Source organism: Rhea pennata, chromosome 2 (assembly GCF_028389875.1).
Source record: "Rhea pennata isolate bPtePen1 chromosome 2, bPtePen1.pri, whole genome shotgun sequence".
In the NCBI taxonomy this organism is placed as follows: Eukaryota; Metazoa; Chordata; class Aves; order Rheiformes; family Rheidae; genus Rhea; species Rhea pennata.
The window spans coordinates 93,258,401-93,530,140 of record NC_084664.1 but is presented as its reverse complement, the minus strand read 5'-3'; the positions used below and the strand labels follow the sequence as shown (position 1 = coordinate 93,530,140).

The following is a 271,740-nucleotide window of genomic DNA, read 5'->3' as shown; positions in this document are numbered from 1 at the left end:
GGGAGCCACTGGCCCAATATGGAAAGGAGATCTGCTGGACCTTTACCTGACCAGGACTCCATAGGCGATGAAGCTCTCTTTTAGGTGTGGCTGAACCCAGAGCCTGAAGAGCAAATAACCAAAGGCAGGTTACATGGAAGGTAAATGGCGAGGGAAGAAACAGATGGTACAGGAAGCTTTGAGGCTGACTTGTCAGGGGCAGTTCATCTACGGAGGTAAGGAGGGACTGTGGGACCATAGGCAGGATGTGGCTGCAAAGCAGCGATAGGTCTCTGCTTGGGAAGAGACTGTTCTGTTTTTTCAAAATTGAAAGTCATTTGGTACAGCTAGCACACTTACATATTTTTACTTTCTAAACAAAAAAATATTTGACTCTATAATGAAAAGATGTCCTTAGATTTGAGCATATTCCTTCTATGATTTTAACTGTTTAAAGATCTTGGTCTTGTAAACAGATTTGACCAAAATAAGGGCTCATGTCTTCGATTTAGCTGCATTATGAGCTCTATCCTACTATATTAATTATATATCTGCAAAACTCTATATACTAATGTAAAACACTAATGTAGGTGAAATCTTGTCCTAAGTAACACTATTGGCAAACTTCAGGATTGCCAAGCTTCTATGATGTGCCCAGGAATAATCTGTCTTCCCAATGGACTTTATAACTAAAAGATACGGATGAGTCCAGCAGTACACGGCCATATAGACAAGTATGGTGCAGGAAAACAAAGCTTTTCAGTTGAGTGGCTACATATCACTCTAACCAGAGAAAGGGGAACTGAGAACGCTGCAGGAAGCTGGTTGATTTTGCCTTTGAGGGGATTTCTTGTTATTAGGGTACAGAACCATTGTTTTTTTCTAATTCTAAACATTTCTAGGGTTAGATTCAGCTCACTCAACTCAGTTTTGATGTCGAGGCAAGCATGACATGTGACTACATCCTGTCGCATCTTCGCTAGTTCAAAACTAGTGAGCGGTTATCTGAAGCCTGAGTACCACCGTGACCTGACATCCTCCCTGACGCTACCTTGGAATTGTTTCTGATAGTTTGCTTCAATTGCAGCTCTTGATTTCTTGTATAGAAATTGTGAGTCATGATTTCATCTTACGTTTTGGATGGGTGGAGGTAGAGAAAGGGCTTCCAATCTTAATCAGGCTTATTTCGGCTACCCTAAAGTCTCTCAGATTTTATTACAAGATTTCTTCCCATTTTTACAAAGCAAAATAGAATCCACAGTGCTGTTTATTTTAAATGGTGCAGTGCCTTCAAGGAAAAAAAAATGAAGGAAGAAGGAGAACTGGGAGCTTGGAGTCATTTAAAGACATTTGAAGTCATGGAAAGAGACTCATCCATTTAAAGAATCAACTTTTACTTTCATATTAGCAGATTAGGTGTTATCCTTTGAGTGATGTCAGTAAATATTTAGTGCTGGAGATTCCTCAGGAAGTTTATGTTTTTGTGCCTAAGGTACAAAACACTTTACTTCTCCATTGCTTCTCCATAAAGCACCACTCTGCTTTTTGCGTCAGCTTCCCATGTCAAAAGTTGGACCTTCAAAGCTTAAAGAGCTCTAGCGTAGAAAATAAATCCCTGGTAGTCTTTACCTGTACAAATGCAGGCTGACACCTGAAAATAAAGTAGTCTAAGCATATTGCATATTTTTATGACTAAAGGGCTAGATTTTTTCAGTGGCTGGATTTTATGCTTCGCTAACAATTGCACAAGAATTATTTCAGTCCTTTATCAATCCTAGCCATCATCTTTTCCAAGATATGTGTGGCAGTAACAAAGCTTTCAGTGCTAGACCTTAAACAAAGAAGAGTCATCTTGCAGTTTGAATTGCTAGCATAAATTTCATTTTAAATCAAGTTTCACTGTGTTTGGCAACACTACAACTAAAATCCTGTTATCATAGTTCTTCCTCTTTCTTGTGTTATATAAATGTGGTTTACATTTAAAAAATGTATCAAATCTTAGAAATCAGAGATGGGGGGAAAAAAGCCTAATAAATCTTTTTTTTTTTTTTTTTTTTTTTCTTTCTGTTTTCTCTTGTCCTTAGAGATGAATGCTTTGTCTAGTCTGGTTTTAAATAACTGAAGTGCTGAGGCCTCCACTTCTTCCCTTGAGGAAGCTTTCAACTGTTTAATAGATATCTCTGTAGGAAATGTTTTCTTCATACAGAGCCCATTTTTTTTCTTTTCATGACGTGATCCCTTTATTCTGTGCCTTTTAACTTGCATAAAATCTGAAATGTATCATATTTATCTCTTTCGTACAGTGGTTGAATAATTCATAATCCATGTTGTTCAAGTAATGTAAGAGAAACAACCAGTTGCTGAACTGCTCATCTTTCCCTGAGATGGTAGGCCATGTACCAATAGGCATGTTTCCTGGCAAGTCCTGGCTGATGCTTCTCAGTGAAATATTTTAAATGAAGCTGAAAAAAATATGTCCTCCCAAGAGCATTTGTGGGAATGTTCCTGAAATTCCAAGAGGTGCTGTGGCAAACAGCCTAGTTTTTAGATAGAGCTTTTCCCTCTAGAAGGGGATGATTTTAGTAGAAGTGTATTTTTAAAAAGCATTTAAAAGTCTTTTCCATAAGGAAACCTCTGTGTGAGAACTGCACGATGTCAAGACTGGATTGATTGCCACTCACTGCCGAGCAGTTTCTGCTGACAGTTTAGCCCAGATGAAAAATTTAATTCAGTTTTAAGGAGAAAAGTTTGAAAAGGTAGCTTTCTAACTATGTCTCTGGGGTCAGATCTATGCATGAAAAATTGACTCATGCATTGACAACAGAAACTTTGCATTGCCAGTTTAATCACAACATCTTAGATAATCCTCTGCATCTCTCAAATGACATGAAGGAGCAATGTGACTAAGGAAATCTTAGGTGGCTTCATGTACTTCATACGGTTTTTCATTCGAAAGATATTTTAAAAAGCAGTGCTACACATTATAAAGGAACACTGATACTCGGTCAGGTGAAAAGTCTGACAATGCAAGAACTGTCCCTCTAACAGGTTTTCGTGGGGGATGCATGCAAAAGGAGACACGAACAGCCCACTTGGACAGTGGTACTTCTTCCAATGTATCTTCTTGTCTATGGCAGCCCACAGTTTGGAGACCTCTTGAGATGGAGGTTATGTTTGTGTCTTTGGGTTTAATTATTGCTGATGGATTTCTGAGAGTTCCTCTAAATTTGGGGATTTACTCATTTGTAGTATTGGCATTCACAAACTCCTGCAGCAGTGAGTTCCTTAATTTATGCTTTGTGGAAAAGTCCTACTTTGTCTTGAAAATTCCTATGATACTAGTCATTATATTCCCCGCTTTTTCTGATACGAAAAGCAGTTCCAAGGTGTGATTACACATTGTTCGTCTCCTCTATGCCATTCACAATTTTATATATCTCTAGAAATACCATGCAACCTGGTAAATTTAAAGACATGTATTTATCCCGTGCGGTCTAATTCTAGCTCTTTAAATAGTCCAGCTTAACTGGGTGCAAGATGGTGGATTCCAGGAGAATATTTAATTTAATCTTGACATCGGCAATACCAAGTTTACTTCTATGAAACCTGTGGCCCGTCATTGCTGGGCCGAGCGGCCGCTCCTGAGGCGGTGCCGTAGGGCGCCTGCTCTCTGAGCCCCAGTGACATGCCCACCCTGCCAGCCTCAGGTGGTACAGGGGATTCTGCTCTCTTCATTGCAAAGATATTTTTTACGTGTTTTGTTTAATGTTTTGTTTCTTCAAGGCTTGTGGCCTTTTACGTGTTGTCTTTTGGGTGGTCCAAGAAAAGGAGCTGCCAGCAGGAAAAAAAAAAAGTTTTTTAGTGAGCCTTGTACAGTTGTTCTTCCATATTGTCAGTTAGGGGTCTGAAATTTAGGGTTTCTCTGCCTCCAGCTCCCAGGGATGTAAGCAACAATCCTAGCGATGTGGATACCTGGACCTGGGGAAGGCCTAGTTATGAGGCTCCTCACAGCCTCTGGAGAAAGTCCTTGCCTTGATGTTGCTTACACTCATGTTACCTCTTTGTTCCTGAAGAGATGCTTAGCTTAAAAAAAAATAAAATAAGAAGAAGAAGAAGAAGAAGAAGAGGTACTGTAAAAAAGCATTATTACTCCACAAAAGCTAGACGGGGATCATTTTCTTCAAGCAAAGAATAAAATCTTGAGGTCAAAATATAGGAAATGGATAGGGTTTCCAGGGTGAGCGTCAGATTTCTGATGGTTGGTTTGTTTGTTTTAGTAATGAAACACCAAGAGCTAAAGAAAACCAGGTCAACGAAGCTGTATAAATCATGCAGGTAGTCAATGAAACTTTTAGTCACATAATAGGGCCTGGATGGAGAAAGTGAGCAGCTGGATGTAACTTGACAACACAAGAGGTTGTAGAATGTGAAAAAATAAGTGTGCAGTGCCAGTGAAATATTGACACACTGCAGCGTGCAACTCTTGATCCAACAAACACACTGGAAAAAAAAAGAATTAAATATTTATTGCTTTAATTTATATTTTGACTCCTAGAATCCACTGTTTTAAATCCTGTATCAGCTTGAGGTTTGCCTGAGGGAATGCATAACAGGAGTTTTGTGACAGGAGTTTGATTGCTGTAAGTTTGCCTTCTATGGTTGTCTTTCTTAGTTTTACAAAGAAAAGAAAAGTCACAGCGTGTGATTTTCTTTTTGTTTGTTAGCTTTTGTTTCAGGAGTGGAACAGTGAAATACAACATCGTCTTTCAGACACAGAAACTAACATGGTAGAAAAGGGCAAAAGTATAACTACTACTGTCTGAAATAATGAAATACTAATGTAAAAGTAATTGTTTCACTCAATAAAAAATAATTTTTCAGTAATGATTTGTCACAATAAGCATGTTTGTTAATGCCTGGATTTGGAAGTCTTAGATTTCTTTCCTGTTATTCATTGCATCAGTTTAAAAAATAGACCAAAAGTGAGTATGCGTTAGTATTTCGCCGTATTTTAACCACATAGGACACTATACTTGCGTCTGTTACATGAGAATGTAAAATATTTTCTGCAAAGGAAGATTACAGAAAATTAAAGAAAAGACAGAAAAATTTCTAGGTGATCCTCAACCACATATGTTTGAGATAAAATGACAAAGTGTATGAGAGGGCAGGAATAGAGGTGGCATTGGGTGCTCTTTGGGCAGGACCCGACCTCGGTGTGAACGCAGCTCATGTAGTTGCGGTACGTGGTCTTTTGCTAATGGGTAAACAAGTTTTATTCACGTTCAGCAAAATGCAGCCACTGGTGTAGTTTTCATCTTGAATGAATGAGACGCTGGCAAAGTGATAGTTGCAGATAAAATTTGTGCAGTGGCTTCTTTATTTTTAAAGTGCAAAACCTCACCTGCTACGCTTTTCTTCCTTTTTCTTTATTAAACTGAGAGATGGCCAAGAGCTGTTAGGTTTTCTGATTTCCATCCAGATCTCAGGAGTCCCTAAGCTTGCAGATATTTGAACCCTGAGTTGTGGGCTAAATCCCTTCTTGATTGAGAGTAAACTATCCTTGGAAAAAGGTGTACCATCTTTGCCTATTTCTAGTATAGGAGTGAAAAAAGGGTTAGGCATCAGGGTTTTTTTCATTAAAATATTAAGTTTCTTTTGAGCTTCATTTTTACCACATCAGAAATTCAGATATTTCTCTTCATTTTTCCTAGCATTGTTTAATGCATAGGTTTAGGACATCAAATGCATTATATAAGCAAAAGAATCCGAGTATCAACCGAGAGAGCTTGTTCTTTGCTCAGAAGTTCTCTGTTTATTTGTTTAACTCTGTTAATAAAAACACTGAGAGAAGAGCTTTGTTAAGCATCCAAAGTGCTGAGCCTTCAGTGCTCAGCCAGCGTGCTTGGCACCTCCAAAGAGGAAAATAAAAGAAGCCGAGATCAGAATTCTTGATATGCTCAGAGCTTTAGAGGCCTGAACATTTTTTCCCCCTCCCCAAATACAGAAAATAGGAGGATTTGCTTATACATCACACAGGAGTGAAAAACTGATTCTTGTCAATGACCTAAAGGCAAATTATTCAATGGTTAGTTTTACTAGAGGCATTGGGATTTTGACTTGGGACTAAGCCTCTGTTACGACGAGGGAAGTGTAAACCCCTTTTAACTAACTCAGCTTCCCATGTTTATACATCTCTACAGCAACAACATAGGGAGGCCTGGGAAAGTTGGGTCTCCCAGGTGTTGTTTAATGATGACATTTAGAAATGCTTCTTGAAGGATGCTACCTGCCAGCTGAATATGCTTTTCTAAAAGGTAAATCATTGCTGTTTCCTTGGCAAAGGAGATACAGCTGAACCACTTGATGCTAGATACATTTGAGAAACCTTCCTATACAGTAAAACTGAACATTCCCAGATGTTTGTGGGTATCTGAAGTAGCTTGAAAGAGTGAATTTAGTAGAACAGCCTCATGAGTATCATGGAATATGCTTTTTACACAATGACAAGGAAAGAAAGCCTGTGTTCCCATTAACAGGAAGTGGAACAGAGCATTTAATTCCCAGCACAGTGTACTGGGTATTCACCCCAATATAAGTAGTTCATATTGCATTAAGTGTTTTTCACTGTGCAGCACTGTGCTCTGGTGGTGCAACATAATCAGCAGTAATGAGGCTGGGTCGGATGATAGCTTTCTCTTTAATAGGCCAAATTATCTGCTTCTGCTTTGCTGTTATCTTTTCCTTCTGTTTGTGGTACTATTGAAGGCTCTGGGTGAGCTTAATGCCTGTGGGAATGTGACCATTTATGGTAAGGATGGTACATTTTAAGCTGCTGAGTAGCACTGAAACAGGTAAAACAGGATAGGAGCCTGTTTCCCTGGCCTCAAAGCCTCTCCCTTGCAGCTTAGTTCCTAGCGTTCACCATCTCCCCAGTCTCCTCTTGCTGTCCTTACCCCTCTCACTGTTTTCTTACAAATGACTGTTGCAGTGATGTTCAGAGCTCTGCTCTTTCCATTTGGCTTCTTATATGGTCCTCTCTATAATTTCTCGCATCTTTGCACAAGGTGCAGCCCCCATGTTGCTAGACTAAATAGTGTAATCAGACCTGATGGAGTAATTCACATGGAATAGTTTATATGATCAATATAGACTTTCCTTTTTTCTGCTTGCAGAATATCAGCACAAAGATCACGGTTTCCTGAAAATAATTAACTGTTTGTTTACTTCTTTAACTTGATGCCTCTTTGAATGTTCTCCTCAAGGGACTGATCACAGACATTTACAGTTTGAACAATGTTGCATATTACAGTGGCCTACAAAAATTTGGAGTGGTGTTGTATGGGTTTTCAACAGCATGTGACTCAAGTACTTGTAATGCCTAAACATTTGTGCACAAATTGTAAATTTGCTTTGATATTTCTGCAATCAAAACTTTTAGCTGTATGGAAGGTGGACACAAACGAGCATGCGCAGGTTTGAGGCAAACTAGTTTCAAGTGTGAATGTCTATCCCTAGAGGAAAAAAATAACTGCAATTTTGATCCATTCAGAGTAACCAGGTTTCTGGAATGAGAGGAGTGCCACTTGAGCCACTTCTGCAGCTGGCTATCACAGCAACCTGTGTCCTAAATGCTGCTCTTCCTTGTGCTCTCGCCTCTGGATTGCATGGTAAACTGTCTCAAACCTGCTCTCTTGCTGCTGAAAAAACTAGGATGGAGCAGACAGGATAAAGTGGATATTGTGGCTCCAGTGCTTGGCTAATCAGGAAGGGCAGGGACCGAATCTGCGGGGAAGCAAGGGGAAGTGGGCGAGCAGGAGCAGGGGCTGCGTGGTGGGGACAGAAATGTGCAATGAGCAGGGAAGGCTGCACCGTGGGGAGGGGAAACAGGGAGGTGGAGGCTAATGTAACCTCCTGTGCTCATCAAGAGCACACAAGAGCAAAAAGACTCATTTTTGAATTTGCCCTCATTAAGAAATGGTCGACTGTGAGTTATGGATAGGTGAGACAGTCAATGGTTAGCTTGGAGGTTTTCCAGTCGGATAGGTCAGATGAGCTTTTTCTAGATTAACGAAGCTGCTGAAACTGGCTCAGACCTATCAGTGGTCCCCTTTGAAAACCCAGGAAGGAGGGGAGAAATACCAGAAAGAAATAAAATCCATAAATCAATGCTTATTTTTTAAAGGGGTAGGTGGGAAGGAGCAGGGAATTACTGAACAGTCAGTGCAGTTTTGGCTCTCTCCAGTTCCCCTAATCAAGCCACTTGTGTGCCAGAAGTCCACAAGGAGTGAGGAAACCGAAGAGCTTTATCAAGAACAAATCCTGGCAGTCTAATCTCCTTCCACAGCAAACTAATGGGCCTTGTCATTTAGGAAGAAACAGTAGATATCCTACATCTGGATAATAGTAAGACTTTTGCTACTACCTCATATGACAAAAATCTCAGAAAAACAAAGAAGACAAATGTATGAAACTACTGCAAGGTAGAAGAACTCCCTCAAAACCTTCGAACAATTACTTAACGAAATGGAATTCAAAATAGGTGTTGAGCAGAGGTCTCAACAGTAATACCTGGGACAGGTTTAAGTCCAATATTTGCATTGGCCAACTTGGCTTTCAGGATATACATATTGAATGTGGAAACAGTGCTATCCAATGTTCTCACAAGTATTTTGTCTCTGCTTGAATTATTGAAAAATTCCATATTCCTTAGGATATATGAAGAAACCAACAGTGAAGGCCAAAAACCTAAAAAAAAGGAAAAGGAAAAGGACAAGGAAAAGGAAAGGAAAGGAAAGGAAAGGAAAAATACACTGGAGCACTTGCATGCTCCTGAAAAATCACCTGAGATTCATTTTGTAACCTGTTGTTTCAACATTAAAAGAATTTTTCTAACGACAAGGGGTTTTTTTTCAACTGTTGCAAAGCTCAAATCAAGGAGTGTTTACTTTAGAGCTTTTGTCTGCCAAGGAAAGATTGTTTCTGGCAAATACTTCATATTGTATTAAGAAATCAGTCAAAATAAATAAGAACATGGAAATTACTTTAGAAAGTTATTTCAAGCCATCATGCAGACTCTCAGACTTTAAAGGACACAGTGAGGGCAAATTTGATTGATTTTAAAAAATACATTAGTAAAGTTGGCAAAATATCTGCTTCTTTAACACTTCTTCCTGATATGAGAAAACTCTCCTGGATCTGTGCTTTTTTTGCACAGGGAATAAGGCTCAGTCATTACAATGGATAGGGAATGTTTCTGCCCCCACATATGGCCATCTCAAAGAAGACTGCACTGTGCTTGTGCAAAAATAATATTGATAAAGTCACTAGCTCCACTGTTTCCACTATCAAAAACTAGAAGGAATTCAAAAAGGAAAAACTGCTGATCAAAGCAATGTTGTTAGTATGTTTAAACCTCTTTGGAGTTAACGACCTATCTACTGTATGTGATAAATGATAAGTCAATAATACTTCAAGTATGTCATTTTTTTCTTTCAACTTTACAGAGTCCTTTTACTATATATAAATCTAACTATTAAAAGAGACTTTCATGAACATTTTTTCATCTAGGAGCTTTGTTGTAAGACTTTTCCTTTGAATTCCTCCAGCTGACAAACTCTTCTGTAGTATAACATGCCAGAGGCCCTTGCTATTAATCCCTATAGCACTCTAATTGTGAACCAGATACGACAGCTCATTTTCAGTGAGCAGGGATACAGATAGAGTCAATAATGTATCTGAGATGCATTATAATGTGAACACTTTCAGATACCTCTACAGGGTAACACGGACAGAACCAAAATCAACACTAGTATGCTAAGAACATAGGTGCCAGTGCCAAATCACCCTTATTCCCATCATTTTAGGATTCCAGATTGGACAAATATTCCCTGGACCGGTCATGGGGAACACAGCTTCCTCAGGTGTGCAGAGCCTTAGGTGAAAAGCAGTATACTCTCTGCTATTCCCACTCACAGCACCACAATACGTTGTGCTTCCCAGCAGTATGTGAAGTGCCAGATATTACTGAACTCACTGGTGGTTTTTCTCACTTCTTTTCTCTGTGTGGGGGAAATGCACATATTGGATGGCTGTTACTTAATAGGTTGAAAAGTAAAATACACTAGCTCGCTCTGAAAACATATAAATAGGTATATACATATAACTCTACAAGGATGTTTAAGACAACAAAGTCAAAGAAACCCATCTTAGAGGAGGAAGAGAAAGTACTAAAATGCTAAGGCAGTGGAAGGGAAGGTGTTAGACACTCTCAGAAGTCCCAAGGAAGAGTCTGTCTCCCACACAGGTGAGTTTTGGTCTGAGAACTTCCCATTGCACTGGAAGAGGGACCTCAACAAGCTGGTCGGGGGTAAAATTACAATTAGCAGAAACAATGGAGCGTAGCAATGGTAAATCTGGAAATCCAACATTCAAGATAGCTTTTTAGCAAAGGCAGCGAAGAGTAGCAGGAAGGTATAATTTGGACTGCTGAGGGGATTTGCAGTAATCGGACAGAACCATCAAGACCTGAGGAGATTTCCTAAGCACCGATGGCTGCCCACTCGGTGCACATCACCCAGCTGCTGCTCACTGAGGAGACGACAAGGGCGTGAACAGCTGAACCATCACACGCCAGAAGGGGACCAACCTCCAAGCCAGCACTGACTGAAAACAGTAAGGACAAAAGCTGCAGTGCGATGCAGCAAAGCAAATGTACGAAAGCTGCGATGAAAAATGATGCAGTCCAGCATCAGTAAGAAATGCAGTGGTGCTAATCCCATCCTAGCTGAATTAGTTTGTCCATGAAGGCTGCAGAGGCTTTAGAAAGCGCCACATTACCTAGTCTCATAGGCTCTGTGTTGCGCAGTTATTCCTCATCCATGACCTGATCTCAAACAAGGACTGGAGCTTCCGGATAATGAGGAGCCATGTGTATAGTAAATGGTTTTGCCTCTCTTGCCAGCACTTCAGCCCATGCCATCTGCCCAGCTCGCTGTGGGACTCCAAAGAGAAACTGAAAAGAGCTGGAGAAAGAATTGAGCCCTGTGGGTCTCCCCGGGTGAGTCATCTAGCTGCAGAGATGCAGTTTCTCCTTGTTGTGCACTGGTTTCATCCTTCCAATACAAATTACATTATTTTAGTGAATATATCCTGATTTTTTGCCACTTCTCTGAGTGAAAAAGGTGGTGTGCACTGGTCAGCAATGCTGAAAACCGAAGAGATACCTAGTAAGGGGAGGAAAGGGGATGAAAATGAATGTTGCCCTTGGTGGGATGAAGGCCCTCATTGTCAGTGTGTCCTTCTGGAAAATGGGATTGAATCTGAGTTTTGTCCAGTCTAGTTCATTGGATGAGCCTATAGTCAGCCTCTAGCTATATTACTATTTTGGAGCATGCACATGACAGTATTTATTAGCTCTTCTCAATGTTATTATCCATTCCTCTTTAATAACACTTAGGAAATAGTCTGCCATGCAGTGGAGATGCCTGTTTGGCAGGTATGATATGACAGCAAGAAGTCTACCTAAGAAATAGTTCTTCAAAACCAAAAGGAAATGTTCACCCCAGAAATTCAGAGATTACCTCATATTGTTCCTGTTCCTTTCCATAACACAGCAGAAGGATGACTTCAAGCAGCTGACAGTTGGGAGAAATATAAGATGTCCTTTTACTAACTACTAACCACTCAATGTGTCTTAGCTTTGATGAGCCCCTTTCAAATTTATAGTCCAGCTTATAGAAGCTCAGTGCCCCTCCATTAAGACTGGTATCCCTTGTCATCTTTTTTCAATGTAATTAATGTAATGTTCCATAAAAGGCAGTAAATTCACAATTTTGTAGGCAACAAATCAATCCTGAATCTTTATACTAATCGTGCAGTAGGACCTGACCACATACTAACAAGAATTGTCTTCTTTTTATCGGCTCTGTTTCATAGAGGAAACCATTTCACATTAGTAAAACACATTTAGTGTCTTCTTGAAGAGAGACATAGTAGATAACATTAATCTGGCCTAATTTCTCTACTAGCATCTGTTTTTTCTAAGCCATTTGAATAGCTAGTAGAATAAATAAAGGCCGTATAATATTTAAACCTTACTAGCAGTGGTGTTTGTAAGTAATGTAAATGTTTCCTCTGTTGCCTTTTGATAGTGTTTGTAACATCAAGCTGTTAATTACAGTCTTGTTTAGTCTTGAACTAGTAATTATAGTTTGGTGTAATCTAACTCTTTAAACTGATTTTTATTTTTATTTTGCTAAGCTGTGATGTTGTATAAGTTTTTCATTAGTATTAGTTGCTGTTGACATCAAAATAAGCAAGTAAATTTAGCACAATACACTAATGTGCAAATAGAACACTTCTTAATGAGTCCTCAGGGGATTTTTAGATCATCCTTTTTTCCCCTTTAAAACTGCAGCAGCAATACAAAGTGCCTTTACCTTCCACAGGTGCTGACTGCCAGCACTAATTCCCAGAGCTTTCTGCTGTGTTTCTGCACCAGCACAATATAATCTTCACAGTTGCAGCAATAAAGCGATTAAGTAAGCTGTCATAATATTATGATAAGATAAATCTATCCACCTAGCCACAGTTCATTTGCCTTTTACAATTCACCATCAAATTTTATACGGAACATGTAAAACCAAAATGCTTTTGACAAGGGATGGAGGTGATCTTGCAGCCCTTTATTAATGTGGATGATGGCAATGGGAACAGGTGTAAATTATTGACACACTGCTGCTCATTATAGAGATCTTTAAAGATAGTAATAGGCACTTTTATAGCACTTAGCGGTGTCTAATTCCACTCAAATAGAAATCAGCCCATAGATTTCTGTCACTTTCTGTCTTAGGCACTTAGAATGAAAATGATAGAGAATGAGGAGCTGAACAAAAGCCGGTTGCCTAACCTCTCCCAGGTCTGAAAGCCTGTAGATTGCAGGTTATTATAGTGCTTAAATTATAGGGATATTTTTGATCTAAACTTTTTTTTATCTCATTGAAGATGAAGAGTTACAGATCAAAAAGCAGAGGCTGGAGTAGAAGAGATAAAAGCCAGTTTAGTCTACCTGTATCACTTTATTTTGTCTTTGCTTTTTCAAAATGGGTAAAAATTGTTTCTCAGAATGCTCCTGCCTTTGCCTCGAGAGTTCTGAATGCAATTTATTTTTAAGAATTTTATCTAGTCTTTCACCAAAAGACTAATGAGAGAAAGACGAGACAAGGTGCTCTAGTGGATCTTTCTATCTAGAAACCATAATCTGTATAATTCTTAGAGCAAGGAGAAGAACACACTTTCCATTCCGACATGAATGAGAAAATAATAAACAGGAAAACCACACCAAGTTAAAGTGAATAAGATAGGCAGCATGAGGTAGATGTTTTTACGTGTTTGCAGCTGCCTCAGCACTGAAGACTAATTGCTTCACATAACCAAGAGCTGATTGATGATGGTTCCATTTGTAATAGCGTTTAAAACACTTACCATAAATGCTTCTGGATAGTGACTTGGATGATTGGTCAAACGACAAAATTTAGAATTCAAAGGTTGAGGTACTGTTGGAATAAAACACGATTTGTCTAAAATGCATGCATATGTCACAGGAAAGCACTGCTTGCAAGATACCAGTTTGGATGCTATAAATACTGTTAGGCTCATTTCTGTGATCCTCAGCAGCAGCAGAGTTGCAGCGGTGTAGCTGAGGTGAGGTTATGGCTTCCGTTCAGCACTAAAGAGAAAACCACTGCTGATGATAACTTCACTGTTTTCATAAAGAAACTAAAACTGATGAAATGCAATAGTCCTCACCCCCAACCTGTTCTTTGGGAGCCAGGCTGGCTCTGCTTGCTATCAGCACATGCGCTTTTCATTTTTCAGTGAAACAATTTTTCAGATCTGTTAATGATTTAATGTAAATTACCAGACAAAAAAAAAACCTTGTAGTAATGCATCCTCCCAGAAGAGCACTCGCAACAGTGGGCTGAATCACTCCCTGAAACAGTTCCAAGGTGGATTAATTTGGAGACAACTTTATCTTGCATTTCAAATTCCTACTTCTCCTACTTTTATTTCTTTTTAAGTTACTGTCTTTTTAAGATCTTACTGAAATAAATCATACTGCAGAGAACCCCAAACCAGTAGAAACTTCTGCAATTATACAGATGGGACTCACAGGAGCATTGTAAATTTGATGAATGGAGTTGAGCTTTATGAAAAAATGAACAGAAATACTCTTAGGCAAGAAAACAACTGTTAGAAGCCACTGACATTATCTCACAGCTCTGGGCAAGAAAATGAAATCAAATTCACAAAAATACCTGACTAGAAACTGAAAAACATGATACTGATAAGCATGAACTGCAACAGCGACTATCTGCAGAGCTAACGAAAGCCTCATTTCCCAAACAGTAGTAGTGAAACGTTTCATGTAAAGACCATGGAAAAATCTGTGCAATTAGCTTGTCTGTACAGATGCTACTCAGCTGAATTTAAATTAGGGAGTAACAACTCCTGTGCTTGCTGGGATTCAAGTATAATCTTCAAATGTAGATGATCAAACAACTGCATGATTTATCTATCAGATGTATTCAAAGAATCAAGTTTAAGGCTTGAATGCACGCATTGTTCCAAGCCACTGAAAACAAAATGGAAATTCTGCTCTTTATGATCACTTCTCCCCTTTTTTCTTTTTTCCTTTGAGGCTTTATTCCATGACTTGAGAGGGATTGCTCAAATTTCAAGTTCTCCTTTATTTCTGATTTCATTGCATGAATGACATATGATCTCACCTCTGTCATACCCTGGGCTAAGAGGGAGAGCATTCACACACACTGCTGTCCGCTCCAGCGGGCCTTTGGGCACCCCACGCACGAAGCCTGAGGCTCTCGCTCTCCTGGTCAGCTCTCCAGGTGTCAGTCTCGGAGGGGGGCAGGCGTTTTCCAGGAGGAGGTGCGCCTCTTCCATCCCCTCTGACTTCAGAACTTGCCTGCTTCTCATAACACTTTGCCTTAAAGCAATGCTGTGTACAGAAAGGCATTATGAAGCTCTTTTTTAAAAGATTATTAATCTAAAGCTCTCTTTATGAGCTGTAGAAAAGAAACATTTTGTTTTTTTCCCCTTAAGTATTTGGGTCTCTGTGTGAAAATTGCTGTTCCCTTTTTCAGTGGTCTTAATGGACAAATACTTTTTCCTCTGATAATTATTCATTGTAAACAGACCTTTCCTAGGGCATTTGAGAAGATGAGAAAGCAAACATGTAACAGATGTTAATCACATTATTTAATGCATTATTGGAAGGTTCTCAGACATTATGGTGATGACTGCAGAATAAAAACCTATGTAGAATTGAAACTAGCAGCCAGCAGGCTTTTGAGCTGATTTGGAAAAGAAAATAGAATTAAACAGTCCAACTGTGCAGCACTGGTGTTCTGTTTGTTTGTACATAATCTGATAGGCTTTGCATTAGATTCCAGAATACTTCTTTGGGCCAAATGCATTCGTAGTGTAACTCTATTGACTTTAACAGACTTATACAAGAGCTTAGCTCTGTCTATTGTATGTCAGATGTTTTATGCATGCAGCATAAATAATCTTCTCCAAGGAGAAGATTATTTAAGGATAAAAACGTTGTCTGTGTCTCAAGACACGGTCCATCTTCCAATTGAATCCCAAGAGAGCAAAAGGAAAATGTCAATAAACTACGAACTGGCAATGGCCCAGTAAAAGAAGTTAAAATGCTTCCTAAAATAGTAGGTTATTTTTTTCACATTTCCTTAAGAAGCAGTATTGTGATGTTGGAGGGAAAGTTGTTTTGTTGGGGGGGGGGGGGAGTTTGCTGTTGTTTATCATCTATTTAATTCACTTCTGTCTTCTGATTAAAAAGCCTCAGTCAGCTACAGAGACTAATTAGGCTATGCTATAACAAGGATTACCGAACTGTAATTATTATTTATTCAAATCAGTGGAAGAATTACTGTGGCTTACGTTAGAGACAATAGAAGCTAATGGAGGAAGACGCATAGGAGGCCAGTGGTGATTTTGATGGCACGTCGTCAGCCACGCAAGCAGTACAAAACTACCCATCTAACTCTCGGCCTGAAATAGGGGCCTACTGATATTTGCTTGTGAGTCATTCATTTCAAGCATATTTTCAAATACAACCACTCTTTAAAGAAATATCCTTGGAAAATTTGCATGTATTGTATGTATACTGCAGAATTACTAATTGGTGGACGAAAGAAACAGGAAGGAAAAAAGCTACAGAGACATTATTTGCTTACTATATTCACCATATTTAAAATGCAGAAGGTTTTGTTCATTCACCAAAGGACTCAAGACTGCTTTAATGCTGAAAATTCCCATCTGCAGTTTTAACCCACCAATTACTTGCAGGCCGCATTCCTAGTAGCAAAACCTAATTTCAGCAGAATTTTTATTTCTCTGAAAGGTTACAACATTTCCAAAACAAAACTGTGTCCATCTGAACTGCCAGTCTGTCTAAGGGCCTCGTTGCCCAAATCTCCTTCCCGTCTCACACACTGCAGCTAAGGGTCCATCATGGCTGTTGCGATCTTCAGGGCTATCACAGTGTATCATAGGGGTTTCCTCCCACCAAAGCACCCAATCTAGATATAAGCTGGTTAGTGTAAAACAAAGTAATGAAATAACAGCCTAAATTCCTGTTATTCCAATCTCGAATGAACTGCTTGAATTCAGTTTAACTAAAAGTTTTGATTCTGGTCAATGCAAATATATTTCATTTCCAATTTCCCCAACTGGGGGAAAAAAGAAAAGAAAAAAAACAGATTTCTGCATGAATTGTTTTGGCTTTTGGTTGTCCTTTCTAGAAATAGGGTCCAATATCACTTAGGGCTTTAAGTGCTAGTAGACAAGAGGCTAGCGTCTGAAACAGCAGGGATTTAAAGCTGCTGCTTTCTTTCCAGTCCTCACCTACTCTCCCAGCTCTCAGCCACCAGGCTTGCATGCCCGCTCCCCTGTTGAGCGGGTTGCTCCTGACCCATGGGAGGGAGGGAAGGCAGAGACTATTTTCCAGGAGGTCCCACCAGTGTGGCTGTGGGAGCTGATAAAAGTGCGACTGAGTCATTTTAATAACGTGTCTATTGCTGAGGAATATCCAATTTGTCAAATCACGTTATAATTTTATTCCTTTTTGATACAGGAGAGATGTAATTGTTTTCTTCCTTGATTGCCTTTGTAGCCTCCAGTCACACTGGTCATTTCTCTACCTTCACCACGTTTTGTGTGGTCTAGCAGGATGGGATCGCCGCCTGGGAGGACACGACCAGAGACCTGAGGGGCAGATTTGGCCAGGGCATGGATACCCGTAGAAGGTTCCATTTTTAGGCCATTGAAGTCTCCCATACCTGGGTGGCAAGTGAATTTTGAATGGTGTGACTTGCCACGGGGCTCCGCAGGCTAAATCTGCTTCTCTTAATGAAAACACAGCTGCCACTTGTGGGTAATGAAGTCTTGGGGTGTCTGAGGGGGTATCGTTGATCACTGCTACTTTGAGAAGTGAGTCCATTTACCTTTATTGCCACAGATATGTGTCCAGGTTGTATGTGTCCAATAAATGTGTCCATTTATTAGAACTATACAGACTAGCTTAGCAATCGATAACAATTTCTGTACTATCACAGTAGGTCACCTTGACTTAGACCTGAGAATTCAGGTAACAGCTGATAAGAGTTAATGTCCAGGTGGATGATATGTATTGACAATACTATTTCACACTGTTACTTCCCTATAATGTGTATGATTTTTTGTGTCTGTGTGTGTCTGAGCTCCCAAGTGCTGCAACAAAGATTCCCTTTTGCTACATAGTCTTCTTATTTGTTTTCTAAATCTTTCATTCAGATTTATGCAGATGTTCAGTCTGCAGCTATGCAAAATTTCAGATGGTTGTAGGCATACAAAATGTGATCACAAGTGTTTACATTAGCAAGATCTATCATCAATGCTGCCTTAAAAACCTGAGCTGTCTGTGCTTCGTATCTGCATAGTTGGTTGATTAGCATTTGGTTTTTAACTTACCTCTTCAAAGTGCAGTATGTGTATAGCTTGTGTGGTCTTAAACAATTATGAGTTTATACACACTAGCTGCAATGACACTTCAGCTGTCACGGTATGGATCCCATTTGTCCTTGAGCCTGCTGAAAAGGAAAGTGCTGATATATACTTCTGTGCTCTGGAAAATGCTCCTGGGTCCTACCGGCATACATTGCTCTGTTTCAGCCACTGCTATTATAAAAGCCCCTTGGAGCAAAGACGTTCCTTTTTATTTTTGTATGGTACTTAGCATCATAATGTCCTGCTCTGTGACTAGAACCCTGAGATGCAAAGGGAATAGAAACAATGTTATAATAAAGATATCTGGACAAATTCTGCTCAGCTGGCTTTCTCTCACTGGCTTTTGGTTTTGCTCTTAATGAGGTTATGTGAAAGGAGCATTTATTTATTCATTCATTATTTTTGCATATGCACAAAAGGGTTCTGGAGTGAACCCTCAGCACCTTTTACACAGCTACGAATTATCTTTATAAAAATAACACTCAGTGGAACTGTGGAATTGCCACAGTTAATTTTAAGTAGTTAAAAATGCTCTTGGCAAATTAAAAGCTATAATCACATTTCTATACCAATGAGATTCCCCCCCACACCCCCCACACAGACCTGCTTGGGGGAGGAAAAAAAGAAAAAAAAAAGTGGGCTTCATAAGGAACACATAAAGTCATCAGATATGAGCTTGGTCAGACTGTGGAAAAATTGATAAATTCCAGAGCCTGAAGGCCAGCCATAAAATTTGAGCGGGGATATGGGATTTCAAGTGATTTTCTTGACATTACAGGGAAAGTTAATTGTGGTGTGTGTAAAATTCCCTGTATAGATATTCTGCATTCCTATCAATCAATAAATTGTATCCATTTTTGAGATATTTGTCTCCAATATTATATCACAATGAAAAGACTAGACTTGTATTAGATATGAAATATTTAGATCATGCTCTCATCAATAGCGCTGTCCTAAAGTGAAGATGCCGCAAAAATTATTGCTGAGAATTCTCTTGATGCCTGTTTTTTATCACAGGTTCTGTTCTCTGATGAGATGGAAGTGATGCGTATCTTCTGTTGCACTCTCAAGTGTTTCCTTGAATTATAAAAATAAACAAAATCTAAACTAAACGTGGAACTAGTGCTGCTAATTTTTTAAAAAAATCATCTTCTGGGTCTTTGTGACCCAGCATGGTCTTTGTGAGCACAGCACTGTACTCTGGAAAGATGTAATGGCTCAGTCATTCAGGCTCTGCATTGATTGGTTTTGTCAAACATTACAACTTGAGTGATCATCCTGAGGAGTGGTATTTTGGTTTGGTTTGGTTTGTTTTTTTTAAGTATGAAGTAACTTTCCACCTTGCTTTCTAAAAATGCGTTTACATCTGTCTCACTTAGCAGCGTGATCTCAGCAGATTTCATGAGATGTGCTGGATTGCAGAGGAGATGCTCAGAAACAAAAGCCAGGAGGAGCTGTTACTATGCTGGAGGCTGCATTGCATCCCCTCAAGGTCAGCACTCAACAGATGTGGACACCAGCGGCTCTCATCTGTGGCAGGGGGAGCAGGGTGCACTTCACAATACAGAAATTCCCACACCTTGAACCTGCTCCAGTACTGAACCAGTGCTCAGAAATAGCATGAGGTCCCATTTAAATGACAAATGTGAGTAAAGAGCAAGCCCAAAGCTCAAGGAACTGAGCTTAGGCTTGCAAGATTCAGTGCCTGGGTTTGCCTCTTACCACCTTCCCTTCAAGAGAAAAACATATAAAGCAAAAAATTTCAAAACTCTTCAGCCACATAGAGGGACCTTAAGTGAGCTGGCTGACTTACATATATAATGAGTATCTTCTTATCCTAATGAACTGTAGGGACTTGTCATCACTGAAAAATATATATATAAAAAAGTCATTGACTAACTGTTTTAAGAGCATGACATCTATTATACAGAGATAATACATAATTTTGCCATTTCTCACAGAAGAAAGAGTACTCATTACTATTTATCAGGCTGAGATCATCTCTAGATAATATATTTTACTAGAAGATGTAAAAGTGAAATATTTTGTATATATAAACTAATGCAAAACTCTTTTGCAAAAGCCAGAGCATCTCCCTTCATCTGATGACCAAGTCCCAACTGAGATTTGGGGTCTCATTTTATCTTCTTAAATTCTGCATGTTGTTCCATTGGGGTACACTGGCAGCATTTCACAACACTTAGATACTCATTTCAGCAAATGCACCTTACCTAAATATATTTACATGACAATACAACAATACAGTACTTTAGTCACATTTTTACAAAACTGGCTAGCTTGAGCCTTTCAACAACAATAAGGCCGTTCTGTATGGTTTCTGCCAGTTCTAGAAAAGAAATTATCTGCTGACAAGCAATTAGCTTTTGCTATATTCAATGGCATTTTTGCCATCTATTATGATATGTACTTTTCTTAAATGCAACAAAACTTGATTTAAAGAACAATGCAGGAGAGGAAGGTTCCTACATAAACAGGACTCACCCGGGGTGAAAAAAAAACACCCAAAACATTTTTTATATATTGCCAAAAGTGTGATGCCTTTGGGAGATAATTATGTCCTCAAACGACCTTAAAGAGATCTTTTATTGGTCTTCTTTCTTCCACCAGGGAACTGACTTTATGAAATGCTATAAGCTAGGTCATTTTTCATTAACAAAAGCAAACCTGTTTCTTCCTTCTTCCAGCCACAGCATTCATCAATAACAACTTGGAGCTGGTGTGAGTGTGCATTCTAGGGGGAGATGGCAGTTGTATTGTCTGGAAGATGTACATTTTATTTAAAAAGGAATTAACAGTTTACTGAAAACCTAAAGGAATGAAGGTTAGCTGTTAGTGGCTAATTCCCTTTCTCTTTCCACATAGTTACACCATTACTTACTACAATTTAGAGATGGCTTTTTCCAGGTCTTTTGGCTTCACAGGTACTCATTTTTTGAAAGCTCTAACTCAGGTTGACATGTTAATGCTTTTCCTATTAAATGGGCATTGCCTTCATGTCATTTTTGTGGTTATAAAGCTAGTCACATCTCTCTCCTCCTCTGAGTCCCTCCAGGCACACCAAGCAGGGATCACTCTCACTGTCGGCAGTAGAGGTGAAATTCCCCTTCTTTTTCCATTAGGCTGCAGTGCTCTGTAGAGTGACTAGTCTCAGCCCACAAACTCAGTCAGTTTGTGGCACCTCTGTCACCTCCCTGGGGAGTCTATGACCAGGTCTCATATTTAAATGATGATTAGAAGAAATAAAGCATTAGATAACATCTAGGCTTTTAAAAGCAGTTCTTATTCATGTCTCCCTTACTTAAACCTGGCCCTTCAGAAGGACTGTCCTCTCTGAGCCCTCATGATGATTGGGTAGATTTTCCCAGGTAACTAATGCTTCTGAAAATATACTCCAGGCTTCATCAGAGCTTTTCAGTTTGGGGAGTTGTCAGTTATTCCTAGACAAAATAATGCCCTGAGGATCAGGAGTTTAATTCGGTGTCCTGAAGGTCATGGGCTTGGCTAAATGACTCTTCAGTGTCAGTTAGCAGGCAGCTAACTCCAAGCTGAGGTTTTCTGAATCAAAAAATGGCAGTTGTACAGAAAGTATCTCCATAGCCAGGTTGGTAAACCTACAGTTTCTGTGGATTGTTGCACAGAAGAAAAGCCCTTAACTTTCAAACTACAGAGCGTGCATTATTCCATAGAGGGAAAAAAAATCACTTATATCAAACAAGAAGTTACATTTAATAATATCCTGGAGGATACAAATAACTGTCAGCCGCACAGTCTTCGGTCTAGAGCCAGCCTCTAGTTTAGAGGTCTTGAAGACATCTGCAACTCATGGAGGCTGCTAGTAGCAGCATGGCAGGTCAGAGCTACGCTCAGGTAAGCAATTTTCTAAATTGCAACTGTAAAGTCAGTTACAATTGCCAGTTGCAATGGTCACTGCCAGTTGCTTTTGGAGGAAAAAACTACACAGGAGTGATGGGAAAAGAAACAAGGTTGTTTCTCCTTACTTGTGTGCATTTTTTATAAACAACATTGTAACATGAGTTCTTCTTCAGATTCATGTTGGCAAATTTTTCTCCTCCTCATTGCAGCTTTACAAGTCTCTGAATGCTTACTAACATTGCCAGAGAACAAGAATGTTATCTACAATGTCAGATGTCCTCTACAACTCAGACTCCAATAGTAGTTATGTCGAGCTTTTGGTTCTTTGTCTTGAGATATATACACTCTTTTTGATTTTAAGCACCTTGAATCTTTGGGGGACATAAAAAAAAGAGTTTTAACATTAAATGGCATTAATCCAATATCATGAGATTTAAATCCAGTCAACCACACTCCAAAGATTGGAAAGAAGATAACACTAGGAGGAAGACATCTGGAAAAAACAGTACTGAAAGAAACAAACTAATGACATTGCAAGCCTGTTCTTATAGCGAACAGCCAAAGTTTGGGCTATTGTTACAAAAAGATTGTGCCAGAAGGCAGACAAATGATGCTGCACAACAGCTTTATGTATTCATTATGGTGAGCTGGCTATAGTTTTGCCCTACTCCCTAAAACTGAGTTTCTGGCAGAAAATGAAATGTGAATTTTGTGCAGAATGATTAAGTAAGCATGCCTTGAAAAATCTTTCTCCTTGTTCCTTTAAGACAACTCGCATGTCCAGATCTAGAGCTTTGGCAATCACTAGGAGATAAAGAGATGTGCACCTCTGACACTAAATCAGGCTTCTGCAAGTTCAGGCAGAATCTGTTAATTGCACAGCTGAAGGTCAGGAGATCCTCACAGTCCCCACTGGCATCAAAACTCCCTCTGCCTTGGCTGAGGAAGGAGGCCCTATTCAAATCTCTTCCTGCTGAGCATGGCCATGGCCGAAGGCTCTAGGCACTAACCTACTACCAAGTTACCAGGCACCCCTACTCAAAGCATGTCTTAATTAGCTGGGCTGCTTTTTCCTTAGTTGGAAGGCAAATTGAAAATAATAATAATTTTTTTAAAAAAGGAAATAGGACTTACAAGGTTTCAGGAACACTTAAGGAAACCTAGAGGCCTGATGAACCTGACAAAAAATTATGTATGAGAGTGTAATGAAAAACATGGAGTGCCTAAGTGAATGCCTGAATAACACTGTATGCAGGGCTCACATCTTAGGCAGAAGAAAAAAAAAAAAGGAAATACTTATTTATGACTGGTAGCTTTGCTCCAACCTGGTTCTATAAAACAGAAAAAGAAAAATTGCAGACAAATGCAGCTGAAGTGGTCTCTCTTGCCTCTATTACTTCTATATTTTTTTCCGTATCGAGAATTTTACATTCTTACGTATTTTACATTCTTATTCTTATTCCACGCCTGTGTATTCCATTCCATTCCCAATTGCCTGGCTAGATCCTCATAAAGGCATTTCTAACTCCAGCAGCCCCGAGCTTCAACATAAGGATCTTCTTACCTTGTCTTAGAGATTATCTGGTTAGACTGAGTGCAGTTAACACTGGTTGCATGTACTAGGTTACTAGGTTTGATTCTGATACATTGCACTGGAACAATAACAGAAAACCACAGATTTTAAAAAAAATCAAAAGTTGAAGTTAATGTTCTCTGTTGTCAGAATTAGAAATGTATTTTATACCATTTTTACCACAGCTGAACAGAAGTAGGGTGGCGTGGTATCCAACCACATCAGCCTGCTTCTGCTCCATAAGACCTGTCTTTCCACTAGGCTTACTTGTCTGTAAAATTTTTCTGTTTCCTGTATTTCTATGCTAAGTGTTTTAACAACATTGGCTATTATTTTAAGAAATCGCTGTTACTAGAAATGCACAAATTTTTGCCAAACACACATCAATACTTCTTCTCATGTTTACGTTTTTATTACATCTTAACTTTGCACTTCATTACTAACCAAAAGCAGTTCTAGTAATCCAAACCTTCTAACTTAAGAACATACCATACCAAAGTTCTCTCTGCCCAAGAAACAAGATCACTATAACCTCATTAAGACAATAATTTCTGTATTTAAACGTACAGCTCAACTCATTTATGCAAAGCACACATTGTAGACCTAAATATTCTGTGCTTTCATTGTAGCATCAGGCAAAGGGGAGGCTACAGATTTCAAAACTGCTCTTCTGAGCTATGGTGGGAAATAGTTCCTTTAACCTGTGGGGGAAGGCTGGGAAGAGAATGGGAGCAGCATGAGCTATTTTTTACCAGTCATAATTCAACCAGTGTCCAGACTTGGAACAGACAATACTTGGAAGGCATCTAGCACAGCATTTATTCTGGGTTGGATCCGGCAGTCAAGCAAATCTATCACGGAATTAGATGGAAATGTTATCTAAGTAAGAGGTTTAAGACCTGAGCTGGTAACAGTTGTTGTTTTCTCAAGGATGTTGCAGATTCCTCTGGCCATTTTTCTTTATTTTATTTTGCAGTATGAAAAATAATGAAACAAAAAATGATACAGCCTATTGTATCTACTACATAAATCAGTATACTTTGTTGTTACTGTAGGAATAAAGATGTGGAAATTTGCTTTCCATGACCTTGTGGTCTATATTGGATTTTTAACTGTTTAAAGAAAGACAGCTTGCTTCTGAATCAGAATGCTTACATTGGACACCATCAGAGAGTGTCATGTCTGGAAGGTTGGTTGTTTTTATTTCCCAACTGTATCAGTAGAGAGAGAGAAAGAGAGAGGGAGATGATAAAACGCAAGCTGATATTTGGCACCTATTTTGTAGAGGTGGAAATAGATGCAAGGCAGAGGAGAATCAAGCTCTCAGTCTCTTATGCAGAAAGCATATAAAGAAGCAAAGAAGTTCAACTCAAGTAACCGTAGGGCCATGAAGAACCCTGAGCCTCTCTGTGCAGGCTAGATTGCTGCAAAGACCATCCTGGTAGACCTCCATCTTCTGCATTGCACTTGTCAGAGCCACAAAGTCATCTCCAAGTCTTTTTTCATGTCTCCTCCATGTGCCTGCAGAAGGAATACACAATGGAGAAAAAAGCGTCTTTGCCTCTATTTCTGCAATAGCTTTAGTATTGCAAAAAGGATGAGTCCAGCCCAAAGAAACGTGGGAGAGGATGCCATAGAGAAAGTGACTATGAACTCTTCATCAGTTTGCATCTATTTTTATGATTTTTGTTTTGGATTTTTTTCCCATTCGTGAATCTCCCTTAGACATGCCCTGATCACAAAGGGAGACTCTGCATAATTAATTCACAACATAATGGTCCCACTTCATCATTAATTTATTCATTATCTTGCTGCATCACTATTTCTCTACCTAACTGACTCACTTTGGTAATAGTTCTCTGTGTAATTGATTCATATTGCTGTTGATTCTCCCCATTTTTATTTAATACCAGAAATGATTTGCTCTGTTACTGCTTCACTGCTTAGCTCATTATCTACACAACTGCTTGGTATCATAATTGATTCACTGCTTAACTGTCTCAGATGACAATGAACTGCAATCAGTGGCCATCCACTTTTCACCTTCATTTCCCTATCCTACATTAGTGTCTTCCTTTCTTTATATGGTGCGCCGTAGCTTTCCTGACACCATTTTACCCCCTCATCTCATTTCAAAACACCCTGAAGCCCTTACCCTGATGACTCCAGACCCCTATAGCATCCTTCCCCTTTACTCTAACAGCTGTATCACAGTCTTCAAAGTTTTGGCTCTGGATCTCTTCACAATGTGATCTCACCCCATCTTTCATACTCTTATGCTTGTGACTTCAGTCTTTCTTTCACCACTCCCACATTCATGTCTGTCATCCCCATGGACATTTTTTGCCTACTGACTTTCGTGATATTTCTTTCATACACTGATGCACGGCGACTCTGTCTTCTATATTGGCACTGTCCTACCTCAGATTTCTGGGAACAAGTGTAATATAAATAATAAATACATTTCCAGAAAGTTAAATAGCCAATACACATCCATTCCAGCTTCTTTCCTCCCTGTAGAGCTGCTTCCACGATTTTGGTCTACTCCTCTCTTACTCAGTTGCTTGTAAATTATATTTCGTTCCAAATCTTTCCTCAGTATCAGCCAGATATCCCACAGGCAATTGAAAAGGAGCAAGGACTGGCTGACTATTCTGCTTTAAACAGGCAGCTGCAGGACTCCTTTGGGAAAGAAGTAAGGCCAGGAAAATGAAACTCTTGCAACTTACAGTATTCTCTGCAAGCAAATACTAAAAAAAAAAAAAAAAAAAAAAAAAAAAAAAACAAGGAGCACTTACAGTGAATCACCTTCCTTACTTTTGCCTTCCTGCATATTGCAACTTGGAGCAGCTGCTGCCACCCCTCTGTGCCAATTCCTCTTGCCTTTATTTAGCCCAAGGTGGTGAACACATCAATATTACACACAGAAAGTAATTCTTAGGCTGGAGGTAGGGGATATTGGCCCAAATTGATCTCCAGTGGCTTTGATAGCTTTTTACCCAGAATGTATTTTTCTGTTCATTTCATAGGTAAAAGATGGGTAAGGAGAACTTAGCAAGATTTAAAATTCTAATATAAACACCATTTCTTATTGCTGTTGACTTGAATATATATTACACTTTCTTCTTTCAAAAGATGAGAAGTAACTGTGGGGGCATTTCTGGTGACTGGAACAGCTTCCACAACATCACATTCTGCTCCTGGTTCCTGCAGGGTGCTTGGTGCATGACCCTGTTTTATGAACCCTGAAATGGCTGTTGAGCAACTTAGAGGATGAGAGCAATTGTTTTAAACTGTGGCCAATTCCTAAGACTTCAAATTGAAGTGATGTTGAGCAAGTTAGGCGGATCAGAGCAATTGTTTTAAATCATGGCCAAATCCTAAGACTTTGAATTGAAGTGGCATCGGTAGCCAGCACTACTAGCAGTTACTGCCATCTATGGGTAGAATCATTTTAGCTTTATTTCTCTTAGGAAGTCAGTCTGACTGTTTCTTTGTTAAAAATAACATACCTGTTCTTACACATAAACTGATAAAACAGGAAAAATGACAGTGTTATAATCAATCGCTCCACTAAAGAGAAAGAGAAAGCAAAAAAATAATACTGCATGGACTTTACCTATGCATCTACCTGAAAAGAGTGAAAAAAAAATACTATGAACACCCAAAATGGTTATCTGCCATAGACTAGGAAAACAATGATGTTGCCTTATTTTCTTTCCTCAGTATGTTGGGGGATGTCTTCTCTCTACAACTGCTGGGAAAATTTTGACATACTAGCACTGAAATTACTCCAAATAATGCCCCTTGTAATCTGCGTATTAATTTGCATGGTGCTATAGTCCTTCTTTTTAATCACTTTAAAGTGGGAAAGTATTCATACACAAGTGGTTCACATTCTTTTCCTATCTGGGAGTTTTAAGCTTTTCACTCTTGGAATTGAGAACAGTTCAGGGTATCCATCACCCCTGGCAGCTGTTAATTCCCCTCAACTCTAAATAATCACTGTTAAAATATTTGAAGTAAATATAAGGGCTATTTCATTCTATTTTGGCTTGTACCTGTGGTCCTTTTGGCTCATTAGTCTTTCTCTGACAGTGGCTAGTTCCAGATGCTTGAGACAAAAAGCAGAAAAAACATCTACAGTAGAAAATTAATGAAGAGGAATAGGAATCAATCCCTTGCTACTATAGGTAACTACATCATAAAATCTGTTTCATAAGCCAAAAACACCCATTTAAAAACTGATTTCAGTTTTGATCCCTCCTGATTCCTGATGGGAAGCTTTTCACAAAGACTCTTCTGTTAGATGGAAACCTTTTAATTTCCAATCTACATTTATTTGTGGCCACTTTATACCAGATGTTCTTTTATCAGTTGTATTCTTTTGCATAAACAGTTTTTTTTTCTTTCTGTGCCTGATATTTATGCTCCTATTTTATTTACAGAGGGAAGCAAGATCTCCTCTCAGCCTCATTTTGGTAGTATAAACTAGCCAATCTCCTTCTAATCTTCTGTCGTAGAAAAGGCCTCTTTCTCCCCTCAATTATCCTGTTGACACTCAGTTACCAGATCCACTATGAATTCATCTTTCCTCTTTGCAGTGACTACAACTGTACATTGTATTTGAAATGAAGTTATACTCCAGGGTGACAAACACTTTCCATTTTACTGAAAATATCTTACTTGATAAATCCTAGGGTTACATTTGCTTTCTTTGTAGCCATAGCACATTGGCAGTCAAAGACATCTCACAGAGTTTATTTCACCTTTCTAATTTTCACATGAACAGCTTCCAAAGCACAGCGGATACTGGGATGACGTCTTACTTTACACTTTATATTACTTCGACATTTCTACTATCCAGATTTTAAAGTCATCTAGCTCCTCCTAATCCTTCTCTACCTCCTAATGTCTTTGTTATCAATAGATTTCATTGTTATAACCGAGGGGATTATAACTCCATATACTCGTGAATGCTGTGTGCCTGCCCTGATCAAATTTTCAAGGTACTAAACATGTCACCTTCAGCATGTGTTTCATTTATAGTCTCTGAGTAGCACTATGGGACTTCTATGGAGCAAGACACACATGACAGCCAGGTATTAAGCAACCTAGAATCATGAGGTGGCAAAAAGCTGTTCATCCTCTCCTCGCTTGGTTTGTGACTACTTGCTTGCACCACAGTACAGAAAATTAATTCCAAATATCCAGTCAGGAAAAGATAGCTCCGAAGCTACTGCAGACTCTTGAACAGCCTCTAGAGCTCAGTCAGTCTAACTTCTAATTATTATATACCAATCTCCAACACAGAGAAGGTCAAAAGAAGGGATCTGGAAGATTACTTGGGAAATGCAAAAAAAAAAAAAAAAAAGAGTATGTTGTTTTCTGACACAGTCATTTGCGCCAAGCGATTTCTGCTAAGTGCACTAGAGCTAAGTGTGAGCAGCGAAGCATCATCAGCAACTTTCCGTATATGTTGCTTTCCTTAGAGAAGATGAAAATGGATAGTGCTGTGATAGACAGCAGGTCCTTGTGTATTTGATTTTGAATGGGCCGACTCTGTTGCAAGTGCAGTCTCCATCTGTATAGCAGTTCTTGCTTACATTTTCTGCCAACATATCCAAGTGCTGAAACCAACTGCAAAATGCAAACTGGCAGATGATATAAAAGGAGATATTCAGTAGTCACAATTTTGCCTTTTAATTGCAGTAGGAAGTGTACAGCTTTGAAAGAGATCTTTGAAGAATAAGTATCAAAGAAAATATAATGCATCAATTTCTGAATCATTCATGATGAAAAGATGCCTGTCGGAAGATTCACAAATGTCAGGAATTACTCCATGTTCATAATACTTCCAAGTGAATTTTGCACGCATTAGACAAGTTTCTGTTTTCACTTATAACCAAAACAAACATCACTGTCTAGGTGAGCCCGCTGATGTTCCTGAACTTGTAAAGTGCAAGTGAAGCCAAAATTTGTCTGTACTCATCCAGAAATGGCTATTCATGTAGGATTAGTGTGTTAATATAATAGTACCTTTCTGCAACATTAAAGTAACATTTGCAATTTATTGTGTAATAATTTCAAGGGTGATGATTTCTATTGACCTGCTGTAGCAACACATCAACTGCAAAGAACCACTGGTTAGATGCTGCTACAGACTGGCTTTTCGTACACACAAAAGACAAGCTGTGCTGTGGTGGCAGTGTTATGAGCATGTGCTGATTATGAAGTAGTGAATTTGCAAAGAAAACTTTGCAGAAATATTTGTAGAAATTTTTTTTCTACTTTGTAGAAAGCATACACACACACATCTTTATTCAGTCAGAAGAAAATATCACATTGTACCTACTGTGAGTGAGAAAGATAAAGAGAGACAGAGGAGCCGAGGTATTGCTTACAGTTCGTCCAGTGGTTCAGCGGAGAGGCAAGTCACTTGAGTGTCCATGAAAGCTATCTTTGCAGTTATACAGATCTACCTTAGTAACCTCATCTTCATATTGATGATTATCTTATTTACTCTTATTTATTCTGGTAAGAAGTAGAAAAGGTGCTGCATACCTTTTCATAAAAGCATACACAGCAGAAAAAAATAAACTTGTTATGAAATACGGGCTGCCTGGAGAAAATGATACCATACTGATTTCTTCTTACATGAACTTTCTACAAATATTAAATACATTTATTTTAAAAACAGAAGTACACGCATATTTTGAGCTAAACCTGAAAGCATAGCAGACTATCCATTATCATGGTTATAGCGACTGTTTAGCAATTAAGGCCCCGGAGTTGCCCAATTCTGCAAATTTCTTGGTTAGTATCTTTAAAATCCTAAATCTGTTTTAACCTCCCCACGGATTGAAAGGCTTGGCTGAGACAGGCTTTTCTTTGTTAAATGCCTACCCTCATCCAGAAGTGTGCAAGAAAAACGTTACTCAAAAGAGGGTTTGTGCCTGAGAAGGAGACAGCCGACTGTACCCTTTTAAAGCACTGAAGTCGCACTTCCCTGAATTAAGAGTAACGGTGGGATGAACGAGGCCCACGCCGTATCATACGGTCACGGAAACACGGTCGGGGAACAGCACACAGAAGGCAGTAGCCTCACTCCTCCCCCCCTCCCCCGCCTCGCCGCCGCCGGCGTTCACCGCCCCACAGGCGGCGCCGCACCGCCCCCCGCGCGTCACGGAATTAACCGCCGCCGCCGCGGCTCGCGCCCGACGCAGGCCGCCGGGCAGGTGATGTCACGCTGGCGTCACCCGAGTGCCAGGCGTCGCCGGAGGCGGAAGCGGGGCGCCGGGGCGGCGCGTGCTCAGTGATGGCCTCCCCGTAACGGCATCGGCGGCAGTGGCGGCGGTTTCCTTTCCCCTCCCGCCTCCTTCCGTCGTCGGGGCCGGGCGGCGCGGCCATGGCCAGGGGCCAGGCCGCTGCGGCCACGGCCACGGCCGTGAGCGGCGGGAGGCAGGCGCTGCTGCTGCTGCTGCGGCCACGCGGGGCGGACGGCGCCCGCCCGCCTGCCGCCGCCGCTGCCGCCTCACGTGACCGCCGCGCGCCCCCCTGCGCCGCGCGCCGCTGCCTCGGCGACTGGCAGCGCGCGGCCGTTACGGCCGTTGGCGGCGGCGCGGCCCGCCGAGGGCAGCGCGGGCCGCACGGCGAGCGCGGTGAGGGGCGGCGCGGCGCGGCGGGACCGGGAACAGGGTAGGGGGTGGCCGGCATCTTGGGGAGCGCGTCCCGGCGACCGGGGGCTGGCGAGGGAGCGCCTCTGCCCTCAGCAGGTTTTTCACTGGCTGTAGGGGTCGGGTTTAGCACAGTTCCCTTTCTCTCTCCTTCTCCCCTCCCCCCAAAGTGCTAAATCAGTTATGCCTTAGTGATCTTAAAGGAGGACAGCTAAAACACAGCTGTGTTTTGTGTCTGAGAGCTTCAGAATATAAGACATTTGAGGGCATTGAGTTTTGTCTCCTCATAACTCTCATGTTCCATCTTTTTTTCTGACAACTGGTTTGTGTGATGATACTAAGTTTCCTTGAATGTGCTGTTTCTATAATGCTGATACTTGAGGAATATGGGAATATGTTAGTAATTCTTTTAATAAACAGTTCATCTTTCCATGCCCATCCAAAACAAAAATAGCTTCGCAAAATGCCCAAGTTGCAACTGTGCTGTCTTATTATTGCATGCAAATGTTAAATGTATTTTCTGTAAAATAACAAACACCAAATTGCAAAAGGCTGCTTTCTGTCTAAGGAACAACCAGCCAAGAATGGGAAAAGGCTGTGGGTTTAGTCTTTACCCACCACTGATTATGCTAATCCATTAAAGGAATAATTTTAAGACCCTGCCATGTGGTGAGATTCTTCCAGGATGTGATATTCTTGGAAAATACTTTAAGTGCAGCACTAGCATTATATTCTATTTTCAAGCTCTTGTCCGTTGCACCTGGCAGTCCAAAACCTTCATGGTGTCAAGAAAGCTGTTGTGATAATCTGAATGCACATTGTAATACTTAGTGAGAAATTAAATTAATTTCTTAGTTATTTGAGGTAGTAAGGAAACAGTTACATTGATTTTATTTTCTTTCATAAAAATAGATTTGTATTTTGTTTATCTTTACAGATGTGAGCATCTCTGCATCATCATCTCTACAAAGCAAGGGGAAATTTTCCTTATTAGGAAATAGGAAGCTTTTTTTTGACACTCACGCACTCGTGTGCCTTTTGGAAGAAAATGGTAATTTGCTAGAAATATAACTACTTTTGATATCACTTCATTAGTTTAGTTTATGAAGTTTGATTAACTACTCCTTGATACCTAATGTTATAACTTCAGTTTTATGAAATGGTTTCTATAAATACTAGGTAAGAACATGCAAGTTTTTTTTTCTCTCCTTTCAAAAGGATACTGTGAACTTATATAACTTTGATTAGAATCATTTATTATCCTATTGCTAATTAAAAATACTAAAGAAAAATTCAATTCTAGAATTTGAGAGTAAAGAAAGATTTCAAGGCAACACTTTGATTATTAGTGTATTAGTTGCATTACTACATACTTAGTAGATAGCACCTTGAAAATGTGATAATGTATTATAACAAGATTGAATATAGATGATTATTATATAAAAATACAGTTTTGGGGATAGAAGGTAGAATATTGTATAAAATACAGCATTTCTTATGCCAAAACATAAATAAGGGAACAAATTATTTTGGAATTATGCTAATGTTATTGAGGTCAGACTCACAGTGAAGGGTATATACTGCAGAGGTGGTTTCTGACAGCTCACTGTCCTTGAAAAGGAGAGGTCCCAATCCTTTTCCCCAGTCATGTGATTTTATCTTTTTCCTTGTGCCAACCTAGTTCTTAGGAAGCCATCCAAATCTTTTTGCCTGACTAGTGTTGTGAGAAGTTAGTTTAAGGAGCTCACAGAGCAATTGCATGAGCACCAGAGCACATAGAAAGCAGCAGAAGGAGGGGTGAGAAGACAGAGAGGAGCAGCATCTCTTTTTCTTAGTGGTAGCAAGCTGTTAAATCAGCTCAGCTGTTAAAAGTTACTCTCAGATTTGAAGCAGTCATGCTTTTTGCAGCAGTCTTCATAACAATTAAAATGTTCATGACTTTTTTTAAATCCTTTCTTCTACATTTTTCAAAAACAGAAGGTGATAATGTTTCTGGGGACTATGTTTAACCCATGGCCAATTGAATGCTGTGGTTATTTACATGATAACATTCTTAGATTTGTTCATGATGTGTTCAGTTTAAAAGGACTGTAAAGATTTTATCAGGACTCAGAGGCTGGCAGGTCTAAAACCAGACCAGTTAGCTCTGTTTTGAATAGTTGGGGTTTGTGTATTTTCTGTGGTATTATATATAGTATACTGAAGGTAGGTTTCCTGCTGATAGAACTAACTACATGTGAAAGACAACATTCTGTAATACTTATAGAAAAATAATTTCCAGCATGTTGTCTTGCTGGTTCTGTGATACTGCTTTATGTAGAAGCAGCTATACTGTATCAGAGACAAAATTTTGGATGGAGGTACTTGGATGTACCAGCTGGTGTGAGTTTTTTGGTTTTGTTTTTTTATTAGTGCTGTGTAGAGGGGAGTATGTTTTATTGTCTTTCATAAAAGATGGGTTTTTTTACACTAGTGATGAGTATTAGCAAGAGGCATCTCTGTGAACTGTCCAGACTTAGGTTTTTCTGAATATTGCTGCATTTTGTTTTGCTTAGGGTTCACTACTCGGCAGTCGGAGGTCATCGTTTCTGCCTTAGTGAAAATTACGAACACCAACCTGGATATGATTTACAAGGACATGGTCACCAAAGTACAACAGGTTAGCTCGAGAAGGTGGTGGATTTAAAACAAATCAGAACCTGGTATGCCTACTAATGAAACGTACCTTAGTATTTTATTTTACTACCATCGGACGCTGTATTTCAAAAATTTGAAGGTGAAGAACAAACATCACTGTGTATCTCCTGGCTCATTAGTTTTGTCTTTAATTTATCAAATACATAAGGAAATGTTGTGATGGATCTTGAAATACAGCTGTTGTGAGTTGGTACACAAACCCCAGGTAGTTTTTATCTTCAGTTTTTTTGAAACTTAAATAGAATTGGTAACAAGACTTTTAGACAGAAGTATGAGGTAGTACTCAATGCATGAATATGAATAGTTCTAGCTCCTGTACATATTCTTGTGTAGGTTGGTGATAAGGAAGTAAACATTACTCTGTAATTTACCATCCTGTTATTTGGTCTTTTTATTTATCTCTTTTTGTCATTGTGACTTTGTATTGCATTAGAATCGAGTTGAATGTTTTTCTTGCAAGATTCTCTTAAGACATGCTTGGTGTAGTTATATACAGTGGTAACTTAAAGGAACGTAAATATTTTGGACGCTAAGATTGAAATCTTTCTCTTTTTCCTTTGAGGCATATGTTGTTCATGTTACACTCTACACCTATCTAGCATGTGCATCTTGGTGGGAGGAAGTGAAGAAAAGTTGGCTGGAAATAGACTGATAATGCTAGCATAAACAGATCCCTCCTGGCTACCAGGAAATTACACAGAATTGAACTAAATTGTTAGCTTTGGTTTGTGAAAAAATGATTGTTTTAATGAAAAAGTGTCTGAAGCAAGGCCTCTTGTTCTAATACTGACTATGATTTTTGGTAGACCTTTGTCAGATCATACAAAGGTAGATCTAAATAAGGAATTGGACATGACAGTGTTGAATGTTACTGTGCTGAGTTTTTAGGCAGCTGGCTTCAGAAATGACACTAAAGTTCACAGTAAGAGACAATTCATTTCATGTGGAACTTGAGCATCTTGGAATGGAGTTCGCAATATCTAGTATGCGTGAATTCCCTGATACCAAAGCTTGTCAGATAGACAGTGCTGACTGTCAAGTAGAAGCATAGCTGAAGTTCCACCTCTAGGGATGTTCTGAGAGTCTGGGATTCACAGTCCCAAGTCACCTTCTGAACACAGGCATTTCACGTATTTTTTGGTGACTGGGTCACTCTTAAAATATGAGAAAACAGCAGCCTCTGCCTTCATTGTATAACAGTCTTAGCAGCAGGGCATCTCATTACACCTTCTGTCTAAAGAGGCTTCAGCCCATGCTTCATAATAGCTCTTAGACTCCAAGCAAAGCAAAAATAGGAGTGCTTCCTTCTGTATCAGATTTATTCCACGTCCACCAACGAATTCAGTTTAAAGGGGACTGTTTCTCCTGTGGTTGGTTGTATTTTACAATAAGCAGTCATTGCATCTCTGCTTCTTTCTCTGACCAGCTTTTTTTGAATTAAAGTAGTCATATTTCCCTGTGTTAATTGCTGAATTAAGTGTTGCTGCTGGTGTTAGACATTCTGAGATGCTCTGCCAGATCAGGGCCTCACATGACTTTCTGCTGTTAAGATTCAAATGATTGTGGGTTTGCATGGCATACTAAGCCATGCAGCTTTGGCAAAATAAAAGCAGGTCAGGAGGTATGTATGCATTCCAAGCAACGTGGTAAACCCATAGTTCCTCACAGCCTTTGAATGCATAAGGGCTTATGCAAGAAGATGGTGAAGAATGGAGGAGGTTGTGTGGTGGGTGGGTTTTTTGTTCGTTTTAAATTATCTAAATTTCACATCACTCTTTGTGGATGTAGGTTTCACTGTTAGGCCTTAGTTGAGGATGTAAAAGATAAAGTTAGATACGCTAACCAATGTAGACACTTGTTAGAGAAAGCCTTAGAAAAATATGTATGTGCATTGGTAGAGTTGAGGAAGAGAAAGAATATAGAAGGGACTGTTCTCTGCCTTACTGAGGTCCATGAAGATGGAAAAGATCAAAAGTAGGCTGGAAACATCAGGGAACAGGAGAAATGTCCATGACTACTTATTCTGTAGACTTTTCATAATATGTCCACTATGCTTACCTCCTCCCCCCTCCCCCTTTTTTTTTTTTCCAGTGTTGTGGTCAGATAGCCTGGTAAGGCATCTCCAAAAGTCTCAAAAAATTATAACATTTGTAAGTTAGAATAGCATTTCCTGATGAAAGTGAAGTTAGAGAGCCATGTCAGAATTGTAGTGTTATTTGTCAAGAATCTTTGGCAAGATGCTATTTGTTAGAGGGAGATGTTAAGGGAAGGAAGTAACTGTTTGTATGTGAATGGTGTACGATCCAGAAGAATGTCTACAGACTTTTCCATCGTTGAAAGTTGCAGACGATGCTTGTTTGTCTTCAACCAGCTTACTGTAACAGACTGAGAAGAGCTATTAAAAGCATGAGTGTAGCGCATGATGCTCCTTAGCTAAGTACAGAAGCAGTGAGCCACCTTGCAAGGCGAGGTGAGAAAGGGGGTAGTTACAAAAGAGTGCATTTACACTGTGGAATCTTGGCCTGAAAGCCAGCTTTCCTCATTTAGCACAGGGACATCTCATCTGTCCCTAATGCCTTTGTTAGCTTAAGAATTTGAATACTTGAAAGGAACTGTTTCCTAGGCTATTAATTGAGCCATTCTGCTCAGTGATAGTACTGCTAATTTTGTCAAACATTACTAACTCTGAGCCTAACTTGCTTATTTTGTCACTTTGTCTTAATTTATCTTGTCTTCTGAAACTAAGATAACCTAACAATTTTTAGATTGAATAAAAATGTCAGGGTACCAAAATAGCCTATCGTATTTGTATACACAAATGAGAAAAAGCATTGTAGTTACAATATGACCCAAGATTTTTGTCCTTCTTTTAAAGGAGATTGCTCTTCAACAGATAATGTCCCATATTGGTGGGGTGAAGAAGGATATGATTATTCTGGAAAAAAGTGAATTTTCAGCACTGCGTTCAGAAAATGAGGTAAAAATCATTATTTTGGAAAGTACTATTCTAGCACTTGTTTGTTTGTTTTTTTTTTCTAAGATGTGAAAAAGTATCTCGAACCCCAGGGGTGGATACGGGGTTCAGCAGTGTTTAACCTGTTCATTAATATAACGCAGACAATGGGGAAGAATCCAGCCACAGCAAGTTGGCAGGTGATGCAAAACTGGCAGGAGCGGCTGACATACCAGAGGGCTGTGCTGCCACTCACAGGGACCCCGACAGGCTGGAGAAAGGGGCAGAGAGCAACCTCAGGAAGTCCAGCACACGGGGAAGGGCCAAGCCCTGCCCCGGGGAGGAACAGCCTCCTGCACCAGGACAGGTTGGGGCCGACCAGCTGGAGAGCAACTTAACAGAGAAGGCCCTGGGGGTCCTGGTGGACACTGAGTTGGCCAGGAGGCAGCAACTGGCCCTTGTAGCAAAAGTGATCAACAGCCTCCAGGACTGCATTAAGGCAGAGCTGCCAGCAGGTAAAGGGGGGTGATCCTTCCCCTCTGCTCAGCCCTAGTGAGACACACTGGGAGTGCTGGGTCCACTGCTTGTTCCTTAGTACAGGAGAAACAGAGATCTAGTAGAGTGGGTTCAGTGAAGATGATTAAGAGTTTGGAGCATCTGTGAAATGAGGAGAGGCTGAGAGAGCTGGGATAATTTAGCTTGGGGAAGAGAAGATTTGGGGGAATCTTACCTATATAGATAGATGCCTGACGGGGGGGAATTAAAGAAGATGCAGCCGGATTCTTTTCAGTGGTGCCTAGTGAAAGGACCAGAGACAATGAGTGCAAATTGAAATACAAGAAATTCCATTTAAACATAAGAAAACCTTTTTTTAATGTAATGGTAGCCAAATACTGGAACAAGTTATTAACTAATAGTAAATAGTAGTATTTTTAGACCATGTACTTTTTATGTACAATATCAAATTGTACACTTTTTCCATCCTCCTAGAAAATAAAACTTGAACTCCTGCAGATAAAGAAGCAAGTCATGGTAAGATACTGTGCTAATATGATTAAGTATGTTTAATACATTTACCTAGTTTGCCTTTAAAAGTTGTTACTCTAAGTTTTTAAGAGTTGTTTTGTTATTTTGTCACTAGTGACTGCAACAAAGACAATTTGATATGTACTTAATTAGTGGTGCAAGGGCACTCTAAGCTCTACAAATGGGGAAGAAATTTCAGCTGAAGATGTTTTGTGTCTTGCATGTTTGTAATTCAGAAAGCAGTTGGTTGCCATGTCATAGTGAAGGCGGAGTAAAGTTCTGCATTTAGGGCTGTGTGTTAATGTAAAGATGCAAGGTGTTTTCAAAATTATGTCCCTTACTAATTGGTTATGGTATTTTTTTTCCTGAAGACTTAGCTGTCTGAGAAGTTTGGTCCCATTTGTTTGGGAGCAAATGACCTTAGGATGAAAACAGATTCCTTGGAGAAAACTTACAGTAATGTCTACAGGTTCTTATTAGGTTTAATATCTGATATTTTGTTTCTGGTCTTTATGGTTTGCCTCTCCTGAATAATAGTTCAATCAGACCTTTCTGCCGTCAGAAATAACATTGTCTCAGAACCTATTCTTTCAGTGGGTGCGTAGTCATAGGCTGATTTTACACAGAAAGAAAAATTCTTGCAAAAGTGGTTGCTTAAGATTGGAAACTGGAAAATATCATTAACTGTCTGTAGGGAATATAGTCCTCTTACTTGAGAACAGCTGTTTACCATGTCACTCTCACCTAGAAGGATGGAACACCTTTCCTATACTAGGATTTTCCACGAACCTGTCAGAATACTGATTTGTCCAGCTAACTAACAATGTGATCAAATTCATTCTAGTTTCCTCCTTGCCATTTCTTTCCTACTATCTTGAATTTTTCATAGTGCTGTCATCTCCAAAAGGAGAATGTAGATTTCTCAGGGCTGATTAAGTATTTTACATTGTATTATGAACTGTTTAATGTATTTGTGCTTTTCATATACAAATTTAAAATGTCAGGCATCTGATTTTTAAATTATAACTTATTTTGTTGTTTTATTTGCATTTAATTGAAGCTAGAGAAATCTGCTGGTAGAACATCCAGAAATCTGAGTCATTTTTATATAAAAGCTAGATGTCTTCAGATTTTATTTTAGCTGTAAATGTAAAATGATTTGTCCTTGTGATAATCACATTTAGTCATGCTTGTTCTTTCTTCTGAAAGACAGAATGACACAGTGTTTTATGTTTGTTTAAAAAAAATCAGACTGTAATTTCACTAAATTGTAATATATCAAGGGTTTATAATGACATCTAATTGTAAAATCATTAAGTAAGTTCAAAAATGCTAAAATAGAAAGTCCTTGAATGTAATTATTTTTTATAATAACTTAGTGAACTAGCTAACATGGGCCTACTTGAGAGGTGCTTGCTTGTTTTTAATAATAGAATTTCCTGGGCATTTATCAGTCTTTTCCTTCTACACATTCATCTGATGAGCAGTTTGCTTTATGACAAACTATCAACTGTCTGGAATTCCTGCTGGGAGGCTGCATGAAAATGGCAGCTGTCCCTGAAAAAAAGCAAGAATCACTTAAGCTATTGATAAAGTAAAATATGAATAAAGGACTCTATGGTAGCTTAAAAATATATATTGAATTTTAAAAATATAATAAAAAATTTCCTGAGTTCTGATGTGTGCAGATTTTTCTAAAAGCCCTAAATGATATCTTTATGAACAGATACTTTTTTAATTCTGTAGTTTAGAAACTGCTTTTTGAGATTATTCTGAGCATCAGAATTGTTTCATAAAGTACAACTTACATGTGTAGGTAGGCATAGATTTCTAGAAATCTGAGTGAGTCATGGGATATATGAAGTATTCCTCTTATCTATAGAAGGATGTTCTGTCAATTTAACTTCTGTTCTCAATGTTCTGTTTTTAAAAGCAATTGTTATTTTTTGATTCTGAGATCTAATTCGTCCTGTAGAACATCAGTATTTCTCCAGGGGAAGGATAGGAATACTAACACTTTGGAAGAAGATGCACCTTAATTAGAGAGAAACTTGATTTCTGAAATATTTGATGAAAGGCACAATTATTTGCCTCATGTATTTGCTTATAGTTGAATAGAGAGAAATTTTTGCTGGCTGCTTTATCAGTTTTTTTTTCCACTAGGATGAAATAACTAAAGTTCGTGCAGATAACAAGTTAAACCTCAACCTAGAGAAGAGCAGAGTAAAAGAACTGGTAAGTTTTGGTTGTGGTTTTCTTGCGACATCTAAACATTGAGTAATCTTCAAATTTGGGTAAGAATATCATTTTCTTACTAATCTGTAGTATCATTCATCTTCATGTTGGTGTCAGTCCAGATTGCTTACCCATATGCTGCTCTAGTATAAGGTGGCATAGTTGTTTTTAGGATCTCTACATATTTAGATACTGTTTTAACATGGGGATTTATGAGGTACAATTCAATATATTAGCTCTTTATGTTCAAAAATGCTGACTAGTTGTTTGAAGTTTTTTATATTATTAGTATATCTTTGTTTTACACACTGAATAAAGTTTAAAAATTTCATTAAACTGCCACCATTGAAGATGCTTCATATCCCCATAGCAAGGGAATTACAGCATAGCTGGTTTGTAAGGTAATCCTATAGTGAAAGTAATTTTAATTGAATTTATTTGACTTTATTGTAACTGGTATTGATTCAGATTGTTTTTGACTTTGAAATATATGGTAGAATTGATTTGATGGGATCTTAGAATAATTTAGAAGAGGAATTAGAAGATAAAACAGATTTTTGCATTTTATGTAACACTCTATTCCTATGGATCTTTCTTGGATAGTTTCTAGATTCTCAAAGATTGCAACATCTAAATTGTAGAGCCTTTTAATAATGTTTTTCTATGGATTTTATTTCCTGATCAGTCACTTTTCATAGGTGCGTAATGAAGAAGTAATATTTGTTTTGACTCTAGGCAGTAAGAGATGTAAAAGTACAATTCTTCTATCTTTTGTGCATGCCCCTGGAAGTTATTCACAATAATTAGTTTAGGTAACAACTGTGTTAGGTAACGGTGTTAGTCATTATATTAAACTACTATGGTAGATGTTTGAACAAGTACATTTTGAGCAGGTAAAATTCATTTTTAAAACCTAACATTTTATGCAAACATTAAAAACAAACAGAAAAACTCTTCATGTGATATGTATCAGCTGGGTAGATCATAAGCTTTGCAATATACTGGGCTTGCAAATCCTGTTTAACTCCACTTTACAGGTGATAAATTAGGTACCATTTCTTTTTGTATATTTATGTAGAAACCTGGAATGTGGACCCAGGGCATAGCTGAGAGTACCACATTATATTGACTGCCTTCCAGGGAAAGCAAACTTTGTGTCAGTCTTCTCTCTGAAGAAAGTTGACCTGCTTTGTAGTGTGCCATACAATTATAGTTGAAGTAAAAATTACTCTTTTTTTTTTTTCCTTTTTCCCCTGTTTCAGTTGCCAGCTTACCCATGCATGAACAGGAAAAGTGAAGATGAACTGGGAACAGATTGTAGTGTGCATGTTGAGTTGGGGGAGAGACCTAATTCAGTATTTTGTGTAGTAGATAAAGCATTGCTATCATATTTACTTGGACATAAAAGAGACTTATGACTGAATTTGTGCCTTTCTGAGAATAAAACTCAGGCTAATTGAAGGCACACTGTTCATCTCTTATTAACATGCTGCTCAAAAATGAAATGTCATAAGTTTAAAGTAACGTAACTTGAAACACTAAGTAAAATGTTCTTATCCTTTAGTCCTGCTTGGAATAAGTATCAAAGGCAAATTTCTTAATTGTTCAAGACCAAAGTGGGCAATTTTAAACATTTAATCCATGCGTGTTTTATCTTTTAATTAGTTCATACTTATTTACATTTCCTAGAGAATCCTTCATTGCTTAATATGTGTCTGTGCATGCAGTGGTGATCTGCAGTGATATAGATGTGATTTTAAAACTTTAAGTACAGTACAAAATTCCATATATATTCATGTCATCATGCATTGCAGTGCCTTTAAGTTTGCTATTAAAAATACCAAGATGAATCTGACAATAGTGAATTTTCATTGCACGGTGAAAAACTTGTGGACTGCAGGGGAGATCTCCCTGTGGAGCTTAAGAATTATTTTTTTTTTCCCCAACCTTGCCTTTCCACCTTTTTATATGTTAGTGTTATTACATATGTGTGTTGATGCCTTGCAGCAAGAGAGAGTTTTTCATTCTCTTAAAGCTAAGGTTAAAATCCTTGGATCAGACGTAGAGAATTCTAGACACAAAGCAGAAGTTCAACAAATCTAAACATCAAATAGAAGCTTGTAGAATGGAAATTATTCTTGAACTTTTGTTTTTGGTAATGCTTATTCTGATAGTGATGATCAGTTTATTAATATATTAAGCAAGGTCCTATTCCGATGTGAATCTTCACCTCAGACAATTTTTAAATTAGATTCTCTTATAGATATTCTACTATCTTACCACTTTCAAAAATGTTTGTGCAGAATATCTGGATTTTTCTTTATCCTTTTCTTTGCTCTGGAGGATCTAGGTACTGATGTTTCATTAATTGTAGACATGCTGTTATTTGTCTTTGCAATATAACATTTTCCACATTTGTAGCCTTCTGCTACCTCTCAGTTTGATCTTTAGATCTGTCAGAAGTCCAAATAGAGTTTTAGATCTTTAAGGAGGGTTTTTCAATGTTGAGGCATTTATGTTGATTAATCTGAGTTTAATATTAAAGTGGAATAAGCTTCCAGACTGGAGAAAAATAAAGTGACTTTCCAAATGGGATGAGGTTATTGCTGTTTAACTGAGGATTCTGAGATGGGTGCCCGATGACCTTAATACTCTGCACTATAGACTTGTCGGTTTAGCAGCTGTCTTATGAATAATTGAATTGCTCCTGTAGTAGGATAGGAGCCATTACAAATGTCAAGGTAAATCATGCCTGCTCATGAGTCAGAAATGTAACCTGCCTTAAAGGTATGCCTCTTACTTCATTTGGATTTAACTTGCCTTGAACCCAAATAACGATAATTTATAAACAAGCCACAACTTCTGCTGTTCCACAAATGAATGGCTTTACAAGAGATGCAAACTTAGTGTATTTGATTGATACTTTCTATTGATGTTTCCAGTGTATTGCTCTGACCATCATTTCGGAATGTCAACTGGTGAACAGATATGCTGGCTAAACATTTCTTTCATAGCTAAATTTGATGTATTTTAAAATCATACTCCCCTTCCTGAACAGGGGGGTGGTTTGATCTTGACATCTTTAAGTCATGTTTGTGTGCTCAATGGGTTGGTTAACTGTTTCAGAGTTACTGTTTAGAATTACAGGTCTTTTGTTTTCAGAAATGTACATCTGCCAATTTTTATTCCAGCTGTTTATAAATACATGCAGTTGTCATAGATGTCTCTGATGGATTGGTTCCACTTTACAGCTCAGAGGTGTGGTTAAACACCTGTCTGTAAATTCCCTTTTCCCGAAGGATACTGGTCATTCTACAGTACTATCTCTAAGTGTTTTCAGGAATTGAGTCTTGTTGGCTAGATTCAGCATTCTACAGAATTTGGAACTAAAGAACTACACTCTTAAGTATGTGGAAAAAGTTAAGATGGTATCTTGCTTTTATGTTTTGTTTTTTTGTTTTTTTTTTCCTCTCACCAGTATTCACTTAATGAAAGAAAACTACTTGAAATGAGGACAGAAATAGTGGAATTGGTAAGGAGCTGATTATTAAATCAAATAACAAATATTCTTGTACTTGCATTATAGATCTGTTACTCTTTCTAAAATTGCTCATGTCTTTAGGCACTTAAAGTACAATGACACTTTATACATTTATTTCCAGGTATATTTCCATATTGGTAACTGAATTGTGCTACAGAATAAAAAAGTTTTGTATATACTTTTAAATCCCTGCAGGTGTGGATAAACTATTCAGTGGTCATTTTGTTTTGAAACTTTATGTATATAGTATTTTGTCCAGATTGAATTCTACTTTTACATTAGTTTTTTTAAACTACTGTTTTTTTTAACGTGTTCTGTGGAGACTGAAACAAATTGCTAGACTGTTTTGGCTGCTTCTTACAGGAATTTTTGCCAAGTCTTTCCTCTTCCTCCCGTTTCAGTTCTCTAGCATAGGAATTACCATAGGAAGGTAACTAATGTTAAATCATTAACTGATTCACAGTGTTTCAGTAATGCTGATCTGAAAACATCAGCGACATAGCAGGTGTTCTCAGTTTTACATCTTTGATCTTTCAGTCTTTTCTGAATAATAATTTCATCCCATTTGTTTCAGAAGCCCTGTCTTCTGTCATAATCAGATTCAGTATTTGTCTATCTGTCTGTTACTACTTTTGTGGTAGAATTCATTACAAGATGAAGGCATGCTTCTTAAGTCAGAAGAGCAATTCTCAGTATTTCTAATGTTCCATAAATCTTCATGTTCCAATATATTTCTGTCACAAGAGGCTCTTGGACTTCCTAATCAGCAATAACTGTTATAATTGAGCAGTGACTGTAATCTGTCATTCAGCCAACTGACGTTAAAGTTAACGATTACTCTGCTAGATTGAGATAAGAAGGCATCCAGTTCTGCCACTTTCTGCATGATGTCTTAGGGAAGGAGTAATCATATAAATTTGCGGAGTCCACCAAATTATACTATTCCTTGGATATAATCAACTAGGAAGGAACTTGTTAGCTTTGAATGCAAATTAAGTACTTCATTAAGATACATTTAAGGAGGAGCGAAAAATACAGCTTAAAGGGATAGGTTTAATTTCTAAATAAACTGGAAAATATTCAAATTGCATCACTTTCTTTGCTTTGTTTTTTAGCATGCACAGCAAGATCGAGCTCTAACTCAGACAGACAGAAAAATAGACACAGAAGTTGCAGGTCTAAAGACAATGCTAGAATCGCACAAACTGGACAATATTAAGTACTTAGCAGGTAAGTAATTTGAAAGTAGTTTGTGATAGTGAAGCTGCTAAACACTTAAATTTTGCTTGTCTAATTCTTGGTAGAATATTCATAAAAATTCTGATTCAAAAAATACTTAAAATCTCAATCGACATTAGTAGCATTTTCTGTGTACTTAATGCGGACTAAGGTTCCTATGATTCACAGCTTTATTTTGCATGGACTTTGGCTGTATGATTTTCCCTGCTTTATATTGTAATAATAATGTGTATGAGAAGCCTGAAAGACTTATGGGCTCTCAAGAAGGGTCAAAAAATTCTCCTATGCGTATCATAAAAGTAGGGTATCTGATCAGTTACACTGAAGAGCTGAGTTTGAAATGTATAGATTTTTTAAAAAAGCAGCCTGGTACATTTGCACAATGGAGATCTATCTACAAACAGGAACATTTCAGCTTTTCTGAAATGTTCAGAAATGACTGTTCAGCATTGTGCATTCTTAAACTTTGCTTTTTCAGGCATGTGCATGAGAAAATACTATACATGTTATGTATCTGTATTATCGCTCCAGGAAGCTGTAGTATTTTGACATTTTCTTTGTAGCTCTGTAAGTAGGCAGTGCTACTAAATGAGCAGGTCTGCAGTAGAAAATTATTCTTCTGATTTAGAATTTTGATCATCCTTTGACGATGGATTTTGTCACAAGTACAATCACATCTATTCACAATATGCTAGTTAGGGATATCCTTTACAGAGAACCATTACTAGAAAATAAAAGGCAATATATTAAAATGAGAGAAAGTTCTATTCCCTACCACCTCAACTCAAAAAAAACATACTAAGTCTGCATGGGGAAAAAAAAAAAAAAAAAAAAAAAAATTTGCATTGTATTTGAAGCGATCCTGTTGAAAACAATGGCAAAAAATCATTTGTGTGGATATCTAGAAACCAAAACTTGAGTTTGTTTCAGTAGAAATTTTTAAATTGCCAACTGATAAGCTTCAGTAAGACAGTTTACGCTTACTTGTTTGTTAAATATTTTACTGTGATTTAATAATCCTCTATTCATTTCTTCACTACAACTGTAACTTGCTGTATTGATCTTTGATCTTGTTTGGAATGGTAAGCAACCATAGGGGTTTTTCAGCCTTTCGATAGTTTTTCCAGAGTAGTTTTCCTGCACTTTTTTTCCTTCCTCGTCCTTTGTCATTTATGTACCCCCTCCCCAATTGTTTATTTTGTGAATTAAAAACCTTCATGTGAATTAAAAACCTTATTTTCTTACATGGGCAAGGGGTAGCAATTATGCTCTCAGTATTGTAGCAAGATGCATACTTAGCTTTCTGAAGAAACATTCCAAGAGCTAACTATTTATTGTCTCCATTTTTCACTTCATTTTTGTTTTCTCTTTCAGGTTCAGTATTTACATGCCTTACTGTAGCACTGGGATTTTATCGTTTGTGGATGTAACACAGCGTCATTTTGGACTTGTACTGTCTTGCTTTCTGAAAACCTAGAAGGTTTTATCTCTGCCCTGAATTTCACCGCATCTTTACTGTTTTATTTATTTTTTTGTAAAGCAGACTGTGTTGAGAATGTAACCAAAGATGTGCCTGGAAACAAACTGTACATACATCTTACATCTTTTGAAATTTACCTCTGATTGAAGCATGGTATATGCATTTCTGCTAACTTCTTCCCTGCTGAACTGGTGCACAGCTTGCTATTACAAAGTGTCATTTCAGTAAAGACTGGCATACATACCAGTTGTATGGGGCTGCATGAGGTAGAGAAGAATCTACTTGGAATTATGCTCCAGAGTCTATTCAGATATGCTTGCCAGAGTCAGTTGCATGTGTCAGAATGGAATCTTGATTCTTAATGTAAAAGCAAAACTACACTTTCTGTGGCTTGGAAGCACTCTTGTGTAAGTAGGATTTGTGTTAACTGCATCATGCTTACTTCTGTCCTTCTGACACTTGTTCATGTACTTACTGTGATCAAACTTTTTTTTGTTATTTTTGTAACGTTACAGTCATTTTGTTTTCCAGATGACCGTCCAATCAATCATGTTTCATGAAAAAGTACTGTGTAATGATAGCAGTGCTTACTGCTATGTTTTGTTTGTAGTATATTTGTAGAGTTCTTGGTAACTTACCTTTGGTACATGTAAGTATCTAAAACTCATTCCATATGCTGGTTGTTAACTTTACCACTATAAGTAGAAGAAAAGTTTGAATGCAGTACAATGTATAGTTAAATGATGCAAAGTATCTCTGCTGCTTTCCTCATTAGAAGCATCAATTCCTTTCCATCAAGAAAGAAATTTTAACTGGTGGTTTTGAAGCAGTGTCATAGATCAGGGAACAGCTATACTGACAGTCTTCTGATTTTTTTTAAGTGTGTATATAATGTATATGTGTATATATATATGTGTATATATATATTATATACATATATATATATGTATGTATCTCCCCTTGGTCCTTCAAATGTGGAACTTCATTAGTGATTATAAAGATGAAAGCAGTAGTGGAGACCTGCAAGTATGCTTAATCTGGTTCTGAACAACCCATGAACAGGTTAAAGCAGCTTATAGCAATGGAGGAAAATGTCCAGTGTGTCCAGAAATTTATCACTCTTCCACTGATGAAATGACTGCTTTGATAAGAGCTACCATCTGTGCTTCTTCAGTTAAGGGAAATTTCTTCTTCTTACCTACTCTTACATGAAGAGAGTAATCTATGCAGTGGTAATAAATGCTGTTAGAGCACACTCCTGGCTTTGCTTAATCACAGCAAAGCTGTATGGCTACTTTATGACTGTACTGTAATGACCATATAACTTTTTAATGGATGGGAGTGCCATCTTCGATTATGTGCAAGTCAGGAGGAGGTGGTGGATACCTGTAACAATTCTAGACTGGCCTGAAATAAAGAATTTTTGATGTTTCTATAAAATATACTGAGTTTTCATTATAAAATGCAACTTTTAAAAAAGTATTTTGAATTTAATCTTTTTAAGGCAAATCACTGCTAAGAGGACTTTTTTAACTAAGAATTAGTAGGTGAACGACCACTCTAACACTAAAAAGGAAAGAACTTTTAATAAGCAGTATCAGCTATTACTGCAAAATAATCATTTCTAACCAAACAGCCTCTCTAAAATGAATGAATCTATTCAGAATCATCAAGGGTTTCTTTAAGTTTAAAAAATTTTCTTGTACTAACTTATAGTACTTGATACATTTTTCAAGTAGAGAGGCTTTAATTTAATGTTTGGAATGGTCTTGGTGTCAGTTCCCATCTTCTTGGGACAGGTAGTTCTATATAGTCTGTGTAATCAGTATTTCTTTGCCTGTATGCCTGAACATGTGATAAATACTTGCTAAAATACTTCTTTAGAACTGATTTTAAATATAGGGTGCATTCTGCTAAAAATAGATGTTCTACAAATAGATTTCTTTGGGGGACTGGTAGAAGGAGAAAGTGTAAGAATATAGAATGGCATTGTCCTGGAAGCAGGAAAGTGTCCAAAAAAAACCCCAACATCTTTTGGTGACCACTCCAAACAAGGAATAAAGTTAATATGGCATAAATGGAAAGGACAATATAAATAAAAAAGCTGTAATTACCAAGCCCGTAAAGTCTTAAAGTGTATTGTTTCTGTTGTCTTATGTGTATAGAGTGCAAAATCTCTGAATTCTTCTGATTTTAAAGGTCAGTGTTAGTATTTAGTACTTTTTCTAATACAATGCACCACATTTATTTGCACTAACACTTCAAAAGGTAGAAACACCCTGTGTGTATCTCTGAACATCAGATTCTTTCAAAAGGGTACTTACACCCAGAAGACTAACTTTGTGGTGCAGGTGAGAAGCAAAAACATAGAACATACTGCTAAATTTCTCTTGAGAAGCAATAGTTGAACATGTCAAATGATTAGTAAATTCATAACCAGAAAGTTTTAAGTTAGTACTTGCCATTTTTTTTCCCCCTGAAGATTTTTTTCTGCATTATACTGTCTATGCCTTTAGTCTGGTCTAAGTAGCAATTCTGACCCCACAGAAATAATTTTTAATTCTCAGACTTTAGATACTGGCTTCATATTTGCAGAACTTTTCAAAAAGATGTAAATGAAAAAGAGAGACTGTTTTCCTGTAAAACTACTGCGGCTGTGAAAGCCTGTGGTAAACCCCTAGTGGTTCAGAATGTATCTATTCATTTCCTGCCTGCCAGATTGAGTAAAAGGTATTAAAGAAGACAAAATTTAATCTGGAAAAATCAGATTTCTCAGACTGTCTCTAAGCTAGCATACAGAGAGTAAGGATGCAGCTAAAGCTGAGCTCCAGCTCTGATTTGCTTTATAGAAGAGCTCATGCCTCTGCTTGAGAGCACCTAAGAGTAGTCGCCTGCCTATGCTAAAACTACTTTTGTGAATATTTCTCCTGAAATTCCATGGTTAGACAGGTTCTCAGTGACCACAGGCTAGCAAATACAGGAGATTCTTTAAGGATGCATTTCCTTTTAGGGAAGGAGATTGAGCATCATTCTTTTTGCTGCAAAATGTAAGTTGATCCTAGAGCTTCTCTGTGTTTTGAAGAATGAATAGAGATCTAGAGTTCTTACGAAATCATATTCACTTATATTAGCAGGAGTATACCAAATTTAGCTGATTTAGTCTGTCTTGCATTTCCACCTGTTTTTAATTAAAACCTGAAAGGAAGTAGTCTTTTTCACTAGTGTGTATTAGCTAAATTGTTTACTTGAAGTGTTTCAATAATACTGTTAAATTGCTTGCTGTTTAACCCCCTCGCTATTGGAAATGTTGGTTGCATCATTTATGAATGCTGTAGGAGTTGTACTTAAAACCATGAGTTGACGAATAGAAACATTTTTGATGTATATCAGAAATCTACTTCAGTCTCTCTACGCACAAATCTATTTTGCATGTTAATGACCATACTTTTTTTATAAGCTTTATTCTGGTAGTGAATATTCACTTAGCTGATTTCTTCATAAACGGTGAAATCCTAGCTGCTTGCAGTTATAAATACCAATTTTATTGAGTTTCTAGAAATTCCAAGTCATAACACTTCAGTGATATCATGACAGTGATTTTTCTTATTCTTGCTACCATCTGTAGACCTGGCACAGGAGAACTTTTTTCTTTTTTTAATCATCAAAGTTAGCTGACTTCCTATGACTAGTTCCTTTTAACTACTGGTTGCAAGATGTGGGCGAGACTTTTTTGCAACTCCCACTGACTTTTCAGAGATATAGTGGATTACCTTTTTTTCTTTCTTTTTTTTAATGATTGAAACTTTCTCTGCAGGACAATATGATATTGAACAAAACTCACATGGAAAGTCTCTCTTCAAGGAATAAGGACATTGTAAAATAAGTTTTTAAAAATACTTATTGATGTTTTAATATATATTGGAAGTTATATTCTGAAATAAATTATTTCTTTATTGCATAGTTTAGCAATGGTGGCTTCTCTGTATCTTTTATTTATCTGTTGAATTTTTAGGGCTTTTTGTTTAATTCTGAAGCTTTCTGTATGAGCAATGTCATTGTTTTCAGCCCATAAATAGAAAGTTCACTTGCAATCAGCTGTGTGCATGGGATATTGGGGTTTGCTTTAATCAGAAGTAAGCACATACGCTCTTAGAGATGTCTAAAATACATCTGCCATGTCTATGTTAGGAAAGCTTCCTTTGGCTTAAAACACTTCCCCCCCCCCCCTTTTTTTTTAACCCTGTTGCCAAATATTTCAAAGCAGTAATGTTAACTTCATTTTACATTTGATTTTTCCGTCAGTAATTTCCTCTTAACATGTAGTTTTGTAACTATAAAGATCGAGAGGGAAGATGTCAGTGTAGGCATAGTGTTCCTTGGAATTCTGACCATTCCAAGAAAGCAGATCCCACTTTTCTTGGGAGGCTGCTCAGCTGGTATCAAAACAAAGTACTGGAAATGAGTAACAAAGTATTGCAGCAGATATCAGACTTGGGGCAATGTTAATTCCTGTAGTTAGGCACGTTAATGTTGTGTAATATTTCGAATACCCTAACTCACTTTGCTGATCCAATATGCACCCTATCAAACTCTTCTTAAAAGCCCATTACATGCCCCGTTGTAGTCTGAATTCTATCAGCTTGATTCAGGTCCTGACTAATACTAATCATGCTTGGTGTCTTCCAGTAGCCTGATCGAAAATGTGATGAGGTAAGTTTTATTTACTTACTTATTTTTTAAGGGTAAGTGGCACATTCTGCAAGAACTTTAAACAGCGATATATGGTACACAAATATAATGGCATGCTTATAGCATACAATTGAATTTGATCAAGTTGTATACAGAGCTTTGGAGGTTGCTTCAGAAGCAATTGGGTGAGTAATAGTTATCTTGGCAGGAGGTGAGGAGGGAGGCAGGATAGGTTTCTAGTAGTTAAAGGTAAAGTTTGACGACTTTAAAATAAGGCTTATACTACCAGATATTTTTAGGAAAACTCTTGCAGAGCTCACAGTATTTTTAATTGTTTCCCTAAAAAGGGATACCTCTTAAAAAAAAAATCAAGCTTTTATTTTTTTAGAAAGTTCTGAGTGTGGGGTTTTTTTTATATACTTCTAACCATGTTCCAGTCTATACATTGCAACATACTACTATGTTGCTGTTCTTTTTTTCTTTCTTTTTTTTTTCTTTTTTTGTGTGTGTGTGTGTTTTCCTTTTGAATTGGAGATACCTGTGATCACAGCTCTCAAAAAATACGCTAGGATGCTGCTCTTTTGCCATTTGGAAAAAATGCATCCAAGACTTCAGAAAGGATTAACAGTATTTAGTCCACCAAGCTGTTAAGTAGTTAACTTGTCTTGTTTGAAATAGGGTCTTTGTTTGTCCTAAGGTGTCAGACCACACCTGACAAATAGGTTACAAATTTGATGATTCATAAAATGAAGTTAAATGAGGGGTTGGGAATCTCTAAGGAAGCTAATCCTGTTTGATAAAGAAAATTGTGGTAGTCATCATTTAACAAAGCAAAATTGTTTGCCATGAAAAGTGTATGTTTAATAGCAGCCTCACCTCCATTTTCATAGATGCCAATATATGAAAGATATTTTCCTTTTATGCTGTTACTTAATAGTAATGAAATATATGTTTCTGTACTTATGCACTCCTAGCTTATTTTTCTTTGCAGTTCCTAACTCCAAATAGTCAAAATGTCATTAAACAAATCCATTTTGGAATCTTTTATTTGCCATTTGTGATTTTAGCATTGTTTTCAAGCTTCCCCCCCCACACACACACACACAGGTTACACGGAGATTTGGAGGAGGGAAAGGTGGTTTTTCTTTCAGTTTGTTCGTAATGCGAGATTTAATAAAACAATATTTAATGCATTAAAATGTGACCAAAGGCTCCCTCTTGCAAGCCCTTACTTGTTCACTGAAGCCCAAGGTATGTTTACATGAAAGTTTCATTATCAGTCTTCTGAATACACTTGTTTAAATTTTCATACAAATTGGCTTTCAAGTAGCAATTTAAATATTTCTGTATACTCTTAGTACATCAACGTCTGCATCAAAACCACAAGATCATGAGATACTGAAATACCTTTGAATAAAACAAGCCATAAGATCATGTATAAACAGATACAAATGTGGGGGGGAGGATTGTAAGGTGCTAAAAATCTGCCAATTTACTGTGTAAGTATCTGAGATCCAAATAGGTAAGGCTGTAGCAACAGTGAAAGAAACTGTAAGCAAAGCCAGTTATTTCAATCCGTAAGTAAAGGCTAAGGCACGCAGCCCCTCTCTGCTCTTAGACAGCACCCAGCAACAGAGGCGGTTACCCAACAGCCGCATTTGCGGTGTGTATATAGCTGCCTGTTCTTCGGCTGGTGGTCGTGGTATGTTAATCCAGAAAATGGATGTTTACTTTGTGTGCTTTTCTGTTGTTCTGGAATGAAAGATATTTATTGCTGATGCACAGAGTTTTGTACAAGCTGCATTAGGATAGTTATGGGAATCAGAACTTTAGGTCGGTTGTGGGGAGGGGAGAGGGAGCTGTTTATTTGTTTCTAGATCTTTTATCTCTGTCACTCTAACATCCCGTGGTTTAGCCCTGACTACAAACTGCTAAAGGGTGATTATTTCTTGCTAATCATCATTACTGAAGTTGCAGGTGGAATAGGCAGTGGGGTGGGGTGAGTTTAAATCAGAATGAGCTGTAGTGATGCTGATGTGATCGAATAACTGCAGAGAGATTAGATGTACAGCCAAAAAAAAGGGGAGGGGGGCAAAAAACTTGCTTCTTGAAGCACCACAAATGAGAGGGGAAATTACTTGAAATACATACACATACTGAAATGGAAAAGCTCGGAAAATGGTAATGTTAAGGAAGGCCTACGAGTGATAGCAGGTAGCAAGTTAGTTGCTAAGTTACAAGGTAATTTTGGACAGCAGCTATGCAGGGAAGGATGGTTTAACGGGCCTGTGCCAAAGTTCCTGTGTTCAGAGATTATATGGAAATGTTATATCAATGTCAAGTCATTACAGGCGGAGCCCAGAGCAAAGGGTTTGTGCTTCTGGGAAAGGTATCTGCACTTTGGGAGGAAGGAGTCGCTTTGCTCTTGCACCTAGAGCTGGAGGAGGTGGCAGGGAGAAAAACTGGCCTTTGTGGCTGTCCCTGTCCTGTCCGCAGTCAGACAAGTCCTCCAGATCCCAGCTTCTACTGCAATAATTATTCTGGGAAAGCCAGCTTGTAAGGGCAGGGGTAGCTCCTGCGTATTTTTTCGTAGCGTTTCCTCTCAGGATTGCAAGTCCTTAAAACTTCTGCCCTCTCCAACCAGACGGCGGGCTGCCCGAGGACAGGAAGCAAGGGGCCTCGCCGTAACCTTTCCTGTGCTGCGGGTGAAATGGGGCTGCTGACCGATAAAGAGAGTCTCTAATCTTTTGCTGGGATGCTAAGGGCTGGAGGGTTTTTTTTTCCCAGAAGGGATTCCCGCCTTCCCGAAGACAAAGGCCGGTGAATTCGATGAGTCCCTTGCTGGCCAGCGTAATAGATTCACTCTCTTTAAACCTTGTCTCAGGAGACCTGTGTGTGGGTTGCTTTCTATTCTTCTGTGGTCTCTTTGCTACCGTAGAGTTTAGATCAATGAAACTGCTCATCAAATATGTAACTAGCCTTTATGACAGAGACTGATAAATATGGCTAGTACAGCTATGTGTTGTGGCTAAGTACAGCCAGGTATTCCACAGAGTTTGGTTTTTGTACTGCTGCAGAGAACTGATGTAGCCTGTTGCCAGAAGCTTGATTTCATTCCTTTTTGGTCTGTGATTAGTGTCAGTGAACCAGACTTAACAGGACATATTTTGACGTGTGTGACAATTATTGTTCTCTCAACTCTCTTCTTAATACATCTTATTTAATCTGCTATGTGTTCCTTGCAATCCTATAGCAGTAGCATGACCTCCAATAATATACAAGGCTTTTAAAATAAAATAAAGGAAATAATACTTGAAGACATAGAAGGAAAATTGGATGAAAAGCTGTCTAGTTTTACCAAGGATAGATTGTGCCAGGCTTATTTGGCACATTTCTTTGGTAATAACAGACTTTCTAGGCAAAAGAAATGCAGTAGATCTGATGTTTTGACTTTTGATCCCACATGACCTAACAAAGATGTAAAGATACTTCCATAATAGAAGCAATCTTATGATCAGAAGACAAAAGACAGTTCTGTTCACTGGTGTTCAGGAAAGATCAATTCAAACTGGAAGTGTTGTGCAGAAAGGATACTATGATGTTCAGAAACTGATTTATTTAGCTTAGTGAATGAAAACTGAGGTTAAGCTGACTCTGAGAGTGCTCTCAAGAGCACTACAGTAGAAAGAAGCGTAAGAAAAAAGAAAGGAATTAAGAGGAAGGACACAGCCAGATTTCCCATATGATACTTAGGAGGGAAATTAGAGAGATGTTCCTCACCACTTGAGAAATAAGATTCTGGAGTAGTGTACTGGCAGAAGCAACTAGAAGAAATCTATTTGACTGGAAGACTAGCCTGGGCAGATGTGGTCAGTTTGTGTTGCGTGGTGCCTAGCTTAGATAGCAAAGGCAGGACTCTCTAGGAAACCATGTCCGTTATAGGCATATTTTAAAAATGGGGGGAAATATCTAGCATAGTAGAAGACACTGGAAATTTTTGCCAGAGTTTTTAGTACAATATTATGACCATTGGTTCAAGTGTCAGGGCTATGGGTTTTTTTGTTTTTTGGGTTTTTTTTTTTTTTTTTTTTTTTTGTTTGTTTTTTTTTTTTCCAGTTTATCAAAAGTCATGTCATGGCCTAGTGTTTGATGAGTTCAAAAAAGTGACTTTAAAAAGTTTATTTTCAGTCTTCTAATCTTCCTACAACACATCTGAGATAATTTACTGTAAAGTCAAGACAGCAGTAATGGGGTACTCCCCTCAGTATACAGGAATTTGAGAAGAGAAACATCTAGATTCTGAAGTGCACTAAGCCTTAATTTCATTCTGAAATTACACTTAAAAAAATCTTTAAAGATTTTTAATATATGTGAACATCTAATTATAGCTAAAGATAATTTGTGCTACAATTATCTTCCCTTCCTGCTAGGTCTCAGGCAGACGAATGATCCCAGAAAAATTCTGTACCCCGGGTCCTCTGTACCTCGCTACACCCAGACTAATTTTCTGCCTCGCTCCTGGAAATCCAAGGCTAAAAAAGGGTAAGTGTGTGTGTGTGTGTGTGACTGTATATGCGTATGCACTGATGCAGCAACAGCAAGAAAGGCTCAGTCTGTCGTGTTTTGTATTCACTGTGCCCAGATCTAGTGCTTCTGCACGCAGTTATGTCTGTACACACGGCCCTAGCACAAACAAAGGAGTTTTTCACATTGTCAGGAAAGCTCTCCCTTTGAGTGCCAAAATCCTGGACCCACAAGCAACTCAGACGCTTTACGGTCTTCTCCACCTCTCTCTCTGATCCACCCCTTCTGTTCCCCTGGCAGCCCAGAACAGCAAGATCCACCTCGTTTCACCACGCCGTTAGCCCCGTGCCCCCTTCCCTCCTACGGACCTCCCGCAGGTCCGGGTGCCCCGCGCCGGCCCGGACTGCTGAGCACCTCTCGGGAGGTCTGCAGTCAGGTTTCGGCTGCTGGTCTCAGCCCAGCTGTCGGTAATAGGAAGTTGCAGCCATTTTAAGGGGAAACTGATAAAATGGAAGTCTTTCCTGGAATTTTCATGAGGCAAGTAACCCTCTTTCCATTCAGCAGCCCCCCGGTGCTGGTCAGCATCCAGTTCTCCAATCTGGCAACGCTGCGTTACAAACCTCTCCTTTTTCCCACTGGCTTCTGCAGTCCCACGCTGCTGGCAATGCCTTGTTTCCTTCGCTGAAGTGACACCTCTCTTGTGTTCCTGAAGTGCTGTATCCTGCTCTCCTTAGCCAGGGGGATGGTAGCTTTTTAAGGTGTGATAGGGAGAAGTAAAGCAATTTGGTAGGCGTATGCTTAAGTGTGCCTGTCCTCATTATTTACTTCTCTGTTTAGGCTTCCTGAGGAGAAACAGATAAGGCCCTTTAAAGAAGGTTCCTTACTGGCAGCCTGGTAAAGAGGCAGTGGGACTGTGTATTTGAAGAAACTGGAATAAACAACAAAAACAAAACATAAGGTCACGATTCAAGCAAATATGCCAGAGGGAGCGCCCTGAGCAGATGATGTTTATTGCTCAATCCAGTCTAAAGTCCAAGCAGTATGTAGATGCAGTCCAGTGGAGCTCTGCTAAAGCTACGAATGGAGAGGGATGTAAAGTGGAAGCAGCACATTTTCCTTTGGAAAGGGCAACAATGATCATGCAGTGGACTGGAAATGTTTAGCCCCATGAAGCTCTCAGAGTTAGCAGCAGCAACAGAAGCTTTAACACATTTCTTTATTAAAAAAAAAAATCATACATTAGCTTTTCAGTATGAGATAGCAGGTTAGTCATCAGTTCTTATGTAAACTCTGTTGCCACTGAAAATGACTGTGGGAAAACTTCCTAATTAACCTTTGTTTTGTTTTTGTTTTCTTTTCAAGAAGAGAAAAGAAGTTGAACTTCTGAATCTAGTTTCCTGTGGAAACAAAACTTACGCAATCACAATGTTTGTCCTGCACCTAATAATTTTTGTAAGCCTCTGGCGAATCAGATTTTGACCAAAGTTGAGAGATAAACATGATGGGGAGATGATTATTTTTTAAAAAAATATTTCATAAAACTTGGCAGCAGTATAAGAGGCAGAGAGTGAAATTACTGCCTTGACTGAAGAAAAGGCAGGAGGATCTTAGCCATTACACAGTGCTTGACAGCCAGCTGGCCCATCAGCACGGGTACTGGCAGCCAGGGAGTATTTTTATAGTTCCAGACAAGTCACAGAGTATGTTGTCTCTTGGCAGTGGCAGTGTCATAGGAGGCACGAGGAGGGCTGGGATTATTGGGAGGAAGGAGAAGGAGATGTGGGACAAAGGACACAAATCCATAGGAAATTAGGCTTCGTTAGTTCTGCCGCTCAGGAACCAGCGTGTTTGTCTAACAATAGCTTTGTGCCTGAGCACGTACGTCAGAACCAGATTAGATTTCTATTTGCATACCTCTTTACCTTTCCCAGGAATGCCTCTGGCATAAAACACCTCGATTATTCTTTCTTCCTTAAGGCATGAGGCTCTCCTAAAGAGTAACTGTAAAAACTGCATCTTATTCCTTAATAGATTTATTACTCTGTTTATCTAAAGTCCAATGAACTGGGTTTAATAACAACATTCAATGTTTGCTGCTTTTTTTCTAATCCTCTTGGCTCTGCAGAAACAACATAACAGAGAGAAAGCAAATGAGCGGGCCGCAATTCCACGCTGTGCGTGTGCACTGAGAGCAAAACCTGAAGACAACCTTGTTGGGCCATGTAAACAGGGCATAACTCATCCTACAGATCCCTCGTAGCCGGTGATGCGAGAGGGAAGGAATCCAAGGGGGTTCTGAAGCAGAGGATGAGCCTGTAGCACTGACAGGAAAAACAGGACTTTTTTGTTTTCTTATGAACTGAACTTTCTATAGGTACTTGTTGAAATAATAAGCATGGAAAAACCACAAGAAAACTTTTACAGCTACTGTTCAAAGGACTGCTGTACTATCCAAAAGAGTTTTTAATCTGCAGGGAGAGAGAATAGGAGCTGTGTTCTTCTGATCTTATGTAGTCTGGGGTCTGTATTATGCTCATTACAACGATATCAGTACTTCTAAATTAAAGTAGCAATGCCCAGATTCTTTGGGGACCTGTGTCACAGAAATGCATGTGCTAGTAATTAAAACTGAATTTTCAAACATTGCTTTAGCTTCAGACAAGAACATTTTTATTCAGTGGTGTAATAAAGAAAGGAAGCTAGAACCAAACTGGAGGGCAGCGTTAATACATGACACAGCCACTGACACAACGTGAGACCTTACGTGCTATTGTTGCTAGCCACACTGGAGAAAAGTGTTTTCAAACACTAGATAGCATTTCAGAAGCTCGGCTTTTATGAAAGTCCAAGCAAGCCCCAGCTGAATGCTCCCACTGCTAACCACTTTGAAAATTCACTCTAAAGGATTACTAGTCACCTAGAAAGAAAATGAGATACAATTACAGTGAAACAGATATCACTTTATTAAATCCCACTATTAGGCCACTCAGTACCCAGCCTTTTTCAGGGGCACATATTTGATGCTCAGAGAAAAAGGCACAAAGAAAACTCCAACTGGAGCCAAATAAGCAGCACTGCACTTTGTGGGGGTAGCAGGGAGTCCTTCCTGATCCCCTCAGGGACAACGGGTTGGTGAAAAGACACACAGAGCAATTCCCCCTAATCACAGTCTTAGCAAAGGCAACTAATGGTCAAACAGTTTCCCAATGTTTTGGCAAATCCAGTCTTAGCATTACTTGCCTTGAATGCCTACTACAGCAATAAATTATGTAAGCTGACAAAATGCTGCATAATAAGGCACTACCTTTTGTGTCCCAGTGGTACTATAACTTGGTTATATCCAACCTCTTCTTTAGTAGTTGACCTAATTTCTTCTGTTGTTGTAATTCTAGAAGGAAGTTTTTACAGGTTCTTTGCACAAAATATGGATTAGTACTCCAAGGTATCTTGGATAAAAAAAATAAAAGAGGGGGGTAAAAATATTCCTTTGTGCCTGCTTGCTTCCGTCTGATGATTGTTTTAATTCAGCTGAGTGTGTTTGGTGGGGACACTGAAAAGCCTAATTTTAAGACTGCCTTTCTGATCTTGTTCACCTTGCGTTTACGTGCTTTGAGGCTAATATAAAGCTTGTGTTGCACATGTACGGTGGCTAACGAATTAGTTCCAGTCATCAGCTTACCTGCTCAGAAGAAATCTTATACTGGGTCAAATTTAACACATTGGTACATTTACAGCCCAGATCTACTTTCAGACAAACACCTCAAATGTGCCATTAAAAAGCTAAAATACACCTGCTGACAAGCCCTGCATCCTGATAATGCGGCTGCGCAAGTCCGAGGCCGAGTTGAAAGGATTCTGCAAAGAGCAGCGTTTCACCTAGCACAGCGGAGAAGGGGGTGGGATCTGTCTCATAACTTTTGCAGTAACTTGCTACGGTCTGTCAACATTTGCTCAGTCACATCCAGTCAAACTGGTTTACATTGTTTCCTGCCTCATCATTTGTAACCTTTTCTTTTCCTTCTTCTTCTTACTAGTGCTCACAGGTATGCTAAAACGGCCGTAAGAAAGTATCAAGGTGGAAAACACAGAGTGAGCTTCAGAGCCCTTGTCTGAGGTTCAGCTTTAACTGCTTGAAATTACTTGCTTTAGGTATACGTTCATTTAAACAATTAATATAGATCCTTGAGTGTACTGCAGTATTTAAAGCCTTCCTGGCCCTCTCCTATACCGTTTGAGCAACTACACTTTTCTATCACGGCCTAGTGGGAAATCAGAAAGTGGCTTGGGGGTGAGAATCTTTGAACGGCATGAGCTGAAATTTTTTTGGCTGGCTCATGAGGGGAAAAAGGCTGGCTCACAGGAATTTTGAATCCAAGAATGCAAACTCTGGGGAGATGAAGTCTCTTGAATAGCTGTGACAGCAGTCATAATTCAGAGTAAAGCACTCTGGGACTAAATAAATGGCTTGCTGGTGGGAGAAAAAGCTCTGGAAGGAGTGTGCAGGAATTATGGATGAGTGGCCTAGGTTATTGTGTTAATGAGATTGTATTTTGCTTTGAGATTTACTCCTTTAGGAGGAATCTGAATCACTTTGTCTTGGCCTATGTCAAAGGGAGTGGGAGACCAGGATTATGTTTAAAAACCAAAATGACCGTACAGATGCCTGGGACTGCCCACAGCTGGCCTTGATTTCCTGGCCACCTCTCACAGATATTTGGGGGAGTTTGGGGGGATCTTTTCTTTTTAGCCTCCTCAGTTCTACCAGTTCTCCAGCCAAGCCCCTTCAGACCTGCCCTGTGCTCAGGCAGTGTCCAGCTGCCTCTCCAGGGTTTTGAGCCTCTCCTCTGCTGTTTTGCAGCAGGGTCAAGATCACATCTCTGCTGGGCTCCAGCCCCGGCAGCGGCTGGTGGCAGCAGCTCCCCTGGCTTCACGTCCCACTGCTCGCTTCCCTTCCTGCAGCTGGTACAAGGGAGTCTTGGCACCGCCAGCGAGTGCCCTGCTCTGGGAGCGTAGCGCTCTCCTCTCTGCAGACACAGCAATGTGATCAGCCCCTGCTGAGGTAGTGTTTCATTTCCCTGTTTGATCTTTGAGCATCAAATATAGAATTTCATAGCTATAAAAACACGTAATTGTAGATGCTGTTATACGGACACAGTATATATAGTGGGAATGGCAACACTGGTCTACGTCCCTTTCATACAGGTATATGTGCCTCTCCAACAGGGAATTCACCATGCTTTAATCATATTGTTGTAGCTGCAGCAATACACAGTTATGTGTAAAAGCAGGATGTGAAAAATCCCTTAAGAGAAATTTTGCTGGCCAGTTCTAGAAAACCTTCACGTGCATAACTTTTTTTTTTGTTTCAGGTGTCCTGCTGCTCTCCATATATAAAAGAAGTCCGTGTTTATAAGGAGCTGATTAGTCATTTGACAAGTAAGTATGCTTACTCATAAAGTAACCTATCTAACTCCATGCGTGACTAAACTGAGTAACTGCACAGTTATATTTCTGTAACTCAAGCCTTCTCTACTGCGCCCCTTTCCTTGTGTAGGTTTGTTTCATTTTGTCCTGTCTGTCACATCCATCATTTAGACTCTGCGCTCTGCTATCAGAAAGCGCAGTGCAAATCCAGGCTGTGTGTGATCACAGACACGTTCTATATTAATATATTTTACAGCTCATTTGTTCTGCTCAGAATTTAGAGGTGGGATTGATTTAAAAAGCTGAAGGAGAGAAAACTCACCTTCAAGTGTATCCAAACTTGTTTTCAGCCTTACTCATTGTTTTTGAGTATTAGGCAGAAACACCATTACAGTTTTTGTGAGACTGGTTATTCCCCACAAATATGAGCATTCTATGGACTTCAGTATAGGCGATAGAGCTCCATCTAAATATTATCAGGCTCTTGGGCTCCAAACTTGCAAAGTTATTTTGTTTATATTGGCATTAGCAGAGCTGCATACAACAGCACAGTTCAGAGGATGAAGCCCTGAATGAGAAAGTGCTAGGCAGAAATTCAGGCAGACTATTGCATTGCTGGACTGGGTACAAAAGCTGTTTATCTGGTAAGTCTGTCTCATCCATTTTCCTCCTTTCTAAATACAATCATAATTTTCTCTCCCACACACTATCCTTAAAAATATTTTAATATATGTTTCGGTTCACTCAAGACAGTTGATAGATTTTTTCCTGTATTTGTGATTATTTGACTTCCACTGATTTCTGTTTATTTGTTCATTGCACGTTTTATACCCTCGGTGAAAAAAAAAAAAAATATTTTTTTCAATTTTATCAAATTATTCTCTTAGGACTAGTGGGCATTTTTTTTCCTGTCAGTTAAGCTGCCAAATTAGGAGTCAGCTCCAGTTTCCTAGCTTGTTTCTTCAGGTTTACCTGAAAGGGAGAAAAAAGAAAAAAGTTACACAGGTTTTATGATTTGTGTTACAGATTTACAAGAAGAATGAAAAGAAGTATGAAATAAGGAATGTCAACAAGTTTCAACGCTTCATGTTTGCATCACTGATGAAGTGGAAGAAGAAAAGCATGGCATGATAAGGAGTAAAAGTGAGCAGAAGAGGCTGTGACTGTGAAGGAGGCAGGAAATAAAGACTTGGATGTGAATCATGATAAAAGAGGGAATCAATGGAAGGATTTAAATGGGTGATAAAATGGGCATTAATTGTCTTGACTCTTGGCTTACAATAGGGGGAGAAGGGACAATTATTGATACAAGGGTGATCAAAAGGGAGGATGCAGATGAGTACTGATACTTTATGAGGGAAAAGACTGCAAAACTTACACATGGCCTAGATGCCTTGGGAAAGGATAGGACTAGCTTTGATTGCTCTAGACAACAGGGTAGCACAAAAGGACAGACAGTGTTTATAAACAGAGTAGTAGTAGGACTGGAGTAGCACTTAAGGGGCTAACCAGAAGTTTGTCAGCAGCCATGTGAAAGCTGAATTGGCAAAGACACTTTCCCAAGTAGACACACTGGCAGAAATGTAGGATTGGATGGATTAAGAGATCAGAATAAGTGTACAGAACATTCACACAAACTGTTGCCAGTGTAACTGGGTACAGATCCACGCTGAAAGACAAAGAGAGAAAACCTGTTTAGATTTCAGCGGTAAATGAGAACGGAAAATGGAGCCGTGGCTGTTAAAAGGCATACATGAGGATAGAGTTGTGAAAGCAGAGGAGAGAAGGTGTTGAGAAGAAACATAAATTTGGCAGACACAAAAATAAGATACAGGGATCAGAGAAGACATAAATAAATCAAAGGCAACATCATTTAAGGATGCAAAAATCACAACAGCAAATTCAGTTGAGTGAAGAGAAAATATACCAGAATGTCAGAAGTGCAAGACAGAATAGGAAATAGGCTTGGACAGCAGAAGTCCATACTATAGAGCTGAGTTGAGGAATTAGTTATGGAGAGAGATGAGCCAAGCTACAGAAATAAGGAAGATGTTATGGGTATCGGGAATAGATGTGTGCATTCTGGAGGAAAGTTAGTGGAGGGTATTAAGTATGGGGAGGAATGAGAAAAACTTAGTGTTAAAAGAGAGAAGGGTTAAGAGTCAGAGTGTGAAAGAGAAGGAGGAGGGATAGTGTGAGTCTTGCTTTCTTTAGGTATTAGTCTATACAGTCTTGCACATAGAAAGGGAAGCTCAAAGGAGAAAAAGCTTGCCAGCGTGGGTAAGGAAGAAGTTTTCTGAGGCTTTCCTTTTCAGCGTCTGAAAACCAATGAATGTACATACATCCTTAAACATCAAAGACAGTTCTCAGACAAACAGTCAAAATGGAAGGGAAAAAATAACCAGGAGAGGGTTAAGAGAAAGGAAGGAAAGATTTCAGTAGAGGAATAAGAACTAGCTAATTAGCCTAACTAGCATCATCTATCATTTCCTACGGCATCACCAAATTCTTAGTCTCCACTATACTGAATAAGTGTGTGAGGAAATGGAGGATTCAGGTCGCCTGAGAGACAGACAGACGACAGACTTCTGTGGTTGTCTCACTTTCGTCAAGGGTGAGAAGCAGGGAAAGAAAAATCAGTTTTCAAAGTTGGGGTCAGAAGAGACAAGCATATCATTTGCATTTTGGTTTATTAATGTGGAATAGCTTAGCAGGCAAAGTCTAGCATACTGATAAATGATTTCGACTTCGTAAGTAGAAAAATAGCGTGAGCAACTGCAAATCATTTTCCCCTCTAAAACAAATGAGGCACATCCTATTAAGGGGGGTTATATTTCATTTCAATCAAGAAATACAGATGTAGACCAGGTCAAAATGGCTCAGAATATTTCACTGAGGAAAAGTGATGATGAAAAAGAGATGGAACTATATCACACAGGCCTGCTACCAGGCTATGATGCTTAGTTCCTGCTATATTGGGTCCACATGTTCTTAAATTCTGTTTAATCTGATCAGGTCATAGAGCTGGCTTTATCCCTGGTTTCTTGCACGGAAATCCTCTGTTACCCTTCTGTGGAAATGAGACCCTTTACAGCCTGGCTGCAGTAAATTCTTAAAACATGTAACGCTGCTCCCTTACCCCATTAGCTCAAGGACAGGGTTTGTCAGACCCTTCCTATAAAGTCAGATTCCTACTGAGTTTGCAGTGCACCCCTTCAGGGATGTACAGGTGTGGAAGCAATCGGGGACATGCATTTGACGAGTCCTAGCAATGATCACTCACTACTTAGGCAGCTCAAGGAATACACAGATCTGTGCAAAATAATCAGTATCTACATGTTTTTTTGTGCTTGAGTCTTCTGAGCTTTCTTGGGCTTGAGTGATGGCAGTTTTAAGCCTTCTCTGTGCCATGAAAAAGTTTTTCTTCACTGGTTGAATCTCACAACTTAAACCAACCTGCTGTGAAAGGAGGATTCTCTTTTCCCTTCTCCTGCTCAGGCTTTCTGTGCCTCCAAGTGTGCTCCCAGTCTGTCAGGCCCACAGCGAGGTTATGCGGCTCAGCTAAAATGATCCAATAATTATCTGCTGCCAAAAGGGGCAATCCCATTCCATCTCCTTCCTAGTAGTGCATGCCTGTGGCTTCCCTTCCCACAGCACTGTAGCTCATCTTAACTCACAGTAACTATTACAGGGACCTAAACTAGCAGAAAACTAACTCTATGAGAGCGGGCAAATAGTATTTTTCCTGGTTTAGATAACTAAGCCATCCCACCACAAGTGCAGCCAGAGGAGAAGTAGGACCGTTTGGTGTCAGACAGTCAGAATTTGGTGTTAGATCGGTTTGGCTGTATCACCACACTAAAGAACCCATGCTTAATATTGCTCCATAATCCCCATCTGGAGAAATTCATATAATCCACACTCCACACTGTCAGACAAACTATTCTGGATTGATTTTCTCAGCCTTCAGCTTTCCAAAGATGCCCCATTTTGAATGGGAGCAATTGCATTTTAACATTGCAATTGCTCTGCTGTCTCTTCTCTGGAAGGTTTGCAGCACGAGTCTTAATAGTTTAACTCTGCATCCACTGACACATGCAGTAACTCAGCAATTTCTTATCTTCAATCAGAATACAACAATCATAGACACAATCCCAAATTGCCACAGCTGGGCATGATGGAGCAACTATAAACTGGCCCAAAGTGTGTTTCTTTGTTCTGGCACCGGCACCACAGGACTGAGATAACTGGGTACTGAATTAAGATTAATTTATGCCAGTTCTGTATTGAGACTGATGTATGTTTCAGTTTCAAGCATTATTGTTAAAATGACAATATATAAGCTGTGCCATATTTTGTATTCTGACTTGTTGGTATAAATGAGGTGAGCTTTTTCACCCTTTGAACTTGCAGAAACATGAGCAAAGTTCCCTCGCAAAAAATGTTGGCGCTTTCTACTCTAGTTTGCAGTGAACTTGCATCTATTTTTTTTATGTTTTTCCCCCTGTTTCTATTCTTTCATGCTTTATCTGTTGGCATGCAGCTAAATCCAACCTGTTTCCAGAGGCAACATACTGTCTTTACACTTCATTTTGTGGACTGTAATCTCAGACAAGAAAAAGTAAAGAGCAGGTCAGCATTGCATGCTTTTTGCAATGTATTTTTATCATGCACAGACATAATCATTTTATTTAGGTTCAACATATATCTAAGTCAGAAAATCTAATGGAATATTAAAGAAATGAAAATAGAACTCTTTTGCTTTCAGAAATGGTGATTAAAAACTAATCTGTCAAAACAGGGACATTCTACTTGACTTACACCACAGTGCTACAATACTTGCAACACACAACACAACTACTTCGTAACACTTTTTGATTTGTTTTTGTCTAAACTTTACCCGGTAGATCAAAATTTTCTGGGTAAATGTCCATTTAGAAATCTTGTATTGTTACATAGGTTTCTAAACACCGTACTATATGCTCATTTTGATAGGAAAATGGACAGCTATTAATTACAGTCTTTTAGCTCTGTTTACTTAAAGAGATATTCATACCTCTAAAGAAATGATGCTCTTCGAGGAAGTTATGCTGTCATTGTGTGTTCCACGTGAATTCTTGGGCCACCACTTTTGCAGCACAGCAAAGCAGATGTATTTCAGACTAATACAGCAATTCATTCAGTGACTACATGACTACATACATGACTACACTTTTTTCCATAGGACAACAAAAATGTTTAAATAGCAGTGGGTAGAAGTTGCTGCACAACTCACCCTTAAGTGGGTGCTGCACTGATGTAGTCAAGAAGTAAAAAGCAAAGGTGACATAAAGCTACCTGCTTCTCTCTTGCAGGACAGCCCATGCTGTGGCCATGCAGCCGGCTTTGGATGAATCACAGAATTCCAGGAACCAGAGAACAAACCTCGTCCTGTGGGCAACGAGCAGAGCAGCAGCTGCCAGAACAATGCCGTGACTAAGGAGGCTAATGATGTGATCCTTGGATGCAGAATACCTTCAGCAGGAGTAAAGAGGAGTAAAATTATGGCACCGTTACTGGGATAGTGTGTCTTGTTCTGGTGCCCACACATGAGAAAAAAGATGTTAACAATTTAGGCTTCACAAAGGAGCAATCAGAGTTGTGTGATATCGAGACAAAGCTAATTTATGGTAAGAGACTTGAGATCAGTCTACTTAGTTTATTACAAAGGATCCCTCTCAGCCAAGAGGGAACCTAAGAGCAGATGCTAGGTACTAGGTTGTGCAGGTTCCTGACTGCAAAGGGCTCTGTTGTCCTGCAGACGAAGGCATAGCCAGATCTTATGGCAGGAAGCCAAACCTAGAAATAAGGTGGATAGCATAGCTCAGGGTAAAGATCAATTAACTTCACCAGGGTACTGTGCTTGGATTGTGCTCCAGCTTAACAGCCACAGTAGCCCTTTTAACCACTATGGCAAAGGTGTCATGAACTGCATATTATGAATTAGTGAGCTGAAACGCTACATAAATAATAGAGCCAAATGCAGCTAGCTGAGCTCAGAGAACTCGAAAGACCTGACTGGGACACCTGCATTGGAATAGCTCTTAAGGGGGGATTGAACAAATCTGAGACTTTCTTGGTGGCACAAGCAGTTCCAAGAGACACCAGTTGTGGTCTCTCCAAAAGTATGGTGGGTCTGTAATCCTTCCTATGCTATCTGTTCCACATTAGCCTGTAAAACAACACATCATCCATCCTCCAGTTCCTCCTTAGGGCTGGATTCAGGGTTATATGTGTATCCAGGAAAAAACATTTTTCTGCCTCTCTCCCATAGAAATCAATGGGATCTCAGACTGCCTGAAGATAAACATACATTTCAGTCTTCTCTGAATGAGGCTAAATAGCCTACTGATTGTGTCTAGGTAAAGAGCCAGTGGGGATCTTTTCTTCTCACTTGTTTGACTTCACACCCGCTTATTTCACATTGTCTATTTAGACGCTAAGTGCTTTAAAGCACAAACTGCCATTTCTATGGATGTAGTGTTTAGCACAGCTGAAGCCTCTCTTGATTGGGAGTTCTAGATGTAACTTGAACGAAGATAATAGAAATTTATAAAAAGACCTGAATTAATGCTTAGTCTCTTGTGCCATATAGTTTAACACCAGCACTGCTTTATCACTGCAAGCTCTCACAAAAGCTACAGTCATTCTGACTGGACCCACCAAATGCTGTTGTTACAGGATTTTGTGCTTTGTCTCATAGCAAATATTTCTAAATATTTCCAGAACTGGATTGTTTCTTTTCCATGAGGTTAGCACCACAAACTAAGACCACACACACTTCATGTGCTCAAAGAAGAGCAAATGTAATCAACATTTGCTAAGCAGAAATTAATATTAATCAAGCAAAAGCTAAAATAATGACTTTTCACACACACACACACGCAGTCACTAAGTCCTTGGATAACTTTTCTGCAAGCTCTCTGTATCTAGCTCTAGTTGCTAGTGGATCTCGGTTGAAATTCAGATTAGTTTTAGCATTGCTGTTTTTTCTTCTAATTGACTCTGTCGATACAGTCAGCTAATGGGACAGAGGAGCAAAGCAGGCAGAAAGGACCAAATGATTTCTAACATATGCTAGGCTATTCAGTGAAACATAATGAACCTGAGGCTCTAACATTACATAAATGTCAGAGATTTCCCAAGCCAAGCAACAAGAGTGCTCTATCAGAAAACCAGAAGGAATATTCTTTTTTTAATGTTGAAAGTATTAGGCCCAGACAGTGGTTTTAAACCACAGCTCCACTGGCAATGAGAGCGCTGTGCAGCAGAGGAAGCTCGTGGAAAAATTGTGGCTGACTCATCCATAATTCATCTGGCGTCCTGGGGAACGTGAGCACTGGAGTGGGATTGCTGGCACTCCTTGCAAGGGTGAGGCCTGCTGCCCAGGCGAGATATGGACAGGAACTAGCCAGCTTCCAAAGAGGTAACCTCACAACTGCAGCCTTGCTGCAGGCCTGTCTCTCCGCCTCTGACTGATAGGGACTGGTCTCCCTAATGCAGCACAAGGTGGGGAACCAGGAGCCTTCTCCCAGTGTGTGTATCCCTGGAAGATTTCATGACTTGCCGTACTGACCACGCTGCCTTGGAGGAGGCTCAGAGAGGGAACTGGCTCTGTGTCCTGGCCCAATAACACATACGATGATTTGAGGAATCTATCTGAATACAGTTTGTGAGCCCTTTTAATGCTGGGATCTTTACACCTGTGTGTGTGTGTGTGTGTGTGTGCGCGCGCGATGGGAACTCCACTCTGACTCTGCCCTTGGCTTGTAGCGTCTCAACTGGACTGAATTTCCCAGGGTTTCTGGTAAAAGGCTGGCCAGGTGTTCATAAACCGTAACAATCTAGTCACACAAAACCCAAAAGCTAGATGACTGCAGCCCAGGACAAACTAGTTCTTAAGACTTCAGCTTGGAGCTAGCTAAGCAACATTTTCCAGGTTGAGGGATTTCAAACTGATGAGGTTATTTTTAAGATATGACTGGACTGAAGAGACAAATAAAAATTCTTATGGGCTTTTTGAAAGAGAAACAGAAAAAGTGAAAGACATAGGCTGAATATCAGAGACTGTGATTTGCAGAAGTGTGCAGTAACCTAGGTCCTGAGGAGTTCACTAGGGAATCTTATGGAAGTCTGGTGAAAAGTAGTGAGGAAAAAGCGACAGAGAAATAAAAGTAGATGTGAATTATTTTGTCTTCATCTCTGCATTTCCTCTAGTGTCTGGGGCAATGGAACTGACTCCTTTGCAACTGACTGCTGCTGCCATTTTTGTGAAAGGATGATGTCCAGAGTGTTCAAACTATTGGAGGTGAGAAATAAGTTTGCAGGAAATCTGCAGATCAACCACTAGCCCTGGTATCTCAGTCAGCTGAACTGTGAGGTCAGCTGGCTTTCCACAAAAGGGTTACAGGCAGAAAGCCCATCCCCAAGAAATGGGCCAGCAAGACAAAAGATCGGCCACACAGCCTAGTCAGTTCAAAGGAGAGCTGAAGAGCACGTACATGCTAGTGCCCAAACACAACGACCTAGGAAGAACCCATCCAGACTGCAGATGCCCCAAGACATCTGTAGAGCAAGAGGGCTATATGCCATGCTTGCCACAGCGTGTAACTTCCACCTGAATGCTCTATTGATTATAGAGCATAGAATAATTTGAGAAAAATGAGATTCAGAACTCATTAGCTTGCAAAGAGAAGTTAAAAACATTTGGCTATGTTCGCAGTAGAATAATGTGCATTTATTCTACTTGTGAAAGCTGTGTTTCAAGAAACTAATCACCTTTCAGGCCTGCAGTAATTACTGGTATCCTACACAATAATAAGGTAAGCCTTATTCAAGAGACACAAAGAAATGCTCTCACATTAGTTACGCTGGAAAACGTAGCAAGTTATAATAATAAAAATATTGCCTTGCTAAAGCAAAGTTTCTTTACTACATGATGATGTTTAATCTCACATATACTTTCCTTGTCTTAAATTTAATTACATTCCAATATTGTGGTTTGTTATATCTATTTTCATCTCATATACTACTACCACTGTTCCCAAGAATACACTCCATTGCACAATTCTCTGTATTATTTTGAGGCAGCCTTTGGAATAAAGAATTAGTCCTGGGGTTTATCCACAGCTCTGACACGGGCTGGCTCAGTAATTTCTGGGCAAGTCACTGCATCTCTCCACCACTACTTTTCCAGCAGTAAGAGTGGGATAACAACCCTTCCCTTTTGAAAGCACCTGGAGTTGTGTGGATGAAGTACTATATAACAGTTAGGTACTGTGGGAATTCCTCATTTATAACTGGACTTTTACCTAGTAGACTTATGTACCACATTTTCTTTATTAAAGCTAAAAGACCAGTACTTGTCAAAGTGCCTATTAAAACTGGACAGGTGGAAACAGACAATCACTGAACGTTTCTCCTCTTAAGCCTGTTTAAATAGACAAAGACACAACAGTAACAGAAGCGAGCATTTAAACTAGACATTTGTGACCTATGTGGAATATGTACGATCAGTGCAGACTTGGTCATTAGTTCTGAATTCTGTTTTCTTAATGTGGTCTCTGAGGGTCTAAATGCAACATTTCTTGTGCCTGCAACTGGATGCACCCTTGGCCCAAGCAGGCAGGGGAGCTGGCTGAGTTGCCAGTAGTCCTAGGACATGGTAAGAAGGAATATCCTGAATTTGAGAGGAAAGCTAGAACTGCAGGCCTACCTCACTGTGACAATAGTTTTTAGGCCCTGCCTAAGAGTGCACTGAACTCTGCACAGAAAGTCTGTTAAGTTATGGAAGTTTCCTGTAGCCTCTGCCTCTTTGAAACACAATCAACAGCCAGATTAAATCTGTTTTGCAGTGGCTTTCATGTCATCAGATACTGGAAATTCTAAAAAGGTGCAAGTATAAATAATTTTGCTAAAAATGCAAGAGTTAATTTAAAAAGATGTTTCTATTTTGCCCTTATGCAAGATCAACTTATTAATTTATATGTTATTTATCTATATTTAAATTTATATTTTATATTTTAATATATTTATATTATTTTATATTTTATCTTTATTTATACTTTGCTTATTTACTTTATTTATATAATTTATTTATTATTAATTATACTTAAACAAGTATAAATTAGTATTAAATACATTTTCTTAAATAGTATGAACTACTGGAATGGTTATTTCATGTCATAACATGTAAAAATACAGTACACTGATTACAAGATCACCATAGCATCATGTATCTCTAAAGTTCACAGTAGTAGTTCAGATATATACCAAAAAATCCGAAACAAATCAGACTACAAGCCTGATGTTTTCGCTAGGTAATCCTTACTCGAATTACTACAGGGGCTTGCTTTTTCTTTCTTACCTCTGGTTTATTTCCTCATTTACACTCTGCATAATTCAAGCATCACATGCCCCTTAACAGTGAACATGTCCATTCCTGTTTGAATACAGGGCCTTGATATCTGATAAGCTATGCACCCGTGTAAAGTTTGCCTTATCAGTAACATTGTGAGGGAGCTTAAAATCCTATTAACACAAGTGAGATTGTAGGATCAGGACCAGAACTTTTGTTTTGGAGCTGCTATTCAAAGTACAGCAAATATATATCTTTGCTGCATTAGAGTCAATTCTGTGTCCATCACCCAAGCCCCAGTAAAGAGAGGTAAAACTTTGCAGTGCCCAATATTTGAACGTTTAAGAATATCATTTTGTTATGCCAAATTATTTTTTTTTCCCACACATCTATTGATTGTGTAGTTAAAGCACTGTTGGTCAAATTGTTTTTCTTACTGTTTCATAATTGCAGGGGAAAAACTTGTGGACGGGAACAGCACGCCACACTGACGAATGCAACTGTCACATAAGGCACAGGGCCTTAGATACAGGAATCAAACTACAGCCAGCTATCTGAGGAAAGCTCTTCTTCTACAAGGCACTCAGGTTCCCCTAGCAAGATTTTAACTCACCCTGGAAACCTGGTAAGGACATTTCTGCTAGCAGATCTACACCTGTAGCGTAGGCAGGGTGCAGACATTTTACTGCAGTCAAACCATATGCAGCTTGATTACACTTTGCTACATTCTTGACAGCACTAAAGGATCATGAAGCAGCAATTTCTTTTAGTGTATGTTTTTGTAAAAGGCACAGTACTGAATGTTCAAGATCATTGAGGATCCAAAATAAATATATTGTGGTAATGACGTTGAGAACATGGAAGAGCGTGTTATGTCACTTCACGATAAATAAACAGAATGACATTTCAGGCCTTGTTAATTTTACAACGTCTTTAAATTCAATATAGCACTAGATGCTAGGCCCTTCCTACCACGCTTTGACAGTTCAAACTAAGCATTGAAGGCTAGATATTATAATGCTACAGCATTCCTTTTTTATCAGTTAAAAAATAAAGTAAAAGGTCATGACTCATGCTCAGAAAGTATGTGGGATTTTGTTCAAACACAGGACTAATTCTGGTTGCATACAGCTTTCCTTCCTCCCCTTCCCTGCTTTTAGGACCCATAGGAAAAGGAAGAGGAGCTGCTTTTCAGGCAGTATTGATGTCCATTTTCAGTATCTCTTGAAAAGTTGTTGCTATGTATTTCATCATTAGCATTCATTTCTTCAAAGAGATAGAGAACCTCTGGTTGCCAGCGCTAGAAGACATGAGCTCTGATAAGCATTATCCGGCACCTCTTGCTGGCCAATTTTTAGTTACTGCTTTCACACACGTTCTTACCTGCTGTTCAATAACTAGGAATGACTAGTTCCTTGTTATAGCAGAGGAGTCTGCATTTTTCCTGCATTGCTGTTCCAAAAATTACTGGTTTTGTCTTCCAGCTCAAATCAATCCTGCTCTAGCCAATACCACATACCTGATCAATGAGCATTTTAAAAGATCTATATTCTCTGTAGGTAGACCTGGTTATAACACTTCCTTTTCTTACATTTTTCAGTGTGACTCAACATTCCTTCTATAAGACTGTGCCATTTCAATTATGGAAAGTAAGACTGTTCCAAGATGTATTGCAAAAAATAGAAGTTGTAGTTCAACCTTCCTCATTCAAATTACAGAACATAGGAAGCAAGAGGAACTCTTGCATTTAAATTGATAAAGGATTTGTATTAAAAGTTTGAAACAGAAGTTGCTGCCTTCTACGCTATTAGTAGTATTACTGCTTTATGTAACTATGTGATTCCATATAGTGGGTAAACTATAACACACAAATAAGCATTTCTGCCCACAAAGAACTTTTACTTCCGCATTAGAAGATATGAAAAGACAAAGAGCAGGCAAGCTCAATGCAGAAAACAGACTGGGGTGTGGAGGGTAGAGAGGGAATGCTGCAGAGAAGTAGCAGGTCTGCAGCAGGTCAAATGCCATCCTAGAATGCCATCCATTTTCCCAGCTCTGCCTCCTGCTCTTCCTGCTCATGGGCTAAGCTCAAGTAGGGAAGTGGAATGGAGAGCCAGCCCATTCTCACTGTTGCTCTCACTGCAGGGCCACCTGCATGCCAGGTTGGGCTGCAAACAAAAGGTTGGCTTTGTGTTCACCAGGTGGATCCCAGCAGCACCAGGGCAGTCAGGAGGCTGCCTGACCTTACAGTTCCTGCATGATCCACAAGGGTCAGGTATTTGTTCTCAATCACATCAAATAAAGGAATTTATGCTGCAGGCAGAGACTTCGGAGAACAAAAGCAGACTGAACAATATGCTGCCTCTAGGATGCAAATAAGTACTAAAAGAAGAGATTATTAAAAGCAAACAAACAAACCAAAAATTATACTATCTAAAAGGGCACAGATTTAACTTTCTCATGCAGTGAGTTTAAAGTAAATATCACATTCCTGAAAAAATATTAAAAGAACATTATAAAGGTTGCAAAGTCAAGCACTCATAATAATACAAAACAGGTTAATTTGGGTTGCTTTGCGGCTTTAATTCTCTCTTTCTGGGAGCACAGGCATCCTGGTAGTCTTTCTTTATATAACCATATATAACTTCTGCCAGAATGTAGAGTGCTCGGTTAAGGAGTAACTGGCTTGCTGGAGACGGAGATGGGTGCCTGCATCAACTTTTGTCAAATGTGCTGGAATGCAAAGCATCTCCTGCAGGTACCCTTCTCTCGGCATTAACTGCTGACAAAAACAAGATAACTAGCCTAGGTGAGATCCCTAACGCACTGGCGGATGAAGTGATTGCCGCTTCTAGTACTGACACAGAATGCTCTTACTGGGCATATTAGAGCTGTTCCCAGTAAAGCTAAGTACCCTGTTGAGGTTCCTCAGAGTTGCAAATTAACTTTTTTTAGCACAGGTTCTCATTCAAAAATCCAGGCTGGTTAGCACAGTGCTACTTGTTCTGACTCAAACCAGAAAAATCTGACTTAACTAAGGTAAGATTTTTTATGTGATTTGTATTGCACAATAGCCCTCACTAATGAACTGATTCTCCAATACAATTTCATGTTACAGGTTATTGTTAGAGAGAAGTGATGACCTCTAGAACACCTGGCTGATATCAGCCTCCTGTAGAATGCATTTTTGTAAGGGTTAGGTCTGAGCTGGGGATAAATGCTACCTGTTGTATTAAATAAATATCGCACTTTAATAAACATGCAAGTTTCTAGAACTGCACTCTCAAATATTTGAGTTGCTAATTGAAAGATGCTACGTAAAAGAGATGTTTGGATTTACAGAGCTTAGTCAAAGTTGCTTGGTTACTTGGTCAATGACAACAGATTCACCAAAACAAATAAGGAGTCTCTGACAAGCACATTTATCCTAGAACTCCTAACCAGACAGTTAAAATTAAGCAAATGACTTGTTTGTAAAAAACATCCTTTAATTACCAAGAACTAGCTGAGTGTGACAAATCCCTGACAACACTGAATTGTTAGTTTCCTGCTGTTTTTCATTTGCAATCTTTAAGTTTAAAAATAAATTCCTTGCTATCATGAGATTTAACAAACTAGAGCCTTTGCCAGACAGCATGTTTACCTATTAATAGACATTATCAAATATTAGTTACTTTAAGAAATACAGAAGTGAACTGCAATTAGCAATATACAGTGAAATGCTAGAACAACTTTTTGAGATGGAAAATAATTGCACTCCACATTTTCCTTAATATTTCTCACAAAATACCAATATTATTAAATATAAGGAGATCCTTATAAAACAGATAATCATTTGCTTCTCTACAAAGCTTGAAATGTGTAGCACTTAGAAGATGCTAAAATGTTGTCAGGTCAATGTTGCTGATTTTCATGATTTAATTGCAAATACCTCAGTATTTTTTTTTTTCAGCTGCCAAAGTCAGGGACTGCAGTAAGAATCCCAGCTTTTTCTTTTTCTTTTCTTTTTTTTAGGCTTCTAATTCTTATGGTTATGGTGAAAAGCTTGTAAATATGAAAGCAACGTCTCCTAAAAGCTCAGAAAACAGATCGCAGATAACCAACCACCTACCTACCCTCTCTAAATGTCTTATTTTTAAGAAAACAGGCTTTTAAACCAATTTCTTTCGTGGGTGGGCCTGACTCATGAGTTTTGAACACTTAGGATTGCACTGACATGAATTTGCATCCAAACTTAAATTTTACATTTCCAAAAGCACTGTTAAAAAATTAAAATGACAAAAATGCTTACATTCCAATTAGTTTACAGAATATCCGAATTAAATATGTATTTCTTCAAACCAATCAAGCATTGCCTTACAGTGCTTGTCTAAACGTAACAGAAAACTGTTAGTATATCAGTCACAGGAGGCTTTGAGAACAGATCATACAAGTGCCTGTCAGGAACATTTATGGGATAGCTGGTCCAGTTGTGGAAAGGGAATAGGTTATTTAGCATTTTGATTCCCCAAAAGGAGACCTCACTCTGCATTTTATTCAGGCTGGAAAACGCAGAGCACCCAAACAAAACTAAATAGCAGTTTCCTTAGTCTACTTCAACTTCAATCTGTGAAGTTATTAATAATGGAAATACAGAAATTTAACTTCCAACAAATGCATGTTTTAACCTAATAATGTTTCTGTGAAACTAAAGTCACATATTTTATTACTAAGACACAAGTGCGGAGGTACAACATAGCTGTAACAAATCAGTGAGAATACTGAGGTTTTCATATATTAAAGATATATATTGTGTTCTGTAAAATCCCCACACAGGTAAGTTCACAAGCTAAGTTAAAGAAAATGGCCAAGTAGATAGGATTCAGTAATTTTTAAGATGATTAAACAACGTTGCTGATGACAGAGGTTAACATAGGTGTGGCTTGGCAAACAACAATAATTGCTGATCATAATAATAAAATGTGCTAGGAACAGGAAGTTACTCTTCCTCTGATCTTCAGAGCACTCAGCTTATAGGTTACAATTACGACAGCATATATAATGGCAAGTAACCTTAAAAATAATAACCTGAAAAATTATGACCTTGTTTGAAATATTTTAGTTGGTCTGTCATGCAAGTATTCCCCAAGGTCACTGAACAAAATTAGAAAAAATATTTTGCATTTCATCAGATGATCTACTTTGTAGATGCATGTTTTTATACTTCTAAAATAAAAGAGGTGACTGCACATCCTAGAGGCTTCTAGTACATTTCATATCTTCAAAAAAAGCAAAGCATGAAGTGTAATTCTATAGAGTAGAATATTACTATCTAACAAGACCAGCATAAATATTCAGGATGTCATGCTCATCTGTTTCCACCAGAACAGATCTGAAAGAAGCAAACTAAAGATTGGCAGTAAGACTGGAAGAAGCTGTAATACCTAAAACTTAATTAATTTCAGTGTTTTCACCTGCCAGTTTCAAGTTCCTAATGTCCATTTAAAACCTACTTCTGCCACTAAGATTAGCATGTGGAACATTTGAATTTGTAGGTGTGTGAAATGCAGAGAGAAAAATAGTTTCTCATATGTAAACATCTATTTTACTAAAGAGCCAAGTGAGCTAAAGAAAAAAGCACGATGAAACTCCATCTGCGTGCAGTTCCTGGAGCCTTACTCATCCCACTTCCTGATTCTTCCTTTTGGCCTCCTTTCCCTCAGGGCCCTCCCACCTCTATAAACACCATAACAGTAATTATCCTGCCATTGGAGACTTAAACATTCTTGACATCATAACATCTCTTCTAACAAGTACAGGACATTTCACAAAGGCCTAGCCTGGCTTTCAAGAAGTGGGTCAGCTTGACACATCCCATGTGCTTCTGAAAGCCTGCAGTCTTTGAGCTTGCTCATCTATGGTAATGGGCACCCTACCAATGAACAGACTGGAAACAAAACACTGCCCAACTTGGGACAGGAACTTTAAAATGTTTATCGCAAGCAAGTAACTTGTAAATTTCCATCCTAATCATCATTTAGGGGATGTCCCGTTGTGCCCTGTAACACAAAGGTTTCCAAACCTTGCAGTTTGTGACCCACCTGCTCCTTACTGGTTGAAAGAATACTGGAACTCATCCAATATCTCACAGGAGTCAATGGATGTTCCGTATGAGGGCAAAAAGTTTTCTAGCAGAGGAACAGGAGCGTAGAGTGCTTCAATTCATTAGTTTAAGCAGGCTGGATGATTACCTCTTTTCTTACTCCATTCCATTTTTTTTTTCATCTGCTCTTCAATCTCACTTCATTTAGTTATTTACCACAGAGGCACGTTTTAGTTCAGTCTGATCTGGCCAAGGAAACTCTTTTACATTAGCAAGTTTGGCCAATGTGCCTTTTTCAGTCAATCGTTAACAGTTTTTCTTATATTTAAACATTTAAAATATGTCAGCTTGCTTGCACCCTCAGTAGAAATTCATGACAACTTAGAAATGGATCTTGACCTGCTGAGAATAACTTCTCTAATAGTGTGTTATAGTTTGGTATCTGTTTTCATAAAAGGAATAAACCAATGTGCCTCATCATATTTTCTATCCTGCCTCCACACAGATTTGTCTTGTGAATAAAACATATTTTATTCAGCTTGGAGGGCATTTTATTTCTGTGCTCATGTTGACATTTTAGTTAGAATATGATGCTTGTACAGTAGCCCAGACAAAAAGACTACAAAATCTTCCATTTATGATCTATCCCAAAGAACAGATTTTCAGTTCTCCTCGAACTGTCTTTTATTACTGGGTAAAAAATGTGTTATGCACCAAAAAACAATCCAAAGTACTTCTTCTTCCATGTGGAAGTGGATACAAACAACAAAACTGTGTAAGAAAAATATGAAGTAACTATGAAAATCAACTTTAAACTCATTAATAAAATGCAACTTATCAAGCTAAATTCCATACTGAAAATGATCTGATTTTACAACAGTAACTTTATGTAGTTGGCCATCAGAAAAGGAAAAACAGATTACAGAGATTAAATATGGTGAGATCTGGACAAAGGCCAGATCATACTTCCATAAAACTTGGAATCTCAATATATCACAGAGTTTATGCAGATACTGGAAAGGTAGGAACAGAATACAGAAAACAAGCCTATTCCTGCCACATATACATGTATACATTTTGTTCAAGTAGCAAATCTAAGTAAATAAATCAAAAACCCACAAACGAACCATTGTCAACCAAGAGAGATTTCTAATCACTCTTGGTCTAAGATAGGTGCAGGTGTATTTGACTCATACAGCAAAATTATTTCCATTAGCGATTGCTCAGTTTTGTAAAAACAGAAGCACTGTGTTACGTGTGAGCAGCAGTATAGTAATGCTGTAAATTGAAACTTGATTACCATGTGATTTAACAAAGTCAATAACTGCTGATGGCCTGTAATTCATATGATTCATTTTTGCAAGCCTTTTCATTTGTCAGTTCATCAAGCCCATTCTATATATGAACAATTGCACTAGCAAGAAAAAAAAATAGTCCAAAACAGCAAAGGGCTCAGCAAAATCCTCCAGGTGGTTTAAAGAGATCTATCCTTAACACTGTTGAAATATCATAGCATACTTGGTGGTTTTCTTTTCTCATTAGGACAGCATTTATCTTTGAACCTACTGTGCTGAAGTGCTGTCCTAATGAGAAAAGATAAATATCATACTGCTGATTTTGAAGCAGCTTCTTGAAGCAGGAAAAATTAATTCCGAAACAGTCACAAAGTATGCATTGCACTTAAGCAGAAGCAGTACTAAACAAAGAACAGCAGTTAACCATCACTACAAATGATACTACATTTCAGAGAGAAATTGGCTGCAAATTTGTCTCTGTAGCAGCTACTAGCATCCATACTAAATTCATATGTAACTACCATGTGGAGGGACAAAGGACAAACACAGAAATAGATTCCCAAGGAGGATCCTGCCTCTGTTTCCTGATGACAGCCAGAATGCTATCAGCATCACTTGCACAGATGGCTATAGCCCATTTATTCACCCTTAATTTCACTCACATGAAGAGTAGCTAACACAGGATCCAAGAGTTAAATTAACCTCAGCAATGCTGATGCCATGCAGAATGCCCTGTGTTGAGAACAGGGTGTCCTTATGTAACCAAGAATGTATTATTCTTACTGATACTGTCTAGAGGGGTGAGTCAGGGGCTGCTATGGCCTCTGTTCTCGCTTTGATTTCCCAAGGAGAGGACTGACTGGAGTCCTGAGGGTGAGCTGATGTTCATGCAGCAGGTTTGTCGGAGTAGGGTCCTGGAGTGAAAGAACGAACTAATTACCTGCGCTGATGTTAAAAACCTGTGTGTGACATATTGACACCCTGCTGGTGTGTCCAACAGAAGGCCAAAGAAATGCCCTCAATTGCTGCAGTGCTTAGATTGTGTTTGCTTTGGTTGAAAGAGTCACTAGAACTAAACATAAATAAAAAGCAAGCATAGAGAAGAAAATCTCTACATGTGCAATTAGGCCTGACCAGGATTTCTGCAAAACAAAATAATTTCTAGCTGATCTATCCACTAAAATTCCTCTAAACTGTCAAAAAACTCCAACTCATAACCAATGAGATATTGGTGGACTAGTTCACATTTTATAGCATTTCAAAAGGTCTTTGAGTAAGTCCCTAAGCCAGAGATGACTCAACCAGCTAAATAATCACTGGGCAAGAGGAAAAGCACTATCACGTCTCAAAAGCTGGAGATGGAAAACAAAGAGCAGAATTCAACAGCTAGTTGCTGATGGCAGAAGGTCAATGACAGCCAGCTTCAGGGTTCTGCAGCAAGTCTCCTATTGTTACTGTATTTGCTATTGATTTGGAAAGAGAATTGTACTGTGAGATTGTAAACTTTGCAGCTGTCATAATTATTTCAGTTAAGCAAGACAAGAGGGGACTGTGCTGATGAGAAAATCCTAATAAAATGGAATGGATCATGTAATCGTGAATTAAGTTCAATGTTGCAAATGCAAAATAATGCATGTTAGAGAGGCAAATGTGTACTGCTTCTACATCTGACAAGTTCTAATTTAGTTACATCAATTGAAAAACAGAAACTGGCCGTTTATGTAAATATCTAAGTGATCTCTCTAATCCACACGAAGCTGTAGTCAGAAAACAAATAAGCTGTCAGAACACAGACAGAATAAATAACATCCTGATTAATATCAAGTATTAGAGTACCTTTATCTAAAGAAAATCATTTTCTCCCCTGGAACAGTATACTGTACATCCCACCTCAGAAAAAGTGACATGGACAAGGAGATTTCCACATCTGTCTGGGGGCATATTTTGAGAAAAATGCTCTTATATAAGTATTTCAATAGATTGGGATTATTTACCTTAGAAAGGAGACAGATAAATGACAGAGGATAAAAGCAAAAAGAGTAGCAAATAATTAAGAAGACTTAAGCATGAAAACACTTGCTCTCCTGTCTTACTGAGTAAGAACAGGAACTTTATGGTGGCAAGTTCAGAATAGGTGACTGAAATATTTTTGCACAAACATAAGCAAGCTATGATGCTCGTCTCAGTCAGGAGCCAAGGGAAAAAAATTATTGAAATTCAGAAAAGGATTAGATGTTTACATCTAAATTTATGAACATAACAACATGTCTCACATCAAAACAGTGAATGCTAACCAAATGCTAAATTTTCTAAATTTACTCCTAAACTTCAACCTCTAGGTATCATAAATCAAACTTAGACCTAGTGGGAGATAGTCTACCAGTGCCAGGATAACGTAACCCTCAGGTATGACCGAGTGTGTATTCTGCCTCCATCCTACACATTTCTACTTTTGTATAGTTTGCAGCTTTTTGGTAGGCTATTTATAGATACTGGATTTTGTCCAGCCATAGATGCTACAAGTCACCATAGAGCTGTCTCATGTGACAGGATATTTTGGTGACTACAGGGATGAAATGGTGTTTAACTTCTCACAAGCCTTCCCTGAGTGTCACACTCGTATTACCTCACCTGCCACTTCACAGGGTGGAAGCACAATTAACCTGTATTTCCTGGACTTATTCTCCAACACACCGGCAGCTGGAAATAGTTTATGAAGCACTTAACGTTTCAGGCCCATGAAATCCTCCTTCTCCTCTGATGCTTTCAGAGTCAGGCTTTCCTGTTTCTAGGTGTTTCTCTTTTGCTGTTGCCATGTGAAACCTCAGCAGACAACCACTTATTAAGAGATGACATTAAGTATTGGCAAAAACATTCCTCAAAGCACAAGCCAAAGGAGAAAGAAAGAAAAAAAAAAAAGCCCAACAACACCGTTTTGCTTCTCCTGCCCCCACCAGTCCAGGAATCCCCGAGCTTTCCGGCGCCTTGAGGGCGATCCCGCTTGGACTCGGTTTACTTCTGTCCTTGGGAGCGGGCTGAGGCCCGGGCAGCTCCCACCCCTGCAGCGACACCAGCCCTTCGCCCCCTCTCTCCTGTGCCCGCCCGGCCGGGGCACAAGCCGTCTCCCCTCCCGCCCTCGCCGCCGCCGCCCTCGCGCCTCGGCGCGCGCCGCCCGCCAACGGCCCAACGGCGCGGCCTCGCGCCCGCCGCCGGCTCCGCCCCTCGCACCGCCCCCCGCGGGGCGGGAGGGGGGAGGAGGGGGGCAGGGAGCCGGACTCAGCTGACTCGGGGACGCACCGCGAGGACGGAGCGCGCGCGCCAGGCGCGAGGCGAAGGGAGGGGGAGGCCGCGGCCGCCCTGCCGCGGCGCCTGGCGCGCGCTCCCCGCCCGCCTCGCTTCCGCCCGGCGCGCGGAGCCGCTCGCCCCGCCTCGCGCGCGCTCTCCTCCCGCCGGCGGCTCCCTCCGCGCCGCGCCGCCCCCCGCTCCCATCGGGCGCCCCCGGGGGCCGCAACCGCCGCCGTCGTCGTCACCGCCCTCCGCTCCCTCCTCCCCCCGGCGCTCCGGTCGGCGGTGACCCGCCGCGTAACCCTCCGGCGGCGCCGCGCTCCGCCGCTGCCGGGCCTGCGCTGCGCTCCGCCCCGGGCCCGTCCGCTGACAGCCGCGACCGCGGGAGGTGGCGGCGCAGGAGGAGGAGGAGGCCGGAGCCGGGATGTCCGGGCAACAGCAACAACAGCCGCCGCCGCCGCAGCTCCCCTTGGCGGCCGCCGCTCCGCCGGCGGCGCCGGGGATCCCCTCGGCCGCCAACCCCGGCCCGGCGCCGGCCGCCGCGCTCCTGCTCCACCCGCCGCCGCCGCCCGCCGCCGCGCCGCCGCCCGCCGGCAGCAGCGGGGCCGCGGCGGGCACCGGCGGCTCCGCGGCGGCGCTGGGCCTGCCGGCCGGCGGCGGCGGCAGCGCCCCGGCGCCGTTCCCGCACGGCGACCCGGCCCTCAACGAGCAGGAGAAGGAGTTGAAGCGGCGGCTGAAGAGGCTCTACCCGGCCGTGGACGAGCAGGAGACGCCGCTGCCCCGCTCCTGGAGCCCGAAGGACAAATTCAGCTACATCGGCCTCTCCCAGAACAACCTGCGGGTGCACTACAAAGGTGAGCGCCGGGCCGAGCCGAGCCGGGCCGGGCCGGGCTGGGGCAGCGGCCCGGCGCTGGGCAGGGGGCGCCGGAGCAACAATAACAGGAAATAACCCGCGCTCCCCTCTCCCCCTTTCTTCCCTTTTTTTTTTTTTTTTCTTTTCTTTTTTTTTTCATCCCTAAATAGTGCGCAATATGGAGAAGGAGGGTATTGCTTTTTCTTCTTTAAGCTTTATTTCCTATCCTTTCCCTTCCCCCCTTTTCCTCCCCCTCCCCCCCTCCTCGCTTTTCTGCCGCGGTGTTTGGGGGGAGGAGAGGGGAAGCAAGGGGCCGCCCCCGGCTCCTTGCGCCTCTGGAGGGGCATTATGTAAACTCTGCCGCTTCCCCCTGCGGTGCAGGTACCTCCGGAGGGTTTGGGTGTAAGGCAGGGAATAAAGGAAAATCGGAATGACGTGTCCTGTTTATGATAATGAGCAAGAAAAAAAAGTGTTTTCTCCCCCCCCCCCCCACCTTCTCTCGGCAACGGTAAGGGTTAAATGGAGTTATGAGCAGCAAGCATTAAGCTGTTAAACACGGAAATGACGGGGAGGGGGAAGCACAGAGAAAAAACACAGTTTATTTTTAAACTGTGAAAAATGGAATTAAAGTCACCGGCTGCAGTCGTGCCTGGGCATTGTACCGACTACACAGTGATTTGAGGGAAGGAATGACAATAGGACTTGTGTGGAACAAGGCAATCTTATAAATTTGTCCATACCTGCTTCATAGTTAGGGTTACAGATTTCCTAAGAAGCGAGACAAATGAAAGTATATACTTGTATAAATCAGCAGTCAGGTAACAGTAGAGAAACTTAGGTGTTGATTGTTATGAAATGTCACAAAACCTGGAAACACACACGTACACTCTGACCTGAAAAAACACAGACACATCTGGTGTTCTAGGCCCAAGTCCTAAAGTAGAAGTGTTGTGGATTCAAAATTGCTTCCGAGTTGGCTGTGAAGATTTGGGCCTTTTATCGATCTGTAGTCAAATGAATGTAGTGGCAGGAGGAAAAACAACCTTGCAGTTACCCTTTCTCAGAGTTTATGGTAGTGAAATTCAAGTGAAATCTCGATAAACATGTTACTGTTTAATCAGGGGAAAAAAAGGCAACTCAAACACATGGTAGGATTTGGCTGCCATGAAAGGATTAAATGTACTGTATAAGACTTTTTTTTTTTTAACAGAGAGGCTTTACTGTTACATACAAAATATGCTGTTAAAAATGCTAAGTTTTATGTACCATACAAAGCTAATAAATTCGGAGGTTGATGACCAGCTGTAGAGCCGGTTTCTGGGAGGCACTGAGTGATATAAGGGCATGTTATTTAATATTCAACTTTGAATTTTCTGGCGTTTGTTCAGTGTTTTATGACCTTGTATTTTTAGAAGCATTTTGTATTTTCTGGTGCCTAGTGGCTGCAGTGTTTTTCATAGCATGAGCATAGCTCTATGGCCACCAAGTCATTTTGCTTATTTGTTTTCCTTTACTTAACGTTTATTGCTCATGGACTAGAATTTAGAGATGGAACCTCTCTGGTCTGTCAGTGTAATTGTAGAAGTATATTTTCAAACTTTCTTGGCACTATTCCTGTCTTTCCTCTCTTTTGTGTAAATGTTTAAGAAAACAAATCATTACTTCCAAGAAATTACAACAGGCTCCACGTGTTTCTGAAGTAGGTAACGTTCTGGATATTCTAACAAAAGTCATAAAGCACAGTTGGTAGGTTATGATAATTAAATCCCTTTACTTAGCTGTTAAATAGTAGTGTGAGGTGAAGGTTGAAGAGTTCCTAGGTTAGTCCGGAGAACCGTGAAATGGAAAGAAGCAAATATAGTACATATACACTTTTCTTAATCCTAACTGCAAGTAGGAGTGAATAGATTCTTTAATGGCCCATCTTTTCTTCATGGTATTTTAAAGAAGGTGCCTATTAGAGCAGCCCTATATGTATACACATTACTAGCCTGCCACTTGGAGTGGCTAACTGGACTAAGCATTGAGTGGTATCAGGGCATCCCTACCAATGAGAACTGAGGAAGAAGAACTAAAACATCTGCTGCCTCTCCTCCTCCCCTAGATTCCTCAGCCCAAAGAATAAGATAAAAGGGAAGAGAATTAAGAAGTTGAGTGAGGAGAGTAGGGAAGATAGCAAGAAATAATGTGAAATAGTCTCTACAAATCAGTTGCAGAGAGGTCTTGAAAGAAAATGTTCAAAATATCTGCCTGTGGAATACTGGCACTTTCTGTACTTCTGAAGCTATTGGAGCAGTTGTGAAAGAATGGAAGACGTTTTTGTTAGAAAGGGAATTTGAATCACACATTGAGCTTGGATAAAGATCTGTTGTATTCTGGACCAAAATAGTCAAGGAAGGGGGAAAAGACGGATCAATCCAAAGGCCATAATCAAAAGCAGTTTTCTGGTATTTTTTGTTACCCTTAGTGTACGTATGTGTATCTGTATACTTATTCAAGCTTTCTCTGTTGCCTTGGTAGCTTTCTGACAACATAAGATTTTTTTTTTTGGAGTAGTTTCTTCCTATCTGAGACTGACAGGAGATGCTTTTTCTGGTAATGTGAGTAGTTTTCTCCTACCTGGAGTGAGTTGGGGAAACTTGCCCCTTAAAAAATTAGGGGGAAAGGAGGCAAAGAACTAGAAAAACACTTTCAAATTTATTTTCTTCATATCACCTAATAATTTTAATGTGCAGACTTATTACCAGCAATAATGCTTTTGTTTCTTTGGTTTGTGAGAGAATGAATGGTCATCTCTAACTTTGAAAATTCCTTTAGTTTTCTTGTATACCAGTGAACAACTTATATGGAGATGCGAGCTGTGTAAAATGTCTCCTACTCGTTGCAGCTGTGATGCTTTATACTGCATTTCTGGACCTGAAGCTTTTTGCAGGCATCTCAGAATGGTCAAAAATCAAAACAGCCAGAAAAACAGATTGACCTAGAGGTCACGGTGTAGAGAAGGGAATGCAGTTAATATCAGGACAACAACTCTTTAAATTTAATGAGGACGAACAAAACTAAAAGGATCGCTTACTTTCTGTCATAATTATCTCTCAAAAGCATAATATTATTTAAAAAAGAAAAGGAAAGCATACATGCTGAGGTGGTACTTTGAGGGTAGGGTGCATAGACTGTCATGTTGTTTACCAGAACAGGCACAATTTCTTTGAATGTTATGATTCTTTTGTTACGCTTTTACAAATTCCTACTCTTGATTATGAAGCTTTGTCAAAATTTAGGTATGGAATACATAAGACAGTGGCATCAGCAATGCTGTTATATAATAACAACTATACTGAATGGGTTTGTTTTTTCTTTTTAAGATGGATGAATGTGCATTTCTCTGTTGCTACCAGTTGTGGTATATTTATGTAAGGAAGAAACAAAAAACAGTATCAAAAATAAAATTTGTGTCCTTTCACTTAATTGTATAATAACCACTCTGAGCTGGAGGTAAGTGGTAAAGAAAGCGTAAGTTCAGACCAGTGTATTTTTATATAAAGCAGTTACCACACAGAATGTTTAGCTATGAAGGTAAGACATCTTTAAAGACGTCTACCTTCAGTAGTTCAAAATTACTTTTTGGACATTCAGAAATAATGAATGAATTTTGTGGAAAAACAGTGAATTCATAAGTGATGTATGTAACGTGAATGTTCCAATAGATGCAAGTTACATTTCCAGCAGGTACTCATCTGTACTATGTTGTGTAAAGAGATAACAGAGTTGACACAGGTTTTAGTCATAGAAGAAATCATATACAGAATTATGTGAATAGATTCAAGCATTATCAATTAAATCATGGAAAGTCCTATACTAATTTTACTCAAGTCAGGCTTGTGACAATTGTCCAATAAAGTTGGTAAAAGTTATGCAATTTTGAGTAAACTGCCATTGCTCAAATTTTTCTAATGTGTTACAGGCCAGGAAATCTTAGCTGAACATTTACAACACAGTTGCCTTAGAACTGTTTTAGTGCCAAACTAAAAAAAAAAATGTTTTATTTGCCAGTGTAAGCTATGCCTCCCAATTTCTGTAACAAAAGAGGATTCTGTAATACAATTCTGTAATGTCATTCAGTGATACAAGGTCAGTGTAAATTCTTCTGGCTGAAAAGTGCACTTGAGGTACATTCAGTACTCAATGTAAGATACTGTATGGTACATCTGTTCCAGACACCTTTGTAGCTCTGAGATGTTTTACTTTGTTAGAATGGGGAGGGCAAGTTGAAGTAAAATCAGATGCATGCCTTTTTTTTTTTTTTTTTTTTTTTCCCCTCTTGTCTCAGTAGAAGTTTTCCTTATGATTTCAGCAGAAGATTAGACTTTGATTATGTTGTTTCTGTCAGAGCTAGCAAGTGGTTGAGCTACCTGTTGGAAATAACTGCAGTTCAGCTTATGTAAACTTCTTCTAAGGTTTTAGACTGTACAAACATGCTTACCTTTGTTTAGGCTGACACTCCCAAATTCTGTTGGGACTATTCAGTGCATATGCATAATGTGCTTAGATTTTGGTTCACAGATTAGATTATTGAAAGTTGAAATGGCTTCTCCAAAGTGTGTGTGGTTTTTTTTTTTTTTTTTTTTTTTTAATCTGAAGTGGCATTTTCAATTAGATAATGGAATTTAAATTTAGATTATTTTCAATTTAATTTTGCTAAAGGACTGATTATACTATCTTTAGTAAAAATAATCAGCATGAATGACAAGCTGCTTCAAAATAAAACAGCTTTATTCATGAAGCATGGTAGATTTGGCGCTACTCCTCTCCACCATCCCAGTGCATCTGGCATCTGTCTACTGAGGTCTCAATGTTGAAAATAATTAGTTTTTAATGCTAAATAATACATACTTTAAAAATAATCTGTTGGGCTTTAATTGTGGCTAACAACCATAAAAGATCGCTGTTCTAGGTAACACAGGGAGGGCAGTGTTCACATAATTTACTCCAGGCATTTGGATCCTCAAACTCAGAGCATCAGAGTTGGATATCTGAGTTCCCTTTTAATCAAAAGCAGAGAAGTGAGAATTCGGATTACCAAAGAACATGGCAGTGGCATATAATGTCACACTAAAGGGCCACCCAGCTCCTGTCACCCAGGTCCTGTCAGTGACAATGACCATAAAAACATGGCAACCATATATGAGTTTTGTTTCCCTCCCAGTTTCCAGCCATTTTAAGCCAAAAGACATCTAGAGCTGAATGCAGTTTCTCAGTTAGTTTCTGCTCTAGAAGCTTGCCCATTGTGCATTTAAGCATCAGCAACCATAATATCCTTTGGTAAGAAATTTTGCAGCTCAACTACCTACTCTGTAAAAAGCCTCTTTCTTGTTTTAAAGCTAAGCTGATAACTGGCTGCTTTTGACACCTTGTGTAGTCTAACATTGCTTAGTAATTGTGAAGCTCTCAATTAGTGTGTTGAGACATTTCAGAAGTATTTTCAGTATTTGAAAGTAGTAAACTCCTTAATGCTGTTGAATTTGTTGTTAGAAATAGTAACTGCAACAAGTAAAAGCTGCATACTCAAATAGTAAAATGCAATTCATAGGAGAGTGTGTTGAAGGGATAGCAGGCTAAATTTAGAGTTTCTTTTGTTTTAATGGGATGAAAGTAGTTTTAGGCACTGACTTCCCCGAATGTGTTGCTTCACCTCATGAAGTGTTTGGCAATACTGGTAAGGTATCATGTTACTTCTGCCCCTGTATCGACCTCTTATTTGCAGTGTGACAGCTGTGTGTGCCTGGCCTGTGAACTGGATCAGGCAACTGATCTGCTGCTTAAAAAGATCTGGTAGGTTTCTTAAAGCCTGATAAGTTAATCAATCTGGTTCATGGTATATCCTTGCAAATAGCTGCCTGGATTTTGGTAGGGGGGAACAAGAGCAATAGCTTTAGGAAGAGGAAGATGTGCCGAGAATACCTTAAATTAATACTGCTGCCTGAGAGTTAGATTGTAGTTTCACAAGACAAAGTTCCCTTGGTAATAGCTATACATTTTCAGTAATATTTGGCTAGTTCCTAATGGTTTGGTCTTCTATGTGGAAGACTTGACCAAATAAGGAAACTGACTCAAAGTGAAACTATGCAGGTCTTCAAGTGCATAGAGTAACCAGGGGAACTTCTTTTAAGTCTATTTTAAATGTCCGTAGATTATTACTTTAAAAGATATTTTTCCCTCTATTTTTGAACTTCTGAGCGATCCCTTTAATTAAGTGAAACTTTAGCTTAGTGTTCTACCCATGAAGTTCTGGGTGCTTTACTAGCTGAAGGATTTCTGCATACTTAGGAATGGTAATCTAATTTATGGCAGCTGAATGGTGAGCAACCAGCACTTGAAAACCCAGAAAACTCATGGAAGCTCTGCTTTGTTATTACCTTGACTCAGCCTGAGGAAATAACTTAGTGGTGAACAATAAAATGTGCATTCTGTCTTGTATACAGAGGAGTAAATTGATGTGGTTTTTTCCCCTCATCTGAGTCTTTTGAAACCGGTATGCAGAAGGTAGGTAATAAGCTTAATATAGTAAAACCTGTGAGGTAATCGAAGCATCTTAATAGAAAATAATTGTTTGTTGATGACTTACTGAACTGAGCAATGCATTTGTACTCAGAAAACTAAGGCAGCTGGCTAGCTCCCTTAAGGTGGTAGCACATTGAGGCAAACTAGTTATGTCAGAAGTAGATTAAACCTAATCGCAGTGAATGAAGGATTTATCCTGTGCTAGCAAAGCTTTGGATGCAGATGTGGCCACAGTGAAAAGGAGAGGTTTTCTGGGGCCGATACATCATTTGGTAAGAGATGCTGGCTCTACAAGTAGAGAAACTTTTGTTGTTGTATGAACATTTGCACTAGAGGGCTTTGTGTATAGCTGTTGTGGTAGAGGTGTAGCAGTGTAGGTCAGCTGTGCTTAATCTTCCTGGATGACTAGGCCATCCATCATTTCCTGCAGTTGATTCCTTGCTGTGTGACTGGACTTGTTGCACATGAGAGATGTATTTAATCTCTGTATGAGAAATAATTCCAGCATTTCCTAGGAGAGTTTTTTTCACTCATTTCAAATTGATCCTTGCACACACAGATCAATTGCTATGCAACAGACCTTCTATCTGGATTGGAGATGACAGCTGGAGTGCTGCAACCAGAGCAGTTCATACAGCACACCCAATAGTCTTCTCCTCCAGGCATGCCTCAGCTCCACACTGAGAGTAAGCATGTGGTCTGTGTGAATTATTTTTATGGCAACAGCAGTCCATTCCCGGTTAGTCTTACTGAAATGCCTCCTGCCAGGGTCCAGTACACTTTTCCCCTTGGTCTTTTTTTAATATGTCCTGTGACTCAGTGTATGCTTTTCCCACAACAGTTGAGGGATTTTGGTATGCCCAAGAAAAATTGGGCTTGCTTGAACAGGTGGCTGCCAAAACAAGTCATCTGATCAGAAGGCTGCTTCAAAGTTGCCCTTGGGACAAAGGGCTGTGAAGAGGTCCATGCATTCAGATGCATTCGTCTTAGTGGAGTATCAGTGGCCTTTGGGTTTAGGTTGAACATTGCTAGTGTAGACAAGAGCTGAGATTGGACATTTTTGTTGTAGCAGAGCTGACTTTTATATATATAAATGTGTGTGTGTGTGTATATATATATATAAATATATATGCACACCTTATAAGGAGAAGGAGCTGCACTAATTCTGTGCTGTGGTCACAGCTATAAAGGCTGTGATGTTAATACTGTTTTGAAACAGCATTCAGAACGTGGAAGTCAGTTGCCAGTACTGCCTTCTATATATTGACTGATGTTTATGCTGATGGACATCACTATTAAAGTATCTTCAAATAATTTGAAGATTCAGAAACAGTGAGCATTAAATAAAACCTGGTTATATGATGTTTCAGTCTATAAAAATGAATAAAACCTGTGTGTTTGAGAAACTATACAGTTTTTTTCAAACTCAGGTTGGCTTGTGAATTGTATGACTTATTACTGTGAAATTTATTGTTTAGTTTCCCTTCAAATAACAGTAGAACCTAGAGTAACATATACAGAAATTCTTCTACCATGCTTGGACAAGTGACAGTACTAATGCCTGGAACAGGAATTCAACATTGGAAGAAGATACTTTAGCATGCAAGTGAGCTTAATTATGTTATATATTACTTGGTCATAATGTAAGACTTTTGAGTAGTTGACATGTATACTGTTGAGTCACCTACAGTTATCTAAAACACATTTTCATTGTGTTTTGAATGTAATTCTTTTTCAGGTCATGGGAAAACTCCAAAAGATGCTGCTTCTGTTCGAGCTACACATCCTATACCTGCAGCTTGTGGAATATACTATTTTGAAGTTAAAATTGTCAGTAAAGGAAGAGATGGGTAAGCATTGAATGCATTATTACTTGACCTACTCTTTCACATCATCTTTCCTTTAATCAAACAGATATCCTTGATATCAAAAATTTTTTTTTCCTATCATTACTTTTAATGTAGCTTAGGTTATTATTCACAAGATGTTGCACTCTACTTTTATAGATTTAAAGGAATTGATTGTGGTATTAATGTGTGTGCTGATTTGAGGATAATTAAAACTACCACAACAGCGTCATCTCATTTTCTGCTTTGTCAGAGAAGTTAGTGTTTTAATGACCATAGTTCGAGCCTGCTCATACTTTTAACAGTGTAGTTTTTTGACTATACGGTTTTACAAACATTGAACTAATTTCTAAAAAGCTTTTAACAGTGTACAACAAACCAACTTTCCTCCTCAGTCCTGTTTTTTCCTGGATGCCATATTAATTTTAAAAAGGAAAACTAGCTACTTGAGCTAGTGAACCATAATAAGAATAAATAGGGAATGTTGACTGTTCGGATAAGTACCTGGAAATTAATGGCCCAACATGAGTTGATAAGTAAGTTCAGCTACTACTCCCCAGAACTATGAATTTGAATTATGAATCTGTTAAAGTTAGATGATGGTCATGTTTAACTTTACTGAGGCAAATAGCTTCCCTGGGAATATCCTGATGCGGTAATGAAATCTTTTGTAGACCACTTTATTTATTTTATTTTTTTTTTGTAGAGGGTATATTTTAATACTGAGACATTGATCGTATTGCCTATATAAGACTTTACATAAGCAATACTTCTTTCTGATGTGCTGTCGTGTTTACTGTGTTAGTATTTAAAGCTTCCATTCAGAATTGAGTATCATTGACCTAGGTACTCTACAATGTCCAATAGTGAAAATAAATCTTGAGAGAACTATTTCAGATCTCTTTGGTTAAAGTTCATTACTTTTGTCTTTTCTTTGTCCTGCTGCTGTTTCATTCTTTCATTCTTGCTGTGTTCTGTAGGTATTTTCTAGTTTAAGCAAACTGTTTTAGTTATTGTGTTGTACAGGGATGTTTTGACAGGATTACCTCTCGGTGCTAGTGCTGCCTTGTAGGGATACATATGATAGTTGTTGGTCCTGTTCCCAAAAGTTCTCTATAGGAAAGTTCTTTGTTGTGAAATCCTTGTGAAATCCTTATGCCTGTAACTGCTTTTTGTAACACTATGAAGTTCTAATTACTTTTAAAATGAGATGTTTTAAGTAATGTTTAAGTAATGTTTTAAGTAGTGTTTTAAGTAATGTTGTGCTGTCAATTTTAGAAATACCTTTGTGCTTTTTACTCCTTAAATATTTTAAATTTTTTTGCCTGCTGTTGCCAGTTAAGTAGAGATTCTTATTTTGATTTGCCTAGTGAAGCACATGTCTCTTCCTGAAATATATTTGTGTCTGCTAGTTTGGAATTTATCTTTTTTTGAAATGATTAATTTAAAGTGATGTGCATGTCTGTATGGCAGAGAGGCTGTAATTTTACGTAACTCATCTGACCCTTGGAGCTCTTCATATTGCTTTTTAGTCATTTCTAAGTCATACAGCACAATCCTACCAAAGTATTCTGATAGATTTATGAAATAGAAATTCTTTGAGTAAAATATTTCAAGGTTTGTACTTTAAACAGTTATCTGTGAGCTGCACATAGCTAAACTTGTGAAGATACCTGCTGAGATTGTTTAGAAGAGTATCATTTTCATTTAATGATAACATGTACTGCCTTGTGCTTGCATCAGCCTTGTGACCTTTTTTCAGTGTCACTTTAGAGAACAGCATTGTCTGCATAATGAGCTGGTATGTCCATTTTCTTCTTTGTGTAAGGTAATATGGATGCTAGGGAATACTGTACATGGAGCCAAGGCCATATCTAGCTTAGCTGGTGATGAGCAGGAGCTAACATATGGACCCTCACTGTATGTGTGTATCTCTGAACTCTGTTTTCAGGTCCAAGCAGTCTTTGACTAAATGCAATGTGAACCTGTTATGATTCTGTGCTGTGCTGCATCCAAACTAATAAATCCTTCTGGAATAAGTAAACTGGAAAAAGTAAAATGTAATGCGAAGACAGCTGTATAGGTCTGCAAAAGCCAGTTTGTGTCTTGTAGGGCTTATTCTTTCACACTGCCTCCTGTGTTTCACTTCACTGGCTTCATGCACAGTCTTTCCAATTTCTTAGCATCTGGTAATAGGACTACAGTTTAGGAAAACCTTACCTGTATAGGCCAGCATGTTACTAGTAGCATCAATTAATTTAAACTCATACCTGTAGCAAAAACATCTATTTTGAAGGCCTAAGCCTAGCCATGGAAGCAATACAGTGATATTTTATGATACTGTTTAAAATAATAAATCCTAGACTACTGAAAATAACTCAGATGTCAGTGTATATGGCTCCAGTGCAGCTTGCAACTGCCTACTGATAATTTAAGGCTTTTTAGTTAGGGTTCCCTTTGGTAGTGGCTTTTACTTTTTATAAACCTGACTCAAAGTATTTCATCGGTGAAGCATATTATATGGGCAAGTTTAGCAGCATTCTTATTTGTGAGCTCTATTTGGTGTGACTTACCTCAATTCATCAAAAACCTTTTACTAAAACCATAGTCTGGGAGATTTCTTTTTGTACTGCTGTAGCACTTGGAGACCATAGTCCTGGAATATGATCTTGCATACCTGAAGATTACTAAGTAATCAGAAAAATTAGTCTCCTTGACCAAAGGGAGTACAAACCTTTTTTGGTAGAGGGCATAAATACAGCATGGCTTCCGGGATGACTTTTCCTAACTGTATCTGTATGAGAACAGCATTGGTTTTGTCACACTAGTAGGCTAAGTCAGTAAATTCTGTATGCATTGAAGAGTTGAGGGCAGAGTCTTGTGCAGGAATTTGAATACATTAATTTTACAGACATTCGTGATACGGAACTCCTAGGCATTAGGGACACTTTGTAGAAAGCATGAAAACAGGCTTGCCAGAAAATAACAAATGTATATGGTGGTTGATGTTATAGGTCAGATGAAGGTGAAAGTTGCTTTTTGATGCTAAAAGAGAGTTCATGGGGCATAAGATACCATGCAACAACTGCTTGTAAAAAACAAGGAAAAGGGATGTGAGACTGAAGCTGAAAAGTAGTAAGGTTCAAATATCTTTGACAAACTGTCTTGATATTTATATAGTGTTTGGCACAAAGGGTCCGAAGGTCTTTTCTGTGCTGCTGCAATACAGATATATGAAATAATTGTCTTGGAGATTTTTAAAATCTCTTAAATGTGCTAACTAATTGTCATGTTGCTCTGTAAATATTTTCTGTTGTTCTGCATTTCTTCAATTTTCTTCCTTAATTTTTTGCCTCCTTTTGCAGTCTGAGGACTCCTGTTTACATTTTCCTTTTTGTACTGTTTTTTAATTTTTTGTTCTGTTTCGCTTTGTTTTGTTTGGGCTTATGTGGAACATTGTGAACAGGCATGTGAGCAATAGGAGATACTAACAGTAGATGAGTAATGGATGTAGGTATGGGGAAAAGTACATTGATGATGATTAAAAGGCATGGTAGGAAGAACAGTAGTAACTGCAAGTTATATCCTGTTCTCTATTGGTAGCTCCAGTTAATAAACAAAAACAAACATGTCAGTCAAAGCAGAGAGTATTGCAGCAACTACTGTCAAAATACTCTGATATAGCTGGAGAAACTAAACATAGCTGTAGCTTTAATTTTACACTTTTTAAAGCTCCAAATGTACTCTTCATTTTCAATTGTTTTACCAGAGAACCAGAAGTAACATACAGAGTTTTTGTTCTGTAATTTCCTAATATAATGCTCAGAGGAATGAGATAGGCATTGTATTGTCTTTTCTATACAACTTTTTTTTTTTCATCTAAATTTCTAGGATAGGAGCCAGTTAGCTAAGATCACCAATGAACGAGCATGTGCTAAGTTCTGAAGATGTGTTTTTGATACAAGCCTTAGTCTAAATCTGTTCTGCTCTTAAAGCTATTTACTGTCTCCTCACTTTCCCAAAATGACTGTAGTGGCCATTCTGTTAGCTAGGTAGGTATGTCTGAATGTGGCTCGTTTTCCAGTCTCTCTCTCAAATTTAGTTTTCAGTTTTCTTTTTACTTGCTTTACTTTGCTGCTTTTTACTTAGTTCAGTTTTGCTGATCTTTTACAGATGTAGGTTCTCTGACTTTATGGAAAGGGGTAATGCATCTGTCTTACAGCCCCACAATAAACATGTTACTTCAGATACCAGTTAATGTTTCCCTCTTACACAATTGAAAGATATTTGCGTGATGTTATCATAGTTTCTGTGTAAACTACAAATCTTTAGCTTTGTGCTCTTTGTGGTGCTGTGCTCTTCTGCTGTTTTGAGGGTGTCCTTTTGCAGTTGTGAATAGCCATCTACAATCTCTGCGAGTTAAGGGTCTGTGAGCTTTACTGGAACCTTTGGTTACACACTTTAGCTGTCCATTCTGGGCATGTAAGCATATTTCAGTTCCATTTCCCAAGGGGCTGTCTCAAGAGTATCCGGTGACTACCTGGATTTTCAGAAGCAAAATACTATCCCATTATTTTAGATGATAATTCATATATGTATGTGTAATTTATTGTGTGGTCATCCATTTCCACATGAACTTCAGTCTTAGGCTTGTTGGCTCCTGGCATTCCAAAGCCGGCCTGGCATTCCTGGCTTTTGAATGTTTACAATTCTTATTTTAAGGTGTAGTTTGGACAATTTGTGGTCATTTGGCCGCAAAAAGTAGTCTTTGAACATTTGAATGGTTCTTCTTGTGCCAGTTTGTAACTTATGCCAGCTACGCAGTCAATCAGAATGGGTGACTTATTCTCCAAAAGTTGACCTAAGAGTGAGTTATTCTTCAGTCGGATTACTTCTGCAATATGATTGTTTGTATGACTTTGAGTAGCTCAAACAGAGTAAGAGAGAAGAACTTGGGGCAAGAATGAGCATCTGGACTTGGGTAGAGTGGGAGTGCTAGCTTTGGTCATGGTGCCAGTTTATGCCACTGGTGTCTGTTTCCTTTACTGGGAAGGTGAACTCTTTTGGGGAAAAAAACATTTATCCTCGCTGTCTTGAATTTCTGTCCATTCTTTGCATCATTCATTGATTTGTAAATACCAACAATGGGCAAATCATAGAAATGGCACTTATTTCTGGGCTGTCTGTACTGCTTTTAGAGCAGGTGAGGAAAATGTGTGTTTAAAATTCAATGTGCTCTAAGCTTCTTTTCTGAAGAGAAGAATGAAAACAAGCATTGAAAGTGGTAAGGTGTCTAGAGGGGAAAAAAAAGAAAGTTAAGTTTAGAATGGCTTTAATCTTTTGGCAAATAGTGGTTAGAATAGCTTACGTTTCTGTGAGAATGCTTGTTTAGTCTGTAGTGTGGTAGTATTGGTGCAGATCTTCATGGGCATACTTTATATTGCATGTGTAAGTTCTGCTGAATGTTTTATGCTCAAATAAATTTAGTTCGCAACTCCTTCAAGTTATTGTTGTATTTTTTGCTAAAGCACTGTTAATAAGGCTTTAGATACCTTTTGGATGGCAGTTTTTTAACACTGACTATACAGTCAATCATATGCTGCTTTGGCAGTGCACGACTGTGTATGTCATTATGCATATGTGATGAGGCGGCTGTAGAAATAAAGGAACGACTATCCTGAAGAATCAAATCCTATGAGCACAGAGTTCAAGTTTTCATGTGACACTCGTGCCTGTGTTTTAGTCCGTGCTGTTCTAGCGTATTGAGTGAAGTTTACGTAAAATTTGTGTTTACTCTTTTTTAGAGAATGTATGTGTATAGCTTTAAACAGAAATCATACTTTCTTGTTTTGAATTTTACTTCTGTTGCAACAAGTTGGCTTTTCCTTTAGCATCAGTATACCCATTTTCTTGTCTGAGCAAAGCACAACCAGTAAACAAAATACAAAACAACTTCAATTCCTGATTTTTTTTTCTTGTTTTGTGTGTTACTATCTAATCTAAAAGCTTAATGCAGTCTTAAGACCTAGTTTTTTGTTTTGATATGCGCTTAAAAAACAGTTTTCAATCCCTTGGCAAAGCAGTCTTTTGTTACAATACAGTATATTAACTGTGCTCAGTCTCTGCATATGGATATGTCTTGTGACATTAATAGTAGGTTACTTGTGTATAAAGGTGTATAGAGATCTGACGCAAGGAAAGTCTGAAGTAGCTTTCTTGTGTTAGTGTCTTGATTTGAATTGCAGCAGGTGCAAGAGATTGGATCATGGATAAGGAAGACTGTCTTATGAAGCTTTTCTCTCTCTCTCTTTTTACCTGAGTATACAGGCCAGACATTTGAGAAAGTGGGAAGAACTGCAACTAAATATTTAAGAGCATTATTAGAGATTTGTGTTTCATTGGTCAGAGATGTGAGGAACTGGAACAAAAGAGTTTTATTTTGTTGGTGGTGCTTTCTAGAAATGAAGGTTCCTGCCTCTAAAAAGAAGGATCAAGATAATATGTTTCATTTCTTGATTCTTGCAATTTTTTAAAGTTATTCCTTTCTTATGGGGCTCATTCATGCAAATGTAGTACATGGATACTTATCTTACTGTGGACCTGACATGTATTACCTATTTCTGCAGCTATCCTTTTCTGGCAATATTTTACCTCAAAAGACTTCTGTGCTCAGTAGTATCACTAGAGAGAAATTTTATAACCTCAAAGTCAGATGTATTTCTGAAGGTTAGATCAGTAAATTATAACTTTTCTAAAAACAGTGTAAGAATTATAAGAAAAACATCATAGGGATAACAGTTTGAAACACTGTGAAGGATGATTGCCTGTCTTCTTTTTTTCTTCTATGTAGAACTGGATTCATCTGAAACCAGGGCTTATCATGTTCAAAATACTGTTTCCTTGGAAACATTCCATAAAATTAAACTTGTTTTCAGTTTGAAATGAAAGACTTAAACTGTCTATGGCATATTTTGAAACACTTATAGAGAAAAAAAATTAACAGCTCATTTCTTGTGATTGTGTAGACAATAAGACTCTTGGATTAGCATATTCCTACAGAATTTTGGTGCAGACTAAGTATTAAAAATGGAATTTAGACATCTTGTTAGTCTGCTGTATTTCTGACCTTAAAATTTAGCATCAAAGAGGATAGTAGGAAACTGTAGGACATTATTTGAACTTCTGCATCCTTTTGAGTCAGTTGCAAAGCCTCTTAATGTCATTTAGTCTTAAAATTCTTAACGATACTGCAGTGTTTTCCTGTTTTCCCTTTTTACTTAAATACTTATTTGACAGTAAAACAAAACTGCACTCACTTTATAACTGACATTTTTCAGAGTATGTATTTTGTTTTTCTTAGTTGTCAGCTGATTTGAAACATCAGAATGTTATCAGTTGCCTTATTTTTGAGTGGAAATGTACATTAGTGCTTGGACTAAATTGCTTTAGGTTCCATACAGATATTTTGTTAACTTAGACTATACCACTGTGTGATGTTGAGTCATGTTTTTTAAATCTGTAGCCTGTAAGTGAAAACAGGATTCAGATACCAGCTTGATTATTTTCTTCTATCATCACTGAAACAACTTGGGTTTCAAGGTATGATGTAGCAGTTCCCCCAGTTATACTGTCGTTAACATAACTTGTAGGCTGGTGAAAGCAGGAATTTGACTCTGTGCACGCTGAGGTTCCTAATGAAATTCATAGTAGAGAGGATCTTACATTTTTATTATGCTTGTCTCTTTTATTGGCATTTGCAAGTAGGATGGAGTATTTGTTTTTCTTTAAAACAAGAGACGTGATACTTAGTGCTTGAATTCATCTTTAGCACTACTATGTTTTCCAAGGTACCTGTGATTTGATACAGTTCTTCAGATTTTGTATTATTTCTTAAGGAATGGGGTAGACAGTATATGATTACCTGAATTCTGATTATTATTATTGACTTCCACATTGAAAGATCTTCTGTACATCTTCCATGTAGTGGCCCCCCCCCCCAAAAAAAAAGTTTCAAGTAGAAATCAGACTCTTGCATGAACTCTTGATTTTTTTTTTTCCAGTTCTGTACTAATTTTTCTTTGTTTGCTTTTTTATATTTCTCACACTTAGTCTGCTCAGGCAGCCACATAGAAGCCAGCAAAAAAGGGTGAATTCAACTCTTTGAATGAAAACATACTTGAAAAGAAAATTATTATTGTGAGGTTGCTGCTTTTCATGTTTCGCTGCAGGAAAGCATAGGCTTTTCAGTCTGATAGTGGAAAAAGTAGGTATCAATGCATGCATGTTTGATATTTACTTTGCGGCAAGAAGTTGAATCTTAGTCTAATTTTAGACTTCAGTAGCTTTGCAGTATTATGAAAAATTTGTATATAGCTTGCAGTTGTGAAGTGTAAACTGGACAATATGCTGAGATGTTAAAAATGACAACCTAGAACAAGAACAAATACAATTGGAAGTGGAAAATCAATAGTACTTAAGATGCTGTTGCTTCCTTGATCCTTAATTCTAATTTGGACACCCTTTAGATCAGTTTTCAGCTTTAGGCTCTCTCATTTTAGTCTCTAATTGGTTGACTTCGTGTATTCTGTGACTAGTTGCACACATTGTTATTTATGATTTTATAATCTACTCTAAGACTTGAACAATTTAATAAGGTGATAAATAGCAGCAGGAGAGACCAAAATGCTCAGAAAGAGGGGCTTCTTAGAACAGATTCTTAGTCCACTTCCTTCTGTTTGCCTGTGTAAGTAATCCTGCTACAGCAGCAGCCAGCGACATTTATGCATGGAGAGCTATGTAGCTGCACTGGCAGGTAAGCAGGGAAAAGTCGAGGGAGGCAGCATCTGAAATACATCATTACTCCATTCTGTCGAGCCAGCCAGATCATGCCCATCTGGAAGGACTTGCACTTTGGAGTGAGCGTGCTGCTTCCTGGCCTTCACAGCTCCCTTTCCCCAGCGGCTTCGTTCCAGCATCACGTGGCCTTGAACGGACCTGCTCCTCCTGTCTGTCCGTGGCTATCTCCTATGCAGCGCCCGTTTCTGTGACAGTACATCAGGAACGGGCTGGTGCGCCTGCTTGTTGTGCTGTCCTCCTGCATTTCTATAGAGGACAAAGGGAGGTAGACTTAAACGTATAGCCCTGCCACTGAGTTTGGCCTGGTCTTGAAACACCTGTTATGTGAAACTCAAGGAACCATATATGAGGACAAATTGTATAATTCATCCAACTAAAGCAAGTTTTCTACTGGCAATGACTTCAGACCTAAATATGAACTGCACTTATTTTTAAAAATCAAAAAAGAAACTTTCCAACTTATGAAAGTTACAGGTGCCAGAAAAATAAAATTTTTAAGCATTCTTTTTCTTCACAATTACATGTAGTGTTTTGGTGTAAGTACAGTTCATGTTGATGAATTTTAGGTTATCTAAAAAAGTGTCACAATACTGTTTTCTCTGTCAGTTTACTATGTAGTATCTAGTTGCACATGATCAGCTAGTGATCCAACTATTACTATAGCTAATTATAAATTAACTATAGATAGTAGCCAATCTTTTTTCCTTTTGATGTTTAGAGCAGTTATGTTAATTAACTGAAAGGTTTTAATCCAGTTTTACTCAAGTTTCTGTTAATACCTTGTCTCCTTTATGAAATATTGTTAATATTCCAAAATCACATAAAAAAAAATACTGTTGAAATATCAGTCTTTATTGGGATAGTGTCAGTGTTCTGGTCATTGCCAGTGAAAGAAGAATCCTTGTTCCTAACTGTATTAAATTTAGTGGGTATCTTGTACAGTGGCTCCATGTTTACAATGGTTACTAGATTAAAGAAGAATCTCGGATGTTTATGATATCTAGGGAAAATCCACTGTGTTCATATTAGTGCCAGATAGAACCATAGTGTTACCTGTGGTGATCAATTTCTATCCATCATTTTACATTTTTGTGTAACCTTAATTCTGTTTCTGTAAGAATACTGAAATGAAACTTATTAGGAATATGGCTTACCTTGAAAGACTCTTGTAGTAGATGGACTTGTTTTTAAAGTTATTTAAAATTATTTAAAAAAAAAGGTCAAGGTCCTTAAATTTGCCTAGAAAACTACAGTAATAAATTTGCAGTCTTTCCATGAGAGTACTTCATGCATTGAATTCTAGACTACTGTCATAACAGTTCTACCTTTATTGTTCAAGATGAAATATTAGGGTTTTTCACTTGTTGCTTTCATTTGTAATTGTTTTGACTCTGCTGTTGTAATGGTGCATCAGTAATGTAATTAGCTATGCAGTAAAGATTAATCCTTTTGTTTGTTGCCCTTTGCTTCACCTCTAGTATCTTTAAGTGGACTATCACCTATATAATTTTTTGAAGTTTCATTATGCTTGTTGGAGGGAGAGGGGTGTATTAGAAAATGTTGGAGGGCAGCTTTGCAAGTACCAAATATAGAGGCAGGTAAGGTAACTGTTGGAGGTGATCAATAGAAAAAACAGAAATCTTTTTACATGATTAAGCATATGACTTCTGTGATTTCCTTTGCCGTTTCATTCTGTGTGTAGTTAGCATGTAGTTAAAATAGCAGATTAATCTGTGCTTTCTGGCAGAATAATTTCTTAATTGTATCTTTCTTGATGAGAATCTGAAGGTCTCATTTGTGGTCTTGAACTATTTTCAGATTGACATGAAGGGATTTTTTTTTGTTTCCTACAACTTATTTTTTATTTCATGATAGATTTCTGTTAACTAGCTTGAATTAGTGTCAAAATGTGTGTGTGTTGAAAAAATGATGAAAGGTTAGATGAGTTCTGGTTGTTTGCTTTAGTTACCACTTCCTTTTTTTTTTTTTTTTTTTTTTCTGAGTGAAAGCACAATTTCATTGTGCTGTCTTTTTTTCCTGTCATCTTGGACATGAAATGACTTTGGTTTAATACATAGATGTGAAAGAGATTTCACTTTCTTCAAGTAATGTGATTTTAGGGAAAAACTGCATTTTGATTTTTCCAGTAGTTGATTATTGAATCACTAAAAATTGTTAGACACTTCTTTAAATCTAGTGTTTGTAAAGCTGACTTTTGGACATGTTGAGACTTAAGATTATTGGTTAGTACAGCAAAAATATTTACCATCTTTTGTTTGCCAGCAGATTGCCAACAGCTAAGTGGTATTACCAGTAAATTTCTCCAGATAGCATTCTGCTCTGTGACCCAGGCCTGCAATAGTCTTTTCTGCAAGGATACATTTTGCTGCTGAAATAATGCAGTTTTGCATGTATTTTGTAAAACAAGTAATTCCGTTTTATCTGCAAAATATGATTAAGTATGTAGAAGGTGATGAAATTGTCATGTGTATGACTTTACCCTTCTTCCAAAATGAGAGCTGGCCTTTGGCATTCTTCAGCCATGCTTCAATGTTATTGCTACCATAAGTATTCTCTGTAGATAACCCAAAATACCCAAAGGAGAAGGTTGTCCTTGCCTCCTGCAGAGATAGAATCTGTCTAAAATAAGCCATATACCCCAGAAATGACTTCTGTTCGGTTCCATCGCATTTGTGTTGGTATTAAATGGTCTCTCAGCAGCCTAATTAGTATGTGATTAATCAGCAGTGTTTCTTGACAATATCCTGCACGTACACATCTTTTTGTTAAGAGACAGATACATTCCTTTGTTCTCTCATTTTTACAGTTACATGGGAATTGGGCTTTCGGCACAGGGTGTGAACATGAATAGACTACCAGGTATGTTTTAGTATTTATTATATTTGATAAGTTACTTATATTGCTTAATTTTGTTTTGAAATACATGTGACTTTGGGAAAGGTCTGGTAAGCACCAATGAGTGTAGCATGGCATAGCGCTGTACTATGTCTATTCATTTGCATTATGTGAAACATCTTAGTGTTATTTATAATGCTATGCAGATACTTAATAGCAAACAAATATATTTTAAAAATTTGGTCATGGTTCCTGATAAAAGTGGAGCTATCAATGATTTCTTTACTCTGCAAACTGAATTTTTAATAATAAGGGTGAGCTGCTCTGATAAAAATCTTGTCAAGCATAAAGTGAGATCTCCCATAAAGTGAGATTTCTTACTGTTGTTTTCAATAGTGTTACCTTTCCAACTTTAATGGTAAGGCTATGTAGTGAACTTTGTGTTGACTGTTCAGTTGACTTAAACGATCAGGGATACTGTCATGACAAGTGTCTGCAATATCTATACTATGTGTGTGTAGTTTTATTTTAATACATTTTTATATTTAAAAAGCGGCTTTTTTTTTTTTTTTAGAAAATGTTACTGTTAAGCAAGTATAAAATTATGTTGAAATGACCTTACAGTATTTGTATTTTCTTTTGCATTGTTAATTTCTCACTGAAATGCTCTGCTACCCTAATAGTAATAGCAAATTCCAGTTATATTTGTTAGCACATATAAAAGTGATGAATTATTGGTGGCATTAAGTTTATTTTGAGTAAGATCTAGGCTACTGCAAATAATTTATCGAAGGTATTATTAATCAATGCAACTGCAATAATTTTTGGTACTTAATTTACTGAGAAATACTTAATGTGGTGTCTGCTGAAGCAATTGTGTGTAAATCTGTCATGGGTCATACTGATCAAGAGCTTTTAATAAATATTTTTTAAAAATATTTAGAAAATACTTTCAAACTAAATTGTTTTGCAGCAGCTTGACGGGGGAGGGGGGACACAGCCCTGTACTGCTTGAAAAAAAAAAGTAGAGTTGTCAGTATAAATTGCCATAGTCAGCTGTATATTGGCCTATGAAATTTGGCTACTTGTGTTAAAGATTGTGCTTTTTACTCATCTTTAATGGCATGATAATGTATTTGGGGCAGTCATATCCTTTAATCTAGACCCTTCAGTTATCTCAATGGATATGGAAATAGGGTTGGAATTTGAGTTGTGATTTCTTTATATTATTTTGAAGACGTATTTGATAGATTTCTTAGGAAGATTTTGTGGTGCCTGAAAGTTTACTACTTTTCTAGGCCTTTTTGCTTGAGTTACTCAGACTACAATTGCTTGCTGGCTAATATTTCATTAAATGTAATTGTATGAAACTTCTTAACTGGTTCTGCAGCTTCTTCACCTGCAAAATTAGCACTGTGTTTGTATGTATCTTGATCTGCTTACTGGCTGTGACTTTCATCTGTTTGTTTTGTTTCTTTTAACTTTTTAGTTTTTTGAGACAGCAAAGCTAGTGACACTGTAGTCTGGAGGCTGAGCTATTATGAAGAGTGCTGCCTGCTGCTGAACAGTCATTAGGAATAATCAGGAGAAGTGTGTTTCCCCAGAGATACATGTTTGGGTTTTAGCCAGAAAGAATTTGATTATGACATATGGCTGCAATAGTTTTGCAAGATGAAAAGAAGAACACGAGGAATCTTCACTGCTTTATTGGGACATGTCAGATCTGCAGATAGCTTTTCAAATTTGAACATTGTAGCTGATTGTGTTTCCAGTGGTGATAATTTTGCCTGTTGGCTTAAAGAGAAAAATATATTTTTTTCTGACTTCGTATTATCTATTGGGTACTACAAATGGAACTACGTGTTCAACTATTTTGATATAGGATATCTTTTTTAATGAAACAGACTTTTTAAGTTAGAAATCAGAAAGCTGAGCATAGTTACTAACCTTAATTTGGATTGGATTATACTAACTTTGTGTAGTTGTTTCATTATATTAAAAAATGAATAAATTTTAAATGCTTTGTTCTCTAGGTTGGGATAAACATTCATATGGTTACCATGGAGATGATGGACATTCATTCTGTTCCTCTGGAACTGGACAACCCTATGGCCCAACATTTACTACGGGTGATGTCATTGGTTGTTGTGTCAACCTTATCAATAATACCTGCTTCTACACAAAGAACGGACACAGCTTGGGTATGAAGAAACACTATCATTAATCTTAATATTTGGTTTGCAAATCTGATGCTTTCTGCAAATTTTAAATTGGAAACTCCCTGGTAGGAGCTAAGTATTTGAATAGTTCTTTAATAATCTCATCTATGGATTAATTACAGAATTGGGAATAATAATTCCCTATGTGCTATTTGCACTAATTCACTTTACGAATTTGAAAGTATTTGCCGTGGCATCTTATTCCACTGGATCTTCGTTTATGAACTCAGGGCTGCTAAAGGGGCTAATATTTGCTTATAATGTACAGTAATTCTTGTTCAAAGTTGTATCAGTTAAGCCCAAACCTGCTGGTTTGTTCTAATTTGTAATTGCATATGCTAGCACTTTAGAGCAAGACTACCAGTCTGTCCTCTGGACCAAAGAGAGTGGGGGTTATTTTAAAATTTCGCGCTGCTTTACAGGGAACACATAGCCTCCACTAAAATCTTTAAATCAAATGGATGTTATTTTGAATATCTGTAGGGGAAGAGTCTTTTGTATTCCCAGTCTGGAGCCATGCATAGTTGAGATACAGCCATGAATTACACAAGTTGTCCTAAAATTAAGTCCATTAAATCTCTGTGATAAATTTTAGCATTATACAACATTGCAAGACAATTTTGAGTTTGAAGATTGGGATGGTGTAGAGTTTTTGATGCACTCTATGTAATAATTCAGTCACTGCATGTAATTTAATTAGCAAAGATATACATTGTAAGAGAAGAATATTTTCTGGATTAAAGATAAGACAAGGGCTTGGGACTTTGTGAATAGATTTTGAAAGTGCATTGAGAGGAGTAAGAAGTTTTAAGGGATAAGGCTCAGAAAGAAGAAAGACTTGTCATGGGTAATGACCCAGAGGACAGGAGAAGGTGGTAAGGAAAAAGAGTCCAGCTTGAAATGAAATAAGGTGTTTTTGAGGTATGGAGTCTTAAAGTCAGTATTCTACTTTCTACCACTTCCAATCATGAGGGCAGTTTGGTAAGTTGTAAGGTAATGACGTGGTTTAAATTCTTCTCCTTGTCTGTCAGAACTAGACTCTATTTGCTCAGGCCCTGAGCACACTGATCTAACTTTGGAGTTGTTCAGTCTCCCCCTTAGAACAGGGCTTAATTGCCTCCAGAGAGTTCCTTCCAACTAAATCATTCTGTAATCCTGTCATGTGGTTTAATGTTCTTGCCAATTGAATGGGACTGTGTGTCTGAACTTAATACCTTAACACCTAGGGCAGTAGGGCACTTAAACCACACATTGTCTTTTCTTTGAGCCCTGTTACAAGGCATATATCAAAACGGAAGGTGCAGGTCCATGTCTGTTTTACCAGAGTCTTTAAACTGGTGACTTAAAGTTGATAATGGTAGTCTGACTACTTCTGGTTTTGGAGCTAGTTGTGTTTTTTACAGGTAAATTGGATCAGATTGTTGAACAGCCAAAAAAAACATTTGTTTTCTGGCTGTCCAATGACATATGCATGGAAAAGCTAAGTGGGAAGGAACAGAACCTCCTCTCTCGCTGGAAGTCTTCAAGTAGACTGGTTTAGGCCAACTGTGAAATAACACGATTAATACGTGTTTAAAAGGAGAGCTGAATGGCATAGTTGAGGAGAGGCCAGTAAAATGGTACCTGTCATAGAGACAGACTGACAAACATTTCAGAATTTTAGAAGGAAGCCCGACAACTATTTTGCTTTGGTCAACTTTACTAACTTGACTTTCTGACATGAGCTTTGCCTCTGTGTTTAGGAAATAGAAATAAAAATTCTGGCTATCTTACTGAGTTGTTATTGCTACTAACTTTTCAAAATCCCTGTAAAATCATGACTTGGAAGACACTGAGGTTTCTTTTCTAGGCCATAGATGTAGCCAGAGTACTGGATATCTCTTACTCGGCCCAGAATTTGACATTACAGAAAGTGCTAAGTACATGCAATTATTTGGGCAATTGTGAAATCCTGCGTTGAGTGGAAAACAAAAACAAAAAACAAAAACAAAAAAAGGGAAAAACAAAGCAGCCAAGAGTTGTGGCCCAAATAACTTGCAATGTGCAGTAACTGTTTATTTAAGATGATTCAAACGGCCACTTGATCATCATTTATCTGTGCTGTAAACTGCCACGGTCATTTTGGACAAGGATGAGTTGGATGCCAAAATGTGCCAGCCAGATGGTAGCTTACAAAAAATCAGAGTGTGAATAGGTAACAAGTAAAATGATAGAACTAGGAGTTTGAAAGCAATAGAAAGATTACTATCAAAGAATGATAAACATAGTAAAGATATGAGTAAGGAATTCAGATATTCTTGAGATTTTGAGGTCTTGGTGAAGAGTGGAGATAGAAAGCAGGGGTGGAATTGAGGACAAAAGGTTAAAAGCTTCGTTCTAATCTTAAATTTGAAGTGGTAATGATATAAAACAAATCAAATCTATTTTCCTCTTAAGCTTGTAATTATCACACACAAGTAAAATTGAAGAACTATAAGCAACATTGAAGGAAATTATGAAATATACTTACTATTTGGCTGTCAGAAGTGACTTCCTTATATTTATTTGTAACTGAAAGCTGTTTTTTTCTAAATTGCTTGAAGTCTTTTTTTTCCCTTTAATCCTGAGAGAGCAAAATCAGCCTCTTGGATTTATGGGTGGATGGATGCTTCTGATTATATAACAGGGTATGAAGCTATCATGCTCAAAAAACAAAACTCTGCTGTGGATTAAGAGTACATTAGTAACTAGACTGATTTGGAGTATTACAAATACACGCTACCTATGTAAAGATAATGACTACTTAGGAAAAAAACTAATAGCAAACAAGAAAAGACACTGCTGACCCTTGTCTCAATATTGAGATATGCAAGTGAAAAGATAAATTCAGGTATTTGTACTTACCCTGCATATTTTAATCAGGCTAGAATCCAGACATATGGAAACTAATCTTAATTTTATCTTCATTACAGGCATCGCTTTCACAGATTTACCGGTAAGATAAGTGCATTTTTGAATAGCTGGTAATAACGTGTAGTATAAACCATTGTTTCACATTTATCTTATGCTTCTTGGAAATACAGTGATGATCTTAATCCATTTAATATCAGATATTTCTCACATTATTTCAGTGATTTGTTAATTGAAGCAAAAGTTTTTTATTTTTACACCAATCCTCATGCAAGGGTGAGGGAAGGGGTATTCCTGTTCACATTTTTATTTGGGCAATTCTAATGAAAGTTTACCAGAAGATAATACATACAATTAATTGTCACATACTTTGTCAGATGCAGGCCTTACGTACAGGGTTAAAGCACCAACATTGTGCATATATCTAAAATCACATATCATATGCAGAAAGGCTGGCTACTTAAGACATTGGTCAGTTTATTTCATGTTTGATGGTTAGGTTTCAAAATCTGTTCTATTCTAATCTATTTTCTGTTCTGTTCACTCCATAATATGAAACATATTAAAGCTTTTTTTTTTTTTTTTTTTTTTTTTTTTAAGGCCATAGATACAAGAAGTCTTTTATCTTTTTTGGTCAATTAAATTGTACTTTCCTTGAAATCATTATAAATGTGTCCCCTATGCTACTGATACCCTTTGCTTTTTCTCATCCACTTCACTTCAGATGTAATCGGGTCAGGGTGCCGTTCCATCTGACCAGCTGCTGTTTGCTGTGGTTTCAGGAGATGGGGACAGATATTAAGCAAACACAAAGTCATGAACCCAGAGTGCCACTCTGCCCCGCCACAGGGTTGGGCGCTTCCTGTCACTCCTGCCCTGGAGGAATGCTGGAAGGGTCCTTGGTAGTACCAGTACAGTCCAACCTTGACATTTTAATCTGAAATTTGGAGCAGGAATCCTTCTCGTTATCATTGATTGTTTTCATTTCATTAGAAGATCCGACTCCCGTGCTGCATGCATTGCTTAGTCTAGATAACACCATGAGAAGGATTGATTTTTAAAAATCGAGAGAGAGGCAAAATAGGCTTTGGTATGGCTTGAACAACCAGAATATTCTTCTTTAGCTTCACTGGGATTCTCTTTGCCTAGTGACCTGCATGCTTGTAACTTCTTACTGATAGCTAAAATTCAGTTAGCATGTTATATGCTAATATGTTACAGTTAAGCATACTATATGCTGATAGTATGCTTGTTATCTACAGAACTACCTTTTGATTGCGGTGTTAAATCTGATGTAGACTTTAAAAAAAAAGAAAAAAAAATTGCATTGCCATTGCTCATGTGCTATTCACATCTAAGAAAGCAACTTTAATCCCACCAAGCAGATTTTAATCTTACCGTATTTGGCATATTTTAAATTTGCATTGAGACCTAATCTCCAAGCAGAAAGTAAAACTAAGACAACAATAAATGCTTTAAAGTCTTTTTTTAGATACAAGTCCAGGAATTCACGAGAACTTCAATGCACTGTTACAGTTCTTTTTAGGCGCTACACTTGGACTTTGAGGCTAATGAGTTCTCTATCCTGTCAATTCTTACCACTAAAATTCAGCGATGTTTTAAGTATTTCACCCCAAAAGGAAAATGGCCCACTTTGTAAGTTTAATTTTTGTTCTTTTTTTTGAAAGAAACTTTAATCCTGGTCTTTAAAAGTCATTAAAAAAATCAGTATTTAATATTTTGTAAAATTGAAACCAAAAGTTGTAAACTTTAGCACAGTTTTTAAAACTACATTTTCTGACTAGAATGAGAATTATCAGTAAGGCTTTTTTATTTCAAAGAATTTTGACCACTGGGAATAAAATATATCGGTTGTTGTATTGTTGAGTTGATATAAATTCCTTTAACCACTGGACAGATGATCCAGAGGTATTTGTTTCTACACACCACTAGTAGCATTGGGGATATTATTACAGAGTTGAAAAAAAAATAAAGGGGGGGAGAATTCAGAGTAAGAGGAAAAGCTAATCCAAAAATTTCTTGCAGCCAAACTTGTACCCTACAGTAGGCCTTCAAACACCAGGAGAGGTTGTGGATGCTAATTTTGGACAACATCCATTTGTATTTGATATTGAAGATTATATGCGAGAATGGAGAACCAAAATTCAAGCGCAGATTGACAGATTTCCAATAGGAGATCGGGAAGGAGAGTGGCAAACAATGATTCAGAAGTAAGAGTTTGTATACTGTTCTTAAAAATACAGTTCATACTGGATGAGTTCAGAGGTTTTCAAGACCTTTTATCTATTATCTTGATTGTGCAAATAATCAGTATTTAAAAACTAGCATGAATAGTTTTGTTAACTCCAAATGTGTCATCTTGCCATGTCATCTACAGCATTACTTATTTAAGAATTTGTAACAGCATGTATAAATCTTTCATTCTGTTTTGGACAAGTCTAGTTTGGGTTGGTAAGTTTAAAAAAATTGCCGTGGTCAAAACTGGCAGTTTTAATACTTTGTAGAAATTTCTCTTCCTTTCACGTTCTTAGCCTTTGGCATGCAAGGTAGGCTGTGGCATATTGCTGTAGCAGTTGGAAAAATGGTGGTTGTAGCTTTTCATTTTTTCTTAAGTGGAAACAAAATTAGTGTGCAGAAATTTCACTTTAATGTATGCAATGAGCAATTAAAAAATAGGTGATGTTGTAATTGATTGTACATTTGGGTAATGAATAAATCTATAAAAATTCATCAGAATTGAAAGATAGGTAAACTTTCTGATTTTTCTGTACTATCGTTTGGAGAAGATACTGGCTCTTAAGTAACTAAATTATTTTTGTCTGACTACTGTAGAAATTTCTTGCATTTCAAATAATTTGTTAATTCAGTTACTTTATTCAGAAAAGAGGTCTTATATTCCAGAAATCCTCAATTTCTTACCTGCAGCTAATAAATGTTTCTGAGTTTTGTTTTTTGTTTATTTTTAGAATGGTGTCATCTTACTTAGTTCACCATGGATACTGTGCAACAGCAGAGGCATTCGCCAGGTCCACAGACCAGACTGTGCTAGAAGAATTAGCTTCCATTAAAAATAGACAAAGTAAGGCTGGAAAGCACATTACATCCTCTTCTTTTTTTCTTCTTGAACACATTTAACCTAAAACTCTCTTAAACATCATTGTAGATTTTTCCTTTCAGCATTATTCCATAGTACAATTCATTGCTTTCATGTAAAATTATACATTTCTGAACAGCTGGTTAATCTTCACTATAATGATTTTGAAATTTGAGAAATGTGGAAAATTTCCTGTTGTGTCTCTTGAATGGAGAATTGTGATCCATATTAAATGTCTTATGTCTCTAGACTAGTGCTTGTAAGAGCTAATGGTCAGTCGCAAATAGGAATATAAAATTTAATCTTGACAAAAGTTTAGACTTCTGTCTCAACTATGAAAAGTGGTAGAGTTTAGAGAATGTTTTCTATGTTAAATCAAATTTGAATTTTTCAAGCTTACAGTGGGGGGTGGGGGGGGGGGGAGGAAGACAAGAGGGAAAACTAACATTAATAGTTTGGTTCCAACAGTCTGTGGCCGTGCTGTTTAACAGCCTGATTAAAACAGTGCCTTCTCCATTCACGTAGGTCCCTGCTGCACAAACCACAAGCATTTGTGTGTGTGTGTGTGTGTGTGTGTGTGTGTGGCATACAGAGATTAAACTGGGTTTTTCTTGGTCAGAATTGAACATCTGGGAGTGGGATGCAATTTAAATATTCTTGGGTGATGGTAGTTTGGTATGTGCTTATTTGTAATGGTATAAAATGAGAAATAAATTGCAGAATAGTGTCTGTAGTCTTAATCTAGCTCTAAATGTGCTATTTGAGTCCCAAATAGTTATATGCTGGTAGTAAATAACAGTATTTAATAAGTAGTCTTTTAGGTATTTGTAGGTGAAGTGCAGTTTTTAAAAATTTCCCTGTTGAACATTTTAAGGAAGAATGGTCAGTCTTTACACTGTTTTTCTCTAAAAGGGAAAAACCTATTGATTGATGCTTGCAGTGTCTTTTAATCATTAACTTACATGTATTAATCCTTAAGATGTCCTTTTAAACTGATATCGTTTTTGATGAACAGATATTCAGAAATTGGTTTTAGCAGGATGAATGGAGAACCCATTGAAACAACATAACAGCTGTATCCAAGTTTACTAGAAAAAAATCCTAATCTCTTATTTGTTTTTTGGTGAACAGGAATTCAGAAATTGGTTTTAGCAGGAAGAATGGGAGAAGCCATTGAAACAACACAACAGTTGTATCCAAGTTTACTAGAAAGAAATCCTAATCTCTTATTTGCATTAAAGTGAGTCTTCAAATTATACAGATGTGTGTTTATAGATGACACAGTACCTTCTGGGACTAGACAGTTACTCATTTAAAGCTTTCACAGAAACTTGAGCAGCATTTTTAGAAAATGTATTTAGTTCACTTTTTCTTTATGCTGTATTTATTTGTTACATATTTAACTAGGCTTTGTTATCAAGGTTCTATGTTTTGCAACATAATTCACTCTCAATATAGAGTTGATCTCTGTAGCCAAGTTTTTAAATCACTTTTAATACATATATAATTACCACATTTGAGAAGTTTGAGTCTTGTCACGTAAGATGGTCCATTCCTCTGGATGACTGACTTCACAGACCAGTTTAAATATAATGATGAGCTATTTCACTCCTTGTCACTTTATTGGAAACCTCTGGCTAATATTGTGGAAATTCCATAATCCCAAAGAGCTGTCTTGGCTTCCCAGCACACCATTCTCCTTCATTTTGTTCTGGCATTTTTACATGCCAGCTGTACTGATGCTCTAGAATTTTGTATTGTGTTGTAAAGTTTGAAGATGCAAAACAAAAACAAACCTATTATCAAACATAAAGACAAAGTAATATAATTTTATGTGCAGTTAAGTAAATAACTTTGAAGGTATTTGATCAAGCCTGTCACACACTCATACTGAACAGAATTCACAACATATTGCAAGCTTATCACAGAATTCACAGGCCTTATTATATGAACCTCTTGGTGAAAGCCTTCACTCAGTAACATCAACTGTATGTTATCTTTTTCTCAATAGCCATCTATCTTTCAAACTTTGCCTGTTTTATTAAGACTATCCAAATCTAAACATTAAGCAGTATTTCTGAGCTTCATCAAAGTCTATAATAAAACTTCCTTATCTAAAGTAAAGTTATTTGACAAAGAGGAACAGCCTCTAAAGGGAAGGTTTGTATATGAGCTTGCTTTTGAAACTTTCCTAGTATAAATGTTTAACGTTAAACTTTATCATTGTAGTGCTTACCTTTCCAGACATTTGAACTATGTCCTCATATACTTCGAGAAAAATGACAGACTTAGGACTACATAACTTCATATCCTTCTCAAGGAATAACTTTGCCCCTGCTAGTGAAACAAAATAGTTAAAACAGGAGAATTTAGTTTACTTTTCTGAGGGCTTATTGCTGAAATCTGTCCTTGAAGGATAAGATTCCTGTTCTCCTCTCACAAACTTCGAAATTTTATATTTTGGATGAATACTCTTAAGCTCATTGAAGATTGGGTTGCTGAAATCCAGCATTTTGTTGAGAAAATTCTTTGCATATTTAATGCTAAAATAATTGCTTTCGTTGATAAATTGAAATGCACAAGTGGTTTATCAGCTTAACTTCTTTGTCTTTTGTTTAGGGTGCGCCAGTTTATAGAGATGGTGAATGGTACTGACAGTGAAGTGCGGTGTTTGGGAGGCCACAGTCCAAAATCCCAAGATAGTTACCCTGTTAGTCCACGGTCATTTAGTAGTCCTAGCATGAGTCCCAGCCATGGAATGAATATTCACAGTTTGGCAACAGGAAAAGGGAGCAGCACACACTTTCCTGGTAAGTTGATTTGGGTAATGTACCGTGTATGTAAAGCTTTGCCTATAATTTTGAGTATCAGGAAAAGTTAAAAAATACTAAACTTGGTCTGACAGTTTCTTTTACTTTAGAGCTGACACTGAATTCTCTCTCCAAAAGAATAGTTTTAATGATTTAAAATATATATTATTCTCAGTTGTGTGGGAAATGGAAAGTATGTAAATAGAATCAAAACTTTTTTGCATCTGCTCTTCCTTTTACTAAGTATTTACAAGGTAAGTTACTACTGGGTTTTTAGGAAATGACTGCTTCTGAGAAGTGGATGGTGGGGATTCTGAAGTGAATTTCTGTTGTCCTTTTGATAATAACTTGTGCTTCAGGCAAGGTGGTGTAGTTTCAATAGGTTACGTAGACTGGTGCTTAGTGTGTGTGAGTGGTGTGTGAAACAGATTCTGTGAAGGCTCCTTCAAACCTCAACCATTCTGTGAACTGCTGAGGTAGAATATTGTGTAGAAAATACCAGGAACTTAGTGGTAGATTTAATTGAAAGAAAAGGGCTTTCTACTGGCAGCCATGTTTCAGTCTGCTCTGTTGAAAAGTTCTGAGAGGATCTAGGTGGTCTTAAAGCCTCCTTGGCAAGCCAGGAAATGGTCAATGCTGACTGATGCCAGTGCAGAAGGTACCAGGGCCTAACCTGCAACAGCAGAGAAGAAGAGTTGGGCATGTTAAAGTGGTACTTCAGTGTGCCAACTTTGAACTCAAGACTCTTTTGTTAGCAATTAGTAGACATCATCTTCCAGTTCTGCTTCATTCTGAAATCTAAACTGATGCTGATACGGGGCTTCCCTCTGTACCAGTTGCTGCTGAAAAGGTAGTGGCTTCACTTTTCTCCTTCCTTCTCACCTGTGTTCTCATGCATTCAACTGTTGCCCCACTCAGATTTTCTCTGGTTTCTTCAGGTGGCTTGTTGTGGAAAGCACCTCTAACTTTCTAATTTTTAAAACAGAGGCACCACTTAATAAACAAGTTGATAAATACATTATTAGAATTGAGGATTGGGATTTTCTAGAATGCAAAAAGTGCTTATCTAATAAGCACTCACTGTGATCTGTCTCTATTTTAGAATGTACTAGGGAGCTCTGCTTTTGGGGCTTGATAAACTGGGAATTACATGTTTGCTTCAAAGAGTAGTTTCTTGATCATATTTTAGAAGGGTCAGATGAGATATTAGCCAGGCATAGTAACTTAACAGCATGATATAATTTTATTTAGCAAAGCACAGTATTAGCAATTAAAGTAATTATATGGAGAAGAGGGGAGGCTATATTTAAGTGTAGCAACATGTGAAGTGTTTTCAGCACTGAATTTTATTGCATATTGATCAGGAAAATTACATAATTAGTAACATGAATAACTGCTTGCCTTAATGATTACACCAGACTAGAAAAGATTTTCAGATCTCTCAGAAGAGGTATCAATTTTTAAAAGTTTGATTCAGTTGTAAATTTTACTGATAGCTATGCCTATTTCACTTGTATAAATCAGTAGTTACAAATCATTTTTTAGATAATTACACTTTTTTAATTTTTTTTTCAGGTTTTGAAAGTAGTTGCAGTAATGGAGTAATATCAAATAAAGCGCATCAATCCTATTGTCACAGTAAACACACAACCACCAGCTTGAATGTACCAGAACTCAACAACATAAATGTATCAAGATCTCAGCAGGTTAACAGCTATTCCAGGTGAATAAGCTTCAGATGTTTCTAACTTACCTTAAGGCTTGTGTTGTCTATATGTTTTTATTGCAGAGAAGAGTTTTTAGTGGGATGTGGATTTTGTTTTTCAAGGAGAGTTGAAACATGTAGTATACACAACCAAGGGTAGATGACAAGAACTGCTTCTCCCACAGCTTGTCATGTAATTGCACTAGTGTATGTTTGGGGGAGTAAGGGACTTGCTTCAGTTTCTCAAGCTCAGTAGTCTGTTGTTTTTTTCCTGTTTGGTTAAAGTAGTGCAAAAGCAAAAATAAATTACTTCGTTTATAGCAAGTTATAATCAGTTATGAAGTTGTATAGGGAAGATTAACTACCTCTTTAGCACTTGGGATTTAAATTTAAACCACTTACTAATTTGAGTACCTTCGAAGCACATTGTTTCTTTCAAAAGGAGTAGCAAAGAATGCTATTCTTGGAGTTACCCTTTGCTGATTGAATAGGATAGGAAGTGGTTAGAGTATTGAAAAGTTATCCAGCTACTCTCCATTTGTGGCAGTATTTGCAGAGTAGACACAAGATACACATGAAATGCAGACTCTCTTCCATTTCATATATAATGAGAATTGTTTGCTTAACTCCAGTCACTGTTAGTTGTGCAAACCCGTTAAATTCAGAGAATGAAAATAAATAAATTAGAGCATAATTATCAAGCTGGTTGCACAGATGCCCCAGAACCTCATTTGATGTGAAATCTGTAAGTACTTGGCTGAGTTGTTTCCAAAATTAGCAATTAGGATGTGGTGATGTGTTGGTGATAATGAAAAATACTTGAATTAGATAGGGATGATGGAGGGAAAAAAAAGGGAAAAAAACCTGCCACAAAGCTTTGCAGTTTCCAGACAACTTTGGGATTTTTCACAAAATGAAGACAATTCCTTTGCTACAGTGTTGCCCAGTCAAAGAGGCCTTTTGGTTTCCTCCCTTTAAAGGAAACTGGGTATTCTTTAGTATTAGAAGCAAGCTAGAAACTTCTAAACTGTCTTGTTGACCTTGGGAGAGGTTTGTGGTGGTCATTCTTCCTGACTTGAGAGAATTGGCTAGGATGTATTGTAACTGTCGGCAAAGTTTGATTTTTTCAAAGCTACTCTGGCATTTTCATCCAGAATGCCACCTTTTCAGAAAGTGCTTTTGAGCTCTGCTGTGAGTAAAGTTTGTAGCTGAGGAACTGTATGCTCTGAAGTTGTCTCTGAACACTTCTTCCACATCTATGTGTACTCAGTATTTGCTCTGGGTTTTTCCTGTCTTTTCCTTGTCTTTCTACTGAAAGTGTTATCAGGAGACTGAGGCTTTTTGAAAGAGTTCTTTCTCTGAAGAGATGTTTACCTAAATATGATATTCTTGTAGTAGTCTTCATGCTTAGTTGATTAAAGTAGGAATAGCAGACTTCCTCAGTGCATTTTCTCCAGCTCTTTGTATGTACAGATACATAAGCAACATAACTTCTTGGAGTATATTCAGAAAGTATTATACTACTTATTCTTGAGTACTGGTGGACATGTGTTTAGCATTCAGAGAAATAACATTTTCAGATCCTGAAATAGTAATGTTGATTGGGACATCCTTAAAATCACTGATGCTCTGGTATTACCAACTGTGATGAGAAAAATCAGTAATCTCAACTTGGTAGTATTTAAAAGCAGTATTTTGATAGCCAAGATGAGAAAGTACTATGCTGAGGTTGTGAAAATGATAACTCCTGAGTATTTAAACATGAATGAAACCTTTCTTTCTGTGTGTATTATTCTCTTTGCAGCAATGATGTAGACATGGAAACAGATCACTACTCCAATGGGGTTGCTGAGACTTCATCCAATGGCTTCCTAAATGGTAGTTCTAAACATGATCACGAAATGGAAGAATGTGACACAGAAATGGGTCTGCAGTGATATTTCTTACATTTTTATTAAGTGATGGCAACAAGGTTATGATTTTACTTGCAATGCTTCCCAACTTGAAAATTAGGGGTATTAGCTGAAAACTTAATTTTGTCTTGCTGCGATTGTATGTAAATCTTATAACACTGATTTAGGTGGGCTGATATCAGTGTGAGAACAGGGGAAAGTAGTCACTGATGCTAGTTTAAATATCCGTGAGTTTCTAAGAAAATACCTTTGAGAAGAAACCGTTCTATTTATTTAGCATACCTAGGTTAGGACTAAAAGTTGCTTTTCCTTCTCCCCCCTTCCTTTTATCCCCATGGTCTTCATGGAATCTTAGCACACAGCAGTAAGAGTTGAAACTGCAAATCACTTGTATTGAAGAATACAAACTATTGTATAGATGTTAATAGTAAATGCTCAGGAAAAGATTTGGAAAGATTGTTTTCTGCTAAAGAAATATCCTGTTCTACATAGTCCTGCTCTAAAACGTAACCCTATTTTACTTCACCTGTTTCATACTCAGTCATACTTGCTGATGTGACAGATGAGTTTTTATTTAATTACCCTCTGAGTGCCAGCACACCTTCAAAAGATACTGACTGTTCTGTCAATTGCAGCAGCAACCAGCTGTCCCAGTCCAGTGATTCTGAAAGCAGCCAGATGACTTAGAGTGCACAGGCTGAGATTTAGTCAATGCTGGTTATTACTGGTGGTATCTGAGAAATGGAAGAATCCAGCCCAGCCATTTCTGCATTTGCAGAACTGCCTTTTTAGATTGATTTTTAAACTGGCATTCAATTATGTAGCTTAAATGAAACATGAGACTCGGGACAACATTATTGGTAAAGTTTTAGAATACAATAGTACTTACAAATATCTATGAATGTTTCATGGTTCTGAGGGTGTGTGCTCTTGCTGATTATGCAGTTTGGCTGGTAAACGCTATATAACTATTCAAAAGCAAGTATAATTCTGTTACAGCCCCAAGGGGTGGATATTCAGATTTCCCTACTGTTTCTCTGCATTATGCTCTGAAACTGGATAATAACAAGGCCTTGGTTCTGTGACAGAAGAAACAAAACCCTGCTTTACTCTCTTGCAGCCTTTTTCACAGAGGCTTGCTGTGACAGACATGAAGCAGCTGCATGGGGTGCAGAGGGTTTTTTTGTTTCTTTTTTTTTTTTTTTTGTTTGTTTTGTTTTGTTTTAATGTAATTTTCAGCCTTTGGAAAATGATGACCTAGATTAGACTGCAGTTAGCAACACTGCTGCTTGAAGATTCATGGGTGCTCCATCTCTGCTTTTTTTTTAAAAAAAAACAAGAAAAAAAAAGTTGCTCCTCAAACTACATTGTCTACATTCCACAGTTGGAGAATTATTATATTTTTGCTTTCTGAAATAATTCTCTCTATTGCTCTGTATGGAACTTGATATAGGCAGGTTTTTCAGGTGTGATATGCTTACTTCTAAGAAAAAAAAAGTGAAAATGACTTTTTTAATTCTTAAGTACCTGTTTGAAAAATAGTTGTCAGTATCTATCACTATATTAGTAAGGTTAAAATGGGAAAGAACAGTTTTGAAACTAAAGTGTAGATCAGAATTCTATTTCAGCAGCTAGTACCATTGATGGGGGGAAAAAGGCAAGGAATGGATAAATCTTTTTATACAAGTGACTTTAGTTGTTAAAAACCATCTAAATAATTAACCAGTTGTTAAAAAACAATCAGTTCGTGAGCTATTAATATCCTCTGAAATCACTAGTACAGGGAAATACTGCACTATACAGCAAAAAGTGCTTCTAATGTTCCCCTAGATTACAAAGGAAGCCTGAAATAGCCACGTTATTAAGCTAATACACTTTACGATGAGTATGAACTATATATTTGATCATTTAGAAGACTTCAAATATATGAATTTCTGCTGGCAGTTTTGTAGCAATGTCTGTCTTGGCAGTTTGGGAAGTTTAAGTGGTGTGTTTTTGTTTTTTACTCTATTTTGGCAGTCTGAGATTTGGCATATCTTAGAAGTGCAACGCCAAACAACTTAAAAGGTAGCTAGAACGGTGTGCACTCCTTGAACCAAAAAGCAGAGTCTGCTTCCCCAGGAAGCTTGGCCTGTATACCAAGTTGTATGAGAAGAACTAAAAAGATGTGTATTTAAGCCAGCCTTTCTTTAGAAACAAAACAAGAACACTTCTTGCTTGAAACTGGGTTTATAGTGTAGTTAATTTAAAACTAACCATGGCAAAAACCCCCAGCATCTGTAGACAGACTTTGCTGTTAACAAAGTCTCTTAAGATAATACTACTTAAGGAACAATTCAACAGTGTGCAGTGTAACAATACATTTTGCCAAGATCTCTGGCTCTACATGTTTCACTTGGAGAAGCCTGATAAATTTTGAAAGAAATAGTGCAAATGGTCTAGCTCCATAAGCTTTTATTGCCAGCTCTATTAGTGGTGATGATGATGGTATCATTCTTGCAGAAGTAGATTCAAGTCAGTTAAGACGTCAGCTATGTGGTGGCAGTCAAGCAGCTATTGAAAGAATGATCCATTTTGGAAGAGAATTGCAAGCAATGAGTGAGCAGCTAAGAAGAGAATGTGGCAAAAACACAGCGAATAAGAAAATGTTAAAGGTATGCTTAATCTTGCAGTTCTGTCATTAAGGTGAATAATGCCCTGCCAAGGTGACACTTTTCACTGCATGCTACATTAAAAAATTGTCTTACTATTATTGTGGGTTCTTTTCCAATGGAAGTAGTGTTTTAGTCAATGGTGGAGTAGCACTTTCTCCCATCTTTTCTGTGTAGCACATTCATAAAGATAACTTTAATAGTATAAACAATTAAAAGCAGAGATGAGGTTAGCAGTTGTCTCTCACTTCTATGTAGCTTGCCCTCTTGTGTAAATACAAAAATGCCATTTTCAGATCTAATGATAAGTGACCCCTATGAAAAACAAGAGATTTGAGGATACAGTGGCTGAAATGTACCCTTCTAGGGGTGGGGGAGAGGGCAGATTGTGAGGTCTGTTAAATACAGGTTACACTGGAAAATAATACCAAAGACTGATTAGATGTCATTTCCAGATTGTGTTCTCTCTCACACCATTTTAATATTGCTGAATTGGTCTGTGTAATTTCCAGTCAGGTAAAAACAGCAGTTGCTTGAAATGGAACAAGTGCTGTAATGTGTTTTTTATCCCATTGTATTGATGATGTATATCAGCAACCGTCTTATTCTGAGTCAAAATGGGTGAAGAAAATTTAGATGTTTTCCTCTAGTAAATACAGCTGTGAGATTTAATGAATATAATCTTTCCATAGGATGCATTCAGTCTACTTGCGTATTCAGATCCCTGGAGCAGTCCTGTTGGAAACCAGCTTGACCCGATACAAAGAGAACCTGTGTGCTCTGTACTTAATAGTGCAATACTAGGTAAGGCCTCATGGTTTTATGCTTGGTACAAATGCAGCGCTGCTGATCGCTGTACGCGATCTGCTGGGCTGAGTGAGCAAGCTCTGAACTATAGTGATATATTACAGCAATATCTGTTAGCAGAATGAGAGTTTTGAGGAAGTTAATTTAACAACTGATCTAAAATCCTCTATTTGTTTCGTAACAAAAAAAACCCAGCCTGCTCACTTTTAGTGCTGTGCAGGGAATTTTAAAATGTCACTTCACTGCTCCTGCTCTCCCTTAAGTTGTGGCAAGGTTTGCAGGTAAATAGAAGAATTCTGTAATTATTTAAACAGCTTACAACTTAAATTTTCACTGTATTACTATGAAAATAATCACGTGTAGCAACTCTGCCACTGTTGATTCTCTTGCAGAGACTCACAATCTGCCAAAGCAACCACCACTTGCCCTAGCGATGGGGCAAGCTTCACAGTGTCTGGGATTGATGGCTCGATCAGGAATTGGATCCTGTGCGTTTGCCACAGTGGAAGACTACCTACACTAGCTATGCAGTTGAAGATCTGAAATGTGTTGTGGCATATTCAAGTGGAAAGTAGACCAGCTCTGCTGACTGGAATTTGGAATTTTAATTATGTACTAAGGACAAGTCTGTCGCTTTATGTTGCTTCCTAGTTTACAGCATGATGCAAATGATTTCTAACTTAGTGTTAGGAGAAAATTTCCATCTTTAAACCTCTTAGACAACTAAGAGTTGAAAGTATCACTGATAATGTCAGACATCCAAATTGACAATTACAAATCCTTTAAACGATTGTCCAAAACAAACCAAAAATCCTGCTACGCTGTGGTGGGACGGAAGAGTGTAAAATGTGGATGTATTAGCATGTGGGTGATGTAAACGTCAAGCAGGATCTGACTTGCCAACCTCCACCCCCATTGTTACATAGTTCAATCAGTGTAATTTGCAAAATGCATAAACACCTGATGGTTTGGATATATAGTGTTGATGGGAAGAAATGATATTTTTTAATGTGTACTGTAAAACTTGAATTACTCAGGAGCTGAGTGAATATGTTTGTTGCTACTTACAATCCCAACCTGTTGATCTTAGTAGTTTTTTGTTTTAACATGGTCTTTTCAACTTTGTTTCCTTGTTTAACTACAGACAGCTTCTGTTGTGTAGACTCACCAGTTTAACTGTTGTATTATAACAGTATTACATGTCAACACAGTGTGGTTATGACCTATTTATATAAAAACCAAATATTTAGTCAATTTACAGTCTTAATTTAATCTTTGTACACCTTGCATTTTTAAAAGTGCTTAAATAGTACTATATTGCAATAAAATGTAGTGATATCATAATTAACCAGCCATTAAAAACTTACTTCTACATATACATAGTAGCATGGACTTGTATGCTACATTTTCTTTGTCCCAGGGTTTTATTCTAGAACAGTGGTTCTAACAGCCCTACTAAAAAGCACAATGGTTCAATGGTCAAACCTGAGACACCACTTCCCTACATCAGATTACTTCAGTGGTTGAACTGTCAAAGGTTTGAGGTTTCATGTCTTCTTGCCAGAAAGAAGTTTAGCTAGCACTGCTGAAGGCAAGTCAGGGAGTTGAAGCTTCAGTATGCGTAGGCCTCTCCCAGGATGGAGGAAAAAGCCATATTCCTTGAAGGTAATCATCAGGCTGGACAGAAATCTCTGCTAAAGATCAATCTTAAAGATTTTGATATTATGATAGTGTTTTTTTAAAAGGTGCAGATGACTGAAAAAGCAGGAATAACTTGTAAAAAAAAAAAATGCACCATCCAGGTAAAGCGCATGTACAAAATCATTCGTCTTTATTCTCTGCCCGCAATAGCAGCCAGCTCTATCACGCTGATTTAGAACAGCAGGCGTTATACAAGACCAGTGTTAAGGCTATGCAATCACTGCCAAAGCCCCGCTGTTTGTTAGCGATCCCAGCAACTTCTCAAAGTAGGAGGGCAGAGAACACTGAAGTCAACTTGGGCACAGCTCAGTGAAGGTCTGTATCTTCCGGTTCAGTGATGTCTGCAGCTGAAAGCTACAGAGGAGAGTTGTAGAGGATGAAGGGGGGGGGGGAACAATTCTGTTGTATAACTTTCAGACCAAGTCCTTGATGGCACCTTCTGAAAAGGCTGTCTTCACACCAGACTTTTCATCTTTGCTGCCAGCCAGCATTTCTTAAACTTTGTTGCTTTTTGCTTTTCTTCTAGCCCTTAAAAGGGGGAGGGGGAAAAAGGAGGAAAAAAAAAATGAGGCTGTAGCATTTTTTTTTTTTTTTTTTGGAGCAGATGATAGCTGAGGAGCAGCAAAATACAGATTACAGCATTTCAAGCCTAAGCAGGCAACTTGATTGGAAAGTTAATAAAGTTAATAAAGTTCTTTTTTTTTTTTTTTTTTTTTTTCCCCACATATAACAAGAGGCTTCCAAGGGACAGTGGTACCATTATTTGCTAATCTCCTTCAGAGGAGGGTACAGCAGTGCTTTCTGTTTTTTCACTTTTGGAGCTCAATTGAAAAGCAAACTCTGACTACCAGGGATTAATAATTAATTACAACTTTTCCCCTCTAAATTTTATGATGTTCACAGACTCTGCATATGTGGTTGACTTGACTAGGAGGATATCTAGAGTTGATGTATGAGTCTGTCTTCATTTTTATAATTTTGTGTTTTTATAGGGGGAAAAGACTTATTTTGTTCTGTTGATGCGTAAGTTTTAGGATCTTGGCATTGCAGCTGTACGATTTTATGCACACTAGAAGTTACAGCATTTATAGACTGAAGCAATAATTAGTATGATATTTAACCAGGCAAGTATACACAACTTGCTGCTTTATGTATGAAAAATTAGGTAGCATTTTGGGATTGTCCTGTACGCTCTCCCCCATGGAACATTCACTGCACAGTGCTGTAGTGTCCTGTTTCCCCTCTCTCACTGCCACTTACTTCAGTTAGTAAATTACAGTCCTGTAACAAGCATGAAAGCTGTATAAAGAAAAACAAAAAAACAGCTCAAGTCATAACATGCATAAAGAAAGGCCAAGTTTGAACTTTTACACTTACCCCAAGATTTGTCCACAAACTGAACTGCAGCTTTTTTAACTGGGTTTTTCTTGTTTTCAAGGGAGAAAAACTCATTTGCTGAAATGGAGATGAGTGTTACTTACTTACTGAGTCTAGTACACAGTCAAATTCAAAAGATGCAGCACTGCATAAGGAAAAGAGCTTACCATGCGTTCGGTTAGTACCTGGTCCATAGAGATGAGTGTGTAAGAAGTCTTTGGCTGTCTGTTGGTGGAGACCTGTTAAACTCTGATCTTTTAAGTGCACAGCTATATAGTTTCCTTTTGACCTAGTCAAACAAACCAATAAAAGGAAGTAAGTTCTGGTAGCTTGTTTAAGAAGCCAGAACAATAGACATGAGCTAATATTTTGCTACTTTAGCACAACAGTGATAGCTAAGTTCCTGATTCTCAGCCAAGCTTGGTAAAGCTTGCCGGGGGGGGGGGGGGGGAAATGCAGGGGGAGGATGGGGCTAAGATCCTGCCACATATGCTGCCTTTTTACTATTTTGTTAAGAGAGCAAACAGGAGCTCCTCCGGAGCCTTGAGATAGCCCTGGGAAACGCTTGTGTAGCTTTCCTCTAGAGGGAGGTCAGGCACAAGAAAAAAAAAAAAAAAAAAAAAACTCCAAAACCACCAGAGGTAGTGGATTCCATGTAATGCAACTTCTACAGCTGTGCTTACAGCTGCCCAAATTTCATCCAAGTTGTAAGAACAGATCCTTAATTTCTCTTTTCCACACCTGAAAATGAAATTACTATTTATCTGACAAATAAGGAAAGCTGACACCCAAATTCCCTTCTTCCTCTCTGCTGCTACTGTTGCTTAAAACTCTAAGCATACAGGAAGAAGCAAATACAACGAGAAATGAAGTCCAAAACATGTTTTTAAGAGTTCATCTTTGTTCCTATTATTAAAAGTTATATCTTCTATAATTTCAAAATTTAATTCATTGACGGTAAATTGATTAATTAATTAATCATTAATAGCCTACGATATGGCTTTTCAAAAAAAAGAAAAGAAGCCAAAGGCACAATTCATTTAAGGGGGGGAAACCACAACTAGCCCCAAGCACCCCCATACACCAGGCAGAGCAAAGGGTCCACATGCTGTCCAAACCACAAAACCTGCTATGAGGAACTGTGGGTAGGAGCCTACGTTGCTATATCCAAGTTCATGTCAGGTAATAGTCTCACATGGCCATGCAGCCTCATGAAGGACACCCCCTCCCTTTTTTTTTTTAAGCATACTGTTTCAGAAGCACATTAATATGGCTGTTATCACATAATAAACTTTCAATTAGAAGAAAAACAGAAATAATATCAAATTAAAAAAAACAGTACCGCTAGAGATTCAGTGATAAAACAGCTGCTGTGATGCCTCCCCCCTTCCACAAATGGACAGAGGCAGGTCTCAGAGAGAAACACTGTGTTCTGCTTCCAGCATACCTGGTACCCCTTGGTTTGTCTTTTTTGAGCTGTCCTGGAACATGTCCTTTACTCTGCTTTTCAGACCCATGATCTTCAGGGTGTTCATCTAAAGCAAATTTAATAGACAAAAATTCCCCACATACTATAAATCAAGAACCATATACAAAGGAGTAACAAGAATGAAACAATCAATCAATCAGTAAGCTGCAAAAAAAGATTTTAGTCAGCCCCAACAGGCCTTTTCAGAAGTTCTGACTTGCAAGAGCTATAAATGTCCTCAGAGAAGGGCTGCTCTTGGTGGCGGGAGAAACACAAAGCAAGCCTTAGGGGACCCAGCTGAAGTACAGCTGTTCAGCTTTCCTATTCTCATGCATCAACAACAAAAAAATGGGCTTCAACACAGAGTAACAACTCAATGCAGCACAACAGCTATGCAATAATCACAAAGCAGAGTCCAGAGCTAGCCTTGTTCTCTATTAAACACATCCTGTGGAGACTGAACATTCAAAACATCATCCCAAGCTCATCTCTGTTTGGTCAACTTTTTCTTCTATAATAAAAGGAAGAAAAAGTAGCAATTTTACACTGGACATGCATGTAATTATGGGAGGGTGGAATGACAGAATTGTGGGAAAAAAACAAAGAGCAAAATCTTTTTTTTTTTTTTTTTTGGTGAAGTATTTTGAAGCACAGATAAACAGCACTAAAGTACTCATGAGTACCCAACAGTCTGTTTTTTCTAGTTGAGGTTTGAGTAATGTTATTTAATTTTTACTGATACCATGAAATCATAGCATTATGTATCCAGTACCAAGGTAATTATTGGATATATCTGTGAACAGTCTTTGCAACTTAATTGAATACTGAAGATAATTAGTCTCTTTTTCTAGTAATCCTAGATTTTTTATATATATATATATATATATATATATATATATAAATATAACACCCACCCATTATTTCCTTAAACAGTTTGGACTAAGTCATTGTACAGTGTAAAAGACTGGAATCAGAGATTCAACATGACAACATGACCACTACCAACTTTCCCCGAGCAACAGACAAGCAGTACAATCTATTCAGGTTGCAAACTGCTGAAAGAGCTCTGTAACAACAGACAATGCCGCCTCCACAGCTATAGTACAGAAAAGAAATCCTGAGCTATAGAAAGACACGTGCCGTTAAGCTAAACAGCAGCATACCTTTGTCAGCTGCGTGAGTCACCTCATTTTGTCTATGAAGCAAAGAAAAAGCGATAGATTACTTTCCAACGTAGACTCCCTTCACTCAGTCAAAGCCGCTGAAGTGTATACGGCACCAACCACGGGGCATCGGGGAGGATCGGAGGAGGGACACACTAAGCAGCATCACATCCGCTTCCATCACAACCTCCCAGCCCAGAACCCACACCGACCCCCCCCCCCGGGGGAGCTCCGGGCTCGCCCGAGGAGCTTACCGGCCGGGTGGCGCGGCGGCCAGCTCCTGCAGCACGGCCTCAGGGAGTAGCTTCTTTCTCTGCGGGGGAGACGGCAGTCAGGCGCGGCGCGGCCTGCCCGGCGGCGGCTTACGCGGGGCCGCGCGGGCCGGGAGGGGGGGAAAGGAGCGGGGGGATCCGCGGTACCTTCTGCTCCTTGAACAGCTCCTCTCGCCGCCGCCGCTTCTCCTTCAGCAGCTCCCGGTGCCTGCGGGGAGGCGGGTGGAGCCGTCAGCGCGGCGGGACGGGAGGCGGCCGTTGGGGCGCGCGAGTGGCCGTTGGGGGGGGGGGGGGGAGGGTCCCCGTACCTGCGTGCCGCCTCCCCCGCGATCTTCCGCTCGGTCTCGGCCGCGGCCCTGGCGACGCCGAAGGACACCTCCTCCGGGGCTTCGTCCTCGGAGGAAGGCGGGCTGGGGGGCGCGGCGGGGTCGCCTCCCGCTGCCCTCTTCTGCCGCCCGCGCCGCGGCGCCATGGCCCCTCACGCCGCCTCCGCCACCCGGAAGTTGTCCCCCCCCCCCCGACTTCCGCCGAGAGCACACGCGCCGCCACCGCCCCCATCCCAGCAGGCCCCGCGCGAGGGGCGGGGCCAGGCCCCGCCACCGCCCAACGGCCGCCAACCGCCCGCCGCGCTCCGCACAGACAGACACACGACGCCCTGAGCGGCCACCTGCCGTCTGCGCCCCTGGCGGCGGCGAGCCCGGCTCCCCGCCGCCGCGCGTTTATTGCTGTGCCGACCAAGGGAGGGTTAACCGGACAGGACCGCGGCCCTCTGACCCCCCACCCCCCGCCACGGTGCCCCCCTCCCACCCCTGCCGCCGCTGGCGGGGAGCGGCAGCGCCGCCGGGCCGGTCCCCGAGCGCTCCGTGCTGCGCGGGAGCTGGGCGCCGCCGGGCTGCGGCTGCCGCGGTGCCGCCGAGCCGCCTTCCGCTGCTCCCGGGCTCCGCCGTGCTCAGGAGATGAGCTCCGTCTCGTGGCGGGCCAGCGCCGGCGGCAGAGTGGTCCCGCAGGGGCCCGGGAAGTGAAACCTGGAAGGAAGCAGCCTGGTGAAGGGGCAGGTAACGAGCACACAGGGTTTTTTTCCTGAGAAGTGCCTAAGTGCACGTGACGCAGGGGTAGCTAGCTAGTCATGTTTCTGAAAGGGTTTTTAGCCGCTCTAGGACCTAGGGACAATTTTGTGACACATATTTCAGAGGGTGAAAACTCTGCTAAATAGCTGTTGGTCCTGCTGAAAACTTTTGCTGTGAAATAATAAACTGGATTTCAACGCTCTGGGCTTCAGCTTCAGGTTTTTTAAAAAAACTTGTGTAAGTTAGTAAGAGAGAACTATCTTCTTTTCTTTTGTATTAGAAGAAAATACTATTTCTTAAGCACTGGGGAAAGAAAGATCATGTTTGTTAAAAAAAAAAAAAAAACACTAGGCATTTTAACAATCCAATACAAGACGTTGAAGAAGGTGGGGAAAACTAAAGTCTGTTAGTTTAAAACTGAACAATTTTACCTGAATCTATTTGTAGCAGGAGTGGCCTCCATATTAAATTCTGCAACTGGCACTCCTCTGGCAGATACCTGAGGGGCAAACATAGCAGCAGGATACACCACAGAGGAGGTTCCAACCTGCAGGAAAGTTTAAAAACAAAAACATGAGTGTAGCAGGCTGGTATTGAAACAAACAAAAATTCCCCCCTCCCCTAACCTTCTCAATCCATTAAATATGCAAAGCAACTACACCACATAAGATCCATACAGAAACAAAATCAAATCAATATCCATTTAGTGTCACTGCACATTTAGCCATATAAAATAGCATGAGAGTCAAGAATTGTTTCTCTAGTACATCCAAAGAAGCCTTTTTGTAGACTGTAACTGTAAATAAAGAAAAAAAATCCCTGAAGCACACAGAGACTGACTTTGCTTTCAGTGGTGTTTCAGAACATCCTTCTATTATTTTGGATTACTTTGTGAAGGGTACGTAGTATTTTGAGCAAATGTTTTGGCTGTAAATGTCCTAGGGGACATGAAGAACCACATGGCAACCGCTAGTTAACTTGTTACAATATTGTGTAACCTTTTTTGTTCAGAAAAATCAAGGCATCAAAATAATCCATTTTGCCAGTGTTTGAAAAATTCAACAGCTAAACAGTAGCAAATCTAACTCTTGTGTACAAAATTTCCAGTTACTGCTAAATACAGACTGCACGTGCCAGCTGATCAGGATGCACAAATGCATCTTGAATACACCTTTGTATACTGAGCAGTAGCTATAAATTTGAAAACTTCATGATCTTCTGATGTATTACATTTGATACTAAAGCAGTCCCTCAGGGTGTTTTAGGTCTCTCAGAGAAGTACAGATGCATCTCTTTTATCCAGGAGGTGCAATTTCTTTAACTTGACTTCTCTGCTGATTAACAGACTAGGTAATCAAAATGTCACTCACTACCAAGCAGAGGTCGCATATGTCAAGTTCTCTCTCAACCTCTGTGAGAATGTCAGCATCCAGGGTTTCACCAAACCATACGACATGGGGGCGAAGGAGGCCATTGCAGCCATCTTCCTCGCACCTATATGAAAACCACAGAGGTACAATGTTACACTTAGGCGTGAACATTTCAACATGCAAGGCAGCAGTTTTCATTTTCATTTGGACATCTTATCTTTCTTCACTCTTCTTCCCTTTTTTTCCACCACTCCCAACTACCTCCTGTGTTCCTTAAACTACTTGCTAGACAAAGGACAGCCTATGGCACAGCTGTTTCCACAATTCCTGTGCGCTGCACTGGTCAATCACACAGAACAGGTTGTTGAACAGTTGTTCAACTCAGGTATTTAATTGCGTCTTGCCCAGCCCCTACTGTGCTCCTGAATTTCATGAAAATCCTAGGAACTTAGTATGCTACAGATCACTGTCCACTAGAAACTACCCAGCAGGTTTTTAAGGAGAAAGTGATCTGAAAGACGGAAGCATCACATTAGCGTCATTTCCTTAGGAACCAGCTTAACTATTTACAATTAGCTAAGTTTCGGCCATTCTAAAAAAGCAGCATGGCATTTTTAAAGGCTGCAAGGGGCTATTTGGCAGATATGTCCAAACACAGTATCATACGCTGAGTAACCAGAGGAGAGTGCTACCTGAGGAAAAAGCAGCAGCTCATTGTGTAGCACTTAGCTCTTAATGCAATTATCCTACTACCTCACTTACAACAAAGTCCATTAGTTTAGGCATTTTTTAACTTGATACTTAAGTTTACAAACGTGCCATCCCTTTATCACTATGATAAACCTTCACTGCACACTCCTATTGTCTTGTGTCCTCCATAGCATTAGGTTTAAATTGAAGCATTTAGGACAAAGTCCCATGCCTTATCCTTCTGTAGGATGTGCCCTTCCAAAACTGCGTGAACAGTAATATAAGCCTTTGATACACAAGAAGCATGAAGAGGTAACAGCAAATAATAAAGCAGTCAATATGTACCGAGGAAGTTCTTCAACTGGAATCGCAGCATCTTCTATTTCAGGATCTGGAGCCCTGAAGTTACAAAATTGGAATATACATTCAGTCATACAAAGAGAAGTTTGTATACTAATAAAAACTTAGTATTCTGTAAAGCACACTGTCCCATCAAGGAATCTTTTAAAGTCAATGGAAAAACCTACTACAATCCTAAAATACCACACAGAAGGCGTGTACGCAAATATCCAGAATTATCCTAGAGCTAAGCAAACTGTAGTAAGCTTGTAAAACTCTGATAATGGCAAAACAAATCCAGAGATCTGGTGAAATGCAAAGAAGAAAAAAACCCCAAAGTCTATGGATATATGCCTGTCCCTTGGATTTTTTGAATGATAAAGAAGAGGACTAGAGAAAGGAGATGGAATGATTCTTCTGCAACATAGAAGAAAAGCTGAGAAACTGATTTGTAACTCCCTCTTGTTTCACACATTTGTATTCACAGAAATCTTATCGATAAGTTTGATAGCTACTTGGTGCACAGAAGAGGACAGTCCATGCAGAGTCATGACAGTCCAATTTAAGGAACCAGTATCTGATTAAAAAAATGGAAGGAGAAGGAGATGGTTGCAAGCACACATTCTCAAACAGTAAGGTAAGTTAATGGCCAATATGAGAGTTCCAGACGGTCTGAAATTTCTTTAATAAAAACATAAATAATTCTGTGGTTATACCTGTCATGATATTATGGGCTCTAACTCAAGTTACAAACAGTATACCCACATTTCAAAACACTTGTGTAAATTTTAAGCATCAGTACAACCATTGGAAAAAAGAGATGGTTGGCTAAAATTCCAGTACACTTCCAAAATGGCTCCTTTACTACAGAGGAGTGAACAGAGTAGGAAATACAAAATTTACAAGGGAGATGTTACCCTTTTCCAGCCAGAGCTGGACAGATGGGACTCTTGTAATCTGCAGTCACATTTCCACAGTTGGTGCATCGAGTTTTAAATAAACTACCTGAAATGCACAAATTAAAAACGTCAGCTGTTAGGAGTCAAACCGCTCTGCGGCAAGGCTACGCAAACAAACAGTCACGTTTATCTCAGGCAGTCTTTATTCAGCACTGAAGATTGTACCTTCTGAGTAACTTAACACACGAATGTGACAATCAAGTGTTGAAACCTGGCAGCATTATAACTGAGACATTATTTACAGAGCGCATACACACACTTCTGTTTAGCAACCAAGACGACCAGTGTCATAGTTCTGCACAGACCAGGCAGAGCAAAGACAGAAGCACCGCTTTCAACTGAAAGGCTGCAGCGAACAATAGCCACAGTCCCTCTGAGCGGTGATTTATTACCTTATTCATCTCACGATATGAATAATACACAGCCTCACAACAAATTCAGAGAAAAAATTATCTGCAATCTTATCAAAATAGATGATTTCTGTTTCTTGTTTCTCCCATTAAAACAGGAAAATTCTGTTAAAATACATGCTAGTTAACACTACTTTGTTTTACACGCACAAAAAAAAAGCTCAGAAGTATACCTTTGAACTTTGCTAGAGGTAGTAACATGCCACAGAGATGCCCAGTTCTGTCAAGAATTTAAAACTATTCATATATTTCAAAGAATAAGGATAAACATAATGACGCTATACTCAGAGTAAGTGAACAAAATAGTTTGGATGCTCTATTCTTGGATCCCCAACTGCAAAATAATTTGTGCTGGTATTCTCTGGGAAGACCACACAGTAATGATGGGAAATCCCATTTGAATCTTCCCAATATTTAAGTTAAAAAGCATCAAAGTACTACTAAATCTTGGAATTTCAAGGTCTTTTTTTTTTTTAATGACAAATTATATTTTTTCCTGTCAGTCCTCTTGCTCCCTTCCCTCTCTCTTCTCCCCCTAAATTCCACTGAATTTGAGCAGACAGGTAAGCTGATTCTTACCGTGAATTTCTAAGAGGTGCTTTGTGCCTGCCTTTCTGTGTAGTTCATCAATGTTCTGTGTAATGACCACAACACTCCTTCCTTGTTTGCTCAGTCGTTTTTCACACTCTGCAATAGCAATATGTGCAGGATTTGGATGTTTACTCAACATCACTTCCCGGCGGTAATGATAAAATTCCCATACACGAGAAGGGTTTCTGGCAAAAGCTTCTGGGGTAGCCAATTCCTGAAAAAGACATAACCATTCATTCTACTGACCAAAGCGGAAGGAAATCCCCTCTCCTCCCCTTGACCAAGCCTGATAGCATATTGCCATTCAGACTGTTACCTGGAAAACAAGACAATCAAAAGCAGCTTATTTCTAATCAGACACAGTTGACAAGAATATAGATGGATAGCCCTTGCCTTATAAGGATGACAAGTCAAAGTATCTTATTAAATCAAGACATAGCCTATATCAACAAAGCGACACCTGCCTCTACACGATACACTCAGACTGTGCTACCCTACCAAATCATTAGAATTTAGTACAGCACAAGGGAAGATGAGGTATTTCAATGCACAGTATTATTGGCATTCAAAATTGTCATTTCCGCTGCAGTCATAAAACACAAAACTGAGTGGATATATTTCCTTTGTTAACAGTTTATTTTCTGCCTTAATTTAAGTATTAACACAAGCCAAGTTACATCCGTTGTTATAATCAAAGTTTAATGTCTTATCTTTTATATGCCTGTAAAATCTCAGCCATATTTTTTACATCAACTTCTATTTCGCCTTTTCTTTTTCAAAAAATGACAGGTAGCTCAGTGTAATTTCTAAGTGCACAATCATACTGATAAAAAAGGTCTGAATATTAGCATTCTGATGCAGAAGGAATGTAGCATTTATATGTGCACATACTTCATTTGAATTGACTGTCACTGAAACACTATACATTCAAAACATCTGGAAAACCTCACATCTCTTGACACTTCCTAAATTCATGAAATCTTTCATAAATGCCATTGTAAAAAGAGCATATAAAAAAAAAAGCAAACGTGATAGCAGTGTTTGAAGTAGCAATTACTGATAGCAGAACAATTACTTGAAATACCTGCAGTACCACACAGTATCAGGTTCACAAGGCACCGATACTACTACGACACTTGACGTCTTGTTGCCATGCTCGGCAGCAGCCACCCCACCACGTCTACTTCTGCCTGTCTCCTGCCCCACTAGCTCCCAACACCAGCAACGTCACCCCAGCAAGAGGGCCAGAGCTTGCGGAGCCGGTAAAGGCTGTGAGGAACCCTGCCCCCCTCAATTAAAAATTAAAAAGAAAAGAAAACTGAAACATTTTGAAGAGTATTATTATGTTATGAGAAACCAAGAATAAAAGAAAACCAGCCAGTATCATAAGTACTGTCTTTTACTAACTCTGTAAAAGCTTGCTAAGAGTTCAAAACAGGAAAAGTCTCATGAGGTAGCAGAAGAGCAAGGATGCCAAAGAGCAAACAGTGAAGCTGCAAAGCAGCAAGAAAACAAACACAGTAAGAAGGCCCAGAGTTGTCTGCAAAAGCGCTAGTTTGCCCAAACAGCTGATAAACCAAACAGCAAAAGAAGCTGCAGCTGCACAAAGCAGTCACAACAGGGCACAGGGAAGGCAAGCAAACAGGACTGCAGGGAGAGCCCTGTCACTACCAAAACACCATTGGGAGCGCTTCAGCCCTTTCAGGTAGCCAGTTTTTTCTGACTCATTGTACATACGCACTTCATTGACACAAAACCAGAGGTGAGCAGACACACGTCATGAGTACGTACCTGTGCTTGCCACTTTCTCCAGAAACCTCCAGCCCCTCTGAAGGTAGGAACTCCGCTCTCAGCACTAACACCAGCTCCCGTAATAATGGCTATATGCTTTGCTTTGGCAAACACTTCTCGAAAATCAGCCATATCTAAACGCAGGAGAGGGAAGGAAAGAAAAAAACAGCTGTCCAAACATTTGCACTTTTATTCAAGAGGCCGTTTAGACAGTGCTGGCAGATGTATGCACCCAGAAATGGCCACCACATACACCTACCATGATTTCAATTTCAGAATACTGATCTTTTTTTGAGCTTCTGTATACTGGAACTAGAAAGGTGCTTCTTTGAGATGCTCAGAAATACTTACAAACAATTCATTAGGGCAATACACATATACGTGAATATATTTTATATTTGAAAGATGGAAGTCTCAAACTAAAACTGTATGCTAGATGGTACAATGATGACACCACCAACCACCACCACCCAGGAACAGCTTGCTTCCTAACTGTAAGGGAAGATCCTGAGATGAATCACAGAATCAGTAAGGTTGGAAGGGACCTCTGGAGATCATCTAGTCCAACCCCCCTGCTCAAGCAGGGTCACCTAGAGCATGTTAGACAGGGTTGCATCCAGGCGGGCCTTGAAGCTCTCCAGAGAAGAAGACTCCACAACCTCTCTGGGCAAAGAGATTTGAAAGAAATTTACAATCTTCACAAACATTTAGTTAAAAAATATTATCCTGGAAATTATGGTAATTTGCAGGGAAATGTTTCCTTCTAAGATATCCTGCCTACTTTGTAGATCTGAAATTATATATTTTCTAATTTTAATATATATTTCCTACATTTTTCCCTGTATGGTAAACCAACTTGGAGAAAAGATGGGAAATTTCTTTCCCATTTTAGTAAGGGTCAAAGCAAGATCAAGAAGGAAAACATAAAGAGACAAAAAGTCCTCTTTCAGTGTATCTTGGATGCTAGCTTTAAGGCAATATGTTTTAGAATCATCAAATCACAGAGTCATTGAGGTTGGCCTTTAGAGATTGTTTAGTTGATGTGATTGTAGGTGACCGCTTGCTCACAGCAGGGTCACCTACAGCAACTTGCTCAGGGCCCTGACCAGTCATATTTTAAATATCTCCAAGGATAGAGGCTCCACAGCCTTCCTGGGCAACTGGCTCCAGTGTTCGACCAACCTCAGAGTAAAAATAGCGTTTCTTACATTTAAATAGAACTTGCGGTATCTCAGTGTGCACCCATTGCCTCTCATCCTGTCACTGAGAGGAATCTGGCTCCATCTTCTCCATACCTCTTCATCAGATATTTCTACACACTGATCAGATACCCCGAGCCTTCTCTTCTACAGTCCGCGCAGTCCCAGCTCTCTCAGCCTCTCCTCGGATCACAGATGCTCCAGTCTCTTAACCGTCTTCGTGGCCATTCAGTGGACCTGCTCCAGTAGGTCCCTGTCTCTGGCCCCAGCACTCCCAGCGTGTCTCACCAGGGCCGAGCAGAGGGGAAGGATCACCTCCCTCCACCTGCTGGCAGTGCCCTGCCTTAATGCAGCCCCAGAAGCTGTTGGTCACTTTTGCTGCAATGGCCTGTTGCTGCCTCCTTGTCAACCTGGTGTCCTCCAGGGCCTTCTCTCATTACCTGTCTATTACCATATAGCAATATCTATTGCTATCGTCTGCAAACCTGTGGAGGGCAGGCTCTGCCCATCACCCAGGTCATTAATGAAGATGCTAAGCACCCCTGGCCCTAGTGCTGACTCTTGGGTATGCACTAGTAAAACTAGTCTCCAGCTCGACTTGGTGCTGCTGATTACAAACCCGATTTTCAGAGTTTATAGCATTCTTTTTAACCCAAAAGGAGATAAACATTTATAAGGAGACACAATCAGTGTGCAAGCTGAATAACTTTGCACTTTAGGGGGTTAGGTTTAGCTCAGTTGTTTAGAGCATGGTGCTAATAATGCCAAGGTCGCGGGTTCAACCCCCATATGGGCCACTCGCTTGAGGGTTGGACTAGGTGATCTCCAGAGGTCCCTTCCGACCTTACCAATTCTGTGATTAACTGGACAGAGAACACCAAAATGCTGATGGCCAGTCTGGTTTTGCAAACCAAACCTCATGAGCCCCAGAAGGTAAATGTAAGAACACCCATAACAGGTCAGAGCAAAAGTCTGTCTAAGTCCAGTCTCATGTCTCTGACAGCAGCCAAACCCTGATGCCTAAAACTGCAGAAGAAACGAGTGCACCCTGGCTGTCCAGCTATTTGGGGTTCTACTTGCAATATCCTGTGTTAGTTTTCAAGCTAAAACACATTTTTTAAGTTTAAAATAACCAAAAAAAAGAATTCATTAGTACTAAACAAAGCTGGAGTTACCCAGCACCCCACTCCTGAGTTGTTATAAATGCTTCAGGCCCTCTGTAACTCTTTCACAAAGAAATGAGGGAGTGAATTTTAATACCTACAAGGAATTTGAAAAGGGAATGCCACTAACTAGTACACACTTACGCGCAGAAGTTACAAATACTAAAAATATCAACAAGCAGACACACTGACTACAACTACATGAGGGATTTTGGAACTAAACGGTTTGTAGGTATGGAAGACAAATCTAATCAACTGGGGGAGGGGAAATCAACCTCACACTTTTCTAAACTTCAATTCAAAAATGTTGATTCTTTTAAACTATAGATTTTGCCTGTTACAGGAAACTCCATAGAGTTTCAAATACAATTTAACATCTGTTTAGTATGCTATAAGAAACAAATACACATCTTACTTGAACTGGGACGAGCCATTTCCAAGCAAAAACGCTGTTTCTTTGAAGAAGGAATCTTAAGTCCACAGTATGCTTGGGAAACCAACCTTCTAGTGGTAAACTGAAAGAGACTCATCAGCATCACTTCGAGGTGCTTTATCTGAAAAAAATAAAATAAAACACAAGTGAACCATTTAGTGAGCACATTTGTGTAGGCTCTCTGTATCACAAATAAAGAGGAGAGTATACACGCTGTTCAAGGTTCTCTCCTGCACTTTGTTCAGCCAAATGAAGTTCTCTGTATGACAAGAATTCACGACCACAGTATTTCTGAATTGCAAGACAACAAAACAAAACATCCACTGAGATTTAACAGGTCTGGCATTTCTTTTTTCTAGGTATAGAGGCTGTCATAGCATCTTCAGCTTTTCCTCTACGATGCAAAACACAGACATCTCAAATCCGAGACCCCAAAATGCAGTGACCACTTTTGCTTAGTTTTGCTTCCAGCTGAGAATGAGCAGAAGAAATGAAGTCTGTTCAAAGACTGCTGAGCCCTTAAATGCTTTAACTACAGCAAACACAGTGCTGCACTTTTTGTGTGTGTGCATATGTAATATTTAACTTATACGATGCTTTTAAATTTTACGGACTTATGCAAGAGTAATATCCAGCATATGACTGCTAATTCCAATTTAAGATGAAAAAGCAGACAAATATTGGTGCGCACACGGGACAGCGTCGGAATGGGACAAAGCTACTGCAGCTTCTGCCGTCGCGGGGGGCTTTGCGGTTCAGGGCTCTTTAGGCGAAGTAAAAGGTGCCTTCAGCTGCCGTCCATGAGCCAGGGTGAACCAGCCAGTGTCCTGGGGAGCCGCGGGGAAAACCGTGCGAATTCCTGGCTTTTAATTCCAGCAGCTCTGCTCTTCAGGACAGGAGGCTGCAGCCTCTTCCACACCCGCCGCCTGTAACTGCCTTCACCTTATGCAGCTCTTACAAGCAATTTAACACGAAGGAAATTAAAATTTATACACGCTAATCTGGTTCTCTCTTTACCGAGAGACAGATTTCATCCTATCAAAAACATACATGCTATCAGCTATGCAAAAGTAAAAGAAAACAGCAAAAGAGCGGTTTTACCTTTACGTTCACCACAGGTAAAGCATTCGCCCAGCCCTTCCCTCCCCTTTAGCCCCCCCCCGGGTGTTTCAACGCCGCAGCAAACCCCCCCCCCCCCCCAGCTCCCCCGGACATTTTTGCCTTCTGGGGATAACCTCCTCGAAGAGGAACTTCCCTCCCCGCTCCGCGCCTGCAGGGGGAACTGCGCCGCCGCCGCCGCCGCCGCCCCGCTCTCCCCGCCGCGCTCCCCTCGCAGCCGGCCCCGGCCCCGGCGCGCACCCACCTCTGCAGCGAGCCCGAGCGGAGGCCGCGGGCGGGCGGGCGGGCGGGGGCCGGCGGCGGCGCCGTGCTGGGCTGCACGTCCCGCCCGCCCCCCCCAGCGGCGCCGCCCCGCGGGGCGGTGCTCGAGCAGCGCCGCCTGCCGCCGCCGCTCGCGTTTGGAGCGGGCGAGCGGGGTGGGGGGGGGATGACGGCAGCGAGGCGCTAGCAGCTCCTGCCGGTAACGCCGAAGCGCGGGCTGCCGTGACCCTGCGGTTCGGACGTGCTCGCTTATCCACCACGACACATCCGCGTGCAAACGCCGGAAATTCCCCGCCGGGAACGCCGCAGCGCGGCGCCCTCAGCGGCTGCAAGCGAGCGCTTGGCGCCGGCGAGAGGAAGAGCCTCCAGCAGCCGCCTTCCCCCCTTCTAAACACCTGCCGCCAGCAACCTAGCGGCGCCTCCGAGCCAACGTCCGCGTTTCTCCGTGTACCGGACCGCGGTTGGCGACCCTCTGCCCCGGGCCGGGCCGCGCTGGAGCGAGGCGCAGGCGAGGGCTGCCCGCGCCGCGGCTCCCCTCGGAGCGCGCTCCGGCAGCCTCCCGCTCTCACGGCTTCTCTGCAACGTCTCAGCGAAGCGCGCTTCCCCTTTCCTGATTACTAAAAATATTTTATCTTCTTCAAAGCGGTGCCTGTATTTCTCTAGTAACAATACATAGCTACACTCACTCCATACGCTTAAATGCTACCTCTGTAACATGCCGATTCTGGCATGGCTGCATAAGGAAATGCAACATTAATATCCTGCTAGGGATATTGCAAATAAATTTCATTACAGAGTGACTGACCACAGTCCATGTTTGGTTTTAAGGCAGGATCTGGGCAGGAGAGGACGGAGGGCACCCCCAAACCACAACTTCTGTGGAATCATAGCTTTCCTCTGAACGCTGCCATGCACTTTTTTTTCTATTTCAGTGGCTTATGCAATGCCAGAATTAGCACACATTAAATTATACACAAGTATATTGGAAAAGCTAAATGCTTTTCCAGAGTCATCAGTCTGAGGTCTGACCTCGTCAGTAACAGCTTGCATGTTAATCATGACACGTCCACAACTCCTGGACACTGCTACACTAATGCCATTTGGGCATTTATGGAGTTTAAAAAAATCTGACAGCTTCCTCATAAAAACTGGAAACTGTGAGGAAGGCTGTTTTTAACTTGTTTTCCCGTAGAAATGACACAGCAATTGCTTTCATCCATCCTCTTTTTGCCCTTCCCAAATTTTAAGTCTCTTCAGTTCTTTTCAATAAATCTGAGATACTATGTATTTTTTTCTTTAAGATCAGCAGCTCAACAGATGAGATGGTCTCCTAAAACACACACCCCACCATAAGACAGACTGAAACACAAGTTCTGCCCTAAGGCAGAACCGTCCGCGTCCACCCGCTGCTAATCAGCCCCCACACCCAGGCAGCAGCTTCTGCCTCCGACTCCGACGGAGGCCGCAGCTGCAGGACACACGAACTTATCAGTGGGAAGCAGGAGGGACAGGCAAACCGTCAGCAGCACTGAAAGACAGTGCAGGGAAGAACACTGTTCGTGGGACCACTCTTTATTTGCATAACAGCATTTAATGTTCTGCCTTCAGCTGCAAATGCCAAGAAGTCTTTTGCAGAGGAATATTTGAAATAGTGAGAAGTACTGATTAAAAACTACGCAGCTGCTGTCTCAGTTCTCCAAATGCTTTGGCTGAATCTTCATAAAAGCATGTAGCTTGGGGAAAAAAAACTAGTAAATTCAGAAAACACGCTAAAGGCTAGTGTGATCTAATTTAACACTGTAACCATCTTTCATTAAAATTACATAATACTATTTGGATTAACCAAATCTCTGAGATGAGAGGTTTGTTCTGCCAGCTCAGTCAAATGACAGGCTGGTTCTACCTTGTATTGTTCAGTATTATGTTTGGGGTTGGTTTATTTTTAAACCTAGGGCTTAGCATGAATTGCATATCCTGCTTATTAGACAGTGTGTTAGATGCTAGTTACGATAATATTTTATAACAACCAAAGAAAAACAATTTGCCATTGGACAATCACCATGGACAGAATTCACTGCATTTGTCACTTGATTATGAAAAAAAATAACACACACAAAAAGTGCTTTTCTATTTAAGCAACAAGGTGTGTGCAGTAAATCAGATAAAATGCCTGCATTTTCACATTAGTGCACAGCACTCATTAGGCAAGTTCTTCCTAACTTTAAATTAAGCCAGGGCAACACACATTAACATGGAAAAAGTATAGGTGGGTTCAATGTAAGAAAAGTCATGATGGCATGAATTAGGCCAAACATGTACAGCACACGAACAGGTTGGCTTGTTTAGGTTTCTCTGGCATTTATAGATTGTATACCTGAAGAAGCACCATTATTCCAGCGTTTCTTAAGCAACCATGTATTCTACATTCTCAACAGCCTAAAATAGTGAACATCCTAGTGTGTCTGATCCTAACTTGGAATAAATACTGTATTTTTGCCGTTAAAAAATGGTCCTATTAACTTTAAAAATTGTTTACACAATCCTAAGAGAAATGCATCTGAGTGAGAGCACATCTGTGAGTCAGAGACAGACAGAGTGGGCACATATGTGTGAGAGAATATTTTTAAGGAAGATTAAAATGACATCTAAAATTGATTTCAAAACAGTGGGTTGAGTGTAGATACTTGGTGGAATTCTAGGATCACCTTCTGTCCTTGATGAAATGCTTTTGCATAAAGCGGTTCTTCTATCGTGGTAATTTCCTCCAGCAGCAGCAGCATGAACACAGACAGCAAGAGCCACCCTAGGTGAACACCAGAAATACGATCTGCAAAAACATTCCTTCCACCAAAATCAGTTCCCATAAGCACATCAGAATCCTAGCTCAGAGTTGCCAAAAGCAGCGTCAAGGGCGAACGCACTTAATTCACCCCCCGGGTGCCAACTGTGTTCTGCTCGAACGGCGGTGTGACATATCGAGCAGCCAACCCGTCTCCTAGGAACGTGTCCGGGCTCCCCCGATCGGCACGTCCGTTGGCAGCAGCCGCACAGCTCCGCTGCCTCGTGCGCGAGGGGGCAGAACCAGCCGGCGAGGAACAGGGCCCCAGGGGCTATTCTCACCTCGGGCTCCGTGAACCGGTCAGTGATCAAACGGATTAGTACCATCCAGTCTTCCACTCTGAGCGTCTTATCCTTCAGCTTACTTATGAAGTACTTTGAATCCGAGCACCATAAACTAGTAACAGACCAGAGCTTACTATTTCATCATGAAACCTAGTTGCATCAAATACAAGCAAAACATTTTCTTTAAAATCCCAAGTAAACAGTCTGTATTCTAACACACAAAAGGTCTGTACCAATTAAATACAGTATGGCAGTATATAAATTACAATTCTTTACAGTAAATAGTAAAATACTAGAGTCCACTTACTGTATACAACAATCAAAGAACAAACAGCAGCTTTTCAGTAAGGTCCCAGGTATCTCACTCATTCACTTGCTAAGATACAAAGAACAGATACAGCAGGCCACTCACTTCACTCATTTTTACCGTGTTACTTTACAAATATCCAGAACACTTGTACAAGCATCTACAGTATCTACATGTGGAAGAGCCTTCTCAGGAATTCATGAGCACCATACATAAATCCCTCCATTATTCCCATTATTAAAATACACTTTACAAGTTAAGATTACTTTAGCAGGTTCTGTTTCACCTTGATAACAACCAGCAAGTAACAAGTGCAAAGTCTGCAGTCATGATCCATTTACTGCTTCTTTGTCTCCCCATTTCCCTCCACCAAAAAAAAAGAAAAAAAAAAAACCAAACCCAAACCTCTCAGTGTTGTCCTTTCATACCCTTGCAGTAATACTGTTTCTGCAGTCAGACTGCCCAGCTGGCTTATGTTAACATACGAAATGCCAGGCTCATAGCTTCAGGCATTGTTAGTCTTTTCAATACAATGCCAAGTCAGCACAGTGGCAGGCCTCTAGGAAGACAAAAAACATGAAGCAGTCAGATATTTCAGTGTGCTTAAACACAGACCGTAAGGCAGCATGGTGCCCAGTGACTTAAAGAACCATGGCACCAAGCTATCAGTTAAAACATTTACAATAGAAAGATATAAACAGCAAATGTGTCAGTCTAAAACAAGTTCTTTGGTAATTAAGAACAGCAAACCGTATTTTTTTCTCTTCTTTTTCCAAATATGGATTTACATCCTGTTTTTCCACAATAAAATATTTTCTATGTTGTTTAAAATATATCTCCCAAGTTGTTGTGTAACAAACAGTCCAGTACCTCAATTATCTACAGATCAACTTTAACTGTATTTTAGTGTGCAGCCATATCTGCCCAGTGGCAGACAACCTATAGATACACATTCATATATATAATATATATATTATTTATAAAAAATTAGGGAATTAAGTCAAAGACTCTAGAGAGTACACATTCGGTATGGACAGATTAAAATATACAATAGCTTCAAAAATCCATAGTTTTCTACACAGTGATGTGTGTAGTAAGTGCAAAAATACTGTAGTTTAGTTAATCCAAGATTTCCTGTTTTCCTGCTTTCTAGAAAAAGCAGAAGCCGCTGCATCTCCTGAATGACAGAGGACATCTCCTCCTGGTTTAGAGGCGGATGATGAGCCTTGGAGTAGAGAACTTCTCCGTTTCTCTAAAGTGGAAGATGCCTGAGATCGTGAAGTGCTACTCGACTTCTTTGTGGAAGCTGGTGCTTTACTGAGGCGCCCAGGACGAACAAACACACCGTGCCGTGGTTTGCAGTGGAAGTACTCTCTGCCTTTTACAGTTCCATCGTGCTTCCCTTTAATGCAAATAAATGCATAGAATTAGTTGTTGATAATTTCATTAGAACATATAATTGTAGCATTGAAATGTAAATATCTGACTATTATCTGTTGAATAGTCCAGGTTTTAGCTTTGAGCGATAGAAACAGGATGATACCACACACTAGGGAGAAAAAACCTGCAAAGGAGGGTTTGAATTGTGATCAAAAGGATGATTCCCTGTAATACCACTTTGGTATTATAAATTTAAAAATTCATTGTTCATTTTATAAAAATGAATCTTTCAACCTCAAAATCAGTTACTTATAAAGTCCAGAATTTAGCTATCAGAGAAACTTCTGGCATCAGTGTTGAAATTTAATAAACTGTTAAAAATAATATCTTCAAAAGATTTGAAGGCATTTGTTGTAGCAGTCCTGCTCTCGCAATACAGTGATTCTTTTTTGCACCGCGAACTGAAGTCTAAAAATTGTGCCTTATTACTAAATTTTCCACCAGGGGAAAAGATCTCTGTGAAAGCTATAGCTAGCAAACCAATCTGACATTTGATTTCCATTATTGGCACACTCAATGAACACACATATTGATTTTAAAAAAATCTGCCAATTTCTGGCTTTACTTTTGTATTTTCTGTAAAAATAGAGGGATACCAATAGAAACTGCCACAATACATAACATCATTATTCTGCACAACACAAGGAAAATAGGGCTTTCAGACAGATTTTTCAAAATTAACTCTTACCAATCAAAGCATCTATATATATAGAATAGAAAATCCTACAGCCTAGAAAACTTGATGCATCAGATGCCACGGTGATACAGAGGTATTTATCTCCTAAGTCATGCTAGCTACATAAATAACCAAAAGTGCATGTTTAGTCTTACCCAGCTGAACATTTAATTCAACTCCAATCCAGATTCCAGCTGAAAAATCCACTGTTCCAATGTATCTCACTGTGCCCATTTTATTACTTCCAACACAAACTTGTTCACCCACTGCCACCCAACTAGGCAAGACATGGGCCTGATCCGTAGAAGCACCTTCTTCACCATCAGAACCATCCAAGTGGTCCTTCCCAACAAAATCATCTGTGGAAGCTTCAGGATTAGTCTGATCATCTGAAGTCTCTTTTGCCGATACGGAACACACAGGACTTTCCACAATGTTTGCAACGTGGTTGTCTGCTGCTGTTGAGTCCAGCTGCCCCAGGCGAGTGCTCTGCTCCTTGTCAGTGCCTTGGGGTAACGCTGAGGCACTCGCCCTGTTAGAGGATGCAGTGGAACATAACTGTGGAGCTGCTGAATGGTCAAAGTCCTTTCCATCTTCGACGCCCATAAACTCTGTAAATGAATGATCCTCAAGAACATCCATTGTGTGCTCCACTGTTGCTTCACGGGTTGAAAATTCAATTGTACAACAGATATTTTTGCCATTCGAGGAATCTAATGCTGAAAATGATCCAGCTGTAGGTAACTGCTGAGAGTCTTTTTTAGTAGCATTGTGGGACAGTGGTGATTGTTCCACTAAGGCACTGTTTTGCTTCAGTGGTGACATGGGTAACTTTTCTGTCACTAACTCCTTTTCTGACTCTCGAAACTCCTTGTTCAAAGATCTTAAATCATGTGCAAGAGATGGTCCTGAAGAGTCATTAGAGTCCAGCTCCTTCACGTGACTGGCTAGCTGATCTGTGCTATCACTACAGGGAACAAGCATGTCAGACAGAGTAGCATTAGAGGCACTGTGGGAAAAGTAGCCACTAGTGATACTGCTAGTGGTGGGGCTACGGGATACCTCTTTCTCAAGAGCACGTGAATTCATGAAGTCCGATTTAGAAGAATACCATTCCCTGTTCTCCAGACTAGCATTATAAACGCTGAAGTCTGCAAACTCCTCTGGTACGTAAGGCCGGAAACTTTGAAAACCTTGTGGACTTAACTTCTTATTAATGGCTTCCAACTCACTATCTTCCTCCTCAGAGTCCTGCAAAAGAAGAAAGAGTTGAACGGAATTAACAACTTTCAATAGTAAGTTTTCAAAAATATTAACCTTTCTTGATTTTTTCCCCTTCTGAGGATGGAGAAACACACACACACACACACACACACACGTACAAAAACATTCTCTATTAGGAGGATTGAAGCCACCTCTGAAAAAAGCCATTAAGCTATGTTACCTGAGCTATTCAATTTTCTAAAAATAAAAAATGAATTCTAAATAGTTCAGAATACATAGAGCAATAAAGTCTGGCATAAAGAAAGCTCATAACATTAAAAGGTTAGATACGTGCATCTTTTCACTGTACTCTATTTTTGAAAGTCCTGTAATATAAAATTTTTCTTCCTATGATTTAGACTAATTAAAATGTTCCTATTGGAGGTATTTTGTAGAACTGCTTGACCATCCGCAAGATAAATGAAAATATGAATTGAAAAGCCCTGAAAGAGTATAAGTTACAATATTGATTATTAAAAACCATTCTGCACAACAGGATTTTCTATTAATCTGATAGCTAAACAATGGCAAGGGGTAAGCAAAGCTATTTAGCCTCATTGCTATCACAACTGAACACAGTCACAGTATATGAAAATAAAGGTAAAAGAATAAGATATTGCAGAGATTCTTTAAGGAAGCATTTGTGTGCATACACATACATATTTGGAGGGAAACAAATGAGGATATCAGAAGATACTCATTAGTCCCAGAGAATCTGGAGTTAGTTCCCTGATCTCCTGAATTTCATTTTGATAAACAGTGGTGATACAATGTGACAAGACCACAAATACGGCTTCCACAGAGCACCATCTGAAGCTGAGAACAAAGGGCTGACGACTTCAGCTTGTCGAGATGCATCTGAGAAATCTCCCAGCAACGTGATACCCCCTGCCCATGCAAAAGACAGCAGGCAAGGCTCCACATGAATGATTTCAAGCATCTAATTATTCCGATAATGTATTTTTAAAAATGCTTCATTAAATTCCCAATAGAAAGAAAAATATTTTTAGAAAAAAGAACTATTCAAGTACTTCTAGTCTAGAGCAGCTAAAATGCCTAATATTTCTCTATCCCTTTATCTGCATCATGGATTTCATGTACTGATCAATGCAAGTCCCAGAGGCAGAGCTGTATGGTAACTAAAGTAGTTCCATGCTTTCAGAAACCTACCATAAGTCATCACTGAAAAAGGAAAAGCATAGCATTTAAGCAGTTAACAACATATTTTGAGAACCAATAGATGAAACTTAGAATAAACATCCTCTTGAAATAGCTTCATATACTTTGTAATACTCAAGACACTCGTATTCTTTCAGTGCATAACACTAATCTCTACAATAAACTACTATTCTCTTGAATTATACAACATAGTGCTTACACAGCATGTGCTCTTTTGTACTACAAGTCACTTAATGGTCTAACGCTAGAGTAGACACACATAAATGGATGTCTTTACTTACATAGGATTTTGTTTTGTTTTAAACACAAACTTCAGCTTCTATCTTACACTATTTCAGTTATGGTATTTTGGTACATCTGTGGTGACCTAAGGATATAAACAGGACCAAGTTTGCAGATAAAGGCAGTTAAGTCAGACCAACTGACTTAACTGGGGAAATTAGAAAAGCTTTCAGACTCACAAGCAAGACACTACCCCTAGCTATAATTTTGTTTTGAGCATCTATTTAAAGATGAGCCAAAATTAGATTATTAATTAGCAGATATCTAGGGGTACTTTCTGAAGTTGTTTCTTTTTGCATTAGGCCTGCAACAGCAGCTTCCAATTGGCTTGCTGAACTCACCTATCCTTCACCTGAAAGTTTATCAAAGGAGAGAAACTGGACCATGCCCCTCTGCCTCTTTAAAACTGCTTTATTTACCAATTGACTTTTCTCAGTGTTGTTTGTACTTCTGAATTCAAATGCTCCTCTGACTGTAACAACTGTTCTCAATGCTCCTTTAGTTAGGTAAGTACTTAAAGTATTTTACAAATGAGGAAGGAGATGACCAACTCTTAGAGTGATCTGAATTCCTAGAGTTTCTTCTATAGGAAGAGAATCCACTCTACAGGGCTCTTCCAGCTAAGGTACCAACTTCCCTTTAATTTTCACTTCCATGTTTTACAATATTTTCTGAAAACTCCCCCAAAAAATCTAAATTTTAAGACAATCATACCTAGATATTTATATAGTGCTCATCACTGTTGAATCTAAACATTACAGATGTAGTGTGTATGAGATCACCTCTCTTCTGTTCAAACAGCTTTGTAAAACAAAGCTTCAGATACATACAGAGCAAAGTTTATTCAGTTTGCTTATGTCATAATAATGCTGTTATCTAAAATACCACAGATGTATATTAGAAAACACACACTTATGTGACAAGATTTCTGTTGTAACCAGAAGTAGCTTTTTTTTTTAAATGAGAACTGTAAAGACTTCCTAAATGATCTCAATTTGTTTTATTCTTTATTTTTGAGGTAATCATTGCTCACTATGATCCTTTTCTGCAACAAAGGTTTGTTCTCATACCCAGTTTTCAGTCTATGCAGAAAGCTCATAATTGATAACACTCAATCACATTACCCATACAGAACTGCCTCTTAAGCTGAATCAGCACCATCAGTCATATTAAATTTTTGTTAGCACAGCAACTAGCGTCTGAACAGTATCACTCTACTTGTCCAAGTATATCTGACAAATCCAATCAGATTTCAGATTAGAATTTGCTCATATGCAGGCTTGACATCCTTTGCTTACTACTTTTTTATAACTATTTCAAACAGAGTTATTTTTTATATGTAATTTTGGATGAAAAGTTTATTTTGAAGTGATTCACATCCCTGGAGAGATGCGATAGTGTTATGAAAACACACATAAATCTTTTTCAGTAATCTTATATTATTAAAAACCTTGTTCTTTAAATTTGAAAACAATGCTAGTGTCCTCAAAAGTGAGGAGAAAAATTCATATCCACTTTATTGGGATTATGAATATCCTCTTCCAAGGCACTAAAGCTCTGTACAAGGCATTTTTCTTGTGTACCTGTTGCTCATCTCTTACAGACCTTTTTCCCCCCCAACTATTCTGCTTATTGCTTCCCTTTCACCTTTATTGAGTAATTTTATACATAGAACCAAAATTTTGAAATAAGTTTGAAAATTTGAAAATTTTTCAGAAGTCTACTGTTCATTTATCAAATATAGTGGGTTTCTTAAGATATTTAGTGAATTCCAAATCAATAAGCATTTTGCAAAGGAAATATTTCTAGTGGATCCTTGTTAAACATTCACTTGAAACTAAAAGCATTTTTATAACAAACAGATCTTCATTCCTCCTTTGAACACTGCAAGATTCCTCATTTTACTGAGAAATTTTACGTTTTACTGTGTCACGACAAACAGGAGCCCTATTTAATTTGAGTAAGAGTCACTATAACCAGTAAGTGGTTCTACAGACATGCAGATCATTGGCAACCTGATTAGGAAAAGTCTAACAGGTAGCTACAGGGACAGCTGTGCACGGTTTCAGCATATCTGTTATAGCAACTATAAAAGATAAGGTATAGAGATGCAGCCTTATTACTGAGAACATCGGTCATGAAGAATGCAGCAAATGGGAGGTGTGATGAGTGCAAAAAAAGCTGCTACTGTGGGAACAAGCAGTATTTCCTTTCAAAGCTGCTCTTGAGCTTCCTGGTAGGAAAAGTGCAGAAATAAAGCCATTTCAGGGTTCTTCTAAACCCCGTAGGTATAAAGGGGCTGGGGGGAGGGAGAGAAGAAAGCCCTCCTGTACTGCTCAGGCCAGTGAAAGAGCCAAAGAATAAAATCCTTGAAGCACTAGTAAAGAAGCTGCAGCCTCTTCCCTGGGAAGTAACAGAAAGACTATAATGAAAAACAGACTTAACTGATAACAAGGAAGAACATGACAGCAAGAACCAAGGAGAGAAGACTGCAAGTCAAGATTTAGCAATAACACAAGTTAAGTAAGCAAGAACTACAACACAGAGGCTTTCATAAATCTGCTTTGCAACATACGTATTTTCTTTGTAGTTAAAGAAGTTAAAGCATCTGAGTCTTCAGATCCCTAAATTGCAGCTCTCAAGGAACCTCAAAGATGCTAGTTCCTGTTCTACTCATTTCAAATGAGCAGTACTTATTCAACGGTTGCACCACAGGTGCTTCCATTTTCACAGCATTAAGCTGTGAGAATTTCCTCTTGGACAAAAAAATAAAAATCAGACACATCAATTACAGGCAGAATTCAAATACACACCATGTGTACTCTAATCTTAACATATTTCACTGCACTTGCATATTACAGAGCATGCCACTACATCAATCTTCTGTTTCGAAATACTTCTAATATTCAACTCATGGCAGCAAAGTCTGAAACTTTAGGTTGACTGCTATATTTCAGGCCAAGCACAGAAAAACATTTTTCTTAACTATTTCAGTTTTACTTTCTTTTTTTCCTTTCACAGATGTATTGAGAACATTGAAGAACACATTCCAGATGAACATGAGAAAAAGGCCAAACATCACATTCATGCCTGTTCAGATGCAGAACATTACAAGTTTACTAGCTTTCTATCTGTTTAATCACTTTGTTGTTTCTAGTGGATTTTTTACATGCTGTGCAATCTAAAAAAAATGCAAGTGAGCATCACCACCTGAAGCTACACCAATCATCCAGCAATTAACTTGGAGTAAGAGGCTCTGTGGCTTGAAGTGATCACTTATAGCACTGCTTAACAAAGTGAGAACTGTATTGTGAATCCAGCAGAGGGGAGCAGACTCCTTAATGCGGAGCCATGACACTGCCCTACCTCAGTATCTGAATTCATTCCAAGAGCACTATTCAGCCAAGTGTGTGCAATATATATTCCAGCCTGGTTAAAATATACATTTGCTCCAGCTCTGAAAAACACAGAGCAGCTTGGGATGCCTGAACCTTAAGCAAGGCTTCCTTTCCAGGCTGTAAAAACCAGAAACCCTCATTTCATATCCCTCTCATCACCATAAACTGGCATTGCTACACAAAGCAGCAGTCTCAGCCTCCTCTCCACAAGTGGCTGCTCGTTCTTGCCTGCCTCCCCTGTACCTGCTCAAGTGCCTATAAGGTGACTAGGCAAAGGAACAGATACAACTGAAAAATAACTCTAAAGCAGTATTTTTCAGCTAGACAGAGCAGTTCCCTTAACTAAGCTTATTATACAACCAAAAAGTTATGCTGAGGCAAGGGAGAAGTCAGTTCAAAGACAGGAGCAAGCAGCGAAGAATAAGAATGGCTCTTTTCAGGGCCCTGTTGGGGCCTAATTTAAAGCATTCAGTGAATTAGTCCCAGCCTAACTGGAAAGGCCTGGTGCAGGGTATTGCCCTTTTCCAGCTCTGAAAGCTTCTGCTTATCTTTGGAAAACAGCACAGGCAAATAGCTATGTTAATGCCAGGCATGCATGGCTTGGGACCCTGTTTTTACTCAAGAGAGCAGAACTGCTCTGAGGTTGCTATGGAAATTTCTGTAACCATTTCATTTCTGCAGGCTGTTTTTTAACCAACTAGAAGATTTTGCCTTCAGAAGCCCTTCACGCTGTTTGTGCCAGTGAGTCAGCTGACATGCCGACTCGCACTATGCTATGGAAAAGTAACATGATGGAGCATGAAACAGCTGCTATCTAGACAGAAGCCAAGCTTCAAATGTAAACACTGGAACACTCAGGACCCTTCGTTATCATCTACAAAACAGCATTAGAAATAATAACACTAGATCTTTTTAATTGTTTGGCTATATGGCCAGAATGAAAGTGCTGAATAGGAAGAATCCATCACCAGCATTTTATGTGATAAAAGGCCTATAATACTTAAGAGAAATGATTTCAAAGTTCCACATTTAAAGTCTAAAGCTCTGATTAAAGCAAATATTTACAGCCAAATTCCGCAGCCCTAAAAATGAGTCTTTCACACAGCAGAAATGATGATGCATCTCTTGTTGAAGCAGCAGTGATGAAAGGATTTGACAGGTGAACAGAAAAATAAAAACCCTCCACCTAAATGCACCACCTGAATTACAAAGATGACAGGTTGCAGGTTAATAAAGAGCTGTATCTCATTTTAGTCGTATTACTTCCACATCAGCCAGCTAGAAGCTTTTATAGTGTACCCACACCTAAATGCATGGTTACTTACACCAAGTGGGATCATTCCATTTACTCTGGGATATAGTCACAAGATCTGGGTAATATACATAGGTATATTAGAGTGACAGCAACATGATTCACTAACCCACCCTTTACTTGATCATTTGTGCACTGTAAGAGTTAAAGCCTCCCCCCTCCCACCCTCCCTGCAAGAAAAATCACACATGAACAATAATTAGAAAAAAAATCAACTGAGTTATTTCAAATTATGGACTGCATTCACAAGTCAGGTAAGCAACTGTTCATTATAACCATTAATTACAATTGCAAGTGATTATGTGCACATAACCCCTTTTGCCCTGCTATGGTAGCATAATTACCTTAAACCCACCACCAAACGGCCCTAAGCCCACCACCAGGCCTTATGACAGAAACCCATACAAAACTTACAATCTTTTCCTCATGAATGCTATTGCTTTCTACTGGCATGCTGCTGGCATTACTTCCTGAAGGCACAACACAGCCAGCGCAATGTACCTGAGATGAAGACATGCTCTGCAAAGTTTAAGACACACAACACATCACACAAAACACAACACTGACTACTGAGCACAACATTAAATGCGTGCAGGTTAGAAAGCATTAAGACATCTTGAAAATAAAACACACATGCTAGTTATATAAAAATTCAAGTTAATAGCTAGAGAAACTCATGCACTGCTCTCAGTGTTTTAGGTTGAAGAACAAAGATCAGAATTGTAACCATCCTAGAACACCATTTGACAGAATTTTACTTTTTTCCTATATAAAAAAATACACCAGCATCTTGAAGAGAAATGCAAGTTACTGTCACTTTAAAATAGAACACAAGAACACAAGTTCTCTGTACAGAAAAATACTTACCAAAGAGTGAAACAAACCCAATGTTTCATTTTTTAAAAAAAATCTCCCCCTTCCAAACTCATATATGTGAGTACAATCTGATTGATTTTAACCAGAGAATTACAAAATCCTCTTGCAAAAGATGCATGCTGCAAACAGTTTTCCAAGTATACAAAGTAACTATATCCATAAAGACAAGGTTGTTTGCAAAAATTACCTCTTGACTAAGTAGAGGTCGGCTTTCAAGTGGGGTCTTTCTTTTATGTTCCTCTTTCACTGGCATTAAAGGTTTGAAAAACTTTGGTGGCTGAGGAGAAAACGCTTTAAAGGGACTGACCATTAAAGCATGGGAATTCTCTGATACAACACCTAGGAAGAAAAAAAAAACCATAGCTAATGTCAATTCTTCATGTCTAGAATGCAAAGGAATAATCTAAAATGATGGACGGTCAAGCCATGCATTTGTAAATTAGATGGCTACAGAAAGCGAGGCAGTATTGTAGTATTCAGCCACTGCCCAAGGATGAGATAGTGCAGAGCTCTATGAGGGAGATCATGTCCCTTTGAGGAGTCTGGAAACAGAAGGAAAGCAGAGAACACCAGTATCTGCCGCCTCCATGCTGAGGCTCCACTATTCCTCCTTTTTATCTGAGTCATAAAAATAGCAGGAACTGTCCTTGAAATCAGACCTGACAGCTCTTTGCCTCCTTTGCCTGAGCTTTCCTCTGCTGCAATTCCTACTGCACCGGAATCAATCTGGCAATCATGCATGATCAGTGTGATTGAAAGAAAAATAATAAGCAACAAGTAATAAACTCGTAATCCCACTTTGTTTCTTCAGCGCTTTTCTACCTATGCTGCCTGCTCAGGAAGGCCATGCTGCAATTTGACCTAAAGGAAATAAATCACCTGTGACACATTGATGTGGAAGACCAAAAAATCCAAGTCATGTAAGGAACATGTAAAAGGACCCTTGCTCCTTCGGTAAAAGCATCTTAATCTTCTAATTCACAAGCTAGTAACAATTCATTTATTTTTATTTCTGCTGCTTTGTTTCATACCTAGCTTATTTTTCTTCCTCTTGTTTTTTGATATCCCCAGTTTCCTATTCTTTCCTGCAGGTTAAGCATTTTGCTTTCTCCATCTGTTTCCAGATTAAGCTCAGCAGCTCAAGCAAGAAGCTAGGTAATAGATTTAATAGAAAAAAAACCACTAAGAATTTAATTGTCAGTTTAATGTTGCAGGAATGTACTTCTCATCCTAGGGCAGCAATAAAAAAAAATTGTCATTACATATGTACTTGACAGTCTCACCACTGCCATCTTTGTTCTTGCGAGGGGACTCCCTGGGCAAAGTACCATAGCATGATACATCTTGATAACTGGAAGAACAGTCAGATATATCTAGGTGACTTTCAGACCAACCCTAAGAAACAAAAATACATAAATGTACACTCTTATTCAGGCAAACATGGAGAAATTAATAGGCAAATGCAGACATGGCTTTTTGTTATTTTAAACTACTAAGGAGTTTCGAGTCATTGACTTCAAGACAGTTCTGCTTCACATGGGTGGATTATTTAGAATCTAATAAGCTTTTCAGTGAAGTATATTAAGTTTTTTGTGCATCTTTCCCATTTCATCTTAATTATCAGTTTCTACAATCCTAACATGAAGAGCAGAGAAGGACAAAAAGAAGTTTAACTCAAAATATTATATAATTAGCACAGCATTTAGTAGGTGTATTATGTAAACATACAGTTAAAAAAAGTTTCCTTATTTTTTCAAGTTTCAAATACATCTTGTTTTAAAGAGAAAAGAACTGAAAATGCACACTCTGAAATTTACACACCTTATCATCTTCATCACAGGCAGAAAGATCTAACCGGCTACACGATACCTACAAAACACCAGCAGGCAGAATGAAAAAATGCCTAGCTTTTATGAATAAAATAAATCCTTGAGGAGATACTGTAATCATTTAGTCCTAACAACCATTCCATTCTGTCTTCACATAAGACTAAGGACAGCAACATTTGTGTTGAGTGGTTGATAGGAAAATGCAAAAAATGCATACAAAATGAAAACAACTACCCCTTATACTATGAAAAAAAGTAAAACAGGGCTTTTAAACTGAAAAAAAAGCATTCTGGATTAGGGCAGTCTGCATCCTAAACTACTTCCAAAACTACTTCTAAAAGGAGAAGAGCTTAGACCACCTCCCCTGCCATATATGCACCCCGACCACTTTGTTGTCTTTTAGGATGGAGAGTTATACAGATGTGTTTCATTTCCATTTGTACCCGCATTTCTACACTTGCTGTATTTAGTCCTAGCTCAGAATACACAAGTGTTGTATAGTAACAATTACGTACCACATCAGCATAATGTGCACGCACACACAGAGAAAAAAAGGCATATTAGCACTAACTTAGAGGAAAAAAATAGTTCATACATTGTGAACGTTTGGTGTGCTGATGCTCCTGCGGATGTTTCTTGCCTTGGTGGACAGTGCTTCTTTGACTGTGACTGCCTGCATAAAGAAAAAATCATACTAAAAGACATGCTCATATCAAAGCTGAACAATTTAATGTTATCCTCATAAGAAGTCATCAAGCAGGATTGAAGTTTTTTCACAGTGCTGCTAATTACAGCTACTTGCAAACAAGGTATATATGTTTACAAAACTTAATTTACATATACAACCAACAAATCTTACATTCTTCGGCCCTTGCCTGTTCAGGCTCTCACTATTACGCTACCACTAGCTATAGCTACCAGACCTACCAGTGCTGAGCTTTACCTATTTCACAGCAGTAACTTAGAATTCCATTTACCTGTCCAATGTTTGTATTCATTCTCTATCAAAAAAAAGCCAGAAAAACCCAAACCAAAAGCAAAGACATCAAGTATCTCTACAAATTATAAAAATCCATTTTTAAAAGTTTCCTTGCCTGTCTTAGTCGTTCCAGGCTCAAGATGTTCTCCACCTGCAGGACACCCCGGGTGTACTTTTCCATGTACGTTTCCCCATCAGATGTACCCTCACTCTCACTCCTTGCGGCCATCAGTGCCAAGGTCTCACGATCCTCAATTTCTTCTGTAGCCTAAATTGTAAGTTGCACTATTAAGCTCTTTAAATTAAAGCCTGTCTTTAACCTTTTTAATGTGTGAATTCATTTATTCAGACCATCTCAATCCAGAAATTAATTTGAATCAATAATCCTTGCACAGAGCAGAGACTTTTCAACACAGGTATCAACGATGCTGAACTAAGAAGAGCACAAGCTTGGGATAAGTTTTATACATTTATTGTAGTCAATCTCCTTTAAGAATAAGGAGAATATAACCTGAAACATCATATAAACATCATATGTTATGAGTAATGACTCCCTTCCCAAATCTTATATTCTCTGTGATTTCCCTAGAGTTTAAATTGTAATTATTAACATACAAAAGTGACAACCACATGATGACAAGCCTATTTATGTTTCAAATTATCCAATCTGTATACCTTTAAAATCAGTTTCACAGTAAGTTTAAAATTTGTACAAGCCTTGTATATAAAGCTATTTATATTGCCAAACTAATTTTTCCACTTATTCCTGCTTCACTGACCTATATGCTTTACAGTAGTCTCTATATTCCCCCTGTAGGCACTCATACAATTTCAAAATTACCTCTACTACAGGATCTCACTGCACACACTTGAGCAAGATTCCTCACATCAGAAACATTGTACATGCATCTCTCAGTCAGTATCTCCTGTTATATCAGGTCATTCTATTCTTTTCAGTGAATTTGCCAGAGAAATACAGTATAATTTACCTTTGGAATATTGGATACTATTTCATAGGTCACTCCACAAGCATAATATATATTTTTCAAAGATATTCTCCTTTTCAGGCTCTGGGTAAAACTCTAGAAACAAAGTTATTTTGAATTATTGTATTGACGATAGTTATTTATGACACTCTAAGAAGAAGGTTACAATGCAAAAAATTGTTTTACCACAAAAGTGTATTTCTCAGGACAATGATTTGATAAGTTGTTGTAAAACAGCTTGTAAAAACTGAGAAAACGCAGCTGTGGAAGTCTGATACCCATACTTCTCATTTTGTGAGCCACACGTTAAACAGGAATCAGAATTCCTTTTACTATAGCAAAGCATAACTCTGATTTTTAACTATAATTGGAATAGGAAGCATAAACTTGCAGTATATGTGAAAATTAATTTATTGCACCTGTCAATTACCCCCTACATCACTAACTGCAGACTTAATTTTCTTTCAATGTGACATTTTAGACAAATGAAACTAGCAAAAGAAAATACGTCAAATACAAAAAGGCATAGAATTCAGCTGTTTAGTAAATTGCTTAGTAATATAACAGATTTTTTGTCTTTCTCCATTCTCCTGCAAAAAATCTGAAGCAATTCTGAAACAGGGTCTCCTCTAGGAAAGAGAAAGGAACATGATTTCAGAAAGCATCTAATTGCTTAAACCCATAAAGCCGCAAAGAAAGAGGAGCAGAATCCATTCTTGCGGCCAAAACACCCTACTTGAGATCACCATGTAAAAGCTGGAGGAAAATGTATATGTATGGGTAGCGGTGAGGAACAAACCTAATTTGTAATTAGAGTAGCAAAAAGAAAGGATGAGAATACATTGCATTTACACTGACTTGGACTTTGGAGTCCAAGGCTCCAAACATGCTCTCAGGAACAGAGTAGCTGCAGTAACCCTACATCAGATAAGCTACTGCAAGTTTCTCAGAATCAAAGAACATTTCAAATCATACAAGCCAGAAGGTAATTTTTTGTTGTTGTTGCAGAAGTAGCACCAGCTACACGCTGAATCAAATTAGACTGAAAGATGGACAGCTTGAAGCAATATACCAAAAGTGCACAGCTTTACTGCAACCTAGGCTAATCTTTTTGTTTGTCTTTCACAAGCATAGGAGATACTAAACTTAACCAAAATGAAGCAAACAGCTAGGAAAAGACATTCACAAAATTCAGGATATCAAACAATGCAAAATTATTATAAACTTCTTACCTGCTTGTTATAAATATTGGCTGCAATTCTTTTGCGTAATACGAGTTCCATTGCAGCTGGATGACTGAGCTGCACAGTGGTTTTCACTATTAAGTAAATCCTCTCATTTTGAGGAGTTACCCTATTCAGGTGCACTGAATCATGGACAGAGGAGTCCCAGGCAGCAGTGGCTGAGACCTACACAGACAAATCAGTAGAGGAGAGAAAGGGAAATTAAAAACTCAATTACTCTAACGAAAGATATAATTTACAGTAATCTAACATGAAATAAAACCATTCTTTAATGAAAGAAAAATAAATGTCATTGAACAAAATGGAGCAAATCCTCCCATTCACAGTAAGGAATTTATCAGAAGCAGCATGAGAGAGAGGTGTTAAAAATTTGGAGGACTAAAATAGTGAGCATAATCCCTGCAAAACGCAAACCTTGCCCCGAAAAAGGAAGGTCTTTACACAGCTGGAGGCAGAGGGGAAGCAGAAACAAGACTGGGGAAAGGACTACAAATCCTCTTGCAACTATATTAAAAGCTTATCAAATTCAATAGGAAAGTTTCCATGCGTGTTGGATTAGATTAAGACCTATGCAGATCAAAAGCTTTCGCGTCCTGCAGAACATCTTTTTCCTTCCTCTGCCTCCCACTCCTCAATATCAGCATCCCATTTATCCTGGAAACAGGCTCGTAAGCATTGGTTTAACTGAATTGGTACAAGAAGTAGAAGAAAAGAAAGTTGTGTACTCAGAACCATTCATTTCTAACAAATTTCAAGTTTTTTATTTAAAAAGTAATTGTGAGCTACAAAGGAAAAAAAATATTTTAACATAATTCCTAGTTTGCACAGCAAAAGTGGTGATTTTCTCTGAAGAATCAAGAGTCTGCAAGAGGAATGATGAAGAGGTGAGGGAATAAGAAAAAGTGATTTTGGGTCAGGCTGCTGAACTACTCTTTTGCCAGAAAACGTTAAGACTTGTCTCCTTTGAATTAAGGTAGAAAAGACAACAAGTCATAGTCTCTCAGATCTTAAACAAATATGCCAGAAGAAAAAGGCAGCACTAGTTATAGATGATATTTGTAAGACAAAAATAGTAATAAGGATTAAATACATATAAGTAAAAAAGAAAGCAAAAGAAGAAAGCTTTAATGCAAGTCACAGTAGCCAAGAAAGAGGTTTGTTAACAATTTACCTCATCATCACTGTGTTTTATGATCGGTAGATAAAAGAATGGACTCCCATGCTCCTTTGGGAGTATTGAGTTAACTCCTGATGCATGGGGACCTGTAAGTTGTTCATTGGCACTGAGGTCATCAGCTAATGAAAAAAATGTACAAAGAAAAAAAATGAAATAGTTTATACCAAAAGATATTAATATATAGAGGTGAAGTTGTAATAAAGTCCTATCCACACTTCATACTACATTTAATCCTTATTAATCTTACTACTATGCAACTTGTGAAGATGATTTCAGCATACAAAAACAAGGGAAGAAAAGCCAGGTTAAGACTCTCTCTCTCTGAACTCATTCTCTTATGTGACCTGAACAGAATTCAGAACTATTGCAAGATATTCATAAAATTAACTCACTGAGTCAGAAAATTCCATGTGTCAGCCTAACTAGCTCATCTCTTACTTAAATCAGTTCTGATGTATCAGGGAATCTTAAAACAAGAACAATATTTCTGGCTATATTAGGCTTTTAGTGCAGAAAAATACCCACAGCTGTGCAATGATCCATGGATCTGTTTAAATATCCTATTTGGACTTCTGTCTAACTCTCCTCTGATAATAAAAACAAACATATAAGAACATCTCTGTAAGCATATATGAAGAATGCATATCATTTTCAAAAAGCAGATTCTAAAGCAGCCATTAATGTGATGCTTATCTAAACATGTCTACTGACCTATGAAATGCTGGATGTGAGAAAGCCTGTGGATACTCTTCTGCTTCATGTCCAAGCTTATGCTTACAAACTTGCTTCCTAAGCAGTCCTTAAACATAGTCCTAACACTAGTCTCTTGTTATTTACAGTGTATCTTTGCCCTAAAAATTTAACTCAGTAATTCTGTCTCATGTAAAACTAAGTGCCTCCAGAAGGAGAAGGCTTAGATATTCTAACAAAACATTCATCATACTCTTAATACATTCTTTCTTAAAACAGCTGTTTAAATGTCTGCAGCTATCTCAGCTGAAGAAATGCTGTAGCACTTAGGAGATTTCCTATCAGTGCTTTAATGAAACATGGATTTCATTAAACTTGCTTTTTCATGCCATTTTCTGTTGTATAATCTACCACTGTGTTCACATATTCCCCAATTCTTTACTCTAAATTTTAAAGTAACTGTGCTTAATTATTCCAATATATGGATTCAGAAGAAAAAAACATTCTGAAAGTCATAGCAGCCAGTGCCATTGCCAGAACTTGTTTGTATTTTCTTAGACATTTAAGATTCACTCTTCCATTTATCAGTTTATTGATCTAAGCTAAATTTTGTTATTTTACCAGGTTTCTTAATCTGCCATTACAACATACCATTCAAATCAAGGAAGAGAACAGGTATATGCGTTTCCATTCCTGCAGGTGGAATCCTGAAACAAAACAAATTGCTAGCAACAACAAAGGTAAACACATACTTAATTTCACAGAATCATAGAATCAACAAGGTTGGAAGGGACCTCTGGAAATCATCTAGTCCAGCCTCCCAAAGATTTCCTAGTGCTGGTTCCACTAGGACTTGAACCCAGGACCTTCAGCATGTAAAGCAGATGTGATAACCACTACACTCTCCCTCAACACATCTCCATGCAATGGTCATATCAATTTTAACCAATGAGTAAAAAGCTCTCAATATTTTGGTGGGTAATTTAAATGCATATGTTGCATAGGCAATTTTTTACACAACTAAACACACAGCTAAATGTAGTGCTTCACTAAAACTTATTTCACATGGCACAACACATTTTAACTGCTGTAAGGATGACAATTTTCAATGTTCTGTTCAGTTTCTTATCGAATTAATTGTTTTTACATAACATTGTGAAATAAGTATATATGTTTTAGCCATCTTATACATAAAGGTTATCCTTTCAAACAAGTTGATATGCAGCTACGGGCAAGGTAGTCTTTATACTAATACATATACTTTTAGCAACTTGGACAATAATACTTCAGCTGAATAAAGAAAAACTCAGAAATTTAAGACAAAAGAGTATCACTAAACCATTTGCCCCACTAAAGAAGAGAGATTAGATATTATCAGAGATACTAGTGTACACACTATCAGTTATATTTCTTGTTCACACTTTCTCAAATTTTGTGTGTTCCAGTCTTCATTTTTCATAGTTCTGATTATCTTAGTTAAAATGGAAATTTAAACGAAATTAAACATAAATGTCTTGGATATTTAAATGAAAAAGAAAACATATCTTTTTTAATCAAAGTCCTTTTCCTCCCCACCACACTTCAATTAAGTGCTCTAAATCATTTTTGAGTCACTCTTCTGTTGAAAGGCCTAAAACTACAGGATAACTTTATTATAATTGTAGAAAAAGGAAAATACTATCTTAAAATCAAAGGATACATTCAAACTTTGAAAGTTTATATAATACCTTAATTAAGCAAACCTCTCTTTACATTCAAACCAGAACGTGATCTTCCGGCTTTCTCCCAGCTTAGCGTAAATTGTGGTAATACATGACAACATGGGAAGCTATAAAACACATCTTCAGATTTATACCTTGTAGTTTGCAATGTTCACATTAAAAAAAAAGCTAACCACTGCAATGTTTTTTCTGAACGTACCAGTTTGCAGGGGCACCAGGAATTCCACTGCCTGGTGCAGGGACAAACACTGCATTCCTCTCTTCCGTCAGCCCTACCCATTGTTCTACTAGTCGGGCTTCTCTTTCTATATCATCCTCTGATTTTTCTGCAGTGAAAGAGATACATATAATATGTATGACATCTTTGGTGTTGAGAAGAATAAAGTACTCATAAGAGAAATTCCAAGCTTTTAAAATTCAAACCTTGTTTATTGCTGATCTTTTGAATCTGCTCATCCAAGTATTCTCTGCGCTTTATTAATGCATCAGACCATCTTTCTCGCACGCAGTTTAAATCTTCTTCCTAATGCCGAAACAGAAAGGATAGTTAACATTGACAACAGCCTAATAAAGGGTAGTGAATTCTCTGATAATTTCATCAGAATTGCTTTTGAACAGCTTGCACAATGCAGAAAAGTTTTTCCCCCAATAACATGCATACTGATTAAGTAGCTCATCATCCATCAATGGAAGCTCATTTGCTTTCAATTCTCAAATTTCAACAGGAGAAAAAAAGTGACTATTTCTCAGTTGTTGTATAGAATTATATATTAGACTAGGCTAATTACCCATAGAAGTGGCAATCAAGCGCTTTAACAGTAGGAAAAAAAAAAAAACAATGCATCATAAGTTGTCCTGAAGATTAGACAGGTCAGTATTCCCTTAAACCTGCACAAAATTCCATAGCTAGCAGCTGCTATCTGTGCAATTAAAAGATTTCTCATGCAAACAAAACCCATCATGCAATCATGCTTTGTGGTATCACAGGAAAATATAGTTCATTCTTTTCTGTGATTTGTCAAGAAGCGCATAAACAGCCCGCAAAGAAGTTAGTACCTAACTGATATTTTTTGATTGCCATAAAATCTAATAAACTATCCTAAGGGATATCAATATTTTTGCCCAACTGGTTTAACTTCTGTAACGCCCTGTAATTGAAATAAGACTTCCAAACAGAGGTTTTGTAATATGCTTTTCTTTTTAGGTATTTTCCCTTCTCCCCTTTATCATCTCTTAAATGACTCCCCTTTTGTGCTTTTAAAATTGTGACTGTCCTATATCTACTTATCACATAGAAAGTCAGGCTCAAGGTTTGTTTTCTTTTATATGAGCTTAAATCAGAAAAATGTTTCACAGAACTTGTGTACTTCCCACACTCATAACACTTCCATTCTCTCTCACCACTAGCATTTCAGAAAACTGTACAACTTAAAAGGTTAAGAGATTTTCTTTAGGAAAACAGGAAACAAAAAACCCAAACCCCTATGCTGTAAAGTTTGGTTGGCAAATATTCATGCAGCTGCAGTTTTCTTTCCTAAAATATTAAATGGAAACTATTTTCATTCTAAATTGATGTTGCTAAGCTTTTATTCATATAGCAATTCATGTAGCCAGTTAGAAGAGCTGATTGCTGAGTACTAGAGAAAAGAGTACACTGCGAGATTATAAAGTCACAAGGTAAATTGAAATAGCAATGTTTTATAGCCCAGGTAGCCTCTGAAATGCATAGAATATTTCAAAGCTGCTTTTGCTTGCTCCAGTATGCTTATTCATTTGAAAGTTGCTGGCTATTAGCATTAGCTGTGCCCCATGCCATAGGATTGACAGCAACAGCAGCAATACCTGGTAACTATCCATATCACCACCATCATCATCATCCTTCTGGTAGAAGAAAATAAATTTTGTAAAACACAAAAGAACATGCATTTTTTTTCTCAACAAAGACTCACAGAAACACCCTAAAACTGGTATACAAACATTTCTGCCACAGAAAATTGTAATATACTGAAGTTACAAAATTCAAATCACCAGAGTTCTATTTAATAGGTAGAATCAGATTTTTGTTATAGAGTACAGCATCTCAGCTGACTGAAGTATTTGTGAATATATTCATAAAAAAAAGCATAGAATAGTGCCAGAAGAGGAGTGATCTAGTATATCACCAGCCTTTATATTTTACAGTTTCATCTGCATTTAGGCTAATTACTTGTGGTTCTGAATTTAACTTTTGACAAACACACCCAGTCATTTCCTCACTGCACTAGGTGGTCTGTTTCTACTTGTTCTTTGCCCTTGCTGTTAAACGGGTGCTTTATTTCCAGTATGAATTTGCCCAGTATCAGCTTCAAGCCATTTATTCTTATCAAGACCTTGCTCTGCTAGCTTAGATAGCCCTTTGGCATTCAGTCATGACTGTTTCTGATGCGGATCAAGTTCAGCCCATTTTGAAAAGATGAACAGTATCTCACTATGAGACATTTTCTCCACCCATTGAACTACTACTTTTTCCTATTTTTCTCCTCCTCAACTTTCAGCATCCCTTTTAATTGAGGAAAACTGAGCTAGAAAAAAAACTGTTACTCATTTCATCCCTACACACATGTAAGAGAACCACCCCATCTCTTCCATACTCCTACTGCCTTGTGTATATCTAAATATCACACTTATAATCAGTATTTAACTGAGAAAGAAGGAAAAAAAAAAAAGAAGCAGATTCAGCACCATATGCTTACATTTTAAGTGTAAACCTGCAAGATAATAGTATAGCTCCCTTTTGAAACTACTTTGGGCAGACTTTAGAATAATTAAAATAAATACCCCCACACACACTCACAAAAAACAAAATCATGCAACCCCACAATGTCTGAAGAAGTAACTGTCCTACCTGGTAGCTGTCCAAGCCTCTTTGCAATTTAGTTGACCTGGCAGTCACACCACCTATAGAGACTGAAAGAATTGCTTCTACCATGAGAGGCAATGTTCCTGAATGCTGTACAGGCTTCACTGTCACCTGAACTCTGCGAGAATGACCCTGAACAGGTAATCAAGAGGAGAACACAGGGGAGGAATTAAAGGGAAAGAGAAAATAAGCATAAAATTCGAAATTAATTTAAGCATGAGCAAGATGACAAAGATACATACCTGCCTAAGTTGGAAAATGCCCCCTGTGTTTACATCTTTTGCCTGATGGAGTTCAACTGCAGTATACTCCCCCATCTCATTCAGTTCTTGTATGGAAATCCACATTTCTATTCGTCGAGTTACCTCATTCCACCTAGAAAGACATCCCCACAGAAACTAATGCTTGTCTTACCACAGTATAATTTCTGCTAGCACTGTAAGTATTAGAAAGCCTTTGGAAAGCTGATGGAAACATTTTTTGTGTAAAGTATTCCTACCTGTCTCTCAGTGTCCTAGTTTTGGCATGAAGAGAATCAACTTCCCAAACAGAGCTACCATTGCCTGTACATCTGTGACCCCAAACCTCTATAGCAAGAGCTCCTTCAGAAATGAATTCCAAAAATTCTTCTGTGACATTCACCACATAGTCCTGGAAACAAAGCGAAAAACTTCACGTTCAGATGAAGTAATTTGACTCCAGTTGATAGAGTTACTGAACTTATCAAACAGGTATATAATAAGATCTCATTACAAAAACTATAGCTTCCATACACATTAAAGATGACATGATTGATGACATGACAAGATGAACTCAAAAGATCTATTATAATTTTTTCCATTTTGTTGCATTTTTAGAGAGGTGATGAAGTGAAATATTATTGCATCTAAAGTATAGTAAAAAGTCATTAGTTATATGACTGGATTCCCTCCTCCTCCCCCCCTCAAGGAAAACAAGGCTCAAACTCTAGTTTTTCCTCAAATATACCATCCTCCTGATAAGAGTATTTAATGATATAAACAATTACCTTACAGTGAGAGAAGGTCACTGTAAAATGAGCTTCCTTGCTCTGAGGTGAAGGCACATCTGGACCTACCACTGGTGCCACTACTGTTGATATACATTGATCCCAAAATGTATACTGACAGAAGACGAAGTTGGAAAGGTTAGGTGGCAATCCAGTTGCTTCTTTTATTTTTACCTGAGGAGATAAAACAAGTCCTCTCAGAAATATGATTATTTCCTCTTCAGTTGTAAAGTGTTTAAAGACTAAATATTTAAGCCAAAGGTATCAACAGCCAAGAAAAAAAAATTGTTTTCTGAAGATTCTAAAGTTTCTAAAGAAACACAGATGCAAGAAAAACAGTTATACACATCTAACCTGCTCAACATTACATATGCTTTCTTTGGAAACTCAAGAACATGGACAAAAGACACAGGTATGTGGAAAAACTGTTTCCTCTTTTGTGTTTCAAGGACTGCCCTTCTTGGCAATGTCAGTATTTATGATGTCAGCCTACATATACTAGAAACTAAAGTGAATTAATTCAGCTGGGGCAACTATGGCCAGTTAGACTGAGCTAGACTCTAGCGGATCCAGTTTAAGCCTCTCTTTTTCTCTTTAGAGAACTTTATGCATGCAGTACTCTACATAACTTACTATTTTACATTAGACTAACTAGAGAACAGTTTGCAACTTTGTACCTATATAACTTCATTCCACATTCTCGCTTACCCTGCAGGAGAGCTTTTTTGCTCTCTGAATAATTTCTCCATTGCTATCCATGACTTCCAGACTTCCACTCTCACTAGAGTTCTCGGATGAGTCGTCTCCTTCTGCTGCACGTTCTGGTACAGACCCAGTGATTCGCATTACTTCAACATGCAGCCGTCCTGCAACCTAGGGTGAGACAAATACTAAATACCTAGGCAAAAAGGCTTTAAAGACATTAAGATGGCAGATAACTAACTTCAGAAGGTGTGCAGAAACAGGCAACTTAGGCAGTTAGAACTGTCTGGCTCACAACTACCAAATGAAGAAAATGAAGGGGGGGAAAAAAAAGAATGGAATATGAAGAAATTGTTTATATAGAGCTACTCACCTTTATGATTCACACACAACATAAAAATCACTCAGGACCACAGCTATACATCAAAAAACTTAAGATGTTTAATTTTACTTAGTTACTTGATATTAGAAATTTTAGACTTTCAATAGCTGAGCAACTTTAAGCAATTACACAGAAAATACACATATCACTTCACTAAACACTTATTCATTGAGAAACAAGATGATAAGCATTGCTTTTTTGTTTAAAAAGTGCTATACATTAAGTCTTCCAGCAAAAAGCAGCAGCAGCCACACAGGTGCAAATCTTTCCTAGCACAACATACCATGCATTAAGGCACTATTTAGTTTTACCTCCCCCTGCTGGCTGATGATGGGCACAGCATACTGAAGCTTAACATCAGAGAAAAGGCACTCCAAAAAAACGTTTGCTACACCGATTAAGTTGTGATTCTCTTGTGCTTCATAAAAAGGATCACCTCTTTTGCCAATGATCTTCCTTATCTGTTTTTGAAAAACACAGAAGTTATTCAAAGACTGTAAGCTCCACGGAGGAGAGGAGGGAAGGCGGGAGGACAGTGAATCAAATAACCACAAAGTAAAATATCATGGCACAAAAATGAAGTCACTACAAATGTTTCTCTCTCTCTTTCTGTTACAAGTATAAAAAGTCTAGGGTCACACCAATCTGAAACAAAACTGTTAAGATAAGACACTGCACAATCCTTTCTTGTGCAGGTAAATAGCAATATCACAATCTACATTCTGTAATAGTGTCCAGACAAACCAGGTTTTAGCCTCAGCAAGCAAAATAGCCATTGATTTCAAGAAGTTTCACCTTGCTTTGTTTTATTTACTCATTTTAAAAGGAACACACAAAACTTTCTCAGGCTGCATAGCTGGTTTGGCTGCTGGGTACCACTAAAAGGACAAAAGAGTAGGTGCAGGATGAGTCTCACTTACACCTACAAGTGCTTCTATAACTCCCACAAAGCTGAGATCATCTCTGCAGCTTTTTTCTATGCAAGCACCCCATACACCGCCACAAGTAATTCATGCAAATTCTTGGTACGACATCCACTCCTCAGTGGACTGATGGCTTATATCAGCATTATTGCTTATATGAGCTCCTTCCCTTCTCCTCCTCTTTCCTCTTCAAACACACACATTTGACCTACGTATTTCTATGCATCACATAGAATACATGCACTGTGTCACATGTCAAAAAAATGATCATCCCAGCTCAGGAAGAAGTATTATTATAACTGAAGGATGTGCTATCATTTCTTACTAAAGTCAGCAGGAAAATCACCATTGTCTTCTATGGGCACAAATGAGGTGTTCCACCTCCCGTGTTATGATTTCAGACATTTCCATCGTCCTGCCCAAAGCGTGTAACACAGGAACAAGGACTGTTCAAACATATTTGAGAAGGATTCTTGATACAAGTAGTTTAGATGCCCTGTATCAGCCACAAGACAGCAAGAGGTACTCCTTATGCACTTCTACCTAGATATTTACAGGATGTCCTCTGGCAAACTAAGCTAACAGCTAACCTGTTACTTAAATTCCCAGGAAATGTCACTAGTCTTTACTTCAGTTTCTCTGTCAAAACCATCTATCTTCAATTGATAACTTCACTGCTTTTATGTTGAGGGATGTACTAATGAAGTTATAGAATATTTCACACTATCAGCAGGTTCTACCCCTAGCTATGCCTGCTGCACCTTAAGGGTGTCTAAATGGCATGAGCACTCTCCAGTCTGCCTACCTAACCTTGATACTGGCAGTGATACAATCACCATTTCTAACATAGCTCTCTGGTTCCATTCAGAGCTAGGGTGCATTTTCATGGTACCTACATCATGCCAGGTAAAATACATGTTCTTGCTGATATTATGAGTCACTACTAGTATCAGCACAATTATGTTTGAGAATACAAGTGGGGAGAAAACACAGCCCTGTTTTACTCTGTGTTAAACATTCTGAATGTTTAGTATCGTGGTAAAAAAGTTATGAACCAGTACCATTTTATATGTGAAGTCTTTCATTTTATCTGTATAACATATTAAAAGGGGTTAAACAAAAACAAACCTAATCTGTGATATATTTCAAAAAGTATGTATTTAATACCTCAGGAACTTTCTCCTTCCATTCTTGATAGAGGTCTCTCATATCAATCAATTTGTTCTCTAGTTTCTCAATAGTCCACACTTGAGTAGCTTTTCCTTTTCTTCTCACTTGAATAGCAGGCTCACTTACTATTGCACCCCTCTAAACCAGAGGAGAGGCAAAAAGAAAAAAAATCACTGCAGGAAAGGCTCATAAGTAGCTTAACCGTTCGCTCAAATTATATTGCAATATAAACAGCTTCCCTCTGCATGCTGTCCATATTATATCTGTTCTCATATACAGCCTTATATGCTCTAAAGGTCCAGCAGATGTTACTGTGGTGAACAAAATCCACCACAGAAGGACAAAAACATTAACAATAATCTCACTCAAATCAGTTATAGCAGCTATACTATCTTAACTGATACTATATTTACAGCAATACTACAACCAGAAAACTATCAAGACAAAAATTGTACAGTACTATAACAAAGATCAGTAATTTTTGCAAAGGTAACTATAACTAAAATGAAGCATTGTACCTAGACTTCATAGCAACATAATGCAAATGTTTGTTCACAAACTGCATGCACATGTGGTTATCATACATTTGAAGGAACAGCAAGATCCATACTTAATTCTACAGTCTAATTTTAATTTTCACTTTCTAAGTATCAAACCTGGGTAGCCTCCATGTTCTGGGTGCTACATAATCTGACAAAGAATATTTTACGTCCTCAAATTATATGAATGTTAAATATTTATATATATTTTAGATTAGCCATGGAACTATTTCATTTTCCAGTTGTGATTGTTCTTATTACCTTTTTGTTGGCACTGAGGTTTTCAGCAGGAATCTGAAGTGTTACTTGATAATCAGTTAGTTTACTCATTTCTTCTGCTAAGAAGTTTGCTTCTCTCACCAGTGTATTAGCCTTTACTATCTGTTCTCGAAGCTTAGCCAGGCTCTGTCGAAACAATTCATCCCTGTGGTGCAGTAGGTAACATGAAAAATACACAGAAACCTATTTCTATTATTGGAAAGTTGCAAATAGGGGGGCTAACAAAGACTTTTTTGAAACAAATTTAAGAAGAAATGCTGTATAACACTATGTTAACAAACTCTGTCAGACAATTTCATTGAAAAGCATTAATCACATACTAAACAAACGTTACTGTTGAGAGAAGTCTAGCACTTCTCACCAAATTAAAAGGGCACAGTACTATGGGTGCTGTTACAATGATAATTTGCTAAAAGCCCTAGAGATATCCCTAAATTTCAAGGCATGAAATAATTGCAGTCATTTTTTTTCCCTTTAATCTGGAATCATATTCCACAGAAACTACTAGTCCTTGCACATGATACTTGATAAAACTGTTTTCCTCAGATCAAGATGCTGGCACCCGCAGTCCCTGTAGGCCACCCCCTCACATCACAACAGGGGCTTTGTGGGCCTCGCAGTGCTACACAGCCCCAGAACTCCCTGCATACACTCAGCCATTTCAAGTGGACATACAAAAACCCCTGAACGTTCTGTATACCAGATGTACCTTGCAACTAATGAGTGAGTACAGCTAATAACTTGTGCACTCTCTGCAATGGGCAGACAAATTCCAAAAAGGTTTCGAAAGCTCGTCTGAGCAAATCTATTCTAACGTAAAGCCTGGCAAACCTGCTGTGACACATACTGTGTCTCCATCTGTGATGCAAAGACACACTCTCACCTAGGATCTTCATCTTCGGTTTACCTTTAAAGTATTGTGTAATTATCCTTTGAGGAAACGGAGAGGAAAATTCCCTTTCTGCCTTTCTTTAGAATTTCTTTAGAATCCCAGCTGCATTTACTGTATCCTGTTATCTCCTGCACAAGCTTTGTGATCAAGTATCAGATATTTCAGTGGTTACCACTTCTGTATACAATTTTTCAGCTTTCCTATGCTAAATCCTACTGAAACACACTGTTCACATACTTTTAATTTCTACAAAATACACTACATTAGTGACAAGGCTGGAAGGAACAATTGAACTCTTCTAGGCCTTGCCACGAATATGGCTAAAGTTTGCCAATTTGCCTTTATTCAGATAAGCTCAGATCTTTATAGCACAAACTATGAAGAACTGTTAATATGCCTTTTACTCCCAGAAAGGATTCTTCTTGAGTGGTTACCTTTTTTAGACAGCTGAAAGAACAGCCTGGGTAACTGCAATTGCACTCTGGCAGTTTCCTCATACAGTATCACACAGGAAGTGGGAAATGACTAGCAGCATTAGCAAGCTGCTCTGAATTTTAGTGCCTTCAGCACGCTAAAGCATGCAGCTCTGTATCTCTCCCCTACCTGACCTAACCCACAGTGGCAGATTTTGTTGGATTTTATATGGCTGCTACTATTAGGAGATTTTTAAGTCTGCTTACTCCATGTCTGCTCCTACTGTTACATGGAGGATTCCTTTCCCTGTCCCTCTTGCTTCTGTTATCCAGACCATCAAGATTAAATGAGCAATTATTGACTACAGGAGTGACACACTGCACAGACAGCTATAATTTTTAATTCACCCAGAAAATGAAAGTAGAGTCGAGAATTACTCACTAACTAGTGCTTTATGCTGAGAGTGTATTACACCTGCAGCCACTGTTGCAGCTGACTACCTTGAGAAAGAAAAGATAGCTTTGATTTTTAAGTACTTCAAGAGGCATGGGATCCAGCTATATCCAAGTCCCTTCCATTATCCAGCTAACCTGCACCTAGTTAGCTTTTTGGGGACGCTTCAGCACTAGTTTTTTCTTAGACAGATTTTTTTAGAAAGGAATAGTTTAAGACCACAGGAGTGGTTACAGTAGCTCAGCCAAACTATTATTACAGGCAGTAATCATCTTTTGCATGCTATAGTTCTGCTTTTGTGTATAGAGCTGTGCCACTGCACTTCCAGAAACTTAGGCAAGCAAAGTATTTTTCAGATGAGACTTCATAATTCTTATAACAAAACATATACCAAGCTCTATCAGGACATGAACCAAAGCCACTGAATGTGAAATCCTGAAACAACAGTTTAGATAAAAGATTAGAAAAAGAAAAAAAAAAGGAAAAAAAAATCAAATCTGACACTTCCAAGGTGTCATTGCAAGTCTCTGGGATTCTTAGTACCTCAAGTAAAACGCTGAGTCCAAACAAATAAAAGCTTTGCTCCAGTACAAACTCCCTCTGATAGATTACATCTGTTCAAAGTTATGATGCCAATAGGTTTTAATACTAGATCAGGTAGTGTCTGTCCTTCTGCTGTCAGCATAAAGCTTGAATAAACTGTAATGTGCTCTAGCTGGTTTGACAGACATCATCACATGCCTACATCTGATACTTAACAAATTCATTATGCTGGCAGATCCAAAAGAGCTCAGCTCCACTAGCAGTGACAGCAGACCCACAGCCAAAATGCATGAATTAAGCTCTTTGCAATCCAGGCATTTGGCTCTTCTACGTGTTCTTCATATAAAATCTTCCCATCTTTTCTGCAGTTCTCACACTCTAGCCAGCTGGTTAGTGAACACCCTATCAGAACTATGTTGCCATGCTCTTAAAGCAGAAATTCTCTTAAGATTTACTTTTTTAAAATAAGAAGATCCAAAATTTTCCTCCTTTTTTCAGAAGCCTGAACCTCTTCTAGAGAAGAAAAATGTAAACCTAAGATGATATTCTGGAGGACAGGAAACTGATAATTAGTTCTCCCAGAAAACTGCTTATTCAATGGAAGTGCCAGAAAAACATTACCAGACACCTTACTAACCACTACAAATAGCATTTGTGTTTTTCTTTCTTTTTTTTTCCTCCAAACTATGCAGTAATCACAGTCTTCAAATTATTCAAGAGATATACAGACTGAAGTAATCACCCTGAACTCCAGAGGCAAAACACTTGTTCGAAGCATAGCTCCTCCCAAAGTAGTTTCTAGCAACTACTGAGAAAACAAGGGTGACGGGACACCAATGCTTGATACCACTCTGGATTCTCATTGTGTGTGTCAGTAAATTCCTGTGGTGCTTGGTTAACTTTGGGCTGATCACCTGTAACTTTTTCTTCTCCATAGTCAAGGACAGTCAAAAAGGTTTCTACCACTTCCCACTCCTCTCATTCTTGTCTTTCTATAGGTATCCCTTCCCTTGCCAATAAATCCAATTTTAACTTCTGCTACTGAAGTGAATTATCAAAGGTTTTATGATGGCTTCGCTGTGCTCAAGGCAATTCTGAACAGCAAGAATGATTCCAACCAGAGTGCATTTTATTTCACTCTGCTGCCATACTACTAAGACAGTCTGCAAAATCACAACCATGACACTGCAATGCTTTACATTCAGTTCACAATACAAAGATTCTGTTTTTAGCTCTTATGGAACAAAAATATTTTAATTAAAGCTGAAACAGCAACACTTCTCCCTATACTTGCCATGGGAAACACTGTAGTCATCACTGGTGAGTGGGTGAGCAGACTAGCTTTTTTTTTTTTCTTCTTCCTCCCCAGGCCAAATTTGGCAGGAATTACAAAACAAGACCTTGCACAAACACTAAACCAAACAGGGTATAGCACTACATCTGTTCTATTTCTAACATTCCGAATTTGAAAGCTGAAACACAATCTTGGTGTACTTTGTTTAGACTTTTCTTGTACAAGGATTTCTTATGTCAAAGAATAAAGGCAAAGTAATCAAGATGGAGTACTTGAAGTCACCATGTTCAGAAAAAAAAATGAATAAATAATGAAGCTTCTGTTTTAAAAAACAAACATTCACAGGAAATAGAGCTAGAAAGAAAAATGTAAGAAAACCTACTAGTACATCTGGTTATTCTTCCTTCTCAACAAACCCAATGACAGAATTATTTGTTTGTTTACCAAAACATGGCAGCTGAAATCTGAATCATTTCTCATTGCTGACCTTAGAACTCGTCTTCAGAAAGCTAACATCTTTGTCTCCCCACTGATACCAAAACCAAGTTTTTCTCATTTTCAGGATGGAAACATGCGCACATTGCTTAAATTCTGCTCACATCTTCCTAGTCCACTTTTTAAATTTTTCCTGCTAATCATCTGACAATCTTTCACCAAGGCTGTCTTCAGGTGCCATGCTGCCCCTCTGCAAAGGGGCTCCTGCCTTTTCACTTCACAGCAAGCCTCCTCTTTCATTTCTTCCCAAGTAGCTTCTGTATTCGACTATTCGTCAATACTCAATTATAGCAGTCCTCTGAAGCTGAGCTTACTTTTAGAAATGCATACATACAAAACTTAAGGCCTCCTTTTTGTGTGTGTGATTCTGGATTGCAAAATACTCTTTTAATTGTATACTCTCAACAAAGAACAGACTTGAGTAGACTCCTTAGCCCACATGGACAAACTCATCCCTATTATATCCTTTCCTTTCTTCCCAGAACCTACTTAATCTGTAAGTGCTAAAAACAAACACTTCAGTAGCTTTTTTTTTTTTTTTTTTTTTTTAAGAATTACTAAAAAAATGCTGTAACACTGACCAATAAAAGCTAAATCCTTATTTCAATGGTTTATTAAATCAAACAAAACAGAAGACTTCGTATACACTTCAAAGACTAGAACTTAATCCTAAATGAAATTCTTGCACTCTGGTGAAGGCAGATCTTGTACTGCAGTTTAATGCTATTAAAAAAAAAGTTTGACAGATAGTTCAACCTCGGCCTTTCACTTACATCCTACCCTTTGTTGTTCTTATTCATTTGTTTTAACTCCAGTATTCTCACCTCTCTTCTGTCCAGAGGTTTACTTTCTGCTGTGCAGTCTGAGCAGCATAGGAAAGTCTATCACTACCATGCTGATGCTGCCTTTCTGGAGAAAGCTGCTGCCGTAGCTGTTCCAACTCACGTTCATACATCAGCCGCTGCTCTTCAAGAGCACTCCGCTTCTCTTCCAAATACTGTTTCTCCAAGATCTGGACCACATTTTGTACTGGGTCTAAAAACACCATTAAATGAAAAAAATGTGTCATTTCAGCACTACAGAACAAATGCTTTCATTATTTATATGGCAACAGCAATCAAGATATCCCAAGCTCTTTCCAAACATAGGATGGCCACTGCCTTTTAAAACTCACAGTCCAAAAGCCAAAATAAATCCAAACAAGAAAGAATAAGACATGCAAAATGAACAGAGCAATAGCTGAGACTCAATCCAGCTGCAAACTTCAGTATTGTAAATTCACAGTATGTTCCAGAATCCCAGTAGGAAAGAAAGAATAGATAGAAAAGGGGATAAACTAATAAGAAAATAAGGAAACAAAGTAAAACACAAGGGAAGATGACGTTAACCAGAAAAGGAAATGATTTAAGGAAGGAAAAAGCAATTTACTTTCTCCATTTTGGCAGAGAATGAAACATGATGGAGCACAACAGATGAAAACTGAGACAAGCAAATTGTCTAAATCTAGTCATGCATGGCATTGAGCCAGTGCACTTTGCAACACAGAAGCAAAGTACATCCTCTAGGGGACTTCTGCATTTAGTATTGCAAACCACATTTCATCTCAGTACCATCCACAGCAACTATCCAGCCTGAAACACAAACTGCTTGTGTCTGTCAGCTACAGTTAACTTGAACTGCTTTCAAATTAAAGAAGCATTACTTGGTATATTTCTGGTTTAGGCACAATACAATTGCTCTGAAAGAGCAATTCAATGTAATAAGCTACTTCTATACACTGCCAGTATACATCTGCTTCATACATGTACATCTGAAAGCCTAAATAGAGTAAAGAAAAAAAGCATTGTAAGAGCACAGGCCTGGATGGGTACTCCTGAATGACAGTGTTGCTCCTAACATTACTGAATGTGTATCAGGAGGGGAAGGGAAAGGAGCCAGTTCCATAGCAGGAGTGGAAGAATACCAGAGAAAGTAATACAGTAGCTCTGGGTCCATTCACGATTTTCAAATGTAAAACTTCAGCCTTAAAATGATGAAACGATTGTGATACCTCTTCCATTTTGCAAATAAGAAAAAAGAAAAAAGCACTACAGTGACTCTGAAGGATGCCAGCTGCTACAAGGTAGAGGGAGAAGCAGGAGAGGGAAGGGGACACATCTAGATTCAATTATATCATCCCATTTCAGAAATGAAGGTATGTTTCTCAAAGAAAAAAAAAAGCATGATTTAGTTATGAATCATCTTGCCTTGACTACCAAAAACCCCTCCTAGTTAAGTTTTGCACAAGTTTGCCAGATGCTACAATGCTGCATGAAACAAAAGTTGGGTTACTACAGCATTAAATATTAACTCATATGAAAAGCTCTACAGGGTGTTCACTCATGGTAGTGTACGATGTTCAGCATAACACCCCTTTCCCCCGGCCCCCTAAAAAGAGATTCTTTATATGTTCACAGGCAAATGTAGCATTACTGAAAAAAGTAATGCATAATAACTTACTTAGTACTAAAATTATTCAGACCGATTTTGCTTAAGATAATTTAAGCCACTACTTGTGATTTTAACATACATGGATAAGTAGGTGACTTCACAATGTTTCTATGACAAATGCCAGAGAAGTGAATGCTTCACTCCAGAGTTCTATTGTTATTTGTACTTCCCTCCCAGCATCCTTTTTTTCCCCCCAAGTATTAAGATTAGTGTAAAGTACTACTTTATTTTTAGCAGAAAATAAATATACACTACTGCAAGTCATTAGTGTGACACTATCCTTGTTAGTGAAAGAAATCACTGGCTTCACACAAAAGCACTGTAAAACACCACCATTACAGCAATTACAAAGTGTAATGTTAAAAGTCGGTCAGTATAAATAGCAACCAAACTGCAAAACACTACATGATCCAGAACAGTCTTAAAATAACCACAAACGCTACTTTTTAGAACATGATATTCTCAGAAGGATCGTGAGTGATTTTTAGCTTCTGAACATGCAGTACGACAAAAACAATCGACTGAACTGAGCTATAATATTTTGGGGTACCAAGGTATTAATGTTGATCTGTAGCATCATAATCATCCTAACTTATCCAGATAATATTACAATTATCTGCAGGTGAATACATTTTACTATACTGTGCCTTAAACAGTTTTAATTTTGTGTAAGAGTGGTTACGAAATCAGATATTAAGGAGAAGACAGAGAACAGACACGGAAGAAATTAAAGCTCTTTAATGTGTTTGGAAACACAGGAAATGAATTTAAGGCTGAGTCACTGAAACACGAGTTTCCTAAACTGCTCAAAGACCAATCCCAATGGTAGGGAACAGTTTAACACCTTCATTAATGACCTGGGCGATGAGGCAGAATCTGCCCACAGCAAGTTGGCAGGTGATGCAAAACTGGCAGGAGCGGCTGACACACCAGAGGGCTGTGCTGCCACTCACAGGGACCCCGACAGGCTGGAGAAAGGGGCAGAGAGCAACCTCAGGAAGTCCAGCACACGGGGAAGGGCCAAGCCCTGCCCCGGGGAGGAACAGCCTCCTGCACCAGGACAGGTTGGGGCCGACCAGCTGGAGAGCAGAGAAGGCCCTGGGGGTCCTGGTGGACACTGAGTTGGCCAGGAGGCAGCAATGGGCCCTTGTAGCAAAAGTGACCAACAGCCTCCAGGACTGCATTAAGGCAGAGCTGCCAGCAGGTGGAGGGAGGTGATCCTTCCCCTCTGCTCAGCCCTGGTGAGACACGCTGGGAGTGCTGGGGCCAGAGACAGGGACCTACTGGAGCAGGTCCACTGAAGGACCACGAAGATAGTTAAGAGACCAGAGCATCTAGTCTCTTATCTAGTGTGATATGAGGAGAGGCTGAGTGAGCTGGGACTGCTCAGTCAGGGAAGAGAAAACTCTAGGGGATCTTATCAGCATGTATACATATCTGATGGGTGGAGTAAGGAAGATGAAGCCAGACTCTTCTCAGTAGTGCCCAGTGACAGGATGAGAGGCAATGGGCACACACAGATGCAAGAAATTCCACTTAAACACCCAAAATAATATAAATATATATATTTTTTTAATAATAAGGATGGCCAAGTACTGGCACAGCTTGCCTGAGGAAGCTGTGGAGTCTCTCTATCTTTGGAAATATTTAAACCTTATTGGACAGAGCCCGGAGCAACCTGCTGTAGATGACCTTGCTTGGAGCACAGAGGTTGGACTATATGATCACCAGAGGTTCTTTCTAACCTCTCCTACTCTGTGATTCTGAACTCCTTAATAAAAGTGAAATTCTCAGTCACCTAGATTTACAGGATCATTTTTAGCCCACAGTTACACTGTGGAAAATATGTGGCACAAGATGCAAAACTCTAATCTTTTTCAAGGTAGAAAAAGTAAAGTCACTACTACTTGGAAAAGAAAAAAAGTAGAGGGATGTTATACAATATCAGGCATTTACATTTTGCATTTCAACACAATTCAAATTCCTAGTTTTAGAAGAGAAGTCTTCAACTTAACTATAAAATGAGATTCAACAGGAGAACTCAAACTTTTCATAGCAGAAAAGAAAAAAAAAGTGTAAATGATGAACCATCTAATTACCAGAGGAAGCTATAAACAATGAAATTTTTCACAATTCAGATCTGGAAATAGTGTTTAAATGAGATTTAATTTAGGATCCCTCATGCAAAGTCTAACAGAGGATGATTTTACTAGTGTTTGACAAATATTCAGTAAATTCAGTATAGTATTAAAGGCCCCAACTCTTTAAACATTCATGCAGGAAGAACTCAGCTGGCCTTGACAAGACCATTCATATGCAGCAAATTGCCCGCAAAGTATTAGAATATTAACATTTAAAAGATTTTACTTTCTCAGCGGGTGACTAGTATTTCATTATCTTACTACAATTCAGCTACTGTTGTGAATCAAGTGGATTAATTTAACAACAACAATGCTAAATAAAATCTTCAAGATTTTCATGTATGTGCACTTTTCCAGGCTAGCTAGGAGAAGCACGCAGCATTTGCTGCTTTGCTAAACTGCAGCAAAATTCCCACCTCAGCTGCAACTTTTTGTTTGTTCTTGTTCAACTGGGAGGCTGCATAACCTAACCAAACTTTACTTCAACCCTAAAATCCATACAGTAATGAAGTAAACTTTTTCGATGTATTCCTTTTCTGACCAGCATCACACATTTGTCATACAAGGTTAATCTAACAGAACCTCACAGTGAGAGTGAACGTGTTGAATAGGGCAGAGAAAATTGGGTGGTTTGTTCACAATTGTCTTCAAAGTTCAACATTTTCCTGGGAGCTTTTCTAGAGAAAGATGTAATACATGACATTGTTATAGCCATGAATAGTATATAGTATAGAATTTACATGTTGTAAATTCTAGTGTTTGCGTTATGGAGAAGCCAGGCTGCTTACTGAAGAAAGCTACTTTTCTCAACTACATCAAGGAAAAAACAAAATACAACTCTTGCTTCAAACCACTGATGCAAAAACCTCAAAACCACATATCTTTATAAATAATTATCTATCCAATTTTCAAAATATTTTTTTTTTTGAGGTCTCTCCAGAGCAGATAGGTGATAGAACCAACCATCTTCAAATATTTTTAGCAAGGGCTCTTGCATATTATTTCTTCTCCCTTCCCCTCATTTATTTTTCATTTTAAGGAAGAATGACATTGAGACAGACCCAGTTTACTTTAAATAGTGAAGAGACTAAGTTATACTCATGTCACGTCTTATCCAACAATCTGAGAGTATCTCAGGAAAAAGAAAAATCTATATTTTACATTTGCCAACAAGAAAAACAGAAGCTGCATTACCTAGCTATGTAAGAAACCTGGGAATCAAAGATCATAGTTACTTGTTTTGTCAGGGTTTTATCATCTGCTCATTACTCCAACTTAGTTAAACAGTATCTTTGCAGGAGGGAGGGAGAGAGGGGAAGAGAGAAGCAGAATAATTGTAATACAACTCCTTTGGAACTGTACAACATGTATGACAGCAAACCTCTGCTGTGCATTAGGGAGGAAACATCTAATAAAAAGCAAGGTCCACACGCACAGATAGGCCTGGATCACAATCAAAAAAGCCTACTGAACATCTATAAAGATGTTTAAAATGTTTTGAAGCATCACTTTCAACAGCTAGATAGTAACACATGGAAATCAAAAAATGTGCCCCTCCTCACAATGCTGACTCATTGTAAACTGCTACAGCTTGTTCAAACCTCTGGTTAGTAACAAGCAGATCAGGCATCAGTTAACGCTTTCAAATTACTCCAGCAGTCTCATGCATGAGCCAGTTAAGTTCAAAACCTTTGTCCCAGCTTTGGCACAGATATGGGATGGTTTGAGGCCTTATGACAGGCAACAAAATCTTCATGAGGGATGACAACACTGAAGACCACCAGGATGGCAGATTCATCTGAAATTCATCTCCTAGTATGAGTGAACCATAATAAGAATATCTCTATTACCAAAACGGTTTCTCATGTCAGTCTAAATGGACTGACCCTGTACTCTCACTCACACAAGCAACCCGTAAAGAAAAACAATAAACTATCGCTAGAGAATCAAACACGCACAAAATCATCATGCTATACTCAGCAGCAAAACAGAGAAAGCAGAAGAGTAAGAGGAGAAGAAAACAGTATATACTGTATTTCAACAACTAAAACAGAGCAAACCGACAATACTGGGGAGATATGAAGAAAGCAGAACACAAAGCAACGAAATATCTACTGCATTTTCTTAAACAGTGACAAAAAACAAGATATTTTCCACTCAAATTTTGAGTATTTAAAAAAACTGTACAAAGCATTCAGTACTCCACTAGGTTTTTCATTACATCTTCATACTGTACTATAACATAGGAACTATGATTTGGCTTCTGGAAGCTATAAAGTATCATATTATTTTACAGTCTGATATAATTGTCCAAAAAAGCATCACAATAGATTTTAACAAATAAATATTAAAGTTACTTGAATTGAAAAGTTATCACAAGTTAAAGTCATGCTAGCTAACATTTTTGACTATAGGTTTGCTTTGGTTATAGTCTTTCTAATAAGGTTGAAATTTTATCAGTAATATTTGATGCAAGAGGAAGGATGAACCTAATTAAGCGATAGCTAGAACATTTTGTCTTCAGTAGCTTGCTAAAACAACAGGTTAGCATGACTTAGACAATGATTAGACATGCATATGTTTACAACTCAGCTCCACTATAAAGGACAGCAGATGTACCAATATAAACTTACGCATCAGCATACAAAGTAACTATTAGTTGCCTAAGTGAATTTTTTTTCTTATTTCTCAGACAGCTTGTTTTATATTCGCACATAACACTGTTTCTGTAAAATATCTTTTCCCGAAAACGCAGAGGGCACTGGAATAAGTAGACTTGCTGTGCCTAGAAATTAAGTTCCACGCAGGATTTGTAAGATGATCCAAAACAGCCTTTAGGCTCTGATCTGGCAGTTCCCTTACCGTTACTATTCAGTGTCTTCATAATAACTTCCATTTGTGCAAACTCATAATTGTAGTCTGGTTCCGAAGAAGCTTCACTAGCTGCATCCAGATCATGCTCCCCTAACGGAGCATCTTTCTCAAAGTCTTTCAGCCAGTCTCTTCGTTTCCTCTTCGGTAGATTGATTCTGTGTAAGAATTAAAATTTAGTTTCTAAAAAGTTTATGCAGAACAGTAGAAGAGAAAACAGGCTGCAAGAGTCTGGGAAATAAATATAAACTATTACCTAAAAAAGTGGTTATTTCCCCATAAAATTCTATCTCCATGCCATAACAGAGTGACAGAACATACGAGTGCACCATTTACACACGACCTAAAAGAAAAATGAAAATAAAACTTTGGTGAAATCCTGAAAATAAAAAGTTGAAAAGCAACTACAAGATCTCATCTGCTTCCCTCATCTACACACTATTTTTTTTTTCATATGATGCACAAACCAAAGAGAGTCTCATTAAAGAATAAATGAGAAAGTTAGTGTGATTTCTCCTGTCACAACTAAACACAAAAAGCCTTTCCCTCCAGCTTTGGCTATTCCAATTCTTCACTAAACATACAGATCAGGTTGCAATATTAAGTGCATTTTTTTTTAATGATCATTTCACAAACTGGGTCACAGTCTGTTTCTTATAAACACTTTGTAAACTTAGCTGCATGCAAATCCTGCTGACAAAGATCTCTAAGATATAGGTTAGTCAGCATACGTTTGTAAAACATACTGTTAAAATATAAAGCATCCAAGCATAAGAAAAGACCCTTACATTGAAGTTTTGTACTTTCGGCAAATAGCTTCTACTGTTTTAACAAAGCTCTACTTTTGTGAGCATCTGGAACACAGTATTTGCATCTACTTTGTATTTAAGTTGTATTCATAAAACGGAAAAGATAGAGCTGTTCAACTTTTGCATGTGAGAGTCTTATAGCAGGACACTATTTTAAAGGGAAAAACAGTCCTAAGTAAAATGAAAAATGCCTTTTCAGATGCAATGTTCTGAATTCAGCACTCTCAAGTCAACATAAGCATGTAAGCAGGATTAAAACCAAATATTTTTGCACTGAAATTCTGGTAACTGAATTTCTGTTGATCCTTATCTTAAGGAGCACTGCAGAACAGGCATGAGTTCTGCAACGAGTATTATATATTTTTTCCACTGACATGTGCCTTTATTCTGCAGCCTACTGTACAAAATTTCAAGCAGGTGGTATTCAGACTTGTGGTCATAGAGTTGCAGTACTGGAAATTAGTCATTTTGACTGGCAAGAACAAAGATGTAAATTACCTCTAAAAGGTAATTTACTGAAGGCAGAGTAGAAGAATTTTTTAAAAAATAAAAAGGTGTCCCTCAAACCATTTTTTCTCATACATATATAGAATATAGATTAGTTCACTCAAGCTGTAAAGGCCATTAGTTAGGACAAAGGTACAGCTTATCACATGCCTTTAGAGATGAAGCATCAAAGACATTTAAAACACTCTACTCAAGAAGCCACAATGCCCCCCAAATGAGAAGCAATTAAAATACTGAAGCAAAAACAAGAAACTTGGATTCATACCTCATTTACTAGACACAACAATAATTGCAGTTTTTAGATCTTTAAACCACCTCTTCTCTCACAAAAACTGACCTGTTTTGAACTTTGCAACACGAAGTACTCAAAGGCAGAATTCATCCTTCCTCACATCATCAAATTGCAGGCTACTATCCCACCACAGAGGCTGGGATACTAGCAGCATCTTGGTCATCCTGTTTACTAAGATACACACAAGCAATGGTTCCTCACTCTATTTGAATATCTTTTTCTGTTGGTTTATTGTGAGCCAAAGCACTGACAGCCCCTCATGATACAGGGTGGTGTCTAAGTCATCTATTTTGAAGCTACTAATTGATCAGAACATAAGATATTTCTGGTCTTGTAAAATAAAAATACACAAGTCATCTGGTAATGAAAAAAGCAAATCCTTCACAGGATAAGTGGTTGCTAATCTTCCTTACCTTGCGTTTTCTTTTGGGGTCAGTGTAACTTCTCCATCTAAAGCAATATCAATCTCACAGTGTTCTGGTTGAATTCCTATACCAAATAGCTGTATATCCTGAGAGGTATCTGCACCAACTCTTGTGTGATCCTAGAAAACAAGTCATTACTAAGAGACAAGTAAACTACCTCTGTTTATACAACTAAAACAATATTAGCCGTAGCACTCAGACTGCAAAATCCACAGGCTATGATCTTTTGCTAGGCACTTCTACATAGCAGAAACAGTGCCACAGCAGATACAAAGACTGTAAAGGTCACAAAACTGCTTTTCTGCATTGTATTTAATTTCAATATAGTTTATATAAAGCAAAAGTGGAGCAGCTGACATACAAATTCTGATTTAAAAATATTCATAAGCTATGGTTGCACACGTGTGTGTATGCACATATATATACACACACATTTTTGTGTATATATACACTCACATATAATATGTGCACTTACATATTTATATATATTTACATGTATACACATATATAATAGATGTTAATATCTATATAAACACGTATGTATATGTATGCACTCATACACACGTTATATACAATGTATGTGAGGTAACACCTACAGCGAAGAAAACCAAGCATGTCTTACAGCCATATGTGACAGGACTACATGGACAGTGAAACAATGTGCACAAAGCTGGCTGCTTTTTCAAAAGATAGCTATACAGAAACTCAACTGAGCATACTGATCTCCACATAATTATTGTAAGTCCTGCTGAAATGCTTTACCTTACAGTTAGTACAGAACCTATACTTCATCTGCTGCTGTTCAAAGTAGTCCAAACTTTGCCACGAAAACAGAAAGCTAGTTATAAAACGGATAGTCTTTCCTATCTTGTTGACAAGAAGCTTACATTTCCACAATTCTGCCTACTTAGCCAGCCTTGTCAGGTTTGTACTTGACACTATTTCACTCTGAAATGAGGGCTATGCTAAACTGAATGGTATGGAAGCTAGTGGCACTAGGGAAATGTATGTCTGTATATTTTTAACAGAGATGTTTTTTAAAAAAAAAAAAAAAAAAGAGAAAGAAAAGCTTACTTTTCCCTCATTACAGAGCATGTTTATTCTTACTGATTACAACTAAACATATTCCCCTTTTGCTTAACTAATTGAATATATGGCATTCCTCAGTTAACCAACAGAAAACAGCACCTTACACACACGCTCTTAATTTAAGAAGCAATACTGCTTAACCCAAAAGGGAGTCCTATTCAGTTCCTGGCTGAATTCCAGTTCCTGGAAGAGATGGAATTTATCTGAACACAGCACACTTTGAGCATTACTTCTCCCTTTGTAATCAGGAGATCAGTCGGGAAACCAGTAAGCTGAACTGAAAGAGAGAATGCAAGTTCATGCAGTAGAAGCAGGCCTGTGCTACTTGGCTGCAAATAGTCTTAAAAATCTAAATATGCTGACTGATGAATTTAACCACAAACTGAAATCACAAACAAGTGTTTTTCTGTTCTGTGTCAACATCCTGTTTGCATTCTTACCTTTAAATAATAAACCAAAAGCTCATTGAGCGCAGGGTCTGCATTCAGGTTTACAAGATAACATTTGTCATCTCCAACCTTGATACCTGATGACTCTAGTGATATTCCCATGCTCTCTAGCTGTCTTTGCCTCTCCTGCAAACAAAAGTAGGTTAATATTGCCTACTGCAATATGTAGAGACAAGTACACCAAATAAATAAAACTTAACACACATTTTGTATATTGCTACTAGAAATAGCACTGCACTTTAGAAACAAGAAAAGAATCCAAGATAACAATCAATGATCAAGTGTTATATTTTAAAATAGAATTTATTTTTACACACTGAAAATAAACTTAAACCTCAAACACCTGCTTATCCAAAATGGTGCTTACTTAAGGAAGCCCTATCAATTTTATTTGAGCTATTCTTAAGTAATAGAATGTGGCTTTGACTCTACGCTTCAATTAAAAGCCGCTCTCAGTATGTGCAATGATTACAAAGATGAGCTTATTCATAGGTAATTGTGGGAAAAGCATGTCACAGAAGAGTAGGTTTGCGGAAAGGCTTAAAAAAAAACAAAAACAAAAAAACAAAAACACACACAAAAACAGTTGTTACACCAAAACATGTTTCTGGAAAATTAGGCTTAGAAAGGGAAGCCAACAATACCCATTATTTTTCCAAGCTATAGATGGTAAAAACAACAGAAAAGTAAATTGAAATCGTAAAAAAAATATTTTAAGAAAATAATATTAAACTACCACTAGTCAATGCATATACACATTTTCCTCCTGTCATTAAAACATTAAAAGCAGCAGAAAGTGTAAACAATTGCCTCAAATTCTGATCCTTTTGAAATTGTTGATTTTGTAGTGACTTCATGGAAAACATGTTCAAGATTACATTATGGTCTTATAAACAAAAAAGCAGCCCTAATATATTTTGATGTTTTGTTTTAGAATAAAATATTATCTTTTATCAATTACACCCATGACACAACTACATTTTTTCTAATAACGTTCAGACTGTGGAAAAAATGAAAAGCATGGGGAAGAGCCCAAAATCCAGAGGAGTTCAAAACAGCGAGTAGAGAAGACAGCATAGTCCACTGGAGCTCATGGAATTCAGCTGACTTACTTTAATGACTACCTGACCTTTCCTACTTGAAATTTCTGAACTACCTGTGCAATTTCTTCTGTTTTCCTTAACTTTTCTTCCCAGGTGACTGTTAGCTCTTTTATTAGTTTTTCTGATTCTTCCAACTTTTCCTTTAGTTCTGGAGCTTTCATGGCCTAAAAGACAGAATTAGTGAAACAGTTAAGATTCTCTTCACTTTGCCACAGCTGCTGGTACAAGGAAGTTGCACACACCAACAGAATATCAAACACTGCCAATACAGATTTCAGCTTTTCCCACTATGTTTTTTATTGCAAAAGATGAAATTACTTATTATAATTATAATAGTTATACTTACTTATTATTACAAATTACTTATTTTAGTAATTTGCAAAGGAAGAAGATTAAAAAAAACAATCAATAATTAGCCCAGATCTGAAACAGCTGAAAATCTACATAGCTCCACAAAAACTACTGAAACTTTATTATCTAAGGAAATGTCAGGACATGGTCACTCAGGCCTCAGTGTCTGTATAAAATACCTAGTATTTAATAACTCTTGAGTCTTAATTAGCTAATGATCAGCTCTGGTGCCCCTTGTCTTACAGTTATTTGAAATACAATTTGTCCTGATATTTAGCTTTCCAGTCTACCCCAGTTTTGTAAGTGTTCTTAAAGTTTCGTTAAAGCTTTCAAACTGATATTGTTGATTACATCCAAAAGCAGGCACGCACTGGAGTTAACAGAGGCTTCCCACTTCACAATAGGATCACAGTAGGAAGCAAAAGCAAGGAGCTTGAAGATTTCCAGAGATCAGGAACAATTCAATAGCCTGGTCTATAACCATACATAACTGTTCTGAAGAGAAGGTGTAAGCAATGAGAGAAGAAAAAAAATTTGCAAAAATTTGGACAACTTCCTACTGACTGTTTAACCACAATCTGTCAACTTGCTCATTGCCAATAACAAAGGATCAATTACAAAAATATGCTGTGATCCAAAATATGGATTAGAGTACAAACGTAGATTCTTAATCAGGAAAAAAGTAAAATAGTCCTTTCTAAGACAGATTCCCATTTCAGCCTGTAAGGAACTGTTTATATAAGGAACATTATTCCTTACATGAAGATCAAGTTTAAGCACTACATGTTCACACTGAAATGTACTTTTTTTTTTTTTTTTTTTTTTTTTAAACAGTATTCTGTGTTTTGCCTGAAAATACCAAAAAATATTGTCCTACAGTGCAACGGCTAATTTCCCCAAACATCATTAAAAGTACTGCTCTGATACTTTACCCTCCAACTAGGGTATGCACAAAATTAGTAGAAATCATTATGTTAATTATTTAGCCATAAAACATACTGCTGATGGTTTTAATGTTGCAGTCCTGTCCATTCTTAATTGATTTTCACAAACATAAAGGATAGGAATGTTGCACATATCTTTAGGTCCAATATTAAATATACAATTTTTTGTAACTTTCCATTTGACATCCTTCAGTTATGATTTCCATCAATTGGGGGGCGGGGGAAGGTGCCAATAGTTCTATATTATGAAGCTGTATTACAGGTCTAATCTGTGCTGCATCATTTAATGACTAACATTTTTCTGGAACAGCCTATTCTATATAACACCTGTATAATGTTGTCCTGATTTAAAAAGATACTAAAAATGATGAAATATTAAATTGGATCTATTTCAGGAAACAGTCAATTATTTAAAAACTAATATAGCACTCTTCCTTTCCTCATTTGTGAAAGACTTAAATATTAAGCTAATCTTCCTCTCAAAATCTGTGACATTTCTTCAAATAACTGTTTATACCGTACTGTGAATAGTTACCTCAGCTTGCGAGAGCTGTTCTTTCAGTTTTTCAACTTCTTCACGTAATTCTCTAATGACTCTGGCATTTGGATCTTCATTCACCACGGCATGATTAACTATCCTCTTTGCTCTGTCTGCATATCTTAGAGTAGAGAGTGTTTCTTCATAATTGTCTGCTGCTGGACTAATTGTGGCTATCATAGCAGTTTGGCTGTTTCCTCCTAAGTTGTCCTAAGGACACATTCACAGAAAGTTGAAGGATTAAAAATTTTTCTGTAAATACAAAATGTCTTTATAAAAAGACATTTAAAATACGAAGTTTACTATTTAGATAGTGAAATACACTGGTTAGTTTACATCCAAATATGACCAATAAACATTTCCAACCATCTCCACCGGCTTGGATTCCACTATAAGTCAAAATAGGCCCATTATGACTGTATATAGAATTACCACTGTCTACATTAACCTCTCCAAATGACTTGGAATAATTTGTAGATGTGAGAGCACCTTAGTTCATTTATTTTTTATACATACATATATATATATATATATATATATATATATATACACACACACACATACACACACACACACATATAAAAACAGAGTCTGTATTCCACAAACCACAAACTCTTAAGCTGACAGCTTGTGAATAGGGTGAATAGAGTATTAATTACCTTGAGAAGCCAAGTGAGTACAGAGTCTCTGTAAGGCACAAACTTGCTTTTCCCCTTCCCTGCTGCTTGGTCAGCAAGTGATGATATAACCAATCCCAGTGTTGAAAGAGATCTATAAAGGTAACACAGCAGAACAGCTTTGAACACATATTCCAAAAGCAGATTTAATAAAACATAGAGGAGGAGATTTGCTAGAGTTCAATTTGTGCTCTCCAGAAATTCACATCCAATTTTTAAAACATCATAGAACAATTTAAGTTGAAAGTGCAGGAGACAGCTAATCCACAATCCTGATCAAAACAGGGCAGGGTATCTACGAAAGTTACATATTTGAAACAAAAATGGATATCTAAAATGTTTCATCTCATCTAGTAATAAGACTGAGTCCCAGCAGACTAAGTTAAAGTATTCAGGTATTTCAAAAAGTTTTAAAAGGGCATAGATGACTGTTTCAGTACAGGGAGAACTACTGCCTTAGATTAGACATCTTCCATTTCTCACAGAAAAAAAAAAAAATCTTTCCATCTTGGACTCTCTGCCTCATGACATTACTACAAGTCAGTGTTGGCAGCACAACAAAAATATCCGGTTTCTATGAAGAATGTTTTAAGAACACTTGCTTAACAAGAGACTAAAACTAAACAGTTCTCTTATTCATAAGGAGGTAACTCAAGACAAAATCAGCTATAGCCCAGTAGACTAGTCTGCCCTGGTGGAGCAGTAACTAATCTGCCATCACATGATATGAAGGACTTCTCATCAGAGAAGCCTAACTTGGAAGTCCCTTGACAAATGAGATGACCTACAATTGAGATGGTGCTTCACTAACTTTGGGGGGGAAAAAAGCAAAGATCAAACACTCCTCAGGTTACCAAAATGTTTCATGAAAAAGAATAGGCAAAGAAGGTCCTAAATTGCTTAGTAGACAGCCATATCCCAAATTACACTCCAGAATACCAAAGAGAATAAGTACGTGTTCATTTTAGAAATTGTATCACTTCTACCTAAAAAGAAGGTGTAATTGTATTAGTAATCTTTGAAAAGCATCTCAGTATTATATATTCCAACTGTTATACAATCTTGGGTAAACTATAAACAACAGTGGGGATCTCGAGGTGAGTATGTTTAAGATAATGAGCTGGTCAAGGATCCTGAAAACATTTAGATCAGAACATCCACATCAGTAAAGAGGTAATAAACAGATGCCTAAAGGATCCTAAAACAGATAGTGCCAGAGCCCAAGAGAAATACTGGTCCCTCATGCTAAGGCTCAACTATCCAGTAAATTTTGATAATATCAAAGAAACCTTTGGCAGAGTTGTAATTAGAAAGTCAAATAAATCTTTGATCGTCCTACTTTTTCACTCCATTCTTTTGAGTTTTCCTTTCAAAGATATAGTACTTTTTTTAGCAGACAGGCAGTGTAAGTACACTGACCAACAGAGGGGCCTTAATGCTGTTTGAGACTACCGGTAGTTCATGAAATAAAGTTTAATAAAAATATTGTTCTGCAACATTTGTCAAGAAAGATAGCTGACGGTAAATAACTACAAAATTACATGCCATAAAAGATGCCCTGTATTGCATAGGAGAAGGAAAGAGTAAGTGACATGAAGATAGCTTAGCCGTGAAAGGAAAACTAAAAGGAAAAGAAATGTAAGGCGAGGATAGTCAATGTGATCACCTGAGCAAGCACTCTATTTTGTAAATTTGCCCATTAGAGAAGTTTCCTATGCACATCCGAAAAATTCACACACCAAAAAGGACAGCTAGCCTGTTGCAGAGGCAAAAGTCTCCCAACTTCTGAAAGGCTGAGGGAGGGAAAGAGAAGAAATTAAAATTTCCAATTTCCCCTTTCCACAGATCAAGACAGCAGGATGTTAATTGTGGAAGAACAAACAGCAGGGTGCTATACGCTGCTCTGTAGCAACTTCCTACAATACAGCTCAAGATCACTGACAGCACAGGCCCGATGGAGTCTGCCTTCAAAAAATATCAGGTTAGAAAACCACTCTGCCCTATTTTCTTCTTTGATTCCTCTTTCTCTTTTGAAATGAAGGGAAATGTGAAAACAGAGGCCAAAAACTGGAGAAAGGGGAAGAACAAGGACATTTTCTCAGAGTGGGGGATGGAAAAAATGGAGATTAGAAAAGGTCTGTCATTGAAAGTTGTTTCACAAGTCTGTAACACCAGTTCTAGCTATAGCCAAAGTATTTTAATAAGTGAGCATTATCAACTTTTAAACACAGGATTAAAAGATGTGATAATATTTCGGCTTCTTATAAACACTGATTTGATTAAGACTAATTGTTAACATATGCAATGAAAACAGAACTGCAGTCCTTTAGAGATTTTCTGCTTGAGATTGCATACGACAAAGTTGTTGTTTAAAGACTATAAGGAAAGATCCAAAAGCAATACACTAAAAACAGTAGCTGCAACAAAAGAATTACAGCACTCAGCGACTGCTTTGCTTCATGCTAAACGATGCAGAGACCTGTCATTACATTGATTCTATCTCATAACACTAACATAATCAATCAGCTAAAGGCCTAAGCCAAGAGCATCCAACAGACAGATGCTAGTAGAAGACAAGAGTGAGTTTACATAGCGTAGACCATGGAAAAATCCCACTTCTTTCCTGCAAACTTCCCATTTTCCATGTCTCTTCAGTGCAGCTGGGTTCCCCCCTTGCTATGGTGCGGCTGGAAGCTTGCACACTCCCAGCATGAGCCTGAATCAGCAGCATTTGAGGTGAGGCAGCGATTCCTCTCTGAAAAGGAGGACTTGCTTCCCTAAATGACATATATTCAAGCTACTTCATAATACCTCCATCAATTCTTTAACAAACAGAACCTTTATTTTTATTAGTTAACACCTAATACAAAAGTTTTCCCTAAAATCAGTTCAGAACCTGTCCCCCACAATGTTCCTAGCCACTAATTGACAGCTTTTTTATTCTGCTTCTTCCTACTCCTGTATTCTAGAAATTCTTTGATTGCACTGCAAAGAGCTGCTAAGCACCTGGGTTTCTAGGCTCCATTCAGGAACTAGCACATCCTGGGGAGCAATGAGCACATTCAGCTTTCTTATGAGTTACCTCGAGCCCCTTAAGAACCACGAAAATAAAGAGGGCAGATACCCAGCACCTTCCTCATGACCCAAGGGAACCCTGCACCGGCTCAAAGATGAAACAGAAGTAATCTTTGTTACAACTAGCTATAAAACGGAAAGGATAGTCTTTCCTATCTTGTTGACAAGAAGCTTACATTTCCACAATTCTGCCTACTTAGCCAGCCTTGTCAGGTTTGTACTTGACACTATTTCACTCTGAAATGAGGGCTATGCTAAACTGAATGGTATGGAAGCTAGTGGCACTAGGGAAATGTATGTCTGTATATTTTTAACAGTTTTTTAAAAAACAAACAAACAAAAAAAAACACTTATTTTTCCCTCATTACAGAGCGTGTTTACTCTTACTGACCACAACTTTAAGGAGCCATTCATTGATAAGTCATATAACTATCAGTTGTTTCAAGAAATACCAGGGAGAGCAACTCGTCATTTCTCATCTGCAACACACTGTCTCAAGATTGCTGAAAAGGAAGTTAACATATTTCCAGCCCACTTTCACACAGAAACAAAGGCAAAGAAACCTGCAGAGACTGGTTGAACTTCACACTATACAGCTTCGGTATGCATAGCTGAAGTGCATGCTCTCCCTTTTTTATAAATACAGAAAAGGGTACGTTATTTCTACATTCTTCAAGGCAATAAAACAGAGCAAGTAGCAAATTTATTCATCAGGTAATTCCAGCAACTCTATTTTTTGATCTCATAAAATATCTAGCACATGCTAACACAGCACAAGATACTACTTGTTTATTAAAACAGTAATTGTTGGGGAACTGACATAGCAAGGTATACAGCTCAAGTATTTGTATTACTCCAGAAATCATTGCCTTTCATAGGTAAGGTGCATCTTACACATTACCCATTTTCTTCCAAAGAGTAAAACAAACAAATTCGGAGGCATTCAGTAAAAGTCAGTCTTCCTTAAAGGTCCAAAGAACAATAAAGATGTAATGAAGGACACTAAAGCACAGCACTGTAAGAATTCTCTTTTCCCTACTAGTTCTAAGAGCTATTTTGAATAAAGAATACTTACAAATAGTTGAAATATAGATTTATGCCATCTAAGAATTAAACGGGGAGAAAAGTACAGACTGTCTACTTTTTTTTCTAAAATATGTTTAATAGAAGAATTCAGTGCTTTCATCTCAAATCCTGTATCAAACATATTGAATCAGCATGGGCAAACCAACATTCCTAATACTATTACTGTGTTAAAGCCCTACAGGTTTAACAAAGAGAAAGCATCCTATTAGAAAATGTGAAGTCTTTCTGTATCTACAGCTATACTTTTAATTTGTTGGTATCTGTTCTAAGAGTTGGCATTTGAATTCTTCCCCAAGAATCAGAAAGAAACATTTCGTTTCACCTTTGTTTATGCATAAGACAAATACAGTTTCTAGTCAGTTTATGCATAAGACAAATACAGTTTCTAGTTTCTACTGATTTGAATTTAACCAGTAATCTGGAGGGAAAAGGTTCAGCAGCTGCCATTAGCCAAGCCAGAATCACATCATTTCATGTCACATGGACTCCACCAGCCTGACTACCAATATGACACATTAAATACATAATGATTTAGAGGTTATGCTAAAAGTAGCATGAGTGCTGTTCAAACACTTTTTGCTGTCATTGTTAACTTAGAATAACAAAAAGTTTTTAACATTTTAAAATTAAAAACTGAAAAAGCAGTAGCTTTTAATGTTATAGTTTAACTCATTTTTCCCAGGAAAGCTAGTATGCTTAAGACAGTAGTAATACTGTACTAAGTTCTTGCTTTTGGGGAATAACACAGTAATTATGGTAAAAAAAACATGCCTTGAAACTTGTCATTGCTTGAATACAAATGCCCAAGGCAGTGTTAAACTTGCACAGCTTTGTTCTAGTCTTTTAAGCCATGAATTATACTCTTACATATTTTAATACATGTTGGAACAAAGCCATTTAACTCTGCAACTTTGCATTCTTCTTTGGGCATATGATGAGACAAATACATGAGCCTGAGGACAGGGTGTATAAATGATTCGCAAAAGGTATATGCTTAATTAAAGAGTGCTGTTGTCACTTTTTCCAGACAAAATTCATGTAACCCTCATCCGAGTCAAGTATGAATCAGGGTCCCTAGGCCAATGACATGCTCTTTGTGCTAAACACATAGTGTTTAGCAAACAGCAACTGAAAAAGACATATTTAACTGATTTTGACTGGGCATACTGTTTGAACTGACCTGTGACAAGCACACCAAGAGAGACCACCAATGAATCATCCTTACAAGATTAAGCTCTGAATTGGCATATGCCAATGCCTTACTTGTTTATGTTGCTGCCTTCCTTCAGGCGTTCTCCTGCAGCTCCCGTTTTGGACACTCTCTCACTACCAGCCAAATCTACCAGGCTAACCTTGCTGACCTTCTCTCCAGAATTCTGCACAGATAAAACATGGGAGGAAAACAGCAAAGAACGTGAACACGCACACACAAAAAACCACAAACAAATCTGATATAAGCACCATTAAACACCACTGTTCATAATATATAGTTTAAAAGTATGACATTAAACACCTAAGAAGCAGGAATTCTTACCATTTTTAAGTTCTTTTAGAGTCACTTGTATTTTTTATTCTACACTAAGAAAACAGAATCAGCTATGCTCTAACTTTAATAACTTTACCGGCATAGCAGGCCATTAAAACATACCAATTTCAACAACAGTTAACACCTAAGACAGGTTTCACAGTGGCAATATAATCTTAAAATGTGATCCAACTTTTTGCTTAATTTGGTTTGTCTCCTCATTGTTCCAGTGTTCTCTCAACTTTATGTAGTTGCCAAAACACTACTTTTATTGCTGGGCCCCACAGCATTAAAGTGTAACAGCACTGCTAAACAAATCACATATGCATACCAAAGAAAAAACAGTGAGTTATGTAAAAGACTTGAGAGAAAAGAAGAACAAGTCAAAACAGCAAGTATTTTCCTTTCCATTACAGATCGAGTTAAAGATATTACAGTATCACAAGGCAAATTATCTCTATGAGATATCGTGACCCTTAAAATGAAGGCTAAGGGTAGATAGCTTCAGTTTTAAGATAAGTGTTTGTGTCTTTAGAGCTTTATTCCACATTTAGTGATACCACTGGTACATCTACCAGAGCATACACTGGGGTAAGCAGTGCAAAAGGTGCTTATTTTAACTGACCATTGCTCAAAACAAATTGAAAATATTCAGTATTTGAATGAAGGTAAGAAAAGGAAATCACCACATCTTCATAAATGAGTGAACAGATATACATACACCGGACTGCAGGTCATATAATGTCTGAGTCACTATAATATTGAATACAGCATGAGAGCGACTGCTTTCTTCGTTCATGTTGGTTGCAGCAACTGTTCGAGATTTGTTTCCCTCCGACATCAGTGACTCAATATCCTAAAGCAAAAAAGTAAAAGGTAATGTGAGGATAAAAGCACGTTTGCTGAACAAAACTCTCATCTAGATTGAAGGGTGTGTACGTGTGGGAGAGAGGAAGGAGGGAAGGTAGAAGTAATAAGAAACATCTTTGTACATTTTGAGATGTATAGGTACAAGAGTATGCAGTTCCACTAAGTGAGGTTAAGTTACACAACTGCATTGAGTGCTGCACTTAAAAGCTTGGGAACAACAGGCAATGTACGTGCTCCTGATCTGCTGCTGAAATATGCTGGAAACATCCACTTTACAAATCATTTGTTTAATGCTCATAATCAAGCCACTTACATAAATGAACACAATGCCTCTCTTTAGTGAGTTGCACTAATACTTTCCTCACTTATCTGGCTCTAAGGGCTACACCTCAGTTGGAGCTCTACCTTTCTACATGGGTAAAAGCAAAGATGATTTATGCTAAGTCTGATACACACACTTCCTCAGTCTTTCCAGACAGTTTACACAAGTCATCAGCCAGAGACTGGGCATTAACAAAATTTCCTAAATCTGAACAAATCTGATATACTTTCAAAGTATATAATTCACCACCATCAGAGGTGTGAAAGCAGTTTATGCTTTATAGTATACACAAACGTTTCAGAAAAATAAAATTCCCCATGAAGAAAAAAATTGTTGTGCATTTAATACTACATGAACCCATACAACACAATATTTTTAGACCAACATTTCCTGAAATAACTTCCTCAAAAAAAAAATCCATGCAATTCACACAACAGTCCCACTTCAATTATTTTCTAATCTAGCTATCGTAGTTCATTGGCTTCTATAATATCCACACACATGCAAATAAATCAGCAATCCAACTGGGCTCATTTGGTGATAGGACTTGAATTATAAATAATAAATGTATGAGAATGTACAACATAGCTCATATTATCTGCAAAAGCAGGATGTATTTAACAGAGAAAAAAAACATCCATGCTGAAATCCGTTCTAGAAGACTTAATATTTTTGTTTTGAAAGTCTAGACTTCCTGTGTGTTTTGTGCTTTGTATACAGCATATAAATTGAAGACTCCAAAATAAAAAAATGCTGCTGCTATTATTTTTTAATCAATATAAAGCAGAACCTAATGCTTTCAGATGAAATACTCCTAACCACTAGGGGAGATCTTTGTGATTGTCAGAGACTGTACATACTCTCAAAAACCAAAACATCTGGATAGATACTAGTTTGTCACATGATTTCCATTGCTTATGTACACAGATGTTATTTATTCACTTGTCATCAGTTTCCATTTACCTCAAAGTTTGTAACAGCCAGCTGTGACAAGCCATCTACATACGGTCCCAACACTTTGTGCTCTCGAACCTTAAGAGACTGCCGACTCCTATAAAATAAAATAGATCTTTTGCACAGTCCACTAGAGTGAATGTTACATATTCAAAAGTAAAAATAATAATTTAAAATAACAAAATAGTGTCAATATAGCAGAAGTCAAACTGTTATGTCTTTTAATTGAAATAGCGGGGAGAAAAAGGCTTCCAGAGAAAAACTCAAATTGAAAACAAACAAATTAATCTAACAGGTTTCAGTCAATGTATATGATTTATTTTGTTAATACCCAACACTACAACCCAAGCATTTATTTGTACCGCTAGTTTTCTAGTGGAGAACTGCTGCATATGGTATTTATTCGTATCATAGTATCATAAAATATCATAAAATGTGGTTATCCTGATATTTAAGCTCATCCACAACAGTGATTACTTCATATACAGGCTTTATAAGGATATTCTCTTCTCTCTGATGTTTGGTACCAAATCTTTCTAAAGAAGCCATGTAAACAAATTCTGAAAAGCCTTCTCAAAGGCTTCCAGAAGTGGTAAGTTTCAATTACCAATGAAGAGGGTGGGTGGGTGGTGTGGCTGTGGACAAAGCTACTCACCCTTTCGGATCAAGCAGATCTCTAACCTTCTCATTGTAGATTTCCATATAGGACACTTCAACTTTAAAAGTATGAGATTCATTTTCTTCCACAGAGATTCTCTGAAATAAAGCACAACAGAGCCGTGGGATCAGACCCAGCTGCTCTGCATTGCCCATCATTGAAAAGGATTTTCCTGAACCTAAGGGAAAAAGGAAAAGAAAGTGCTTGAGAATACAGTTAGAAATACTCATTTGTTCACAAAGTGCATGTTTTAATTCTCTTCATATTCCTCCAGAAGCGCATATCAGAACAACATGACATGCTATTCCAAAATAAATAAATAAATAAATAAAACAACCACAGAAATTACTTCCAAGATCCCCTTCAGCAGTGTCATTATTTGTCACCCTTTTTAACACTCCCAGACACGTAAGTATGAACTACTTTCAGGCTTAGAAAGTGGCTCCAAGAAGTAATAAATATGAGCATATTTACAGAGCTGTGTTAAGAATATTACACTTTCATTGCCTTGCTGAGCTCATTATGTTTACGCAGGACATCAATTTCCAAAGCAGTGAAGCAAATGCAAATCACTATGATAGAATGGAAAACTGCATCCTAATAAATAGTGAAGTTTAACGTCATAATGCTTCTAAAAATAATGTTTTGACATTACCTAGTTTAATATTAATATTCTATTCTCCCCACCTCATGCATGTGCACAAAAAGCTTTCTCCCCATTTACCGCAAGAGAGACTCACCTGTTTGTCCATAGGCAAATATACAAGCATTATATCCCTGAAAGGCCTTTTCAAGAATTCCTTCTCCAAGGCACTTGAACACCATTTCTTGACCTACAAAATATTTTTTTAATTTATTTTTTAAAAAGAAAGAAAACAGGTTGCATTTGACTGAAAGTAAGAAAAGGAATTCATAAAATATTTTTAATGTTGAGTGCATCAGAACAAATGATTTAGTATGTAACTGAAGTTCAAATCTAGCTGCCTAACACTAGTGCAATAGTTATCTGTATCTAAGTATACTGCTCATTTACCTGTGAAACCATTGCTTTCTGAATAAGCATTTGCTTAAGCTGCACACTTAGAAAACAATGTAGATGCCTAGATTTTGTATGATTTAAGGGTAAATTTTGCAATGGATATGTATTCTTTAATCACAAACTAAATTGAAGAGTTCTGCAACAGAATTGCTGAAAAACATTAGTGAACTAGGATATTATATAGCTACAACAAATACTATACTAGCACTAGCACTGCTGCACTAGCACTAGCTTTTCCTCATAAGAATTGGCCTCAAGTTTCACTAAAAGCCTATTATTTTTAAACCTGTGTCAAGGCGATGCTGCAAGCAAGATAAAAGCATTCTGATGACATTATGGGAGTAACCGCACATTATTAGGTTGAGAGATTTAAAAACAGATTTAAGCCTATATTCTGGCAAACCCATAGTTTGGGTAATCAGCTAAAGAATTCCACAATCTGAAAATCCTCTCTTTGTGCCTGACAGAAGATTTTAGGTATCCTTCAATCTTTTAAGCATAGAATATGAAAATAGGCATCAGAGTTTTAGTCAGAAAGCTCAGAATTTGTACACCACAGGTAAGGTCAAAGGGTAGTCTGTTTGGAGCTCTGATCTGGGAATTGCGCCATCTGCACGTATGCCCAAAGCAAGAAGAACAGAGCCGAGGGCAGTATTTATACCTACTTTGGCGACTGATTTAAGCTTAAATACACTGCCGAGTGACTTGGAACAGTAGTCTCACTTGCTCACCTCTTATAAATCATCGTCTGTATAACTTCAGATATGCTAAAATATTTGCCAGTTGCAAGAAATTATTTTGTATAGTGGATGTAATAATAATTTCCATAGTTGAAACCCGAACACACTTAGTGGCATCAAAAACATAATTAGCTATATGTTTATACATCGCATGAGAATATTTATACTCTTTCTTTGAGTAATTGGTAACCCACAAAACGCTTGCAGAACCACCTGTGGAATGATTGTGGAATGATTCATACATGTAACTAGAACTAAAGATTCATATTTTTATTTTCTTTTCTCCTTTGGTGTAAATGAAAAATTATTGTAGTAAAGACGGTCCTTACGTATCTTCCAAGTTAAATTTCTAGAATTCCAAAAGGCTGCTGTTCCTTGGATTAGCAGAGTTCATTAACAGTTCAGAAACACTGAATACAAAAATTAAAAACAGAAGAAAATCTGCTGTACTCTCAAGTAATTCCATCTCCACCCTAGCATTTTTTCATTCAGTTTATGATTATTCACTCAATATATATGAGTGATGCATCATCCAACAATAATTATCCTGTCCAATTCAAAATAAATCATGTTCTGGCATATCAGCAGCTAGTAGCCTGAGAAAATCAGCAACTTTGTTTCCATGCAAGCAACTTTTCATAAAATTGTGACAAGAAATGCTTTTAGTCACTAAGGCAATCTCTTCCTAGAAATAATCTTGCTGGAATCCATGCTTTTTTCTTCTCATACCTTTATTGCTACCAAAATACAGACAAAACCAGACTCTTCATGGCTGTAGCATTTGCTTTGTTTTAAAGCTTATTTCATGCTTGACATATCTTAGACAACTAAGTAATTCTCTCTACAATAAAATAAGTTGTTTTATCTTTTTCAAATACTAAGAAAATAGACAAAGAAACAGTACCAAACTACCAAAAATTGAAGAAACACCTCAGTGGAAGAGTTTAACAAGCATGCACAGTGCACAAACTTGCTTTCCATCCTACTCCCAAGGGCACATTTTGAAGTTACCAAAGCAGCAGGGAGCCACTTACTCTCTCATTGAGCAAGAATGCAAAAATCAAGCAAAGATTGATGCAGAGTATAATTATTAAGAGATGAAAAAAACAGAATGCAGAGACTGTGAGAGGGAAATAAAACCATTTGTTAGATGAGGAAGTTTATCATCCATTTTTGAGCAGTAATACAACAGAACCTCGCCCCTGTTTACCAAAGGCAGAGGAAGAAACCAAGAAGTTATAAAATAGCACATGGCTATGGTAACCATAAAATGACCTACAGAATCCCTTACAGATAAATACAAGAGAAGCAGCCCAGTCTGAATCTTAAGGCCAAGCTGCATCTTTTGCAGAAAAGATTTAATTTTCAAATGATCACCTCTAAAACTGAAAGCTATGCAGACAGTGATACAGATTCTAAAATGATATTTTAGAATGATTTTTATAATACAAACACAGATGAGTAGGTCATTAATCTGTTTAGCCTAAACAGTTGAATTATCAGGAGATAAAATAAAATGCTTCTAAGTGCACTCAAAGAACTGAAGAACTCAAATTTCAAATTGTGGCTATTTTATTCTTTTGCTAATGAAGTTCACTGTTGAGGTTAACAACATATAATCCAGAAAATGTGGAGATACTTTTCATGAAGAAATCTCACTTTTTCCCCCAGGCAGTTTATTAGGGAGTTTTGCTAACTGATTACAAAACTTGTATTATATAGAATTATGCTTAAGTGCACTTATGGTCAAAGAAAATAATGCTGTTCCACTGTCTACATTACTACATTCTGCTTTTGCTAAATAATCTTACTCTGCCATAGTTAATATTTTTGCTTGTTTTCAGGAGCTTTCTCCCACTGATATCTAACTCTTCTTTTAAAAGAAAGAAGTGAGCAAAAGTATTAACTCATTTCTAACTTAATTTACCAATACAGAGAGTCTCCCCTTCTCCCTCCCCCCCCTCCCCGCAACACATGCACTTAGTTTCTCTGTATCTACCTGTGTTCTTTTTAAAACAGGGATTCACAATCTTCCAGCTGGGTAAGACCATATATAGCCTTTTGTAGAGGCAACTAAAGGCTGAACACTGAAACACCTGGTCCCCTCACCCATCTTCTGACCAAACCATGGACACATCTTCAGGGACACATACAGTCAGGCTGGGGAAAGCACACCTGCAGTCTTCACAGCAAGCATGTGAGCTGTCAGGTCTCACAACCCTGTTTCAAGACCAATCATTTCTTTCCCTTAAGGAATAAGGTTTAAACTGGAACTATTTTCAGACAGTGTTGCTGTATGCTCTAGAAATCTGGTTCCATTACATCCTACAGTTCAGCTAACACAGCAAGGTGGGAAACCCTTCTGTTAATGTGCTTTCCGGGATGCTTTGGTAATAAAAATCTAATAAAATATCGATGAATGCCCACTCAATTCTGTAGATGAACAAGAAATCGAAGTCAAGACAACATAGAAGCCTGTCTCACTTTTACTGGACAGCTATACTTATCTTCATACCTTCAAGTCATTACCTGTGCCTTTTGGCAAGTATAACTGCAAGCCTGTTGCCAGCTGCAAAAAGATCAAGTAATTAACTCAATCTGTTAGAAAGCCACTTCCAGAATGAGACCAACCCAAGAATCTTTTTATCAGCTCTTTGAAGTGTATTTCTAATATGTTTAGTACTTTGTCACATTATGATATTCTTTCATAAAAACAAATGGAGATAAAGAACATTTCTTCTTTAGCAATAACCTTACTTAAGCTATTGAAGGTTTTAGCATTCTAAATAGTTAGTGATTTGTTATCTGAAATCTAAAGAAAACTAATCCTCCCTCAGAATTGCATTCTAACACATAGGAATTCTTGGAACTCTCAAACACCATCCTTGTGGCCCCACGCATTACAGCAATGCACTATGTCACTGGGAAGCTAAGATACTTTTCATATGTTCTCTAGGTACTGAAATAGCTGGGTATTTCCACAGTAAAGTTAGAAGACAAAGTAAAAATAATGAAGACAGTAGTGTATATGTTAACAATGGCTAATAAATTATTAATAATTCTAAAATAAAACCTACAGGTTTTCAAACTGCAGAGCTACCCGTGTAAATCTCTTAGCTGAAATCTCTAATTAAGGACTAGCTTTTAGAACATTTAAAGCAGAAAAGATAACAAAAAGTCCTTGAAAAAGGGAAAACAAAAAAACCTTACACGCAGAAACACTACAACACACACCATTTTTTGATGTATCAGTTTATTTTGCTATCTTGTACTTCTATGCTCTGTCCCCTTCACTTCCTCCAAATCATTCTGTATAGTTTCCAGATTGCGCACAGAGATTCAATTCAGACACATCTCTACTCTCCCAGAAAAATCTACACATTGCAGAAGAATCCTAGGATCTGTTCTCACGACCTGTAAGATGAAGCCAGTTATATTTACACATACAGTGTATATATTCTCAAATCATTGGATCAGTGAAAGATACCTGAAGGAAAAGAGTGGAGAGAAGAATAAGGAGGGGAGGTGTGAAAAAAAAAAAAGGGGAGGGGGGGACACTTCCCAACAAAACACCATTTTAAAAAAAGGAACGAAATATTTATAACCTTTCATAAGCTACAATCATTTAGTTCATTCAAGGTGTACTACAACAAAACTAATTTAGTGTGGTATTCAGACGTCTAATGTTTCTGCATCGTAAGAACTTGTCAATCTGAAATAAGAACAATTGTTTAAGGCCTCTCAGCACATTAGCACAGATTCCCTCAGCCAGGTTATGACTACAGTATCATGACATCTCACTGCAGTTCCTGGACCTTCTCCCCTTAAATGACAAAAATAGGCAGAACCAAGTAACAGCAAGTTATAAATAGCACTAAAAATTTGATCTGGTCAAAGTAGCTTTATTTATAGGTAACAGTCTCTAGTCCAGATGATGTTTAAGGCTAAGACAAACAACAGGAAACAAAGCAAACATTTTAGCAAATCATGTCATGGAGAACTATGCTTAGTATTGCTGCCCTAAACATTTCCAGGCTTACTCCTGCAGTCCAGTAAGAAACTTCTTCACAAAGTAGTCACAATGCCATACACTAGAATACTTGTGGTTCTGACTGTTAATTCAGACTGAGGTTGCCATTGATGGTCCTTATTTCCTATCTGAGTTTACTGCTCCTTCTGACCTGCTAGGATCACTGCATTATATGGCTGGTGTCTACTTGTTTAGATCCAGTAAAGGGTCCTGAGTGTTTCAGTTTGTGTGTCACAACACCTACATTTGAAATGTCTAACCCACATAGTGCTAGTACGCATACCAGGTAACTAAGTTTCCTACAAAATGCGCAGGACAGTTAGCATGCTGGGCTTGACTTTTGGGTGACATGGCTGGCATCTATGTAGAATCTCCTCACTCTCCTTAAAAAAAAAGGGGGGGGGGATAGGTTTCAAATACCCCACTTAGGGGTTTACATGGGTAAGTCAGGACTAAAAACATGCAGACCATCCTGCCTGCTCAGAATACACCGTTTGAAACTTTTCACAAGGGTAGAAGACTACAATTCTTTAAATAAATTGTAGTTAGTTTTCTTTCAAAACAGCTAATGAAAGAGCTGTAATCAGCATATACCTTTCATATAAAACTAAAGCTTAGCCTGAAGTCAGATGTTTGGCCTCTGAGGACAGCGCAATCTACAGAAACACAGACCTAGGAGTTTTCAGGCCAAATTTGATGCAGCTTAGGGAGTTTAAGAAAAATCCAGGGATAGATGGCTATGGAGTGAGGTCCTTGGAAGGGATTTAAATACTTCAAATCCTGCCTAGCAGCTCTTGTAGTTACTTACACCATCTCTTGAATCTGACCCAAATTGAAGGGTTTATTTCTCCCCTTTTTCCTTCCTTCCACTTCATTCCAGACTCTTACTGGAATAACAGGCTCCTACTGTTGTGTATGCTTGTAAAAAGAATTCTTTGTTCTCATCTCTGAGAATTTCTCCACGTTATCCCCTTCACCAAAATGTCATGCTGTTACTTGTCTCTGTGAGCTTTTCACGGCAGGCAGGTGTGTCCTTATCCATGAACCTACTTCAAGTCTATGAAGAAATAAGTGGTAGTTAAGAAGCTGTTTTGCTCGATCTCAAAACCCCTTCCCTTTATCCCCTATCCTTCTATCAGACAACACATCCTTTTTCCAGATTATGTCAAACCCAGTGTGTCCTATAACCAAATTCCCTTTCTTTCTCAAAAATTTATTTCATTGACTCATTTTTGTTTTTCCCTTCCAAGTAAGATGTACTTACACTCACCAAATTCTCAATCACATCTTTCAAAATTAAATAATCAGAAATCAGGCAAAGTGAGCAACATGCGATGACCAGTATGAACCCAGAATTTTGTAACTGTTCCTGGCTTGGCCTGACACAGCCACAAACTGTTCAGAAACACACATTTTCAGTATTAAGAGTACTCCCCCACACTTGCTAATTGCTTGGGGAGGTGGGGGAGGGGGAAAATCCACACACTAGATTATAAACACTTCTTATAAAAGTCAGAGGGGAGTCATAAGACAACATCTGTGAGAAGAGAAAGTTCCAGGCATGACACTGCAACAAAAGATTAAAAAACGAAGTTTGAGTGAAAGGCAAATGGGGCTTTGTGTCTTGCATTCTCTAAGCCAAGAAATCATGTTGTTAATAGCCTTCAGTTCTCACAGTTTCAGAAGCCAAAGTACTACTTGCAAAGAGGTCTTGTAAGAGAGCTTACTCTTCTTCTGTGCTCCAGGCTCCTCACTGTCTTTACAAGCAATTCAGTCCTGCAAGGACAAGTGCAAAGATGCCCTCTGCGGATGTTTTTCTTCACACAAAGGTATTCTTCACTATTTATGTTAGTGACACTGCTGAATCACTTTAGAACTGCAATGCACCCACTTTTGACTTCAGTGTTAAATAAAGCAATCGTGTGTTTACTGTTCTACCAGTAGCCTAATTCTGTACACCACCATTAAAAAAAGGCCAGTACAGTGCTCGTCTATGTATGAAATTATTGGACTATAACCTAGGATCTAAGTACACAGCATTAGGTCTTCACACCAACAGTCCCCATGTCTTCAAATGCTGGAAGTAAAAGGTAATTTTCAAATTGGAATAAGCTCCTTTAATTCCTGAACATGAATGCACACGGAAAACTACTGCAATAAAATAAGCCTTTGATTTACCAAAAAAGATGAAGATCTCAGAATAATTTTGGTTTAAGAGAAAGGAATAACTAATCCTATTTCAAGGCCAGCTCTGCTCCCCCAGAATCCAAGAATTGCTATTAAATTATACACAGGAATAAGTACTCCCCAAAAGGGATCTTCCTTTTGCTCAAATAGGTGCTGATAATATTATAGACCAACCAGCAATCACAGTGAAAAATAAAATAGCAAGCAATTTTGCATGATAGCTTTAAAGATCCTGTAAGAAATGTGCATTTCCAGCAGAGCACAAACTTTGCTTTTGTTGCCAGAAGAAAAAGTATACATACATCAACATACGTGAGAATTCAGATGCATGTTACCTGCAGTGCACACTGTTTTTTTTTGATCTCCATGTTGATCAAGCAAATATTTACTATAATATGATAGACACCAGTATATCTATCCAGCTTATGCAAGATGAGTACATGTTGGTTTTGCTCAGTCAGTGATGATTAATAGGATAGCCAGTGACAGTAAACTTACACATCTACATTGAGCTGTTTTGGGTAGTGGGCTTCTAATGCATTTATCTAGCTTCCTGATCAGCATCCCTTCTGTAACCCAGTGTCCAAACAAGAGATTACAGTTTAGCTCAGAAAAAGTCAGGGTGGCTGGTGACTTGCTTAGTGCCTTGAAACTCTTAACTCTGGAGAGTCTGTCATATGATCTCTTGACACAGACAACATGTATATTTGTGAGGTACCTAGAATAATAGGGTTTTATTACATTAGACCAGGAGGAACAATTCTCATCATGAAAAAAAACCTGACCAAAACCAATTATTGTATTTTGTTTACTGCAGTAATGTAGGCTAAGCTGTGAAAGACTTAAGGCAGACACATAAAAACTGAAATCACTTCAGTGTTCATTTTTTTGGCTCTAAAACAAGAAGCACTGGAGTAGAGTATCAGCTCATGTAAATCATGTGAACAGGCTAATATCTCAGGAACTTAGGGCTGGAATAATTTTTTTTTTTTGATTTTATTTTGCTCTTCTGCCAAATTCATTATGTTCTAGTAGAACATGGGGGCTGTAAGTCACAAGGTAACTTCAAAATCATTCGAAAGTTGATATACACACATATATATACACACACACATACACACGTCCTGAAGCCTACACTTCTATCATTTCTGAAAAGAAATAAAGAAATAAGGAAAATAAGGGTTTTTTCAGACAGGAATGTTATCTGAACAGGTGAAAGAAAAACACCTTTTTTTTTTTCTTTATTGGGGAGGCGTGGGAACAAGAAAACTTAAGAGATGAAACAGCATTCTGGAGTCTGATCCCCACTGATTTCACCTGAAGGTTGGTTAAACCAAAGAAGAAACAAGTTTAACTAGTTCAGTGTGTTTCTCTGGTTCATCTCTTTACTGAAGAGTGGGTTTACCCCATGGTACACTCAATAGGTGCAGCTCCCACCTGCACACCTGAGGCACATCAGGGCAAGATCTGGGTGTGTACCATCACCTCTTTCATTGAAAAAGAAATCTAGATGTGCAGACACACAAGGAGCTGCAAAATGCTCCACTGGGTCTACCAGTCTGGACTACGAACATTGTGCAGGGCACCTGTTCTTCAGTGCAAATACAGTCACTGAAAGACAGACTAAAGCAGAGCTACTATCCTGAACAAATCTAACTTTGCTTAGGTAAGTAAAGAATACAGGAAAAATCTATGATCAAATACAACTTTTGAGATTTAGGATTTGATAATAGAGGCTACAGAAGAGATGTTAACATAGGGACATGGCAATTAATTTACTAGACCATGATCTCTAATTAATTAATACTGTCAACCTTCAAGGTTTCTTAAAAACCACAGAACTTCATAGTATGGATATGTTAACTGAGCACTACTTTTTAACTCCTTTCCATAGACCAGTCCTGAAATCTAGCATTTAAAGCTGTCCCTATCAAAATAAGTTTCCTTATAAAATATTAATATATGTTATAAGAATACATAAATCACATTGCAAGAGAAAAGTAACCACTGGGGTGATAATCTAATCTGGAATAATCAGTTTTGTGAAAGAAATAGTCAAAGTTGATCACTAATCATATTATGATTAGGGATCATTAAAGTGTTTTATATTTAATAAATACTTTTTATATAATTTTACATTTTAATATTACAGCCCTTCATATGATCTTTTATATTATCTTAGGATGTTTTAATATTTATATGACCTGAATGATGTGAAAGACCTGAAACACCCACACCTTCTGAAAGGATGCTTTTCTTTCCTCTTTCATGCATAGCAATATAGGGCATTGAAAATAATATGCTTTTATCACTAGCGTTACTCAGAAGTAATTTCTGATAGAATACTGAAATTTCCTCCTAAGCAGCAGACACACTCCTCACAATAGGCTATTCAAAATAAGGTAAAGAACACTAGCTTAGGTGTAAAAATATGCCTCCTGAACATTTTTTTATTACAGTATTAGGCACCTCAAAGCTTGCAATCAAACAGAAGAGCTACACACAAACGACTAAATGCCTGTAAAAGTGAGAAGTCTGTTTTTGTGAACAAGTCATTCAGTGAAAATTACACCATAAAATGAAAAAACAAAACAAATACCCTCTCATCTATCTTCAAATTACTTACACTGTCAAATGTACAGAAAATAGTTTACCTGCATATTTCGTGGTGTTTGATTCATCCATGGACCAGAAGCAGTGATCAAAGGCAAACACCTATAGAAGCATATAAAAAGACATAAGGAACTCAGCTACACTTCTAAAGCAGTACAAATTCATGACTGTTTAACTGCAGATAGGCGCTACCTTTTTTAAAAAGAAAGAAAAAGAAAAAAAAAAACCCACAAATCCTGAATCAGAAAGGTCTTCAATCAGCAGGAACACATTTGCAAATCTTAATTACACATAGCTGCAATATTTCTTGTCTATATCCATTATTCTCAATGCAAAACACTGCTTTAAAAAAAGTATACATAATGGTACTAAAGCACACGAGATGGCTAAAAAGTATATGTTTTAGTCATGTTTTAAAAGTTTTCCCATTGTTCATGAACACAGTCTACTCCATGGAAAAGAAGGAAGACACAAGTGTACTAGGGTCCCTACAGAAAAGTCAATGATCCTTCTCTCACTCCAGTTTTCACTGTTAAAACCACCTAGGACTCCACATGCACTGGGTCCATGCCAGGCAGCAAAATAAATAAATAAATAAATAAATAAATAAATAAATAAGCTTCTAGCACAGAGCTCTAGAATAAAGCCAAATTCTCCAGCTGCTGCTCTCAGTTGTTCTGGATGTAGGCACCGACGATAAGTGGAGCAAAAAACCACAAGGTTGTTGCCATGTGTTTTCACACAGCTAACCTTGCACTTGGACAGCATAAAGACACCACCACCTGATCTGAATGCAGAGGACAGCAAGGGAGGAGATAAAGAGAAGCAGTAGATTTCAGAATAAAACAATGAGATTTATTTGAGGCATGAGTGTAGGGGATAGACAAGAAGAATCTTATTCAACAAGACTGGTGGCAGCAAACTTGTGATCTGTAAACACGTTGCTCCTATAAGCCTGTAGCATGGAATTCAACATTTAATGTCATTTGTCAGGAAAGCATGCATTATAAGCACAGCAGTGTAGCCTGTCTCCATTCTGCTGTCGTACTCATCCATATAGGATGACTCTTATCAGGTATTTCATTAGCTATAACAGCAGAGATGAATCTAAAGAATCAACTAACTAACTATAAGCCACATCACTATAACACCAACTCTTGCCTACACACTGTATTTTGGGCTTCCTCTCCCTCTTATTTGCTGTTTTAAAAGCACTTTGGAAAGTATGCAAATTACCCTAGTCTAGAAATGATACCCCTTTCAAGGAGCTTCAGGTGATGAGATGTTCTTTGCTGCCAGTTGACTGATATCAAGTTCTGCTGTTAAAATAAGAACAAGACGAAGATGCCTCTGCACTTCACCTGTGGACTCCATCTCTTAAAATAGAGAAGTTCATGTTATCGAATCATGCTGATTTTGCTTTGTCTCTTGTACATGTACCACAAAAATGAACAGTATCTTTCAGAAGTGGATGCACTCTCTTGTCCAGTACTGTACAGCTACCTTCAGCTCTAGTCCACTTTGAAAGAGTAAGGTTGCAAAAAGTTAATGTTGTTGTCAAGGTATGTGGTTAAATACTTAAAAAAAAAAAAAAAAAAAAAAAACACATACACAAAAAAAAACACCAAACCTCCACAACTCCTAAATTACAGATTTTGTAATTCAAATTGAGAACTATGTCTAAAACCAGAACATGTTAAATTGTATCTAGCACACTCAAACACTCAATGTTAAGTTTTATTCTGGATAATCTACTTGACTTCTGAGGAATCTTACTGCAGAAAAGCAAAAAACCCCAAATAATTTGGGGGGGGGGGGAGGAGAGAAGCAAACAAACTATTGTCATACTGTCATTAAGAGTGTTTCGAAGGCTGTAGTAAGAGTTTCTTCTTCCAGCTGTGAAAACCTACTGCTGTGAAAATCTTTTAACGAATCTGTAGAGTTTGGCTTGTTTTATTTATTTATTTATTTTTAAGCCTCCATCCTTCTTCAGGCACTGAGGCTGGAAAAAAAGTTTATCAACAGTAAATGAAACAGCACTCAAAGGATTCAATGTACAGATCTTAGAGAAATAATTATTTAGCAGACATCTGTACAAGAGACATGAAACTTTTACTATGAGCTGGACTTCTGATGCTCAAAGAACTGCTTAGGAGCCTTAATGAATAAATAAATAGCATCAGATTACCTGCCTAAACTAGGAGTACAGACTGGATCTTAGCAGAGGAAGCTCAAAAACTACAAATAGAAAATGTAATTCTATTAGACAATCAAGCTGTCAGGAAGCCTGCTCTAATGAAAAGATTTAATATCACTTCAGTCAAGGGCTGCAGCTGGCTAGGAACAGAGTAAGATTCCATACAGGTGCTCAGCAGATCTGTGGAGCTCTAACAGTGTCCTGTAAAATCACTTTATCTGTTGGGATCTGAAAAAAGTTACTTTTTCTGTGCAAGTGAGCACATTACACTACAGACACTTAACGTTGTTTTGACAGTTTTCAACTTTAAGACACGCTTTAAAACACACCTTTAAACTGTAGTGCATTTTCCACATTTTACCATAATAAATTGATTTTGGATTTCCCATGTATGATCTAAGAGAATAAATTCAATTTCTTTTTCTTTGGAGATCCCAAGAGGAAAAACAAAAGTTATTTAAAATTTGTTTGGAACTGAGATTTTAAGTTTGCCTGGTCTTCCAGCAGTGGATCTCCTTAGTAAGACCAACAATGCAGGTCTATCTAGAGCAACAGCCGCAGGCTCTACTAGCTCAAAGGCCAAATCCCCTGAAAGACAAAGCCTGAACTGAGGAAGATGATCAATCATTTCCTCGTGGCTTTTAGGAATGCAAAACGTCATGGACTCACTGCAATTGCAGAATTATTATACAATCTTATCTACAAATATTTTGTAATCTAACTCTCCCTGAATTGTCAGTTACCACAAATATTTCAGAAGCCTAAGGTCAAGTAGCTTAGTAATCCTATCCCCTTCCCCAAACAAAATGCAAAACACATCAACTGCAAGGTCTAAAGGAAGACTTATTGCAGACAATACTTATTACACAAAAGTGAATTGAGTTCTGAAATTTCCTTGGGGGAAGGGGCAGAGGGAAAGAGGCAAAAGCAATCTACCAGGGAAGTCTGAGTCACTTACTGCATCATGGATTGAAAGAAACAACTCCATGAGTCAGGACATTCCCAGCTGTTACTCACTGAAAGATGTAGTTTTGCCACTGAACGGCAAGCGAAACACAGCAGTTACTTCGCTTATCTTCAGACCTTGACATAAATGGGATGCATTTTTTAATTGCTGTTAGTCATCTTGCTTCAAGACTAAGCAAAATGAATTCTCAACCATTACTAAGATTGTTCTAACTTTTACAGCCTGTGAAATAGTGTTTCTGTTCTCACCTTCCACTTCTCCTATGGAAATTTTCCTCGTGGGACTTGGTAACAATACCAAATACTATGATCAAACTGCAAGCAGGTAAGTTGCAAAGGAAAGTCCAGTTGTAACGGCTGAATTTAGGTTTGTGTCTTAATCTACCAGACGCCTATTCTTCCCCCATGAAACAATATTATCTGCAATGGATCAAACAGCCCAGTTCAGAAAGGTTACCCAGCTACACATGCTCATACGTAACACATAAGTACTACAGGTCAATTTAATTTATTGTCCTATGCACTTTTCCCTTAGGTAAGGCATAATATCACGACAGGATTATTTAATAATTCATAAGAATTTAAACATTGATCTCGTAAAGAGATGTTACAAACTAAAATACATGTTTGCAGTCAAATGTTTCTATCATAGGAAAATAACTATTCAGATTTTAAGAAGGTAAAAATAAATAAAGTTTATTTTAAAAGTTCCAAAACGATTAAGCAAAAGAAAGAGGATAATTCTGCTATCTTACAATTTAAAATATGTAAATATGGGATTTTAGAATGAGTTTCATACTGAAGAGAGTAAGTCACAACAAGGATTTGGTCTATTTATAATATCCTTTCTGGAAAATTTCCAAATCCTTCTAACAGAAGAAAGTAACAAGATTACCAGCTAGGCAAACAAGTAGACACTACTGGGGCACGTACTACCTGCATAACAGGTATAGCAGCTGCAGTAAAATTCCCTTTTTTATTAAAAACGACAGGCAAAAATTAAAAAATTACTTTGATCAATGATATTAAAACAGAAACTCTGAAAAACCCCAGCAACAATACCACAAGAAAGCACCCCACTGAAGCAATTTTCAGACCTTCTGGAAAAATAGATTTCAAAAAGCAAAATTTGATAAAGTAAGAAATGAAGCATACAAAAGCAAGGAACTTAGTCCCAATCAGTAACGCTCTTGAGCATGTATGTTGCCATAGGGTTCTCTCTGGAAAATGCTTGCAGAACAGAGTCCTAGCTGAATAGTGACCATTTAATCATCATCTCTGTAGAAAGATGATGAACTAGTTCAGATTTTCCTGGCTTTAGACACAGGCTGTTGCAGGACATACAGTTCTAAAATCACCACACAAACACATTCATCATTCACATACAGAACTTATGCTAGGATGCAGACAAAGAAGAAAGTCTGCAATTCTCAGTTAACCTGAACTGAAGGTGCTCCCTTCTTCCCCTTATCTTTCCTGCTTATTTTTTCTTGGAAGTGAAAACAGTGAAGATTGATTATTCTGCATCCTCCTATCAAAAGGAGAATTATTTCTCCTCTCATTATTTTTCCCCCTGAGAGCTATTTCCCTGTAGAAAACAGGATAATCCCTAAAAATGTAAGTATCAAAGATACCAGAAGTTCTGTTAATGGCATCTCAGACTGAAGAGCTACTACTCAAATTGAGAGTTGCCGTGAAAATGTCTTTTTGACTTTTTGGAGAATACTCAAAAGCCAGTAAATTTACCAACTTATTTCAAAGCTCTTACTGAAATGTATTGGAAGAAGGGGATGCAGATCTGTGACTCAAACAGAACTTTTACAGTTCAAGCATCCTCCATGAATCCATTTCTAACTGCACTTAGGACAACCTATTCTGTTTAAATGTTTTAACATTACGGGGGGGGGGGGGGGGGGAGGTAGAGATGGGGAGCAAAAAATTGAGTTTTTGTTGAAACTCAAATTTTTTAAAAAAAATTATTACACTGCATTATCCCTAAGGTTTCCTGCATTTTCAGTTATTCTAAGTATTTCAAGTAAGTCTCTCTGATTATATGGACCAGTATTTTTGCTTCACTATTACTCTGGTGTTGATTTTATGGCCATTATACCAGAAAGCTTAGCATATTTTAAAAGAATAAATAAAATAGAAAACCATGATGGACAGGTATACACCTACTTCAAGTTTATGAATTCGTTGGCATTCAACAACAAGCAGACATAAGTTCACGCAGGAATTTGCCAGTTCTCACAGCTGGACACAAAATTATTCTGGGATTTTAAATCGCAGAGCCAAACAAGCAAGTCTTAAAGTTTTCTTATTTTTGGAAGATTCTGTAGCTGATACTTCATTTTCACATCTAAAGGGGATATCTACATAAAAAGAACATGCAAGAACATGCCACGTTAGGGCAACAATTTGCAGATCAGGAATTACGAGAGGAGTTAAGAGTCTGATAGGCATTTTTCCAGGTATCTTACACTAGTGTTTGACACTGCACAATATTATCAGGCTAAATGATGTTTAGTTGTAAGAGAAAGCTCAAAAGCTGCATTGTATGCATCTAGAAATAGGCAAGTAACAAAAAGAGTTACAAGTAATAGTAGCAGGAAAAGCTCACCATGCCAGTTCTTTCACAATTGTAAATTAGTGCCCACAGTAAAAAATAAGTACATTAACTTCAGTATGTACTTACTGTATATTCATTATAAGCACTTTAGTGCACGAACAATGCAGCACAAAAAAAAAAAAAAATAAAAACGGAAACTTATGAGAAAGAATTTGACCACTTCAGGATTCAAGACATTTAAAAATTATGGTTCTCAAACAACTGTAATATAATGTTCATGAGCATAAGTGGTATTTGGCGGGGGCAGGGGTATGTGTTAGTCTATGCAGAGGACATATTTGGGTTTTAAATGGTTGAAAAGTTGCTCACTTCCAAAAACACAAGATTTTCTGAATACCCTCTGGGAAAGTAATCACACATGCTGTTGTCCTAACATACAAGGTTAGATGGAGTTTCTTTAATATTCATTAAAATAAAGATGTCAGTGTCATCATTACTCATTTGTTCATTTCTGATATTTCTAGACAGATACACTGCATAACTCTACTTCATGGGCAGAAAGGCTATTAAGAAAAATTAAAGCCATAGCAGATACAAACTCTTCTTTTTGTCTTGTCACTGTACTCCATACAAATCAATTTTTGCTTAAGAAATGCTAAACTGTTTCAAATAAGTAGGAATTATAGCTATTGTCAAGAGACTGCTTTTGTGGTAGCACATTCAAGCAAGATTAAGTACATTATCAAATGTACTTATGTACTGCTTAATAGTACTTTACCAAATGTAGTCAAGTACATTATCCAATACTATATGATTCCAGCTCAAACTTGCTCAGTGTTTGAAGTTCCTCCCTCTCCTTGATATCCAAGCAAACAAGGCTTGCCTGCTCAGTGATTGCCACCAGTAAGATGCCAAATTATACCAGTCACACCCCATGGAAACCTATGAAGTTATATATTCCCTCTGACCAGAGGCAACACAAAGGCGTAATGACTATGGTATTAGAGCAAGGTTAAGATGCCACCTACAACCTCAACAAAACTAACTGACCCAAATATTCTCTCCAGCTATTCAACTTCCTCTTGCAGAACAGCCCGAGTCTCGCGCAAGGGTACTGCAAGACACAAGATTTACCTTCTCTCTCAGCTCGCTGTCATCAGCCCAGACCATTCAACTCCTTCAGTTCACATGCCAAAATTAGGCTGAAGATGGAAATTTCCCCCTCCTCCAGCCCTTAAAATAAATCTGCACACTGTCAAATTATCTTTTCAGCATCACTTAAATCAGATTGCTGTTAAACATACCAGCCATTTCCTACTATGCAGTGAAACAGCCTCACAAAACTGTCAGTGAAAGTTAATCAAGCTGAGTCCGACTGCTTAGCCAGGAAGCATTTGATCCCAGTACTAGTGTATTCAGAGCCATCCTAAGCGTGCACATTACTCGAGTTAATGTACTTGTATAGGTCTAATCTAGATTAAAGAGAGGCTCACACTGTCAATAACTGCTGAAAACTAAACAAAAAGACTACTATAGTAAGCACAAGGTTTAAAGAAAAGAAAAGATGGGGAGCTTTAATTCATATTTCTTCAGCAAACATTTACAGCAATTTAAGACAGCTGCTTGTTACTATTTTGCTAACTAAAGGTTACTGCTCCCACAGCAAAAATAAACAGTGATGCAGTCCTATGCATCCACCTTATCAGTGAAAAACCTGGAGTTTTGTCTCAAATTCACCTGTACCTGTGGCTTAAAATGAGATATTAAACAAGAAGAGACAGTGCAACTCACTGCTACACAGCACTATCTCCAAAAGACAGCCAAGGGGAATTAACATTTTAAATAGCCAAAACATTATTCCACAGAACTCGTTTATGTTAAAGCACCTAATCAATGCCTTGAGGAACTAATAATATTCAGGACTTGCACATGCAAGTATACCCATGTGAACTACTTAAAAGGTAATGAGGATCATATCCAGTATTAAGTACTTGCCTGATGCCATATGACATAATTGGTTTAAAAAGGAGTCTAATTTCACATTCGTGATTTGCTGTTTTGCAGCCTAATCCTAAGTATAGACTAGGCAGAGTCTGCAGCTTTCAGCATTTAGCCATGTGTTAACTCACACTGAATATGCAACTCTTAACATATACTATCTACATATCTATTGTAAAGGCACGACTAACTTGTTTAATAGCCATTTCTAAATGACCAATGAATGGCCAAATAATCATATTTTATTTTTACAGAAAAAAAAGTTACACTGTAGAGGTGAAGAAGTTGCTAGCATGAATCTAAGTAAAGTTTGTATATATTATACATATACACACAAACACACCCCCTTCCCAATTTCTAATCCCAGAAGGCCTACACAAAATACTCCGCAGAAATAACCTCAGAGTTACACCTATATGCTTTCTTAAAGAACTAAGATTTAAAGAAAATAATGTAAAAATTCATTCACTGCAAACTACAGCTCTCTGCTATAAAAAGCAGCATTCAACACCAACAGAAAGGATATGGCTATTATTAAATTGCTGAAGCAATATACTAATATGCTGTTTTACATGTGTTGACAAGTAGCAGCTTACATAGTCATTTTACCTCATCATTGCTCCTAGCCTCGTGCTGATTGTGCACTTCTCAGCATGGTCCCTTTTCTGTAAAATGTACATTTTCCTTCTTTTCCCCTGCATTACACACAACACAGGGAATCTCTAGGAGATTTTTGGTGCACTTTAGCCACTTATATCCAAAACTATGTAATTGACCTTCAAGAATTAAAAAAAGAACAATTTGGGTTTTTTTTACTAGATGCATCTTAATACCCTTCAAATGTGTTTCTGAATGCATTAAAATTATGGCTTGTCCTGGTCTTAGCTTTAAAAAGTCACATGCCTTAAATTGCATGTTAGTTGGATTCAAATGGAATCTTCTGAAATTATGAATTCTTTAAGTTACATATATGAGATAAAAAACATGTTTGGAAAAAAACCCATCTACCAAAGCTGTATGTCACCCACTAGTAGAACACTCCAGACATTTCTGCAGTGTTCAACATCTTTATAGCACATGCAAACACAAGATGACAAAATACATACCTTAGGTGGTTTTCTAGATGATGGGAAAAGTCAGGAGTAATGATGAAGAGAAGCATGAATACACCATCCACATAAAGAGAAGGCAGCAAAGAAAAAAAATAAAAATAAGGTCAGTCTACTTCATTACTGTACTTCTGAATCTTTTTTGTAATTCACAATATATTTAAGAATTTATGACACTGCAGGTTTTTAACAAATATCAGTAATTACTTCATTAGCAATATAGCCACACTTTAAAGGGAAGGGAAAAATACAAGATTCCTTCCTTATAGCTAGAATATCTAAAAACACCGAGTTCCAGAAAGAAAACAAGCATCCATTTTCTTTACCACCAAATGCAAGACACACTCCACCTTTTGTAGCAAACTAAAATTAAGCCTGCAAAGCTGGCAGACTGACATGCCTGGGAGAAGCCCCACTGACTTTAGTAGTGCTACACATGCAAGACCAAGGGAAGCATCAAACAATTGTTTTTTGTAAAGATTATAAAACTTTAAAATAAATCCAGAGCTTCCCTAGCCAAAGGTGGCATAGGAAGCCACTCCAAAAATGCTGTTCCAACTAGTGCAGTCAGACACAAGAGATTAAAAAAAGACACCAATTCAGAGTGTTTCACCTTCTCCTTAAGCACTTATGTTTATGCTGACAACCATACGGCCACATGGCATATCTGATCAGTTCTGTGTTTTTGTTGTTGTTGTTGTTGTTGTTCTGTTTTGTTTGGTTGTTTTTTTTGGTAGGATTGGTTTTCAGTCAGACTGGTGAACTGATCCGTCTCACCATGCAGCTTTGTGCTTGCTAATAACAGTGCAAGGGAGGAGGTGAAAACACTGCAGAATTATGAAAATCATGAAAACTACAGCTTTAGGCATATGTTTAAATTATGTACTGAAATAGGCCTTAAGTGATACACAGAAAACATTTGTACTTGTTTTTCACATCAAGAAAAGCATGCAAATGTGAATGAAGAGCAAAACAACCATAAGAAAGGGCTATGGACACAATGTACAAGCAGGGAACATGGTAAGTTTTAAAAAATAAGGATATAGATGAAGGGTTTTTACTTATTTACTCTGAGGACAGACACACCACACACACTGATCAAAGACAGCTGGCTGCTATAGTCTCTGTGCAGGAGGATATGGGACCAAGCTCTGTTTTTATCCCCAAGATCGTATATACTACGATCACAAAAGTCAGATGAAAACAAATGCTTCAAGCACTTTTCCTATCCGGTAGCCCAGAGGCTCAGCAAAGATAGCTAAAGAGAAGTTAATCCATAAATACATCTTAGACAATCTTTTCAGTCTGTGCTCAGACAGTACCTTAGATGCCACCTCTCCCAGAAGGAATGTAGCTGCTACCTGGTAACAGCATAATGCAAAAATACTTTACATCTGGGCAGAACCAGATATTGCAGTCTTGCCCTTTCATAAAGTTTGGCTACATAAGCTAAATTCACAGCTAGCTCACATCCAGGTGGCTCAGACCTTGTGCTGAATGCACTCTTACCTAGTGATGAAGTTGGCATTTCTCTACTATGTGATGAAAGTCTAGCATTATCAACTTATCTAGCCAAAGTCCATGCACTAATTCTAAACCTCCTAATCTTACATAGAGGAGGAATTACTATAGAAGGAAGTTATCAAAATTTCCTTGTAAAGCTTTTTTTTTTTTTTTTTTTTTTAATGTTTTCTTAATACACTCATATCTTGGGGGGGATGGGACATAAAAATAACAATTTATCAACCTTCCTAGGGAATTCCTGATGCACTGCTGAATAAAGTTCTACAGGTTCACCAGAATCCCTAAATTGCTGGAAAAAACCAAACATTAGTGGAACATTTACCACTTGCTTTTCTGAGCATATGAACACCTCTTAATATATTTCCCTAAGCAATGCAAGACATTATACTTCAAGAATTTCTCTCTCATTTTTAGAAAAGCAGAGCAAATGTGTCTTTTGAAATCACTGGTGGACAACAGAGCTTCCTAACTGAAGGCAATTTATTGCTCCAGTTTCCTAGGTTTCAAAGCACAGGTGGGCTGTCACTTCCTCCTGCTCCAAACTCTCCTGCTAGTAAGGAGACAAACCAGCAACTGCCTGGGAACACCTGCTACTCCCACCAGCAGCAGCTTAAACAGGGGCCTCTGGAGTAAATCATTTATTTTGGCTCGCAGTATATGTCTTTTTTTCCACAGTTACTTGAAACTTCTCTAAACAACCCATTGTAATCATTACTGCAGCAATAATTCAGACAGAGTCACTCCAAAATACTTTCTTCAGTCAAAGGAAGCAGACTGATACAAAACTATTTACAATTTAACTGAAATCACATCTGCAGCAGTCTAAAGATATATTATAAAATTTGCATTAGCCTCAATCAGTTTGCCCACATTAGGGCCTTTTCTCTCTCTTTTCTTTCTTTCTCTCTCTCTCTTTTTTTTTTTTTTTTTTTTTAATAATCTTAAAAAAATGGAAGTGCTTTATGGTGTCTCTTCTGCCCAACAAATCAACGTTCTTAAGCTGCACATATAATTGGATTTGGCTTCATTTTTACCAGATATTGACCATTCAAATCTTGTGATTCAATGTTTCAAGTCTAGGAGGAAAAAATAGCAAATTGCAAAGCCACAGTAGTTAGAATTTTTTACTTTTCAGACTTATTCAATGGCTCCTAATTGTCCAGTTGCCAATGGTGCCAACCACAATGTGCAGACATATCTTTTGAATCACGACAAAACGCCTTCTAAAAAGAAGAGCTGATACACTTCCAGAAATATCACAAAGTTACCTAGCCTTCCAATGCATGATAGTGGATTTTGGTTTAATCTGACAACAGGCAATATACACATTCAAATAGAAGACTGACTTTTCTGGCATGCATAGAACTCAAAACCAAGATAAATATCACCAAAAGTCTTTAAAATACTTTCACAGATCAGAGAGGGGAGAAGGGTGAATTGGGATAACTTCAAAGACCATTGTGCTCCTAAACTTCATCCTGCCTTTGTCCTTATGCCATCAGGACTTTAGAAAAATATTAGTAGAATAATTTTTACATTATCCTGGAAAGTATGCCTATTGAGGCATTATTTTCCATAACACTATTAAGACTCCCCTGTTCCTCTTGGCTAAGCCATATCAAGTTCCCAGAATGCAGCCATTTTCTCAAATTTTAATTCAGAGGAAACCAATTTCTAAAAAGTTTTATGCCAGTGTAAAATATTTTTTGTTATCTCTTCCTAAAAACCTCATGACGCTCCTCACATTTGCCAAGAGCAGTAATCCACAAAATGTACACCAATTCTGACATAATGTCACATGTTAATACCTGGATGAGCAGAAGCCTTCTTGACTACATCCACATTTTTTTTCTTTATTATCTATCCACTGCCTGTGATAGCACATGAGATGAGTACATTTTCCTGGTATTTCAACCGCAGCAAAGACTTCCTTCTTAAAAACAAAAGGAAACCACCTACATTATTTCACAGTAGTCTCTTTCTGTCTGCTGTGAAAAAGTTATATCAGCTGGCGTTACATATTCTGACTAAAGAACATGTTCTGTGTAATAGGAAGCAATTAAAAACACGCTTGTCTAAACATATTCACAATTATACCAGTAAGAAAACGTTTTGTCCCACAGCGAGCATTGTGTCAATATTCCCAAATGTCACTTTTGCCAGAAAAATGATTGTTTTATATAGAGAAAGAATTGGGTAACATTCTTCTCCCCATTACATATAATTTCAGCTCCCCTACCCTTCAAAATCTCATCTTCAGTTGGAGTGAGGTACCTTTGAAAATAAGAAAGCACGTATAAAACCAACTACTCCAACTTAGAGAAAACAGTGGAACAAGCCACCTTTGAAAAACGGGACTTGGATTCTTCAGAATTACACCCGCAAAGCCCAATTCATCTCCATGTCAACTCTACTAAAAAGCCAAGTATGTCACAATTGTGCTATAATTATTTTAGGTTTTAGAAAGTATTCTGTGGATTCTTTTCCTTTCTCAGAATTACTTAATAACTAAGCAATCATAACCACCAACATTAAACAGGACACATAGTATCTATAGCAGATGATTAATGAACCACATGGCTACGCTTGCTCTAAGCTGACTCCACCAAAAATCATTGTCTAAGATGGTGAGCCTGAAATACCTTTTTGCTCTTGTCACACGTGCAACCACTGCAAATTCATGTTACTCAGTTTTCCAAAGCATAGAATTAAATGGTGAATGTTTACATGTAGTTGTTACTCATTCAGGTACTCCTCAGGATCACTTGTCAAAAGAATCATTATAGGCAATTGCTGATATATTAGAAAAAGGAAAAAAGTCTTTAGTATTTTAATATGAGCTTAAAAAAAAAGTTTTCCTTCTTTCCTTTCTAACCATAAAAATCAGCAAGTTGAAAAGATCATCCTGATAGACAAAGAGAATGTTTTAATATTTAGTTTTGTAGTATGCATTGTACTTTTTCCCAAACACACGACTTGACTTTAAGCCATCCATGATGGCATTTGATAGCTGTAGTCTCCAAAAGTCTGTTTCCATATTCCCCAGATGCAGTTTATTCCATTAAGAGTTTAGTAGTACTAGAAAATGAATGGCTTCTTTGTATGAGTCTGCAGTTTGACTGTTTCCAGTTAATGTCAAGTCAGAACAGGTTATCGAACTTGTTACGCCTTCACATGTATGGTAAAATGTAGCTTTGCAATCCTCCTCTCTTTAATTTGGGAGTAATTCCTTTTCTCACACTCTCTTCAGTATTTCTGAAATCTGTACAGACTAGCTGTTTAAATAAATAATTGTTTGAGTGGTTATTTTGTTTTAGGTTTTGTTTTTATAATCAGGCTGCCTTATAACTCAAGTTGAGAATATTCCATCAGCTGAGCATGCTTGCATCATTCAAAGGCACAGTGCAGGGGAACAAACTAGTGGTAGGACCCTCATAATGCCCCTTGCTTTACTTCATGAAAACAACTGCATTGCTTATCCAGGTAAACACAGGCTTTCAGAGTGGCTGCAGCAGGGAGCAGGCATTCAGCACTTGTAACTGCAAACAACAAATTATTTAGAGAGCAAAGAGATATGGATGCTCCTATCTTTTGTACCAAGATCATACACCTCTAAGACTCTTCACTGTTTGTTGGTTTATTGCTGCAGGCTGCTACTTGCAGGCCTGACACCAAACATCTTTGCATGCCTATATATTGTTGATGAGTGCTGTATTTCTTAGCAAAAGCACACATCTACAAAACCACCAGTCTTCCACAGTAACAGTTTCAGTTGATCATGTATTACAAACTACTAGCAGCATACAATTTTCTCCAGAAAGAATAGAGAATAAGGACATTTGTTAGCCAGTCTTCCCTTTCCATTCTCTAAATACAGATGATATAAGAAAAGGGCACCTGCAATGCCCTGAAGGGGAACAGTGTCCCATCTTTGTGCTCGGCTGGGGTGCCTCTAGAAGAGCTGACTAATGATGAAGTCAGCATCATAATTTGATACTAGGGTTCTTAGAACAATTAAATTATCTTACATACTGTATGAGCACACATACATATACACATATAAAGTTACTTTACATTCCTGCATAAGACGGGACTGCACAAGTCTTGTGTCAGTATAATCCTCCCACCCAAACAAGTCTGTCCTATAGACAAAACAATCCTTTGAAGAATAGCACAAGACAAACATTTTAACAAGCAATTTGACCAACTGCCTGCACAATAAAGTATTAGCTGATCATAATTAGAAACACCAGTAAAAAAAGAATGCATACTTCAAAAACATGTTGCTCTCATGCTTTATGTAAATAGTGTATCAAGAAGCTGTGCTACTCACTGCAAACCTACCACATGCCAAGAGATCAAGTCAGACACGGAAATCAGAATGACAACTACTGCAAAGCAAGTTAAACAACATAAGTATTACAATAGTAGAGTGATTTCTTTCAGAAAAAGAGAAACTGTCAGAAAATGACTAAATATTTCACCATAATAGAGTTTCACTCTAACAACTCAAGTCCATTCACTATAGCAGTGATGAATTAGGAAAAAAAAACCCATAGGTTATGAAATCAACGCAACTTCATTAAAATAAGTGGAGGGCAATATCCTGACACTGGCACAGCAGAAAGATAAAACTGCCTGGAATACCACTAAGTCTGTAACTTACCTCACATACTAGCTCTGAGTATTTTAACTGTCAAAGGCTCAGTGGGATGGCAAAAAGACGAAAGAAAAAAATAAATCAGAGATCAGTACAGAAAATCTATTAACATTTAAGGCTACTCTTTAGTGAATGATTATTAGCTTGAATGTAATGCAACTTTTGTTTGGGCAAATACACTATATTTCTGTAAAGTATGCGGAAATGTATCTTAGTGTTAATACAGTGACTGCAGCACCCATAAGCACCCATTACCCTTATTCTGTTGTGTTTATTATTAGCACTCAGGGAGAGAAAAACACCTCAAGTATTAACTGGCATTTCAACTCAATGTATAAACTCTGTTGAGACCACATAACCAGTCACTTGGGTTAGCTATTGCCAGCTAACTATTATGTACCTCTTAAATCTCCAATGCCAATGGAATTCCCTTTCCACACCACAGTTCCTTAGAAATTCCTTCTCAAATGTTTCCTATGATAACCATCAACACACCAGACTCTAGGGAAGACAACACCTCTGTATGCAGCACTCGCAGCTACTTGAAAAATACACTGCTGTTTATCACTGTACACAGTATTTATCACAAGACAGACCACCTTCAAAGACAAGTGAAAGAAATTTGCTAATCAACAGTAACACTTCACAGATGAAATTCCACCTTGTTAGCAATAGCCCTTTTAAAACCTCAAGCATTATAATCTGCTATGAAGACAAAGAGCAACTAGCAGCTTGGTTGATGAAGATCAAGACAAGATACCTCTACTTCCTGAAAAGGCCTACATACTGCAAAGAACTAGACTGCAGGCATTAACTGAGTAACTGGATCTGAACCTTGGCTGTAACACTTGATTTTCTCATTTGCTAAGGAAAATCACTACCTTTTCTGGGAGCTAAGCCCATATGTCCTTTTGTCAAATATGACACAGATATAATTGAGAAGCTTCTGAAGATATGAGTGTTTTCGTGACCATTTGTTCAGACTGGACAGCAGATAAGAATCCCAAAGTTTCACTGTCACATTCCATTACCATACCAGGGAAAAAATCATCACTCAGATTTGATCTAATTTATGTTACTAAGAGAGCCCCTAATTGGGCATGACACTACATCCTTTCACATAGCTTTCACATGTTAGCAATCTTTAAATGCAACTGTAGTATGAAAAAAAGGATCTTTCAGATTTGTAGCAAAATTCACAAATTACTATTTTCACTTTATACTAGCATGCTTATCAGTATCACGAATATTAGAAGAACTGATCAGAAACACATACAATTAGTATATAATATATAATATTTAAAATTTCCAATTTTGATGATTGCAAGCATTCGCATAACAATTAGCATAACAATTTCCATCACTCCACTAGAAATAGTTTTACAGAAAAAAAATGTTTATCAGCAGGCTGTAACACTAGCTGGTTTTGGCTATCTTGACATTACATTATTTGGCTTAACAGATAGTTTGAACAACTGCTACCATTTGCCAGATAGTAGACAGTACACAGAGAAAGAATAACATGAATCATGGGATAAAAAAAAAAGTTTAGTGTGGAAGAATGCACAAAAAAATGTAAACTCAAACCAACTCTACATAGATAAACTGAATAAGGACTTCTAGAGCTGTTGTAGTACCAACATTTAACTTAATCCATGGATGTAATACAAGAGGTATAAAAGTATCAAGGAGATTTTAGTCTTGTTTAGTACACACGTGTGTACGTCTATTCAATGTTCTCTTTAAAGCTTAGGCAGTATTTGTTCTAATAACAAAGCATGTGATGAAATGAATAAGTCACCTAAAGGCTAGAAAAAGTCTTTGCAGCATGTGCTCCAAGTTTATCAGTTAACAAAAACAGAACGATTATCACGACAGCCAGTAATCTTCACAAGAGTCTTCTCACCAAGCACTAGATTTTTTTAAACATAGCAAAGAAAGGCACAACTTGAACCCATCTCCCCATCTCTAGAATATGAAAATAGATTATTTCCAGTAGAGAAGAAGCAGCAGTGGAAATGTAACCTATGAATTTTCCATTTTCTGAGTCTTCAGACAGAGCTTAGATGTCTTTCTAGATGTCTTTCTGGTAGATACTAGACAGCCAAAAGTTACTAGGCTCAGTATTTTGTTACAGAATACGACCTAGTAGTCTACAGAACACAGAAGTTCAAAACAAAAATTTAACAAGTCCCCTGGTAAATCGTGAACATGTGAAAGTTCGTATAAATGTTATGTTACAGGTTTGTATGTGGAGGTCAAAAGGATCAAACAAAGGTTAAAAATGGATAAAAAGCTGATTTATTGCTGACTTAACTTTATAGTCAGTGTCACTAATAAAGCGAACATTGATAAGGCTTAGAAGTGCCTACAGTGGAGAACAAGTCCACATCTAAGTGCTAACAACTGCAGTGTACCACTCAAACTCAACAGGGGTATAACAATTTATATTTGCTTTGCTCCAGAAGACTTCATTCTGACAGCACACAGAAGCTAGGTGGCCTCTTTGCAATTAATTTGAAAACAACAATGCTGAAGTGTAATGCAACTAAAAACTAAAATTCCACATAAAATATTACAAAGAATTCCCATAACTAAGATAAGAAATGTTGTTCTCTAAAGAGTAAATACGGACACATGACTTACATTGTAATTACAAGGAAATTTTAGTAAACTTCATGAGGAAACAGAAGTCGTCTCAGATTTTTTTAAGACATTAAAGCTTTTCTAGAGAATCTAGAAATAGGTCAGAATATTATGGTCCACAAATCATTAAAGCAATCAAAGAATTACCTTGGAGAAAAGTTTAAAAAGTGAGACTGATTTTCAATATTTACTCAAAATAAAAGAAAATGAGTTATAGCTGAACAGCTAAAGTAAGTCTGCCTATGTATCAACTGAACTGGTAAATAAAGCAATAAAACAATTTACAGCTTAAATAAAGCAATAATACAGCAAGGATCTCTGGATCACACCATTTATGACTATCACGGGTAACCGTGCCATAAAAATCTCTTAAAACTGTTCAGACTCTATCATGAAGTCAGTTGTGTTGTTCTGCTTCGTGGAAGGTTATTCACTCTACCACTGTCCAGAAACTTCTATTGAATTCTGATTATGAATAAATTTAATCTTATTTGTTCTTATATCAACACTGCCCTGTAATTCAACAGTTCAATTTTTTCTCTACCAACTCAGCTTTCTATATATGCTCTCTTGTGCTTTGCTAGTCCCCTCTTAAGTAGGATCTGCAGTCCTCTAAACATCTTAAAATCCTTATTGTTCTACCAAGTATCTTTTAGAATGGCACTGTCTCTGCATTATATTTATATTACATTGCTTATGAAGTAACATTTGCATTTGAACAGTTTGGAAGACACCTACATTCTAATAAACAAATTTATTACTACATATAAAGCATAATTCTCCTTAGCCCTTATTCTATTTTTGTAGTGCTTTTGAGGAACCACCACCTAGGTTTTCCATGGATTGCAGAGTGATGAAGTATGACAAACTTTAGTTTGCATTAGATACCAGAAAGGAGGAGGCATGAATAACAGAAATCACTGAATTTTTAAATGCCACAGACAACTATCTAACAAATTCCTCAGAATGTCTCAGAAACAGAAAGGAAATTTTTAAAGCAGCAATGGTACCTTTAAATAGGCCACAGGCAAAATAGTCATCTCTGCAGTGGAAGACAGCAGGAAAAAAAATAGGTAAGGTTTCAAACATACCTTCTGCTTCATATATGAGACAGAGCTACTAAGCTTCAGGCTAACAGACATTGCTCACAATTGCCCTAAGAATATAGTTCTTCTTTATAACTGTTGAAGAAGCAAATTCAATTTAAGAAGCTTCCCCTCTTCCCCAGCTTCTGGTTCCCACCTCCTGTGCCACAAGTTGTCACGTTCAGCTGTGCCCCTGCCACATGCGTGTGTGGAGGTGTGTGGAGAGGGACACACACCTCTGTGGGGAGAGGAGGTCTGCTTTGCCTTTTTTCTTTTTTTTCTTTTTACAGCATCACAAAACAGCTATATTAATGCAGGGAATGTACACAGTTAACTGCAACATCCAGCTGGGAACGCAAAGCCAAGAAGAAAGAGAGGGGAAGTCGCGTATCACCGCTGAGCTACTCTGGCCTATCACTTTCACCAAAAGGGGGAGATCCTGCCTCTGACAGTCACCAGGCCCCTTATCAAGCCAACTCACTAAGGGAGCAGGAAACTTAGCAGCGATCCAGCGCAGCTTCAGAAGAAAAGAATTACGCACTGGCATTTCCCTAGCGCTCTCACTAGTGATCAGCAGGGAGAAATTTCAAGAAGAACCTGATCGTCGTTTCTGTGTCTTTGCTTCATTTTCTTGCCCTCATTAGTTTGCCTAATCATTTTTCAATCACATCCACGTTTAACCACCACAAAACACTCCGAGACAAAGTCCACAGTTTAATCCTGCCCATGCCCTTTTATTTCTCCAGAACCTGTCTCCTGATAACTTCGGCTGAAGTCTCACACTTGAGCGGAAGTCCACAGTCCCTGTAACATAACAGGGAGGGAATCATTCTTCCTGTTGCTCATGAGTGCACAAATCTCTAACCGTAATCCCTTTCCCCACCCCAGCCGCCTGTCCTTCTAGGTTGAAAAGTCCCCATCTAGTTATCCATTTGTCATGAAAGACTAGTCTGTAACCTCATCATCCCTGCTGCTTTTTTCTATTTTTTTTCCTAGTTCTACCATCCTTTTTTGAGGCAGAAGGGCCAAAACACAATATTCAAGATCAGTTTGCAGCTACACAGAGACATAAAGCTTCCTCTCGTTTCCTACTCTTTCCCTACCTGCTTATTTAAATTCTCGAATCTTCTAGAAGTCTCTTTATGAAGAATCTTAAGAATTTTGCAGAAAAAGTCCCTTCCACAGGAAGTAGGGAATTAAGCTTGAGACACTGCAGAAATTGCTGAAAAGCACTTTAGAAAATATTTTAAGTTTGACTTTCAAAAACACAGTCAATACTTTTGCAAGGCATTGTTTTTAAAAAGAAGTCAATTTTGCTGATAAATTGCAGACTCCCTTGACAAGCTTTCTCCAGTTATCTGAAGCGATTAAGCCACTACTAACACACTATTAACCACTGTTTCACAAGAAAAAGTTTCATATTAAAAAAAATGAGCCATTTGGAAAGGAAAAAAAAGGTGATACAAAAGTGCAAGACCAAACTGACAGTATTGAGATGTGAAATACAGCAAACAGCCATCTATCTTTTTATCTTTAGTTTTGTAAAATTACTTCTAAAGCTTAGGAATGTGAAGAAATATTCAGTATTTTTCTACATTTTAAAGAAACTCATGAGATCGCCCAATTCAAAAGCTGCATCCAAAAGATAAAGGAAAAAAGCAAGGCCAGAGACAGTATTTCCTGTTCATCATTTAATGAGCTGGAACTCTCAAATACACACACAGTTTTCCATCTCTATTACAATACTATAAACCGAGTGACTACTTTGAGGGATATAAATCTTTCTAATTCATTACTGTTACCTGCCAAACATGCATGTTCTCTGCATGTCATATTAAACATACTTGTTCTATTCCTCTGAAACAAATTCAGTTGATTAGTGGACAGGAAAGCAGAAAAGTAATTATTTCATATTTAATTGAAATCCAAACCTCCTCCTTTTAGGCAGTGAAGCCTGCCCCTAATAGATACAGCTGAGGCTCAAAGGCTCAATATAGCATTTCCTTTAGTTAAGGTAAGCTTGACTCATAAAAATTGCATGAAAATTTAATGTCATGAGAAGTCACAAAAGTTAAAAGCACATCATAACGATACATAAAAATAGGAAAACTTAAATGGAAACACTAGTTTTTCCAAATTGCAGTTTCTCAGACTAATTTGTATCAAGATATTTAGAGTAAACACTTCAGTTACTATAAGAACAGGAACTCTTGAATAGTTACAAAAAAAGTTCATTTTTGAACACAGCCCTGCAGCAAACATCAAGAGTTTTATAAATCCCCTCTCATTCAAATACTTCTCTGGAAGATATCACTGCATGCATCAATCAAATGCAAATCCAGTTTGTCAAAACTGAATAAAACAAAAACAAAAGCAAGCCAACAACAACAAAACATTCATACCATTCCTCCTTTAGGGCAGAGACAAGCTTCCTTCACATGCTGAAATGTCATCAAATTGTCTTCTGGCTGTTCAGTGGGTATCCCCTCCACACACACATACGCACACCCTCTTTTAAAATGAATTAATTCTTCATATCAAGCATAGCAAATACATTCTTCAGATGGAGGAGGGGGAAAGAATAGTAGGGGAAGATTCTTTTTCCCCTCCCCAGAGAAGAAAATGACAGGAGTGGTTACCTATATATAATTGCAAATTTTTGATAAACAGTGTGCAGATATCTATCCCTTCAAGGTTTTACATCACAGGATTGATTTGGAGCAGAGTGGTGCACTGCTGAACAAAGGTCTGTATGCCCTCCAAACCATTTGTGCCTTGGAAGTTTTTGGTCGTCTTCCACTGTACTAGGGTGACCTCACATACAAACCACAATACTTACATTTCATTTTCTTGGCTACTCCCTTACCAGTTTTCAAGACTCTGCTTTAACTTCCATTTGTTTTAATATTTGAATAATTTATTCAAATAATTAATAATGAAATATCATTCAAAAAATTCATTACGATCAGCTAATTCCCTCAAAAATTGCAAGGATGAGATTTACTATATTTGTAGAGAAAATACATCCTCATTCTGCATGCCAAGCTTCATATTAGGCACTAGTACACTGCATGGAAGTAGAACTGCATAATGGAATTGCTGAGAGACTCTTTGCCATAGCATCACTGGCACTATAAATAACTAAGATTACAAACAATATCATCATGTGAGCATTCCAGGCCAGCCTATAAATAGCAATTCAGAAAGAACCAGCCACTCTCACAACAACAGTACCTCACTACACCATATATTTGCTAAAGATATCAATTTATGTATGTTCACTAAAAATACGTAAGAAAAGTTGGGCTGAATTTTGTAGATTAAATAGCTATTTACATAACTTCATTTATTAAGCTGCTGATAATTCATAAAACTGCCACAACGATTTCAGATCCAACATAAATGAACACTTTGCATATGAGTGTGTTAATATTGAACGTTTGCAGGAATATACATATTTGCAATACTTTCCTCAATAACAAAGTCCTGGTCGAGAGCTTCTTCAGAAAGAGCATCCTAATATGACTAAGTGGCTGTCTTTGTACTGTGATCAGAATTTTTATTTAAAAATTAACTTAGGACTTCAGCAACAAAAACAATGGGACACACAGGACATTACACAAAGGATTCTTAGAGATAAGATGAGCATCTATACCTACCTACCTACATAGATTTTAAAATCATGCTTTCACAGAAAAAGGTTGCTTTGTACAAGAATATATACTATTTTGATATTGTTAATTATTTTTCCAGAAACAAAAACTAAAAACACAGTTTCATATTAATGGTAACATCACGTACTTACACAATAAAGAGAGTGGACACATTCCTTGGTAACAGATCAGTGGCACACAAGGCCTCAGAAACAATCAGAACTTCCTGAGAGATAACGGAAAAGATAACTCTTGCATTACTCAGGACAGGCTTATTCATTTGGCTTTGCCACAAAAGGGAGGCAACAGACACTGTCAGAGAAGAAAACGACGACAAATTGCTTGTAAATACTGATGAGCCCAAAGTTTTATCAATGGCTGCAAATGTCAGATTTTTAACAATTTGTATGGATATAGCCAAAGAAAATACTACCGTGTCTCTGCAGCATGCCTCACCCTGCTTACTTTCTGTACTCCGGACAGCTCTTCCACTACCCCACACACTCAACTGATTTATTCACTCCTTAACAGCACTACAATAAACAAGCAACCATAAAAAAGTAAGTTGAATGGAAGAGGGAAAAAGGATGGATTTAAACATGTGTCCCAAACTCATTCTTTGTGATAGAGCCTATCAAGTGGCTGCTGGGAATAATATGACTGAACTGAGTTCTCTGTATGTATCTATCTCTCAGCTTTGTCAACGATCTTTAAAATCTTCCTGGGAAAGCATTTGCCAAGTCCTTTCAAACTTTTACAAGCCTATTACTGATTTCATCTCTGCACAGAAGCAGGAGCAAAAAAGAGACTCTGGCTCATGACACAGATGAATTCACATCCTCCAGTGCCCTTGGCAAGCAGCAGGCAACCCTCTTCACTGTAAGATTCAGAACAAGGACAAGCTACCACAGCTCAGAACTAGTCCTGGAGAGATTCTCAGCAAAGCAGCAACATGTTATCAGCAGCACAATGCATCACTACAGAAACCAGTGAGTAACTCACACCCCTAGCTGTAGATAAGTTTCAGAGACTCAAATTCAGAGACTGAGAAAGTTTCAGAGTCTCTATTTCATAGACTCAAATATTATGTTTACATTAGAGATAAATGGAAAGTAACTCCTGATGTAATTATAAACTAAGTATTCTTTGTGTTTGAAACTAATTAGGTCTCTGTGAGGAAGGAAGATACTAGCATAAATACTAATCATTCTTTTTTTAACAGATCCATGCACAGCTTAGAGTTCTACAACATCTATCCTTTTAACTGTATCAGTTGACTAGAGATTCTATTTAAAACAAGTAATAGCAATTTCAAATTATAGATTTTATTCTTAATTAGCAGGAAAGAAACTGTGTATTGTTACCTTAAAGAGCTCTGAAATACAGAAAATGTATACGTGAGACAGTTTCAGTTTCCAAGTTACATATCTGAACAGGAATGTGCTCTTTTGTTCTATATCTTTTCCCCTCATTTAATCATAATGAAGTCACTTGTGACATTACAGCAGTTTCCAGAGCAACAGTCAGATGCGATGAGCAGAAGATAAGAGTATGTGCAGAAGAGCTCTATCACCTACCAGTGATCACAGAATTACAGAATGGTTGAGGTTGGAAGGGACCTCTGGAGATCATCTAGTCCAATCCCCCTGCTCAAGCAGGGTCGCCTAGAGCACGTTGCACAGGATCGCATCCAGAGACGTTTTGAATATCTCCAGAGAAGGAGACTCCACAATCTCCCTGGGCAACCTGTTCCAGTGGTCTGTCACTCTCACAGTGAAGAAATTCCTCCTCATATTCAGGTGGAACACTGAAGTGCGTGCCTGTTGCTTCTTGTCCTGTCACACGGCACCACTGAAGAGTCTGGCCCCATTTCCTTAACACCCTCCCTTAAGGTATTTGTAGACATTGGTAAGATCCCCCATCAGTCTTCTCTTCTCCAAGCTAAACAGGTCCAGCTCTTGCAGCCGTTCCTCACAGGGCAGATGCATGCTCCAGTCCTCCGATCATCTTCGCAGCCCTGGAACCAACTAGATCTATCTTCTTCCATAAGAGACGATAAAGGGTTTCATATAATGGGGCCAGATTTTAAAGTAACATTAAAAAAAAATACAAGGCAAGAAATTTCTATTTTTTCCAAATACCTGAAAAGGATTTACGGATCACCCAGTCTATTCTGTAATACTAGGTATAAAAAAGCAGGAAAAGCTACAGTAGCACAACACTTACAGTCACAGTAACATGAATGTTAATCCAATGAATAGCTAGATTCAACATCCTTCATATTTTATTATCAGATTTCAAAAGAACTTAAAGAACTAATGCATTTATGAATCCAGAGCAGAAAGGATAAGGCCATGTGATAAGCCCAGAGGAAGTAAGGTGTGTATACAAACAAGGGACTGTCTGGAAATATGAGAGAAACAAAGGACTGTACATTGAAAGGTAGGCACTTGAGCATGAGAAACAGTCATAACTCATCCAGACTTATACTTAGCCCCATATCATTAGACAAAGCACCTTAAGGGGGTTTCACAAAGCGTCTGCAATTTTTCAAAACAGAATTTGAAATGTCACAGTTTAACCAGCTCATGTGTCCGTGTTCTAGGGCATATCAAGTATATACACTACACATTAATGATTAACCCATAGAGTGCAAAACACAGACTGCACAGTCAGCTTGGCTTAAATACGTGAGGCACAGGAAAAGAACCTTAAAGAAAGCTTTTCTCTTTCTTAAACTGCAGTAATACCTCATGTGTAATTAAAACGTTTCCAGAAGATTTTCCTCGGAAAACAGTGATAGAAAAATGATGCAATGATTTCCAGCAAAGCACACTCCCAACTCCTAAAGGAATGGTCCCAACAAGCATTTGAAAGAACCGTTATCAGCAAAAGCAGTTGTTTCCTTATTGGTATCATCTAACTATTGGCATGAAAGCTAACGAGGAATCCTGCTTCAAAAAGCAAATCCGTCCTTGAACAACGTTCCAGATCTTCTTGTTAAAGCTTCATACTTCAAGTCAAATATAACGTTGAATTACAGTAACGAGGAAGCTTTGTGGAGATGGACGCTCCATTCATTTCACTATTTAAAACATAGAGGAATGAATAATGGATAACTGGGGGAAAAGTTCTGAACAATCCAATGAGCATGGACATACTGCATTATTTCTGCTTCTAACGGCATTTCTACCCTATTTCTACCCTGATTTTATCGCCAGGGGAGGCTTCCAGTACAGACCAGACATTTCTCTACAAAGTCATAGGTTTGAAGAAAGGGACAAACTTTCATGTGTCATGACAGGTCCCAACCTAGAATAAAAATTAAAGTCTCATTTATAATACTCACACCAAAACATGAAATCAGGTAACTACAACAGACAACTGACAGTATCCTTGATAAACTTGGCATATCAGTTACTAGTGTCCTAAGAAGGAATAAAAATCCATTCAATGCTAGTCCTAGAGAGTATTTTAAAGTAAACCTATTGTTACTGAAATACAAATCGCTATCAGCTTTCAGAGACTGCACGTAAGCAAGTGACAAAGGGAATTTGGGAAATGTACATGTTTTAGTTTGGGAAGGGGGTGAGAACGAGGGAAGAATATAGGAAGATCAACATGAAATAGTCATTTCCTATCAACTGGACAGATTAAAAGTGGACTTTACAAAACTAAAATTACTGTAAGCCTGCTTTCCAAAAAATTAATTACACAGCAAATTTTAAAGAGCTGTCCTGAGACAGTGTTTCTTAAAAGTTCTCTTCATCCTCTAACAGCAGCAGTCTTCCAGAAACATTTCACACATCAACAGAAAGAAGAAGGGGAAAAAAAACACCAAGATAAAAAGAAATATTTACTCTATATTCTGACTGTGCTTTAGCAATTCACCAGTCCCAATTGTACTGCCATGGTCAGATGCAAATTGTTCCCCAGGAAACCACAGGGAAATATATATAGGCCTTCCCTGAATAAAAGATTACTTTTCTCACATAGCTTGCCTTGGTATCATGACCCGGCACAACCTAGAACATAAAATCAAAGTCAGAATTTAATCCCTCCATACTAAGCTCATCCAGAAGGGAAGGACAACACAGCAGCGTCAGATAGAGCCTTAGGGCTCTCTGTCACTGATGAGCTTTACCACCTTTGTCCCAATAACAGCAGGCACACCTGTACCCAGCCTACTGTAACACTTCTTTCACTGCTAGCAGTAGTATTAGATTAAGAGTGGGAGAATTGCTAACAATTCTCGAACACCTCAGAATTATAAATATTCTTCCAAGATGTCATCTGAACAATTAACACCTGATGGAAACAACCATAATTCATAATCAACCAAAACCCATTGTCTCTCTCTATTTTACCTATAGGGCTGCGTGAGGTGCTAGAGCTGCTGAATGCAGAGAACGATTCGCTGCGCACAGTAAAGAAATGCTTTGCGATTCTTTCATTGAGAGCAATGAAAGAATACATCTTGGCTCTGGAAGTCTTGCTTAATTGTTTCCCTCGCCCACATCCTGCAAAGAGCTCAACAGTCTCATGCAGTTACTTAATGTTTCTTCATCCGTGCAGTAATTTTGGAAAATATCATCTGTTTTTTAATGAGTTACTACTGTTTCCATGCTAGCTACTTTTGTATATCTTTATCATTACCCTCTGTTATTTTTGAAATATGACTAATAAAGAGAAAGCAATCTTTTCTATACAACTGTTTCATCACCAAGTATGGAAAGGTATTTGAACTCACGGTAGTAAAACAATGCTGAAGAACAACAACATATGAAGGTGACAAACAGGAAAAAGATACAAGATGTAGAATACAAAGGAACCAGTATTTAGTAAGAACACAGAAAACGTAACTGTAAAAAGACTCACTTTCTCAGGTCTAAGGGGAAAAAGCAAAAGCAATAGAATAAACTAAAAAAAGGCTAAAAAAACCCCACACAAGCAGATGCATTTCTTCAGAGAACACATTTCAATTGTTCAGCCATTCAAGGAAAGGCTTGCCAGACAAGTTATTTTCATGAAGATTTTTTGCACAGCAGCTCTTTAAGAGCTTTCAAAAGCTGTCCATTCTTCATTACTCTGAATTGCTTCCATAATCGTACTAAATTGTAATTAGAGATTTACAGCAAACTTCCCCTTTCTAACAGAGACCAATGCTTTCTGACCCAATTCCCACTAAATCATCTCATCTAAGATTCAGTTTGGATTTTTTTCTCCCTCTTCCAATGCTAAATATTGACCACTCCATTTGTAACCTCCTACAGCCTCTATTTGAACCACTTCCTCTGTTCTCTACCTCCATCACTAGTTGTCTGAGGAAAAACATTTCCCAACGTTAGTCCCAACTTCATTCCTCTGAGATACAAGTGATTCTTGTATACTCTTGATGTAATAATATACAGGCACTAATTTGCTCCATTGCCTCTCTTCCCTTTACAAAACACTTCCATGTCTTCTGAAAGTAAGATTACTTATATATAATAAAGCTGCTTTACTTGATATTAAGGTTGTTCATAATAATGAAATTCTGAAGCTAGCAATGTTAAGCTTCTGTGAACTTGGTCTTACAGATACTCAAACACATTCTTAATTAGATGTAGCAAAACTGCTACTCAGTATTTCTATCTAACTCTTCTTGTCATATTTACAATAGAACAGCCATCTATCTTTACACAGTGATGGAAACTATTACCGACATCTGTGCTGACTCTAGCTGGTATAAGACTAACATAAGATTCCTTCAGCTGCTTTTAGCTGCCTATTCAGCTGATAATAAGCAAAGCCAAACTCATAAACAGCAGCATTGCACAGCAAAATCTGCTTATCTCAAAAGCAAGTGCCTAAGTATCTCTGAGACACTTTTTACCAGTTAAAAATAAAATTGTTTTCTTGCTACCTGCTTTTAATAACAGACTTCTCAGAAAGCATTACAATTGCTTTATCTTAAAAGATGTTTAACAACAAGGTTAAAATTATTTTTTTAAAATGAAAACCTGCTACATGAAATGCATTTATATAAAAATACATTTATATGCAACATGTCGTTTCCTATATATAAAACAAATTAAATTTCTAAGGTCGGAGACACTCTAATACTTCAAGAGTGAATCAGATAATGAGCACCTCTGAGGCAAGCATTCAGGAAAGAGTATTTGTACATACGAAACTATTTAATTCAATATTGATAATTTTTACACAAGTTTAACAGATATGAAACACACTTTAATTATCTATGCTTTTTAAATAATGCAAATTTTTTTTTTTTTTTTTTTTTTTTTTTTTACATTTCTAAAGATTAACAGTAGCATTATTATATGCTACAAAGCTTGATTTAAATCTCTTCAACATTTAGGCATACAAAGAAACCAGAGAGATTAACTACACCAGCCTGCACGATGTTAAGTAATACAGTGATGTTCGGGGAAAAAAAGACTAGACTACCATAAGAGACCTCCAGCAAAAAAGGCAGGTTCCTTACTAGCATCTAAAAACTGAATCAGCTTTCCATAAATCTTCATGCCATGTGTCAGCATGTAATCTGCTATTACCACAAAAAGAAAAGAAAACAAAACAAAACAAAACAAAAACAAACACACTTTTCATAGATTCACAGACGAGGAGCATCAAGTGAGAAGAAAGGCATTCCAAAGGGAATAATGCAAACACAGCTAGTGTACCTCCTGCATGCTTCCAGAGTCAGAAATCCATACATTAAAAATGAGATACCTCAGTGAGAATTCTGACCTTTGTAAAATTTCTTGAAGTGTTTCTCTCATGCCTTTTTTTTTTTTTTTTTTTGGGGGGGGGAGGGGAAGGAGGAGAAATATTGCAGAAAACCAAGTAGCTCATAAGATAAATGTAAAAAGACGATCTTAACACCAATGAGTGATGGTGGAGGTTGTTTTTGAGTTGTATACAGTTAATTCATAACAACATAAATGATTTCCATCTTGATTTACATATATTATGCAGTATATCTAAAAGATTTGTGTGGGGAGGGTGTTTGGTTTTAAATAAACTACTCTTTCAAAATGAGTTTAACATACAAAATTTTATGAGAGCACATTAGGTTTTCTGCTCATGCGTCTCTTCCCTCCATTTTATTTTTTTTAATATATGTAGTTACTGATGGAAATTGCTCTGAAATTACAACAGCAGTTATTAGAAACTCTTCTGCTCTCATTCCCATTAAGTTCTCTACGGCTTTTTTTTCTGCCTTCACAAACTGCCATAAACTCTGATTCTATTATTCTCCCTCAGAAGAGCAAATAACTCTCTCACCTGCCCCCTTTCTAACAAATCCTCTTGAGATAGCTCATAACACTCTATCTGCCATCTTTCTATAGCTACCATCCAATGGAGCACTTCTGAGTGGTCAAAACTCTTCCATCTGTAAAATGCTCCAATTTTCTGTATTTCCAAGTCATTTCTGATTCTTATCTTTCAATAAACTGCTGAGCTCAAATACAAAGGGCAGACATACAACAGAAAAAGCTAGTATTACAATTGGTGGTCCCTAGCTGATAGACATGCACAACAGAAAAAGGAAAGGTTAATAAACTATCTTACACTTTACAAGGGCAACTCAGAACATTGTTTTGTATATATTTGAATCACCACTTCAACTCAGCAAATTAGTCATCTTCGTGCAATGAAATTCCACCTACTGCCATATTTAAAACATTTATCAAAATTTCACCATGTGATTGAAATTCACTAATATTCTGAGTAAGGAAGCAGTGACCTAAGAATATGAAAAGCAAAATTTTTTGTTGAAAAAAATCTGCTTATTTCAAGCAAATTCATTATTTAAGCATATCTATCAGCTATCTTCGTTATTTCATTTATAAAACTGTGTATTTGTGACTCCAAGTGGATTTTGCATTTGCTTCCATTCACATTCCATTATATTACTCATCGTTTTCTGCCTTTTGTTAAGTAGGCACCTCTGTTGAAGATGACTATTTCCAATAACATGTGTTATCATTTCAGAGAAACCCACAAAAATATCTTATTTTACTTATAGATCCAAGTTCCTGTTGAGGATTAAATGGTTTAAGGATATGAAGTGCTGTGCCATTTGTGGAAAAGAATCAAAATTCATCTCTGACTTACAAGTAGTCATACCCTACCATACAAATACACTCAATTATTGAATGTTTTTAAAATTATGAGTTCCTTCTGTGAGAACATATAGTCATTCATGACTCCTATTTTTTATTTCCTCAGAATAATCTTGATAAAACAAGCTTAAAGTCTAATGTGGCTTACTATGCTACTTGTCTAATACAGGCAATGAATTTTATATTTCCTTTAAAATCTACTGAGGAAGGCTCTTTCACATTCATATTAGACACTTGAAAGCAGACTTTTTAAAATTTAATTTAAATCTGCTAACCAATCTGGGAATATATCCCAAATAGTTTGCAAGGAAAAAGAAAAAAAGAAAAAGAAAAAGAAAAAAAAAAAAAAGAAAATACCAGTATCAACATTTTCCTTCTAGTTGTTCTGGCATACAGTCAAGTATTTAAAGAAATTCATTCCCTGACCTTTAAGATCCAGGAACCATATGGTAAACTACTCCAAAGCTCCAGGAACTTTGACCTTGGAAGGAAGGGAAACAAAGCAATGAAAGTGATAACATCCCTTTTGGAGATGTGACTGACTAGTTTTTAATCATTCACTTAAGAGGCACTACCAAAGTACCTGAGATTAGAGCAGCTTCTTGAAAAAACACAGGTAAAGCCTAAGAGCACAGATAAAAATAGAAGTCAAAAAGGTGAAGATCACCATTAAATAAAATATTACTTTGCCCTGGGGGGGACTTGCCAATTGCAGCCTACCTACTCTGGAAAATAAACCAACTAACTTGTTGCCTGAACAGAGAGGAGCACGTTAAGGAAACTGATTAGAGAGCTTCTCCAAAGAACAATACAAATTACTGTAGAAAACAAATTCTGAACAAAATAGGAGAGAGAACCTCAAAAGTTACCAGAAGAAGAGAACGCCGAAAGCATGTTCACTATTTTATAAATGGTTACTAAAATGAATTATCACATACTTCTCAAACCTATGAAATTCCATATTGTAACTCAGATGAAACAATTTAAGTGTTCATACTACACTCTACCTGACTTGCTAATATCTGCCCCACTAGCACCCCAAGGCAAAGCCTCGGGGAAAGAAAAGGCAATAGATGTAGTTCTTAATGTAGGCCTTGAAAACAAAAGACATTTTCCACTTGGCACAACTCCCCACACCAAAGGCCCAGTGGAGAGAAGCCACTGGCTCAGTTTTGTCCAAGGCCACTGATCTTGGACTCTGCAGAAGGCAAAAGCCATCTGCATTGCAGAAAGGAGGCTGAGTTATCTCATCAGACAATCCAGTAAGAGGAGAAGCATGAGATAGTCAAAGGCGAAAGGAAAGGCCTATCTTGTTTCCTCAAGCTTGCAAGGCTGTTTTACTTAACATTGAAATTCACTATTAGGACACAGTAATAAACAGCTGAAAGGTAGTAGCTTCTGAAGTTGTTTCCGGTGATGTGCAAAGTAATATCTGATCACACTTTTGAGTTCAAAGTCATCCAGTCTAATCCCTAATTTTGTTGTCTACAACTCAGTTCAACTTACTGTAAATAAAAGCCTGCAACCTCTGTTCCTTAGTAAGATGTGCTGTAGGAGAGAAAGAATGGCAGAAGTGACTACCAGTTTATGCAAAATAAAAAGGAACACAACTAGTTCAGACTTTTTCTGCCTGCAAGTCCCACCTACTGCAACAAAAAAATATACTGAGACTAGGAAAACAAATTTCTATGTTGTGTACCTCATATCTAGAATACTACCACAATTCGACTTTTTTTTCCCATACCTAGTAGACCCCAGTCCAACAGATGAACAATGATAGTATAAGAACAGTACAGTTTCTTTTACAAAAATGGATTCTTGGTAATTTTTCCATTTCTGGAGAGCAGAAGTAAGATTGGCCAGCTGGGCAGGAAGACTTCCACTCACGTGACAGGATACTCAGAAAAAGGCAACAAGGAGCATGTAAATGGAACTATTCATCCAGCCATTCTTTGTCTGCACCTGCAGACATTCAGGGAACAGCCTGCAGAAGAACAGACTGTCCTGGCGAGCCAATTCTTGCCCTTTTATGTAGCACAAAAGGGCAGGCACAAGGCTTATAGGACTGTCTGAAAAGCATTTAATGAGTTGAAAAATATACTCCAGATCAATCTGATCTCACTTTTCTAACTTCAATCATCTCAAAAAATATTCAGTTTTAAACTATTTTATGGAATTGTCTGGCAAATCTGCACTGAGACCAAGAAATTATTGGCCTCTTACACAGGGTTCCCTTGCATCATTCATCTTTTTCTATTAAAAATGCTACCAACACTAGAAATAAATGTTAAAACTCGTTGTGATAGATGATTCTTTCTATATGCCTTAGAAACACAGGTACAGTGCAATCTAAAAAACAAGTGTGTCTATTTTGTAGGTATGGAAACAGAAGGACCAATCAAGTTTGTCAGCTTTCATTCATATACTTCTCAACTCCATCTTAATAAACATACCCCCCTCCAAAAAAAAAAAAAAGTACTCAATTACCTAAGCAACCCCAAAAAAGAAGGAGAAGCTTTAATCTAACATCAGCATGACAGCTACAACACATTTTAATGCAGTATCAAAATACAAGATGCAATCGGTCAATAAAAGATCAATGCTGGGATTTTAGCAATGAAGAACTCTAATACAGTAAAAATGTGCATTAATTCCCTGCATTGTGATTCGGGGAGCTATGATGATCATCATGTTAAAATACGATGTTACAGTAACTACAGGCATCCAAAACCAGACAATAATGTGGGGGGGGGGAGGAAGATTAGAGGTTCTACAAGTGAAGAGATTTAACACTATGTGAAACTTAGTGTTCACTGCATAAAGTGCCTTCAAAGAATATTTCCTTTGCAGATATTATCTCTGCATAATTTATCATATGTTGTATAGTAATGATTGTAAACAACCATTAATTTTCTGTATCTCAGCATTTTTAATAAGCTTAGACCCATAATCAAGTTAGCAAGTATCAGTTGAGCCACAGTAGCTGTCTGTACACAGCAGCTGCAAGGTAGTTAACTTTGCCTGGACTGCAGAGTTTTAAGATAACTTGCATTACTTGTACAGCAGTAAAAGAAATACCATCTTAAAGAAGCAATTTCATTTAATTTGTACATTGCTACTTGCTCCTTTTTGCAGCTCTAGACTTTAAATTAACATTGATACGCAGAAGTGCTTGGAGGCCCAGGGTTCCTTCTAGTAATAGTAAATTAAAAATCTAGACTCAAATAATTAAAATTAGCTGTTCTTAAAAAAAGTATTAGTGTCATTTTATACTGATGACTATTAGCATGTTGCAATGAAAAGGACGTCAGGAAAAAAAAAAAAAAAAAAAACTTATTTGATACCACGCGTGCCTACGAGGCAAGTCTCCTGAAGCAGTTTGTGAACTGCATTTATACTTGAGAGAATATAGTATTTTACCTCTACAGGCATTTGAAAAAGAATTAAATAGATGCCATATGTTCTCTGGTATACTCTTTCTATGCACTCAGAGAAGCTGCATGATGAAAGGATTGCAATTTCTTTGCTCCTTTGACCAATTATTTTAAGCCCTTTGCAATGCCCCATTTCATTTTCAAGGTTATGTTAAAGATATTCCAATATGTAAGCTATAAATGATTAAGACAATTTTGCACATGTTTCTCATTGAATTCCAGCATTCTTTCATACCTTGATCTTCTGAACTCTAATGCTCAACATGAAAAAAGATGCAGAATACACTTCCTTTCCTCAGAAGCAGAACTTCAAGTTAGGTCTGCTGGATACAGAATTATTAGATTACAATAGACACGATAAATTTAACTTTCAAAAATGAAACCTAGCCAAATACTGATTTGGCACAATAATTGCTTGTAATTGATGGCATATAGAAAACTGGAACACTTTGTTCGAGGAAATTGGGAATATAATGAGAAGTGTCCTACTGATAGCAAGAACATTCTCAGAATTGACCATTTTCGTCTTCCTTTGAGTTGATGAATACTGAGTGCTCAGAAACTCTGAAAAGGCAAGTCTGGAACAGGAGCAGAAAACACGAGCTATTTGGTGCCTCCACTTCAAAAACATTATGTCAAACATTAAAAAAAAGATACAGAAAAGAATGCCCCACTGTTACAATCTCTGAAAGGAACACTTGTATACAATTGTGGCACAACCTACAGAGACCTCTAACTTACAGCATTTACTTACTAAAATCTCTGGATTCTTTTTTCTGCCTGTAAACTTAACAACTCTGAAAAGAGGGATGTAATTTTTGATGCCTTTGATATCAAAAACCAATTTAAAATGTAATTGTAAAAGTATTAAAAATTTATTTTAATCTTCACCTGAGGCCATTTCCTAGAAGACCAGCATTTCACATCAGCATGTCCAGTCCAACTACTTCCAGAACTTCTTTCTTGCTTCACCTGCCATACCAAACTCATCAATTTATTCCACACACTGCTCTCCATAAAAACACAGTAATCTACTTGAAATAGTCATCTATCAGATTAACTGCTTTGAAAACTGACCAGCTGAGATTAACTGTCTTCTCACTACACAGAACTTGCCCTACAAATTTGCACTGACATTCTGACTTTGGTAGCAAAATTAGAATTCTATTCTTAGACCCAAAGCCACTAAGGAAAGGTTGACAGATCTGCTCTTTTCCAACTCATCAGCAAGGGTTAAGCTCCACAGGACACAGTGACTGACAACATAAACACAATTAAGGATGACATTCAGACAATAGAATTAAGGAGATTTAGAATCCAGCTTCTAAATTCCAGATGACTATTATTAACAAAAATCTGTTTTTGCTTCTCTTTGGATCTTACAATAGTTTACAGACAAAAGAAAAAAATATATATTTATACAGATGAGCCAAGTAATCTTGAAACCAAATTCTTGAGACAGCATGGTGAAAATTAATCAGTGATCATAATCACCTTTCCAAATAAATTTCCTAGATTATGCAACTCTGTTTCTTGACGGCAGATAACATCACACACAAACTTGTACACAATACATGAGCAGAGCTATCCTAAACTCTGACTAGCGGCCTTACAGCTGTCAGTAAATAGTTGTTCACTTAAAAACTGTTTTTCTCCAAATGCATTTTTACATTTAAACATAACATACCCAATCAACATGCAATATTCTCAATGGAATCTTACTAGAATACCTCAAAGTTTACTTATTTTTAAAAATATTTGAACAGTAGGTATATTAATCATTCTTTATTTCAAATTGTTCATTCTTATTCAAATCTTCCTTGATTCTTTCTTTCTCCTTCTTGGCTTGCAGCAATTGCCATTATCCCCTCAAACTGTTTTTTGAGCAGTGGTCTCAGACTGTACAGCCAATTTTATATCCACAACTCATTTCAGGAACATTTGTTTACAGAGCGTGGAACACTACAATATTATTACACTGAAAGGTATAAATTGTTTGAAGTATGCTCCCACTATCACTGCGTGGGAGAATTTTATCCACGCTGCAGTGTTATTGTGTAACAGACAAAAGCAGACATTGAGTCCTGCCAGGTTTATTAGCTCAGGTGCAAAACAAAGCCAAAAACTGGAGATAAGACCAGCTCATATCTAGAAACAGAGTGTGCTCACTTTGAAATTGTTGAGAGCACTTGCTCAGGTACTAATAAGACACAGCCACAGCCTGGATATAGTGTTGCAGGATACCCTAAGCAAAGGGGCGCTCCAAGTTAAGGGAGGGAGATTTTGAGAAGGTGGGAGCCTGCGTCACTGGGTAGAAATTCACTGGGTTTTACAACAGCGAGCTGGGCTTTCTAGCCCAATTCAGCAGCAGCATACTGAATGCAGTTGGGTTTGGAAAACAGAAAAATTACTCTCTTATTACATTTGCCTCGATGCAGCCAAAAAAGAAATCAAGAAATTAATTTAGAAAGCATGGTCATCCTACAACAAAATCAAGATGTCAAGCCCTGACAAGTTTTGGAACAGCAGAGATTTTTGGCATTTAGCACACAGAAAATAAAGAAGTTGATGAAAGCAGCACTGTCAGTGAATACTATGGGGTAAGTTACTAGTAGAACAGCAGCAAGGCACAGAAAAACAAAGAAGCTGAGACAAGCAACATGCACATGTTACAGTACTACTGCAAAAGAGATTACATTTAAACAAAGCTTTCAATTTAGAGTAAGCAGCAGAGCACTGCTGGGAGTTGCCAATAGCACTCAATCTCTTGACTCTAATATGCTGTCATTTCTAGCTACTACGTTTCTAGATACTGTATTTTAAATATCTCACAAAGCATGGGAGAACACAGCAGAAGGTCAAAAGGAAGAAAGGCAGAGGAAGAAAGGATGAAATCAAATAAAAACAGGGAAGGACATAAGCTTCTATCTGCAGATAGGCTTTCACAGAAACCATGAGGTTTAGTATAAAGATGAATTGTGTATGTTTAAATAGCCCAAAAGCTGGTAAAATTAAGCTTGGCTAGTGGGCCATGCCATCTGCATGCTAACCTAGAGACTGAAGTGCATTTGGTGGCCCATGCTGGCATCTGCTCAGAGCTGGTTAAAGAACTGAGGTCTAGGTTTCCGTAATGGGATATGAAGTGGCTGCAAATGATCCCATATTCCAGAAATGGGGATTCTCTCTCATAGATTGGAGTCAACAGGGAAAATGTATTCTGTTCTACTGAACACTTTTCGTGGTATGGCAAATACCCAAGCTTTAAATTCACCATTCAACTCAATCAGTAAGGTTGATAAGCCTAAGAAAAATGGGAATCTAACTCTGTTTTACAGTAAAGTATTTCAACTGCTTTGTTTCTAATAGTTAATGAAGGTGTTTAAATTCTACTTAAAGTGTTAACACACAGCTTTACAGTTGTATTTAGAACCATCTGTATTGTAGGTTACAGTCAACTCTATTACTCATAATGAGTGTAGGCTGAAACTCTTGATAATGGTAAAAAGTCTCAGATAACATGGTGCACACTAAGGAGCGTGTTGCAGACATACTCAGTCACAGAATCAACACTGTAGAATCAACTGAGTGTCTCTAGCCAGTGAACCCCTGCACTCTCAGTTTTAGGAGAACCTCATCAGCTTGGGCTCGTTACCTGAACGTGTGCTCATTCTGTACTGCACCTGAACTAGTGAAACAGCAGTGCAAGCCTACATCTATGTACCTTTTGCCCTTTCCCGTCCCTAGCACTGCTAGAGATCACCATCACTGCCAGCTCCTCCCATTTCCAAGTTCACATGGACAGTCACAAACACGAGGATTAGCACTGAGCACAAGCTAACAAAGTCTTGCTAGACACAAACTTGCCATCCATAGCTGTCCAGCACTTGCACTGTGCATCCCAGCTGCAAGTCCAGCATAGAGACTTCTGAACTGACCCTGCATGGGAGGCTGTGAGGTCTTGCCAAGCTTACCTGCTAAAGGTCCACATGACAAAGGCAATTACTTCTGCCATGAATAACCCATAGCCTGGACCACCTACCTAGACATTTGCCTGCACACTAAATAGTTAGGCAAATACAAGCAAGAAGAGATAAAGTAGTTACATGTAATCTCTCAAAATATTGACAAAGAATTATTACAAGAGCATGAGAAGTCATATGTTAAGGAAGGAGAAAGGCTCAGAATAAATAGGTCAACTGGCAGCACTGTGTTAAGTCATATGAAAGTTTCTGAACTCTAACAGGCATTATATTAATTAGTGATCTGAGAAGGCAAATAGTAGTACTGAGGTCAGCAAGGTTTTGTTAGAAAAGTTAAACTAAGAACATGAAGGAGCAAAATAGCAAACAAAATTCAGGTTTGGCAAATGCAGAACTAAATTCAAAACTCTTTTCAAATGAAGTTTATCACATGAGCTTTCCAGTATAGCTTTTCCTCTATAGACATGGCCACTAATAATTTTACTAAATGTCAGCACCAGCCATTCTCAGCAGCTTTCAGTACAATAAGGACTCAGCTGTCTCCTTTCTGCAGTTATATTAAAGAGCAGTTATATTAAAAAAAAAAAAAAAAAAAAAAAAAGCTAAGAGTTACATTTTCTAGTTAGTAACTCCAGATCAGTTCACAATTTATTTTTAACTACTACATCTGCAAACTCAGACCTGAAAGTAAAAAAGAATAGAAAGATAAAGGGGAAGCTGCAGCTAAGGTAAGCTGAAGCATTTGTGAAATGCTCTTAGACCAACAGTACCAAAGCAAAATAACTTGCTTCATATGGAAAAACAAAGTTAAAAAAAGTTGTAAAATGATTTTTGAAAAGAATCATGAATTGTCCAATATAGATTTTTAAGAGAAAAAACAAAAAAGCGCATTGCATTCTCTTCTCTTTCCATTTACAGCAAAAGTTCTTTATGGAATCCTATACTGACCTCGTATTTTCAATGCAAAATAGAAGGATAATTTTAACAGTATTTCAAATACACAGCTTTTCCACTGCTATTCAAAAAAAAAAAAAAAGTTTTGTAGTCTAAAAACACTCACTTTGAGCTTTACCAAATTCTGACATTGCTCATTATAGCTACTAGCCAACAGATTGTCGCTCTTAAGTTATCAAACTTAAACAAAAGCATGATTTTTTTCTTAAAAATAAAAACCCCCTCTAATTTAGTTTGATTTTTCTTTTCCCATATAACATAATTGCATATTAACATCAACATTTTTAGTATCTTTCATTTATATCACTGCTGATGAAGACAATCTTCCTTCAAAATCCAATTGTACAATATCTTTTAGGATAGCATTTCAAAGTATAAAGAGAAAGACTTTGCATTTATTTCCCTCTTTTTTAATCACAACAAAGTCAAATAGACAAGAGGTCACTTACATCATTGGCTTACTTGCCTCTATCTTCTCTAAACTATGATAAAGATGCAGAAAAATTGAGAAAAATGTAAGCATTCAAAATTCCACTTTTATAAGAACCTCCAGAAATCCTACACCCTTTTCGACAGAGAGTGAAAGATTAAGATGAACTAGTTTGGAGTGATTTTCATAAAAAACACTTATACTTTGGTCATACGAGTGCAAGAGTATTTTCAAAGTCTACTTGAGTCAGTCTTGCAGACAAGCCATGAATTCTTTCTTGCTCAGGTAACTTAAATTCTAAAATAGCTACTGAAACACAAGTAAAAACCACATAGTAAAAGAAAGATAGCTCAGAAAATACATTAGAATTGCAAAATACTGAGACCATTCAGTCACCTCAACATTGGGGAACTGCATTTTCGTGTTTAAACTAGCACAAAATTGCTAGATGTCATTCTGCAATGGGCAGTTGCTGCTGAAATTTCATAAGATAGACCACATTCCTTGAAACATATGTAAAGCTTCTATCAGTGAGTGTCTCAGGGACAGAACATCTGTTGCATTCATAAAAATGGTAAATAAAAACATCAAGATACTGTTTGGCAGAATAAAAACTTGAGAACACTCAAGTACTCTACCTTCCAAAGCCTTTTCATTGTCTTTTTGACCAACATACAAGTGTTTCTTTTGAGCGAATTATTTCACAGCCAGTTTACACAGACTTCCAATCATGACAGATGTTTAACACAATAAATGGGAAAAAACAACATTAGAAATATTATAATCGTGTAAACAAATTTAGTAACATAATATGCAAGTTTAACTGCAATGTTATAAGCACCTCAAACAACAAAAACACTGGGTATTTGGAAGTTCTTGACAAAGAAAGTACACAGAAAGCTGTCCGGTGTTCAAAGGTCTGTATATTTGAACTCATTTTCCTTTTTGTTTTCAACCTGAATCTTAACCAGGGCACACATGAAGAACGCAGTATTGCCTCAAAGACCGCCAGTTTCTCACACACACTTTCAACAAGATAGGAGAAAAGCTTACGGGATACCGATTTCTCCCCCCCCCCCCCCCCAGCATTTGCATTGTTTGAGAAGTTTCATCATACTGTTGAGCATCCATTTCTGTATCTCCCTTCTCCCTTTCCTTATCCTTTCATTCCAGTCCCTAAGTATCCTTTCCCTATGTTCTACCATGTCAGCAGCAAATCCATTAACGAACCATCTTCGTCATTTCCTTATGTGTCAGCTTCTCCATAGATGCTGAAGCAACATTTTGCAAGGACATTCCAATCAAAGATGCAGGCAGGACAGAGACAAGAAGAAAGAACTATCAAAATCTTTTCCCTTTTAAATGCAATGAGAACAATGGAAAATGCCAGATTGCTTTCTGTATAGTTTGTTCCAGAACAGCTTATCATCTATGGTCATGGTAAGAAACTTCAAAATGTCAAAACCAAGAGGGCCCCAGTTCTGTGATACTCTAACTACATCTTCAGAACTATCTTTTTTATCTCAATACAGCACAAGAACAATGCTGAAGATTGCAAGTCATTTCTGCTCTTACTCCATTACATAATCTTCAAGTTTTCTTCATAAAAGTTTTCAAATATAATTACTTGCTGAGCATGCAGAGGATACATAACCAATGCATTAACCTCTTCAGTTGTGTACACAATATACAAACATTTACTTTATTGTACCAAGTGGCTGATTTCTGTTTTATCTTGGTTTCATTATACAAAACCTTCTGAAAATGGATTTAAGTCTAAAGGAATGAGTGCAAAACAAAATAACAACATGGCATAACAAGAAGGAAAAATACCAAAAAGCTTGGGACTTGCATCATTCAGGGAGGTGGCACTACTCAGCCAACACAAAAATCTGGAGTGCTGCAAGCTTACATCACATTACATACATAAAAAAAAATGACATCAACACATGCTGACAAAGAGACTTTCCAAAGTAGATCAGAATGCTTCTCATTCAGGGAAGTAAAGCATCTTTGCCAGTAAAAAAAAGTTCTACCAGCATGGTCTGTACCTCCAATGGAACTGGAATGCTCTGTTGACTTATCTTTAGCTAAAGGTCATCTAGCATAAAACCAGTCTTAGCTTTTGGATCACAAAGTAAATTTGAATTTGAAGTACAATTCAACAAAATAAGAATTCAAATGTATTAAATCCCACATTATAACCACAACAAGTCACTTTACAAATCCATTAATTTTACAGATGAGTAACTTTGCCTTCCATCACACCTAAGCCATAAAGGACCTTCTCAGCAACACTGCACGTGATTTGATTTCAACCATGAAGACAGAAGAAAAGCAGAACCAGTGCAGGAAGAAGTGCCAGCTACTGTAGTTTCTTATTTAAGATCTGCTGTTCCTTGTCATCATATGACAAATATTAGGCAAAACAGACACCTCCACATACTTATACATAGCGTTCTGAAAATTGTTCTAGTAGCTCGGCAGATAGATTCAGAATTTTGATACCTTACAGTAGAAAAAGTTTAACCTCATCAGAGGCTTTTAAGCACTACTTATGTGGAATTTGTGTTCATGCATGAAAAGAGACAGAGGAACAATAGCTGGATGATGAATAAATGGGAAATCATGCATTTTCTTTCATATTACTTGCAAATCTAAAATATTCTCTAGTACAATACATTTTTAAGGAAATAAGCATTTAAGTGTTGGCATTTTCAGCAATGCTTTTTTTTTTTTTTAAAAAAAATCACATTATTTAGACAACATCGTATTTAGACTTTCTCTAAAGCCTACAATTAACAACATATCCTGGTAGCTTTTAACATATTAAACACTATCTTCATAAATACATGCACAGATAAGCCTGCCACCCCAGCCACAGCAGGTGACTTGACTCATGTTTATAAAATGCTTTAAAATTCTTGGGATATACACACACACTGCAAAAAGATGACATAATAATGTCATCTATCTCAAGTAAGCCAGTATCAGCATACTATCCATGTCGTCATCAAATGTGAAGCGGCAGCAGTATAGCACATGGTTATGAATTTCATTAGCTTAAAAAGTCTCACTTATAGAAACTTCAAATTTTAGATTAAAAGGCAACTATCAAAAATAAAGGCTAAATTCCCACTAATCAATTACTAATAACTACTAATAACTTTAATTATCACTAACCAAGCACAACAGCTTCAGAAAGCCACTCACTTCCCTCTACCCTCAAAAAAGAGAAAGGAAATAAAGGTACACTTTCCATAGTCCTAAAAACAGCTTACGTAACTCTTCACCAGCACAGATATCTTGAGCTTGTGCCATTGATTTTTTCACTCCTGTCAGCAATGCATTTTCCTGATCGACCCTCATCTACCAAACTTTCAATTTGCTTGATGTATCTTATGAAGCTCTTCCCTCAACTCCTATTCAATATCTGTCACAAACCACAGAAAAATCATACAGACAAGCTCCAGGAGCTCAAGTTTCAACAATCTTCAAGCTCTGATGACCAATTTCATATCACAGTCATATAGCAGCAACTAAACAAATTTAAATCCCTTCCACATCTCATAAGACGAGACAGCAGTATTACTTCCAGCCCAAAGCATAGCTGTTTTAGTTAACTTGGTGCTTCAGGTCTCAAGTTAACTTGATATTGAGTTTCTGTGGAGCAAATCATTGCACAGTAGGGGTCTTGTCTTTGTCTGTGCAATTACTGAACGTGTACAACGCTCCTCGTCTCCAGCAGACTCTTTCACACTTCCTTTAACAGCCTTCTAGACATTCTGCAGCTGGTAACAGACATCCTAACACAAAATACAAGCAACTGAGCAATCAGAGAAGTTATTCAGTTAAACAACAGAATCTGTTCAGCATTGCTGCAGCAGCTGGCATTTCAGTATAGTAGACTGTTTCCTTTAATAGATTCAAACCATGCCCAGTGTGGGCCAAACAAGCAGGGAACTATTTTCCCACCATTAAGGACAGTCTTTCCATGCAAGGCATACTATCAACACAGCCAACAAGGTGACTACCACCACTGGTACTCAATTTGCACCCAACTTTAGAAGAATAAAGGTAACATCTCATAAATATATGGCAACTAGTACATTTGTCAGTTTAAATATTTAGCTCTAATCTTATTACTAGAACTATCACCACAGTGATAATATATGAATAATATATGCTAACCTGTGAGTACTGCATTGCTGAACTGAGACTGTGAATTCACATTATCACCAAAAATATACACAAAGATTTGCATTTCAACTCTATGAAGTCTGTAGATCTCACAGAATAAAAGCTTGTGTGTACTACTTCTCTCTGAGCCAAAGTTTTGTGGAAGGGGGACTTTTTAGATACAGGCTGAAGAATTTTGAATCTAGACCACATCAGGGTCACTACAATACTTTATAAAAGTCATTTTGTAAATTGCTAACAGTAACTCTAATTAGAAGTCTGAAACCTTACCACATGCACATTCAATAGATCTGCTAGAGGCACAACAAGGCAAAGGCAATTTTTTTGCTTTTAAACAAGAAAACTGTCATTATTAATTAGATCAAATGGGCAATGGAGGCAAAAGATTAAAACTTTTCCTTCAGTCCTGATCTCCCCAAACAAAAGGACAAAAATAACTCCATTTTGAAAGAGCTGCACATTTCTTAAATTCATAATTCATGTCAGTAAACAACATATTCAAGGTGGATTAAGTAGTAATCCAGATCTCAAAAAAAAATGTGGTTTCAATAATAAGCAAATGCACGCATATATGCCCCTACTAAATACAGAAGAAAAGCATGTCTAATGGCCTGCTTATCTTTTAAAAAAAATCTTTTCAAGTTTCATTGTGTGAGCATTTCTAACATCATACAACAGAAAATTTGGACAGGTTCAAATCTGAAACTCTCGTTTCACTGTGTTCTACACAATAATATTTTAACATAACACTCAGTAATCCAAAAGTACAGAATGGCTACAAGGCAATGATCACCTAATTAACCAAGAATGGTTTTCCTTTTCTTCAAGTACTTGATCTATTTTTCCTCAGAAATACTGCCAGCTAAGTACTCCTAGCTTCTCATCCACAATCTCAACAGCCTCCAAAGATAGTTTCCTCTAGCAATGCCATTTAAAGACCAAAGCATAATGTCCTAACAGTTATCTGAGTTTTATAAACATGACAAAAGAATGGCTGTTCCTTTTAGTACACTTCAGGCCACCTTAGAACATGACACAAACCTATAATCCAAAATACTGCATGTTTCATTTTGTTTTAAATTATGTGGAATTTGAGAACAGCAATTTAATGAAACTGCATCTAGTGTCCTACTTGAGGCATGAATGAAAAAGCATTGTGGAAATAATTCTGAAATACCATCTCCAGCAACACATTTCATAATTCAGGCACACCTTTTCCATAAATATTCAAAGGTAACAGTTCACATCCGGATCATTGACACCTAACCGGAATACTAACAGAAGAGGTCAAAGTCAGATTGCTTTTACAATTTCCTATAGACAAAGGTAATGGTTGCTGCCTGCTGTTATTTTACCATCTATCTCAGACAAACGATAATTCGGAGTATACACAGAGACGTCATCTTCTTGAGCTCCTGCTCCTTCAGATATGGAAATAATTTGCAGCTGTCATCTTCTACAAGGTTCAGTTTAAAATAGGCACCATTGTCACAAAGGAACATACCTTCCATACAACAGCCTTCTCATTTCTGATGCTGTTCAAATTAATAAATCAAAAATAAACTGTATGAATGACTACCTACTAAAGACCATTCAAAATCATGCTTTCCCCAGAGGAAAACTAGGCAGGGGTGGTAAAACAGAGCCATTACCTAGAAACAAGACTTTAAGGAGAAGCTATCTAGCAATGATGAAATCTTCAGAAGTATCATGGCCTACAGAAACCAGATAAATGACTGGGAACAAGTTGTAAGGGGTCAATTTTATTAAAGAACTCAAAATATTCCAAAATCTTTAGCATTTTAGTGATATAAAAAAGTCCTCCCTAAGTAGCATTTGGCCTTTGCACTACTCATCTGTTACCTAAAAGATGAAGGAAAAAGACAGAGGAAACAAGTCTTAAAATATGTTTCTAGAAAAAACTAAGCCAGGTAAGAAAGATGCTTTCTGAGAAAAATGAAAATATCATATTCAGCTCCACACTCTGATGACTTCTTACTGATTTTTGACCCAAGATCTTTAACAATATCAGGTTTGTACATGACTACTATGCCTTAATGGAGTAAGTTGCCCAACAGATGATGATTTTTTTTTTTTTGTTTCAGTCAAACTACACAGTTGAAGCAGTATTTCAGTTTTGCTGTCTCCATAGTTCCTTGTTTATTTCAGTCAAGATAAATATTTTGTTTAATAAAGAAGGAAAGATCATGTCATGAAGAACTGTTGTCAGGGAACCAAAACAAAACTTTTCTTTTCAGATGATATGTTCTTAAAAAGTGAAGCTGAAAGGCAAGAACTGGGGAAAGTCTATCTTAAGAATCAAATGCAGAAGAAGCACCTGCTAAAAATCTTTCTTTTTTTTATACTAAAAAAAATCCAGCAGCTTTAATATGAAGTAGAATCTTTTACAGGCCCAGAGAGAAGTGTCAGAGTCCTATTAAAAAAAAATGCTTAGTAAGACTAACTCTAGGACTAAGAAGTCCTACAATCAACTTATAAAGTTTGCCAGTATCACAGTGATTATACCTGACACTAGCTAATGAAAGTTATTCCTTTCCGAACTCTGTCTAATATTACATCAATCAGTGAAGTTTTTCCTGTGCCTTTCAGACACTGATTGTTAGGTTTTTCTAGGTTCTCTTTCTTCCTGTTAGTTTAGAACCTGGAAAAAGGGCAGCCTATGGGAAATGACAGGTCTGCTGCTTACAAAAAGAAATGTAACAAATTGTATCAACAACCACTGTTTTGTAGCTTTCTTTGTTACGGTATGAGTGCAATGTGGTCTAGTGATCAGAACAGGGAGTTAGAAACCCTGCTCTAAATTAGAGTTGCAGCTTGCTGCTTTACCACCATTAGAGCAATGAATACTTAGACAAATGACAGTACTACCTGGATTTTAGGCTTCTTTCACCACTTGTCGAGGTAAATCATTCATAAATTTAATGTTAGAGCATGTACAATTAGAGATTGATCAACAACATGTATCTAAACTTAGGTTTAATTCAAAAACAAATTCATACTTGTAGAATAGACAAAGCTAGGAAAATTGATTTTCCTAACTCCTGGATGTTCTTCCAAAGCAAATCTTATAATGTTGTGATTACAAAAGCACTATCTAACTTCAGAAAATTCTGTTATTATATTTAAGATTATAACTGTGAGTACAAAGCAAACAGAGCATAGTCCTGAAATCTCCGTCATTCCTTCCTTCTCCCTAAACCATAGATTCTTGGCTTCAGCTCAATTAAGAAAGCAGTGTTGGAAACAAAACTGGCTTTAGAAAGCTACTTATTCTTATTCTGAAGTGTAGTACAAACTTTATTTTCATTCAGCTAAAAAAGGAAATTTCCATATAAAAAGGTAAGAGGTTAAAAAGGGAAAGGTAATTCTAAACAGAATATTGAAATAATGCAATATGGTAGCAAAAGACCAATTAATCACTTTAGCAAGTGAAATCATTTTTGTAATGACATGGCTGCTCTGAAAGAAAAACCAAGTTGAACTGCTGAGGCATTAATCTAAGTACATACAGCAACTACTCAGCAATCCAGAGTCCGTTTATACAGACATTTTATTTGGGTACACATAAAGGAACAGTAGAATACATCCTTCATCATGAGAAATTGAACTATTTATCTTTGGTAAAAACATAGAAATCAAGTGTTTAACATTAAATAAAAATTAAGAATCTTCACAAAGCACTAAAAAGTCCATGAAGCATCTCAGTAGATTGTACACGACAACCACATATGGAAAGCATCCAAATTGTATTTCTGCATCAGCAAGATTACTTCTGATCAGTATTTTTGATTATTTCCAATCAATTCATGTCAGACAGTTGTTTCCTTCAACATACAAGCTGAACATTTAACAGACTGCCAAATTCCAATCTCAGTGTGCTGCAAGCATGGCAGCTATCACCTGCCAACATAGCTATCATCTGCAGGGTTGCACACAAGTGTCCGAACTCACTTGTGAGACTCTTAGCACAGAACCAGAAGTTGATGCAAACTAAGTAAGAGAACGTATACATGTTATAGGTATTAAAGTCAGATAAGCACAAGCCACACAAGCTCTAACACGGCACAGAATCACCATACAGTCTCCCTAAATACCTGCAGACCAATTTGTACGACACGCAAAATTCACATATCACAGGCTCTTTATTAAAATAATCTCTCTCTTCGATACCAAAACAATGTTTAATCCTTGATTCTGTTATTGCTTTGTGAACTCTGAGTTTTATGTTCTACACCTGTCAAATCCACTCACTTTAAAGAAAGCCAATGTTATTCTTATTGCAGTAGTGTTACGATGGACACCATAAAAACAGAGGGGGGAACATTCTAAAACAGACATCTTAAAACCAACATTTCTATTATATAGATGGGATGCTCAGCCATAGAGGCAGTAAGGCTTGTAGAAGACCACACAAAGATCCATGGAAGAAGCAAGCACAAGTCTTTCAAGTCTCAGGCCAGCACATGAGCCACAGTAACAGTTCAGAAGACAAAGCAAGCTGGATTTAAGTTAAACTGATTTGATTACAGCTATGATCCAACATCTGGATTAACGTTAGAAGGTCTTCACATAAAGTCTTGGGCCTTTTTGTTGGAAAACAATGAAAACCTGGCAAATGGCCTTTGAAAAAACCCAAATTCTAATGTTACTGTTTCTTCATAACTCTTATCAATTCAATCAAAAATATCCTTAATGTAACTTAAACAGTAGGAACTCATTCATCTGAAAATGGCTATAACCATGAAAGCGGTTTCACTCTTGGTGGACTTAAATATTTTCAGCAGATTAAGTTGTATAGTCAACAGGTAACTGAAGAGATAAGAAAAGTTAAATTGTATTGTAACTTTTCCTCTCACACCTCCCTGTCTTTCCCCTCACTCCCTCAAAGGAAAGAAATCTTTTCCTGTTCTGATCTATTTTTACAGTCTAGTGCATTGGTATTTTGGAATATTTCCAATGGTATTCTTTACTGAAGCATCATAACTGAATGCCAGATTTCAAAATTATTTTAGCACATTCTCACAGGCTACTTCAGAGAATAACACTGAATTAACAAAGGATCTTGCAATTACAGAGGCAAATAGGTTAAAACTTAGTAAACAAGCTTTAAAAAAATACCACTGCTAGTAGAAAATCCAAATTCTGCTTTTTGTTTCCACAAATGAAAACCAAGTTCACATCAACGCATTAGCAGTCTGTACTTAACGGAAATTTCTGAAAACACCATGGACAGTCTCTGCAATTCCTAGTCCTATTGATTATGTAATCGATAGCTTATTTTTTGAGCAGTTAATCAAGAACCAGCTTTTAGACTTAAGAGGCCAATAGTGATCTTACGCCTCCACAGCTCCATTCGTTCACCTCCAGTTCCGCTCAGGAAGCAAAGAAAGGACGAAAGGCCTAATAATGCAAGTCTAATGAAGCAATTCCTGACTGACACTTTTGCCGGCCCTCGCAGCTCGAGGGGCCACGACATTCTTCCCTTAGCCCATTCCCCCTCCGCGTCCCCATCGCAGCCTTTGAAAGGCACCGGGCAAAAACTTTACAACACCGCCTGCTCGCTGCTCCTTTAACAAAACCACACGAACCATCTGCTGCCTAAATCCAAAGCTGGAGAGGGTGGGGCAGGAACTCGGGACAGGGTGTGTGTGTGCGCGCGTTTTTAATGAGCAGCACAATTAACTTTGATTTATGTTTTCTTTTACCTTTCTCCTTGCTTGGTGCTGGAAGGCGGCGGGTGCAGCACAGTCTGATTCCCTTCCATCTCCACGATGCACTTGGTATTCAGGTCCAGCTCTGCGAGGCAAGGCGACAGAAGGCTGCGGCCGCGCCGAGGGCACCGGCTCTCCGCGGCCGCCCTCCCCGCGGCTCCCGGCTGCGGAGGGCGACGCTCCGCCCGCCCCGGGCCCCCCAGCGCGCGCGGCGGCCGCGGGGCGGGGGGCGCCGGGGACAGCGCCGTTCGCAGGCTCGCTCCCGGCCGCCGCCGCCGCCGCCGCCGCCGCCTCCCCCCGCCGCCGCGCCGCGCCGGCGGGCCGCGCCCGCGCCGCTCACCTCTCCTGTTCATGGGCCGGACCCTGACGGCGACTTTCACCTTGGTGTCCGACATCTTCGCCCTGCCCCGGCAGCGGCGGGCGGCCCCGCTCAGCGGCAGCGGCGGCTCGCAGCCTCGCAGCGCCGCGCGCAGCGACACGGCGCAGCGCCAACGTCCATGCCGGGCCGGCGCGAGGGCGGGGGGGAAGCGGAGGGGCGGCGAGGGAGGCACGGAGGAGGGTCCGGCGCCGCGGAGGGCGGCGGCGCGCAGCCCCAGTCGCCTCCCTCCTCAGCCGCGGCCCGCGCCGCCTCTGGCGCTCGCTGCCCACAGCCTCGTTTGCGTAACCGCGCCCGCCGCCGCCGCCGCTGCCGCCGCGCCCGCCGCCGCCCCGCCAATCCCAGCCGCCATCTTCCGCCGTCTCCCGCCGCGCCGCTGAGACTGCGGCGCGCGGGCAGGGGGCGGGGAAAGGCCGCGCCGCGCCGCCGGGAAGAGACGGAAAAACCCGAGCGCCTTCGGCAAGGGGGGGCGGTGAGGGGTCGAGCCCCCGCCCCCTCCCCGGGAACGGCCGCTTGGCCCGAGTGAGCATGCGCGCGGAGACCCTCTGCTCGCAGTGGCGGAAAGGGGCCTCGAGGTGGCGCCGCTGCGCCGGGCCGCGCATGCGTAGAGAGGGTGGTGAAGCGCCGCGGTGCGCGTTGCCCTGACGTTGTCCCTCTCCCCGTCACGTGATGGCGGGGGAGTGAGCAGTGGGGGCGGCGGTGGGGCTGCGCGAAATGGGCGAGCAGCGCGGCCCCCTTAGGGGCTTGTGGGTTTAGGGGTGCTCTCTTCTTTCCTCTCCTCGCCGAGAGACGTTGTTAAGCAGTATGGGGTGGAAGGGTGGAGGACGGAGAAAGAAGGCATGTTGCCCAAAGAGACCGGTACAGGGGTAAAGGGATTGATAGCTCCTGATAAGTCGGGTATAAATTTATGTGATCCACACATCGATTTAAAGCGAACCAGCTACACACCAAGACCTTCTGGTTTGGTGTGTGGAAAGGCAGGGAGCTTGCTGCTACCAGCTCTTGACAAACAAGAGACCTCTGAGGACGCAGGAGATGGGGAGCAGACGCCTGCCCCAGCTGGGGTCAGGCAGTGAGCAGAAGACCGTGCACCCTGGCCTTCCCCCTTCCTCTCTGCCTGGATGTGTGCAAGCACCTGGCAGGCTCCAGAATCTCAAAGTAAAAATCACGGGAAATACGTGATTAGTAGTTTGTTTCTTTTTCTTTCTGAATGAGGTGACAGTGTTTATAAACCAGGAGAAGGATTCTTCACAGTTTTAGTTGGAATGAAAATGAACTCACTGAAGGTGTCAGCTGATAAACAGCAGATAAACACTCAATGGAGAGTCACTGCTATGATCCGTGAAGATTTATGTTACCACCACAAAGCTGCTGAATTATCCCAGTGGACAGCAGGTTATGTGGAACTTAAAAAAGCTCACAATGAAAAATCCACAAACTGCCCAGAAATAATTATTTTGGCATCTGCAGAATTTTTGCACAAAAGATACACAACAGTCAATTAGAAAATAGTTGTCTGGTATACTCCTGGTGCTAGCACTGATGACCTAGGTGAACTGTGTGTTTTGCACGTGCATGAAAAGCTTGGATTTGGAGGTTACAGTCAGATAAAAGGAGCCCATCCTTAGGCTGGAGTTTATGTGCTTAGAAAAGGGCTGTGTATGTAAAGTGTTGCAAATGCTCATATGGTGCTTCTTTTCCAGACAAAAACTGGCAATTGTTAACGAGTGCCTGCCCAAATACCACAGGAAAGAGTGGGGTCCATTCACTAGTAGTGAGTTCAGCATTCGGGAAAAACATTAATAAACACTAATGCATTATCCCAGCAACCAGGAGCTCCAAGGATGGCTGAGCATTGAACGGATAAGCCAAGAAAGATTTTTAGTAAAACTGCAGTTGACTTATGATCCCAGGATAGCCTTCTTTTTGAAGTGTCTCATTAAAACTTTGCTTTTTCCCCAGAAGTGGAGGAAATATATTATTATATAGAAAGGAAATATTTTCTTAGCTTCAGAGAAATATATTCCATGGAATCAGTCCTTATCATCTAATGCAACTAACTGGCAAGAAGTCCAAGCACAAAATAGTGATATCTGTAACATTTTGCTTACTGAAAAGACAGGTTAAAACCCAGCTGGGATTACTCTGTCTACTCTGAGGCTAAGCTACTGTAAGGAGAATGAGCTAAACAAAAGATGATTAATAGGTGGCTACACGGAGAAACAGCAGACATTTCAAAAAGAGGTGAAAACAGTACTAAATACTGACAGTACTGAGAAGGTACAGAACCATGTCATTTCTCCTCCTAGCCCTGCTCCCTCCTGGGCCAGCCAGAAGACTTTGGAGTAGTAAGTGACTGGGAAGAACTGAAAGCAGAGAGGAGCCTGGAACAGATTTGGAGTAGGTCCTGTTGCCCCTGAATGGCCAGTGATTACAGGAATGTTCAAAGGAAATGTGAGATACGCACTTAGCATGGTGAAAGAGAAACTTTACCAAATAGAGTTGGGTATCTGGAGAACATCAGTGACAGTAAACCTCTGGAGCTGGCACACACTCATTTCTTGCCTGCAGAAGTAGGCATAAAGAATCAAGTTTGTTGTGAAATGCATCATAAGTATGTGGTTCAACCATGAAAGAAAAGGAGAGATGTTGAAATGAGACATCCTACCTATGTCTGTGAACTGTAAGAACACAGATCAAAGTAAGTATGGGCTCGAGATAAGGCATGATGTCTGAAGTGACTGTGCAAAAACTGAGTTCTGTGAAACTTGGGTATTATTGGGAATGATAGCCAAGATATTTTGGGAAGATAGCCAACAGACAGAAGGAAAAATGTACCTTCCGTCTCTATTTTCCACCTCTTACTGGAAAAAAATATATCAGTGCAAGATGCTATAAAAACAATGACATTTGCTGAAGGGAAACTAAGGGGAGTCTTTATGAGATTGTCTATGATTTTGGCTGTGGGAAAGATCTTGAAAACCTTCTTGCTAACATCTGGAATAGACCTCTGAAAGACATTCAGATATTTGCAGGTGCAGAAAGCCAACCTTGCAAAGAAGTTTGAATAGGGAGATGCAACATAATTTGTCCTAATATAGACTGTAGCTGCTCTCTTTTTGTGAAATTCTGATTTCTCCTGATGTTAGTTAAATGGGAAAAGGATTTTTACTCTTTTGTTCACATCAGCATGTCTGGAAAAACAGCTGCCAAGAATGACATGCTGGTTTCATAACTCTGTCCTCTTGAGGAAGGATTTTTGGCAACACCTATGTCAATACCTGACAACATCTGTTAGGCAGCATGCATGTAGCACATTGTGGTTTTGGTCTCCTCTGAACCTTTGGCATTACAGCAGAATAGGAATGGACTTATGTTAGAGGGGCCCCATTAGATCTTTCATCATAGGTAGCCCAAAAAGCAAGCTGTGCTTGACAGAATCATCAGGCCTGAAAAAATTGTTAGTTTCTCATGGACTTGGATATTATATATATATAGAAATAAAACTGGTGTGTAAATCCCAATCTTGCAGTATTGGAAACAGTTTTTAAGAAGCTGTAGGAAGGAGAATGAAATAATGGACTTGATAAAAGAGCCAGAGTGTATGTGCCAGGATAGCAAATTCTTGACCGTGTAGGTAGGGGGATATTAGCCCTTCGGTCACAAGGTCAGTGGGAAGGAGTTTAGCATGACCATCTTATAAGCAAAGAATAGCCAAAAGGTTTTTCAAAACCTTGCTGGGCAGAAGCTCCACATGGTCAGAAAGTCTTTACCACCATTCCAGAAATGAAACGGGAGCCAAATAACCAAGTCCTTATTTGCATGTGTGCAACTTCTTATTCTATTCGTTTAATTTTTGTACAGAACTAAAAAATTCTAGGGCCCATCTGATGGTGTGACTAATGGAATCTGTGGTTTCTGTGAAAGGACTTCATCTGGTATTGTTTATTTAATTTTAAGAGGATTCCAAATTGGAATTGATTAGTCACATATACCAAAGCCCAGTTGCACAAGATGCTCTATGATGTGCCTACCTCTGAGGTACAGATCACTATGTCATATCACATTTGGAATCTTTATTTAACATTTAAATAAAAAGTGAAGGTAATATCAGTTTTATTATGACTATTGTTGAGCGTCATGCTTACCAACACAGGACTCTTGAATGTTTTCAAAGGCTTGTTTTTGCACCAAGGTGCCTCAGGATAAATCTTTGTTTGCATGTACAAATATCTTCATAGCAAAGATAGTTATCTACAGCGTAGGTGGTAAAACTGCACTAGGAGCTGAGAGATAAGAGTTCCTAAGTGTTGAGCATATGGAGAAGGTAAGCACGGGTTGCTGGCTACACTTACAGTCCTAATTTCTCTCCTTGCCCAGACTGGGGAGACACTGAAGATCAGACTTTCAGGTCTGCAATACCCTGGAAAATGAATTAATTTAATCAGTCATCCAAATCTTTATTTAGGTGTGTCTTGTGTACCCTTCTGTGAAAAACAAGGCATTCAAAATTTTATAAAGTAACATACTGATTCTGTTTCCTTATGTAAGGGAAGAAAATAGTGGCAAGTGAAAACTAAGAGAACACTTCCAAGCTAATTTAGGGTTTTCTGGGCAATTATTGTCTTAAGTTAAGCTATTGTAAAATCTTAAATCCTCCAGGCTTTTTTTCCCCTAATCTTATTTTTAAAGTTTTTCTTTTTATACTTTTCTTCTTAATAGCTGACTGTGTCTGAACAACATGGGGTATCATGACTTTACAACAACAGTGTAAAACTTACTACAAGACTACAAGAACTGAATCATGAAGACAATCTCTGGATTCACACCAGGAGGAATGATCTTCCAGAGTTAGCACCTGTAGTGAAAGGATATGGCAAGAAAAAGCAGAAGGTAACTGGAGCTCTCAGAGTTCAGTGGCCTCCACAGAGGATAGTAACTGAATACAGAGGTGACATGCTGAAGTCCAGCTGTTATAGCATTTGCTTATTAACTGTTTAGGAAAAATGCTTAAAACTAGCCCTGCAAGTCAGAGCTCAATACATATCTGAGATTTCAAACATCTACACATATCTGTGTCAGAAAAGCAAGCCTATGCCAGGTATCTGTAACAGTATTCTTTTTGAAGAAATGTTTCAGATACTTGGTCATTATTTGAAACATTCTCTAGTTCACTTAAAATATAAGAACAACAAAGGAGAATATTAGCTATTCTAGCACAAGTAGTGGACTTCAAGTCTACAAATTGAACAGAATTTGAACAGGAAGGGAGGCAAAAAAATAAAAAGAAAAAAAGACAAGAGAAACAAGAGGAAAAGCCTCAGTGAGGCTTTTTCAATCTTTGTAGGTCCCAAAGTACAGATATTTAATTGTTTTTTGTCTTTATTTGTATTATTTTTTTTACTGATAAGTAATAGTTTTTACATATTTGGAATAAGACTTCAGCAATAGTGCTTATTCCTGCCTGTAACTATGCTTTTGCACTGACAAGGAAAAAGGATACTTGGAATATGCTGGAGAATGAGTAAGAAAATGGCAGAAGGAAGTGGGTGTAATTCAGGCCACTAGGATGCTTGTCTTCTGGCATTATATCAAACACAGCCACCATATGGAACCCTTTATATCTCTGTCTTCACTACCGGTAGCAACTTTGCATGAATGTCTCTCACCTGTCAGCATTTGTTAGCCTGATCAGTTTTCACGCCCCGTTGCGACTGGCGAGGGATCTTCATGTACCATTCACCCATCAGAATTAGCTGCCAGCTATCCCAGACATACTGATAGGTGGAAGATACCAGATGAGAAATGACAGCCTACTGCTTCAGCAATGAGTAAGGATGAGAGGCAGGGAAAGTGAAGGCTGAGGGTAGGTAAGGGGAATGAGGGTGTGAACACAGGGGCAAAATCAGTTGAAGCCATGCTTCCCTGATTTTCTTTTCTGATTTGCTTTCCTCCATCCCCATATTTGTTCTGGTTCTGCACCACTGCGGTCAAAAGGAATTTTGCAATTTCAATGAGGGCAGGATTGAGCCTTTGTCCAGGTCTTGTTTTCCATCCATTTCATTTTTATTTCTTCCCTTTCAGCATTTCCATTGTTTTGTCTATCAATCCACAGTTCAACAAAGATGAGAAAGAAAATACCACACTCTTATTTAATTCTGGTGGGATTCTCCAATTACTCCCCATCTTTCTAAGGCATAACAGAGATAATGTGAATTGACCTTAAGTCATGTCCATGTCTTTTCAGTGTTAAGAAAAACATGTATTCTGAGCAGGAGGATCGACTGCAATACTTCGTGACATAGAAACTGGGGAGTGATACTGGGCATTCGGAGTTAATCCCTGAAGTCCTGCTGGTAGGGCACAGTGCTCCATTGACCTCGTTTCTTCCACTGAAGGCGGGGAGAAATGTCATGATGCCTGCCAAGAATATCCATCTTGTCAGCAAGGTCCTCAGCAAATATCTTGCTGTGCCTGACTGGTACGCACTGTCACCAGCACATCTAACTTCATTTTGTGTCACAGGAGCCAGAATAAAGGAGGAGGTGGCAGCAGTGAGAGGCTGGAAAATAAAGCAATGTTTTATTCTTTCAGTATTGAAAGTGTCAAAAGAAAAACAGAGTGTTTGACTTTGCAGTACCCAAAGTCTACAAGATGCTTATATTGAAGCTTTTTAAGAGCTTTTTAACTCAAGCCAGATTTTGTAAGATTGACCAAAATTTAAGTTTTCTTTGTGTTTCCTAATTTTTGCTGAGCTTTTTTTTTTTTTTTTTTTTTTTAATAAAATCTACAATAAAACCAAAACTTATTTTTAACCAAGAACCCCTGACAGCATTGTCCAGTCTGGGAGAAAGACGTAAAATGAACAAATACCATATAATGACATCAATGGATATCTTTAAGGCTAATAATCCAATTTATTATTTTTAAACTAGGAAGAAGCACAGAGAAATCCTAGCACCAAGTAACTGGTAAATCTTCCAGTGATATTGATGAAGACAGGATGGATAGTTATTCATTTTTTAGGACAATACTTAGCAGATAGGAGGCAGACCTGGCTATTATAAAGAGGATAAATATTTCATATTGGAGAGAGAAGATAAAATATGACTTTATATACATAAATTAATGTTCCAGTTTGCACACAAACTTATCTTTTTCACTGAATAAAAATATGAACCTTTAGAGAGGACGGAGGGAGGCAAGTGCCCTGCTCATAACTGTATACTTGTAATCAAATTTCTGTCTCGTATACATCAGTGGGCTTTGGGGATAACCCCACTGAAGAAGTACTTTGAATTTACAACAGATTACATGAGAGCAGGATTTTACCCAATGTTCTCATCTAGGTTTTCAAACTGATTTTCCACTTCCTTTTGCTCCAAATTCAAGCTGGATGTTAGTCAATCTGGATGTTTGCCACCTCTGCCTTATCAGAAATTCATTTTGACTGTGTCTGTACAACTGCTGGAGGTAAGAAAATCATCATCTGTGGCCAAAATACTTACGGCAACACTCTGGCCCTAGAAAGGGTCTGTGATGACAGATGCTGTTTTGATACTCCAAAAGAAAAGAAGAAGTTTTAATTGTCAATATTAGGAATAGATGCAGAATACATGCACCAAAACTTTACCCCGTCTGAGTGCTGCTTCTCAAAACTACATATGGTGGCTGACAGCTGTGTATTTAGATTCCTGTGTAGTATATTGCTTTTAACAGGCACTACTGTTTAAATCTATCCCAGCTCTGAACAGACTTGGCCTATTGACTTTTTCAGTGGTGAATAGACTAAACCTGTTCTTATAGCCTAATTTACATATATTTTGAATGATCTGTTTTCCTTTACCTAGGTGAGGTCCTAACCTGTTCCCCACCTCTGCCTCCATACCTGATCTGGATAAGCAAGAGTAGATTGTGCTCTGGGAATCGAAGGCGAACAATTACACTGAATGTCTCCAAGGCAGATTGAGTCATGTCTCTCCAGCAAGCTGAAATGTGCCTTGCTGTTAGGGAAAATAATATCAAATGTAATTCATCTGATCAGATCAGACATTTCGTCTCTGCCTCTGACACAATATTGCAATAGAGTCTTTTAGAAACTAAAGTGCTATATGCAGCACAGTGAATACGGCTAACCTAGGGGTGAAAGTAGCTGTTTAATTTTAGCTACATTTAACTACATTAACATTCTGCAGAGGAAAATCCCTTTGCTCAACTCAAGAACAGAAGGCAGGGAGCTTTATTCCCTATCTCCTGTCACTTAATAGGAAGAAACAGTTTCCTAGAGATGAAAAGTCATATTAAGAGAAACAAATTAGGTTAGAAGCAAACTAGTGCACCTATAGCCAGAAAACTGATGTGAAGCAAAAAATGAAACAAAAGTAGAAAAACTTATCTTTATAAAATAAAATTATAATACATTTACTGATGCAGTAGTTTAAAACTGCTGTCAGTGGAGATGCACAGGTATTTTAGCTCAGATGCATTTTCCTGCACTGTGGCAGTTTGACTGGAACTTTTACTGACTCCAAAGTGAACTCTTCTGTCATTTCAAGAGAAATTTGGTTTATGGCAGGGAACTTAACCTCCCTGTAATCTTAACCTCAGAACCAGATAGTTGTTCTGTCCTACTGTAACAGCTATTCATGAACTATAGGGCTCACATTCCTTAGCTGTCAGGGAAAGACATGATATACCGATTGGTTTCTTTATATTTGTGTTGCTATTGATGACAATTAACTGTATGACATCCCTTTTTGACCACAGGGGATCCCACCCCCCAAGACTTAATTAATTTATAGCGGGGAAAGTAAATCTGTGAGTATTCAGACTGGATTCACAAGAAAGTGAAACCACGACAAAAGCATACATGGTTTGGGCTGTATCACTTCACTTCTTTCCTATGTGACAGAAGAGGTACTGATGACATTGTGGAAAGTACTGGTGAGAGTTCACCTGCTACAGGATTTATGAGAGCATCTAGGAAAGAGGAGTTCAAACTGGAACAGACCCAGAAAAGTGTTACTGGGAGGACTGGGAAGCAACAAATCTTATCAAGTAGAGCCAACTAGCAGAGTTTGGTTTCTTTAGTCTAGCAAAATGAATACTGAGAGGGGGATATGGTTGTTTATGCTTCCTTTCAGGCTAGTCAAAAAGCAGGGTACTACATAAGCTAAAGAAAAACTTCAGCACAAGAACAAAAGGATATAAGCTATCTGGGAACACATTTGGCTTGGAAATTGGATGACTTCTAGCTCCCAGAGGAATGAATAATCAGAACAGCAAGCAATAAACCTAGTTAGTTTTATGAAACAGTTTGATACTATTAGAAAAGGTGAGGTGCCTGTGATATAGCAGGGAACATGTTCTGCTGACCCCACTGGACATATGCCAGACACCTTCCTGTGCCCACTTAAAATGTGACAGTGATGAGAACAGTTGATGGTAGTAGAAAGGGAAAGGAAAAGAAAAAGAAGATTTGTACTTATAACAAAACAAGATCATAGGGCACCAAAGGAAATATAGTGATACTGCCTACCTATTGTTAACACAATAAATAACTTTTGAAAATGGATTGATGTAAGAAAATTAGTTTAAAAGACATGCATTTTAACCATATTAATTTTCTTTTCTTTCTACTTTATATATATAATAGAAATTAGACATTCATCCTGAGAAAAAAAACTAACTGCCACAGCTAGTTTCTAACATTATTTACAATTTAAATCAGTAGGCAGGCCCAGGGAATTGAAGAAAAGGACAACCCTTCCATTATTCCCCCTATCCGAGAAAGCTCTCGCCCCTCTTCATCATTATTGTAAGGAATGTCTGGTATGCAAGTATAACTCAAGCAGATCCCTGCGGTTCTATTGTGACTGAATTCTGCATCGAGACTAAGGACACTTGTGATCAGGAAGCCAGTTTATGAACACTGTCGAGAGAATTAAAGTAAGTATTATGCACTTGCTATGTGCAAATTTACAGTTCACCACAGAGCTGATCAAGACTGGTAGAAATACTGAGTCTGTGGTCTCAAAGTCTCCTCGGTTAGTGCATGCAGTCTGTCTAGGCATCAGCAACACTCAGGTTCTGTTTCCAGAGACATGACTTCTGCACAGTGGGGATGGATAGGAAAGCTGTAAACACAGTTTGATATGGGGCAGCAGTCTCTTAAAACAGAAGTGCACAATTTTTATTAGCTTCAGTCACAGTCTCCCTGTTGATTTCCCTTCTGCTTTCAGAGAGAAGCGTGACTGTGGTGGCTGCCCCTTGCGACACTTGGAACCTGGGCTCTGCCACTCTTGGCAGCCCACGGGAGGAGGGTGGGCAGGGAGCAGGGACTCCACCAAGCTTGCTTACTAAGTAAGCTGAGCTAGTAAGCATGCTCGCCAAGCCAAAATTTGACCTTATGCAATTACTTCTGAGTGATGCCTGAAATATGTGCTCTAGCAAAATGTGTGTATCATCCCAAAGTATGGAGGATAAAAGAAACTATTGCTCTTCCTTCTTAGAAGAGACTAGAAAGGAGAACAGTAAACATCTGGAGGTCTGCATCTAAGGAAACTAAGTGAGTCAAAGCCTTGAGAGAGAAGGTAGAATTGCCTTTGTAAAAACATGAGGAAGTTAGTTCAGTACAGATATTGATCTGCTCTAATGTCTATTGAAGTCAACAGGAAGATTCCCATTAAGTTTGGCAGGTTTCATCATTTCCTGTATAAGGTGAAAACAAGAACTGAAGGTGCTAATTAAAGTGCATAACAAGACTCAAGACCTTTTATTTAAAAACCAAAACACCCAATCACACCACCACACACACTGTTCTCTCTAGCCTGAAGAAAATATTTCAAATGCAATCACCTAATAATCAACTGAAAAGTAATCAGCAACAGATCACATACTTCTTTTTAGCTTGAAGATTGTCATACTGCCACCATTGGGAGAACTTTATTGTCATTTCACTTCACATCTCATCCTCTTTAATTCACAGCTAATAGATTGGCAAAAAAGTTTGCTCTTTACAGGAAAAAAAAGTAGAGAAAAAGACTGCCTGTGTAGGCTTCCAAGCTCCTAGAATTGAGTCTACACCAGCATTTGACAGTGAAAGTCAGAGGAGTCATCTTCAAAATTAGCATAGGAAGGCTCAGATCATTGGGACCAATTTGCTGTTATTGCAGACAACTATAAAAATGCCAGTGACTTGCTACCTAATTTAGATTTTCCCTACATAATCACTACTATAAATGGAGCTGCACAGGGTGATCTAGGGTAGAAAGGTTCCTAAAACTGTTATTCTGCATGTAGTTTCAATTCTACAGTCCTTCACCCCCTTTTCTCTTTTAATAAAACTTGCATGCCTTTCTCTAAAACACATTCCCTGAGTGGGCATAAATGCTTTCCCACCATTCATATTGTGATCTGAGGTTCCTTCCCTCCCTTTAATCTGACAGTAAAGATGAAAGACTATTTTAGAAAAGAAACACAGCAAAACCAAAACATGGGCTGAAGCTCTGAAGTTAATACTTCTTCTGAAATCAAAATGGTGTGAACACATACATACACAGACAGACAGTCAAACACACACACACACACACACAATTTGACTAAACAATGGCTAATGAGAAATGTAGTTCTGAAAAACACTTTAAGGGACTAAACACAAACCAAGAAGAATGGTCACTGCAACAGTCAAAACCAGGAATAACAGTATGAGTTTAAGAAATAAAAAAATTAGGGTTATTGTCAAGAAAAAGACTTAAGATTCAAGTTCAACACACATGAAAGGGAGAAAGTCCATTGCTAGATATAAATGTTTGAAAATAATTTGGTCAAATTGATCTTATTTCTCTGACAAAACAGATACAAGAAAGGAATATTTTTTCTGCCTTCAAGGTACATTTTTTCTAAATGGTTATTTTTTTTTATCTCAGTAATGCTGATGTGATAGAAACAGGAGAAAATCTTATCAGTTGCATTTTAATGATAATACCATCCATAAACAGCTTTATGAACATCACAAAATAACTTATCTTACATAGGATCCCAAGGTCTAATCCTGGGCTTTGGGCGACCTCAATTTTGCAGGAAAAGAGCAGTTTGGTTATCATCCGTTCTTTAAAGGTCTGTATTGCTCAATCTGAACTGAAAAGAAAGAAGTTAACTACCGCACAACCTTAGGAATCCTTTCATGTAGTCTTCTTGGGGACTAGAACCTACAGTGTCTTCTTTGCCACTATGAAAACTTCATTCCCTAACTATCCATTCTTGTTGGCTAAGAGCAATTACGTCCTCTTCAGGATCTGCAAGAGCAGTTCACATTTAAGTCTTCCACTGATGACAGCTTAGAGTGAGTCTTGTCACAGATTGCTGGTTCCTGAGCAACTGCACGTCCCCAGAGGGAGGTGTTGTACTGATTCGCTTCAGTCAGTCGGACTGTTAGGAAGCGTACAAGTATTCAGAACGCTACAAAAACAGGAAAAAACTAAAGCATTACATGAAATCTGTTTGGCAAAAGATTTCCGGTGTTGAAAGAAAGTAATAGTTAGATACAGTTTTTTATAAACATGCACAGGACTTTTGGCGTGTAAAAAAAACAAACCAGCATTCCCAGTTGTCATAACAAGGTCTTCTTCTCCAGGGCAAATCTCTGTGCTAGCCTGAATCTCCCTGTCTTCAAGCCCAGTCCTGCAGGGTTTATTTTTGTGGTCAATTCCATTTGCAGTATTCATGACTGCACAGATGAACTATTTATGAAGGACCAAGCCTCAACTCAAACGAGTCACTGTAAGGAACAGTAAGAATAGAAACAGAACATACATACTTGAAATATTTTAGGCTCCATAATATCATACTATAAAGTTAAATTGATGTAGAATTTGAATTGGAAATTGAAAATTGTTGTAGACTCATAGAAGGGCCCTACTTCCTACCTAATTAAGCACTATGACACAGTCATATCCTTTTCATATGAAGACTGTTTTATACCTTTAATATTTAATCTGTCAAATATTTTTCAGTAGTTCACTTACAGAGCTATCTCTAATAAGACCATCTCACTTCTCAGATTACCTTCTTGGACCGTGTTAGTAAAGAACACACCTTTATATCTTACTTTTAATAGAAGTCACTATTTATTAAATACTGGTTAATAGTGGTTACATTCCATTGTCCATATTATTCAGGAAATCATGCTGAATAAGCATAATAGTTTAATGTGGTTTTTCATCTTTTGACTATTCATATTTGGAACAAATGACAGTAAATAGATTACCTCCTGAGATTATGTAGGTGTTACAGTTCTTTCAAGATCATCTTTTCTGTGCTACAAACTTTTAAGACAAGTTTTGAGGGGCATTTAAAAAAATATTTTTACAGTTTCCTCAGAATAAGCTGTTTAATTTTCCAAGCTGCAGTTTTATCTCCCTAATCCTATATCCTGTTTAAAATTGCTTACCTTTTACTAATGACAAAGCATATAACTATATTTAGACTACATACTTAAAAGTGCTTTACAGAATCTTCTGACTAGCCATGCTGTCATGATTTAAAAAACAATATATTCAATGAAAACAAGTTTCGTTCCCACCTCAACATACTGTCCCATTTAGTACTCACCTAATAATTGAGGCCTTTTGAAAAAATATATACACATTTATTCATTTATAGGGAGCATACTTCCATGAAATGCTTAGTTTGCTCCAAATGTTTAGTTCCCGTGCATTTGTCCTACAGATATAGAGTTGAAAGTGATTGATAATTCTCCTAAGTATTACCATCTGAAAAGCGCCTGTGGCTGTAAAATGCATTTAAAAGTAGGTTATTCCCCTGCCAGAGTTCAATGCTAATCGAGAGGCAAGCACCCTTCCCTTATCTTCTTGCCCATTTTCCAGACCAAAATGCTTCATGTCTTAAGAATGCATGCCCTTTACTGGGACTGTGGGTGTGCTCTGTGCTCTGATTTCGTGGGAGTTCCCCTTCTATTTAAGCCACAGATACCCTTCTTCCCCCTCCCTCTTTTCAGAATCAATCTCTTCTCTTCTTTTCCTTTCTCAAAATGAAATGAGCAACCTGATCACTGCAGTGGGACAGTACACCTCCTCAGAGAGTGTTTCTAAACTCTGTAACTACACAGCTTTGTGGAGTATGCTGGAAGCAATTATCTGGGAATACACTGTGAAATTCATGATAGATTTTCATGATTTATAGGGAACACCCAAACGAATTAATAATAACAGGATCGTCAGTAAAATGTCAAAACTCCTTACGAAATCAAGTAGGCAAATTCTAGACTAAAGGATAATTAAACACAGATTCTGCTTTGTTAAGGCACTAACTTTGTAATGGGAAGTCTGAGTTCTAGTCTCAAATCTGCTAAAGGCTTCCCTTGATCTGCAGCTCTCATGTGTGCAACTGCAGAGCCAGAACATTTATATTGTATTGGAAGGCCGAGTTCAAAAAAAACTGTAAACCTCTTGGAAAGCAGTGGACCAAAGAAGCATCATCTGCTTACCGGAAAGCTCTTCTATATTAGCTCTGAAGCTATCCAGGAAAATCACACAGAGGTTATACTAAGGAAGCATTCTAGAGAATATCTGTATATTTATGTAATACAGTATCAAACTTAAACATATTACTAGCACATCTAGTTTATCTAGTGAAGTTTAAAATATAAGTGTAATGTAAAATATAAGTGGTGGCATGGTCAATACCCACTTTGATGGAGAACTGTGACATACTCCATCTGACTGACATCAAGCCCATATCAATATATGGCAGAGGGGGGGAAAAAGAGTTGATGCTCTTTGGGTTAACATATTGCAAGTTTAAAGATTTACACTTGTGCAATTGTCTGCTTGGGAGTTTCATATGCAATTAAGGGTCAAAATTCCCTACGCAAGCATTAGCATAATGGGTTTGCTGAAGAACAGTCAAGAAAAATGTGAATGTCCTCAGCTCATCTTCAATGAGATGGAGATGGCTGGGGCACCACAGAGCAAGCAGACCAATACCTTATTTCAGGTCTGCTGGACCTGCTCCCCTTTACAATCAGTGGCTATTTACATGACATTCAATTCTTGAATTCTTCTTGAAATACTGAACTCTGCATATATCTATACAATGTGAATCTCTGTTTTGTTTTCAGAGCTTCATTCGTGTCTTTATGTTGGTTCTGCAGGCTTCACAAAGTTAAAACACGTAGGCAGGGTCACAAAAAAGCCCCTCGCATTGCTGGCGGCTATGCATTCAATCTGGAAGATCCTCTGTTCAGATGGAAGTGCTTTTGGGC

At 38.2% G+C, this 271,740-nt stretch overlaps 5 protein-coding genes across 9 annotated transcripts; 2 read left to right on the top strand and 3 right to left on the bottom strand.

Moving 5' to 3' along the window:
• Nucleotides 1-30,944: 30,944 nt before the first annotated feature.
• MCUR1 (mitochondrial calcium uniporter regulator 1) lies at nt 30,945-48,500 on the top strand. Its single transcript, XM_062568515.1, has 9 exons — nt 30,945-31,197; nt 32,150-32,263; nt 33,768-33,871; nt 36,785-36,886; nt 37,853-37,894; nt 40,052-40,123; nt 43,602-43,655; nt 44,780-44,894; nt 46,278-48,500. Exons 1-9 carry the CDS (start codon nt 30,945-30,947, stop codon nt 46,331-46,333), a joined length of 912 nt encoding a protein of 303 aa, XP_062424499.1. The 3' UTR covers nt 46,334-48,500.
• A 33,752-nt stretch (nt 48,501-82,252) lies between these two features.
• On the top strand, nt 82,253-122,504 carry RANBP9 (RAN binding protein 9). Its single transcript, XM_062569921.1, has 14 exons — nt 82,253-82,932; nt 91,231-91,342; nt 103,023-103,075; nt 105,085-105,252; nt 108,222-108,244; nt 110,206-110,390; nt 111,147-111,259; nt 112,406-112,514; nt 113,894-114,084; nt 115,660-115,807; nt 117,594-117,715; nt 120,205-120,356; nt 121,046-121,157; nt 121,553-122,504. Exons 1-14 carry the CDS (start codon nt 82,503-82,505, stop codon nt 121,681-121,683), a joined length of 2,049 nt encoding a protein of 682 aa, XP_062425905.1. The 5' UTR covers nt 82,253-82,502; the 3' UTR covers nt 121,684-122,504.
• A 459-nt stretch (nt 122,505-122,963) lies between these two features.
• NOL7 (nucleolar protein 7) lies at nt 122,964-127,644 on the bottom strand. Of its 2 annotated transcripts, none has more exons than XM_062569922.1 (8): nt 127,450-127,644; nt 127,289-127,349; nt 127,124-127,182; nt 126,870-126,901; nt 125,686-125,773; nt 124,406-124,527; nt 124,239-124,316; nt 122,964-123,389 (listed from the first exon to the last, which is right to left on the bottom strand). In XM_062569922.1, the coding sequence occupies exons 1-8, from the start codon at nt 127,611-127,613 to the stop codon at nt 123,316-123,318; spliced, it is 678 nt and encodes a 225-aa protein (XP_062425906.1). In that variant the 5' UTR covers nt 127,614-127,644; the 3' UTR covers nt 122,964-123,315. The 2 variants fall into 2 exon arrangements, with proteins under 2 accessions (XP_062425906.1, XP_062425908.1); XM_062569924.1 differs by having other exon boundaries at nt 124,424-124,527.
• Nucleotides 127,645-127,960: 316 nt separating this feature from the next.
• On the bottom strand, nt 127,961-138,587 carry SIRT5 (sirtuin 5). The gene is made up of 9 exons (XM_062568041.1): nt 138,517-138,587; nt 137,136-137,274; nt 134,359-134,492; nt 132,556-132,781; nt 131,525-131,612; nt 130,614-130,667; nt 129,579-129,702; nt 128,640-128,755; nt 127,961-128,166 (listed from the first exon to the last, which is right to left on the bottom strand). Exons 2-9 carry the CDS (start codon nt 137,254-137,256, stop codon nt 128,091-128,093), a joined length of 939 nt encoding a protein of 312 aa, XP_062424025.1. The 5' UTR covers nt 137,257-137,274; nt 138,517-138,587; the 3' UTR covers nt 127,961-128,090.
• Nucleotides 138,588-140,104: 1,517 nt separating this feature from the next.
• KIF13A (kinesin family member 13A) lies at nt 140,105-256,530 on the bottom strand. Of its 4 annotated transcripts, none has more exons than XR_009957644.1 (40): nt 256,422-256,530; nt 256,076-256,166; nt 215,649-215,661; nt 206,854-206,914; nt 196,944-197,036; nt 196,201-196,381; nt 195,555-195,642; nt 194,121-194,255; nt 193,138-193,250; nt 187,696-187,807; nt 187,034-187,246; nt 185,257-185,367; nt 184,092-184,226; nt 182,551-182,681; nt 180,786-180,872; nt 180,521-180,687; nt 173,852-174,062; nt 168,919-169,081; nt 168,116-168,256; nt 166,337-166,486; nt 165,650-165,814; nt 164,942-165,115; nt 164,414-164,565; nt 164,157-164,289; nt 163,900-164,046; nt 162,858-162,896; nt 161,439-161,538; nt 161,215-161,341; nt 159,946-160,001; nt 158,599-158,723; nt 157,416-157,592; nt 156,187-156,279; nt 155,313-155,465; nt 154,814-154,891; nt 154,211-154,258; nt 153,673-153,784; nt 152,577-152,728; nt 144,235-145,330; nt 141,654-143,365; nt 140,105-141,336 (listed from the first exon to the last, which is right to left on the bottom strand). XR_009957644.1 is itself a non-coding variant. In XM_062569920.1 (40 exons), exons 1-40 carry the CDS (start codon nt 256,474-256,476, stop codon nt 143,079-143,081), a joined length of 5,970 nt encoding a protein of 1,989 aa, XP_062425904.1. In that variant the 5' UTR covers nt 256,477-256,530; the 3' UTR covers nt 140,105-143,078. The 4 variants fall into 4 exon arrangements, 3 of the variants coding, with proteins under 3 accessions (XP_062425904.1, XP_062425902.1, XP_062425903.1); XM_062569920.1 differs by adding an exon at nt 151,928-152,032 and having other exon boundaries at nt 140,105-143,365; XM_062569918.1 differs by having other exon boundaries at nt 140,105-143,365.
• Nucleotides 256,531-271,740: the final 15,210 nt, after the last annotated feature.

What these genes read in the sequence shown, in the direction of transcription:
- MCUR1 (XM_062568515.1), top strand. Translation starts at nt 30,945, where the DNA reads ATGGCCAGGGGCCAGGCCGCTGCGGCCACGGCCACGGCCGTGAGCGGC. An exon ending in TGGTCACCAAAGTACAACAG is followed by an intron (nt 33,872 to 36,784) that starts GTTAGCTCGAGA and finishes CTTCTTTTAAAG; the next exon opens with GAGATTGCTCTTCAACAGAT. An exon ending in AGAGCAGAGTAAAAGAACTG is followed by an intron (nt 40,124 to 43,601) that starts GTAAGTTTTGGT and finishes TCCTCTCACCAG; the next exon opens with TATTCACTTAATGAAAGAAA.
- RANBP9 (XM_062569921.1), top strand. Translation starts at nt 82,503, where the DNA reads ATGTCCGGGCAACAGCAACAACAGCCGCCGCCGCCGCAGCTCCCCTTG. An exon ending in GAGCAGCACACACTTTCCTG is followed by an intron (nt 114,085 to 115,659) that starts GTAAGTTGATTT and finishes TTTTTTTTTCAG; the next exon opens with GTTTTGAAAGTAGTTGCAGT. An exon ending in AGAATGTGACACAGAAATGG is followed by an intron (nt 117,716 to 120,204) that starts GTCTGCAGTGAT and finishes TCATTCTTGCAG; the next exon opens with AAGTAGATTCAAGTCAGTTA.
- NOL7 (XM_062569922.1), bottom strand. Translation starts at nt 127,613, where the DNA reads ATGGCGCCGCGGCGCGGGCGGCAGAAGAGGGCAGCGGGAGGCGACCCC. An exon ending in AGCTGTTCAAGGAGCAGAAG is followed by an intron (nt 127,183 to 127,288) that starts GTACCGCGGATC and finishes TCTCCCCCGCAG; the next exon opens with AGAAAGAAGCTACTCCCTGA. An exon ending in GACTCACGCAGCTGACAAAG is followed by an intron (nt 125,774 to 126,869) that starts GTATGCTGCTGT and finishes AATTTGCTTTAG; the next exon opens with ATGAACACCCTGAAGATCAT.
- SIRT5 (XM_062568041.1), bottom strand. Translation starts at nt 137,256, where the DNA reads ATGCTGATGAGTCTCTTTCAGTTTACCACTAGAAGGTTGGTTTCCCAA. An exon ending in GGAGAAAGTGGCAAGCACAG is followed by an intron (nt 132,782 to 134,358) that starts GTACGTACTCAT and finishes TGTCTTTTTCAG; the next exon opens with GAATTGGCTACCCCAGAAGC. An exon ending in TATGCGACCTCTGCTTGGTA is followed by an intron (nt 128,756 to 129,578) that starts GTGAGTGACATT and finishes ACTTTCCTGCAG; the next exon opens with GTTGGAACCTCCTCTGTGGT.
- KIF13A (XM_062569920.1), bottom strand. Translation starts at nt 256,476, where the DNA reads ATGTCGGACACCAAGGTGAAAGTCGCCGTCAGGGTCCGGCCCATGAAC. An exon ending in AAACACCACGAAATATGCAG is followed by an intron (nt 197,037 to 206,853) that starts GTAAACTATTTT and finishes AATATTTTGTAG; the next exon opens with GTCAAGAAATGGTGTTCAAG. An exon ending in TGACCTTCTCTCACTGTAAG is followed by an intron (nt 164,566 to 164,941) that starts GTAATTGTTTAT and finishes CTTTGTTTCCAG; the next exon opens with GACTATGTGGTGAATGTCAC.